Source organism: Passer montanus, unplaced genomic scaffold (assembly GCF_014805655.1).
Source record: "Passer montanus isolate IOZ18808 unplaced genomic scaffold, ASM1480565v1 scaffold19, whole genome shotgun sequence".
NCBI lineage: Eukaryota > Metazoa > Chordata > Aves > Passeriformes > Passeridae > Passer > Passer montanus.
Window position 1 is genome coordinate 2494904 of NW_024366480.1, and position 288358 is coordinate 2783261.

A 288358-nucleotide genomic window follows, 5' to 3' on the forward strand; every position below is an offset into this window, starting at 1 on the left:
GCGGAGCGAGCGCGGCAGCACAGCGCGAACAACGCGCGGCCGCATTTCTCTTGCGAAGGGGGAGCCTTTCCACGTCCCCGGTTTTACACGGGGCCAGCCTTCTCTCACTCCAGTCGGTCCGCGGCGCTGCTCATGTTTTCCACTGGGGGGGAGGACGAGAGAGGGGAGACGAAGGCGGCGAAGGAGGAGGAGGAGGCGGGAGGGGGGGAAAGTTGCTTGAATTTGCGAGGGGCGAGAGCCGGCGGTGGCGGCGCGCTGCTTCTTTCCACTGGCTGGGGGAGCTGCCAATCTGTGTTGTAATCCTGCAGGAATTTCTGCGGGGTTTAACTGGGAGCCGCGGCGCCGCCGCCGCGCACTCGGGGCGGAGGGCGGGCGGCGGAGCAGCCTGCAGCCGCGCGCCCCAGCGCCGCGAGCACCGGGCCCGCCGGGCGCCGGAGCGCAGCGCGGAGCCCAGCGGCAGCAGCGCGGCGGGCCGGATCCGGGGCGCCACCGGCCCTGCCCCGCGCCCCTCGGGCGCTGCCGAGCGCCGCCGGCCCCCGGTTTCTCCTTTGTACCCGGCCCCCGGCGGCCGCCGCGCCGGCTCCGCGGGAATAATGCGGGGCGTGTGGCTGGCGCTCACCGTCAGCTTCGTGGCCTGCGCCTCCGGGCAGCCGGTGAGTGCCGGGGCAGCGGGGAGGGCGCGGCGGCAGCCCCGCGGGAGGGGACGGGACGGGACGAGACGAGGGCGGCCGCCTTGGTTCTGCCAGCCGAGCGCGGGGCGCGCAGCCCGAGCCTTGCGCCGTGGCATCGCCGTCCGCGGGGCACTGCGCTGGCTCGGGGGGCATCTGTTGATAGCTGAGCGGGCTGCAAACGGCAGGCACCATTCCGTCCCACCCGCCAAGAGAAGAAAGAGAGACATTCCCCCCCGCCCCCCCCAAAAAAAACCCAAAAAACCCCAGACCAAACGCCCCAAAACCAACAAAACGCCAGACACCCCCACGAAGCCGAGAGGAGCACCCTGCCGCAGCGGAGCACCCTGCCGCCCTCCAGCGAACCTCGGCCGAAGTTTGCCGCGACGACCCAGCCGCCAGCCGGCCCCGGAGCCCCCCCGGTGCCTCTCTCCCTGCCTCTCCGGAGGAGGGGCGGCTGTCCGGCGGCCGCGGGGCGCCCGAGGGGCCGCGGGGCTGGGTCCGGGAGCGGGGGCTTGTGCGCCGTCCCGGAGCAGCGCCGGGAGCCGCCGCGCCGCCCCGTGTCCCAGCGGCCGCCCCAGGACATCGCCGCTTCCCCCGGCTTCGCGGGCGGTGAGGTGGGAGCGTCCCTGGCAAAATCCATTCCTCACGGCCCGTGGCTAAAAGGAGAAAAAAGGCTGCAACTACCCCTGGCTGCGCGGCTCAGGACCTCCCAGAGCCCTCAAACAGCGCCTTGCGCGCCTCCCGGCCAGCCCCGGTCCCGGCTCCGCGGAGCCCGAGCCTGCTGCGCGCCCGGCCGGCCCTTGCCCAGGGGCTCGCCGCGAGGTGCTCGGGATAATGCTGCTGTTTACACTTTTTCCGTGCCACGAGTGTATTCGCTAACCGGGCCCTCTGCTTAATGCAATTAGCTCTGTTGCTGGGATTTGTACCTCTGGGAAAGCCTCTCTCCGGCGAGCCTCCCACCCTTTCGTGGCAGGAGCCGGCGGGGACCGGCCAAAGGGTTTTGGTCTTTTCCATCTGTGGATCTGAGATTGTCTTGAGGGAAGGGGTATGCAAATGACACTAATGCAGTGTTTGGGCATGTATTAGGAAATGATAAATTGAGGTTCCAATATGAAATTAAAAAAAAACCCATGACAATTTAATCCAATTAAAATGAGCCGCTTCACTGAACTAAATAACGTCACTAGCTTGGGTTAACTTTTGAAGTTCTCTAGCTGTTGTATAAATTAGCCAAGTCACAGCCTTCATAAAATCTGGCTCATCGTTAGGGATTTCTAAGGGTACAATTGCAAAACACTTTTCTTAAAAACTGATTAAAAAAAGGGTTGGGTAGAACACTGACCTTTGTTTCCGCTAAGTATAACTGTGCTGCAGAAACACCCTTGGCTGATGAGCTACAATATCCTTTAATTTTATAGAAATGCTGTTAGTACGAAGTTCTCTGATGGTGGAGTAGCTATTAAACTGCCACAGTAATTAGCAGAGTATTAAGTTTGATGGGTTTTTGCCTTAGGATGAACACGCTGTGGCAGTGTGAGGTGGATTGTTAGGGCATATCCAGTGCAGTGTGGTTCAGGGGCAGGGGGAGAGCGAGGTGGGGGAGCCTGCCTGGCTCCGCTGCAGCACCCTTACTGCTGCCAGAAAGTTGTGGAGGGGCTGAAAAAGTAGAAGGAGGTTGGTCTTTTTCCTTTTCTTTCACCTCCCTTCTTTTTCCTTTAACTGTGCCTGGCAGCAGCTTCATGGTCCCTTAAGATAGGATTTTGTAGAGCAGTCTCTGGGAAAAGACAGATGCCAAATCTGTGTTCTCTGATTCTTCTTCTCTGACAGAAGTCTGTCCTTGTCATAAGAAGAATTCTGTATGGTTGCTTAAAAAACCTTCCCAGCTCTCCAGACCACTGTCAAATGGATTTAGCTCTAAATTTCTTCATGGTTTTAGATTTTACTATTTATTATCATTATCTGGGCAAAACCATAAGGTAAAAATCTTGTTTCTGATGAAGTAAATTATCCACGAGTCTTTTGAGCAGAGGAGCGAGAAGCTGCAGCAGATTTTGTTTCTTAAGGCAATGAGTTCCCTGTGTTTGGTCTGCATAACCCACCAACACTTTTACTGGGGTGGGCCAAGGAGATGTTAGCACTGTGTTAAGGATGCCCTGGAAGTGAGACCTGCCACCGAAGGAGGACGGGAGTGTTTGCAGTGCCGGGTGCGGGCTCTGTGAGCCGTGATGTGGGCTGTGGCACCGCAGCTGTGCTCTGCTGTGCCATGCCAGCTCCCCCGGGGGAGCAGCTGCTTCAGGACAGAGCTGTGATGGAGAGGGAGACAGGGACCCAACCTGTTCCTGCCAACCTGCACATGGTGGCAAGTGTTACCCACACCAAAGCTGGTGGATTGCAGCTGGGGCTTGCGGAGTGCTTTGCTGCCGTCAGCGCAGTGTGCAGTGAGACATCCCATTACAGTGGGTTCTGGTAACCTGTGTGGCTCTGGAAGGACATGGGGGATTCACCCAGGCTTGGCTGAATGGCAGAAAATGTGCTTTCTAGCTACCTTGAAAGTTTCTTGATTTGCTTATAAGAGAGGGAAAGACAGTGACGTGAAACTGCTGGAAAGAAAAGGAAACCTCTGTGAGTGAGAGGCACCTTTTGAAAGGTTGAGCCCCTGAGCCCAGTCCTTGATGATGCTGGGAGCCAGCTTTTGCTGATTTTAATAGCACCAGAGAGCAGTGCCAAGTATCCAGCTGTAGTTGTCAGCTCCCATTCGGAAGAGGCTGATAAACCTTTCTGTTTCGTTGTAGTTTGCAGCAGTGGGATGAATGGTTTTCCAGAGCTTGTGTGACAGTCGCATCCTCTCTGCATGCCCAAATATACATTGAGAAACTTTGTTGGCTAGTAGGTTGTGCTGCATACTGCAGTCTTAGGGTGCTGCTCTCCTCACAAAAGGTTGAGTCCCTCTCTCCCCAGGAAGCTTTTGGAGTCTGGAGACTGCTTCACATTTGGAGTCTGGAGACTGCTTCACAGTACATGCGTGTGGGGATGGATTTGGGACTTTCAGTGAAACAGAGCATTGGGTCATCACCTGAGTGGTCTCTTGGTTTCTTGTTGTAAGCGTCTGACTGCTGAATTGTTAGCATAAATATAATCGTTAAAAGATGATCCAAGGGTGATATTTGGTATATTTTTCAGAAGTATTTAGTATTTGAGAACGACGATGCTGTAAATTCCCTACATTTGTTTCTAATGGTTACTTTGGTTTTGGAATTTGGAAAATTGATAGTGTGTTGGAGAGGAGGAATGTTTTTTTGAAAAAGGCAGTTAGACTTCAGAGATTGTAATTAGAGGAAAAGAAGGGCAGAAGAGATAGCTGGTATTTAGATTTACATGCTGTGTGTGTCTCTCTTATGTGTGTTAAATTTGCTTTGTCAAAAAAGTTCCAAAGAAGGGAGGAAGTATTTTCAGTCTATATTTAATTCTACCCACTTCCAATTCACATGTACATTTTCTTCTCACTGTAGAATTAATAAATGTTCATCCGTTGCTGTTTGTGGTTTGGCAACACCTGGAATCTGTCATGTTTGCTTCCCTTGCTCTGACTGAACTTCTGGGTTCTGCCATCCAACAGCTGCCTGCATTGTCAGGAGTGCACTGGAAATCCTGAGGTGCTCTGGGGTTTGCCACCAGTCTTGGGTATTACAGCCACCCCCTGGATGTTCTCAGGAGCCACTTTCTGGAAATTGATTTCTCTCTCAGGTTAGATTATAGTTTAAAAATTAAAGAACAGATGAATCTTGACCTCAGATCAAACACTGAAGTTCCTATTTTTAATATCTTTGCCCTGAGGTCTGCATTGGAACTGACTTAGTATTGAGGCCTGAAGTGCAGAGATGTTTTCTCTGCATTTTTTCCTAGATCCTTATCAAAGAAGTAGATGAGAGCATCATCTTCAGGAACAAGTCAGGACAAATATCGTAGGGTTTGAAGTTGGGTGCTGGGATTGTGGTTCGTGGGCAGATAAAACCTCTGTGGTGGGTTTGAGACAGTTACTGCAGCTAATGGAATAAAGATGGTGGACGTTGGAGAGTGTGGAGCAAGTCTGGAATTTGCTTGGAGATTTGGTGGATCTAAGTTTCCATAGGCCTAAATTAAGTGTAATCTCAGGATGACAAGATAAAGACCTAATTTCTTGACTAGTAGAGGTGCAAGGTGTGAGAAGTCCCATGTCAAACATGCAGCCATGATCTAATGCCTCTGGGAGGGTGGGGTGGATGGTGGAGAGCTGCCTGCCATCCTGGGTGGGGAACGTGGCATTTTGGCAGGGCTTCCTGAGCTTGGGGAAGAGCCTGATGAGGAGCCAGTTGTTTGCAGAGTTCTCCATTTGCACTGCTCTTTGTAGCATGTTGTCTTTATAAAATGTCAAGCAGAGGCATATGGATGGCATTTATTAATTACAGTTTCTCACCAAATTGACTTTTGCCATTGAGCAATTCAAACATCTTGCTTATGGCAAAGAATTGCAGGCTTTAGTAAGACTCAATGGCTGAACAAAGAGCTCTTGTCTAGTTATGGAGAAGTGCTCTTTTGTCTTCTGAATAGATTGGACAGACTATGATTTTTAACATAAATGTTGTGTTTGAGATTGGCAAGCTTATTTGAGGCCTCATATAAGACTCTACTTGAATCTGAGTCATAAAGATGCCCTCTGTGCTGCTGCGTTTGAGAGAGGATGCACAAGTCATAAGCAAGTGATTTGGTCCACATTCAAGTCACTTTGCAGTCGGTGTTGTAGGAAGCATGAGAGAATTACTGGAGGCTGTTCGGTGAACAGCTTGTTTGGTTATCTTCAGTTCAAGTTTACAAGATGGTAATAAATTGCTATCTGTAATATTTTCAGGACTAGTAATTTATTCATAGGTTACATGACACTATTCCGTGATTTGGGAACATTATTTCTCCTGCTCACATTGAAGTGTAATTTGCAAGCTCTGGAGTACAGACTGCACTGGTGTTTGACCCTCTAATAATGACAGTTCTCTGTACGTATGTTGTTTTCTTGATTAGCTCAGTCCTGGGGGATGCTTTCAAAAGCATTCTAGATATTTAGGCAGAAAAACTGTGTGTGTGTAATCCTCAGAAGTACTGGAATACTGATTGCAGTGGGAGAAAATGTAGCATTTAACAGTCATTTGCAACAAGTGCATTTGCGCTGAGCAAATTATTTTTGTTGATGTCTCAAGCAGGAGTTTCATTTAAAGTGAAATAATGACTAATAGGGTGGTGATGAATCTGCAGAAATTGGCCTTGTCCATAGATAGGCTATTAGAGTGTAGTATATATAAGCTGTGCTTAACTAAAGCCTGAGCTGGTCTGCTCCATCTTAAATCACTATTTTTAGTTTATATATAAACAACTTCTTCAGAAATCTCCCTTCTAAGCTAAATTGTTTTGTTCCCAAGGTGAATTGATTTGGGGAAGTTCAAATAAAAACCTGTTTGGCTGTGTTTGAGTTGTGAGGGTGAAGATAAATACATTGTACTTTTATTAATAGTAAGGAGACAAAGGGACTTAGAGAAGGTCAAATAGCCTGTGGTATACACAGGCATAGAATTAAAATGTTCAGAAGCCAGCATTGTGATTAACAACCAGAATATATTGTGTGTATTTAAATATTATGTTGTCAGACATGTTTTGTTCCCATTTGATTAACCATAATAATGCATAATTTTCTCTAGAGGTGCTTCCACACTAATGAAAGTCACTTGTCACCTTTGAGATCAGTGTGAGGTGACCCATTCCTGTTATTTGAAGTGTATTTCAGAAGTGTGACTGTCTGTGTGGACTGGGAGGACTGATTCTCACAGAGCTGTAGGAAAGAGTGCTGCTAAAGTAATATAGCCTGGGAGATGAAGTGCTTCCCAGGGAGCACTTGGGTGCATGACCATTGTAGCATCAAGACTAAGGATGTTTCAATAGAGAGCAAAAATATGTATCACACTTCCTGCCCCATGAATGAATAATCTAACCAGGTCTTCCCTCTCCCACCTTCTACAGGATCTCTTCTTTCCATTAATTATACAAGCAGAAGCAAGCTTTCCTCTTTCTCTGGGCTGGGCTGTATTAATTCCAGCTGTGTTGATTCTTCAGTATGTGCAGGAGTAGCTGGCTGGACACAGTACCTGAAGGGCACAGCCAAACCCCACCCACCTGATATCTTGGCTTTAAGAGCTGAGTCCTGTTGCTTTTTGGGCTGGGGTCTGCAGGGGAAGCCTGGAAATGGGTTTGACTGCATGGTGTACATTGCAGGCTGCGGAGATGAGCAATGTCCAGGACACAGATTCTTCCTTTTCCAGGCTGTTTATTCGTGCTCACTCTGGATGCAGAGACTCCAGAATCAGTATGTCACTTGAATTAATTGCCAGGTGAAAGCATCCACAAAGCCTTTCCATTCAAATCCTTTTCAAGTGCGGTTCCATGTTCTAATACATAGTGACTCAGGTGTGACATTTGTGGTGCTCTTATAATTCAAAATGAAACCTGCAAGGGAAGCAAAGCTGAAGGGTGAAGGTAGTTCAGAGCAATGGAAACACACCATATTTGGGAGGGCCAGAAATTGAGCTTCTGTTGAATATAAATTTGTGACATTGCATAAATAAAAATAGATATGTCTTAGTCCTATAAATAATTATAATAAGGTATAATTCCTACAGCAAGGATGTGTATGAGATAATGCTGCTGAGAAGCAAGATTTGACAATTTTTGTGGAAGGCAGACTGCAAAACCTTTAGATCCTGTCCTGTCTGTGGACTGAATCTTCTCCCACTTGGGAGCTCAGAGGCACTTTGTACTTGCCAGTGGTGGCAGTGCAAGCACAAAGGAAAGTGTTTGATCAGCAAGGAGAAGGAGCATCCATGAACAGCGCGTGTGGAATTTGGTTGTGTTGGTTACGGGCTTGTGTAAATGTCATTGAGAGAAGGTGTGAAGTTCTCAGGAGCTGCTGAGGCAGTGTCTGAAGTTAGAAGATTAATGCTTTAGAATAATTGGTAGCTTAAGCACATGTAGCATCTGCAACTCACAAATCTCCTTCTCCATGGTATAACAAGAAAAATGGCTAGTCCCGGAGACAGACAGGAAAAGTTATTAAAGCATCATGTGTATATTCTGAATTCTTGTCTGTGGTGATGCTGTTCATGATTTTCCAGACATGTGCTCTTTGAATATTTCTCCTCCATAAAGGCTGATTTTTTTTTAATATGGTATCTAAAATGTCATTAAATGAAACCTCTTGGGGTACTTTTGAAATTGTGTGTTCACAGAGACTGTCTTCCACAGAGCATTCAGCACTGACCTCTCTCCAGCTGTTGCAGTTCTAGCTTGAAAGGTCTTTGAAACTTCCGTGTGTTTATGTGTTTTATATAGAACTTTATTCTCTATGGAGCTCTATTTTACATCTATTTTAATTTTTTTATTCTGTGTTGTGTGTGTGTGTCTTTCAAGTGTCAGGACAAGAAATGCCCCAGAGAACATGCTTCCCAGTTAAATAAACAGAACAAAATTTCTCTCAAAATTGTGTTAATAATTTTTTTGGCATGAATTAGTGTGGAAGGGGCAGCCTTTTAAAGGAAAACTTTACTTACCAGGAATAAAAGCCTTAAACAAAAGGTATTATTTTCATTTTTTTTTCCTTGTTTCTTCACTTGTAATGTAATACGACAGTTTCATAAATTTTCTCCCATACGTATGATTTGATCCTCAGTAGCTCCCATTGGTGATTTGGGTTTGATTCTCCAGCACAGCCTTTTCTCTGCCCTCAAAGCCCTGGTAAGGAGACAGGCATGGTCATAACTGCAAAATGTGAATGAGTTGGAAAAATTTGGGTCTAAGGAGAAAAACTGGGACTAGCATAGGTTTGTCCCCGACCTGACCAGGCTGGGAGGTGCCACCAGAGCTGCTGTGACCTGAATGGACTCCTGGCTCAGCAGAAATTGTCTGTGTTGCAACTGAATTTGCCTTTTTATGGCTTTTGACCTAAATATTTCAGTGGGCACGTCTGTCTGCTGTATGGAAGATGCATGACAGATGTTTCTAGAAATTTCCTGAGAGTTTGGCAGTGACCAAGCCCTCTGGCAAACCATGGGATGGTTTTGCTCTTCTGGGGGAGCTGTGGTCCCTCCTGCAGCACAGAGCATCCGTTGGTGTGCAGAGGAGAGGAATGCTGTGAAAGTGTTGGAAGAAGGAACAAGTCTGATTACTGACTCTAAAGAGATGCCTTATTTCACAGCCTTAAATAATGAAGACTCATGATTATTTTTTGGATAATGTTTTGACATCTCAGTATTGCTTGATGGTCTGACTGTGCAGGGTTTGAGGGTGAGGACAGTAAGTTCCCTGGCCACCTGGTAAAAACAGACTTAGCTCCTTGAAGTCTGCAGGTGTAGGGGGAGGCAGGGCCTTGATGTTGAGTTGGCTCATGTCTCAGTCATACTGCCTGTTGCAGATGAGTGCTGTTAAGCCCAGGCAGCCATGCCCTGTTGAGGAGCAGGGCTGTGTCTGCAAGGGGGATCTCTGCCTTTGGTGGGGCTCAGGCTCAGTAATAAATAGCTTTTCTGCTGCGGTGGAGAGGCAGTTGTGTGCCCATGCCATTGGCTCACCCTGATGGAGGGAACTTCTGAGCTCCTGGTAACAAGAGCATCCGATTCAAAATGGTTTGAGAGAGTACTCTTAACCGTACTGCTGCCACTTCTTGGCTGTTTCACAACTGTAGAAAAGGGAAATTACCTTTCTTTTCTTTTGTTTTTGTTCTTACAATAATTCACAGCTTGAAAAGCTTATTCTGCTCTTGGCTGGTTTGGGTTTTGTGCTTACACTAATGTTGTTTGACCATATCTCTCCTATTTAACCAAAAGCTGGTGACTTGGCATCTTGATGTAGGTCTCCTCTGGTGGACACCTTGAATTGGTTGGTCTTCTGCCTGGTGGCATAAACATTATAGTAATGTAGATTTCTTATACTTTTTTTTGAGAACCATTAATGTTGTCTGTGGGTTAAAGTAATCTTCTGAATTTCTGAATATTTTGTGATGCTACCGACTTCATGTGCCAGTCAGTGTTTAATTTCTGCGTTTTTCCTCTGACCTTCTCTATCTGCAGTGAAAGAATTTGGAAGCTTTAGGTTATGACAAAAAATCCTTTTACTTTAGAGAAAGAAATGTGGTGGTTCTATAATGTATAAGGTAGGAGTCTGTGATTCTTCTTTGCCATTTCTTGTTGTTTCACTTAACATCTGAGGCTTTCCTTCTCTGATTTACATGGGTAAATGTATTTGACTTGAGGAACCTGATGAGGACTGAGAAGAATTTCTGGCAGGCACTGTCATTCTTTAAAAAAGTAGGTAGGATCCCTTGTCATGAAGGTGTTGCTGTACAGACAGAGCTGGCACAGTTCCCACATAGTAAAGTTGCTCACATGGCATTTCTGTATTTGTGATCAGAGATGAGGGGTCCTAAGGGAGGATTAGCAAGAGTATTTTTGGGGATTTCTCTATGGCTTCCTAGAGATGCACAGAAAAAGCTAATCTCTCTCTCTCTCATTATTCAATTCAGCTAATCTAATTGGAAAACCTCCTTAGAGCAGTCTCTGGCAGCTAGCTGTAGCAGCTGTACAATTAGGAGTGTCACCTAACAGGAGAGCAAAACAAAGAGCAGTAGGAAACTGGAGTAGGATGTTTTGGTGTATCTTAACAACCCTCCCAAGGATCAAGCTTGCTAGAGTGAATTCAGCTGTGAACTTTAAGAGCTTAAAAAAACTGAGCAAAAGTCTGAATTTTCAAAGACTTAAAATTCTGAATGATGCGATGAAATAATTTTGATGTTTGGGCATTGTTGTACATTATTTATAGACTGATTTTTTTAATGAAAATTTACACAAACATGACTGGATATGGGTCTGGTGGGCTCTACTGCCTGTTCTTCAGAGTGTGAACAGTAAAGCTGAGCAGGGAAGAAGTGTATAATTAACTGCTTTATATATATGGGGACATTCCGTGGCCTTTTCCCTCCCAGCTTGGCTACGGGACTGTGTTTTATTTGCAGATAGCCCTGAAGGCCATCAAGAACAGGAGCTGGCATGGAGGAGAGCACCAGCCCCATCAGGAGGTGATGGAGCAATTGGCAGTGATGTTCCCTGGTTGCACAGTCCAGGGCTGTACCCAGGCACAGGAGGGCAGAGGCAGGTTTGCATTTGAATCACCAACTTGGCACTTTACAGCTTCACATCATTAATTACTGTGATGCTAATGCCATTTAGCCATCTCTCTATATTCAGGGAGCATTTAGATAAGAGCATTGTGTGGGGCAAGTCATGATTTAGCAATCTCTGTGGAGTTACGTGGTTGTCATATTTGAAATGTGTGACCTGTGGTTATAAAGGATAGGTTTTGGAAGTGCTATTAACCAAGTGGCATATGTCAGGGACTGGAAAATCTAGGCTATTTATAATTATCCACAGGTGGAGAGGGAAGCAGCAATGCATAATACCAGTAATAATTATCAGCAGTATAGAAGTTCATCTCTTAAGCCGTTGGGTCTAATGCACTAAAAAGTATTTGATCTGAAGTCTGGCACAGCCTTCAAATGGAGCCGTTCAAAGGCGTCCTGACCTAATTTTGCTGCAGAAGTGTGTGAGTCTTTCTCATTCCCTTAATTTCTTGCAGAAGGTTTCAATGATAAAGTCTTCATCCTCTACATGTGCATATATTTTACTGCAGAGCTTTTGAATAAAAGCAACCCTTGCAGGCCAGGTGGTAAATATAGTGCTCAGCTTAACAGAAAAGACATTCAGTTTATCAGAGACATGTCCTCCTGTGTTTTGCAGTTGTCAGTTCGCTTTCCTTAAGACTTCTTTTTATTTGCTGGATTAATTTTTATTTTTTGTGATTAATTGAAGTTCAGTGCTGGCTCTGTACCTGTGAGTAAAGGCTTTGTATTATGCTGAACATCTATTTTAGTGAAAACCTCTAAAATGTAAAGCAGCTTATAAATAAAAGTTTGCTTTCTTTTCAAGGGAAATAATAAAATTATAAGGCATTGTCCATGTAGCTATGTACATTTATCAGTTAAAGCATAAAGCATAAGTGCTTTGACTTTCCTCTGAATAAATCTAAACAGATGTAAGAAATATCTTAATGGACTTTTGTCTTCAAAATAAAATGGGAAGAAAACAAGTTTATTTTTCAACAGTGGCAAAATAGAATGTACTGCAGGGATGGGCAGTGCTCTGTGTTATTGTCTGTGTTGGTTTAGACTTTCTATCAGAAGATAAAAACTAACAGAGCAACACAAACTGAAGGCTTTTAAATTCTGTCTGACCTGTCACTTGTACAATTTCTCATGCTATTATCACCACAGTGGTGGTGTAAGACTAACAGTTTCCTACCAGAAACGTTGCTTTTTGTTCAGTGTGGGGTGTTTTAACTTGTGCCGGTGATATTTCTGAACAGTTCTGCACAGTACATGGTAACTGTAGTGCACTTAATTGTAATTTTTACCTTAAGTTACTTATTTGCTCTTTTTCTTTGCAATCTCTTGTGCATCCAACCTCATTAGACTGATTTTTTTCTTTCCCTCCTGCTGCTTTTGTGCTATCAGGCACAAAAGGTAACTGTTAGCATTGGCTCTGCTCTTCAGTCTCATGTTGCAAGTACAAGATCCAAGAGCAGAAGAAAAGGTAGATGAAAATCTGGGCCGGCTCTGGGTCTTTGCCCACTCTCAGGAATCCTTCTGCTCACTCAGCTCACAGCAGTGAAAAGAGGGGAGGAGTTAGTTGTGAGTGACCAAAGTATTGGCAGAGCTGTTGGCAGGAAGGGGATGCTGGACTGCTGACATGTCTTGGCCAGACCTTAATTAAAGGAGAAGCCTGGAGGTGACTGGTTTGGGCTGGAAAGAGTTGCTGTATCAGGGATGCTAATTCCATCTTCGACTCATCAGCTGTGTCCGTTCGACAGCACTGGAGCAGCAAACCAAGTGTTTAAACAGACATGAATCATTTGAGCACTGCATCCCTCATCCCCTTTGCTTTTTGGAAAGTGAGTGTGTGGAGCCAAATGTTGCAGCTTGGCATTTCTCTCTGTTCTTTGGATTTTCTTGGAAGATTTCATGTCCTCCCTTCTGACTGCGGAAGGATGGGAATGATGGGTGCAAATTGCTCCCCCTCTGATCTACAGCCTCACTTCTAAACTTATTTTGTGCAAATGGCCATTTGTCTGTTTAAGTGATCAGTAACTGTGTTTGCTCACATGGAGGGGGAGCCGTCTGAAGTTGGGACTAGCTGAAGTGTCAGATTACCGAGGGCACTATAATCAAGGTGACAGCTGCTTTCCTTATGCTATACTGAAACAAAATACCCCAACCATTCAACAGAGCCTCACCAAATGCATTAACCTCAGTGTTTTTACTCTTTCCACAAGTTGGTGGATTACTTAGCACTCCTGGCTAATGAAATATAGGAGTGCTAATCTCTCTCTATGGATACCAGAGGGGAAAATGTTGAGTGTTGCTACCCCAAGAGTGTGAACGTGTGTGTGAGCTAATGACCATACTCAAGGCCTGCAGTGCAGGGAGGGAGCTGGTTTCTCCCTGGGTGCTTCTGCTCCCTCTGGAGATGCTGAGCCTGGCACAGGGAGCTCTGGGATTATCTGTGGCTCAGCAGCTGCTGTGTGGATGCACACCTCTCCATACCCTGTGGTGAGCAACCTGTTAACCCAACCCTGTCTCCCTCCCACCCTTCCAAGGTATTTGCACTTGCCCTTAAGTAGCCATTTCTTTCTTTGGCTTCTTAAGCTGACACACTTTGATGTACTCAGGGGTGAAAAATGGGAGGTGCTTCTTGAAATAGCCTTGATGTGCTGTACAGGAGAAGCCTTGTTTGAGGAGCAGGCTATGAGAGTCCTCTCTGAGCTCTTTTTTTACCTCCCTTTGAATAATACCAGTTTGGTTTATTTTAAAGAAAAACTCAAGTGGGTGTCCTAGCCACAGAAAAAAATCCTACAAAAATACCTTGCTGAGGTTTGGGTGCAGTTTATTGCCAGTAATGAAGGGCAGGTCTGTGTAGGGAAGAAGTTTATGTGAAAGAATAGGATAAGTGAGACTATTAGAATATGATGGTCCTGGGCTTTGTTGTGGGATTTCCAGTAAAGTTTTGGGAATAATCATCTGGTACAAAGCCTCTTCTTAATATTCACCCCTTCAGAAAGAACTGGTGTTTGGCCTGCCAGAGGCTTATTCTGAGAGCAGTCAGAGGGCTGTAAGCTGTGGTTTCCTTTGAGGCAGAGGGACCCTTTCTGTGGCACCTGAGGAAGGGTCTGCATGAGAAGAAGGGAGGTTGAACTGGGAAGCCTGAATCTGTAGAGACAGCAGGAGTAAGAGACTTAAAAATTGCAGGGGGTAAAGCCAAGAATAATCTTTTAATTGCTGAGCTACACTGCGTAGCTCTAGCTGTTAGATCCAACTGCACTGCATGGCTTTGGCTGTTAGATCCAACTGCCACATCCCCTCTCGGGTTGGGAGAGACAAGAAGAAGGAGTAAAGGATTCTGAGAAAATCATCTTGAGTCAAACTTGACTCACACAGGTCTGAAAAAGTACACTAGGAGTTTCACTGAGTATATTTTAATAGCTGGCTGTAACAGGAGGGAAGCTGGGCAGCCTCCAGCTGCAGAGTTTGTCCCTTCCTTGCTCCCTCCATGCAGCCCCCTGGTCCTCTGCACTGCCAGTGTGACTGAAAACCCACCTTCCCCTGGCCAAAGAGCCTCCAGCTCACAGAAAAGCACATCTGTGTTACTTCATTTGTGGTCAATTACATGAAATGTTTCCAGAATGTATAGTGTGCACTGAGCAGTGCTGATACTCCAGTCAGGGCAAAGAGAAGGGATGAGAGTGAAGTTATTGGCAGAGCATGAACTTGGTGTTTTCTGGGTTTCAGCTGCTCAGCTGTTTCAAAGCACCTAGTTTATCCTTTTATCTTTGCTCAGTCACACCTAACTTGAATGAAGCCTGTGCTCTGCAGAGACTCTTGGAAGACATTGATTTTGAAATGGAGGAACTGCTCAGTAGTGAGGAGCATGAAGATCTGACAAACAAGTTTGGTACCTCATAATTTTTGCTCACAGAAGATCTGGAGCACAAGGCTCCCCAGTAGCAAATTCCCCATCAGCAGAAGACTGAGTGATGCATCCAGACTTTCTTGGGGAACTATTTAACCTTTGCAGGAGGATGGCTTGGGTGTCTCTGCTTGTGCAGCAGAGACCCCACATGTCCCTACTGTCCAAATTCTTGAGATTTTTTTTTTTTTTGCTTTAAAATATAAGCAGAATCTGAAACTGTAAGGCTGACTTACTGCATGAGGAGACATCTTCCAATGGAGGAGGAACAAACCAAGGAAATTAGAGTTGTTTTAGTAAGATTTTTAAGGCTGGTTTTGTTTTGTTTTGTTTTTTTCTTTTTCCATAATTATTTTTAACCCTCTCCTTTAGGCAATGTAAGATGCATCAGAAGAAGACAGTGTGTTCATTAGGTGTGGTGCAGGACCTATGATGACTTGACCAAAATGAATAGGCTTCACTGGATGGTCATTGAGCACACGCTCTGGAAATAACTTCTCCATTTTCTCCTGGGGTTTGGGAAATGAAGAGAGACTTTCTTTCAGCCCTTCTACTTATTTAAAATAATACATTCATATGCCAAGTAGAGCAGGATTAAATTGTTTCTAATGCTGAGAGAAGAAGCCTGTGATTAAGAGACTTGGCAGTATGTGACTCTTAGTTTTCTTGTATTTTTGATGCTTGTGTTTGTATGCTAGGGTGTTCACAAAAGCACAATAAAGTGTATTTTTGGGAAAGTTGTGAAATGGATGACATTTTCCAAAAGGACAGTGTGTCTCTTGGCAGCATCATGGTCAAACAAGTAAATATGTAGTTACTATGTCATACTCTTCTCACTGTGATTGCAATTCCAGGCAGTCTTGGAAATACCACATGTCAAATCCAAGTATTTTTCCTCCATATTTCATTAATTTTAAATTACTTTTAAATTCTATGTTAATGGCTGGATTGATGCACAATAAATAAATACATTGGATTTCTAGTAAAATTAGAATAAGTTAGGGGTGAAGCCTGTAACTCCAGTGATGGTGTCTCAGCACTTCCTATGAGAAAAGGTGTCAACTTCTGTTCACTTTTACATGTCAGCAGACCTCTGCTAACAGAGCTGGTTTGGGTGTCTGTATTTCCAATGTGGAGAGATCTTCCCTCAGCTAAAATGTTGAACTTTGCTGAAGGTTTTGTAGAGGAGATGGTGTAATGCTGTGTTACTGCTGCTGATCTCTTGTGTGTGCAGAGGACACTGAGAAAGTCAGATGGAGAGACACAAGGAAAGATAAGAGCCACGGTGTGACTTTACATGCTGAAAACCATTCTGTGACTGCTCACAACTGTTAATTAATGTCATTGCAGAAGATTAGGCATGTTTTGAAAGTGGCTGCAACAGTAGATAGGAGGGAGTCAGCTTTGCCTGAAAAGTAGGGAAAACCTTGAAGAAAATCCATGTAGTGTAACGTTTGATTCCTTCTACTTTTTGTTTTTGTGGGGGTTTTTTTGTTTGTTTGTTTTTGTTTTTGTTGCAGGGAGGATGTGACAGCAGTCATTTCCTCACTCTATCCAAGTGAAGCACTGATGGGAAGTGAGTGGGTACATGGCATTGTCATTCCCATATGGAGGATGTGACAACAGTCATTTCCTCACTCTATCCAAGGGTCAAGTGAAGCACTGATGGGAAGTGAGTGGGTACATGGCATTGTCATTCCCATACATGTGCCAGAAGGTGAAAGCTGACTTCTCATCAGTCCCCGAGCTGCTCACCTCCTCCAAACCCTTCCTTCAACAGGGAAGCATGAGAGTGTTGCCAGTAACGAGAGAGATGAGAGCGGTGGTAGTGGTGGATTTGTTTGTGGGACTTCAGAGGCTGAAGACCCAGGGAAGTGGGGATGTTCTTGTATAGCTCTGAAGAAGACAGAGGACCACCTTCAGTAGGAGAAGAAATGGGACAGACTGGCAAGCTGGAGGTGACTGCTTGGGTGGAAAAAACCACAAATACTCATCGTGGCATTTAACTTCTGAACTGATAGAGGAGAAAACCAGAGAGGACCACCTTCAGTAGGAGAAGAAATGGGACAGACTGGCAAGCTGGAGGTGACTGCTTGGGTGGAAAAAACCACAAATACTCATTGTGGTATTTAACGTCTGAACTGATAGAGCTGTCATGGCAATACTTAAGCATAATCTAAGGAATTTCTAGCTCCTTCTTCAGCAACAGCAAATCAGTTATTGCTTTGTTATGCTCATGTAAGAAGTACACTGCCTGTATCTTATCAGTTTTGAAAATCTATGTTATTTAGGGCTTTCAACATATGAATTAACCAAGTTGAAGTCTATGTGTTACTGTGCATATGGTTATAAATTCTTACTTACATGGTGAAAATTAGCTAGTATTTTAAATGAGATATTAAAATTTACTTAGCTCTTACCTAATAAATATTTATTAGCTGCTAAATATCAGTCATTCTTGCCTGATGAATGAGGTTCGCCAGGAGGCAGCTTCAGCTGGGAAGGCATCTCTCTTCCTGCCCTCCCTGCCCAGATCTACATGAGGCAGTATCTCCCACCTGCTGCTTTTTGCTTGCAGTTGGAGTATCCCTTTTCAGTGCTTGTCAGTGGGTCTCAATGGAGATGTGGATATCTGGCACTTCCCAGCACTCAGAAAGGGGCTAGTTCTTCAAGACAAATCCTTTCAGAGATACAAATTTGTATGTTCCTCAGGGAGGATTGAAATGGATCATCTACTCAAGCAATGCTGTGGTTTTTACTGATGAATTTAGGTGAATATTATGCATGTCACACAGCTGAGTTTCTGAACACATTTCTCTTTTTAAAATCTGTTTTTAAATGTCAGTAGATTCACTTCTGAAGCTTAAGCATACAGAATTGACAGGTGTCTTTTTAGGACCAGAGAGTATTTGTGGAGAGGGAAGTAGGAAAGCAGTACTGAAATGAAGCATTAGTCTATTTTGGATTGCTGTTCAGCTTTAGTGTTAGAGGATGTCTGGGCGTTCTACAGATACCATTATCCAGAACATCCAAAATGTGTGAATGCATATAGAGTTCAGGCTGGAACAGGCAGGATTTTCATCAGGACAGGTAAACAGTAATTCATATGTTGTATGCATTATGGCTATTTGATGGCAAAAGCAAAACTCCATTTATAAAGCAGAACGAAGGGGAACCAAAAGGAATTGCCCAGAATTGTAGTGATTTGATTCTTAAAAAACCAACAGACTAGGTACAAACAAAGCAAAATAAAAGATCAGCCTCAAAATTTGAACTGATTTTACTATGATCAGCAAAGGCATAGCAATCTAGCCTCAAACAACAGTTTGGGATGTGTTGCTGGGTCTTTTGAAAAGAAATGATTGCTAAGTGGTATTTTGCTTATGCATTAAGTGGCAGTTTGCTGCAGACTTGCCTTGAGGAGTCAAAACAAGGTGGGGACTTCACTTTTTCAAATGTACAGTTCCTGTTGCCCAGCAGTTCAGGGATTTCCATGCATCAGCGTGATCTGCCTAGATTATGGAGACTGATTTAGTTACATACTTGAACCATATAAAAAAGTCTATGCTTCTTATTTTATTAATTTCCTTTTCAGTCAGTGTGTTCTGTGTGAGGTTTTATTTTTTTTTAAAGAAACCACAGCATATGAAACTTTGAGGATTAAAAGCAACTTTCAAGGGTCTAATTCTAAATATAAAACATATTATTATACCAGTCAACCTTCTAATAAATCTGTATAATTTCTTACTCAATAACAACGCCTAATTACAAGGCAGTTCTCTGCTGCTTTACACTTGGTTTGTAAACTGTGACTGTCACTTTGCAGCTGAACTCACCCTTTGAATAAAGCCTTATGTACCACCAGAGTTAATATTTAAACCAAACCACCCGCTTAAAATTGTACCCCAGTTATATTAAATTAGAACCTCTCATAACAATGTGAGAAGGTTCTTGTTTTATAGCATAAGCTGCTTTCCCACCCTCAGGCAGCAAACTTGAAGTATTTTAAGTCTTCTGTTTGGAAAAAAATAGAGTCCAGACCTCCAGCTGCACATGGCCATCTCAGCACCACGAAAATAGAAACCGGTGCTATCCCAAATGCATAATTCATCTGGAGCTTGCAGGCATTCATGCAATGCAGCAAACTCAGTGGCTCCTTCTTGAGCATGCTGTGGGTGAACAGCAGCACTGGGGCCGTGGTGCCTGCGTTGTGTTCCTGTTCCCAGACTCCTCTGTCTTGTGCACGGTGAGAAAGGTGCCCCAAGAATGAAATGGGCAGCCTGGCAGGGTCACCTGGGCAGTCAGGAACTCCTCTGCTTTTGGGGAATTACCAGCCAACCTTGCAGCCAGCTTCCCCAGTTATGGGGAAACCTATCCTGATGCCTTGGTTGAATGCAAAGAGAAAAGTTGTAGAAATTAATAAACTTCAACTTTCTGGTATCCTCTGGATGAAAATGTATTCGTTTGGGCTTTTGATTATGTTCTGAATCTGTATAGGAAAAAGCAGTTTTGTAAGGTATACATTGCTATATTATGACTTTTTTCTTCCTTTCCTCCTTCCCACAAACCAGTATTTGTTTTTCCCCTTCCATCACATCAGTGTTAGTCTAATTACTGAAGAATTGGGATCAAGATGGTCCTCAGTGTTGAATATTAGAGCAGTGCAGCATAAAGTAGGTCTTGTTAATAGCATCTTTCACCTTGTCTGCTTCTGAGCAAAATTTACTGGAGCATTTACTCATTTCCATTGGGATACTTAATATTGCTTTTAGTGTTGGTTGTACCTGAGCAAATGCCATTGACTTCAGTGAAGTTTGTGTTGTAGATCTTATTCCAGAGGGGGGGAAAAAAAAAAAAAAGCTAGAGCTTTTTTTTTCTTATAGGTATTGAAGGATGGAATAACCTCAGGTAGGAAGCAGTGTATGGTATGCTGGTGTTGTTTTTCTTACACTGGAAAGCATGACAAAGGTAGCTGACCTGTTACTTGTTTTGACAATAAATACATGCACATCTAGTTCTCTACTACTTTGATTTATAGAGGAATAAACATTGAGCAACAAAAATAAATATGGCGTGACAGAAAAAGATAGAAGTTTAGGTGGCATCTCAGCAAAGAAAGGAAATGCTTTGAAGTATGTCCTGTAAAAGTGCATGGTGACAAGCACACAGAACTTCATTACAATGCCTTTCAAAAGAGATTTATTTTAAATAGACTTCACCAAAGTGATTCTTAAAAAAAAGTTCCTTACATGCTCACAGCTCTCTTCAAGAGAGAGCTTTTCTTCCACGCCATTTTCTATAACTATATCTCTGTGTGCACACAGGATGTAGATTTAGCAGAACTTTATACATATGTGAAAGGAAGGTGCTTTGGTCATGCTCAGTATCCATTGATAACTTCGTTAGAGGCAAACAAGTATTGACTGTTTCATGGTTATGGCTAAATGAAATTAACCCCCAAATTAAGTTGATGCCTGAACTGGCAAAAAAGCATTTACAGAACTGTGACCATCCTGATTTCCCAAGTACGTCCCTGGTGCCCACAGTGGGATGGACAGCCCTCTTGCCTGAGCCCTGCCACCAGCTTCCCCTGGGGATCGTGCCCCAAGCCCCCCTGTCACCTCTGCAGAGGTGGAGGAGGGCTGGGGTGGCTTGGAGGCTCATGGATCTGCTGCCAGCTGTGTTCTTGCAGGGGAGCAGGTGAGCTGGGAGCCCCACAGTGCCCCATGGTCCCTGAGCCTTTCCTCCTCCCATGCCAAGGGGTCTGGGTGGCCCTGCCATTGGCATGTGATGGCCAGGTGGGCCCCACGTGGCTTGGCCATGGGGCATCAGTAACAGAAGCTAAGATAAATTAGGATGCTTGAGGATTTCAGTCATCAGGGGAGAGAGGCTGAAATGGCAGTGATTCCTTGTGCACGAGTCCACATCTATTAGTGCACAAGCTTTGCTCTGCTGGATGATGGTCTTTATTTTGCCGGGATTTAGGAAAATCCCAGTCTCTATTTATGACTAGATACTGATGAAAAAAAGTCTTTTGGTTGCATAACACTAAATACTGGTTGATCCATCACCTAACTTGTATCTCTTTAGCTTTTGATGATTGTTGACCTTTAAATAAAACTTTTTGTAACTATAGTGGCTTCTGCTGGGCCTCATGTTGGATGTGTGTAGTGGCACTGTCTGGAGAGGCTGGTGGTGATGTTCAGGTTCGATGGATCCCAGATGTTTTTCTTTTGTTTCTCTTGCATGTATCTCATTTTTAGGACTGCTCAATTGTTGATGATGCTAAATAAATAGATCTTAGGGGTTTAAAGTGCAAGTACTTACTTTTATGGGGTCCTAAAGTATTTTGGAGTTGTAAATAAAAGAAAAAAATACAAAGAACTTGTATTTTCAGAGCAGTTTATTTCAGCATGTATTAATTTATTTTTTTTTTAATCAGATGAAATCCATGACTTAAGCACATGCTCTAAGTTTAGCATATTGAGCAAGCCCAGATGGAGTCCCTGGTGGGACTCCTTGTTGTGCATAAAGCGAGAAATGAGTGCAGGCATCTGATAAAGGTCCAAGTTCAGAGTCACAGGTGCAAAATCCAGAAGTGATAGCAGGGTACAGGGCCAAAACTGACCAGATATGTTCCTTGGAGGGTTTGTTGGCTCTGTTGCTCCACGAAGTGTTTTCACAGTTTTGGATTGATCCAAGACAGGCCAGAGCATGCTGTTGTTTGCTGCTTAGTTTATTTATGAACTTACAAAATAATATAAGCAATTTTAGTGTTCTGGAGGGAGGAGAGAATGGTACAAAATTCAGTATAAGTATGGAATGCTGTAAACACTTAGACTAACACTGCACTGCTTGCTTTATTCAGTGTAGTGTCAGTGAAAAGATGGAAGTAAGGTGAAGTCACAAAGTGTTGTGTTGAGAGGAGCAGGCTGAGCAGGAGGAGCTGAAAAATGCAGAGAACAGGCAGCTGGCTGCCTGCAAGTGTGTCCTAGGAACTGTTGCTTCCTATAAGAAGTAAATTTTGTGGACTGAAGGCAGTTTGCATGCTGTGTTTGGCCATAAAAGTTAGGAATGCAGCTGAGGTGGGGGATGCAGATCAGTGCAGACAAACATGGAATTATCTCAGTGGAAAAGATGAGTGACGCCAGAGGAAAGTGCTGTACAAGTGGCTCATTTACTTTGGTCAGCCCTTGAGAGAGGAAATCAAAATGACAGAAGTTGTGAGTCTTAACAAATCCTCACTGGAGGAAAGGATGTTTCTTCTGTGCTTCACATGAAGGAAACCAGTGGTTATGATGGCCTCTGCTGTTAACTCATCATTCCTATGTGTGACTGAATTAAAACATGTGTCATGTTCCCATTTCAGTTAAGTAATACTTTCCATTCCAAGCTCTCCTTGCTAAGTATTTCTAAAGCAGTCATGCCTTTCTTACTTGGTAATTGGCAATTGTCTGCTCTTCTCTCTTTGCAGATCCTCACCCCTGCCCCAAACTCAAATTACTGAGTAGGGATAAACCCATGGCCTCTCCTGTCTCTGGTACTGCTGCACAGGCCTGGCTGAAGCCCAGGCTGTTGGATGGCCACTGCCTTGCTCTTGCTTAAGGACACTTTCAAGGCAAGATCAGTGGGTGTTTGCACGGGCTGGAGTCTCACTGTGGCATCTGGGAATCTGCAGCTGAAGATCAGGTCATTGAGCTGGGCAGCTCACACCATCTGTAGGTGCTGGGTGTGTGAACCTCAGCAGTGCTGCAGAGGGGATCCTCCAAATCTGTGTCACACGTGACACAGGGGCTGAGACCCTAATTCTGCTCTTGCATACTCACTGGCCCTGAAAGCTGTAGATGTTTCTGGTTCTCCTGTTTCCTACCAGAGAAGCTTTGCTGCCTTGTCCCTCGTAGATCAGGCACAGATGAGTTGCAGTTTATTAAAGTCAAGGGTTTGCTTGAAGCTGCGTTCATGCACGTGTTGCTCTGGAGCTGGATGTTTTGCCCCTGGCCTGGGAGCTGGCAGGATTTGTAGGCACATACAAACACACACACAGTGAGTGCAGTAAGGTTGTACCTCTGAAGCCTGCAGTCAGTTCTGCTCTCTTTCAGAGGATTTGGCTCTGTCAAATCCTTCCCTCTCTGCTGTTAGGCCTGATGACAGATTAATGTGATTAAAAAAAGATCTGGCTGCTAACTGTTTGAATTCCCAGGTGGCTGAATTTTCATGTAATAGGACTTTCACTGTGATTTATCCTCTTGGGGTGTATTAGCAGTGAAATGCTGCCTTTCTGCAGTCACTGTTCGATTCATCATATTTTGTTTTTGCAGTTAATGAACCTTTTTATCATTCATCTTTGCTACTGGGTTGCTTTTGCTACTGTAAAATTTAAGGTACTCTGTTGAAGAGAAGCTATACTGGGGAATTATCCCTTTATTTCACTATTGCCCTAGTATATCCTTTGCTTCCTTCCTTTTCTCTCAGTTTCTCTCACTGCCATGCCTGCTGCTCCTATGGGTGGGTCTGTCCTTGGCTGTGGAGGGCTGGGCTGCTCCTGCAGCTGCCTCACCAGCAATGCAGGGAGGGTGGTGTCTTGGAAGCAGAAATAACTGGTGTAGGCTATGTGGCAAAATGATTTTTGTTTTTGGCAGATCTGCTTTATTTGAGGAATTCCAGCAGCCATGCTTCTGGTGTGACTCTTGGGGAAGCAGATTTGCAAGTTGCATTGGTGTGGTGACTTAGCTGGTGCCAGCTGTTGGTATGACCTCTTTTTGTCCTTCAGAGTCTGTGACACCTGCTGGAATAATGCTGAGAGAAGCAAAATAGGCAGAGGAAGTTTTTCCAACTTGCCTTTTCCAAGTCAAGCTTCAGCTTTGGACCTCTCTCTTCTCAATTATGCCATGGGAATACACCTCAAAAAAAGTGTTGTGTGAGTTTGAGAGCACAGTGTAATCTTTACTGTGGGATTTCTGTTAGCATGTCACCTCACTGTGCTTTAGTGGCCTTTTGAAGAACTTGACAAGGAAGGTATAATTTATAGTTTATTACAGGTTCACATGGAAACAATATTTTACCATTGTCTCCTATTTTTAATTCTCTTCCAATAATTCAAACTACTCAATTTTAGAAAGTGTATGCATTTTAAATCAGTTTTCTGTTTCTAGGTCCCCCACATATATTTTGTGGGAACTTTTTATAAAATATACCTTTTTTAACATTGCTTCTTTCTATAACTTTTTCGGTGTTGTGCAATGCCAAATGAGCATTCCTCTTGTTTCTTGAAGCATCTTGCCTTTGTTAGTGTATAATGTTTCTGCAATTCATTAAGCTTTATATGAGTTTCTTCCTAGTGAGTGAAAAGAATTGCAGGTATTTCAGGAATCTATGAATAGCTATTTCATTATAAAAGGCTAATAAGAGGGGAGCATTTTTTTCCTGGTAATCTGAGTTTCAAGAGAGGTGAGTACTGAGAGCTCAGTGTTACAGCCTCCTTGCTAGAACTTGATACTTCAGCTGTGTAAAAGAAAGCTGCAGTCTTCAATGAGATTGCAAAGAGATAAAAATACAGATCCACGCTGTGTCAAGAGTATTTCTCGCCACAGCACTGAGTGAGCACTGAGGTCTCTTTATCTAAACCATAAGTGACAGCACTGTTGCCTTCAGCATGACCAAGAGCTAAGGTAGAAGGAGGAGGGCTGGATAACAAGTCCCATTTGAGTGCCTGTAAAAAGTAAACAACTAAATTACTTGCAAATTCTATAGCATGCTACAAGTCCTTCTCTGTTAAGAAGCATTAAATAATTCTAATTTGGAAAGACATCTCAGGATGACCATTTTACTTTTTAGAAAAGGAATTCTGCTAGATTGCTTTGCGTAGTGAATTGTGGTAGCTGCTGTGAGAGCCCTTCAACCTTAATGCCTTCCTTTTAGGAAGTGGTATTGGTAATGGGAAGTTGTTCAGATTAGGTTATATAGGTGCCTGGTTTCTATCAAGCAGCTTGGCAGGAATTGCTGTATTCTCTTCTAATAAATTTGTTCCTCTAATGGCATCTCTTTCTAAACACAATCTCAGATGAGATGCTGTAGTACTACTGTTTCATGACTGTTCTTAAGTGCACTGCCTTTAAAATGTGGAGGCTTATTGTGCTTCAGTGTTTAATTTTTAAGCAGGGGTTCTCTTGAGCTAGGTACTCAGTTTTACTTAAGGCACATAATAAGTAGGTATTAGATGTGGATGATTGTTTTACCGGCTATGGATTTTCACAGTATAATTAAGGTTAATGTTTTCCTAAACTTACTTGGTTTTGTATCCTTTTCCATTAGTGTCTGATATAAAAGATAGATTTGTATGCTACTTCTGCTCTATTTTTTTTTCTAATGTGATTTAATTATTTCTGAAGGAAAAAAAAATCCTTCAGGTTTGGCTTCAGTGTTTTCACAACCCATAACCTTAGAAGAATGTGCTAAAGCCTGAACTTTCCTTTTTTTTTTCCTCTGGTCAGTGGTTGTCAGGAACAAGTTCCTATAATTTAAGGCTTCCTCTCCAAGGGCCGTAATATTATCTGTGCTTTGGATTCAGCACACACAAGGTGGAGTGTCAGGGTTTAACCCCATCCAGCAGCCAACCACCAAGTGAGATCAGGGAGAGAAGCTGAAGGGTAAAAGCTGGAAAACTCGTGGCTTGGAATGATGACAGTTTAATAGGGAAACAAAAGCTGTGCACACAAGCAAAGCTAATCAAGGAATTAATTCACTACTTCCCATGGGCAGCCATGCCCAGGAGAGCAGGGCCCCATCAGGTGTGACGGTGACTTCGGAAGACAAATGCTGTAATTCCAAACATTTCCCTTTTCCTCCTTCTCCCCACTTTATTTACTGAGCCTGATGTCGTGTTGTGGAGCAGCTCTTCGATCAGTTTGGGTCACCTGTCCTGGCTGTGTCCCCTCCTGTATAACCCCAGGCCCCTGTCACTGTGGCAGTGCAAAAAACAGAAAAGGCCTTGGCTCTGTGTTTAAGCCCTGCTCAGCAATAACAAAATGAGATTGTTAAATCTTTATAGCTATATTGTCAGCCCTGAGTTCAGCACAAACTCGAAACACAGTCCCATACTAACCACTGTGAGGAAAACATATTCTATCCAGCCAAAACCAGCACAGAGGGTTTCATTACAGATGCTGAAGAGGGGACATCTCTCAGTCAATAGTTCCAACAAAATGAAGGTGGTTTTTTTTTTTCCTGTTGCCAGAAGCAGCCTTAAGACTTTGCTGTTTAAGAAAGTTACCCCAAATAACTAAATCTAAATTTATGTGTAGTACTTACACTGGATCAATTTTGCAAATAATGCTCATTCCTTCCTTAAGTAAGAGACATTTGATTTAATGTTGCTGGTTCAAGGCAGTATCAGAAAGACACAAACAAGCATAACTTGCCTGTGTATTTTACAACAGTAGAAACATTTAGGTGATGTCTTGGTTTGCACAGGAAAAATTTTAGGCCCAGATAACAGAGTTCATTGAGCAAGTTTAAACTTGGAATGTGTTTTCTGCCTATAAAGGACAGAACATGGAGCAAGCAGCTTGCTTACGACTTTTGGATACCTGGGACTGTTACTGCAGCAACCACATTTCATGGGAAAATCAATGAAATTTACAAGTATAGCAAGTTTTCTAAATTTCTAAATAAAGATTTTTTAACATTCCTCTGTTCCTTCCCCCGTGCCTCAGCTTGTGCTGTGATCCTCAGGCTGTTGTGAGGAGTTTGTGTATTGTTTTTTGTTCATCACAAGAGGTACTTGTATTGAAAAGAAATTAAAAGCCCCTGTGGGAATGGCTGTTCTGTAGGAAGCTGTCCAGGCTTCCTAATTGTATATGCAGTAAAGCTGATGTGATACTTGCACAAAAGTTAATTGCTCATATGTTTAATTTAATCACAGAATTCAAGCCTGTCAAGGAATTAAAATCTGGGACTTGTCCTTTTCTGGTGATAGCTGGTCTTTGTGAATGGGGTTTTGAATGTGTTTCCTTTGTGTGTATACAGGTTTTTGGTTTTGTTTTTTTTTTTAATCTAAAATTGTCCTTTTATCCCCTTTGGAATTACTGCAATAAAACAAAATACCTATTTTTTAATAGAAGTGAATGAGGTATGGTATACAGTCTTTTTTGTTTTTTTCTGACTGCCTGGACAAATTAAATCCTACATACCATGGTGCAGTGTGTTAGTAGACAGCCTGATTTATGGTTGAAGAAAAATACCATTGCTAGTGTTTCTGAGAGCCTGGGAAGGAAGGAAATAGGTAGCCTTTCTGGTTGGTCTTCAGTGGAGTGCTATGAAATGCTTGGATTTCAGTCAAGAGAACAAAAGCCCTCTTGTTGGTTTATGCGGTTTTGGGGTGTGCCTACGCCCTAAAAATGTCGTAGTAGGATTTATTTTGGAAGCCTTATTTGGAGCTTTCATCACCACCTTGATGAGGAAGGGAGAGCTACTATCGACTCCCCTGTCTGGCCAGTTTCTGGCTTAATCCAGCCAAGACAGAAACATCAGTAACAGTCTGGGCAAATTCTGCCTGGACCTGTCTTTCTGGCCTTGAAGAAAGAATGAGATGTTCACTGAGATTTTTTGCTGATATAAGTATGGCTGATGATCTGTACAATGGGAAACTCTGGAAGTAGAAGATCTGCCTGTGTTTTAATACAGGCTTCACTGTGCTGTCTTCAGCTGCTCATTTTATATAAGATCCTCTTCGGGATTGCAGCCTTCAAATCCTTCCTAACATATTTTTCATTATGGCAAAGGAGAGGAGGATTGTTCCTTCTGCAAGAAGCTGCAGCCTGCCACTCCCACAGTCTCTGACATGGATGTGTTGGATGCAACAGGGGATGAAGAGACCTTAATGATCTCTAGAAAAGCTCCATTGGGAGAGCTCAGATGTGTCCCTTCACTGGTGCAGGAGCTATTGCAGATTTTCAGGGCTCTCCTGCAGAATCTCACAGAAGCAAGGATAACCAGTTTAAGCAAATTGAAGTTGTCGGGTGGAGGGCGAAGATTTGGTTTCTTGGTTTTCTAGTTGTTAAAGAAATTGTCTAATAGATTTGTGTTACAAAGACATTAGTGTTCTTTTCACTTCCTGAAGCAATAGGTTATTTAAATTAGCTTTGAAGGTTTGGAAACTTTCTGTGCCTGGAATTTTAGTTAAAAGAACCACCACAATGGGGGAGAAAAATTTCTGAGCATAGGTCTTGTATCCTGTGTAATCATCTTGAACACATGGGATGCAGAAGTTTAGGTGGATGTCTGCTGTGAGGAGCAGGTGGGGATTTGGCTCTCCAAAGCTTGGCTTACAGTGCTGGGGTCCTGCCACTGAACATTGATAAGCTGAACTTTGTTTATGTTGCAAAGCTGAGCATTCCAGAAGTGTTTCAGACATCTGCACAGCTTCATTCAGGTCTTTTGTCTTGTATGCCATAGTCCAGTCCCCAGTTCAGAGAGAGCCTCCTCCTTCTGCCTGCTAATCCAGCCCTCCCAGCATGGGACACAGAAGACAAATAATCTTAACCTTCTTGTGACACTTGAGATAGCTTCTGCCACTGGGAGGTTTGCATGGTCTAGTCCTGGAAGGTGTGATGGGACCTGCAGGAGGCACTTGTCCATCTGAAGCAGGAACTAGGACAGGGCAGTGTGCCTGAGGCATCTCAAGCTGTGCTAGGTGCCTGTGTTTAGGAAGCTCAACAGGACTCCCTTGGCCACAGCTACAAGATTTCCAGTGATTAAAATAGGATTTTGCACACAGAGCTCAATACAAATACCTGCCTAAAAGTAAGTGTCTCTGAAGCTGAATGCCCCACTTCAGGCCTGGCCCTGTGGGCAATTTGGGCTCTCTAGGAATGGATTTTAAATTCTCCTGTTTGTGCTTTTTCTTTTTTCCTTTTTCCCTATTGCTGATGAACAGCAATGGTACTTCAGCTTGGGGCCAGGAAGCACACCAGTATCCTGTAATTGCCTCTCAGACATTTGTTGGGAAGTTGCTTTTGTGTAATTGTCTTGTTTTGTTCTTGCCTTGTTTGTTCCCACAGCCTTCTATTACATTAGGACAGTTTGTCCCTTTTGGAAGCTTTTCTAAACCACTGTAAGGTAATTTCATCTGTGCTGACCAGGACACCATTGTTTGTAAATGCATTATATGCAGGTATCCTTAGGGGGTTTTCGTACTGTGTGGGCATTTATCAGTAGCCTGGGTCTAAAGTGAAGAAGGTGGCACAGGAGTAGGAACTGGAGTGCTGTCTTACACTGAGGGGGTAAGTTCTTATTGTCTGTGGATAGAATAGCTGTGCATAATTACAAAAAACTTCAAGCACTTTTTAACACAATCACAATTCCCTTTTAGATGTTGGCTTTAGGTCAACTTTTCTGCTATTCTGTAACTGATAGGTATACAAGGCTCTTTTACATAGAACTGTGAATTTTAAACTGGTTTGACTGGTTTCTGTCCCATGGCATGATAGATAAAGGATGTTTAATTTTAAGCCGTAGTAGATTATACTTCATTCTCATTGTGCATGAGACAGTACAGTAAAATACACAGTCTGCAGGTTTTACAAACCATTGCATTCTTCTGGGATAGCACAAATCTGAATAGTCGTGTGTCTTGAGGATTTCAATGACTCTATCACAATGCAGCTACTCCTTCGGTTTCCTTTCCTTGAAGTGGCACATGAAAAATCTTGTTTCTAAAGCATTATTTTCAGTGTGCATTCTCCTCTACACGCTGGATGGCATTTAGAAGGGATCTGTGTTACTATTGATTTCATGACTGTACAGGGTAAAATTAAGAACTGGAGGAGAGTTATAGTTCTCCAAGTGTGGAACAACATAATTTTCATATCTGTCAACAAGTGGCTATAAGAAGCAGAGGGAAAGGTAAAAAGTTTACCTGGAAGAATTTTTTGGCATGTTATGCCTTGCTAATTATCCAGCAGAATCGGTTTTCTATACAGCCAAGTCTGCACATTTAATTTCATGACAGTGACATCCAGGTGCTTATATAGCTGGAATAGCTGCTGTTGTACATGGCCAGAGAACTACAGCTGCTTCTAGCTGAAAGAGCTCTGCAGTCAGGAATTATGCTGTGGTTGCTGTTTTCCCCCTTCCTTATAAACTGTCCAGAGAAATGAGTACTTGCTGTTCCAGCCCTGGGACAAGTCGCCTACTTGGTTGGGTTATACTGTGTCATTGCAAATGAACAGAGGTCACTTATTGAAACCATCAGTTGCACAAGTATGTGTCTGGAGCCCCGAGTCATAGGGTTTGGGTTTTTCTTCAGCACATCTCATGGCAGCTCTGAGATACTGAGGTTTTTTCAGAGTCTTGTAAATGTGCTGCTGTCACAGCAATTGTTCCCTTGGAAGATGCAGATAATCTGCTGGTTTTGTAATGTGCCTCTCTACCATTATTCCAAAACTCACTCAGACCTACTGGAACCTGCTGTCATACATGCTATTTCAGTCAGTTTGATTCCCTTGCTTACCATGTGTTGGAAAGACTGTTCAACTGTTAGCTGAGGAGTCTGAATTCAAACATAAAATCAGGACTGTGAGCACCCTGCTGGAGTATGCCTCTCTCCATTGATGTGTAAAAGAACCTTTTGGTCTTAAATTTAGCTGCTCTGCATAGAGGTAAAATCAGGTGCTTAAAATACCGAGTGACTTTGTCTCTCTGCCTCCTCAGTCTCATATGAGAATGCCAAAGCTCTGAACTGGATAAACCATCGTGAGGCCAGTGGATTCAAAATTTCAAGTGAACTCTATCTGTAGTGAATAAACCTAATTGTACATAGATATTGAGAGGGAAAGGCATGTGTATGTGACTCTTCAAGGACTTGCTTTGATCCTTTGTTTCCCTGTGCCAAGCAGAGGGACACAGTGAGTAGGAGTAGATGCAGATAACATTGGAAAAATACATTAGGTTTCATCCAAGGCTTATGTTACCTTTCAGGCTGTGGAACTTTCTGTGAAGCTGGTGGAAACCCCCATCCCACGTAGGAGACACCACTGAGGTTTGGTGGCTGCAGACAGCAGCAGAGCTGAGTGAGGAGCAGTGCCCATCTTCTGAGCTCCTGGTCCAGCTCAGCATGCTGGGCACTTGCTATACTCTCAGAATTTATTAATAAGTTCATGGGGCAGGGGGTGCTTTTAAAGTAGCTGTCAGCTGAGACATGTAAATTCAACCACTGATACCTCTGTTAGGAAGAGCTGTTTCACTTTTGCCACATTAATTGAATTGTGCAACCTAGTGTGTTTGTGGGACAACCTGCGTGACCTCTTCAGTAAAAGCAAGGGTCTCTGTCACATGAAGCCTGGCATTGGGGCAGTGGTGAAGGTGTCACCTTTTTGGTATCAAAGGGGTGAACAGGTGGTGATGTTAGTCATGCTTTATGTACCTTGTCAGAGAGAGCTGCAACAACCTGTGCACAGTAGAATTAAGGTGGAAAGGCTGAGCATTAATCCACTCTGGAAGCCATCTCCTGCGTAAGAGGGATGGCCTGGGCCTGCTCACATCCAGCTGAGGCAGCAGTGTAATCCGGGTGTGACCCTGTCACAAGGTACACTGAGCCTCTGGGAACTACCTGTCTTTAGCTCTGGCCTCACTCCAACCTGGGTCAGAGTGCCCATGTCTCCTTCTTGGTCTTCCTCTGCTTAAATGGAAACACCTTCAGTTTTCTTGAGCAGGGACATCAGCTGCTGATCTGCATAGCTTTTCTGCATAGTGTCTGCTTCCTAGAGCAAGGGACACTTACATGATAAACAAAATGTGTCAACACACATTATGTGTGTTAAAAGAAGTAAGCCTTTGAGTCCCCAGCATGACAGTCTTAATCCCACAGTCATTGCAATATCAAGCAACAAGTCTGAAAAAGATGTTGAGTTTGATGCTGTTTCTTGGGATGGCTTCCCAAGCTGGAAGCAGACAGGCTCCATTGGTGTCATGGGACCACAGCTGCATCCTGTGCTCTCGCTGAGCACCTCTCTTCTGAGGTGCTGAGGTTTCAGAGAGTAGGAGGATGAGGGCTCTGATGGGTTACTCTGTTTCGTTTTGGCAAGTCCTCAGGGTATTTATTGCAATGGTGCATTCAGAGGGGAAGTAAAATGCCAAATAGCTGCCATAACTGGATGTTTCACGGTACTTTCTGTGCTTTGCTTTGAAAATACAAGCCTGAGACTTGATGTGTGCCAGGATCACTGTGAATGCAGACTGAATCTGTGTTTAATTCCTCTTTAGTGTTGGGGTATAAATAAGAAGTATGTGCCCTGGAAATTTTTCCATCTACTTGCAGAGAAGCAGTAATGGAAGCTCAGCATTGAGACTGATTGATTACTCACAGATTATAGAGCAGAAATTGCAGACAGTTTTACTGTTTAAACACTGCTTGGTATTAAACCACTTTTATAGCAGATTGGAAATGCAGATGTCCATTTAATCTGTTTGGCTCCTTCAGTGCTGCATAATGTCATGAATGACAGCCTTCTCCAGCAAAATGGAACCTTCAGCTGTGTGATTCAGTAGGAGAGGCTTGAAAGTCAGGGAGAAGCTCGCTCCTTTTAGTGACTCTTTCACTGACATGAACTTTAATTTATAGATGATATGGCTGATTATAAACTGATAATGGGATATCCCAAGATATATAGGATACTGTATGTCTTGTTTATACATCAATAGTGGATATTAAGTTAGTTTCCTAAAATATTGTAAGATAGAGCAATGAGGTGAGATATTCTAAAATATACCTTTATTTAAATCTCATATATTGATTTTAAAAGGGAACAGACAAAAAAATTTAGTACTGTTGCTCCCTCTATATGTGATCTGTATGTACTGAGGTTTTGTGGTTGGATCTTTAAGTGCCACTTTTATCCTTTTTTCAGGAAGTGCCAAAGGACTGCTTTTGGCTGTTCCCAACCCAAGTGCTTTCAATTTTTTTTTATCTCTGAAATGTGGCACAGAGAGTAATGAATACAGAGAGGGGAACAACACAGCCCTCTCCTATCCTCTCAAAATGGGGTTTCAAAAAAGCCAGTCCCAGTGGCTGGCCAGTGCCTTGCTGGGCTTGCGTTGGAGCTGCCACAAAGCGAGTGGGGACAGATTAGTGTCCAGTGGGCACGTGCCTGAAGATAGCTTGCTGGAAATCTCTCCACAGCTTTCTGATGACAAAACAATTTTTTTTTCTCTCTGAATGCAAATGTTGTGCCACTTAAAACTGGCCCTGCTGGGAGAGTAATGAAGAAAATGCTGCTGAAATTTTGTGCAAGAGCAGGCTGCAGCTTGCCCAAAGGGACGGCTTTGGCTCCCGGTGCCGTTTGCTGCCTGCCTGGATCCGGTGGCTGCTGAGAGATGGTATGTGAGGAGCAGAAGTGTTACTGTGGTGTGGCCCGTAGCTGCTGTGGGCAGGGGTCAGGTGGGATGGACCTTTTCCTCTCCTTTCTGCCTCGTGGCCTGCCATAGAAAAGGGAGGGACCTCCAAAGCAGATTTTGATAATATTAGACCTGCAGAGCATGGCTTGATCTTTCTTTTTGAAATTGTAAACCACCTCACGAAGGACGTGGTGTTTGGGGAGAAAATAAAGAGCAAGTCCTGCCTTTCTGGGAGGCATTGAGGCTTCTGACAGAGACCTCATTCCAGAAAGTGAGACCTGAGGCATTATCCCACCGCTTTGCACCGTGTTTTATGTCACTTTTTTGGTGATGTTCTTCATAACCATTCATGTTCCCTCCTTCAAACTAACTTAAAAAGAATGAAATGGAGGCTTGTTAAGCCTTTCAGTTGCACACATCTGAGCTGTAAGCCAGTGGTAATCGGCTCTCCCAGCCCATTAGAGGCTTCCCAGGGGATTGCTGCGTGGGCCTGTGTGTGTGCACATGTAATTAGTGGGGGAAGGACAGTCCCTGTCAGGAGCTGGGCTGGGCCATTGCTCTCCAGTGGGGCCCGTGCTCTGTCAGGCTGTGAGGTGAGCAGTTTCAGCACAGCAAACTCAGGAGGTGTCAGCATATCTTGATAAGACAATATTTCTGCATGTGAAGTGCGGCTATGTATTTCGCTGGACAAGTATTATTACTTTATGTGGGATGTGTCCAGTACAGACTCATGTTTCTTAAATTAAATGGGTTGATGACTCTCCTTTATCAAATAATAATAGCTATTCTGTTCCTCTGCCTAGGGTCCTTGTTTATCATATCATTATGAAGTTGAATGAAGTGACATGACTTTAATTTTCAGCAGACATGATCTTCACATTCTCAGTTCTCAAATGATGCTTGGTCATCATCTGTCCTTCTTCAGTTGTTGTCCCTGAGAAAGACATAAGAGAGTGTTTTTCTCATCTTTTCTGTCTTGTCAAAGCAAATAATCAGATGCTGCCTTCCATGATGTGACTTGTGGCAATTGCCTTCTTATGTTCTTCCTCAGCTTGCCATAAAAAGCTGCTTCCATTTGTGTTGTTTGAAGAACTGTATTTATTGATAACTTCTTGATCTAATTTGCTCATGTATGTTTATAAGGAAACCTGATTTACACACGTCTTGCCCTACCCTTTGAGGAGAGGTTTGTTCTTGATCATTCCTGTATGTTTTATACTAAAATAACATTACATGAGCATTCTGTACTTCTAGCTGTATAGATGCTTCTGTTTAAAGGTTGTTTCATGTTGCATTGCTGTAATTTGAAATGCAGTTCTTGACCTCTGTTTTCTTAGATGTACATATGCAAGTTTGTACTAGTAATGTTGCAAAACTATTCTGCATTTCTTGGAGTGGTCTGAATGTCTTGCTGTATGGTCTCCCTAAGCAGAGTTTTTACACCTTCCCTCTTTGTCCTTGAATTTTTTTTTAAGCTCATAGGATCCAGGGAGGTGAGCAGGTTTGTGCAAGGTCAGGTCTGTTAAGCAGCTGACATCCATAACACTTAGACTGATGAAACCCCTTTTATTTTCTTCCATTTCTAAGTGCTGAGTGACCCTTTTCCTGCAGCAAGCAGAAACAGGAACTAAGAAGCTTTCTAATGCCATCAGCGTAGCTACCTTTTTTATTGCTTGCAGAGAAAAATGTGTGATTTGAATTAAAGTTTTGTTATTAATCCTGGGATACCCTTGCAAAGTGCAATTGCTTTAGATGTATCTGCAATGAAAACTGAAGGGAATTTGTCCATTTGATTGACAGCTATATGGAGCAGATTATGTGCTGTATTCTTGAAGCAGAACTGTTGGAAATAAGGTGCAGATAATTGGAATACATCTGCACTTTATCTACAATAACACAAGATTGACAGGTTACTTATTCATTTTGTCTGCTATTTTTGCCAACCTTTAACCATGTTAAGTAGCAGAAAGATGTCAGTGCTGAATTACTTGCTTCCATAGGACATTGGTTAAAAGCTGTTTTTATGGTACTTGCAAGCATTACAGAATTCATAACTTATAACACATCCATTCTTTCCATTCTCTCCACAAGGTACAGGTTTAACAAGGAAACAGGAAAGTTGATCTAATACCCAGAAATAAAAAAAACACTAGCAAAGATTTCGTGGATTAAAGTTTAAATCTCTTTCTTTTACCCTTCTCGGTGGGCAGCTTCCACTTTGTATCTTGGTCCTCAGCTGAGAGTCTAGTCATCAAGTGTGATACAGAAATTGGTATCACATCTAAATCTTCTCTGTGCCTGTCAGGTTAGTAGATTTTATGATGTGCCCTTGGATTAAAACAAGTTAGGTCCTAGTAGTTGTGATGACACCAAGGGATAGTACGAGTTGCTGGGCACACAAGCTTTCAAGATACAAAGCTTCAGAGTAAAAGTACAAGCAAGAGCTGCTCCCTCAAACAGCATCGCCTCATAAATATTTTTGTCGGTAGAAAACTAGAAGCAGCATAGATTCGACTGCTCGACTGTGGCTGTTCATAAGTTACATCCAAGGAAGACTGCTGTGCTAGCACTGGCCTTCTCTGTTGATACCTCCGGGCACGAGCCTGCAGAAGTCCATGAGATTGCTTTTTGATGTATGCCGATATGTATCAGGTTGATATTTGCTTTTCCTACCATGCCAAAGAATTCTGATCCTCAGGCTGGAGACCTTTATCTGATAAGGGATTTAAGAATTGAGCAGAGTGTTCAGGGTTTGAGTTCCAAGTATGAGAAATTTACCTCTCTTTATTGTTCTCTTCCTCAGCCCCCCAGCCAGGTGATGTATTTACTTACTGAGTAAGTAAATACATTTGCCAGGTTCTGTTTCTCCACTGTATACATATATATACAAGGAAGGCAAAAGAAAGTGTGCAAGTTAGAGAGCATGGTCCCACAACCACATGGATTCAGTCTTTTTTGTCTGCTGTGCATTCACATTGCCCCCTTTAGGATGTGGCTCAGGTGCATGGAAGAATTCCTGGCAGCAGGCCAGTGATCTGTAGGGTATTAGAAGCATAACAGGCAAGTGGAGGAAAAAAATAAATAAAAAGAGAATTTGACAGACCTCACTCTGGTTTCTGCTTAGTTGCTCCCTGTTTTGTGCTGTATTGTAAGCTGTGCTTTAGCAATCGTACAGACAAAGCCTAACAAAGAGACTTGCTTGCTGGCAGAAAGTTGCTTAAAATAACTTACTGAGGATAAAGAGGCTGCCCAGGTCAATAATGCTGTGAAATCCTCAATGTGTAACAGCTCCCGGAGGTTTTGTAGGCATATAGATTTTTAAAAGCTGTAGACTGTTGATAAGGCAGTAAAGATTGTAGAGTGGTGCTAACCTTGTATTGATGGTGCTGGGACAGATATACGAAGATTTGAGATTTGGCTATAGAAATACAGATATCTTTGTTCCCTCCAGCAGAACTCTTGATTTAAAGTATGAATGCTAGAAAGAAAGATAGAATTCTTCTTTGTTAGAAGATACTTAATACCGTTACAGAGTCTTTGTTGTATTTTACTCTTCAGTCAGATCTATGACTGTTAAAAATGCTGTCAAACAACTTACTTGGCTTGTTTTCCATTGAATCAAGAGAACTAGATTTGTCAAATACAGTAAAAATTTATCCTTACCTTCATTACAAATGTATTAATTCTTTTGGTCCTCATTTTATATATAGCATTATTTTAATTTTTTTATTTTTTATTTTATTATTATTATTATTTTTTATTATTATTGTTCCCTGTCAGCATTCATTTATTATTTATTTTATTTTTATTTTATTATTATTATTTAATTATTATTATTATTTATTTATTATTTTATTATTATTTTTATTACCAGCTGAAGGTAATAAATATAAAGTTTATTTCAGTTCCATTAAAAGTAGTTGCTCATGAGAACTGGGAGAGATTTTTATCAATAAAACTTCAATTAAATCAACATCTTTCTTAACCATGCTTTAAACCAAAACAGTTATATGCTCTTTGAAAATGGTCCCTTATGTAATTCCAGATGAAACTTTAGTTTTGAGAAATTCCTATATCTTCAGAATTTTTTAATCCATGTTCTGCCATGTGCACAACTCATAGGGAGGCAGTAGCACAAGGGAAAGAAAGGAGGAAAGGGGAACCCGTGTTGGAAATCTGGTGTCAGCCCTTCCCCTACTTGTGGAGTAACCCTTTTATTTCAGTGTACCTTTTATAGCTCAGTTTCAGCCTGATGCTCCCGATGTCCATATACATTAGTGAGTTTTTTTAAGAGCAGACACGTTTGCTGGTTCTTCTCAGGAAGAAGAATGCTTGTTCGTTGTTACAGTGTGGAAGCTCCCAGCAGACTGCCTCACCGAGGCTCTGCCTTGGTTTGTCTTGCTGTGCAGTTGATATGGGCAACCGTGTGGGGAGACATTCCTAACTCTGCAGTTAAAGTTCTCTTTCAGTGGTTCTGCTCAGTGTATCCATCTAGTTTCTAACACAGCTCTGGGCTGTGTATGTCTTCAGAAGAAATTGTCCCCATGGTTCCCTTGTCCAGTCTGATGCTGCACTGCAAGCCCCAGAGAGCCGGCAGGAAAGTCAAAGACAGAGAGAGGGTAGGAGAGACAGTCAATCCTTCCTTCTTGCCTCAGCCCCAGCTGGCTAGGAGTCTGTCTGGCATTGCTGGCAGGATGCTGTGTTCCCCCAGCACAACCTGTCTGCTGTCTGTGGCTGGGGAGCCAGCGGGGTTTGTGCCGGTGCTGTGCCGGTTCCTTCTCCCTGCTGGTGGAAGGAGGGGAGTCGTGCCTGAAGGGCACCATACCAGACAGAAGACTGCTTCTGAAACAACGTACCTTGTACAAGCCACCCCATCTCTGATTTCACTCAACTGCTTTTATAGTGGAAGTTATTAGAATGATGTTTTATCCTGTGTGAAGTAAACGCATTTCTTATCTTTGTAGGCATCAAAGAGGATATGAAAAACAAGCCTTTGTAGCAAAAATTCAGTTAAGTAAGATGGGATCAGAGTGCTGAATCCAACAATTTAATCTTGGAAACCAGTGAGATGAGTTGACACCTGGAAATAGCAATAAAATCATCTTTGTTGTCTTTCTGTTTGGGGATCTGGAATACAAAGAGGTATCTCACATGAACGTACCCGGTGTCTCAATGCTGTGTTTGCTGTTGGTGTCTGAGAAGTCTATACCAGTGGAAGGAGTAGCAGTGATACTATTTTTCCATCTGCCAGCAGAGACTGTGGCCTAATTTAACCAAGTTTTGAATTTACCAATGCTTTTGACTTAGGACAAGGTAATCCTCTACCTCTGTGCTTCCAGCCTCCATCAAACAAGATGGAAGTAGTTACCTGAATAAATAAAGTGATTGTTTTCCTGGACTGGAGAAAGAAGTCAGCATATCGAGCATGGTCTGGCTAATGCAAAATTCACATTGATCTGCAGTTCAGTTTGCATTTTGCATCATTATACAGTACCACTTTTGAGCAGATTATCTTCTCTGCTAGTACCCGAAGTAATACAAAGATGATGATTTGGGTGGTTTTTGTATATTTGTTTGTAGAGTGATTAATTGTTTGTGTTGAGTGCCCAGTCTCCATATTCTGTTGCAGTGAAACTGAGAGACCTGGTACAAAGGCATTCGATTTAAGCATACATAGAGTTTATTTTGAGCTTTAGTTTCCTTAACTAAGAATCTGGAGAGCCTGGGATATAAGTGTGCTACCACCAGCATTCCTCTCCGTTCTGGAGAATCCAGGATTTCTCTTAAGTTAGTGGAGTTAACCTTCTGAAATAGGTTGCATGTGTTTGTGGGAGGGAGGGAAGTTCCTGCAGCTAATTGCTACAACTGCACACAATTTTAGAAACATCAAGCAGATTGTAGATCTACCAGCAGTCATTTTTCTGCTTGTGGGCAGCTTTGGTGGGATGTGACCAGGAGTGCTGATGGCTGCAGGTGACAAACAGGAGTGTGCACTGAGTTATTCGCAGACCCTGTTGTTCACTGAGTAGGGCCCTGTTGAATAACAGATTATGCATTACAGAACTGGAAATGCTTACTCCTTGAACTGTGAAGTCTGATTCCTCCTCATCTCTGACAAATTTCAGTTGCTGTACAAGACATTTGCTAGCAGTATTTAATTAATGTAACCATAATAATATAATTGTTTTATATATAACTTTCCTATTTATGCAGAAGGAATGAGACAGTTTATTGCTAGTTCTTGCTACCAATGGCAGAGAGATCTTAATTTAAGTGATTACATGTTAGTTGACTCTCAGCTCCTCACGTGGGGTTATTTTGCTGAAATCAGTGGACTGGAAAGGAATCAATATGGGGCTTCCGAAACCTGGTGGAGGTTTGCAGTGCTCCCACTACGATTGATTACAGCTGCTTTTGTAGGGCTGTAAAAAGAACAATCTGTATTAAAAACATTATTCTTTGGTATGAACTAGAACAATTCCAAATAGGTTTCCATGGGGTCTGCCCTGCAATTTGACCACTTCAAGGGATTGCAGTAATCACCAGTGGGCCAGGGCAGTGAGGCAGAGGAAAGGCTATTAGGTGGGGAGTTATTGGCATGCATGCCAAAGAGGTTACCCTGGCAGCTTTAATCATTCATCCACACTCTCAAGAGGAGGGAGGAAAATGTAAGTGTTAGTTCTTCTGATTGATTAGCAAAAAGGATCAGTAAAGCATGAAAGGAGAGAGGAGGTGTGTGTGGAAGAGCCAGTGTGCATTAGACTTGAAAGCACTGACTGGGGCAGGTACTTGCAGTTACGACCTCTACTCCAAAAGCTACCTGCTTCTGCTGTTACTGTCAGACTTGTGACTGGTGATTCAAAGACAGACTGACCTCTGCATTCACCATTTTCAAAGGAGTGCATTTAGCTTTTCAGTCTTAGCCGTGCCTTAAATTTAACCTGCCTGCACATGGGCTGATGTGTCCTTAAAAAACTGATTAGCATTTTGAGCTGTGACAACAATTTGCATGGTGATTTTGATCCTATTTTTAGGGAAACCAATGGATGCTTCTTGGAAAATGTGCAGGAAATTGCTGTGCTAATTGAGATTAATCAATCTGTGATGCACACTGCTGGCTTCTGATGCTGTTTTGCCTGTATATTGCCCTTTAATATTTCAATCTGGAGTAGCACTTTGGAAGCTGATCCAGCTGTAGCCCCTTTAAAATAGTTTCCCTGTTGCATTGTGCCTACATCAGAGGCAGAGTTGAAGAATAAACTGTTCTTTGCACCGATTGATGGCTTGGCATGAAAGCTTGGAAGGGCTTTGAATCTTGTAATTCGGGGATACCCAGAGAAACTTGGATACTAAGCTGCTTCTTCTACATGGAAAATGGAGTTCACGTGTACTCTAATTGACTGTTAAGCAGTCTTAAGGTTTTCAAGGTGAAGGAGACAACTGCAGCATTCATTTCTGGATTTCACATACAAGAAAAGACCATATGGTGTGGAGTTAGAGAACATCAAGCTGGGGGGTCACAGAACCAGCACAGAAGTACTGTTTGACTCAGACATCAGACTCTGACTGTTGACATCAGATTTGGCGGGCCCCTCTGTAATTTCTAAGTAACCATTTTGAAGTTGGAGTAAGTTTTATGTGGTCATGGAATTAGGAAGGTTTCTTGGTCATAACCTGTAACCTGTGCAGAGCTGCTCTCCAGTGTACTATCGTGGTGGCAAAGATCCACAGAGGTAAAGGTTGGTTTTTGCAGAAAGTTTTTATAACTGAATGAAGATACTGGTAGCTTTCTCAGGGTAGATGGCGAATATATCTTTGGAGTGGTGTAACTATGATCTCATTCAGCTAGCAGTCCTTTAACACTGCTCATGAGCTTGAGCCTAATTTAATAGCCTAGGCAGTAGGGCAACTGATGTGTAGACCATGGAGGAAGTTTGATCTGTCCTTCATCACAGATGATGCTGTTGGTACTCGAGTAAAGACAGAAAGCCCCACCTTGTCTTGCTGCTATTCGTGCCCATCTCCTTCCTTCATCTTCATACAGCAACCTCTGTCCCACCAGGGGCAAGACAATTTCTGGGTGAGGACTAAAGTTTGGTCTCGTTGTGCATCTAGCAGATAAATCACACACAGCTGGAAATCAGACACTGTGAAAATAAATGGAAAGAGAGGCTTTTCCCATTGGAATTTATCACAAACAGTCCAGAACTTCAGAGGACATCTATCTTTCTCCTTAAGATAGGACAGATTTTAGCTCCAAATATGTAAGCAGGCCAAAGACCCACTGCACAGATTGGTGAGTCTTTATAATGGGAAGAAAAACATGTAAGGTTAAACAAGATTTCCTGTTGCCATTTTAAGTTCTGTTGCCACACTGTGTACCATACGGCATGTAATTCCACATTAGGGAATATTTCTAAAGGCACAGATGACTGTTAGAAAACAGGCACATGAGTTTCTGTGCCTTTGTGAAGAGTGTGAACTCAAACCTATCAACTGCAGCACTGTAATTTCTTCAGTGTATGGCCTTAAGTGAACAGTAGCTGACGTGGTGGTGGCTTGTTGGTGTCTCCTTGGATGTGGTGTGGTTTTTTTTCAGTGCGAGCCATGACATAGACTGCTGAAATTCCTGACACCAGTAAGAGTTTTTTATTAATGCCATCCCTGTCAAACACGCCTCTGTTTTGGTAATTAGTCTGGCATAACAGATTGTGTGCATCCTAAAAGCCAGCATATTTAGACTCTTGGCTCTGACATGAGGCAATCTCTGTAAATCAGCTCTTCTGGTAGAATTCTGCATTGTTGCGCACTAGCAGTAGTAGAAGCAGTTTGCAGTACTTGTGTTTATTTTGGGCTTTCTGCCTTTCCTTAACAGCCATGAACGGTCAAACCTTTTCTTTATCTGTCGTGAGAGAGTGCAGGCCTAAGGCTGTAGTTTTGTGCAGGATCAGGAAGTTATATATGAGGTACAAGGAGCGTGAATAATCTTTCTGGCAGGTGCTCCAGCTGTAGTAGTGGCTCTGCTGTGCACCGCACAGGATGGCAGTGCCACTGCGGGCACCAGCACCAGTGCTAGATGAAAACACTGTGCCAGCAGGGACACCCTACAAACCCAGTGTGCTCTTCCACTCCTACCTGGGGAAGAACAGCAAATGTCCTCTAAGATTTTAAAATACCTGTGGAAATGAGCTCTCCAGAATGAATCAGGGCAGTCAAGCCTTGTTATTTAATAGGCCAAAGGCAGCAGTGGAGGAGAGGGTGGCTTTTGCAAATCCAGGCAGTTCCCATTGTAAGGTTTCACACTGGGCAGATAGGCACAAGGATTGCCAAGGAATTAAAGCCATTTTGAGGTAAAATTGGGAGATGGTAACTATTGGGGGAAATGAGCAATACAGATACTGTCTTTTTTATAAAATCCTTGCTCTCAAACTTGTAAAATTCAGTCTGGGGCCTGTCGTTATGGAAAGGATATTTTGGCTGTGATTACCCAGACTGAGGTGCAGGTCAGCTCTCCTGCAGCCAGTACCTGCTCCACTAATACCAGCATTGTGCAAGCAGGATGGTTCCTCCAAGGAAGAAAGTTGGGAGTTGTAAGAGTGTTGTGCTTAAAGAATGTCACCAATTATTAGTGTCTTACTTCCCAGTAAATCCTGCAACCGTACATCCCACCTTCCACTGAAGGCTCCACTGTGGTTGGCACAGTGCACCTGAGGTGGGGTTTGCTGGGAAGACTTTGTCCTGTGAGTCCTTAAAAGTGGGAAATGTCACCTTGGAAGGAAACAATGGGGATTACTTCTCTCCTTTTCTGCTGTGGCCAGCCATATCAGTGAAAGGAAAGGCAGGCATCTGTACGAAGACAATTAGTGGTAAACGTACCTTGTAACACAAAATCCTCCATCAAAATTACATGTGTGTAGCTGGATACATGTGGGCAGCATAGGAAATTACAGACTGAAGGAAGCAGGAGAGGCTCATCTCTGAGAGCCAGTAACACGATGAGAAGTGGAAGTGGATGCTCTTCTGGTTGGCATGTTTCTCTGGAAGAACATGGTGTTTTGAGGTGAAAATCCGATTTTGAAATTTTGTGCTTCTTTTTATTTCTTTTTTTTTTTGGGGGGGGGGGGTCTGGTGGGTTTTTTTTGTGAGTTTTTTTTTGTTTGTTTGGGTTTTGTTTTTGTTTTTTGTTTAAAATCATGCCTCTCATTCCTGGACAAGATTAACAAAAACTCTTAGTGGGACAGTTTCACCTTTCCTAGTGTGATGAAGGAAAGCAAAGAATGGGCAAGCTGTGATAGGAATACACCTGCCAGCTTCAAGGTCAGCAGTGCTGAGATCCTGTTGCGTGGCAGATGACAGTTCCTTTTGCAGGAAGCCTAGAGGGAAATACAGCTTCTTCACACACCTGCCTTTTCTCCAGCCTTCAGTGGGAACCTCTGCAATGTGTCTCAGGCTTTGGATGAATGCATTCATATAGTTAGCTTTCACACATGTAGTGTGCAGCACTTTAGTGAACTCAGACTCACCAGCTGAGCATGCTTTTATATAGGCATATATGAAACTGCACTGTGTGTTAATACAAGAGAAAATCTGTTTTCTTTTTCTTACATGGAAGAACTTTGCCTAATCAACAGCTGTAATGCTTGCAATTTTTCAGAGACTTCTGGCTTAGATATTTGTAATACAACATCACTCTTAAAATATTAGTCTCTGGTTCTCTGCATACTAAATGGCTTACATCTAAAAGAATCCCATCTGGGGAAAGAGGGAGGCAAAGAATCATTAGTAACACAGCTGCAAACCTCAAATTCTCTGTCCCATGCATATATCCAAAGAAAGAGAACAAAAATTTGAGTTAATCTGTAAATAATAAAGTGTTTCCTTCCACATGTCAGCTACTCATTGCTCCAGAGTCTGAGTTTCAACAGCTGTGACAGCCATGGTAGACATTACTCCTTCATTGCTGCTCACACCAGCTTTCTTGGCTTCATCCACATGGCATAAAAGTCTTTAATGTCTTACTCCTAAACCACCCCCATGGAATGGGAGGACTGGCAGTAACAGCAGCACTGGAAAAGGGAATGGCTATGACAAGGCACTTTGTATTTTTTCAAACAAAATATACTATCCATTCCCAAACCTCCCGTTGTCTGATGATTGTTTTCAATTTTTTGTCATTGTAATTTTGATGGATGATTTATATCTTTTATGAGATGATGATACAGGAAAAAGGGGGTTTTTTTGCTTTGTTTCCACTCTCAGTGTCAAAATGAGAGGTTTGGGGGTTTTTTTTGGGTTTTTTTGTTTGTTTTTGTTTGTTTGTTTTGTTTTTTTTTTTAATATGTCCTGGATGATCCCAGTCTATTAAATTAAAAATTACTGTAAATCTAAAATACAGTAAAATAAAGACATTGAGATTTCAAATTCAACATATTAATGGTTTGGAAATATCTTTCATCTAATACTAAATGGGTGCTAATCTACACTACTTCCATGAGATTTAGGTTTATGCCAATGTAGCCAATAACCAGGCAGGAATCAGTGATCATTGGAATGTAGCATGTGAAGTATTTAGGTCACAGGATTTTGCAGCATTATATTCTTGGAATAAAAATGTAAGTGGGGTAACAAAGATAGACGAGAATGCAATCTCTGTCAAAAGGTAACGAGCAGTTTTGTGGCTTTAGGGCCAGATTAAAGGGCTGATAACAGAGACATCCTTGCCTGGTGTTCCTGCCGTTTTAATAGGTCTGAAAATAAGGCTGTTACATAAAAGTGACATGAGTACTCTCATTTCAATTGTTAGCCACAGGAAATAGTCACTGAAATATTTGGTCTTCGTAATAGTTTTATGGAACTATAATTTGCTAACTTTTTAAAATTTTCCTCCTAAATATATTGAAATGCTGGTACAGACCTTTCTGTGTCCAAGCCTACTGACAACAGATTTGTTTTTCCAACTTGTCTTTTGTGAACATCCTGGAAATAGTCCATGGACCCCCATGGATTCCCAGCTGACAAGTGAGAAAACATTTCTAGAGCAAATACTAAATCAAGTTTATTTTAACATAGCTTAATGTAGAATTGTAAAGCATGGCTTCAGTGCTTGGTACTGACTTAAACCATAAAGTATTATTTTATTTTCACTATTTTCTCTCATTTTTCTATGCTTAATCTTCACAGAATTATTTTAATGGCTATGGGGGTTTTTGTTAACTGTTGGGCTTTTCTTTTTATTCTGAGCCTTAAGGCAGTTTTTATTCAAAGTGGCCTAAGGCATCTATGTGTTTCTGAGCAACTGGGATAAAAGGTGCAGGCTGTGGGTGTAGAGGGGGGGTGCTTCTACCCCGAGTGTACTGGCCAGCTTGCAAAGACAGAGCAGTGAATGCATTTATCTGTGCAGATGCTTGTAGATTTTTAAGCTGGAATATGCTTCCTTTGCCTTTGATTTGAGAGTATCCATGTGTACTGCCCGAGTTCCACCAGACAAGAATAATTTGTACTGAAACAGGCTGAACTGAGACAAGGGGCTTTGGTCAGAGAGGCTGCAAAGCATCTTCCTCAAGTGGAGCTTGATGGCTGATCTGAATGCATTTGCAATTCACTGTACCATGTATTTCTCCCAGTAGTAAATATTGTGCTGGTTCTAGAAGACCGTGGGCTGTAGTTTGCTCATTCTGATGGAGTTGTGCCATCCACAGTACTAGATATTAAATAATGTTTCACATTGTATTATTTGCATCCTCAGAATAAAATACAACAGATATTCAAATTCCTGCTGAAAGCTGCCCAGGCTTCTTTTCCATTTCTGTTCCCTGTGTTCGGCTGGTTTAAATCCTGAGAACATCTCGACATAGTGAGAAAAGAAAGCTTTTGGTAGCCAAAGAGACATAATTCATTGAAAGAAAGGGAGTGAATATGATGGTGGGGAGCCTGGCTGACCAGGCACTTGCAGCTTGGGCTGGGTTGGGTTAGCTGCTCATCTGTCTTACAGAAACTGAGTTGTTAGAAGAACTGTCACAAGTCATTTCGGTCTTTTCTGGGTTCTCTGAGGCTGGGAAGAGTAAGAAAGCAGGGTGGTTGTTTTGAGTGGGGAAGGAGAAGTGGGTGTTTGTTTTTTGAATCCTCCTGATATAGCTTGCTTCTGGTACAGTCAGAAGTTGGAAATGGTCTAGGGAATAAATTTATTGTTAAGTTCATATTTTTACTGAACACTAAAAATTCTGGGCACGGTTGTGTGATGCTTCTGTTTTCATGAAGACTACCTTTTGCAAACTCAAGCTGTTTCTCACCTCTTACCAAAAGCAGCTTCCTTTGTTCGGAAATTCCTGCATGTAGATACTCTTTTTTTTTCCCCCAGCTTAGCATTGGGTAATATTCACTGCCTCTGATACCTTTTGAATATCATATGCCTTTTCTATACTCACAGCCAACCACCTGCATGTGCTTTTAGAAAAAGTTTTGTTTTTTCCTGCCTAATATTGAGGAGTGGTCTGTTTTGTACCATGATTGTGTCTGAAAGCAAAATAGGGTGAAGTGGCTTGGTCCATTGTGGCAGCTGGATCAAGAGCAGGATATTTGTCCTGTGACAGGGAGTTGTTTTCCTATACGGAAGCAGTCTCAGCTGTGTCTTAATTACAATACCACCTATACACCTACTAAGGTACTTCATGACTTCCCTTGGAGACATCTTTTAAAGGAATTAAATTTGTTTAATTTTGTAAAGAAATTGTTTGACAGTGACCAGACATCATCTTGAATTTCTGCTTTGGACTGCAGCCAGTTCCAGGCAGACCATGTGAACTAACAGAAGCAGAATCAGAGCAGGTCTTTGTAAGCTTATCTTAATAAGGGCACTTTTTTCTCCCCTATATATCCCCCATGTAAGAGTGGTCATAGGAGAAGTAGACTTTGACAAGAATCATGTGGATTTTCTTTTTCTTTGTAGAGGCAAACTGCAGGAGTAATGCTGTTTTAGTTTAATGGTCATACGAGAAGTAGACTTTGACCAAGAATCACGTGGATTTTCTTTTCCTTTGTACAGGCAAACTGCAGGAGTAATGCTGTTTTAGTTTAGAGCTGTTCAGAGAAGTGATAGGTATCCCCCATGCAAAGATCTTTTACTCTGAAATACAGTAATAATCAGGACAGCCATTCTGCTTTTCATAAAAAATATTTTTTTATTGTAGATCAGACTGAAGAGCAGTGTTTTGCCATGAATAAGCTTTAAACAGGAATCTGTTGCCATAAAAAAAAATTGTAAAAAGAAATCATGAATGTCTTCAACAATAATTTCAGATGTCTGGGGAAGACCTCTGAGGAAGAAGTTACCTTGTGAAGTCAGATATGAGTCTTTGCATACAGGAGTTACCCCAGTCACAGTTTGGTACTCCTTTAGGAAAAGTTACAGTAAATGTTGGGTGGAATAAAAGGGAAAGTCAGTGCCATGCAGTAATAAGTAAATGGGAAAACTTTAGGACTCACGAGGAGCAGAATCGAGTGCTTATATGAGATACTGAATAGATGAATTTTAGTATAGCATTTTATTATTTTGGGTTTTTTACTTGAAGTTCCATTTATAACTGTCTTATTTTCTTCAAAATTCATTACAAACAGGCATTGACAGAAGTGCTGGTTAAAGTAATAGGAGTAATTGTGGCAGGTACCTCTCAGCCATCCAAAATATCTGGCTCTCCCAAGAAAGTTTATTCTCTGTTAAGAAAGCACAAGCTGAGGTGGAGGAACACCGTTCTTATTCTTTCTAAGCCTGAATTTTCAATTTAAAAGGTGTCTGATACCTTGTTATATTTTGAGCTAATTTTAACAGAATCTCTTTTTAGTGGGGAAATACCTGTGGATGTAGAAATATGGTGATAGCCACAAGAAACCTGATTTTTACCCTGTTGAAGATGCAGTTAAATTTTAGGAGAGATGTGTTCATTTAGGAATTGGAGCATGATGCTGTTTGATCTGGTTGGAAATGTCATAATCCTTAATCAGTAGCACTGTCTTAGAAACATTTGTAGTCATTCATTCTAACTACTACTAGAGAGTTTAGTGAGGTTTGGGTTGATTAAACTCTGAGATAGTTTTTGATACATGCTGTTATTCCTTCTTGTTTGAGATCAAATTGACAGACTTCATGTGGCAGCCTATAGATTTGTATATTTGAGATCCTGAAAGAGGGCTGTAGTCCTGGGATCTGCTTCTTGTTACAGAAGCTCTGCAGAGTATATTTGCAAATCCTATTTATTCATTCATGCATTTAATGAGATGAAGTGTGGTTTTCGTTGTGCAGCCTTGGATTTTTTTTTTTGCACTGCTGTAATTTTCACATATTTCTTTAACAACTTAGATGAAAGCGTGGCATAAACTGAAAGTACAAACTTCAGTGTGCCACCATCAACTTAGAAAATAGAACTGAAGATGAAGAGATTGCTGCGATGGAGAGCTGGTATCTTTTTAACCATTCCCTCTTATCTGTTTTCCAGAGAGCAGATTTGACCTCTGATAAAGATTTATACCTTGACAACAGCTCTGTTGAAGAAGCATCAGGCGTCTATCCAATTGATGATGATGATTATTCTTCTGGGTCAGGTTCAGGTGAGACAACATGTCACAAATTGATTTTTAAAAGTGTAAGAAGTAATGCAATTATTTGAGGGGAAGTCTGTGCAGTTTAGCTTTATAAGCTGGAGATGATCCTTCCAGTGAATATTGTGAGTGCTTTGCTATCTGCAGAGCACTGGGCACCCCTGTGGGCCGGGTTTTAAGTATTAACTTTCTGCTCTTTTCTCTTACTCCTGAGTTGCATCGTTAAACTGCAATATTTTCTCTCTGCTGGCTCTCTCCATTCCCTCTGACTTCTGTGTAGATCTCCCTGGAGTTTAGAAATAAGGATTAGAGAAGGCTTAGTTCTCCCATGACATTATACTAATTTAGCGCTCTGTAAGAAAACATAGCAGCAGTGTTCTTGTTTTCTCTTATATGCAGTCAGGTTCACATAAACATGGTGTCCATTCCTCTTTTGTTGTTGTTCTTTTGCACTTAGAAAGCTAGATACTGCCAAAAATGTGAGTTTTCTCTGAGGAAATTGCATCCATATAATGAATAAAGAAATTCTTAAATACAACATCCTGAGTTCTCAGACTTAAACACTCATTAGAGACATGCAGCTAGCTCAAAATATTTCCAAAAAAGTGTCAGTGAAACTGCCTTAATAATTTGTCTTAAAAGTCTCTTTGAGGAGTATCTTCTAGACTTGCTTGGAGACTCCAAATGTTTAAAGCTAAATGCAGGATTTTATGGTAGTTCTGGAAAAGACATTTCCTTATTGTTGTATTTGCTGAGCTGTTGTGGAAATCCCATTTATTTTCCCAGTGTGTTGCCTACATGTTTGTTATTGTACTTTTTTTTTTTTTTACTATGTCTTGATGCTTATATATAATTTCTGTACTTTCAAAGGATGAGCCCTTCTTCTGGTGCCTTGCCTGTGTTACCTGTAAGGAACACGTGAAATTTTTCAGATGGATTTTTGTTTTTCTTTTCTGCAGACATCTGACTGTGTTGCTAGGCAAATCCAGGCCCATCATCATTCATACCTGAATGATGTCCTGTGTTTTGGGAGTCCTCTTTTGGGACATTTGACATCCCAGGGTGATCAGAGGCTTAATTGGACCTCCTTGATGTAGACCTGTTGGAGGAGAAATCTAATATTTCATTTGAAAAAAATATATTAGTGAATCGGTGATTTCCTTCAGTTCCCAGGACTGTCTAAGGGCTATTCTGATCTCCACAAAAATGTGCTTTCAGTCAGCATCCCATTCTGTCATGTCTTCAGATACTGATGACTTTGTAAGCTTCAGAAAAGGAAATAGGTAGACAATAAATAGTTATATGAGGAATGATCTAGTATAGTTTTTTCCCATCCCTCTGTGGTGTCTGGCTGTTTCTAATATGGAAGATTCAAAATTCAGACCTGCTTTTGAAGTGAAAAAGACTACACAAGATCTGGCTTCAGATCTTATTAACCCAGGATTCCACAAAGGAAGTGTAGGATTCTGCACCTGGGGAGGAATAATCCCAAGTACCAGCACAGGCTGGGGGTTGATCCAGCTCTGCAGAGAAGGACCAGGGAGTTTTGGTGGGTGACAAGCTGACCCATGAGCCAGCAGTGCCCCTGTGGGCAGGAGTGCCAGTGGTATCCTGGGGTGCATCAGGAAAAGTGTGGCCAGCAGGACAAGGGAGGTGGTCCTGCCTCTCTGCTTGGCCCTTGTGAAGCCACATCTGAGAGCTGTGTCCAGTTCTGGGCTCCTCAGCACAAGAAAGACAAGGAGCTGCTGGAGAGGGTCAGCAGAGGGGCACAAAGGTGATGGGGGTCTGGAGCATCTGAGGAGAGACTGGGGGGGCTGCCTGAGAAGGAATTTCATCATCTATAGGTTGATGAGATCCCTTCTCATACCTCAAAGGCAGGTGCCAAGATGACAGTGCCAGGCTCTTTTCAGTGCTGCCCAGTGACAGGACAAGGAGCAGTGGCCATAAACTGGAACACCTCAACAGGAGGAAGAACTTCTTGATACTGAGGGAAGCAGAGCACTGGCACAGGCTGCCCAGAGAGGTTGTAGAGTGTCCCTCCCTGGAGATTCAAATCCCACATGGACACATTCCTTTGTAGTTTGCTATAGGTTACCTTGCCTTGGCAGAGGGGTTGGACTGGATGATCTCCTGAGATCCTTTCCAAGGCTAACAGTTCTGTGATTCTGTGGTAAAACTGAATCCAAAAAGACAGAAACTACCTCTAGACTTCACCAATAGTAACACCTTGTTTTTCTTCTTTCTTTTCCTGTGCTCAGCTTTGAGCCATGGGTGGAAGTTGGAGTGCACTTCGGCTGTCTCTGACAGTCTCCATTTCTTTCCTACAAGAAAACAGGGAACGTGTCCTTGTAGACTGGGACAAGCTGGATGCCCCTGCAAAGAGCTCATGTGACATGATCTAATATTTTTGAACCAAGCAAAAAGTCTTTAGTTCAGGGAAGCAAAGTAGGATCCTTTCCACCCTACTCCACCTATACTTACTGCTCTCTGTTTTCTGTAGAAAGTGTCCTGCAGATGTACCATTGATCCATGTTTCTCATTTTATGTTCAGTCTCTCTTTTACTTGATACTCAGTGATGTAATGTAATGTTTCTAGCAGGAAGAGCCTTCCCACTCAAGAGTGGTTTTCTTGCTATGTAGCAAGCATAGTCCAAGCAAACAGATCCAAGATGACAACATTGCTGACTCCTTTCTTTGCAGTGAAAATTGTTAGCTGCCACCAAGCCTATGGAGATAAACAGGAATTGTCAGCACCACCATTAATGCCCTTGCAGGTCTTCAAACAGCATTAACATGGACAAATGTCACTATAGGCATGACACATTTCAAACTAGAAATTGGCTGAGGGCTTTTTGTAAGTAGTAGCAAAGGTGATGATGTTCTGGTTTTTTCTTTTCTTTCCCTTCCATAGCATTTTTTTTTTGGTGTACATTCAACTACTGTTGTGCATTTGCCCAAGTGTTGAATCTGAATCCATGGGTCAACAATTTCCAGAGAAACCATGCATGCCTTCTGATTGTCCTGTATCAACAGTAGCCTATCCATAGTGATTTAATTAGTCTGTTGTTTCCTTCTTGTAGGCTGCATTTCTGAGGAGATGCTTCAGTCTATCATCACTCTTTTTTGCATCGGTGTTTTATGTAACATAATAATAAAAAGTAGAAATAGTTTTCCAGCCTGTATACGACTTGAAATGCTTTTGTAACTATTGCTACTTTTTTCATCTGGCATAAAAGATTTTAATAGAGCCTTGGTCTTGGAGAGAAATGAAAGTAGCTGCTAAGCAGCATGACTACCCATTACATGAAGGAAAGGTATCACCTGTGTCAAATTTATCTACAAGTTCTTTGAAAAATTTTCTGTCTTGTTCTTCTGTCTTTTCTAAAATTACTCATGGTAATACATATCAGAAAATCAAGCAAGCTTTTCCTTCCCCTTCTTCTCTTCCCCAACAATACTTGTCAATAGCAGCTTGAGTTGAGAACATTGGCTCCGGGTGAGCTGTGTGTATTCTGACATTGTGACTGGGGACTGTTCTGGGAGAAAGGTTGTGGTGGTGTGGGAGCTTTTTTGAGAAACACAAGAGCAGATCTGCTTTGGCTCTTGACCAAGAGGGAAGCTGATGCTCCAAGGCCAGCAGGCAGTTTGGGAATCCATGGCAGCAGGCTGTGGGGCTTGGGGACAGGGGTGGGGTGGCTGGGGGACCGTGTGTCCTGGTGCTGGGGAAGCTGCGGGGCACGGGTGCTCTCCCGGGTGCTGCCCAGGAGCCAGCACGGGTGCAGGGCTGCCCCTGGGTGCTCCTGCCCTGGGTGCTTTGTGGCAGCATGCCCAGCACGCTCACCTCTCCTGGTGTGCTCCCCCTGCCATGGTGCAGGCAACGCAGCAAGGATTCATCTTCCATTTGCTGTGGTCCCACTCATAAGTGCCTTTGAGATTGTCTTGGAGCAAGAACTTCTGTCCACCTGCTAAACCAGCCCCAAGCATGCTTCATGACACTGACTGCCTGGCTCTCCAGGTCTTCTGACATAGAAATCTCCTGCGATACTGTTTGAAAGTGTATTTTTGATGTGCTGGACAGAATCTTGTACCTCAGTATAGTTAGGACTATTCCTGTTAATCCTCCAAGTTTTGTTGGTTTCTTGTTTTTTTCTTCCTTGTGTGAGAGCTATCAGAGATGTGACACCCATGCACTGTCTCAGTTTATTTCAGCTGCAATTCCCTGGCAGGGCATAGAATCATGTTTACAGTGTCATCTCTGGGTGCCTAACACTGTGTTGTTTAAGGGTGGTTTTGAGGACTGTTCAGTGAATGGAGGTGAGATAAGTCAGCTAAAAATATGTAATTTTGGTGTGTGTCACATTGGTGATAGAGATGGAAGGTGTGAAAGCGATGGTGGTTATGTGTGTGCCCACCTTATCACAAATTTTCTTGTGGTGGTGGTATTCCCAGAGTGTGATGTGCAGCAGCAGACAAATAAGATGCCAAAAGATAGGGTGAAGTGATTGGATTTTTTTGATAGGAGGTGTTAATCACTGCCTGCTTTGCAAGTCAGAGTGCAAACTACTGTGGGCTTTTTTCTACAAAAATACTACTATCTGTACAGTAATTTCTACTTTCTGTGCAGTAATTGAAGGTGGCACAATCTTGATTTCCTGACAAGTTTCCTCAAGCACTAAGGGTGTTAAAAAGCATTCACACTGCTGTCATCGAAGGGTGGCTAATAGACACATCACTGAGGATTATATTAGGTATTTCCAATACTACAGCAATTTTGAGCTATTTTGATCACTATGAAGACAGCAGTTGGACATGCTGAAGAAGTTACAGTGGATAAAAGATGGTGTGTGATGGTCGAGACCTTTCAGCTGTACCACAAGAGATGGCTGAGGGTTTAATTACTGCAGGGTTTTTGTGGTGCCCTCAATGAGAGGGGCTCGAGGCAGTGAATAGCCAGCACCAAAGCCAAAGCTGACCAATTCCAGAAACCAGCTATATAGAAACAGTGATATTTTCCAGAGGAAGAAATAAGTAAGTTCTTATACTCCAACTCACAGTATTCCTCTTAACAGCCTACTTGGAAGTCACACTCATGACACTGTAGGCTTTTTCTTTCCAATCTTACTTGGATTTGGTGATGCTCTTTCTTGTGCTTTTTAGGGAACATGATACTGTGTGAAATCCTGTTGCTATGTTCTGGAGATGACTAGTGAGTGGTTTTTTTTGGTCCTTCAGTCCTATTTACAGGTAATTCCAAAAATACTACTGTCAGTTTAGCAAGGGAAGTGTCTTTCCTTGTTTAGATCTATTCCATGCCAAGCAGAGACCTGTTAAGATAAAGCTAATTAGAAAGCAGGAACTGTGAGGGATATGTCTTAGCCTGTACCCAAAGCAGGCCTAAATGATAGTTGCTTCAACTTTTTGGTGATTGTCAGAATTCCCCTGAGGCTGTATGGAAGAAGACCTGGGTACCTGTGGTGTGAATCTAGTGACTAGTCCAGGGATCAGATTAGTTGCCTGTTTGTTGAGAGAATGTGGATCTGCATCCTCCTTAGCCAAAGAGGTTCAGACTGTACTGCTCTCCATTATGTGTGGCAGACACAACTATGGCCTGAAGCAAAGGTGGCATTTAAGGATTTGGAGGAGCAGTTGTGATTAAGTAGGACTTTTCATTTCATAAAAGAAGAAAATACATTTCTGTACTCTGAAGATGTGTTTTATCAGATCTCCAATCTGATAATCAATTTTAATTTCCTTGTCTGTGAAAGCTTTGTGTAATATGGAGGAACTTCAGAAGGTAAAGTAGGTTGAGCTATCCACTGAGCCATTATTTCTCAAAGAAAACTCTTGAATCAGAGCCAGAAACATTTTCCTGTTGGACGCCTTTCCACACCTCTGTTTTGAAGCAGGATGTAGATTTTTTGATCTTTGAGTTGCACTTCAGGAAAATACCTGATTCTTGTTGTGAGGTCTTCATTCTAGAAGTTGTGTTGTAATTTCGGTATCTCTGAAAGTTTTTTTCCCAGTACTATTCTGTGCCAATATCTTCTTTTTAATGACTCTAAATTTTCTTTTCTACCATACAGAGATTGTTTTAGCTGTTGTCTTGTTAATGCCCCTACTTTAAATGCCAGATGTATGTAATTCTTGATCATGACTTCAAAACATTATTATTGTGCTCATATTTTCAGCCTGTCTTCTTTCTTTAAAAAAAACAAATTAAAAAATCAGTTTGGAATGAGTGAGTCATACTATTCTGCTGTTAGGAGCGTTTTATTTGTTAGGAACTATTCTTATGCACATTTGGTAGATTTATTACCCAAGGGTTACTTGGGTAACCAGTGTCTGTAACGAGCAGAACACATTGAGATTCCTAAGGAGTGGTCCAAGAATGGGTCAATTCTTTTTTCCTCTTTCAGGCCTTGCTAATAATTTAGTCTCTTTCCTGTGTCTTCTTCCTTTCACTATCACTAAAGGATATTTATTAGACATGTCCATTACTTTATTCTAAAGGAGCCTTCATACTCCAGCAGGGCTTTGAATGTGGAGGAAATTAAATTTAAGGTAATCTTTAGGGAGGTTTTTTGTCCTCTTACTCAGTTCAAAAGAAAAGGGCTTCTGAATTATGTGGCATTTAAAACCATGTGAATTCCTAGTGACTGAAACATAAAGTAGTAGTAATCTATCCTAAGTAGATAGAAACTGCTTAGTTTTTTAGAATTCAACAGATGTGCTGTAGAAGAGAAAGTCTGTTGAAGCAGTATGTGACAGGCAAAAACTGTTCAGTTCATATGGTTTAAGTAAGGATAAAGAAGTGTATTGATTTATTTATGGTATGTAATTAACTAGTAATCACTGAACTATACTTTTAGGCTTACTATCAACAGTACAGCAGACAACCACAATGCCTACCATTTATAAAATGGTAACAAGCAACTATAAATTTCTAAATCCCTTTCTGTAACTCGTGCAGTGTGTGATCACTGCACACAGCCACCCGTCTCACAGGCCATGGGTGTGGAAGCTCCCCTTATCTGAGTGTACAGGACCCCCTGTCCACACACCCTCGCTGTTGGAGACTTGGGTACCCCCGTATGAGCCTGGGACCCCAACACCTCCTGCCATGCCCAGGAGGAGACTCTGCACCCCGGGGTGTGGGTTCTGGGGGTGCCCGTGGTGGCTCTGGGGAAGCTGGAGGTAAGTGCTGAGGGTAACCACAGGATGGGGGGTGGCACTGCCAAAGCTCCAGCAGAGCCCCTGGTGCTGTGGGACCTCATCAAAACCCGTGGCACTGGGGTCTGCCCAAGTCACACAGGCCTGATGGCTGCTGCTTTCACTCCAGACTTTCTGCCCCTATTGCAAGTGTTAAAGCCTTTTTTCATACCACTTTTCAGGAAGGTTCTTCTGTTTGAAAAGTGTCATGGTAATTTCCTGGTTGCTACTTATACCAGCTGATGCACTCCCTTTTTCATGGGATGTCTTGGGGTATCCCCCTGACAAGTATCCCCCTGACAGTTTGGGTGCACTGTTTGTACACACATCTTTATCTTAGTAGGCATTGTCATCTAAGGCCCCTTGCCTAGGGTGGGCTGTGCAACCGTCTCTACCTTGGTGGTATCATAACAAAAAATGTAATTAGTCTGAAAGAATTTCACAGGTCAATGAAGTGTTACATTTTGTCTCCAGGTGCCGAGGAAGACGAGGATAGTGCAGTGATAACAACATCCAGAACAGTTCCAAAGTTACCGACAACTAGTGATGCATCCAGAGCTGAGACCACCACAGTGAAAATGCAGACCAAGGTGCCTGCACAAACAAAGGTGCGTGGCTGGAGAGCAAGACCATTTAAAATTATTCCACTGTACATTTCTGATGCTTTGATGTTAAGTCTTCTATTTATATGGATTAAAAAGCACCCCTAAACTTTACCTACTACTACAGCCTGCTACATGACTACAGAGCTGTTTGTTTTCATTCCTACTAGAAAGTCTGTATGGCAACATCTGGATTTCACATGAAAGAAAAGAGAGATGCAAAATAATGTATCATGATACCTTTGAGTCTGAGCTGTATGTCTTTTAATATTTCTCAAAGAGTTATTCAAAAATTCTTTGTGAAACTTTCCTTCTCAAAGGAGAATGCTGTGTATGGTTTGGCTGTAGTTTGAACACTCTGCAGGTTCCATTTAGTATTTTAGTATTTCCTTCTACCACCATAGATGATACTGTCTAAGTTACTCTCAAAGGTGTTCTGCATGTAACATATCTGATTTGTTAATTTCAGAGTTGTTATTTCGTTCAGAGGCTGTTATTCTGATAAACACAGGCAATATTAAGAGCTGTTTGCTAAATGTACTTTTGGAGTTTTTAAACTTATGGGCAGTGTTTTTCATTCTGACATGATGACGACAAATAGATCCAATTACAATGTCTAGACCAGCTTTCTGTGCTCTGAAAGCTTCCTGTGTGTTGTGTTGGTATTGTGCAGTATGTGTGTGCAGCCACAGCTGTGACTGCCCATGGCAGGCAGTGACTGTTCCAGCTTGTGGTCTGCCCTCTCTGTAAGCAAGGCTCAGTTTTCTTTTTTGTGCCATAGTCACCTGAAGAAATTGATAAAGAGGAAAGGCCTGAGGTGGATGCCAAGAAAAAGAGCGATGAGCCAGGGGATGACACTGACGTGTTGACTCAGAAGCATTCAGAAAACCTCTTCCAGAGAACAGAAGTTCTGGCAGGTGAGGCAGTGTTTGCCAAGGTCTATCTCACCAGAAATAAAACAGAAAAGATAGAGGATCTGTATCAAATAATGCTAGCTCAACATCTGAGTTTTCTTGGCAGATTCATACTATTAAACACATTAGTACTAAGCACATTCATAGTGGGTAGCCAGTGGTTGATTTGATGAGAACAAATTTGGCATCTTGGGGAAATATTTAATAGTGAAGTCCATTGCTAATTGATTTGATGCCCACAAGCTGAGCATTGCCAGCTGAGTGTCTAGAGCTTGCACAGCTCAGAAAAGGAGTTGGAGTTTGATTGATGCTTGTAATGAAGAAATGTATTTCTCACCTCCCAAGAGCACATTGCTGTCTGGTTGATGTGGTGCAGATGAACACTGCTTGGGAGGAGCTCATGGCAGGCATGCGTGGATGGAAGGGGATGGATGGGCACAGTCCCTTAGGGTCCAGAAATCCCTTAAGATAAAGAGGGTCTATATCTGTGCATAACCCAGGGATGCACAAACTGGCCACCAGTGTTTTCACTACCTGTGAGGTTTTTTTTGGCCTAAGGACAGTGTTTACAGGTGCCCTTTCCCCCCATGTATTTGGAAAAGAAGTTGGGAGCCATGAAAGTCACATAGTTTTGGACCACATCTTCCTATGAGCATCAAAATGTGAAATAACCTTAAATCCACATCAGTAGAAGCATGTGGGTTTCCTCTTGATGTCTGGTTGGGAGTTGATACTTCTCACACACCCACAAATGCGTGAAGTGTTCTCTTCTATTATTGATCAATAGGAAGTTTATTTCAGCATAGAGTCAGAGTGAAAACTGACAGAGAAAAGTAAAAGCCCATTTCTTAGCTAGGATAACAAAATATTTTAATGTCAAAAATGTAACTGTTGAAAAATGAGTTTGAAAGACAGCTTTATGCTCTGGCAGTACTAGTGGTGGCTTTAGTTGAGGTTTTAAAAAAAAAACTTTAAAACTGGGTTGTTGGATCTCTGACTTATAAGTGGAATGTAATTTTAAATTATTGCCTTCATGAATGCAAACAAGGTTTCTGACAGTATATTTCAGGATACTAATAATGAAGACAGTTGCATAATGGGAGCCCTTTCCTTCAATTTGAAAATAATAGCAAACTTACTGTGTGAGATGAAAAAGAAGTATGGTGCTAAGCTTGTTTTACTGGCATATTGTGAATCTCTGTTTCTTTGATTACAGCTGTTATTGCTGGCGGAGTTATTGGTTTTCTTTTTGCAATCTTCCTTATCCTGCTGCTGGTGTATCGCATGAGAAAGAAGGATGAAGGCAGTTACGACCTTGGTGAACGTAAACCATCCTGTGCTGCCTATCAAAAGGCACCAACTAAGGAGTTTTATGCATAAAATTCCTATTTAGTGTCTCTATTTATGAGATCACTGAACTTTTTTAAATAAAGCTTTTGCATAGAATAATGAAGTTTTTTTTTTCATTAAAGAGCCGTTATGGCACCTTTATGATAAAACCCCATTGTATTTAAAACTTTTCACATATTCGTTTAAAAATGTAAAATTAAAACTTAACATTTGCAGTGTTCTGTGAATAACAGTGGCAAAGCATTATTTTATAAAACCATTGATGTTCACTGAATGATTTTTAAAACTTTATGCATAAATATAAAATAATGAAAATTATTGTTTTATCCTATGGTTCAATGAAAGTTGTTTAATTTTGGTCAGCATGTCTCAGATTGATCTTACAAGTTAGTTTTTATTTCATTAATTTATCTGTTTCCAAAAAATGCCTTTTTGTAGTTGTCATGGTGCAATTTGTCTTCAGATAATTCAGATAACAGTAACTTTTAGTGTAAATGTAATTTTTCAGCTATGTAAACTTCAACCTCCACTTTGTATAAATTTAAGTGTCAGAATATGAATTTTACACTTTGCATTGTTTCTCAGCGTACCTGTAGCTTCAGTGAGATTTGTAACAGCAAATTAATGTGTAAAATTGGATTATTACTACAAACTGTATAGTCATATTCTTACTAAACAAATCTCCTGTAAGGAAGATTTGTAGTAAGCTACTGACGAACCTAAGCAAACCCAAAGACTCTAACAGTATTTTGAGAAGTTGCTGCAGATTTCTATGGCCACTGTATTTGTTAATTATTTGCAATTTGAAGGTACAAGTAGAGGTTTAAATTTTTGTTCTTTAAAAATGCATTTAAGTTGTAAACGTCTTTAAAGCCTTTGAAGTGCCTATGATTATATGTGACTCGTTGCAGACTGGTGTTAATGAGTATATAACAGTAAAAGAAAATGTTGGTATTTTATAAGCACAGACAATTCTAATGGTAACTTTTGTAGTCTTACATGGATAGACATAATTGTAATTTGGGAACATAAACACTACTGAATAAATCATGTGGCCTAATACTGAGAATTCTATTGTGATATACTTTTGTATGTTTTTCATTTTATGTCTGTTTGCTTATGTTTTAATGTCACAGAGTACATCTAGTAGATCTTAAAAATCCAGACCAAAAAAGAAAGGCTGTTGATGAGGGTGATCCTCACTCCAGATTTATTGCTAAGGTGGCAGAGAGAAGTGGGAATGTTTAAGTCTTGCTTCTGGTGTATTAGCTGTGAGACATTTGACTTTTGCATTATGTTTAATGGCAGTGTTGACACAGGCCTGTTCTTCCTGCAAATGTTGTTTTCCCTATTGTAAAATTCAAAGGAATACCACAGTTCATTTACTCTGTGTATTTGGTTTTGATTTGTTCCTCGTGTTTGTTTTTTCCCTGTCCCTTTGAAGAATTTTGGTTTATTCTGCTCAGACTCCAGCAGAAGAGTTGGGACAAGTGGAATATCTTCATAAGAGAAGAAAGAAATATTCTGAGTAGAAGAGAGAAGTGTCTGTTGCTTAGACCTCAGATAGGTGCTGGATAGAGGGACACAGGGAGAAGATGACAGTCTGCCTCCTTATATTATGCTTTGTAACAGACAAATGGCTTCGTCTTCTGCTCTGCTGACCTCCTGGTTCTTTTATTTTTGAGATTCACAAAATACAGGTGTTCAGGATGTCAAGCTGAAGTGCTTTTCAGAAATGGCAATGTATTGTACATAAGACCTGGTAGCTCTTCAGATAAAAGTTGTGCAACTTGTATTTGTTGCTGTCCCAAGTTCAGTGGTCATTTAGGAACCAACGAATGCTATCCTGTGCTAAAATACTTAATATATTGCTTTTTACTTATACTTAACTGGCAAGTTTTTCAAAGCCATACAAGTTCAGCAAGTAAAAACAGGGTAAGAATTTAACAGGTATATCTTGTGCAATATTTAGTGAACTTCAATTAGTAAAATAACTGCTTGAAATAACTGTGCCAAGAAAAGAAAATTTCTGGCAAATGCTGTGCCACTGCTGTAAAATAAAGCATTTGTTAAAGTGCCAAAATAAAGTCTACTATGCCTAAACTAATACTTTATTTGTATAGTCTGACATCCAGTTTTTTGAAGCCCACTTCGCTTAAGGTAGTAGATCTGAATTTCTTTCAAGGGTGTGATGAATATTGCTGTAAGTATAGCTATAAATATTAAACACCAGATAAACTGTCTTCTTCTTCATAAGCAAATTGATAATAAGTAGCTGTTTTGATTTTATTTATGTATGTTAGACTGCCTCTATATCTACTGTACAGGCCACTTTATCCAACAGAGACATCTTGTAATTATGCAGACTACCAAATATTATGCTTGTCTGGTTCCTCCTGCATCTGTTTACAAACAAGCAAAGGTAAATTTTCAGCTTTATTTCACCATTGGCCTTTTTTTTTTCCCTGCACATTCATTATCCACTCTGTTCTATGCAGAAAAGGTTTAATGCTTCAGCTGTGTATGTGGAACTGAAATGTTGCAGTCTTCCCGCCCTCCCTAACAAAAACCTGAAACTTTTGAACATGTAGTAGGTGTGTTAATAGGATTTATCATCTCATGATCTCTTTGCCTTTCTGTTTTCAGTGCCAAACCATACTATTAGGGAAAAATTCTAACAGAGCTATCATCTTGGTTATAAACATAACTTCAGTTTTCATCAGTCTGAAAACCAGTCTGATGCAGACACTCGACTCCCAGCAATGCTGTTCAGAAGAAACTGGCAACCCAGTGTGAGCCTCTTATGCTGAGGCTTCCTAGCACGAGTTGGTCTTTGGTTTCCTTTCCCTTTGTTCTCTGCTTCCTGGATGTGTTTCTAGCAATACTCTGGCTGCTGGTGGATGTTGCTGGGCAGCTGGCAGTCTGGGTGCCAGGCTGTGGTGCTGCGCCACCTGCCCTCAGCCAGCGATGGCTTTTCCTGGAGACCCTTGGCTCTGCTCTGCTGGAGCCGCTTGAGCAGCTCTGGAATTCCTCAGCAGTCTGATACAGCGTCTCCTTGTGATTGATAAGCCCTAGTGTTCATCAAAATGTCATTTTGCTTTGATTTACCCTGGGTTATAAATTGTTACTTCCTCTTAGATTCTTAGTAAAAGAAGCCAAATCAACTAGTGTAAAGCTTATGCAAAAGAAGGCTCTTGCCTTTGCTGTATTCATGGCAAAATAACTTCAGAAATTGGGTACATGGTTCCTCTGCTTGCCAGCTTTATGAGTGAATTGTAGCTCATGTTTACAAGCTGCTTAGCTAGTTTTTTCTTCACTTTGAGCATGGCACTTCACTGAAATAGGATATATTAAAATAAAAGTTGTTCTCTTGCATCTCCTAACAAGAGAGCAAGAGAGTAGCATATTTGTAACTTTGACTAGTTGTTCCTTTTTTTTTTTTTTTTTTTTTTTACTTAAAGGTATGTGTGGAAATGATGGGGAACTGCAGTCTTAAATGACAGATACTATTCTTCAGCACCATATGGAATACAGGAAACTTTTGTAAGGAAGCAAGTACCCAGATAAATAAAAGCTATTGGAGTGAGGCAGATAATGTATTACGCTGGGTATTTATGTATTTTGCTTAAGTAAGCAAGGGAGGAGGAATCAAAAGAGGAAAGCTCTCTATAGAAACTATTATTCTTACAGATGGAAATAATATAGCAACTTTTTTTAGACTTGCAATCAGTTATATTTGTTAATTAGCACTTGCTTAATCAGACTGGCATAATTTCCTTTAAGGAAATACCTGTTGTCCACTTTTAATGAGTATTAATACTAATTTTTGTTACACTTAATCTCTTGGCTGTGTATCCCAGAGCTCTGAACTTTGGTACGAAAGATCCATGCTGGGAACCTTTAGAGTATTGCCTTTCCAAAACTTTCATCAGGCTGAGGGAACACGACTTTGCTGTGCAGTTTATCTGAGAAAAGACACAGCTAGTACACCACTCCCTGGCATCTCTTCTGGTTCTGGGATGGTTCGTGGCTGGAGCGGGACAGTGGAATGCTGACATGTGCATTTGATTTCCTCACTGCTCTCAGGCTGACCAGGCACTGGGTTCAGCTGCGTGGGTGGGAGTGGGGGAGTTGTAACCCAACTCTGCCAGGGGAAAAAAGATGCTTTGCTGAGGTTTTTTCCTCTGTGAAGTAAAGTAAGTTGTGTATTTTTTGCTTTGAAATCAAATAAATGATAACATTTAAGCTCGGTAGAGCTAGAAATGGAGATGTGGGTGCCTGCCCTGGCCCCTGTGAACCAATTTCACATGTTCATCATATGTGCCAAGTAGCTGCTTACGTGGGTGGAAATCTGAAAATCCCTCTGTGTACTTGCAGTATCTGAGTTTACTTTATAGTGGGAAAGAGGAGGAGGGGACAGGGCTCCTTTAGAACTGCAGACATTAATTGGGGATGAGTGGAGAGAAGGCAGGAAGAGAAACTGTCCTGACAGCTCCTGTTTTCCACTGAAAGTTACAAGGCATTTTGTTTTCTTGAGTTGTTACCATTGCACTGAAGTTGTCCTTCACAGAGAGAATCTGAGGGCAGGAGAGCGAGCAGGTGCTGGTGTCGTACCCCAAGAGACGCTCCTGGGTGTACACAGCTTCCCAGTGCAGCAGAGGTGTTGCCTGTCACAGCTTCTGCTGGTGGCTCTGCCCTGCAATTCTGGCTACAGCAAAGCAGGTGAAGGACCTGCAGGGTTGACCCTGTGCAAATCCTGCTGCCCACACGAGGTGCTGGGAGGCTGTGGCTGGGGTGCTGCGCTGCACATGGAAGGCTCTGGGTTGTCTTGTCCGTGGGAGGTGGGAAGAAAGGGATGAGATGTGCAACAGGGGCTTTGCCATCAAGACATGCTGTTGCCTGTTGAAGCAACTTTCCATTTCTTTCCCATGCTTGGAAGATGTCATACATTCACTACATCGGGCTCTTTTGGTACATCTTTTGGTGGCATAGCTTGCACAACTCTTTCGTTTTTTAATTCACATTGCAGCTTTAAATCTGTAGATGTAATAGATCTGTAAAATGCTGGAGTTCTACTGGGGCTGAGTGCCTCTGTCTCTCATGACTAAAGGTCATGTCCAAAGAATTCCTCCATCCTGGCAGTTCAGCCCTGGCCTGAAATGAGAGGAAGTAGGAATGTTTGTGAAAAACTTCCAGAAAAATATTGCAAAACCTGTAATAGTTTGTTGAAAATAAACAGAGCCCAAGTTCTCTGTAGGGGGTGACTTTAATTAATTTAGATTTCTTCTGGAGCATTATGCAGGTTTTTTTCCCATGGATTTTTATTTGATGAATGCAGAGGAAGCTTCTGATATTTTTATATGTTTAATCCAAGCACTGACGTATAATGAACAATAATTCCACCAGGCAACCTACTTGAAGTTTATCTAGCGGTGGGAAACTAAGCTCAGTGGAGGAAAAAGCTCTGTGTCCTAGTTACCCACCCACCTTGTATGGCCATATGTAGTCCTGGAGTGTAAACATAGTTTGGTACCCAGTTTCCTAAGTTCGTGTGGTGGAATAGGAGCTTTTTCTAAACACTGCAGGTCCCCAAAGGATACCAAAGAGAAATGAGAACAGACTTTCTTTTTGATGTTTTTGTGTCATAACCCATAATACTAACACTCATCTCCTTCCTACTCCCCTTTCTAAGTATAGCAGCAGGGAGAAGTCAACAACCATCACACTAAATGGTACTGAAAGAATGTAAAACAGCCCAAAGTGCAGTTTTCATCATTCATCCCTGTAATTTTCAATACCACAGGACTAACACAAGAGTCTCTTATGAAAGGAACAGAAGCAGAGCATGTGCTTTCTTCTGGACCAGCCCACAGTGCCAGATGAGTTAATGCTGACTTGGGAACAAGTCTCAGATGGCAGAGGGAATGGCTCGCTCCTGCTCAGACCAAAAAGCCTGAATGAAGAACCCTGCCTTGCTGTATTGCCTCACTGCCAGGCTGGCAGCTGTGCCACTTCTGTGCTGGTGAGCCAAGACTTCAGGAGCAGTTCTAGTGAATCTTCATTATCTGAGCTCAACCCGCAGGAAAACCTTCCCTGAGAATCACTGTAAACTTAAGTTATTGACTACAATCAAAGTAGCAGTTAGAAACGTGTCTTTAAATCATCAGCTTTTACCCTGTTTTGCAAATGCAAAATATTTGCAGATATTTTCCTAAAGAAAATTAATTTTTACAGGCTGGTAAACAAGATGGCTTGTTAACTCACAGTTTATTTAATCTTTACACTAAATTTCACTCTGCAGTAGTACAGACTATTTTCATACTTACACCATTATAAAGCTTAACTTCCAATTTTTTATATTTTCGTTTTTCCATCCTGTTATGTTGAAATGGTAAATATTTATTTACCAGCTAATTGAGTTATGTATTTTATTTGTTTCAATTTGCTTTTCAATGTAAATTGAGAATTCATTATGAATGCATGAAATTAGCACTTCTTATAAAATAAAATGCATTAGGCCCATCAAAACAAAGATAAGCAAAACTATTTTGACTATAAAGCAAATTGTGCAATTATTGTAACTTATTTATTACACAGAAGCATTTCTGCTAGTTACTGAATTGAGTAATTCCAATCACAATGTCTGTTAATACTTTAGAACCAGCAACTCTCAATCTGTCTTCTCTTTTTATCATAAGTAGGAGAAGTACAAGCTTTCCTCTTTTTCAGTTTCTAAATGGTTTTATAAAAAAAAAGAGCCCTGAAAAAAATTATACCCACAGAAGAGCTGTCAAAGTGTCTAAAGTTTTCTTTTATCATCTCAAAAATCGGTTACAGCTGCCCAGCCATGTGACTTCTCCCAGTTCATGGTTTGATTTTTGTAACAGCTCTAGCAGTAGAAATCATAACTTTTTCTCGTCCAGTCTGTGCTTTTTATCACACACTCTCAGCCACTAAAAGCCAAGCAGAATTTTACTTCAGCCTTTCCTAATGGGACTTTTAATGTAGATTCTGAAATTCCATAGACTTGTTCACCTCTGGCTCTTCTAAGAAATCCTGTACCTGTTCTTGAAGAAGCAATTTATTCTTTTAGACAATCTCTCAATTTATAAACTTTGCACTTTTCAGCATGTTTACCAAAACTTTCAAACCATGATCAGACAGACTTTGCAAATTTGAATAGGAATCACACTCTCTTCTAAATATATACCATAGAGGATCAGGACTCCAAAATTTTAGTTAGTTTGGAAGTAACACATTAACTCTCTTGCAGAGTCACTTTTTTTTTTTTTAAGTTTAAATGATTAATGCGTGACTTGAACAGCCTGTTCAGAGTCCTGTAGTTAAACCTACGAGATACTGGTGAAGCTCAAGGCATGAATCAACACATTGAGTTGGGTCTGTGCTCAAAACCTGTTACAAAATAAAGTACCATCACTTTTGGGCCTGTTCAGATGATAACAAGCTATTTTAGCACTGAATTTCTGTCCATCTGTCTAGTATCTGTCACTCCAAGAACATTTCTCTCCCCAGTAAAATGGCTGGCTGAAGCTTACTGAGAGAAGTCACACTTCAACTCAGCCTCCCATCTGCCTGTTAGGTGGAGGTTTTATGTTCACATCCTGTAGGAACACTGTAATGTGTTCATAGAATCATGGGATGGTTTGGGTTAGAAGGGACCTTAAAGGTTATCTAGTTCCATCACCCCTGCCCTGGGCAGGGACCTGTTCCACTAGATCAGGTTACTCAGAGCCCCATCCTGGCCTCAAACACCTCCAGTGAGGGACATGGGGGTCTGTTCAATACAGTTCAATTCAGGCCAAGTCCAGAAATAAGCCATGTATTTTATCTGCATTTTTAAAACTATCCATGGATCTAAACTTGTCTGGGACAAATATGGACAGAATAAGTCAAATTTGGATTTTGAGTAATTTGAACTTGGGTTTTATCCTCACTAAAATACTGAGAAGAATGAAGGTACCTAGCTCTAGGGAAGAGAGTTCTTGAGAGAAACTTAAGTTCTTGAGAGAAAAATAATTTAATTGCTGCATTGTAAGGAAAGTTCTTTAGGGCAGTATTTAATGTATTTTTAATGCAAATATATGATAATTGATGTCAGACTTTCAAATACCTTTGTATATTTTCTGGATCAATTGCAACCTGAAAACTGAAAATCCGCAGGAATGAACAGTGCTCTTTGCCCATCTGGTTTTATATCAGGTGCCCATGCTCTGTTTTCCCTCCATGGCAGCACAAGTCACACAGTTTATAAGGAGATTCAAGTGGGAACATGTTCCACCAATTTTTACCGAAATCGTGTCTGTGGTATGGCAAACCCATTGCCCCTGTAAGAAAACATGTAGTAGTCTGCAGGAGAAATCACCCTGCCAGACTGTGTCTTTAATAGCAAGTTTTGCTGCCAGAACTTTTGTGGGGCCATGAGTTGCAGACATTTTTATGTCCCTGGAGCATGTGCGTTCACCATGGCTTTTTGGAGATGCTGTGTGCCCTCCCTGCAAGAGGCTGTAACAGCAGAGGGGCTTGCAGTTGCCAGGAGCACAAATACAGTGGCATTTTGCTGCTGGCCATTTTGGCTGGTGTTATTCAGAGAGGAGACTTCACTTTGGCAGGAAAAGGCTCATTTTGTTGGCTTGTATCAGCTTTTGTTGGCTTATATCAGCAATGCAGAGAAACTTGAGGCAACTAAGGCTGACCTCTGACTGGGAACCTGCACTGCACTGGCCAGGCTGCAGCTACGACGTGTCCCAAGCAAGGACCCCCTACCACCAAGCCACTGCTGGCAGATGTTCTCGCCTGATGATCTGATCTTGATACCTGAAACAAGCCAAGTCTCTGACACAGCAGCAGAAAAGCAAACAGACCTGTGTAGAAAAATACTTGTTTTGAGGTGCTTTCTATTTTTCTTTCACAATGTCCCTGCATTTTTTCCCCATTCTGTGCATTACTAGGATATATTTATTTGCTGCTAGGCTGCATAAATGGAGACATATAAGTCAGGATCAATCTTAAGAATTTTCTTTCTTCTACAAAGAACTAAAGAAAAATTATTATTTGAAATTTATGAGTAAGTTATTGTTATTTTCAAATCCTTTAACTGGAAAAAAAAAGAGGAAATAAAAGCTGAAGTTTGCATTAATTAGCAGTCCATTTTTACCTGCCTACAGTGTAAAGCAATAGAGAAAAACTTTAAATGAAGAAAACATCTTGTAGTGATACTAAAATCCATTGTGGACTTAGAGGAGACATTTGGGAGACTGAGTCAAAAAAATAAAAAATGCTATGCTAAAGTAAATAAATGTAATAAAATGATAATTGAGAGCATACCCCTAAACAAGGATAACTGGTATATTGGTAATTCTTCAGTCTGGTACAGTGTGCTCCCACTTCAAACACCTTTTCTATTTGGTCCTGTGCTGGCAGCTTTTCAAAGGAATCTCATACTTTCTTCCCTCCCCCTCCCTACTTTGCATAATAATTAGTATGTGAATATGCTTGTGATTTCTTCTTATTATTTTAATACAGTCACATTTTAGAGACTTCAATAAGTTTGGAGGACAACCAAAGCAGTTCTTGCTCCAAAAGCCATGCAGTCTAAATGGAGTGGAAAACCAAAGTACAGCAAGGTAGCATCATGTCACTTCCCCTTCTTTGCAAGGAGAGACCTTGTACCAAGCAATTTCCATCAGAAGAGATTCAGGAGCCACTCAGGCAGTGAGTGTTTTGTGCCTAACAGCACACTCCACCAGTTGCTTCACATGATGTATAATAGGAGGTGAAAAAATCCAACAGTAAGTAGTGTCTTATGTCCTCATTTTAGGTTGAATTCCCCTTTTCAGGAGCTAGGTACCAACTTATTTCTTGAAGCACCAAGTTACAATCAGATAATTCTGGTTATTATTGATATTCATATAGATCCAATCTCTTTCTTTAATAATAAGTTCTTGACTCTGACACTGTTTCTACCAGTATAATCACAGCAGTCTTGTAAAGATGCATCCCTACAGAAACCTTCAAGCACTCGACAGTTTTTATGAGTTCCAGAGTATGCAAGATGGATGACAAAGATGATTTCTGGATGGTGGGGCTGGGATTTTCCCCAGCATGGTAGCCTATAAAGTTTGTGAAACTGATCACAAGACTCCTCAGCTCCAGCCTCTCCCAGATTTAGAATTACAGTCCTGAGTAGGGAAAACCAAGCAATCTGAAAGTCCTGAGCTTGTAAACAAATCTAGGTATTTAGTGAATAATGCAAAATAGAGAAAATCACTAAGAGGTGAGTATAAGGGAAATACCTTTCCCGAGGCTAAATGGGTATTGATGTGTTTCAAACCTGTAAACAGATTTGTGCATGTTGCTGGCTGAAGAGGGGTGGAGCTCTAGGTTTTGCTGTTATGCCTCTTAACTTGCTTTTGTCACTCCTCTGGCAAGGACAGCAGAAGACTAAAGCAGTGAGTTCTCTACCCTTTGACCTGGGATTAATGACAGCTACACCAAGATATCTCCATCCTTCTGACTATTTGATGAAGGAGAAAAAAGAGACGGCCTGATTCTCAGCTTCTTGGTATAGAAGGATTAACAAAGGAAGCTAATTAAGAAAAAAATAATGGGAAACCAGTTGGGTGAAGTGATTTAATTTCTAAGGGAGCAAATGAAAAGAAATCACTCTCATGAATCAACGAAAATCCTAAACTTATATACTGCAAGTACAGTTTTACATGAGCTTGTTCATGAAGACATGTCCTACGTTCCCTCTTGCTGAAAGTGAAAAGGAAGGCTGTACATTGGCAGTTACGTTCAAGGGTGTTTCAGCCAGACTTTGAGGATAGAATAATTTCTTGCATGACTTTCAGTGACATATTTATCACATAAAATCTCTTTCCAGAGGTACAGTACTAGATGGATGCTTACAGCTTATAGGGTACTATATGTAAAGAATATCCAGAATGTGCAGCAAAGAAGGAGCCAGACAGGAAAATATCTGACAGCCTTTTCCTTGTGTAACATTTTTGTTGAAGCAGTTGTTTAATTTCCCTCAATGGAACAGGACTCTTCAGGACTGTGGCAGTTTGAGAAATATGTTGTTTCGGCCCACCAGCGTGCTCCCTGATCTGTATTGCAGAGGACAAAGTTCCAGCTGCAAAAACATACTGTTCAGATGCTGTACTGAAAAATACAAGTGAAAAAACACAAATGAGTCATCTCAAATGCAGAGGTGGAGGAGTGAGGTTGGCAGGAACAGCCATTATCTTACAATAATGTTTTTCAAACCCCTCCTCAAGGTACACACCCATGAAGCTCATTAGTATAACAGTCATTTCACTGAGGCAGAAAGTTCATTAATATTGGAATACGGTGTTGAATATTAGAGGGAAATTCTTCAATGTCTTCCTGCTACAGCAGCTTTTTGGAAATGCACCAAGGGCTTTGATCCTAAAACCCTTACCTCTAAGCACCTGGGTAGTCCCATTGACTTAAACAGAATAAAATGAGAGCTTTAATTCAAGTGTTTGCAGATTAAGACCCATGTTTGTATTTTAAGATCTTATCTACAGAAGAAATTGCACTCATTTACCTAAGTGTTTTATAAACACACCTTTATTTAAATGAGTGCAATGTTACTTCTGCAGGCAGCCACCATCGAAGGAGCAGGGGCCCTGCCTCAGTTCCCAGGAGCATGAAGGCAGGAAAGGCTCTTAGATGTGTTATAAATGAGAAGCTTGACTAGGCCAACATTCAAGCAGCAATCAATTTATTAATTAATATGGTAAAGTATGAGCAATACAGCGCTGGGTACAGTGGGGGAAATTTTCCCTCCAACTGCACACCGATAGTTGGGGCTTACAGATATTTATAGGGGTACTCATAAGCTTTCTCAGCAGTTTCTATTCCCATTTTTTGCGTCATAATTCTACACACTATTGTGATTTAGTTTTTGTCAGGATGTATCTCAGAAAGGAGTATCCCCAGATGATGGGGTCCGGCTTCTGAAAGAATAAAGAAGTCTCCCAGCTGGTGAGATCCAGAGTCCACATGCAGGTTCACATTTTAATTGCAAGGACTATAAATCTCATAACAGTGATGTCCAGTTTCCCTTGGTCAAAACTATCAATCCGAAAGAAAGTTCCTGTCAAACAGCAATAACCCTAAAGCTTTAATTTGAATGCTCCTAAATCAACTTAAGACTTATAAAGGTTAATTGCAAACAAAGGATAGGTTCAAAGGCCTTCTTCCATGCTTTACTTTCTCAGTTATTAGAATTGTCTTGTAACTGTTCCATGGTCAGTTTCCACACATAACACAATCACAGACACACACGTTGCCTGTATGTAACTGACACGAAGCACAGCTTTGTATTTCACAGCTGGAAAACATCAATGAACTACACAAGCAAGAACTGCCATGCTCTGAAATACTCAGAAGGATGCTGCCACTGTGCACCCAGCAGGAAAGGCTTCTCATGCTTCATCCATTTTGCACGTGCCCTTGCACCACTATCACACATTCCCTATAAAAATGCAATCATAGAATCATCACAGCATCACAGAATGGTTTGGGTTGGAAGAGACCTTGAAAACTGTCTCATTCCAATCTCCTGCCACGGGTAAGGACACCTTCCAGTACATCACCCAGCGCCCCATCCCAGCTGGCGTTAAATATTCCAGGGATGGGTCATCCACAACTTCTTTGGGAGGCAGCTTCGTCCAACGCCTCCCCACCCTCGCAGCCCCTGGCAGGGAAGGTCTCAGTCCCCTGGAAAGCCCGGTGGTGACGGATGATGTTTCTCAGGCCCCAGGGCCGGGTGGCAGCGGCAGGGCCCAGCCCCCTGCCCTCGGCTCGGCAGCGCGGCCGCGGGGCCGGGGCCGGGGCCACCGGCGGCTCCCGGGCGGTCCGGGCTGTGCCGCCGCCGCCCGACCTGCACGGGGAAGGTGCGTGTTTGCGCTGCCCACCGCCTCATCCTCCTCCTTTTCCTCCTCCTCCTCCTCCTCCTCTTCCTCCGCACAGGGCGCCCGCCCGGGCTCCCGGCGCTCCTCCGCCGTGCTGCAGCGCTTTCTCGGGAGGCTTCTGCTCCGGAGGAGGGGCACCTCGCCGCCATTCGCGGCGCCCGGCTGGGCTCAGCCCGGCTCCTTGGGTTGCGTTAGAGCCGTGCAGCGTGTGCTGCCTTTCCCCACCGTGCAGTGGGGAAAAAAAATGGGGCCTTGGCCCGCTGGGCCGCAGCCCCGGTGCCGGGCCCTGCCCGGGTCGGTGCGCTGGAGCCCCAGCCTGGCAGCGGGGGTCGGCACCGCCTCGCTGTATCTGCTGAGCGCCCTTGCCTGGGGGTGACCGACACCGGCACGCTCCTACTTCAGGAGCATGGACGTTCCATCGCGTGACAACAGCGGAAAAGGATCTGGAGCCGCTTGTCTCCAGCTGGCTGAACATGAGCCAGCACTGAGCCCAGGTGGCCAAGAAGGCCAGTGGCATCCTGGCCTGTACCAGCAGTAGTGTGGCCAGCAGGAGCAGGGCAGGGATTGTGCCCCGGGTCTCTGCTTAGGGGGCACATCAAGTACTGCCTCCAGTTCTGGGCCCCTCAGCACAAGAAAGACATTGAGGAGCTGGGGCATGTCCAGAGAAGGACAGCAGAGCTGGAGAAGGGTCTGGAGCACAAGTACAGTGAGGAGAGGCTGAGGGAGCTGGGGGTGTTAATCCTGGAGAAAAGAAGGCTCATGGGGACCTTATCATTCTCTACAACTACCAGAAAGGCGATTGTAGCCACATGGGGTCAGGTTTTTTTCCCATGTAACAAGTAACAGGACAAGTGAACATAGCCTAAACTGTGTCAGGGGAGTGTTAAGTTGGATATTTGGTGGAATGTCACAGAAAGAGTGATTCAACATTGGAATGGACTGCCTAGGAAGAGGTGGAATCACCATCCCTGGAGATGTTTAAGGAAAGATGACGTGGCACTTTGTGCCAGGGTCTAGTTGATGTGGTGATGTTCAGTCAGAGACTGGACTCCCAAGACCTCAGAGGTCCTTTCCAGCCTAATTGATTTTGTGATTCTGTGAAACAAAATCCATGCTCACCCACTTGTTCCTCTTAATTTAAAACCAAATATGGACTCAAAGTTGGCAGTCACACAGTGCTTGGGGGATGCATAGTTAGTGTTAGGCAAAGCATGATGCTCTGCCATGATCCTGAGCAAAATGGACAGCAGTCACTGACAGAACAGCTAAAAATATATAAATATTTTGAAAATAATATATAAAAACATTTTTAAAAACATATAAAGAAACATGAAAAAAGATATAAGTTCTGTGGGCTGAATCAGATTTGACTAAGGAAGCATTAGATACAAAGGAACCTTTTGAATGTAGTGGTTATATCTGCCAAGTTGTACATGTGCTCAAAACTACAAAAGAACAAATTCAAGATACAAGCACAAGAATTCAATTTGTGTATTAATTACTTGTTTTTTCCCTCCAAATTGCAATATTTTGAGGACCTGACTTTCCTAAGTGCTGCGTGAGCACCAAAAGTACCTGCTCAGATAGTGCCATGCACAAAGGCGCCTAAAATCGTGATGTCTTGTTAAGTGAGCCTTAATTTTCAAAATTTTGCCTGTCTGTTGTTTTTGCTCCATTCAAAATGAGATTAGTTTTTACTAATTGTTTGTGGAGATAGTTCTCTAGAACTGTTGTAGGAGTGTTGTAATCTGTTGATTAAAAGGGAATGTGCGAGTGTTGCTTCTTACAAAGCAATACTTGGGATGGCTGTAGAGCAGACTTCCTGTGTAGAAATTGAATAACTGCTTGTATCTTCATCTATCTGTAATGTATCTCTGTAGTTTAGCTTGTGAAAATTCTTAAGATTTAAGTTAGGGTGACAAAAGCTGGCCTGGATTTTGTTCTGGGTAATTTGCAGGGATGAAAACTTTTATTAGAAGTCTTTCTCATGCTTACCTGTCAATTGTTAAAGTCACCTTCCAGTCTGATCTGCTGCTTCCTTCTGTTGGATTATTATTTTCAATAAAATCTCAAACACTTATTTCCTCAAAGAAACCCCACAAATCCTACCATGTGCATGAGAGTTCTAACATCCCTTGTTTCTTGGTAAATTTTGTCTAAGTCCCTTAGACATATCCACCCTATGTAGAATAGCATCTATTGTCCCTTGCAGTCAGTTTTGCTTTACTCAAACTTCTGTCTTTTAGATGAAGGCTGTGCAGATAAACTTGGATCACAGCCACCGCAGCTTTAGAGATTCATACAAAACCTTTGTCTTACCTGATCTTGTTTCTTGGTGTTTAAAATACATATAATTCTTTTGAACAGCAAAACAATAAGATACTGAATCAGATAAGAACAGATTGCAGATCTGGGCTGGAGAGGAACAACCTGTCATTGACCCCTGTTGGGAGACATCTGTTAGCAAATCTCATATAAATCTGTATTTGTTTTATAACACGATTTTGCAAATGCCTGCGTGTCTTTAATGCTGATTTGAGAAAGGAAGCAACTTACAATATCTTACTCTTGATATAATTGCAGAAACTCATAATGCGCATGGAAATCTCATCTGTTTCTGCTATATTGTATAAAACTTTCTTGTTTTAAGGTTGAAAACTTTGTCTTGTCATTTCTTCCTTTCTTCCCAATTGTGGGAGGATGAAGATGAAGGGTGGCAGTACATCTAAGAGGCAGCAGCTGCAGGGGTGAAATATTTTGCCTAAAGAAGTACTTTGTGGGTAGAAATGTACAAAACGATTACAATCTTGAAGCTCTACAGTTCTTTCTGTTCTGTCTCGACAAGAAATATTATCTGTCAGAAACTGCACTGCAGTAATCTTTCACTTTTTTGTTACCAAATGTCTGCAATAATCTCAAAGTAGTGAAATAAATGTAAATTCTTCCTTCAGCTGACCCCAAGTCACTTAAATTTTCACTGTGATGGCAGTAGTGAAATTTTAGCTCAGATTTGTAATCTCTTAAATGCCAATTACTCTATTAAGTCAGTATTTTTGCCAGAATCTTTGAAGAATGCTTTGCTCTTTTTTTTTGTGTCAGTTTTACAGTACAAGAGAAAATTCTGTGTGAGCTTGAGAAAAATGTTAACCTTGTTAGCCTGTAAAGAATGCTAGCCTTTTAAAAAATGGTAATTTGGGTACCTTGATCTTACAAGAGACTTGATTTCTGATATTGAGATAGAGAGAGTGGACCAATGGTGGGAAGTTTACTTTTAATTAATCTATCTATCTATCTATCTATCCATCTATCTACCTACCTATCTATTTGTTTTTTATTTAATGAAGACTATTCAGACACCTGGCTCATTTGGATTCTTTCTTTTTTTTTCTGTACTGGTATTAATAATAGTAATATTTTATCAGACTCTTTAGGACTAATTAACATAGGTCTCTTTTATGAATTTTCTCCACAGTGAAAAATATAGAAATCCCTTTGGTGCTGTTGCTGCCAAGACAGACATGATAGAAGTGTCTAGTGAACAGACGTGTAGATTAAAATACATCTCTAAGGAATTTTTGTATTTTGGCAAAGTGTTTCAGTGTACTACACAATCCAGTCAGAGGTATGGCAAGACTTGTGATCTTACAACCTGACTTTAAGAGAATACTAATGCTGTTTTATAAAAGAAAATATATCAGTCAAATTTATCTCCGTTCTCTAAGATAAATTTTAAATCAATGGTCATTATGTTATAGTAAGAGGAGATTAATCTCAGGTCACCTATCATAGACATTCCTTACATCATAGGAGTTATAAACAACTAAGATTATTTTAAACTTGCCTGAGTGACCATCTTGCATTCAGTACAACAGTGAGAGTTTCTACAGGCTCAGGATTTGCCCAAACCTGGTTTCTGACCCCACAGACTCATCATCTTGTCCAGCTGAAAATTGTTGTCACCCTTTTTAAAAAGCCTGTTTTAGAACTGATGTGAAAAAACGGTTCTGGGTTTAAATCTGTTGTTGTCTGTATGTTTGGGCTTTCTTCTTTCTTTTTCTCAAGTTGCTGGTTAAGGTGATTGATCTTTTACTTAAATGCAGTGAAATTACATTTCCTGCTTGAATACACTGTATGAAAGGGAATGAGACCACTCTTCTGTCCTCCCCAAACTTTCATCTGCTACATGTACATTGATACACTGTGCCTTTAATTTTTTTTTTAGGATTTTTTTCAGAGGAGGCACTTGACTATCAATTTAGCTAAGGCAAGTGAGTGAAAAGGAATTTTGTCTTTCAAGTAGCCCTACAAAAAGGGGCTTATATAATATTATGCATGTGCCAATAGTAATTTGAGAAAGAAATGTTCTTTTTTGAGGTCTTAAAATATGATCTGAGCCAATAGGCTCCATTGGGAAAGCATCCACTATTTTATCTGTAACATTTACAGACCAGAACTTAAATTTGATTTGTCTTAAATGGTTTCCCCTTCTACTCTGCACACGTTTTGAGATTAGTGTTTCTGATTCTGTTGGTTTATACTGTCCTGAATCACAAGGCTGATCTTCTGGTTCTCTCTCTGGTCATGTTCTCCTGTACAAAACACAAGTCCTCTTTTGTGGCAGACTATGAAACACTTCTTGGAGTTTTAGTTTAATGAAAATATATTACTTTGGAGCAGAAAGTATTGTAAGCTACTAATTTCTTTGAGATTGACCATATGATCAATCTTTAAGAATGATTCTGTATATTACTGAAGTGGGCTATTAATATTTTCTCCTATGACAGCTAGGGAAAGCAGACAAGTGCAATACTAATCTCAGGTAATCTGTTCAGTGCTGTTGAAAATACACAGAGCAGACAATTTCTGCCTCAGCAATGGACTGTGAGATACCCAAGAAGGAAAACAAAGCTTGGTTTTAATTACTTGTTCAGTTTAGTTGTCTTGAAATAGCCATTGAGTTAGGGATCTCTAGAGCATTTTCAGGTGAAAAAAGTTTCAGAAATAGACCTGAAAAATTCTATGCAGGCTCTGGGTTACTGCCCTTGTGCATTTACCTGCAGCTGCTGCAGAGTTTTCCACCCCAGCCACCCAAGTGGCCTTTGGTCAGCCATTCTCACCCAGGTGCAGTGAAAGAGCAGAGCTGTCTGTTCCTCAGAGCCCAGGGACTTCTGCAGTGCAGTCTTCCTTTAAGTAGTACCTCTTTATCTTCTCTTTGGCAGTAACCTCCCAGTACTAATGCTAACTATTAATTTCTACAAAGAAAACAAAATTGCTTTTTATGGATTGGTTCTCAGCAGCTGGTCAGGTGGACAAGGTTCTGGTGCAAGTGAATGTCAATTGAAGGGCAGAACAATTGTAGCTGGGATCAAGATGTGCTTAAGCCACTACTGATCCAGATCTGTGTCCCACTCAGTCCAGGCTGGTAAAATACATATACACTGATTTTAATATATCTTGCTCCAGCAGCTAGAGTCTGTGATTTGTGCTTCATTTTGGACTTAGGTCTTATAGCTGAAGAGAAATCTTGCAGAAAGAGGGGTAGTGAGCAGGAATATCTCTGTGGCTGCCCTTCAGAGAGGGCAGATGGTGCTTGTCTCCAGCAACCAATGCCACCCAAGTCAGCAGATATATTTTGCTTTGCAGTGCTCTGTGGTGTACTCTACAGTTGTTAGAAGATCTGGCAATCCCAAATGCAGTGTATCCAATACAGATGGATTGTACTGGGCTCGTTGATAGTTGTACAGGTTTGGACTGTTCAAGCAAATCTGGCAATGAAAGAGGCTTATAAGAAATATTAAGAGAGACTTTTTAACAGAGTAGAGTTTGACTAGAAATAAAGGTGACATTTTTATACTGAGGGTGATGAAACTCTAGAACAGGTTGTCCAGAGAGGTAGATGCCCCATTCCTGGGGACAGTCAAGGTCAGGTTGGGTTGGGCTCTGAGCAATCTGATCTAATTGAAGCTGACCCTGCTTGTTGCAGGGGGGTTGGACTGACCTTGAGCATATCTTCCAACCCAAACCATTCTATCACTATGTAGTGACTTTCCTGAAAATCCAGACCAAGAGCAGTTGAGCAGTTGAAGACAGGAATGGGAACATAGAAAAGTTCCTTTGAAGAATCTTACATAAAAATAACTGTTGGGAGCTTATCAGTATATGAACTCTAAATTAAAAAAAATCCCAGATGTGTACTGGATAAATAAAAATTAGACTAGGCACCTGTCTAATGTTACCTCCCAAAATTATCAAAATGAAACACGCTGTCTTCCATCGCCTGTCCCCTACATACAAGTGACATAGGAAGGATGAAAGTTAACTGTTTTCCCTGGAAAAAAAATTCAGCTGTGATGCAATAACAACTGGGCTGTTTGCTGCAAGCATCACTGCAGCTATGGGTAACTGTCTGTGTAAACTCAGCTGCTCTTCTGAAAGCAAAAGGTAACTGCTGTAAAAAGGGCCTTAATCTAGGAATTAAATAGGATGGTAAACTTGAGAAATATAGGCTTCTTGCTGATCTTGCTTGCTCTCCAGGTGTTTATATCTTAGTACTTTGTGCTCAATAAGTATGACTTGTGGGTAAACACGGATTAAGGGGTGTAGAGTTATTGTTGCCATCAGATCTGTTTCAGGGAATAACTGGGAAGTTGTCATAGGGGAGCAGAACCAAAACATAAGTGTAGTCACACGTGGTGAAATCATCATCCTGAAAGGATTAGCACTTCATGAAGAACTCAAAGATGCTTTTGAATGAAGGAGCATTAGTAACTTCATGTGAGCTATTTTCATCAATTGCCTCTGCCTGCAAGCTGATGTATGTGATAAAAATAGAAACCAAGTGTAAGTCATCCTCCAGTACCGGTTCCATTTTACCTTGGAATTGCTTTTAATTAATCAAGAGACTGACATTTGCAACATCTGGATATACTGAAAGATGCAGAGGCTTCATTTTTAACTCACACTGGTAACAGTCAGTGTCCCAAAGGTTTGATAGTTGCTTTTTTCATGCTGTGGATAAAGCCCTCTGAATTTGATGTAGTTATGACTAAGCAATTGTGTGGGTTTGAAAACCAACATTTCTAGATAAATCAAAGTAGACTGCTCCAAGAGCTTTGTTTCTTCAAGCTTTTGTCTCCTCAGTGGTTGGTCTTGTGACTAGAAACAGTTTAAGGCCATGTTCCCGAAGCTCATGCTTGCAGAAAGCTATTTTGGAGGAAGAACCAAAGCCAGAGATGTCTTAATTCCCTGAGCTCTCTGCTCATTTTGATAGCACTGTATATAAATATCAATTTAAAGAGTGTCAAAATAGTTTCACTTTTTGCTATAACTTGTCCTGCAAAGCCAGGAGGAGTTTGTGGCTGTCACCTGCAATAGCAGAGGGATAGGAGGAGCAATGTGGATGTGGAAGTGAAGCTGTGGGCTCTCTGGACTCTCTTTGGCTGAAGCCCCTGTGTGCTTCCTGAGCTCAGGTGCAGTCACTGACCTGAGCCGGGTGTGTTCTTGCCAGTGCTGATGGGTTGGTTTTCTCAAAGGCAGCTTTGGAGTTTGGGAGCTGGCACCTGTGTGTTCACTTTGCCTTATGCAATCTGAATTGTGCAGTGTTGAAGATCTGTGAGGAAACTTCTGTCTGTTTTGTTTCCTCCCATACTTTCTTGGCATAATCTAATCTCTGAGTATTATTGTTCAGGTGCAGTATCAGAATCATGTGTAAAGTCAGGGAGATGTCTTAACATTTGCAGAGAGGGTTGATCACATTCTGTCACTGTCCTCTTCATATAATTAGTGTGTTTACTCTATGGTATATTTGGGGGGAGGTGGTTGTTGGTGGTGGTTTGGTTTTTGTTTGTTTTTTCCTTTTCCCTTTAATTGCCAGTTGACATTTTGTAATGTGACCATTTGCTTCAGTGCAGCAAGCTTTTGATCATCTGCTCTTGGTAGTGTCAGAAGAAAGGGGCTGAGTGGTTATGCTAATGTCTTCCATGTGGCAACTGAAGCACTTGGAGGTGTCACTTCTGGGTGCCTCCTCTTCCAATTGCTGGTTCATTTTGTCTGTAGTTGTGAGACGTGTGTCTGTCAGCATGTCTGTGCAGTGAGTAGCACTGATGATAACAGGGATGTGTTGAGCATTTCTCAAAATAAAATATTTTTTAAAAATTAAAATAAATTAATAGTGATATATGTCTGTTGTACTAGCTGTCTTTTTTATCCTGAAATACCAAAATGGTTCGATAACTTTTGTCTTTTAAATGGTAGTAAAAAGTAATTAGAAGCTAAATACAGAATCAGATCTGCCTTATGCATGGTAAGTGTAGTGCTTCATGATCAAATGTGTGCTGCACTGGGGAGTCACTTTGATGAAAAAGTGGTGTTGGAGCTTTCTTTCACATCAGAAAGAGGTCTGATTTTGTTAATTTATTTCTCAAATTTGGCCAGAACCCAGATTTCTCTCAAGCTCTTTAAGTAAAGTATATTTATCTTGCTAGCAGTCTGTTACATTCAAGCTTTTTAAGATTTTTCTTTCTTTCTTTTTTTTTTTTCCACATTTCATTGCATTCTGTAGTTGGATGGTGGCCCCAATTGTGCATTGCCACTGAACTGTAGCCACTTGTTTCTGATGCTGATATGTTGGAATACAGTGTGATATTTGAGTACCTTATGCTCTAGTGAACATGATGAAATCATAAGTTACATACTTCGTAATATATCTCATCAAAATGAATATCTTTTCCCACCCTTAATGTAAGTAAAGAAATGTGTGCATCATAAAGATAATTTTTCTGTCAATTGTAATGAGAAATTCTTGATCCTTCACTTTTTTGTATCGTTTAATTTACAAATTTTTGTTGCTTTGGAAAGGGAAGATTCAGTGGGTGTATCCTACAATAAGGAGGGAAAAGACTAAAATAAAAGTTCTGAACAAATCTAGCAATGTGTCAACCAAACTTCTCAGCTTCACAAAACAACTAGATTGCTTTTTGTTGTAGCAGTATGAGGAACTTACCTTTTCTTGTGACTTGTAGAGAAAGACTGTATGCAAAACCATGACAAATGAAACACTCAAAGTTACAGTTATTTTCATCTGGAAATTTTGTTTATTAATATTCTTAAATATCTTATATTCAGCATTACTGAATTATTATTGACTTAATTTGGAATTATGGTGCTACTTACAGTTTGTACACTGGGCTGTAGATGTATGAAGTGAAGTAGCTAAAATGGTTGCATACTTTTGAAAATGTTGGTAATTGCCCTTTTTTGGTCTTTTTCTTTAAGGTGTTTAATGTGCATAACTTTTCTCTGAACCTGCTGACTTAAAGTGAGAAATTTTGTTCCACATGCAAAGCAAAAAGTGCTTTGTAGATGTGTGGTTGTAGAGGCATATTATTCTTGCAATATATGAAAATGCTAAGAATTTAACTTAAAAGTTTCTAATTCTGCGGTGGTATATGATATATATGTAGCTGCAAATATCTGGTGCATTTTTTGTTAAAATTAATTAGAAAAGTTGGTCTGTTGCACTCTTAGTAACTAAGGTGCTTAATTTGGTGGTTGATTTTGGCAAATCCTGACCCTTAGTAGTGTAATATGTAGTTGTCTTTAAAACCAAGATTTAATTGTTGGAAGGAGAAACTCAAAGTATTTAGATTTTCTGGCCAAAATCTAGAGCACACACGTGTTCTGTGGGACTCAGCAGCCTTCTGCTGCAACACTGTTTGGAGGCATATCAACAAGTACCTGCAAGTGCCAGGTGCATGACAGTGGGATTCCTTTTGGCTTTCACAGGAGTGACAGACCAACCTTTGACAGTACCTGTGCTGACTGTCGCTAACAGAACTTGGTTTGTTCCTGTTACAACGTCTGTCCATCAATTTTAGCAGCTCTTGCTATCCAGAGGTGTGGATTGATCACTTGCTCATGGTTCATGCCTTCTGTCATAGGCTTCCTCCTGCTAGGGGATAGGTTTCATCATTTGGCTGGATGCAGTCTGCTAGTCCTTCAGTAAACCTTAGAATGAAAATATTTAATGTCTGATTTGTGGGAATGATTTAACTTAAGACGTAAAATGTCTTGTTGAACATGTTTTCAAAAAGGAATTTAGTTTAGAATTTTGTGTGCAAGAAACTTAAGCATAAGTACTGAAAAGGTTGTGAGAGAAGATTTCTGTCGTTAATTTGCTTCCTTAAAAAGGGAGCCCTTTTCACCTGTAGGAAAGGCTGACACAAAAATACGCAGTTCTGAAGAGTTTGTCTCAGCAGTTTAGGATTTTTGTGAAATGGTACAAGATACCTGTCTCACTTTTTACACTAGGGCAGTAGTGGATTTGAATGAAGTTGAGCGTAAAAATACCAGGTACTATAATTGTGGCCCTATTCTTGTATGTGTTGATTTATTTGTCCAAAATAATTTCCTCCCCCTCCCCTCAGTTGTCTTTCAACATAATCAGTTGGCTTTAGCTATACATTTTGCCATTTAATGTAATATGAAGAACACTGTATTTTGGTGTCATTGTTTCCTAACTGCCTTCCATTCATTCATTATTTCTGTTCTCTTCTATTCTCATCTAAAAATCCCACTGAATTCCAATCTTTTGCTGCTGAAAAGATAATGTATTCCCTTTTGAGAGCTGTATTTTCCATGCTTATTAAGAAGAATAATATCAGCTGTTGTGTGGCAGAGGCATTGTTCAGTGCTTGTGGGTTTTTTGGTTTGGTGGTGTGTTTCTTTTTTTTTTTTTTTTTTTGTTATTCTTAACTTAATTTTTGTCTGGACCACACCACTTCTTAGAAAAGTAGCTGACTGATCATTTCTGTGGCTTTGCTGCTACAGAGTTTGGATACAGTATGCTGGATATAATATCCAGCATATGGATTATGGTATGATTCTTCAGGATTATTGCCATCCATTTCAGCAGCAGCTACGGAATAAGAATACATCAAGGTAGCCTGATACTATTCTGAGGCTTGGAGGTGAAGAAAGAGGGAAGAGTGGCTCCTTTTGCTGCTTCCTTTCTATGTTAAGCTGTAGTACTTCCCCCATACTGACTATAAATAGGGTATGAACTTCTGCCAAATGGGGAGCTGTGGCTGCAGTGTCTCCTGGAATGTTTGGACTTTCTCAGTCTTAATCTTTATAGAGTTCTTAAAACTTTTCACTTCCTATTATGTCTACATAAGTCAGTATCACTACTAGAGCCTATACAATCATAGGTCATGGATTTCAGTATGTATCTTCAATTGTAGAAAATCAAAATAGTTCTGAAGTTGGTAAAACAGCTCAAGTGTTTCCTTTGGTGTTTTAGACTTTTTGGTCTAATAATGTTATCCAAAACCTTATATCCTTACTGTGTTGTACTCTTCTTTACCTTAGTTTTACAATTCAAAAGGCTAATTTTAAGGGCTTTGTAATGTAAATGATAGCTTCAGCTGTGTGTGTTCCCAAACCCAAGATTTTCCAACTGATTAAGTGTTCTCCCAGATGAGGAATTATGACAATTCTGAAAAAGCAGTCTTTGAGGAATGTCTGCTTTTGTGCTTCACTCTTCACGATCATAAAGCTTGTATTTCCCCCACCCCCCACCCACCCCTCCTCCTTATCTTTATAAGTGATGGAAGAACTCTATGACTTTATTTTTAGGCAGATATCTCCACCTCATTTTGCAAGTTCACCTAGCCTCCCAGCCATCCTACTCCACAGCTGTCACAACAAACTTTTTTCCAGTGCTATTAAACGTATCAGACATCACTCTGCAGCATGTTAGTTTGTTACCCTGGGGCTTTTCAGTCTATTCTCATGTCATCAAAACCACTGTGTGATTTCAAGATTTCCTGCAGTCTCTGAAGGAAAATCAAATGGTGGTTAGGAAACTGATAGATTCTCTGCAGATATAGCAGATCTCTAGCAATTAAGTGGTTAATAGTCTCAATTTATTGTTTTCATATCTCATTTCCCATAACCATTAGTTCTGTGAACTCTGTATCCTTTTGTCTGTATTTTCAACTGGGATTTTGGGAAAACCTTGCCCCACTGGAGAAGAAGCAGTGCTTTGTTTATCCTATTTTTATGCCCTTTACTCCTCTTTCTGTTATCTGATTGCTGCAGACAGTAATCAATCAGACAATAATCAGTCTCTCATCTGAGAGATTCTTTTTTCCTCTTCCTCTTATCTTTTCCATCTTTTACATTTAAGTAATTTATATTATAATGTTTTTAATTATGGAAATGCCAGTTAGCCTGATTAAAGTTTGGATATGCTCTTCTTTTATATAAGGGCACCATTAAAAGATGAAAATCCCAATGAGCTTGCACCTTAGCATCAAAGGTAGCAGTTAGGTACAGACAAGTTGGCCACACAATAAGTAGAAGTATCCTTAAAGTAACTACTAATAGATGTATCTTCTGACACCCTCTGCTTCTGCACCTTCTGCACCTTCTGCACATCTTTTGAGCTCTAAAGTGCCTTTTTAAGCAGGGTCAGCTGCAGCAGGTTGTCCAGGCCCTGGACAAACATGACATTCCATTCCTAGACAGGTTTGGAATATGTCCCTGTATGGACACTTCACAGCCTCTCTGAGCAACCTCTTCCAGTGATTGACTACCCTCACTTTGGGGAGGAAAAAAAAAAAAAAAAAGAGAGAGAGCATTCTTGTGTTCAGGTGGAATTTAATATATTTCAGTTTGTTTCCATTGACTTGTTCTGTTGGTGGGCACCCCTGGAAAAAGCCTGGCTCTGTCTCCTTTGTTCCCTCCCATCAGGTATTTCTATCCACTGATTAATCCCTCCCTCTCCTTCTGGAGAAGAAAATAATATTTTCTTCATCCAGACTGAAGAGTTAAAGCTCTCTCAGCCTCTCCTAACAGGGATACTAAATACTCCAGTCCCTTAATCATCTTTGTGGCTCTTTGTCGCACTCTCCAGCACGTCCACATCTCTCTCATGCTGGGAAGCCCAGGAATGAAGAAATAATCCAGGTCTGGCTTCTCTAATGCTGACTAGAAGGGAAAGACCACATCTTTCTGCTTGCAGGCAACAGTCCTGATGTGCAGCCCATCAGGCTGTATGTCTTTGCCAACAGGAGGTTTTGTTGACTCATTTTCTGCCACCTCCTTTCCAGCTGGGTATCCCCAGTTGTCTTAGTGCATCTTCCCCAGATGCAGGACTTGTTGAACTTCATAAGGTTCCTGCCTGCCTCCTCCTCACACAACCATCGAGTACACAGCCAGTCCTCCCAACCTTTCTGTCATCGGAGGCCACACTCTGTCCAAGCATCCAGATTATTAATGGAGATTTATAAGGGTTCTGGACAGGTATGGACTTTTAGAGATCACCACTAGCTGCTACCATCTGGCAACTAGATGTCACTCAGAATCCTCTGAGCTTGGATGTTCAGTTGATTTTCAATCCACCTCACTGTCTGCTCATCCAGCCTGTACTTCATCAGCTTCCCTGAGACTTTTATGGAGACTGTCAACTGCCATACCAATATAAAAGGGAAACAAATCCACTGCTCTGTTCTCACCTACCAAGCAATTTTATCATAGATGGGCATCATGTTGGTTATGCGATTTCCCCTTTGTAAATCCATGCTAACTATTCTGAGTCACCTTCTTGTCCTTGTGTGGAAGTAATTTTCAGGATTTTTCTCCTGTCTGCTTGCCAGAGCTTGATGTGAGGCTGACTGGTCTGTAGTTCTTATTGTAGTTCATTTTATTTCTTGCCCTTCTCAAAGATAGGAGTGACATGACAAGAGTGGCCTCACAATGATATCAGCTCTTAATATTTGTGGGTGCAACCCATGAGGCCCCATGGATTTATATATGTACAGTTTGTTTAAGTGCTACCTAACTTGGTCTTCCTCACTCCAGACTTTCCCTTTTAAATGTTCTGCTAGGATTTTGCAGGGAAAAATCTCTCTGTGAACTATATTCAGAGCATTCCCTTCTTTCTGTGTGGATCCAGGTACTACTGTGGCTGGATTCCCTCTTTCTGCTTCATGGACAATAAAACACATTGAACAATTTTGATTCTCCTGTTATTTTTTATTAATTTGGCTGGTATAGTGAGGTTCATGTACTGAGTCTTAACTAGTTAGATGTGGAAAAATAAGTAATCTCCTTTGCTAGATGATTCACTGGGATGGTAAAGTTGCAGAGACTGGGAAAACAGATGTGTGATTCTTTCCCTGGACTAGCAGTGGAGTGATTCCTGTATTGCAGTCTGAGTATGATGTTATTTTACCCAGCAGGGAAATATTTCAGATAGCTGCTTTTGAACAGATTATGCTGGAGTATTCAAGGAAAGCACAATAAATTACATTCCTTTTTTTTTGTTCTTGACCAGGGTTTGAATTGAGTTATATTCCTCTTACAATGCATTGGAGGAAGTGAAATGCTGTGCGACACAGAAGTGTTACATCCACAAAAGTTGTGGAAACATGTCTGTTCTCAGTGTTGAGTGGGAAATTCCTGGAAGAAGTATATCTCTTAAATGTGGGTCCTCTGGGGCTGCCTTTGGAGTGAGGATGCTGCTGGTTTTGAATGAGGCTAGGAAGAACAAAGAAACCATTTCTTAGTTAAGGGAAATGTGATAACTGCAGTTTCATCTGTCCTTTGAAAAAAAATGCATGAAGTTGGTAGCTGGGGGCTCTTTGAGGTGGCCAGTGCTATTTAATAATCCCTCTGTGTCTTTTGTGTAACAGATAAGTGTATCTGCTTTCTCTGGTAGATTTTGCAAACCCTTAAACAGACCCCCAAACATTAAGTTTTTGAAACTAAATCTACAGAATTGTTTACTCCATTCAGCACTTATCCATTTTCTCGCTGGTGTCTTTGTGCATGATGAACTTTGCAAAAATCAGGGAATGAGCATGGTCATCCTGAGAAAATGACTGATGTCTCAAGAAGAGGATGTCTAAGAACATGTAATTAACTGGTTAAGGGAAAGTACATGAAGAAAGTGCAGAGCATAGCAATAAAAATACACCAATACTCTCTGTGTAGTATAACCACAAATAAACAGTAACTCAGACTATAAAAGGCATTTTGCAGTTCTCAGGCAGTGTCCTGAGATAACCCAAATCTTCTGCTCCTGGTTGTGTAAGACCTTTGCCCTGTCTGTCTCAGAGAAATCTCTGTGATAGATTTGTCATTCACAGATGAAACCAATGATGATTTTTTTGTCATTTTGCAAAAACAGTGCTTCACTGTGAAGAACTTATTACTTCCTTGATCTCAAGCTTAGGGGACATACCTTAATATTCCTCTATTGCTAAAGCTATTGTTTAAATTGCTGTTTGTGAAAAGACCCATAAAGGTCTCTGGAAGGCTGGCTGTTTGTGTTGATTATCATATGAGCTAGCTTGGTGACTCCAAAATTATTGCATAAGTGGTTTTTTGTGGGTATTGGGGTGTTTTAGTTTATTTGTTTCTGAATTCTGGTGGTTTATGGATCCCAAAAATGTGGTTACTACTTTGACTCCTTCTGTGTTTTATTTCTGCATTGCACAGCCAGTGTTTCACATGGCATCTTACGGGTGCATGCCTGGTGGATTATCCCCCCTTTCTGGGAGCTGATCAGAAGCTCTCATAAATGTTGTGTGTTACCCCTTCCCACAGACAGCACAGGGAGACAGGGCGATGGGGTTTTGGTCAGTTCATCATCAAGATTTTATTTCACTGCTCTGGGCGAGGAGTCCTTCCCCTGTGAGGCCGTGGGGTCCCTCCCACAGGAGACAGCTCTCCGTGAACTTCTCCAGGGTGGGTGCAGTCCCACGAGCAGCAGCCAAACCACACCTGCTGCACCCTGAGTCCCTCCCACAGGCACACAGTGCTCCCAAAACTGCTGTGGCGTGGGTCTCTTTCCACGGGGTGCAGTCCTCCAGCCTGGAGCAGGGGCCTGCTCTCTCCAGCAGGCCTCCCACAGGATCACAGCCTCTACCAGGCATCCACCTGCTCCGGCATGGGCACCTCCCCCAGGGGCTGTGGGTGGATCTCTGCATCCCCCATGGATCCCCACGGGCTGTGGGTGGATCTCTGCATCCCTCATATATCCCCAGGGGCTGTGGGTGGATCTCTGCATCCCTCATGGATCCCCATGGGCTGCAGGGGCACAGCTGCTTCACCTTGGTCCTCACCATGGCCTGCAGAGCAATCTCAGCTCCAGTACCTGGATCAGCTCCTCCTCCTCTTTCTCCACTGACCTTGGTGTTGCCATGTTGTTCCCCTCACATGGTCTCATCTCCTTCTCTGATTAGGAGCAAAAATCCTGTGATTCTGTTTGGATTTTCTTCTTCGTTATGTCATCACAGAGTCATTACCAACCTCTCTCATTGGCCCAGGTTTGGCCAGCAGCATGTCCATCTTCAGAGCCATCAGCCACTGGCTGTGCTGGACATGGTGGGAAGCTTCCAGCAGCTTCCCACAGGAGACATCTTTGTGACCCCTGCTGTCAAAAACCAGGCCATGCCAAACCAATACAGGTACAAAAACCCATGGGTTCTGATAAGAACAGTTAAGTAGATGAAAATAAGTAAAGGGTTATTGTCAGAACCCAAGACATCTCTCTGGATGCCCTGCCCGACAGGTTATAATAATAATGATGATAATAATAAAAAAATTTTAAAAGCCCAAGAAAAACAAGTGATGCACAATCCAACTGCTTACCACCTGCTGGTCAATGCTCAGCCTTTCCCTGAGAAGTGATCAGGCCTTTCCAGTCAACTCCCCCAGTTTGTGTACTCAACTTGGTATGGAATATCCCTTTGGTCAGTGTAGGTCAGTTGTCCTCGCTGTGCTCCCTCACAGCTTCTTGTGCAGCTCCTCATTCACAGAGCATGAGACACTGGAAAGTCCTTGATTTAGGGTAAGCACTACTTAGCAACAACCAAAACATCAGTGTGTTATCAATGCTATTCTCATGCTGAATCCAAACCAGAGCACTGTATCACTTACTGAGCAGAAAATTATCTCTATCCTAGCCAAAACCAGGACACTGGAGGCATTGGATTAGATCTTAAATCTTTTTAGAACAATAGAAAGTACTTTCCTGATTATGGAGATGGAAATCAGGACGAACTTTTATTCATGAATGGTATAAGAAAAGTTTTTGTCTGGATGTTTTGTGTAAAGACATTTGATTTGGCTCTTCTGAAAAGTCCTGCTCCTTACAGAAAGGAGATGCAAAACTCCTCCTGCATGGGAGCAGCCTTGGGTTTTGATTCATTGAAGAATGTGTTTATTTAAAGAGATGCAGCATTCCAAGGATATTTCTAAAGACCACAAAGATTGTGTCCAGTGGTCTAAGTATCTTTTTCATTTGCTTTCAATAAGTCTGTCTTCAAGTTGAGTTTACTTTTCTGCTAGTTTTGATCAAAGCATTTTCATTATAAGCTAATTTCTTTCAATTTCATTTCTGTCTGCCTATCCAAATAACTAAAAGTATTGCTGATAGGTGTATGGTTTTTTTAACTTTTTTTTTTTTTTTTTTTTCTTTTAGCCTTTCCAACAGGCCATCTGTGGAAAAGAAGAAAGAGAAAAAAATGAAGCACTTATTCTTAATATTTCTCATGAATTTATTACATCAGCATGCTGGGAAATCTTTGAGAAGAGATGGAAGTTCCCTGAAGTCATTTGAAGACATTAAAAATGAGATAGCTGGCTATACTGATATTGCTAAGGCTATTATTGATCTCGCTGTTCATGGAAAGGCTCAGAACAGATCCTATGATAGATTAGCAGTTTTTGCTGACACCATAGGACCTAGACTCAGTGGTTCAAAAAACTTAGAGGCAGCCATCAAATATATGTTCACTGCCCTGCAGAAAGATGGGCTGGAAAATGTGCATCTAGAGCCTGTGAAAGTACCACACTGGGAAAGAGGAGAAGAGTTTGCAGTGATGCTGGAACCAAGGAATCATAGCATTGCTATTTTGGGACTTGGGAACAGTATTGCCACTCCTCCAGAAGGTAACTCTTCCTTTTGGAATTATATGTGACTTGCTTTTTTGCACAAACTGTATTGTACCCCTAACAACTTCTCTCAGTGGTCAAACTGTGTTTTTCTTCTTGCTGTAATAGTGCTGCAAAACAAGGTGCTATTTTCCTGGGATCTTTCTATATGGTATGGTTGTGACTGGTGCAGTTTACATTAATACAGTTTGGTTGAACAGACTTGTAAAATTAGAGGTGATTCCTGAACTTTCCATTAAATTTATACCCTTTTTTTTAACACTGATGAACGTCATTTGCAAAGATTCGGGTCTTTGCAACATTGTGGTTGGTAGGAAAGAAGTTCTCCATGGGGTGTCAAGTTGACACATGATTTCTCCTTCTCTTCATGTGCCCTATTTTGCCAGGCTCCACCCTTCACTCCAGTAAAAAACAGGGCAGCAGGAAAAGGAGTTGGGCTTGAAGAGTTCAAGCCTCTCACTAAACACAGCAGTTGGTATCTGTGTGCCCTTCCCTTCCCTTCCCTTCCCTTCCCTTCCCTTCCCTCTCATGCTCAGCTTGGAACTCACATTGTTTACATGCTCACTTTGTCACTTACCTGTTACTGAACTGTGTGTTGCCTTTTAGATGATCATGTGTGATACATTACTCAGGAGAAAGAATAACCATTAGCTGCACTTAACAAGATTCTGGTCTTTTAAAGCCCAAAATATTAGATTGCCTACAAACAAAATGATTTATAAAATTCTTTATTTGTACTTACTGATGTGAGGCTTTGAGGATTGTTATTTAAAGGCCAGATGAGAACCTTCTTCTGTGACTGCTCTCCATAAAAAACAATATACTTATTCCTAGACCACTTCAAAAGCATTTGTATTCCTTTATGAGAAAATAAATTTAGTTTAGGAAATAAAAGGTAACATGAGATTCATAATTTTTTTATAAATTGTAAATTTTTGTGATAGTGAGCTTTCTGTTTCAAATGAAACAACATATAAAACTCTTATGTTTAGAAAAAAATATATAGCTCTTCAAAATGCCACAAATAAAACTGGGTAATTTAAGATCTGCTTGGAATAAATTATACTTGGTTTGAAAAATGCTGCTGTGAATTTTATCTGAGATAGTTCTGTCATATTGAGGTAAACATGCCTAAAATGCAAAGCAACTAGAACCATTACCATCTATTTGTCCCATGATATGTGCAAGATGTGTGCTTTGATAGGAGAAAATTTAGAGCAAATTTTAAGCCTACAACTTATTTTGTGTTTTTTCCAGTCCTATTCCAAGCTTCCTAAAAGGTAAGCTAAAATTAAAAGGTTTTTTTTTGGTCTTTAGCAAGTGTTGATGAACCTGAAAAGACAACCTGCAATTCAATTTTGGCAAACATCTTTACATCCAGGAAAGTCTGTTTTTCACTTCTCTTTCTTACTTGTGTAGTTATTTGCGCTTGCCTGGCTTTACTTCTAGGTCTGCCTTTTTTTTTAGTGATATACTGAATATACATGTTAAAAATACTCAGCCTAATTCTGTCCTTCTTTTTCATCTGTAAAGATCCTGTATCTTGAAAGATGTGATTGTATTATCCAGTGCTGGTTCAAAATCCCCACATTATTCTTTCTCACAATTTCACTTTCCTCTGAGATCTGCCATGTTTCTGAAGAAGTATATGTGTTGGTGCTAGAAGGCTTTATGGCAGTGAGGGCAATGAGATCTCTCACAAAAGAGTGAGTCATTTCTCATACTTCATGGAATAATTTTGATTCAGTTACTTACCTTCTGACTCTCCTACCGTTTGTGCCTGTTCTGATTTCTGCTGGTCTCATCTCTCTCTGTGTGAACTGTGACAGGTTTTTGTGCTTGGGAAGGTTATGTGGGGTAGCTGGTCCCTGGTGAGCACTTGGCTCTTGTTCTTCTGATCACTGGACCACCCTCCTGGCTGACGGAAATGTCTCGTAAGAGCTGCTCATCACCAGCCTCTGCAGGCAAGAGAATCGAAGGCATGCTGTTGGGAAAAGTGCTTGTCCTAAAACTCTCACTCCTACCAAGCATGGAATAAAAAATGTGTTTATTATTATTAAAACCACTGCATTATCACTTCTGAGGATTGCCACAGTGCCTTATTCCTAAGAAAAAGGAATAGAAGGCTGCCCTAAATGGCATCAGAAATAGTTGAACAATTCCCCTCATTGAGGGATTATCAGCAGTTCTGATATATCTTGTTCTAGGCACAAAGTTGTGGGGGTATGACTCTTCCTGCAATCAAAGTTGTGCAACTCAACATGAGATGCCTGATGCCAGTTATCCTGTTGTTACAGTACTGTTGTTGCATGGGATCAAATGTTCAGATGTTGGCTCTATGATGATTCTTTGCCTCTGAAGTGGACTGTGCAGATGACTCCCGAAGTTGTTTGCTGTTAGCTTGATAGTTACTACATGTTTAAAGTCAGTGTTCCTGTCAGGATATGTTTCAGACCCCTCCATTTGCCTAGGGAGATCTACTGCTCCTGTGCTGAGCTTTGGCAGAGGGGTGTTTTAAAGGCTGAAGGCTGTCCTTCAGATGTTGGCTCTATGATGATTCTTTGCCTCTAAAGTGGACTGTGCAGATGACTTCCGAAGTTGTTTGCTGTTAGCTTGATAGTTACTACATGTTTAAAGTCAGTGTTCCTGTCAGGATATGTTTCAGACCCCTCCATTTGCAAACCACTGTCTCAGAACGGCCCAAACAGATCCCTTCCTTGACCCTACTGATGCCTGTTAGAGACAGAGTTGGACTTCTTGTTTTTAAGGTCTAGGAATGGGGCTAAGATGAGAGGGGCTGACTCCCTCATCCCAGAAGAAGGTACAGGAGACCATTTCTTGCTTTTTCATCTTTTCAGTTATGTCCTGTATTCTCTTCCAATGATTTGGCCCCAGGCTTGTGACCTGAGAAGCTAAGAAAATGGGAGATGTTGGCAGAAGTTTAAAACTTGGTGTTGGACTTGGTGACCTTTGGTTCTCTCAGAGCCCCTCCTGAAGCTCAGCACCCCAAGCAAGTGCTCAAGAAGGCTCTTCATTTTCATGGCAATAGCCTAGCAGCAATTAGAAACCTGGTGTCCTGGGGTGACTTCATGATGCTTGTATCCCCAGTTGACTGTTCTGTTTATGCTGGATATTTAAGACTGGTTCTGAGAGTGAAGAAGGAGGAAAAGAAGCATGCAGTTTGTTCTCAGAAACTGCACTCACTCCTCTGCATTCCTGCTCCTGGACAGTGTTGTCTGCAGCATGGACAGACAGCGAGAGAGAGCTCTTCTTTGCTTTTTAGTTAGTTTTTTTTTAGATAGCTGAGGGAGAGAAGTTCCCTGGACTGTGGTTTTTCATTTTCTTTTGCTTGAAACTGTTCAAACCTGCTCTGGACTGAAAACCCAGGAAAAAACACTGTGAGCTCACACCTGTGGCCCATCAGGGGCCAGGACACAGCATTCTCCAGTGCAGGAGGGACTGATAGGAGACTGAGAGAGCTGAGTTACACTCCACAACAAGGACTTTCTGAATTTGCCATCTCTTCAGAATAGCAAGAGGTTTTACTGTTTAATATTATTAATTTTTTTATGCTTTTGAATACTTTGCTTGTTAAATAAACAGTATCCTCCACTTTTCTCCAGGGAAATATTTTCTGAACCAGTTGGGAGGGGGGCACTTTAATTTGCTTTCTAGAGGGACCCCATTCTGAGGTTTCCTCCCAAATTTGCCCTAAACCAGGACACCTGGCTTTGGATGTTGGAAATTCAGGGTTTAATTTCCCTCTGTCCATGGAAATTCAAACCAGTGTTTCCTAAGAATTACCCAATGGCTAGAGCACATGCTGAGGTTGGTTACTTTCCATTTCAGCATACACCATGTGAGTGTAGGAAAAATCTGCAATGCTTCAGGGCAGGAACAAGAAGCCCTAAATAGTAGCAGTATTTTTAGCTATGAAGTCCAAGCCAGTCCATTGACTCCAGGATACCAGGAGTGTCTCTTCCTGCAGAGAAGGTCTTCTAACTCATGCTTATGGCATTGAAACCCTATTGGGATGTGCACAGAGCTTTTCTCATTTATTTGATTTTATGAGATTTGCCCACTTTGGCTCAGATACAGCACAGTTGGATGATGTGCAGGAGGCTTTTCAGTACCTTGTGATCTTGTGGATAAAATCCTACTTTCTTCTTCATGACTGGGAAATATGCCAAGATGTCAAGTTCCCAGATTCCATCTGATTTATACAGCAAAAAAGGAGAGTACAGAAAAGGTTAGATTTTTCTATTGAAGAGGAAAAACCTCCAACATTCTCCATCCCCAAGTGTATTCCAAGATATGAAGGTGTTGGGTCAAAGAGAAAGTTTTCACTTCCTTTGATCTCTTTACAAGGAGGGAGTAACTTCACTGCTTGCTTTAGTGCCAGGGAGAGAAGAAACAGGAAACAGAGTGACCTGGATTTCCAGAAATCAGCAGGGGCTCTTAATAGTCATCACCTTGAAGAAATGGATTCCTAGGTAGCAAAGAGGATTGAATGATAGAAAGTGCTCAGTTTTGGGATCTGGAAAACTGGAGATTTACCATATTTAGTCAATGTCCTTGTCTCATTTTCAGTGTTTCAACATTGGCAAAACATAAAGATAAATATATATAGAGAGAGACTGTGTTGATTTCTGGTGGTACTGATTATATCCCCCAAATATAATTGTTGCTTTGAGAATCTTATAATTGGAGCAAAGTGGTAGTTTAGCAGATGTTTGACCATAGAGTATCAAAGAGTTCATTTTTTTGCATGTGTTTTAAAATGCACTTTTTTTACCCTGATGGGTGACTATGCCCTTTAATTTTAAAGAAATACTGACAAACAGAACCAACTTCACGGCAGCCTGCCCTGAAATGTCTCCTCGAAAAAAAGGAATACTCTGGTTTTTTATGTACTGTTGGTTGCAGCAAAACTGAAATAATATAAATATGAAGATGATGCACTGGCAGACTTTTTCCTAGTTTTTGTGTTCAAGTCATGGTCTTTTTTTATTTAATTGTCAATATTTGGTCCAGCTGCACTCTTATAGAAGGTGATAGGAGCTTTGTAGTTAGATAACATGAAAGTAGTTCCAGCCTGTTCTGTATAAGATGGGGATAATGCATGTTGTCTTGAGGTTGTTGGTGTGGGCTGTTGCTGTTGGTCCACCGTTTTATTAAACCAGGAATGTTGCTGAAAGAAGTGGTCTGATTCCAGTCCTGGTTGATTTTGTCCCCAGTGTTGATCATCCTCTTTTTTATCTCAGTGGTGAAGTGGATTAGGGAATTCAGCTAGATAAACAACAGGCCAACAAAAAAGTTATTTTTTTATGTGTATCAGAGGATTTACCCTTAAGTTGCCAGCATCTTGGATGACCACTGATCTCCTGGAAGAAAAGTGATGCTTCTAGAAAGACTTGGGTACCCCTTTGATGAGGAGTTCAGTGCTGAAAACAGGGGTTGGAGAGAGTTGTAGGCATGAGAGCACAGCGCACAGCAAAGCCCTCCTGTCTTCACTGGATTCCTGTTCTTTCATGTGTGAGGAGCTATTGATGGACATCTATAGACCATGAGCCTCAGTACTGAGTATCTGGATTGTTTATTATTACTTACATTAGCACTGCTTGTGGTATGGTAATTATGCTACTGTTTTTTATGGAACATAAAAGGTGGCATCTGTGAAGGACTTCAGACACTGTGGTGTTCAGTGGCCTAGCATCTGGGCTAAATGTTAGTGCAGTGGCATTTCATAGATTTAGAGAGTAGAAGTATCTGCATGGCTTTGAGGTGGACATGCTGTCTGGGGAGAAGATGGGTTCCAGTTGGTACTTTAACCAATGTTCAGGTGAACTGTGTGAATTGCCAATGGTAAAGGAGTGAATTTTCTGGTCTTGTCCTTTTACAGTGTCACTGAGTTGAGGGTGGTTACCTCAAGGATGTTAAGGCCAGGCTGAAGCTATTGAAGGCAGGATTTGAATGTGATTTTCTGCACATGTGGGGTTTGCAGACACATCTGGATGGCCATGTTACCTTCATCCCAAGGGATATCCAGCAGTGGCAGGCACCTTTGACTCACTAAGGAGAGAATGGCTGTCCTCAGCTCTTCCTACCTTGAGCACCTGTGTTCTCAGAAACTGATTTTTGTGGATCTTGGTTTTGGGTGTCTGATTCTCCCTACACATTGCATAGCAAGCCTGTGCTCTGTCCAGGGCTGCTCCTGGGAGAACCTAACCTGTTGCCTCACTCTTTTGGCATCCAAGGCTTTATGCTGGGGGTTGGGACAAACCCATTTTCTCCTAGGATTTGTGGTACACAGTAAGCTACAGGTCATTGAAACCAAACTGTTCAAAAGACATTCAGTCATATTTTTCAGAAACTTAACTATTATATAGTGTATATTTTTCTCAGTGTTCTTCAGGAATGGTACAATATGTTTAGTCTCTGTGCAAAGCATCAGAGCTGAATAGCCTCATATCCTTTTTTATAACTGTCCTATGTAATTTTATTTCCATGAAGTAATTCTCTTTGCTGTTCCACAGAGTAGGAATGTCATTTTCTAGAAGTATTGTTCATATTTTACAAATTTTTTCTTCATGATAAAACCCTCTTCTTCATTTCACAATTGCCTTAAAATACTTAGTATTTTCTACATATTATAATTATTATATTAGTACTTATTTATATGTGTGGATAGAGCAAATGTGTTTCTAGGTGTTAGATATTTCAGATTTGTTGACTGTGTTAGAATATTTCAGATGTTCAGTACATGCTAATAATTTTTGAATGAGAAAAAAAAAAAGTGATGATATTAATCTTTCATTTGCTTTAGCCTGACACAAAGCCTTAATTGGATGAGGTCATTAGACACAAAGAATTTGAGTCTGTTTTTCTAAAAATCTAGTTGAAGTTTGTGGAGCATTGCAGGAAAGCTGAACAAATTCCTGGAGAGTGTTAGAAAGCAACATGTTTTTAAGAGTGGTTTGCTTGAAGTTGAGGAGGAAAATGTTTTCTGAGGATGTTGAACTTAAAAATTATTTTAGAAGATGTTGAACTTAAAAATGATTTAATGCCAGGTTCCTAATCTTACTTAGCTTTGAAGAATATATTTGCATTTTCCCTCCACTCCCCAAGACCTTCTTTCCTTTGACCTGTCCCAACAACTGCCTTATCTCCAGACATACATACCTACCCATGCAATAAAATTCTAGGCTCTCTGAAAGAAGCTACCTCGCAAATGGGCACAAGACAGTGCTTGTGGGCTGTGTCTGAAAGAAGCAGGGGCACGTTACTTTTAATCTGGAGAGATGATCAAGTCTGAAGGACAATGGGAATAGCCAGGCTAAGGTAAGAAAAGCTTGGGGCTACTGCTTGCATCTGTTCAGGGTCAGCATAGAATACAGTATGCCCTGATGAAGCAGCTTCTGGGCAGCTTCTAGCTTTGTGGAAGAGCTGAAGTAGGAACAGAGAACTCTGGGCTGTTGCAGGAGGGTAGCCTGACGTGGCTGGTCTGTGAGGCAGGGCTGTGATCACCGCGTGGGTGTCAGGCACCGTGCTTGTGGTGTGTTATTCCTGCTCTGCCATGAAGAACTGTCTTGATTTCCTGTCCTGATATCCTGATGCCTGGTTCTAATAAACAGGGAGGTAACATCCTGTCTCCTTTTTCCTCTCATGACTACAGAGGCCAGGACATGTTTCAGATGCATCTCCTCCAGTTTCAATATTTCCACTGTTGTCAGAACAATTAGATGTGATGTTGACTTTTTGTGTTGATAACTCTTGTCCAGCTTTGTCTTGTTTAGGCTTAGAATGACTGTATTTTAATAGTTTTAAGCAAAAATTGCCTTGCCCATCAGGTTATTTATTTGACAGTGGTAACTTGAGTGCATTTGGATCAGTAGCATCACTGTTCCATACTGTGATTTGTAGAAGAAATCACAATTCTTACTTTAGCGTGAAGTAAATGAAGTTTAGGAGGTCCATAGGAATTAGTTGTTTGCTTGCTGCTATTGAAAAGAATTTATTGCCAAATTAATGATGACTGCATTTGGCTTTGTAACTGGATCTCCAAAGTACTGTTTCTGTTACCTGGATGACAAAAATGAGACTGGGGGAAAAAAGAACAGAGTAAGGCCATAGATAAATAATGAGGAAATTGGTATTCAATAACATTAAACAGTATGCAAATAATATTTCTTTCTGATTTACTAAATCCTTTAAATATAGTAATAGATTGTAACTAACGTGGTTGAATTTCTATGTGTTTGTGAATAGAGTGTTTCTGGGATAGTGATAAGTAAAAATGCATTCTGTATGAAATTTCATTGATGTTTTAATAAAGATCCACCAGTTTTTAAAATCTGATAATAGGGTGGATTTTCCATTTTTTTCTTTCTCGTCACTGAAAGAGAAAGATCTGTCTGTTACTAACACAGACAGATGCATGTCTGTAGGTACTAAAATGACTGAAGTATTAGCTGCAGTTAATCTTGTGAGGAATCCCCTTTGAACTAATCTACTCCTTGCATCATTGCTGGCAGGTAAACAGCTGTGAGGAGGCGACTCTCCAGACAGAATTGTTCATGCCAGGAATCAGACTTCTTCTATAGAGCAGTGTTACACACAGCTGATTTATGGATGCTTTTGTATATGCCTGTGTGTGTGTATATATATATATATATATATACATATAAAAATATATATATGTATATATTTTTATATATACATTATCAGTCTTGTGTTCATCGTGCCTGTGACCGATACCACACCGCTTATTTCAACTGGCTGTGCGATCATCACAGTTGTGACATATTCAAGTTTTGAGATAGAAATACACATTCCAGTGTACAGAGGACTTTGTAAAATATAAATTTGTTGGTAGGTGAAAATTTCCTGCTTGTTCCCACCATGAACACCCTTCCTATACCTTGATTGTCAGAAAGAATAGGGTACAATTTGCTGTTTAATATGAGAAATGAGAGGAAACCCATAGTACTACCTAGATTATTTTGCTCACTCGCCCAACCCAACAATATGTTTCATGTGATGAGATCAAATAAATAGTCTTCAGCTTTATACACTCAGCCAAGTTTATCATGTTTGTAATTCTGCTTTCTATGATTCATGCCCTTTACTTTGCTAATTACCCAAATACTCTGTATTCATCTCTTGCACTGTGTGTGTTATAATCTTTATATCTTGCTTAAGTAAGCAGGCAGTCTGTCTCCCTCCTTAGATGGGGTTTCTGAAGACTTCTGTTCAATAACACACAGCCACTAATGTAATGATAGGTATAAGAGACAGTATCTTTCAACATGGGAAGCAGAGCCACGAGGCACTGAATTGGTAGGAGATGCTAGGGTGGATTTCTGTTAATTTGTTTAAAGGCTCAGTAAGGTGAGACGTTTCCAATTTCTAAAGGGAATAACTCATTCTCCTTAAACAGGTAAACTGTTTTGTTTTATTTCTCCTTTTGCACAGAAGGTTTAAGGGTGGTTTGTGCATGTGTATCCACATATAAGATAAACATTGCTCTTGTAACTTCAGTCAAAGAATCTGAAATGGTATAAAATGGCACTAAAATGCAAATGAGTAATTGAATTAGTCAGAAGCTTTCCATTGTTATGGAAAGCACTGTAATTCATGCTTTATGTACACCATGCTGCCATTAAGTAAAACTTGCAGATTTTTTTTTTTTTTGTTTCGTCAAAGGAGGGCTTTATTTAGCTTCTTTGAGGACATTTGAGGGTAGAGATACTGAGTTAGAATTTGCAATTCTGTGTTCTTTCCCTTAGCTTTCCCTTAGCACAAATTTCCAGTAATTCTCACTGTACAAACTCCTGAAGCCTGTCATCTAGGAAGGGCCGTAAATTTATTTCACCATTATATTTCTTAGGAGTTATAGATACTTACTAGCTGTCTGTAGCTTTCTTAAAAAGCTTTGCAGAGCTGGTGTTTGTTCATGTATGCAGTAATGCCCAGAAGAATTACTCTCCTTGCTTCCCTTGACGAACAGGGACCTGTGTCCTTCCAGTGCCTGCTGCACGATCCAGGTGGAGCACTGGGGAGAGATAACATGAAATAGAGATTGCTGTGGTATCAACCTACTGAGACCACGACTTCTCTCATGAAAAATGACATTTTGCAGATATCTGGCTCATTTCCAGTTGCATGGTTTCATTCCCAAAATTATCCTGTTTCTGGGATGTTCCTTAGCTGGGTGGCTGAACCTGCCATTAATTATAAGCAGCTGGAGCCTGCTAGTACACTCACCTGCCTGCCAACAGCGGCTAGTAATATGTCAAGGTGATTCTTTGGTTTGCCTCTCTAAACCATTGCTAGGTTAAGGTAAGAATCTGAATAGTTAAAATTTTGATGTCTGTCACACTAGGTTATTTTTGTAGCTAAAACTCACTTTTGTTGTAGCAGTAAATGTCTGTTCTATTCATAGTGGTATATTATAATGAAATCAAACTTCTGTGGAATGGTTTCTTTAAGGTTTTGAAGTGTAGTTTCATTTTAAAGAAGCCATGAGCCTGGGCACACTGATGATGGGAGACATTACCTTCCTATGTTTCTAAGAGTTTTTCTCATTCATTGTGGTTTTAAATACAAGTCTTTGAAATCCTCTAAATAATTCTCATTACATGCACAAAAAAACAACAACTAACCAACCTGAAAAAATGACTTTTTTATAGAGAATAATTTTATTCTTAAAAACATGATAATTTCACTTTTTCTGACAAATCATTCCTAGCGAATTTGTTATTAGTTTCAGCTTCCATTTATGTATTTTGTGACTATTAGGTGAAATGTACAACACTAAAATTTCAGACATCCATTACTTCTTCTATATTTAGAAGCAAAGTACCAGCCCATGTTGTTAAGCAGTCTCCACTTATCTCTGTAACCAATCAACAAAATTGAATTTTCAGCATTGTGGTAATTTTAATGAGTTACTTCTCAAATGCTGTGAAATATAGTCCCTCAATTAATGCACTTAAAAGTTAAAAGGATTCTTTGGCTTATCTGTACCATTCTTTGTTTTTTCAAGTAAGATAATACAGCAATTTAAAACTATTCCAACTATTAAAAACAAAGATCTGGGTGGGATCTAACTTAACATGTGTGAATAGTCATGCACAAGAACCTGCCTGGAAAAACTCCCAGAAGGAGATCCAATAGAACTGTTATATTCTCCTGACTAAATCTGAAAATATTATTATTATTATTACTATTAAGCACATCACAAAATTTGTTAACATTGCAGAGCTTTAATTTAATTTCATTTATGGATTAATAATTTTGTAGGAGTTACAGTCTAAAAATATGGGCTTCCAGCTGTCTTATATTAAGCTAAGTTGTTTAGCAACATATCAAAACATATCCATGAATAGATTGCTATCTTTTTTAAATTAATCCCATAGGCAGCTTTTGCAAATGTTTTTGTACTATAAATTATTACAATAAGGCATTAAAGCCTATGCAGAGAGCAAAATCCTCCCCATGTATCCTTCTTGCCCTTCAATTTCTGTTTTAATACCAGCCTGATAGCATGGCTTACAGAGGTGTGTGTACTTGATCATGGTTCTATCACATCTGTTTAGTACTGATCCCTGATGAAACATTTCACATCATCTTCCTTCCTCGGGAAAAAAAATCTAGTGCTGATTTCCTGAGTTCTGCACAGTCCATGTTTTTCTGTCTGTGGGAAGTGGCAATAGGAGAGCATTGCTAAAACCCCTGTAATACTTTCTTTCAGGAATTACAGCAGAAGTCATAGTTGTAGCCTCATTTGATGAACTGCACAAACGAGCTCAGGAGGCCAAGGGGAAGATTGTTGTCTACAACGAACCTTTCATCAGTTATGGTGAAACTGTGCAATACAGGTTACAGGGAGCAGTGGAAGCTGCTAAAGTTGGAGCAGTGGCATCCCTCATTAGGTCTGTTGCTTCTTTTTCTATTCACAGGTAAGCATTTTTCTCTTTTCTTCCTGCAACTCACATTTCAATATTAGCTGACATGTCATTTCTGGGCAGGAATTTTTGTTCTCCATGACTTAAACAATGCCAGTTACGAGTGGGTGCTTAGTTTTGAAACAATTGGCTTCACAGTAGTTCTTTTCCCCTGTGCTTTGTCATCCTTTCAGGATGTTTTCTTTTTTTTTTTCTTGATCCAAGTTGTGTATAATATTTGTTTTGAAGAACTTTCTGCAGTCTCAAGGCTGCCATAAATATTCTGAGAAGAACCAAAACCAAATGTCTTTGGTGACAACAGGCTGTCAGTGATGATATGAACTGGTCATTCTGTGTGTTTGACTAGAACGTACATGTACAATTTTCAACATATTGTTAATTTTCCTAGCATAAGGCTGACTTGTACTAGATGAAGGGGTAATCTGCTTTGAACATAATTATTTAGAACACTTTAACAGCAAGGCTTGTAATTCTCACACTACTTTTTAAGTAAGGTATGTGGAAATTATGATTTTTTCAAAAATGTAAATATTTTTCAATTTCTTAGTACATTATTTGTTTATCGTTGTACTGTTATGTTACTGAACTTCTATATTTTCATTTTCTGGTTGGTAACAGAATTATTTTTTTATCTGAGAGTTTTTTCCAACACTGAAAGCTTACACTTAAAATGCTTATCTATTGTGAAAAAGACTAGTTGAGGCATAGAGAGGAAATGCAGAAGGGTTCAGCCATATAGTGGAAGACTGACAGATGCACACTGTCCTTTAACACAGTATTTCTAAAATCTTACACTCTTATTGGTGACCTTAATGCCTGCAGTGATCTCTGTGTAGGAGCCTGCTGGCTGTGATGGGAGTTCTGGTCAGGCAGGCCCAGGCAGCAGAGCTGGACTGGGGACTGGATCAGGACAGGTCCATACCTGCCCACCATCCTGTCCCTGAGCTGCAGCCTGAGCAGGACTGGCAGGACACAAGTGATGCCACACTCAAAACTTGAATGCTTGAACTGTGGAGCTCTGTTAATAAAATCATTTACGTAGGAAAATATGAAAGATACCCAGTTTATACAAGAGGTGCTGTATTTTGTAACATTCTTTCTTTGGCAACTACCTGTTTAGAGCAATACAGATACTTTATTCCTCCCCCTAGCTGCCCACCCAGTAACTCTTTACCCACAGAGGAGTCATTGCAGTAGCTAACCTGTCCCTGAATGTGTGCCACAACATAACCTGGACTTGTGTTCTGTTTAGGTAACTGTTTAGGTTTCTTTTTGATCTCTGCTCCTGTGTTTTCTTTCTGCAGAAGTCTGGGCTGGTAGGTGGAAGGCATGATACAGCTTTGGGTTTTTCTTGAAACTGGAACTGGGAAGTGACTTGGGAGGCATTTGGAGGCATGCTTGTGTGGATAGATAAAATGTAGGAGAATAGGGATAGTGGTGAAGGTAATCTCACCCCTAAGGAGTTACAGCTGTGCCAATTATCAAGCATTAAGAACAAGCCTGCCCTTAACAGGCCACAGCTGGATCCAATTAAGAGAGGTATGGTAAAAGAGCAGGTTGGCTGCTCGAGATGTGAGGTGGAGTTTGTTGGCTGTGCAGAGGAGGAGAAGAAGGAGTCAGTGCTGTGAGGAGCTGCCTATGAGAAACCACCAAGAAGGTATGAAACCTTTGTAACAAGATGGCAACATGCTTGAATTCACTTCTTCAGAGAGAACATGAGTGCTCACGTGTCAGCAATATGCGAAGTGTGCAAGCTTCTCCATTTATAATGCTTCAGAGAGTCAGAAAATCAGTAAAGCCAACTAACTGTATTGGAACACATGCAGAGAACAGCCCTGCTGCCCCTGTAGTTGCTTGGTAGCAGTTTTATATGGTTGTTCTGGTTTCAGCTGGGTTAGAGTTTATTTTCTTCTTAGCAGCTGGTACAGTGCTCTGGTTTGGATTCAGCATGAGAATAACATCGGTAACACACTGATGTTTTGGTTGTTGCTAAGCAGTGCTTACCCTCAGTCAAGGATTTCCAGTGTCTCATGCTTGGTGAATGAGGAGCTGCACAAGAAGTTGGGAGGGAGCACAGCAAGAACAACTGACCTACACTGATTAAAGGGATATTCTATACCATAGGATGTCATGTTCAGTGTGAAAACTAGGGGGGGGGGAAGGAAGGAAGGGAGCTTGGCCAACCACTTACTGGGAACAGGCTGGGCATCAGTCAGAGGGTGGTGAGCAATTGGATTTTGCTTCACTTGTTCTTCTTGGATTTACTTATCTGCTGCTGTTAGGGGTTTTTTTTTTTGTAGTTAAAATTATTTTTTTTATTCTAATATTTCACTCTGATTTTTCCATACTGTTTAACTGTTCTTAATAGTCCTCAAACCATGATTTTTTGTATTTCTTTTTCTGAGTCTTCTTCCCATCACACTCAGGGAAATAACGAGTGAGCAGCTCCATGGTACTTAGTTGCCAGCTGGGGTTGCACCATGAAAATGCCCCCCATTCCCCTAAAGAAGTCAAAATTACATGCTAAAAATGCTTTCTGAAATATGAAGAAATTGAGTTCAGATATTATCCCAGCTAATACTAGTGTATTTCTTGGTGTCCAGCAGATGTGATATTTACAATGTATTTTATAATACTTGGAATTTTCTAATAAAGCTCCTAATAATGAACAGATAGTGGAATGTGTTTCAGAAACAGTTTTACCAAAAAAAACCAAAAGTAGGTTTAGCTGGTATTATCAAAGAATATTGCAATCTATAATGTGTTGATTTTCTGAAAACCAGAAGATGAGCTGTGTCCCTTCTGTAGTTATGGTGCTATGCAGAATTGTTCAGTTGAAAGTTACTGTATCTTCTGTTTGCTACAGTATTTATGGAAGTGCATTTAGTATGAAATGAAAATATTACAGGTGAGGAACAGAGGTGGAGACTGAAGGAACTGACATTACAGCTATTTGAAAACTGAATGGAAGTAGATGCCAAATGCATATTTATTTAGAAATATTGAATCATTAATTGATACTGGGAGCAGAAGTGTCATTCCCAAAAGTAATTTCAAATGTAGATGCTGCCATGAAGCATTTTTTAGTGGTGCACTTTCTGTACTCCCTTCATTTACCTTCAGTTAGGGTTTTGTTTATAATATGGAATGGACTGGTTAATGTATTTTTTCCTGTAATACAGAAGGTACTCAGGTCCAGTCCCTCCCTTTGGTTACTCAGTGATGACTAGATTTGTTTCTCTTATTTTAACAAGTAGGTAAGGATGGATTTTCTTATCTCCATGCATGCTCCTATGTTTTCTTCTAATCATCAGAGGAGTGTCTCCTTGTCTGTCCTAGCTGTGTGCTGTGCTGGATAGACTGTGTGCTGGATGTGGTGCTTCTTATCTGTCAGTGTCTGGGGCACTCTTTGTTCAAGCCACTTGCCTTTTTAATTGACTGGTGGGAAATACTGCCTTGCTGTAGGGAGTAGTGTGTTAGAAGGGTGAGAGATGAAGGGTAAAAAGCTAATAAAAGGTTTCTAAATGTTGTGAAATTAAATTTTGCATTCTTGCACTTTGTATGCTGCTGCATTGTAAACCAGAGCCCTTACTTCTTTGGCTTGTGTGTTTACATGTTCACTGGTAACATGAATAAATGATAATGGGAATGTGGAGTTTTCCAAAATATACTGGAAACATCTTAGAGGAAAGTATCCTCCTTTTCACACTGCACTATTCCATTTTCAGGTAAATGAAAGGTGTAATTTCACACTTTTTCCTAAACTATATCAAGTTTGGTGGATGGGTCTTTTTGTTTCATTTCTTTGTTTAAGGAGTTTTGTTTGTCTGTTTTTCAAATTTTTCAACCCCTTTTCAACAGGGGACTGCTTATTGTTATTTAGTTATTCTGTTTGCTGGAACAACGTAAGCCAACTTTGTGGTGTGATTTCTAGGTGATCTTGCAATATGAGTAATATTGATAGGTTAAAATGAGGTACTATCATTAATATCCTGGGCTTATTAGGGCTCATTATTAAAGCTTACTTGCAAGGTGGAATTGGTGAAATCACAACATGATTTAAATCACTGTTCTTTTGCTGGTAACTTGATGGCTGCTCCTTGTCCCAGAAATGGTAAGTGGCTGCCACACTGTCAAGGCAAAAAGTGTGAAGGGAATCTTTGACCCGGGGACAGTTTATTTTTCTTTAAGGTGTGGTAGTATAACTGTGGAGTAATGAAACACCCTGGGGACTCAAGCATCCCAATTCTTAATAAGAGCAGGAAGCGATGAATGTGATTATACTCAGGAAAGCTTATTGATGTGTTTGTACAAGGACTCACGACACTCACTGGTGACAAATATTTGCTGTTGAGTTTCAAGGAGTTGATTCATTCATTTTGAACAGCATTGCTAAGTGAATAGGAAATAAAATTAACAACCACATCTTCCTTGATCGATGAAGAGATGACAGTAGTTAAAGGTATTGCATGTTATGTGGTGGTTGTGTCTCGTGGCATTGTCTGCCTCTTGTGTTAAATGATTCTCTTGTATTTTTTTATTTCTCTTCTCTTTATTGATAGCATGTATGAGAAGATCACTGTAATTAATAGGTAATTGGTGTAAGGGACACTCTCCACTAGACGAAGTTGCTCAAAGCCACATCCAAACTGGCCTTGAGCACTGCCAGGGATGGGGCGTCCACAGCTTTTCTGGGCAACCTGTTTCAGTGCCTCAGCACCATCACAGTAAAGGATTTGTTCCTAATATCTAATCTAAACCTATTCTCTTAAAGTTCTTGCAGAAAAATCATGCTGTGAAATGCCAGTGTCCATAAAGGAGGCAGAGGAGTCCTGCAACTTTATTCTAATGAAGGGAGAGAGTCCACTAGGCTGTTCCCTCGTGGGGTCTCTCTTGAGGTTTTGGAAGACGCAGCCTCTTTTATCCTAAACTCCCACCATGTGTTGCCCTCTTCCTTTCCACACTGATGAGGTACTAGGAAGGCACAGCCTTCCCAAGCCACCTACCACATATTCCCCCAAAAACATGCATTGTCATTTTCCCCTAAAGTTGGGAAGGTTAGGATGTCTGGGTTTTTGCCCTTTTCCATCAGAAGTTCAGACCATCTGAGCTCTGCAGTAGATTTGTGTGAATTCATTTCTCCTATTACCCTAAAGTTGATTATCTAGGTTCTGCAACAAACTTGGTGGATGATTAATGATTTTCATAGAGACATTAAGACCCATTTCTCCTAAAGATCACCACAGCCATTCTAGTTGGCTCTTTCAGACCTAGTCATTCCTGAAGACATTAACATCCTATTTCTGCTATCATTAGTGAAGACCCCCATCCACCAAGTGAAGACATTAGCACCCATTTTTTTCTATCAGTTTGAAGCCATTACCCCTTGTTCTACCACTATAGACCCTTGTAAAAAGTTTCCCTCTATCTTTCTTGTAGGCTCCTTTTCACAGTAACAATTTTTTGAAGCACTGGCAATTTGGTGGTGAAATATTTAGGATATAGGATATTAGGCGTTAAGGGTAACAGAACTATTTTTAATGAACCTTCTCAAATAATATGTATGATTGTAGTAATTCAAGAGTATCTATAGTATTTGGCCTTTTGTAGAAATCTGGGTACTTTTTTTTTTTTCTGCTTTAATAACTTAACTGTGCTGAGATTAATAATACCCTTACTGTAGTGTAAAACAAACTGATGGGTGTTCCCAGTTCTTAGTGGATGCTTTTTACAGTGAAAATACTCAGCTTACAAAGTGTGGTTGAAGTTGAGCAGTAATCTGGATGACCAGTCCCATGCTACAACAGGCAGTGTTACTGAAGAAAGAGTGACAACAAAATTATTTTCTGCTACCACAGGCTTGCTTTTTCACAGCAGTTGTTCTGTTCATTAAATAATCAAAGGAAAAGAAGATAGGAAAAGTAAAGTGATCTGTAAGGCTTCTGAAATTATTTGACTGTAATAAGCTAGCCATAAGTCTTCAGGGTGTTTTGTTTCCTATCTGTACATTTTTGAAACATTTTGGAAATAAAAAGGTATTCTTTAGCTATTGGTCCAGTATTTATTCTGCAGTGTCTGTACTCTTATTAATCTAAAACTTTCGGTAAATCCTTCTGTTCTTCTAACCATAGATTAGATAATGTCATAACACTGTATCTTGTAATAACTCCTTTATAACTGTATCTTGTAATAACTCCTTTAAGGGCTCAAGAAAGAAGCAAAATTGAGTGCTTTTCTGAGAACTCAAAAAGGAAGATCCCAAGAATCCTCAGGATAAATGCCAAGAGTGCTATTATTACTTTTTTTTAGATACTGCAGAGTAATCTCTCCGATATGCAAGAAATTCAACAGGGAACATATTATAAGGCCAAAACAGACCAAGTAATACTTTGACACAATCTAGAGACTCTTAACAAGGACACGTATTTGGTCAAATTCTTTTCTTTTTGGAGTAAATTCAGCATCTTATATTTACCTGAAGTAAGTGTTTTCCTTCACTTTTTTTTTCCTTCAGTCTACAGGTGGGCAGGACACACCACCAGCTTGTGAAGCTCCAGTACCTCAAACAAAAAACTTTGTCTGGATGAAAGTTGAAGTCATTAATGGCATGGTGCAACTCAAGATTTATTACTGAGGTTGCATAGATGATCCATGTAATTACATATGGCGCAGGGCTAGTCATCATCTCATGGAATGTATGTGAATTTGAAAACCATTTCTTTTCCGTTGCATTTCCATTATCTCAATTTTCCCTTTCTGTAATCTCACTTCATTTATTTTCTCCTACCATGTATAGTCATGGATACCTTTTTGTATATAAATTGTTTTCCATTGTATTCCTTATGGCTTGTTAGACAGGTCATGCCTTTCTCAATCTTGCTGATGATGTGTGTGCATTAGTGGCATTTTTCAGCTCTCGGCTGCTTTCACAGGGACTTTTTGCCACATCACCTCTTCCAATGGTTGGTCTCCTGCCTTTGGTTCCAGACATGAGAATTGCTTGCTAAGGAGATAATCTTCCTTCCCCTAAAACTCCATGTCAAGAAAACTAAGGGCTTATTCACATCAGTATTGACAGATTCAGCTTCCTTTTCTTGCCCTGCTATGTTTTCTGAATTCTGGGGTGATACAGTACTTTTATTAGTATTTATTTTGCTTTTTGGTTGGCTTTTGTTTGGTGGGTTAGTTTAGTTTTTTGGTTTTGTTTTAATCACGAAGGATGCATCTGGCCCTTAAAATGAATGTTCTGTTTTTGAAACTGTATATTCCAACGATGTCCTGAGCCCTGAAGGCTCTTTTCCATCCTGTTCTGCCCTTCCTTCCACTATGAATACCAGTATACCAATTTTTTGCTGCCATCTTAGGAATCTTTCTTCTTGTGACCCATTCTGCTGTCCATAGAGGGGAAGCAGAGCCATGCTGAGTTGGCAGCATCTTCCCATTTCCCAAGCTTTGCACAGGCTTGGGTGTAAGAGCCTAAGTGAGAGATGCAGGACTCTGGGCGGCTCTTCCAAATGCAGTTTATTACATCCAAGCAGTCCAGGGTCATGGGTGACAGAGCCTGCTCCTAAGCTGTCAGCTGCAGCTGCAGGCACGCCTGGAGACCCTTAGTTTAGGTTACAAATGCATTATATACTTTTCTTTGCTGAGCATCTTAATACAGTAGAACCAATCTATACCTTAACTTTTATCTATAGCCTATTATAACTACTGTAATTACCATATTCATGTTACTATTCTCCAGTGACTAAAAGTTAGTACATTACAGTTTAAGCTAGAAATTGTTTTTCAGTTTTCTTGCAGTGGAAAATTCTGAGACTTTTTCTACTTGCAACATCTGCTGATTTGTTTGCCTATGCTATCTTTCTGCTTGGTAAAAGCATCCTCTTGAGGTGGGTTTATCCTTTGCTCTAAGTAATTAAAACCTCTTCTAACTAATATACCCTTTGTTTCCTTGGTTATCCAGTAAGACTGGCTCGGCAATTCTTTTCTTCTATATCAAAATGTGCTTTCATTTCTATTCCTTCTTCAGATTCTACATTCAAAAATGTTTCTACCAGGCATCCATATCTATGAGACTTTCTTGTCAAACATTCATCCTTCCCAACACTTGGGGAATGCACAAAGCCTAAGGGCAGCAGGAAGCAGTGTGATGGTTGTAGAGATATAACAGTAGTGATGTAGCATGACTGAAGAAATCAGGAAGTGCCATTGATTATTTGTGATCACTTTTCGCTTACTGAATTAGACTAGGAACAAGAACTGATCATAAGAAACATCTCAATGAGAGACTGTCCTAAAGTAATACCATGTGGCAATAGGATGCAGCAGTATTGTCTCCTGTTCTACTAAGGGAGCAGGAAGCAAGGATAAAACCCTTATTTGGGGTCTAACAAGAGAAAATAAGAGCAGCCTCTGTTTTATACGTGTTTGGGGAGCTCGTAGAAATATTCTAGTTATGTTTTATAGCACTGTGCATGTTGTTTTGCAGCCCTTAGAGATATGAATGGGTGGTGTGCTGTGGGGTTTGCTCTGCATTTAGAGGCTTTCCCTCCAGATGTCTGTAAATTTTGTTGACTGACAGTTTGTTAATTTTTACTTTGCTTCCTATGTTCCCTTCAGACCAACATGCCAGGCTGAATTCTGCAGTGCAGCCTTTCTGCTCACTTTTGGGCAAAGCCTAGCTGCCAAAAAGAGACTTAGAAGTCATTAGAAAAAATGCAGCCTATGTTTCAGGAAATTGTTGTATTATGCAGTGGGTTCTTGCTATTTTCACAGCAATTAGGAATCAAATTTCAGGTAACTTCATAAATAGTGAGAAATCTGTAGATGTTTCTTCTGTCCCAATCTCTCTTTGGCTTTTACCAAACTTTTTTCCGCTTTTTTGCTTTGAACTGCATAACTGGGTTTTGGTTGTTTTTTTGTTTCCAGTAGATGGGGCCTGATATGACATCTGCAATCTCTGTGTAATTTCATACGCCTGACATATTTGTTTTCTTACAAAGTCACTAAAATGGTGATGAGAGTAACAAGAGCTTTCTCTGCCTCCTCCAAATTTTGACTCCTCCTGTTCAGGAATTGTGAAGAATTTAATCCATTTACAAGCAGTATCCTGTAACTTGGTAGAGGTAAGGGCTAGTAAGTTTTTTTTTAGGTAGACTCTGTTCTCTAGAAAGATGCTCTGAGGATAACAGCTCTATTGAAATCCTGGCTGCCTCACCAATAACTTCCCAAGGCAAACCTTTAGCAATGTAGTATTAAATTTTTTTTTCCTTATCTTCTGGACTTTCCTAGCATTCCTGAGTAATACATTAAGTTGGGGGCTGCATGGCCACCCATATCACAGTTAACTCTGACTTGGAGTACCATGAGCACCCACTGATTAGGTTTGGCAGTATTCTGAAGTAATTAAGTTTTATTCCACCTTTGCATTACTGGTTCATGTATATAAAGATCTTCAGTGTATAAAACTTCCAAGTTTTTCCTTTCATGTACTGGGCTGTAAGGAGTTACAGCTGTGCTTGTTTTGGGTTGAGCACCAGGAACTTCGGCAATTTCCCATGATTTCCTGTTTCTCCCTAATCAGCTCCATCTTTCTTCAGTGTTGCCAACCTCTTCTGAGTCTGTATGGGTTGCGGTGCCTATGAAAACCTGTTAGTCAGTTCAGAACCCTCTGACATGATTATAATGTCTTGACCTATCAACTTCAGGTTTGTTTTAAAGTCCTCACAATATCTGGTTTTCTCGATTACACCAGCAAGCATCTCACTAGTCTGTGGTCACCTTATTTGTGGAGGACTGAAGGAAAACCTGACAATACAAGGGCAGAGACTACAGAGAGGTATCCAGCTAATACAGTGCCAGTGAATGTGTTTCTCAATCTGTGTATTTATTTTCAGTTGCTGATAAGATCTGAGGAGTATGTGGACTGTTATTTTGTTTCCCTGTAATTCTCTCTGTTCCTAAAGTGGAAGTGCAGTAACTGAGGTCTTTATCTGGAGTGTTCATATCCAGAGCACATGAGCATTTGGCCCTGGACAACTGGGAAAGTCCCAGAATGTTTGTGCCAGAATGCTACAGAATTTGGGTGTTTGCAGTGTCCTAGCCTAAGATTTATTTTTTTTTCATTAAAAAAAAGGGGGGGAGAAAAAGAGTAAAGCCTCTGTTTCTTTATGTATTCTAGGATTACTTCCAAGGTACACAGCACCTCACTTTTTAAATTTTAGTCCAGACAACTCTGAAATAGCTTGTACAGTGATCTATTATATAGATTCACCTGCCTATCCAATTCTGTTTTTTCATGTCTTTTTCCATAATTTTTGTGGTTTTATAGTTTCTATTTCCCACTGAGTATTGTTTCTACTTCCTGTATTACTCAAGATACTTCATCTGAATCTGTTTGGCATTATTCTTAATGATATTACTAAAATGTACCTACATATTGCAAAACCATTTCAGCTTATATATACTGAAGTTCTATTTAGGAAACATGTTGAATCTGCTCTAAAGCTCCTGAAGTACTCTACTACTCTTTTTAAGGTTTACTGCTGATTTCCAAAAGTGAGCATAGGTTTTTGCAGGGACTTGGCTGCATTTATATGCCTGTATACAACATAAAATTTTCATATATAGCTTCTTATTTATGTAAAACAAACAAGCAACTAAATATGGGTGCCAATTTTAAAATATATTTGATTGCTAGTCAACTGGTAACACAGTTAATCTCTCTGGTCAACACCCCAGGCATGCAGAGGATTTGGAAATGCTAATTCCTCATTTTGTTTTTTTGCCTTGTTTGCTTAAACATGTGATCAAATGTATATGGTTTATTCCAACATATTATGATTTCTCTTTACAGGAATGCTTGCACTGTTTTTCAGAGGGCAGGTGGCCTCTTTTTTCTGCTGTTTCTTCCACTTCCCACAGTCTTACTTATGGCTTGTCCATATGGTAGGGTATTTCTATGTTATTTCATTAGATGCCATCTTCTTATAGCATGGCCTCACCCTGCTGTTATCTTTACTACAGTGTATGTCAGACATTTAAGTATGATTAGCTAGACCTATTTGTATGATGAAACCCCTTGAAACAAATTTTGACTTGTGTTTTTAGGAGGTCAGAGCCAATTGTTCCACAGATGTTGTTTAGAATTGTTCCCTAGATGTAGGCTGGTGTTGATGGCCAACAGTAATAGTGGGTTCTTCCCTGTAGAAGCAATGTCTTGTGCCTCAGAAATGTAACCATTTCAATTACTTTAATGCTTTTCTCCAGATTTGTTTTCCCCTTCAAATCCAATCAGTCACCTGCATTTCTCTTATTGTGTCCATCTTGTTGCATCAAATGCTAATGCTTTTGTATTGCCTCCAGGGTACAGCTAAATGGTGAAAATCCTTCTCCATCTGGTTTATTAAATGAGAGGTGCCAGCTCCTGTCTCTGCTGTGCCAGTGATGCCAGCTTTGATTACTTGCCTGTTGTCCACTCCTTCAGGCATCTTATACTTTCTCTCTTTTTGTTTCTATATTTAGGATGATGGTACAAACTTAAAGCTCTAACTTTGTTCTCTTCCAACTTTGCTTTTTAAATCTGACTTTTGTTTGGTATCTATAGATTGTTTTCTTTAGCTGGTTAGGTGAGTAGCCTGTGACTGCTGCTAAACTGTTTTCACCTTGTCTTTATTTCCTGGTCACTATCCACAGTACTTCTGCCTTGGCTGTCTAATGTGACTACTGCAAATACCCTGTGAAACAGAGAGGGGTTGTCTTTTATCTGCTTCTGTTCATTGTTATTATTATTAAGCAGGATTAAGCTTTTACTGCACTTCATGGCTTTTTAATCCATTGTGAATATAAAAGAAGAACTTTTCTTCTAAGAATAAAGAACAGAAAGGAACCACATCATTTATGACATATTTTTCTTTGGATTTCTTCACATTAATTTGCTTGTGACTGTGAAGCACACAAAAACACCTCAACAAGAAATATTGAAACTACGTACTGTTTAGCTTTGAAAAATCCAGATTGATTCTAGACATTTGTGCACTGAAGAACAAAAGGATACTTTTGTCAGATGAAGGAGAGTAATCAAGTGAATCAATTAAGCCCAGGGGTTCTGAAGTTCCATTCATCACTCTGCCTTGTGCCCCTGTGGTATCTTGAGCAGGTCACAGTATTCTCTCTTTCCCTGTTTATAAGCAATATTAATATTTCTTGAATGTTAATTTAGGATAGCATTTGTACATTGTTTACTGTGAAGAGGAGAACAATAAAAGTCAACTCTTCTAAACTGTGTTTAAGTAGTCATTAGTAGATTCTGCAACAATTTGCACATGTCAAAACCAAGTAACTGTTGTATTACCACATAACAGTGGGTGACTACTGCTGATAAATAATCCATTATATAACCATGGGGGTTTTTATTACGTTGATTGTTGAATTCTGCTAGATTGAGATTCAGATCTGTGGGAAGGCTCTGGCAGGAGGTGAATGACAGAGAATACAGTTCTTTATGTAGAAATATTGTATTTTCAAATGTAAACATTTAAATAATTTGACTGTAATTCAAAGGATTTGAGTTCAATTCAGTATTAACTCACCAGGAGAGAGTTAAATCCTCTGAAAAAAGCATGAAGGAGCTGGAATTTCAAAAAAAGTAAAAGGCTTTCTCTTAGTAAAAGTTTCATATCCTCAAGGAAAACATGAACTTTAGAAATCAGGTTCTGGGATTCAAATGTGATTTTTGCCAAAAATCTGAGTTTTGGAAAGAGTGAATTCCCAGGAGAGATGTAAGGAGGTTTTAGTTGTTCTTCTGTAATCTGTGTGTTGCATGCAGCTCTTCAGGAAGCAGTTTGTGATCTGTCTTTGAGGACAGTTTTTGTCTCCTGCTGAGTATCTCTATCTGCAGTCTCTATAGAAGGAAAGAAAAATTTTCAGGGCTCCCAGTCTGGGGTTTTGAGAAGGTTGCAGTTGCTGTGAAGGGACCGGGCAATTTGAGTACCTGCTCTGTATCTCCATAAGGGACATTAAGAGCCGTGTACATTTGTGCTCAAACTTGAAGACCTTGAGACGGGACCCAGCACTGTCCACATGCAGCCAGAATCCATCTGAAAGACCATCCAAGGCAGTTACTCCACAAAACGATGGGAATTTTTTACCCCCTCTTCTTTTACTTAGTCTATAATGCTGACACTCTAGGAAAACAGAAATGGTGTGCTGCAGTGTCTGAGAGAATGCTACCACTTCAGTCTTGCCAGAAATGCAACGTGAATAGACAGACCCATGAGAAAACTTTAGCAGAGCTACTTGGAATAACAAGTGCAGCTGCAGCTTATGTTTTTAGAAGTGTAACTGTTTTTCAGTGTCTAAAATTAGGTTTCAGTCATGCAAATCTTTGTACTTCTGAGTGACAATCAGTGATGGATTCCTTTACCCCTTCCCATATAGAGTGGTATTTTTTATTCCTTCACTATTTTGATTTTACTTAATGGGCTGGCTTAACAGTTAGTGAAAGGATACCAGAATCCAGGCAATTGCAATAAGATGACAAGGAATTGGAAAATACCATTGGAAAGCATTGGACTTGTAGGTGATGTTTGTCCATGGAAGTTTCCTGAGAAAGGAAAAGATAATTCCATTTAGTCCTCTAGGATCTCCCACATAAGGTATCTGAAGCTGTAGTTTTGTTTAGTTTTAGTCCAAATATGTTTGGGGCAGAAATTTTAGCCACAAATTCACTATTAGTTCTACCTCCACCTGAGTTTTTCAGGCCATTACAAAAGTTAACAGGGTGCAGAGCGTGTGAGCTGGACAGTCTGTCATGGTTTCATAAGGATGGTCCTAGACACGTCTGTTTCCACCAAATGTTTCACAAGTCATGAACTTCCAAGGAGTTGTTTTAGCACCATTTTTGCTGCAAAGCTGCTAAACAGTTTCATAGTTCTGGCAGCAAGAAGTGCTACCCTGTGATTTGCAGTGTGTCCTTGGTCACATCAACCATCAGCTGTTCATTGCAGGTGAAGAGTTCTGTGGTTAGATCAGCAATCAAGCACTGTCCTTAAAACTCCTTAAAACAGGAGTTTTGTTAATAGTGGTATTAATCAATATATGGGCTACATCACAAGATTCACCTGCAGGCCAGTGAAACTTTAGCTTCACATGAATGAAATTATTAAAAGCCCACTGAGAGCTGGGTGTCCAAGGCTTTGCAAACTGCAGGTGATCTTTGGGCTGCACTTACAGAACAATTGCTTTAAACCATTTCATAAATAGTTATGAATTGCACACATTTGGATTTGTTCTGTAGAACTTGGTATCTGTTTTTAGACAAGTTAGATTTGAAACAAGTACAATTTCCAGTGAATAGTTTAAGTAACTCCACTACACAGAAGTGTAGTATAGAGTATTTTAGAGGAAGAAATTTTAGCTTGACTGGTAGCTGCAAGGTAATTCAGCCTGCATATATTACCTTGTAAAACACAGTTCTGCTTCTAAAAATTATATTATGCTCTTCTTTCAAAGTAGGTAGATTTTTTTCAAGATTTTCTATTTTTATTATTCATAAAGTTATATACATGGTCTCAGTGATAACAATCATTCACAATCGGGAAGATAATTTTCTTGCACAGTGTACTTTGTGGGGTGGGGGAATAATAACTACTTAGTACCTGAACATTGGGAAGAAAATTCCCACTTTTTATTCCGTTACTGTCTTGCAGTGTTGCACTGTGATCTTCAGTGTTTTCCTCTATTGAGCCCTAAGGCTGTGGGCTGTACACAGGGCTGAGTGCAGGTGCCTTGCTGCATGCCTCTCCTCAGGGAGGCTCCCTGAACACCAGGGAGACCCTGGACACATGGGTGAGGAGGAAGTGGGGAAGCCTCTTCTCCTGGAAGTGGCAATCCTCTTCTCCAGGGGTGGACTTGGAGAGCTCTGGCCTTCTCACAGTTGTCACTTTTCAGGTAGTCTGGAATCTCATCATGTCCCTAAACCCGTGTGACCTTAACGATTCATCTGATCTGACTGGCTGTGTGCCTGTATCTCTTGGTTCCAGTCCAAAATCATTTGCAAGTTTTAATTTATGTACAGGCTGTAAAAGTGATGATCGTTATTGTACCAGCCTCCAGCCTGCTACCTTTTTTACAATAACATTTTCCTGAGCGATGTGGATCAACTAATGAAAATGAGAGAAAATTATATTGTTCCAGATAGTCTCTCTTCCAGCACAGACTCTCATAGGCACACTTTATTAGATATTAAAGAAGCCCATAAATTGCAGGAATGGAATTCTCTCCCATTCAGAAGATGATGAAGCAATTGCTGTATCTCTAGGATTAAATGGGGAGAGAAAAAACCACCAAACATTACACAAAACAGTATGACTATATGGTGTATGCTGCAGAGCACAACAAACTTGATAGCAAAAGAAACTAGTGAGAAAATGTTGCATTTTGTCAGCAATTTCTCTTTTCCTTTTGAGGAAGGAAACTGACTTCAATTCTCAATACTGAAATACTTTCTCAGAAAACCCCTACTTTAATCTCCTTGTGAAAACTGCTGTGTGCCAGGTGTTCTTCCTGCATGCTCCCAAAGAAACCTGTAGTATGGCAAGATCCGCAAAACTTATTCATTCTCTCAGCCATGGTTTGTACTGGATTTTGTTGGGTTTTTTTTTAAGCCTGACACTCTTTTTTTTTTTTTTTCCCCAAACACAACTAATTGCCAGGAAAGGAGCTGTTAAGAGGAAATGTTCCTACTGGGACAATTTTTGTATCATCTGACATAGATTATGAAGCTTATAGAAGAATCTTCCACTGTCAAAAAATACAGCTAGGGAAAAAACACTCATGCACGGCAGGACATTTTGTGGGGCTGCTCAATATTTAGTTGCAGTTCACTGGAGTTAAAATACTATAGTGAACTTTAAAAATGCATTCTATTCCTGAAAAGAACTTTTCTGCTTTCAGTGTTCAGGTTCAAAGATGAAAAATTCAGGGTGTCTGTAAGTTTGAAGTGACAGGCAAGACTTTCCTAAATTTTGGAAATAAAAATATAGCATTTATTGGAGAACCAGTTTATCAAATAAGTATAATACACTATTAGATAACATTTTATCACTTAGGCATTTATAGTGCATTTTACATTGCATAAGTGGAACTGTGTAATGTGTGAACTAGATAACAGGCAAATGTAATGATAAGGTGTAGTTAAAGCAGTCCCTTTCAAGTGACACTACTAAAATTTCTCAGCTGAGAGACAAAAAAAGCGGTACAACCTCTGTGTTATTTTTACTAACATATTTTTTATTCTCTTTTTTTATTTGAATGGTAAAAGTATTGGATTATTTAACAGACCATCAAAACGGTTTTTAGTATTCTATAGTAATTAGAAGTGTGGGAGTGAAAGAAACGTTTATGTAGTGAAGATTTTTCAGAGTTTCAGTTTTCTTCAGAAGATATTGTGGCTCACCTGGACAAGTGTCTTGCAGTGGCTTTTTTTTGTGCATTCCCTGAAATTGAATCCAGCCTGTCCCTTCACTTTCTTTTCATATCCAGTTAGGTTTTAAAGTCATCTCCCCTGTTGTCCCACCCCCTCCTTTTGTGGTTAATGGAAGTGTTTCAGTGGAAAAACTTGTACTCACAAACAGAAGAAAAGATAACTATTTTCTTCTTTTTTACTTTTGGGATTTAATTTCATGCTATCTGAGATGATAATAACTATGTTATTCTACTGTGAGTTTTTTAAAGTCCTCCTCTTTAGTCCATCCACATAGTTGCCTTTGGTACTAAGATGCTTTGTCTCCTGCTGACTTGAGAAACATGTTTACTCTGTCACTGCCTTATGGTTTTTTCCTTGACTACCTTTATCCTGTTGATACTCATCTTATTTTTCACACTTTAAAAGTGTATCTCTATGAGCCTTTGTTTGCATTTCCACAGCTTGTTGAAGGGAGACGTTCCTAAATGCGTATGAGTTTAAGATTGGTTTTTATGGAGGACAGTGTCCAAAGAACGCTCTGAATGGTGGGTTGCTGAGAGAAGGAAGGAAAGAAGAAAAGCACCATCTCTATACTGTTCTGTGAATCTGAGACTTTCTTCTGCCTCCTTTCAGACCTTGCTCCTCTCTGTTTACCTCAGGGGTCAGCTCAATAAAAGGGAGAAGTTTTATGGTGGTAAGACAAATATCCTCTATCCCTACCCTTTTCCTTCAGCTGAGTGTTGGCTGCGTGTTACCCTTTACCATGACCACCCTTTGAAGGGAGGCGGGAGCTCCCTGTGCTGCCCCGTGATGTATTCATTAAGTGCCAGGGCTGACTCGTGTTTCTGGTGTGTATGTGCCTGTGTGTGGGAGAGCTTGACCCTCTCTGCTACTCCCTATCTCTAATCAATCAGAGACTTGGAAGGACTGATACAGTACCCTGAAAGCTGTAATGTCTCTTCACACCTATTTGTGCTTGATAATTTTGATATAAAAGGTAATTATAACAATGAAAAACATCATTAAACAGAGATGGTATGGAGAACAGGCCAGTATTCTAGTTCTTACATTGCTTTTGTAGTGCTAGGCTTGTGATGCTTCTTTGCCTGATTTGCTGCTTTCCAAATAAAGAAAATGAGGGGGGGTTGTTGTTTTGAGTTTTGATTTCTTTTTTGTTTGTTTGTTTGGATTTATTTATATCCTTCTTGTAGGTGTAAAATATAACATCTGTTCTCAGTGAGGTTTTTTTTAATTTGTTCTCTGTGCACATTGGTCCCTGGTGATTGAGGGGGTCATTGAAGATATAAATAAGACTTGTGCTCAAGGCTGAGAAGCTAGGAATTAAAAAAGAAAAAAAGTACAAACAAAGCCTTTGGAGGCAGAATCCTTTCAGCTGCTGGCAATTCTGGTTGCCAGTGGTGTTCACTCCAGGAGCCTGCTCCTAATGTACCTAGTGTAGCACGCAGCAGGCAGCTGCATTCTCACAAGGCAGGGATGTAAACACAGAAGGACAGAGCTTGGTGATCTGTACTGAGCAGAAGGAGGCCAAACAGGTGTATGACTTAAATAGTTCCCTCAAGATGTCAGCTGCTGGAGAGTCATCCTCCTGTCTGTAAGACCCAACAAGTTTCTTTTTCAGTTGAAGAGCAGCTGATGCAAACTTTCATTTTCTACAGATTCTTGGAAAGCTGTTCTACTTTCCCAGCAGTTGGATAGTCCCAGGGTAGAACGCATCGAACTTCATTTGATCATTTTACTATTCATGGTTGTTTTCTGCTTTTTGTTTGGCAAACCATATCTAATCCATGTTATTTTTAAAAGATTCTGTACTTACTGGGAAATTCTCTTTGTGCTTGTTACTTGTTACTATTGTTACTGAATATTGTAGTGAAATACAAACATGTATGTGTAAGTTACATTCTGTAACCTAGGACATATGTAATTATGGTAAAGCTACTATGCTTGTTTGGTAAAGGCTAATTTTATTGAGTGCCCAGTAGTCACTAAATGCAGTTTTCTAAATGTCAATTTAATTGGAGTCAATGTGGTAACAGAATAATGCTGTGTTCTTCAAAGGGAACTTTCCTTGGTAAGGCTGGTAGCTTCTGGAGCCTTTCTTACACTCCATTACACTCCGTTACACTCTGTTATTTATTTATGCTATTTAATTCCATATTTGCATAGTATTTTTACTCTGCAGTTTCTTAAAATTTTCTGTGCATATTTCTGTTTGGTTTTGAATTTGACAGTCTTGATATCTTTTCAACTTACTGTGAACCAACAAATCAAATCCCACCAAGACCCACCAATATAAGAAGCAAACAAAGCAAGTGAGTCTTGGGACAAATGATGACAGAAACACAAAATTAGGCCGAATTTATTTCTTTTATGTTTTGCCAAGTGGTTGTAAATGGGGAATAGTCTTGATTTTATTTTTATAGGCCTAATTCTTCTGAAAAGATTAACAATACTTTCGACGTTTTGACTATTTGCAATTACTGTTGGCCTCTCTATTCAGATATTGGTGAGAATCTTGGAAGAACATGCACAGTTGGAGGGCACACAAGGGCAACTTTTGTTTTGTAAGGAGTTTGTGGTGCTGGAAAAGGGGATTTACTTGTGTGGAGTACAGGCTGTGCCATGCTGCTCATGATGCAGAGGAAGTTACAGGAGTGAGGCACTCATGAATAGCTACTCTCTGTAGATAAGTGTGAGAGCAAGATGTGTCATTTTCCTCCTGTTTTGCTGCAGTATGTTCCATCACCCCCTTTAAAGTGAAAAGCTTTGTATGTGATGAGGGGATTTTCTGTGCTATGTAGAATAGAAAAGTGAAAAAACAAAAGCTAAGTGTGTGGAAAATGTGAGCCTCTTAAAAGTTAAGGCTGTGATCTTGCTGTGGATATAGCTAGTGATTAATGTAGTCATGGCTCTACTCAGGAATGTATTTTATGATTTAAGTCAATATTAACTAGCTGATCTGATATGAATTTTTAGTTTACATTTGGATCATACAGTGAATTTTACATGGGTCCTGTAGAAAATAGGTGGTCACATATGTAATTAGTCTTGCAATGTGTTTGTCTGAAAGAGCAAACTTGGACAACACTGGCAATACTTAGACAACATTTTTTTTGTATTTCCCAACTCTAGATTGCTCTTCTAAGTTAATGTGAAGAATGGTGCACTGAGGGTATGTGCATACACATTATGGTTGAAATAAATCTTTCTAAGCTTTTGTATAATCAAGTTTTGATTGGTTGGGGTTTTTTTTCCTTTTAGCCATGTTAGAGTTCTTATAATGTGATGCTTACTTCTCCCCTTAGGAGATTGCTATCATTTTCCAAGGCTTCAACTTGAGATCTGTTTTCTATCAGAGCATCCAGTTTAGCTTGAAGCACTGGTTCTTACACAGTTTACTTTTCCTTGGGCATTTTAGCTTGTCTTAGAGATAAGGGTTGGAAGTGCAGGGACAAAGTAATGGAGCATGCGATGTCGGCTACCGCAGTAAGAAGAGTTAAAACTGACCTGACACCAGCAGCACATCTTTTCAGCCACATTTTTTAGTTTCTCCACATTTGATTATTTTACTCAGAAGAGAAGCTAACTAGCTGCTTTTTGAATTTTTTATTCTTCCTTTACAGTTTTGTGTAAGGTACCAGCTACATCTGTTTCTTACTAGCCATTTGACATGTACTTTTAACAGAGAAAATGTGGGGGTTTTTTTGAGCCTTTTTCTCTGCTTTTATTCATACCATGACTCTTCTCTTGAATACTTTCCAAGATGTGAAATCTAGGGGTTTATCAAAAGCAAAACTCAACCACTTTATTTATCTGAATTCTGTCAGCTGTTGAACAAGAATGTCAGGAACAAATGACTGTGAATTTGTAGTAACATTAATATGCTTTCAATTAATAGTTCAAATATGGATGTGAGGTGATTCAGTAGATCTAAAATCAAAACAGATATTTGTGTTAAGTAAATAAAAATAATGGGAGAACTGCTTACCATCTCCTCTGAACACCAAATTATGGTATTGAACTGGGATATCATATATTAAATAGCCTAACTACCCTTGAAGTTTTGCAGAATTAGTTTAGGGTTAGAATTAATTTAGGTTTTTCAGAGAGTGTGTGTTTGAAGCAGATGTTAATGTCGCTCCCAGGTGTTATTGGGAAATGCCAGAGGTGCACCTTGCTTTTCTGTAGGTACCAATGTTTTTAAGTTGAATGCTGATTCTGAGTCAGGGTTATTTGTGATCTCTGTAGCTGGTGTTATGTGATGCTTTCCTTTCATTTCCTTTTCAAGGTGCAAGGAATGTAAATGCAAGAGAGTTTAATTTTTTTTTTTAATAAGATCCTTCTTTTTTTGAAATAATAGTCCCAAAATAATGTTTGTTTGGACTCAATGAAAAAAAAAACCTTTATGTCATCCCCCCTGCTTCCCCTCCCCCCCCCAAAAAAAAATTTCTCCTGATTTTCCCAAACTACATCCTGTTTGCCCTGTTTTGAGCCAAACTCAAGAATGTTTCTCTCCATCTGTTACACAGAGTCAGCTAGTAATTTCTATTTTGTTAGTTCTTGCTCAGGTCTTGCCATATGGTCAGTAGCCTTTCCAGTTGGTTATCTCTACATAAAAGGCACTTAATTTGCTTTGCTTAGATTTTTTTTTAATGTATTCTTTGGCACTTTATTAAGCAATTTATTATGTAGATGATATACTTAAAACATGGCATGTTTTGCATGCATGTAGACTTTAATCAGGTGCATCCCAGGATGCTTAGTGTCTGCCACAAATGTTTTCTATGTGGGTTCATCTTGCAGCATTAGGAATCTACAGTACTGTGGTATTGCTTTGTGTCTTTGTACCGGTCATGCTTAGGCTCCATTTCCCTTTTTGTAGAAATAATTTGGGCACTCATCCATTCCTGTCAGATCCTGGTATCATCTGAGCTGTTGCTGGATCTGCCTGCCTGTACCAATATGGCTTAATTTGGGTAATAGGGTTTACCTTTGTAATCTTGGCAGAGTGGTAGTTTGAGCATACAAATGACACTTCTGGGTAACTTCAAGGTTTATTTTTTGGGCTAGCTGGGTAAATTTTGTACCTGCAAATGTTCTTTGACTTGAGGTGTGTAAGCATGTATGGATCACAGTGAATTCTCAGCAGCCTTATCTGCAATTGTGATGGAACATCAGGATGGAGCATATGCAATAAATGTGCTTGCTGCTTAAACTGGAGAAACATACAGTTTTGGGGATTTCTTTTGTTGAGCATCTGAGAAATAACAAGGACCTTGAAATCTGTGATAAAACTTGAATTACTGCAATATTCAGCATATACACCATGTTAGTACTAAGATATAAACTTGCCAGTAGACACAGGCAAGAACATTCACTTAAAATTACCAGAAACAAACAGCTTCTGCTCAGTTGTTGAGTGTAGGGTTTGGGGATTTTAAACGTTAGTACATGAAACTGTCATCTCTCTTTTTCTTTTTTTTTTTTTTAGTCTGTTTATTTTATATTGTTTGGAAAGTCTTTTGGTTAACATTCTGGATTTATCCCCAAACACTCAAAGAAATATTAAACATATGCAGCAAGTTATCGCAGTTTAAAAGTGGGGATGAGGGGTGCCTTTTTTTTCCTGACAAAGAGAAAGAAGAAAGAAAAAAAAGGGTCTGAAGTTATAAGTCTACATGGTTTTATCCCACTCAGGGATATTACATGGCACAGGAAATGCCGAGTTTCAGGTTAAATGTTATTTCAAAGGTGAGCCATGGGTCACCTGATCTGCAAAGCTGATGGGAAGAGACACTGGCCTTTGATTGAGGTTCAGCTGTAAACAACCGGGAGCAATAATTTCCTGAACTGTTGTCACTTAATAGACAGAACTCTGAAGAAGCTCCTGTAAGACCTTTGTAACTAGTTTTTAGTATTTCCATGTGAAATAAATATTTATGCATATCTACTCTGCAGGTTATGTTATTGATTACAATATGACTTGTTATTGTTGAGAAGGGATTATTCTTCTCAATAAATAGAACTGAATAATCTCTCCCATTTTACTTAATCAATAATCTTACAAAGTACATTTCTCCTTTCCTACTTAACATACCTCCTCCAGAAACTGAATAGGGTTTTTTTTCCATTTTAGATGACTTAAATTGCAAAAATAATGCAATTTAATTTTTTTATTGTTTGTTTAAATGTATAAAAAAGTGTGTCTGCTGCTCTGAGAAGGCTCACAGGTGAAGATTTTCATGCATTGTGCATGGTTCTGGGCAACTGGTTTTGGGTGGCCCCCTCAAGCAGGGAGGTTGGTCCAGATGATCTCCAGAGGTTCCTGCCAACCTCATCTGTTCTGCAAATATGTTATTTGGAAAATAGCATTAAAATTTAATAGTGAATTTTAATTTCATTACTTGCTACAGGAAAAAAAATGCCGTTATGGTAACCTGTTCATTTAGACTTTTCATTGCTTTTCTTTCTGGTAAAGCAGTGAATGGAGTGTGGTATCAAAGCATGGCAATGACCTAAATAGAGCTGACAATGAATAGAATTCTATACACATTAAATAGTAACAGTCAGATATTCTGATTAGTGTAAAAATGCTTGATGTATTTTGTCAAAAAGTTTATTAAAAATTGTAGCTATGTCCCTTTTGAGAGTATGGCAGGGATGGTCATGATGGTCATTCTTTTTAATAATTCTGCAGTAATGCTAAAAAAATTACAGAGCAAAGTTGTTAACACTGTGTTTTGTTGGGTTTTTTTAACAGTCCACATACTGGGGAGCAGAGTTACCAGCCTGGTGTACCCCAAATTCCCACTGCCTGCATCACTGTGGAAGATGCTGAAATGATGTCACGAATGTCTCTCCGCGGCACTAAGATTGTTGTGCACCTGAGGATGGGAGCTAAGACTTATCCAGACTCTCTGTCCTTCAACACTGTGGCAGAGATAGTTGGAAGCAAGTACCCAGAGCAGGTGGGTGAAAATATACAAAAAATGCCTCATTTTTTCTTTAACAATATGGAAGAAACAATCAAAAAAACAAACTGGCCCTTTTGAAGAAATCCCTAAAACAAGTATCTTTTATTCACACTTTTCTATATTTTTCATTCATGAATATATTCATGCTTTTCTATATTTTAGACATCTTAGCTTTTTAGTCTTTTCCAGGTAACAGGTTTCATAGCTATGTTTAGCAGGTATGTGTGGTTGGAATAAATTGTCTGCACCACAAATTCTATTTCAATATTACGTAATTCTACATTGTTGACTTCCATTTGTAAGACTTTTTCTTGCTTTCTCTTTTCTTTCAACCTCTTAGCTAAATATCATACAAATCAAACTCTTGCTGCTGAAGGACTTGTGCCTGGTATAAGGCCTTCTGTGTCAGCTTAAAACATGGAATTACTTTTCTGGCAGTATGTTTTATTGTGGACATGTTGATGATACCTCAGTTACAGCAGCACTAGAAATTGCTGCTAGAGTACCTACTGAGCCACAATGCTTTTTTAAACACTGTACTTTTATGGCTTCAATGGGCAAGAAGAATGACTATCTCTGACCTTTAAACCAGGCAAGCGATTTTAACTGTTTAAGAGATCTTATCTTTTCTGAGATGACAGTTCAGTAGCTCTGGCTTGTGGTGTTAGAGATCCTCAATGTTAGCATGAGTGTCCAGTTTCAGCAGCTTGATTACTGGGCAGGGAAAGAGTAACTACCCTGATGGTTGATTGGTTTACATAAGATCACCTGTGTGTCTAGTTTCATGAAACATATATTTACCAATTTAAGTGTTCCAACTTTCTAATTAGGGTGCATTTAATTTAATTTTATGTCAGCTGCATTTTTAACAATGCTTCTAACCAGTTAATTGACTATCTTTCCTGAATTATGTTTGATGTATTTCAAAATTTGACATTTCAATTCAGGTTATGAAGTGTTCAAATGTAGACTTCAAAGATATGTTAAGGTGCTTGCCTGGACTTGATTTTCTCTTTGCTGTCCTGCTCTGTTTCTTTAAGTAATGAAGTGGATTGAGATCTCTCCACTACTTCCATTGACAAGCTCATTTTTCTTAAACACTGGGTAAAGGCTTATTTACAAGCCCCCTGCTGATGATAATGCGACTGGTAGTGGGCACACATTGAAAATGTAACCAAGAAACAGAAAAATAAAACAAGTGAATGTTTAGGTTTTTTAGTATTCAGTTTCTGTTGGAGCCTTAATGGGTTCTTCTCCATGCTCATTCCATTGTGTTACTCTGGTAAAAATGGGAACCATCTCGCTATTTAGGCAATAAAATACATTGCAGATCCAAATTTTTACTGTGCCCTCTATGCTAAAGTGTTTCAAAATGCAGTACAAATCCTGGGGAACAGAAAGGTGCCATTTCCATGGGCCAACATTTCAGTTTAAGTTTTGAATTGAAAAAACCCAAACCTGGATCTCAGCTCTGGGTGTGAAATCAACAGTAGGTGGTATTGCTCTTAAAAAAGGTCTAAAGCTTTAAAATTAGGTTGAAACCTGTGAAAAATAGCTGGTCATAGGTATTAGAGCAAATTATAACTTAAACCCCTGCAACCCCCCTAGTTGAAAATGAGGGTTGCTGTAGGACACTGAAGAAAGTGTGTGAAGTCTGGTGAAAAGTGATTCAGCTCAAGATGTAACTACACATTTAGGTATACTTGTGTTCATCTATAGATGATGATCTATAGACCAGAATTTAATATACTGCTTGATTTATCAATAATTCATTGACTCCTTCCATGAGATTTTAACATGTTTATTAAAAATAATCCATGAACTGAAATAATATGTCTGACAAGTTTATGGTACAAACAATATATATTATTATTAAGATATGTTAAAGGAGAATTTTTTTTTGATACCTCTTTGGAGTTTTTGGAGGGGTTCTTTTTTGTTTTACTATGGGGTTTTTTTGGTTTTTTTGTTTGTTTGTTTTTTAAATTTGACCACTTTTTTAGCATATCCAGTTCCGTTCCTCCTTTTTCAATCATTTTTCCAAGTGTTTTATGTGGATTCTTGCATATAGCAATCGTGGATTGGGCGATAAAACTAGAAAAAAAATGTTAAGGAAAACAGGAAAATAGTAGTTGATATGTTTTTTGATATATTTTCCTAAAAGTTTCCTGTATTTTAGACTTAGTGTTCTGAAAGTCATTGCTGCTGCAAGAAATGTTGAAATCAAAATGGATACTCAGAATTGTTTGAGTTGCAAACCTTATTTTAAGCACTTATGCTTAACTTCAACACATTTGCATTTCCAAGTAACCTAAAGCAGGAAAAGAAATGTTATTAGTGCTTTGTGAAGCATCAAGCTCTCAGGGGTGTGTTCATCTTCAAGGGCAATGATGTGACATGAGCGCACATGTCCTGTGTCTTTTTGAGGCATCTCTGTACCCAATGTGCAAGTAGTTTGGAAAAATTAATCCACTGATACTTCAGCTTTCCTTCCTGCTTTATCCTTTCTGTTTGGCTGGCCAGTAGGCAGTAAGCAATCATTCCAGCTAGGAAAAATGCATGGTGAAACCTACTGCAAGCTGCAACTCTGCAGTATCAAGTTTTCAGGTGGTGTAGAAAGCATTTGAACAGAAAAAATAAATGGATTTTGTCATTCTGTCAATAAAGTTCAGTGTCTCACTAATGTCTCTGTTCTGTTTCTAATTGTATTATTCCTTCTAAGTTAGGAGAGGACTGTTCACCCCAGAGAACACTCCTCATATGCCAAGAGCGGGTGTGATTGTGTGTGGTCAGAGCAGAGACATCCACCATCCTCATGGCAGTTGAGGTCCTTGTTTGGTGCCTGCTGAGGCCTGATTAACCTGTAGGTGCCTAAAGGAGGTGAGCCTGTGCCTATAAGATAATGAATTCAAGATCCACCTTTTCTTCATATAAACAAATAGGAAACAGTGGGACCAAACATGCTATGACTTGATGTCCTGGCAACCTTTCTGAGCTTGGATCCCATTCTCACGGTGCTTAGGACAGCAGTGAGAGTAGAAAACCTGTGGGTTGTGGGATTTAACATATTTAAGCCTGTATGACTGCTGACAACTGAGCCATAGAGTTTGTGAAATGACAAAGGTATGGTAGCACAACTTGCTGAGGTCCAGACTATTGCAGGTTAGAGACATTTGCAGTCCATTCCTGACTTTTATCTTGGAGGAGTATTTGAGAACTCTTTTGCACCTAGGCCCATGCTGCTAGCATCCTTTTGTGCTGTATTGTGTGTTGATGAGATGTTTTATTTAAACTATGTAAGCTCACACTGGAGACTGACTGACTGAGAAATTCACAAGCTAACTAATGTGGTTTTCATTTGAAATTCAGGCAGAGTTGGCAGTAAAACATGTTTGTCTTCTCATTTTAATACAGATGTAACATGATTGGTCTTAAAGTGCAGCAGCAGCCGTTCTCATCTCTGGGGAAATGCTATAAATAGCAGCTGTTTGTTGTTAATCTGGCTTCAATGTACCAAATGTGCCAAACATGGAACCACGAAATATGTGATTAACTGAAAAGGTATCAAAGTGGATAAAGTTATAACTCTTCTGCAGTCTTGACTTTCAGTGTCTTTTCATACTCTGTTTCTTGGTGTGCAGCGCTGTTTTACTTATCCTACAGTTACTAAGTGATGGAAAAACTGTTTCCTAAGTGCCCTACAAAGTACATAAATTTGCTGCTCATTATTCTGTGATCCAGGATAAATACTTTAGAGCAGAAACAGAGGAGCTTTTAAGTGGCCTTTTCAGAATCCTGGAGATCTGTTCCAGGAATTCACTCTACAAAGCTTTTTTGGCCTCCTGGTTTTATGGAATGCCATATCTGCAGTATGCACAGTTTGAAAATTGTCTCCATTTTGAACACCAAGGACATTAAAGACCAATGAAGAATGCATTGTAGCTTAGAGCCATGTTTGATCAGCTCTTTGAAAGTAGCAGTCCTAGGGATGACCTGAGAAACAGAGATGCTAACGTAGCATGGATTGTGAGGAGTTTTACCAGTCTGTGATTGAAGTAACAGAACCTGTTCTGCAAAGGATATAGATGCTTATTTATTTTTTCATTCTTCTTGCTTTCCCAGTTTCAAAGATCAGCCCTGTCTCAGATTTTGTGATACTGGGCAAAGATCCAGGGAACAAGAGAACATAAAAATTGTCCAGGCTTCTGAGCCTGTTAGGCATTCATGCACATAACGGAAGAAATAATTTGTAGACCAAAAATCCACCCCAACCTCAAGAAAAGAAAAAATCAACACAAAACAACCAGACTTTTCTGAAGATGTGTAATACTCAGTGCAGTGTTGTTTTATAGCCTGGCATCAGTTCTACATATGTTAACAAAATGTCTATCCATTAGGTCTTTGATGTGGCTTCCAGATATCCCTATGCTCAAAGTAAATCATGCATACAATAGAGCTTTGAGGAGAAATATTTTAAGAGCCTGATGCCATCATGTTATGGCTCCATTATCACATTTTCTCCATGTGGATTGTTTTGCTATTCATTCCAAAATGTTGAATGGTTTCTAAATACAATTCTGTGAACCTCTCTCCTGTGACTGTAAGCTGATCCCTGTTGCTGCTACAATTTAAGGGAATTTGAAAGAATTAGAAGATAATTATGGAGATTTGGTTTTGAAAGTTTTGAGAATGCCAGCCCGTTACTTTGACATTCAACTGATGGGCAAGAGAAGTAGAAAAAGAAATGGCAAAAAATAAACAAGAGAAAGGGTGAAGAAAGAACATTGGCATTGTTAGGAAATGTATTTTCTTTGAAGTATTTTTGTTGATATTTGCTGAAATAAGTAGTACCTCTGGGTGTGTTTGTTTTATTAATAAGTGGTTTTTGTACTATTAATTGGAGGCTGTTTTTTATCCTGTGCCTTGTGGGAGTGGCAATATTGCTGTCATTTACTTGTCATGATGAAAACAGTCAAATTAATATGAGACTGATACGGAGGAAATTTTTCTTTGTAACATGATAATTTTATTTATTTTTTTATTTGTTTAGTTATTTTAACTGCCAGAAGGCCTCTGAGATTTTAAGACTAAAGTGTATGCTGGATTTTGTGGTGGAAAGCATGGCAAACATTCTAAAACTTGAATCGCCTATTTAAAACCCAAGAGCTGACTGAAAGCATTTGATTCTAGGGAAAACTTGGCAGTAGTTTCCCTCCTGATTAAATGGCCATTGCACCCTAATGTAATCGTGTTTTTAGAAACTTCAGTATCTGGCTATGCAATAGCTACAACTTATATTTCATTTGTACATATGGGGTTGATGTTGTTTAGTGCCAACAGATGAAAAACATTGTACTACTTAGAACTGGGTGTCTGAAATATTGGTGGAACGAGTGAATGTTTATATGTGGAAGAAAGATTCAAAACAACTTAGATATTTTAAAAAAATATTTTCCTGAAACAATTTTTCTTGAAGGAATTCTTGGAGGGTCACCAGTATATTGTGACCTTTATGAAGTTCATATGTTTTCCAAATAACCAGACCATGTCCATATGTGGGCAGGTGAGAGTTGGGGACATGGTCAGGGTGGTAGCAGTCTCTGCTGATCTTGAAGGCACCCAAAGCTGCTCTGTGTCCCAGCTTGGTGATAGCAGAGGAGGACTAAGGGATGTGCTCCACTAGGTCTGGGCAAGCCAGCAACTCTTGGAAAGGGTTCTCCTCTTGCCAGCTGAAGCAGAGTTATATGCATATAAACCATTGCAATATGAAGGAAAAATGTATTAGCTTTAGTGACCACCGATGCCTGCTCCACAGGGAGCAGCACCTTCTTAGAGTCTCAACTCACTGGCATGGAACTGGTAATGTCCTAGGTCACTGCAGCACCAGGGTGACAGTGACAAGGGATGGGGACATCTAGGTGGCCTTCCTCGCTAGATTCAAGTGGAGTTTGGAAGAATTGAATGATGCTGTCACTCTGCTATATAAGTTCCATTTTTATTCTCCTGACATAAGTCCAGCTAGTGAGCTTCCTGCCTTCCACCTGAGTGTGGTCATAGATATCACATGTACAGGATAGCTGGCTGCCCACCCCAGCTCCTTCCTTTATTTGAATCTAGACTGGTTTCTGCCCAAAGCTACTTGCTGGACCTTTGCTCTGGGCACTGCTGTTCAGAGTGTTTGGTTGTCTTTTAAATCCTTTACATCCTAAACTGTAACCAACTAAATTCTGACACTAGAAATTAAAAAGTAAAATTTAAAGTGCTTGTTCTGTTGGCCGGCAAATTCATCAGAGCATGCAGTTTTGTAGTCCTTTTGATGGTGTGAATATAAACAGATACACTATAATATTTTTTTCTTTCCATCCATTCTTTTGTCTCTACTCCCACACAGCAGCTTAAAGAATTGCTGTGGGATTTTATTTCAGTCATAATTTACAAATACACATAGGATTTACAACTGGTTGTGAAAGCTCTTTTCCTCCACATTGTAAAAGTTATCTTCTAAAATTACACTGCGTCTTTCTTGCATTCTGATATGCAAGAATGCTTAAAGGGTAGTCCTGGGCTTGGCAGATGTAAAACTTGCCTGAGGCATGAAGTAAGAAACACCACAATATTGAGGAGGAAGGAGGAAAGAAACAATAATTTTCTTCTCATTATGAGTAAGTAGATGCCAGAAAGACTAGTGCCAAGTGTCAAGGGTTAGTCTCAAAACAACCATTCTCTACAGGGATTTTCAAATACCTGTACTTGTGTGTTTGTATTTGTTAGCTGCAGACTATATGCTTAACCTTGTACAACAGAAGGAGGACTACCAAGACCTTGTCTTTTCATGAATGTCATGTTAAAAAAGTACATATTTTTCCATGCAAGTTTAATGGAAAACTGCTTATCTAACAATATGTGGGCTGGATATTTGAGGGCTCTTCAACACAGATTCAGAGATTCCCACACGCAGGACCAAGGTGGAAGAATTGACTGTGAGACTTTTGCCTAGTGGAGAGAGCTAAAATTGTTGATGGAATGAAAGGAGAAATGCTAAAAGAAGTGAAATGAAAAATGGTCAGGTTGGGACTGAGGTGAAAGGGGGAAAGAACTTGGTCTGTTAATCACATTGAGATACTGACAGCAGAGTTGTTACTCTAAGAACTGTGTGATTGCAGCAACTGAGATGTTACTCAAGGATCTAGTGTAGTATGTAGCAGAAGTCACAGTTTTGGTGGACAGAGAGAGAACTGATGAAACATGGAACCAGCTCCTGAATTATGGGTAGACTTGTAGGGTTTTAGGCATCCCGTTGCTGCTTCGTGAGATCTGGGAGTGGGACGGGTGGTGTAAACATTAAGCTGATATGGTTGGTGTGGTCTCCAATGGACCACATTGGATGGAATTGTTCTCAAGACCTTGGTTTACTAACAAAGTACATTATTAAAATGTTACTATCATTTGTTCTTTTCCTTTTTAAAAGCTTTTAAAAATTCTTTTAAAATTCTTTTTCTATTGTCATGTAGTTGATGCTTTGGTCTAGAAGAAGGCCCCCAGTCTTCTGAGACCTTAAAGGTCTTGAACTTTGCCACTCTAGCTTTGTTGTAAGTGTAGTTGCAATGGTACAAACATATTTACTATGGTTTGGCAAAGCAAAATACCCTGTAAAACACATAATACCAGTAAAATTTGTCCGAAATGCTTGTTATTAAAATGTTAAAGATCTTGTGAGTCTGGCAGGCATAGATCTTAAATCAAAGAATGAGTTTTTTTCATAAAGTTTCTCAGTTATTGTCAGTACTTATACCAATATGTCATGATGTAATATGTAAGTCATCTAGAATTTTATTGTGCACAAATATAATTCTAATTCATTGTAACAGGTAGATGGAATTTTGGACAAAAATCCTATTGCCTCTTTTCAGTAGTATTTGCCACAAATGTAAACTTATTTATGTGTTTAGAACTGAGATCCCATTGTTTTTTGCTGAAGTCGTAAAGGATAAAAGGATGTTTCAGGGTCTTTAACAGAAAATGTATTTTGCATGACAGGTTTTGTAGATTTGCTTCTTTATACATGCGGAAAAGCTGTTCCTCACAGTCTGCATTGGCTTTTCACAATAATTTTTAGTCTGTCATTTATCCTATAGACTAATTTACAGATTTGACAAAAATATACGAAAATGTGTATTCTGCTGGTACTTACATAATTCCTTGACATCTGAATCCTTTCCCAGTGTTCGAATTTACAACCATCATTGTGAAATATTAGTCTCAAAAATAGTCAAAATATAAATTATTCAGAAAAAAACCCTGTGTTCCAAGTCATTTAATCAGATATTATCATGTGAATGGAATGGAATAATATCATGTTGTAAGATGAAATAGTCTGAAAACTATATTGTGTTAGAAATTGCACCACATCAGTGGGCTTTTTTTCCCTATAGTGCATATAAGGAAATAGAGGTAGAATTCTCTGTGTATTTTAAATATTTTAACATGGCCAATTATATTAATGTTGTCATGCTACTTCTGTAATTCTGGACTTTATTTTTTTAATCATGTACCTGGCCTTATGATCATTGTGCTTCATTTTTACTTTCAGTGATGTCAGCTGGACAAGGATTTTTCTCATTCTCTTTGTGTGTCAATTTTAATATGCTGCTTTTGTGAGAAGATATTTAATGAAATAATAATCTTTCACTGTAAAGGAATTTGTTGCTGTAAGATGTGTGTGTGTGTATATATATATATACACATACATAAGATAGTTTTAGGACACTGCCATTCCAAATGGGAAATCTCAGTCATCCAGCTTCTTACCAAGAGAAAAATTACTCAGGTCTGAAATGTGATGTCATCCATCCTCACCTTTCAAATAATCAGGAAGAGGACCTGAGGTCACATTATTCTTTGTGAAGGAAAGGAAAAACCTGATCTTTAACTGTTGTCGAGTATATTCCTCTCTGTCTTATCTTACAAGTAGGTAATACAGCTCATGGTCTGTTCTGCTTGTATGATTTTGTTTCTTGGCATTGATAACCTGAAGTCTTGGATTTATATTCTCCACTGCTGCCTAAAGTCTACTGACCTTAGTTTATATGTTAAAGCGCTCCAGGGATGTGTTCACTTAGCTGGAATTAACATTTAGATGATACTTTATTTGACCATCTCTTAACACGTTCTGCAAGTGGTTCTGCGGGTCCTCCTGGAAGACCAGCTGTGCATATAAATAGGCTACAGTTAATAACTCTATTTATAGCAAGCCCAAGTCTGATATTGTTTTCTCGCTAATTAGACTTTCCAGCCTTCAAACAAGTTCAACAAAATAATTGGATTGCACCCTTATCCACTAAGTACGATACATTTACTTTTTCATTTATTAATTTGGCAGTTTAAGTTAAAATTGCCTAGACTAATTTAAACTATTCGTTTCAGGAAAGAGATATAACTATGTATAAAGAAATAGAAATGTCTTTAATAGATTGGTTGAATTTCAACAAAATTGGTAAGGATAATATTCTAGATTATATGAAAATACATAAACTTTCTATTCTTTTGTCTATGGACTTTGTTATACACACAATGTCCTGCTAGGGATCAACATAACAGCCCTTCTTGCTCCTTCAAAATACCCAGCAAACCTTTCAGAACGCTTGAGAATGCTTTCAGAATGCTCCAAGTCAGCAATGGTTAGGACTCAAATTACTTCAATTTTCTTTCATCTCTAACAGGGTTTTCAGTGAATTAAGAACAACTTGCGCTAAATTCACAGGCACACTTCATTGTGACCTTCTGAATCTGGTGGTGACTGGACCATGGTGAGGGAATGTGATTACAGGTGTTGCCAGGGTCAGAAAGGTGAAAGGACTAAGTACTCTGAAGAAGAAAACAGCAATTCAAAATAGTCCTGGCAAATCCATAGGAATCACTCATGGGATCTGTTTATCTTTAGGAAGCAGAAATTTAATGTACAGTGTGCCCCTGGCAAGGTGGCTCATACAAGATCCTTGCCCCTATTCACTGAAAGCAGTTCTAAAGCACTTAAAATTTAGCAGGCATGGCACAAATTATATGATGAGATTATATCTAGCTTTGCCCTGGAAGGTCTGCCCTGCCCTGTATTTTAGACACATTCACAACTTGGGGAATTGAAGAGTCACACTTGAAGAACATGATTGTACAGAGAGAAGTGGAGGCATCTAGACAGTCTTTCATGAGTGCGTAAGTTCCTGAGAGAGCATCTGGTCGGGCCTGATGTAATTGCTGCTGTTTGTTTCAAAATCCTCTGCATGAAAGAGATGGCTTTGTTTTCTAATTATCTATGTAGCCCATTTAAAAATCTTTTAGTGACCTTTCACCACAGGATTCTACAACATCACCAAGCACAAATCTTAGTTTCCAGACAGTAATACATAGTTGGGAAAATACAGAATTTGCGTGTCTGTCAAATTAAATAATTTGCTATTAAATTCAATATTGGTAAAGGGTAAAGGAATCCAAGTTTGTGTTGAAAGCAGAGAGTCCTGTCATCTTTGGTTTCTAGTAATAAACTTTTCTTTAATTGGGAAAGGCTGTGTATGTTTAAAGGTAAAACAAAAAGAAAATTCCAACCAAACCTTCCCCTGCTTAACTGAGGATCACTTAAGGCATTTAATTAAGATGATCTCTGAAAGCCACTAAAATGTTGAAGAGCGAGCAGCTAGCTTGCAGTAATTTTAGCTGTTAAAATCTAGTGGCATGGAAACTGTATAAATTGCTATAAATACAGTTTTAGTGGTTTGAGCAGATCTTCTTTGTCTATAATTGCATTTGCATTTAAATGTATATTTTTTTAGGAACAGATAAGGATTTCTTCTCTCAGGGTGGTACGAAAATATACTAGCATGGTTTCAATAACTCCATTTTGCTTCTTTGAGCACTTTATAATCTATTGTTGAATCTTTGAAGCAGAGAAGTGATTTTTTTTTTCTTTTCCCTTATCTGAAACCACATATTTGATTGTAATGTGAATCATAATTGCTAATACCAATTTAAAACTGGGCTGTTGAAGCAAGCAGAACCAGAGATCAAAGGATATCTGCACAGGGTTCAATAAATACAGCATGTTGCTTTATGGATGCAACACTGACTTGGGACATGACTGTAGTGACTCTGAAAATGTTATGTCTTTTCTATCATGTAACTCAAACCATCCATCTCTTGTGGTGTAGCATAAAAGACATCTTTGTCTCCTTTTTTGCTGATGAACCAAGTCCAGATAGAAACTCTGTCAGATGATAATTCACAGAACTTATTTTTCTGAAACAATTAGCATAATGTGCAATTGCACTAAAACTGACCTACTGAATTAGTAATTAAGAAACCTCCATTTATCTAAGGTTCTCTAGACAGTCCAGTGTAGAAGTGCCATTTTTTCAGAGTCTCTTCATTTTATCTCGTGTCTCAAATTTAATTAAATCTTTGCCTCTAGAAGAAAATAAAATTATTTTTGCCATGGGTTTAACAAACATGCATTCTTAATGATTTTGTTCTGCAGTTGAAATTGGAATTGATTGAATGTGTGTATCCATACATAAGATCAATATTTTAAAATGTGATACATATAAAATGTTTATCACAATCTTCTTTGAACCTTGGAAAAAGGATCTTTTCACTCTTTGTTTTAATGCTTTTTGGAAAGAATAAAAAGGAGAATGGTAGCATAAATTGACTCAAACTGTGAACAAAGGAATGAAATAATTCTACATCACTTTTTTCTCATGCATAATAAATGACACAAAATATTTAATTGTGAATAATGAAGCCATGTTGTAGATAATTCAGCTATCACAAATTTACACATCTGAAGTAAATGTGAATTCAAGATATCATGATGTGACTGCCTGCTTCAGTCTTGGACCTGGAGCTGTAACCTTTGCCACTGAAACACTACCTACATAGCAGATATTACATTGCATTGCATTGGTGGGGTGCCAGGTTCTACCTCTCTTTGCCTCACATCCTATCATCATAAACCAGCAGCCTTCCCCCAGATGTAATCCACACCATCTGGCTTACTGCAGTCCCTTTTTGAAGTGGTGTGGATTGTCTGTCGTCCTTCTCCCATTTGTTTGAAATTAAATGCAGGAATTGCTTAGCTGTGTGCTACAGCCAGATTCTCACACTGTGGCCTGCAGAGTACCAAATGATGGAAGCCTTATTGGTGGTCGACCAGATGAGTCAGCTGGTGGGCAGGCTGCAGTTTTGGGAAGAGGAAGGAAGTGTTGTGCAGGTCACAAGACTGTGACCCCTGTGGCGCTTTGGCTCAGCTCAGCCATGAATGGAGTAATTTTGTGGGCCAGGAGCACATTTTTGAATGAAGAGGTGTGCTGAAGTACCTGCTGTGTTTCTTGCTGTCATCCTTATTTTTTTTTGTGATGCTTTAACTGTGTGCCTGCTCCACTGTTCCTCTGCTGAATGCCTGCACACATGGTGAACGTGTCTTCCCCAACTCCCCCAGCTGGTTTGGCCTGGGGAGTGCTGACTTTGCAAGGCTGGGTCCTGGGGAAAGGCAGTGGGAGGTTGGGAGCTTTCACTGGGTGTTGCCGAAGAGATTTTTTTTGTCTACAATTGACCACTTGATGTAATCCATGTAATGCTAGCATTATGACTGAGGGACATTCATTTTTATTACATACATTTTTATTACAAATTTTAAGTAACTGCTCTCTGAGTTCAATGTGACCTACAAAGGATTGCTTCTCCTACCCACTTCCAGTTTATGCCTTGAAAGGAAATGGGGGAAAGAAGTATTAAGAAAAAAGTTTCTACTTTTGGGTATTTGTGCATTAAAGTAACTCTAAAGAAAGTGAATACTGTTCTGTCTGAACCTCTCATTCACAAGTAAAACCATGGAGGTGCTACTCAAAGGCTGCTCTAAGCTTGTCTGATGGAATTTAGCCTTCTAGAGTTGGCATGGTCAGTGTCCAGGTCAGAAGATAAGATGCCTGTGTTTTGAAGTTAATGGTTAAAAAAGAGACAACATTCATGACAACATTCTCTGTCAAAATGCTTCTAGTCCTTCCTCAAGCAGTCCCCATGAGTGGTGATGAAACTCCTGTTGTTCAGTTCTCTCTTCCTACTTTTCAGCAGAGAATTGTGGGGTGAACTGTTAATAAAACATAAACTTGGGCACTAATAACATGTCAGTGAGACGAGTCTACATTTTCTTTCTTCCTCACCATGGATTTCAACTGTAATAGGACCAAGATTGCATTGGTCTGGTGCTTAGATGAGATCAGTTCACAAATGAAGAACAGATAGATGAAGGTGAACTTGACAGAGGAGAGTTCTAGTGGGACAAAAACACATACTGAGAAACCCACAAACCTGGTACTTCTGTCTTCTACTAAAAATATGTACCTTATATTGGTAAATTTTATTTGGTTATATTCAAGGTAGTGATCCTTCTTTACTGCTCTTGAATTTTATTGGCCTATACTACCTAAAAACACAGAATGAAAACTTTATAGTCAGTAGGTATTCTTTTCTTGCATGATGTGCCACCTTCTGACAAAGCTGTTGTAGGAGATGTTACTTCTGAAAGCTGGTCCAACCCTGTAGAAATAAACTGCTCAGGAAATAAGGCATTTACTGACCTTTTGTTCCAGAGAAAGGCAACTTTCTTTGACTCCACTTTCTCTGCTATAGAGATACAGCACCATGTCCAACTGTAAACACTGTTTCTCCAGAAAAAAAATAAACAAAACTTTTTAGAAGACATTCCCATGCATGGTTTTGTATGCTTGAAATAGATTTTAGGACAAACAGTATATGACTACTGTGTCAACCCATCACAACTACACTGGGGTGTAGTCTGGCATTTGAACTTCCTCATGTAGAGAGAGAAGTGTATGTCCATGGTGGGAAACAGCCCAGGGCAGCCCACCCTGCAAGGGTTCACACACAGGACTTGTCAATAAAGAGAAACCCAAGTCACCAGTCCAAGAATGCAAGTTCTGCTCCTGGATGAATTCCTTTGCCTGGGGATTCTCTTGGATTTCACAGTCCTTGCAGATGCCCAAATATTCATGATGCTAGTAAACACTGGCTTAAGCTTAATTTGCTCAAAGATAAAGTAGGCCAGATCCATGACTCATGATGATCTGTATATTTTTTTCTTTCTCTCTTTCTTTTGCTGGAAGTTAAACAGCTTTTCAAAGATTCAGCAAATACCAAATAGGAGCAGCCTGTGTGCTAAGCTCAGTGTACTGCTGACTGCAGTAGTTTTCTGCTGAACAGAGTCAAGATCTGATGTTCCTGCTTTAATGCTCTACATGATTCCACTGTCCATTTTTAAATTTACTGGTCAAAATCTCTACAATTAGATTGTGTGCCAGTAGGAGACAACTACCAGAAGAAATTAATATAGTTGATGAAGTGGATTCTCCCAAGGAAAAAAAATCAGACTTTATGTCCATTTATTGGGATATTAACTTTCCTTTCTGCTGGTATCATCCTTGTCCCAACTAATCAGTTGTATGAGTGAATGAAGTTATTTCTTTACTTAGTCTCAGGAAAAGGAGGACTCGGAGGTTTCTATTTTTACATTCATGGGAATATGTTGGTACAATCACGAGGGGAATCTTACATACCAAGGAAAACGTCTTCTAAATTTATATTTTTTTTAAAAGGAGCATATGCTGAATCCTCCTTTTTTTTTGCTGAAAGTTTTGTTGTACAGCCTGACTTACAAACTTTGGGAAAAATCTTTGTCTGGAAATAAATGTTCTGCACTGCAATGTGATATTTTTATCCACTAAAACCTGCTTATTCCTAGAAGACTTGGAAAACTTTGGAAGAAATTTATGCTGTGTAAGATGCTTTGTTTCTGGGTGTGACAGTGCACAAATAATATATATCTGACATACTTGGGTATGGAGTTACATTGTTCTTGGCAATCTAATCAGGAAGATATTTTGTGAATGTTGTCAGAGCTGGGAATGGACCAGAGCACATACTTATAAAACAATAACATAAGAGCAGCTCACTTTTCCTTGAAATTATAATCTGAGTTTCTTAGTAGAGATTTTTTTTTCACTATATATAATATCTGAAATTATATCTAGGATCTCCATTTTGATTAACACTTATACAGCTGTTTATTCAAGAAGCTGTGTGAAGGATAAAGTGCTAGGACCAAGTCCAGCAGGTTCACTTGCTTTTTCTTAGGGCATATTTTTGCTCCGCTTTCCGTCTCAGTGGTAACTCATGCAGCATATTTTTCAGCATAATTCTGAATTAAATTAACATATTCTCAGTATTTAACAGTGTAGACATGTCTTTTGAAACATGTGATACTGTTTTCAGCTTTTTGCTGTCTTACAAGAATGAAAATCCTGTAACTGAAAGTAGATTTGGCAAATTTGATTTATTGTCTTGTTTGAAAATGTATGTGAAAGAGCTTCCCAGTGATGCTGCACTTAGAAACCATAACTCTTCTGAAGATAAAAGAAATTGTAATAATCCTTTCACTAGCTAATTTCTACATACTGTAAATTGATTGCTGTGTATCCAAGGAAAATTGCTCAAGGATAAAAGAGTTTGTGACTTTTATTTAGTGTGTTTTGTCCAACAATTCCTAGACTAGATGGAATGATTAATCAATGACTGGTTTAGTATCTTGGAGTGAATCACTTTAGCTGTATCTAAATAAGCAAAAAATCATGCAACAACAAGAAAGGTTTTTACAGAGTAATTAAATATTTGGAGCAGTGCTTTCAGTACTTGACTAGCTAATGCACCCTTTTTAATGGAATAAATAATTTTACTGTGAGTTGGAAGGGAGACACTTGGGATATCGTATAGAATTCAAACATTGTGGAGCACTATATTTATTAAGATGCCACAAGTGTTTGCGCTGGAGAAATACATCCCCTTCTTCCTTTTTCAATGAGGTTTTAGGATTGGAGTGGTTGTAGTATGCTCCCGCCTACCCTGTTGTGCTGTGACAGCAAGTCTGTAGGATCAACTTAGTGAAGTGGAACCTGCACCCTGGGAAGTTGAGCAATGGGGAGAATGAAGCCAAGTGGAGCTGCTCAAGACCCAGTTGCAGCACTGTAGTTATACCCAGTCTGCCCCAGTTTTATTTCCTTGAAGTCCATGGTATTGACAGTATTTCCATGAAGTTGGGAAAACAGAGGTAGGCGCTGAGGAAGCAACATGGCAGTCCTGCACCTGGAACATCACTATGGTTTTAAAGCATATTCTGATCCTTATTTATTTTTCCTCCCTGAATTAAAGTGTAAAGTTTCTCTGACAAGGGTGTGGGCCAAGTGTTTTAAGATTCTTACTAGTTGTGCCTAGGCTAGAATATCAGCTCTCCTGTATTTTCCAGGCAGAACACAAGGCATTCTGTGTTTCATTTTCCTAACTTGGTTTGTGTCCTTTGTGCTCATCAGGTTTCCTCTAGGCTTTTAGCCATCTCAGCTAAGCTCTTTTGTATGTACAGAATACTTAACATTTATACAGGCTTGTTGTTTAAAGAGGGTTTTGAGCATGTTTTTGTCAGTAGAAAGCAGACTTTATCATGAGCTGTGCTTTTGGTGGTACTTGGAGCGAGCAAACAGGGTTCATAGTTCACACAGTTTACTTCTGTGTTCAGCAGTTCCGGCACAGAAACCAAACAGCCGTATCTGTTTAGACTGCCTCCATTCTGCTGAGCCTTTGTAGCCCTGCCAAGGTTCTCCACATCACTGAGCCTCCCTGTGAAAACCAGAGACCACTTCACTTTGTTAACAGGGCTGAAAGCCACTCACAGTGTGGGATCTGGGGAGCAAAATTCTTTCAAGAATGAGTTACACTCAACCAGTTAGAGTAGTCAGAGGAGTAAATCAAAGGGATTATTTGTTTTGACTGGTGCCTGATTTGTTTTTGCCAATAATCTGCTCAGTCAGAAATTTTTTAAAAGCCCCTTAATTAAGTGTGATATTTTTATAAGCAAAAAACAAGCAGAAGAATCTGGTTTAGCTTTCACTGTGCCCTCCATGCAGAAACTTTATCATCTGAACCATACTGGCTTTTTTCTGTTAAGTCTTATAATGAACAATAATCATGCTTTAAAAATTGGGTGAGAAGATTACAGTTTGTATAATAAAGGGCTTAAGCAGGGGGCAAAAGATCATACTTATATCTAAAAATCTGATCATGGGAACTGCTCTGCTTCTACAAATTGTTTATAAAGAATTAAAACAAAGTGACAAAAATGTAGATGCCATGATAAAAAGTAGGCAAAGCACAATCATTTTAGGGGAAAAAAACCCCTTATCATGTTTCTCAGTTTTCTCAGCGTTTGAAAGGATCTGTGATGGAATGTAACTTTGCTTCAGAATTATTAGCAAATATCCTTACAAATAACCACTGAGGAAACTTCACCTCATCACCAACCTTTTTTTAGCAGATTGTGTTTGGAAAACTACTTAAGGAGACTTAAGGAAAGAGAATAGGAATGAACTATTGTTCAACATCATTGAAATTGTTGAAAATTGGGCTGATATAGTGAATGCTACTAGCTCAGAATTCTCACTGTTGAACTACAAGTCATTAATTCTTTTATTATGAACTTAAGAAACATTCAATTGAACTAGTTAAATAGGCTATATAATGGCAAGTGAAATTTATGAGGAACTGCCACTGTATAATCTTTGCTAAAGAGATTTCAGGAGATAAAGCAGGTAGATGTCTTTATAATTTTATCATTAATATCAGATCAGTTGTACATGTGATGAAATGGAAACAGACTTAAGCAATATTAAGGAATAGCATTCAGCTAAATTACAGTGTTTATTGCTGGAAAATATTAATACTGTGAGTCCTGCAGGATTCAGAGTAGGTTTAAGCACTTACCATAGCGATATTAGATGGGGTAAAATGTTCTTCAGAGAACACTTGAAAATTTGATATTTATCCAACAGCAGGCCTGAAGGAGAGGATGGGAAGAATCTGCAAGTTAAAAATGTGATAGATGCCAGCTCTGACTCTACACACAAGATATAAATGTATCTATGTGAAATGACTGTGTTCTCTCTCTCATTCAAAACTGTGTCTTTTGGAAATTCACTTGGCAGTGAATATTTTTTAGCTTATGCAAATTTCTATTGGAACAGAAAATGCTTTGAACAGAGCTCATAGGTGACACTGCCACTTTGTTTGCCTGTTCATTGTGATAAATGTTTTTAGTGTGTTAGTTACAGCAGCAGACAACAAAAAAGCTTTATACTCATTGCTACTTCAAAATCAAACGTGACGAACAAAACCTCTTTGCATGAGTAACCAACTCACTGGATCGGGCACTTGGACTCATTTTTCTGGAGGAAGTATTTTTTCTGAAAGTGGTCCTGTTAACTTGTGCAAATGTAATGTTATTTAAGGAGTCAGAAGTTAGCTGCATTTTAACCAACACAGTGTGTTTCATCACACTGAATGTTGGTGGTGACACCACCTGTGACCTTGACTGTTCTGTTCCTTCCTCTGCCACAGTAGCTGCAGCTGTGACACAGCACTGCCTGCAGCATTTTGTCATCCTTGTCAGTTTTTAGGTTCAGGTCACTGAGCACCTTGCAATAAGGACTGGTAGTCTGAAGCTGATTAGATGTTCTAGAGAAATGCATTAAATGGGTTTATTGCTTTGAATTTAGTCCATGTTGCTGAAAAGGTACCATTTGTGCTGGTAGTAGGGTAGAATTTCACAGGCACTGAAAAGTCCAGGGTACATTTTCTTAATCTTGAAATCCAGATACAATTATGAAGTTACCCCCTGTGGGAATATTTGATACTTGCCAAATTTACAGTCCAATAATAAGAAAAGGAGACTGAGCTTTGTTCTCATCTAGAACAAAGAATATGATTGCTCTCCTAATTTTCCTGTATGGAGATAGCTGTAGTTGTGTCCATAGTATTCCAGCTTTTCAGGACACTTAAACAGAATAATAGGAGTTACCCTACCAAAGATTTTACTGCTGAAACTAGGGATTTCAGAAGTGAATGACACATAGGGAGCAATTAAAATACTGCTTTGTAAAAAGTTTAGAAGTTTTTAAAACAGATTTTAAAATAAAACTTCCAGAAGTTCAGAGCAAGTACAGAAAGCTGTTTGACAAAGTGGGGGAAGCTGAGGGATTAAACTCACTAAGAGGATTTTGAGCCATGGGGAGTGACATGGTTGGGCAGTAGAAAGAGAAATCCTTTACTCTGTCATGTTTAACTGTGGAATTAGGATTGTCAGAAAAAAGGAGGTTACAAAGGGGAGGTAATGAAAGGGATGGAGGGAGGTGTGAATCACAGTGTATGCACAGGGAATTAAAACAAGAATGACTTCACAGGATAGTAAGGGACAGAAGACCCAAGTTTTTTAAATCCTGACAGAGAGAGAGAAATGAGAAATGTCAGATAATATATTTAACAATCTGTAACTATTCAGCTCTTGTGAAATGGAAGTCTATTCTCAAAGCCAGCATTCCTTGCAGGCTGCTCTGGGTCCTAGAGGTGTCTGCCAGCTGGCCTTCTCGTGTGCTCACAAACTCTCCTCTCCAGATATGTTGTTCTTGATGGTTGCATATAGATTTAAATTCTCCAAATGTAGTAATTTTTCGGCCACTTCTTTTACTAATATTTTCAAGAACAGGTAGTTCTTTTGTATCACTTCTTTTCTCAGACTAATACAGAGGTTTTCTGACATTGAATTGATGTGAGCTGCCACACCACCACATAATAAAATTGCAAGGATTTGTTGCCATTTTTTGTATCTTAGATGGGACTTCATCTAGAAGTCCATCTTTATCTTCCAATTTTCAGTCCTGCAAAGGAATTCAGTGGAAAGAACACAAAATGTAGGCACATGATAGGGAATGTCAGGAAAAAATTATTGTAGAATAATTGTTTCTGTAAGTGGGTTGGTGGGAGAGGAAGAATAATGATTGCACATAACAAGAATAATTGCTAGGGATAACCTAAGCAGGGAATATTAGCTGGAATATCATGAAAAGTTTCCTGATCATGACATTTCGCTGTCTACAGAATGGCTGATCACTTAACTCCCTGAGTTCGCTTGGTTTATGTTTAAATGTTTTAAATGCTGCAAAATACTGACAAAGAGAAAAGTTTGCTGTCATATTCCATCTCTTCTACATCTAGATTTTAGTCCGTTTTTGTTAGTTTCACTAGCTTAAATTAAATTCTACTTTAAAGGCAGAACAAATTCCAATGCATGAAAAAATTACCTTTGCTCAGCTGTCTTGTTATTGGAGAGTCCTTGAGACATGCCCAGTCCAAACAGAATTGTGGGTTGTCATTATTAAATCAGGCTTGATGTTGGGAACTGTTGCTTGTTCTCAAAGTTGATTTTCTCTTTTTCTTACAGCCATTGGCTTTGGTTTATCTCCAGTTAGTGAACATTACAGAAGCATGTCAGAGCTAGTAAGAGATTTTCATTTATTTAGTGTATGATTGTTTCCATGGCCTGGAAAGTTTGGGAGAAAAGCATGAAAGAGAAACAAATTAGTTTCTAAAATATCTGCATATGCAGCATGTGAAAGAGTGATGATTTTCGTTTGATAATTGCCCATTTATGTAGCAGAAAGTGAATGAGGCAAAGGTGGCAGTGGCAGAAGTTACACAGCTGTTGGGAGCAGACACATTGCAGTTGTCTTTGTAAGACACTTTGGAACTGGCTGAACTTCTGCTGGCCTTGCATTTGCAGCCTTGTAGATCTTTGATGCTGCTTTGGTATTCAAAATGTGTAGTTTAGTATGTTTTTCTCTTGCTCATCCAATCCTTTGATCACTTCTGTTTTGATGGAAATTGAAAGTAGCCTGGACTATTTACAGCAGTTCTCTGGAGATGATGACTTCCACCTTCTGAAATAATCCATTTTTTCCCAATATGTATTTTAGGGACCTGCTTTTAGAGCCGCTTCAGGTGCTTCATGGTGTAGTAAAATCTAACAGAACAAGGTATTCTACCTTTTAGGGTGATGTTAACCATGACTTAACCAAAATGGTACATTTTTCTGAATTATGTGAAAGCTACAACAAAATTATTTTAAAGAAACTTTGTCCAACGTGGGGATCAAGGCAGATCTGGTTATATTTACATCTCATGGAAAAGAGAGATTAATTGACTTTCTGCTGTCTAAGAAGTGTTACATCATGAGGGTACTGAAAATTTGAGGACATTTGCTAGACATTAGTCCTAATTGCTGGCTATTTACATGGGAAGTTAATGCATGGAACACATTATATAAACCAAAAGAAATAATATATACTATAAATATTGCTTGTTTCATAAGGATGCAGCCAGACTAATCAAAACTGTATTTAAAGTGCATTAGCTGTAAGTGTTTAGACAAGATCCAACAAATTGTTTCTTGGCTGCTGTAGGGAAGGCTTATACACAGCTTCAGAGGCTTTCACACAGGGTCAGAGTTTCCTTGTATCTCCCTTCTGTAAAAGCCATGAGTAAAAAAGCTGTCTCCTTCCCTGCTTTCCTGCTCTGTTGATATGAATATACACTAGTTGTGTTATACCTTTCCTGTCATAAAATTTAAAGGACTCCCACCTTCAGTCATGTCAAAAGAAAAATGCTTGAGATTATTGTACATCTTTTATCTTTGTAAACTGTTAGCACTGTCCTCTGCTGCCTTTATGCTTTTATTTGTTGTTTTTTTTAAATCTGTCAATTTTTTTTTTTGTGCAGGAGATGTTATTTAACATGCCATCTATCACACAGTTTAGGTGTGTGGCTAGTGCTCAGTGTCAGATATATACTTCCAGCAAGCACTGGGAGATGGGGAACTTCCAATCCAACCACCAGGCATACACAATGGTTTCTTTGTGCCTGTGTTTAACACATTCCAACTAATAAAGCTAACAAGTAATTTCATTTATAATGGATGCACTGCCAAAGCCCCTGACACTGAAAATAGTGACTTTTTAAAAGTAAGTATATATGAACAGCAATTAAAACAAAAAAGAAAATTGCAACTCAATTAATAGAATGTGACCCTTGCAGAAAAAAACCCCAAACGTCAGACCATGTTCTTTGTTTATTGACTTCCTGCCTTCAGAATGTTGCTTGAAATTATTCTCTGTAGAGACTCATGTTTCTCTGGCAAAACTTGTGGTAAGCATCTGCATTTTGAGAGGGAAAAGCTTTTTGGGAAAAGATCAAACTCCATACTGCACCAAACTAGTGTAACATGTAAACAGTGCTATTTAATCCGCAAGCGATTTTATGCCATCATAGCATCCTATATAAGGGAAAATACAGGGGTGCTGGACATGTCAAGAAACACCATGGAAGTTGTTGAGGTTTTGGGATGAATTCTGAGCAACTAAGTGAAATTAAGTAGTCCTTGGCTGTAGGTTTTGAAAAAAACTACCTAAAACCAAACCAAAGCAAACAAAACAAACAACCCATCCTCCCCCCAACCAAACAAAAAAGCCCCAGCAAAACCACACATAACCACTCAGAATATAGTCCAGACTCTGCAGAGCACATGGAAGGGAGAATTGGCCCACATATTAATTTCTTTAAATGTCTCTTCCATCATGTGTTGTTGGGATTAAAAACATTTGTGTTCAGAAGTTCATTTGCTTCTATCTCTCAACAAAATACAGGCATGTGTTCACTAGAATTTCAACCAGTGGTGGTATGGTCACTGTTAAATACTCCTGATGTGATAGTAATACACTTAGTAATTTCACTTCTGTTGAGACCTTTGGACAAATAGTTTTCTTGCTATGTTTGATTGCCATGAAGAAATTGCCTTAAAAATTTTAATAGTAGTCTAGAGTCAAGAAATATGATTTAACATCTAGTAAATTGTGCTTTTATTAAAGTTGTGTATAGTGTCCTGGATTGAGGGGGAAGGCAACCACTGCAAAAACAAAGTGCAGAATCATTGAGGCTGAATTCTTCATTTTACTTTATCACATTTGCTATTACCAGCCTAGATAGTACCCTCAAGTATAGAAAAAATGTAGTTCTCTGGTTTTTGTATAATTCTGGGTTCCAAAATGTTACTTCAGAAAATAAATTTGCTACAAATATCATGCGAAATTAACTTTCATCTTGTAACACTCTGTTGTATTTTGTATCTGTATGGACGTTCTCATATTGAAAAACATGTGCATCTCATTCTATATAAATGTGGTTGTTGATTTCAGTCTTTCATGATCTAAGATTCTGAAAACTAAAAATTTAATAACTTGGGGGACATTTAAGGACAATTGAAATGTTACATTTTCTGGTTAGAATGCCCACATGTCATACCTGAAGATGTATGGCCTGTTACGAAGTTCTGATATGAACTTTATGAAGTGCTTTATGAAGTGTTTTCTGGTTTTCTTTGTGTTCTCCATGGTGGTCAAATTGTCAATAAATAGGCTCTTTGGTTGAAAAAACTGAGAGGAAATTCGAGCTGAATATTGGAGAAGCAGGAGAAAAGGCTGAAATTGAGTGATGGAATATTTTTCCAGGAATGTGACACAAGTTCTGCATTTTTACTCTCTGTAGTTGCCAATTTAAGTTGCCCTCTCCCCCCTGTCCTTTATCTGATTATTCATTTTCCTGTCTTTCAGACAAAGTTACTCTGAGTCAGCCTGAGATGATCAGTAGGAGAGGAAAGGAACCTCTTTAGAAGATAAATGCTCTCTCTTTTGATTTGCTTGGTAGCCAAAGTGATCCACTGAAGAAGACTGACCCCTCACACCTGTCAGCTGTGCTGGGGTCCAGATTCCACCCTGAAATTTAAAAATTGGGAACGGGGAAGATGGGAGGGAAATTTTAGTTGCAACCAGGTACTAGGGCTTTTGGAAACCAGTGTGTACCTACAGGTGCAACTGATGATCAAGGTAGCCTGGAGAGCTAGCAAATGAAAGTCTCCAGATGCTGTAATGGTAGCTATGGTAAGGATGTGTGTGGTGTTGCCAAAATAACCTGGTGATGGAAACTCTTTGGCATGCTCTAGTGCAACTTCTTTTATTACACAAAGTCTATTGTGTTTAATACCCACCCTTTGCCAGTACAGTTGTTCAGTGTACCTTGAGCTTTTATTGTGCTTTGTTGTTCTTTCCAGAGGAAACTCGGTCTCTCATAAACACTTAAAAGTTTTTCTGTAACATATTTATAGCCTGGTTTTCCATCCTGGTTTTATTTCTCAGTGTTTCCTTGGGACAATTTGAAGATATTGTGTCCTTAGTACAAGAATCTGCTGTAGCTCAGTAGACATCATTACTGTGGCAATTGAGCACACTTTTTTGGTAGATGTTCATGTGTGTACTCATTTGTACATTCACTGGTGATATGCACAGAAAAAAGAAGTGTTGCAACAACACCAGCCAATATCTGTTCCCAGGGAGCAGTTTCTATCAATCTCTTCACCTCAAACTTTTGCTGTTTTGATGATACTGGCAACAAGCCATGTTCTCTTGACATACTTGAATCAGAGTCAACACTTCCTACAGAATAGTGGAAAGTTTTTATCTGCAACTTTCTGTTTACCTCATTTGACTTCTTTAGAGTCTCTACTAACTTCTTTCCTTGTGTATTTATAAAGAAATTAAATATTAGTTAGCTTTTTTTGAAAAGCATGTTTATTGGAACATGTAGAATAACTGAATCAGTTGTAGAATAGGAAGTGTAACATTGGTTGTTAAATTGCAAAGTTTGTGGGCAAAGTCCTGGAAATATTTCAGTTCTCTGTCTATCTTCCTTATGTGTGTCTGTGCTACAATTACAATGGTGTAATTAGGATAGATTAGTATTGAATGTCCTGCGGCTGGGAAGAGTAAAAGTTAATTACCTGAGTGAGATCTGCAAATGCAGTCTGAGTTTTGTGAATGTAGGTAGTTTCAGAAAATGATCATGCAACTTACGTGTTTTGGGGATACAGGCATTGCAGAGGACTCATTTTTTGGAGTAGTTTTTTCCAGAGGATGTTTGACACATATTTCACTATGGCAGGAGTAGCACTGCTAGCAGAGTTGTTTTGTCTTTTTTTATTCCTGGTAATAGAACACGTTAATTTGCGTTTTGTTTCATTTGTAGAATGCAAAACCCAGGTGAACGCTTATTCTTGAAGATAATTAAATGTTTGAGTTTCATTGCTGTTCTGATCTTGCCTTGGAATCGACATTTTTTAAAAGCCATATTTAAAATGTCCTCACCTTTGAACAGATTTGTGACTCCCATTCCCTTTGGTCTGTCCCTGTCTTATGTGGTTAAAAAATGAACTGTCTGCCTGAAGACTTCAGTCTCTTGAGAAGAACATGATGGACATAGAAAATGCTGGCCAGCATTCAAACATATTTTTTTGATTCAGCAGGTATGAAGCTTCCAAGAATGGCTTGGAAAGTGAGTAAAGTAGTAAACTGGGTAAGACATCAATGGGAGGAGAAAAGTTCAGAGATAGCTACAGATTCCTATAATTTATTCTGAAATTGTTGTGTTATTAAAACTAATATATCGGAATAAAAATTGCTGAATGCACTCAAATAATTAAAAATACTAATCAGATTTTTCATGCAGTTATGTCTGATAACAAGAACTGGAGTGGATGCATTAGGAGAATCTTGTTCTTTGCATCTCTATTTCTCTCTGTGCAATCTTGCCAGAAGTTTATTTAAAGGATAGAATAAGTTTCTTTTAACATTCAACTATTGAAATATTTAAGTAGGTACAGCCCTGATAAAATCTTAACTAAACATGCCTTTCAAGCTTATTAATTCAGGACATATAATCAGTTTTGTGTACTACTGTGATAACCATTGTGTTTAATTTTGAAAGTTAGAGACACAAAACCTAATAAAATTAGAATAGGAGCCTCTGAGAACAGTGCCTGAAGGAGAAATTAAATTCATTCCAACACAAGGAGATATGAAGTACAAATAGAACAGCAGTAATGATTTTTATATGACACAAGGTTTCATTAAAAATCTATTTTATTGCATTCAGTGTCAGGGTTGTGGAGGCTGGCTGAATGTAGGGTCTTTTTGATACTTATCTTAGAGGGTAGACTAATGTCTAATAGCAGTTTGTGGCACTTGCCATCTGGTTAGCCAGTGCTATGTAGATGTCAGAATTTCTATAAGCACACATTCCTCTGTAATGTGTGAAAGTGGGGAGTGCAGGGATAGTTAGGGAAATAAGTTATTTCAGCTTGCAGCCATAGGAAGAGAAACTAGAGGGAGGTGGCATTGGCAATGAGACACAACCTTTCGGATGAAGGTCAGAGATTTAAGTCTAAGGTGAAGTGACAGGAGCATTAGTTAGTACTGACACATTTTATGTGGCCTAGGGACATAAATTTGATGTTAAGTCCAAGTAGACAGAAACACACGTCACACAAACCTATCTGTATAACCTGGATCTAGCTGGTGTTTCAGATGTTCTTTCTGATTTCCTCTCTGTAGCTGGATTTGGGGAAAAAAATCACAAGCTCAAAAGGTTTCTCATGCTATGGAGGACATGAAGAAATTTGTGCCTCTGAAAATGCAGAGGTGATACCAACCTGCAGCCATTCCTTAGGTACGTGATAGGAGGGAGGTGGAGCCCATGTACAAAGCACAGTTCAGTTTGATTCCAGAGTGTGACCTTGAGGACAGCTTTCCCACGTTTTGGGGAAATGCTGTAATCACTCTACATATTCCTTCTAATGAATACTCAAATGTTTCACATATGCTGAACCAATTCCAAGTGAGATAACGTTCATTTTATGGTCCCCCATCTGTGGTAATCACACTGTGATTTTGGACAAGAGCAGGACAAGGAACCTTTGTATCTTCTCCCTTTCTCTTAATGTAGTTGACTTGTTTTTCACATTTCTGCAGAGCTCTGAGTTATCCATCTGCTTTCTATTCTGTGTTGGGAAAGCATTGGTTTGTGTCTGGCACAGAATTATCAAATGATAGAATCATTTCGGTTGGAAAAACTTTTGAGATCTTGGAGTCCAACTGTTAACCTGGTACTGCCAAGTTCACCACTAAACCATGTCCCTAGGCATCACATCTACATTCCTTTAGATACCTCCATGGATGCTGATTCCACCAGTTCCCTGGGCAGCCTGTTTCAGTACTTGACAACCCTTTTGGTGAATAAAATTTTCTTTCTGTGCAATCTGAACCTCCCTTGGCACGGGGTAAGGCTCTTTTTCTTGTCCTGTTACTACTGGTTGCGAGAGGAACCATCCTCCACCTGGTTACAACCTCCTTTCAGGTAGTTGTAGAGAGCAATCATGTTCCCCCCAAGCTGCCTTTTCTCCAGGCTAAACTACCCTAGTTCCCCCAGCTGCTCCTCATCAGACTTGTGCTCCAGACCCTTCACCAGCTCTGTTGCCCTTCTTTGGACACATCTGTGCGTGCATTAAAAGATGGTAACAGGCAGCAGACATCCAGAGCCCAGGCAGCTCAGGCACTTGAACTGTCTTTCAGCCTTGGAGTAGGCCAAACATCTTGGAGTGCATATTGTCACTCTTTTTTCCTGCTTTGCCACATCTGTACTTTGCACCAGGTTTACCAAATTCCCCTGCATTCTAAATGCATTCCAGAGCCTATGGGTTACTGCTTCCAATAAAGCAAATCTCTTTTAACTTAGAGCAGAAATTCCGCCCTGGAAATCATCCTGACAACAGTTGTCTCATTTGGTATTTTGCAGACATTGTTTGAGTTTGAAAATCAGCATCTTCTCTATCTTGGTGAAAACTTGTGTCAAACATACTTTAAGTTTCACAAGACTATATAAACAAAGAAATTAGGGACAGATAAACATGTAGGGTGTGCCATTGCTTTGTATCAAAATTCTGGTTTTTTGAGATACACTAATGGACTTGAGTAGGGAAATATGACAGTGTTACTTGCAAGTACTTAGCTGTGTCTTTGTGAATGTGACTTTGGTAGGTACTAGAACTTGTGGACTGAATTCTTGCTTGTGTGAAGACATACAGTTCCAATAATTTCTAAGACAGGGGTTTCAAGTCTCTATTTGTTAGTATTTTCCATGGAAGCTGTCATAAATGTAAGAATAAATGTTAATCTTCACTCTATTCCTATATAATAAACAGTTGCTCAGTCCCATTTTATTGACAAAGAGATCAATACAATATAATTTGAATGTAGAAATGAGAAATAATTATTTTTTAAGTCCACAATTAAGCCTCAGTAGAAGTGCTGTTTTAATGATCAGCAACAAAAAGAAACTGAAGAGACTACTACTGGTGAAAGAAGACTTGTAATTTGAAAGTTATGTTGACACTTTGAAGACATGTTTCATACAATATATAAAGTAATTATTCTTATGGTCAGTGTAAGAGATTTTCTTTCATGTTGCAAGCCAAGTAATGTTCTGTTTCTGTGGATTCATTCATCAGTTCATAAAACCTTTAGAAATGAATTGCAAATTATTTAATAAAATGGATTTCATACCAACTTTAATTTTTGCCATGATTTTGACTACCCTAAGTAGAAAAGAGGTATTTTGTCCTGTGCTAGTGAAATACTTTATTGAAGATTACAGCTTTACTTTATCCATCTGGATCTTGAAGGACATTCTGGGCTTTGGTAGAATTGATTTTCAACTTGTGTTCTGCTTTTTGCATCTCTAATGAAATTTTCTGAGCAAAAGAAATGGGGATTATATATACATCCAGAAGCAAATGTGAATTAGTCTTTCTGGAATCAGTATGATAATTACAAAAAGTGACCTCTGAAGATCACATAGCCTGACCCTCTGCTCAAGGCCATGTCAACTAAAGCTGGTTGTGTAGGGCTTGGGTCTTGAATATCTTCAAGGACAGAGACCCCACAGACTCTCTGGACAGAAGTTCCAATGTTCTACAGCCCTTGTAGCAAAAAAAGCTTTTTTTCTTATTTTTAAGTGAAATTTCTTCTATTTCAGTTTCTGCATGGTGCCTCCTGTTCTGTAAGTGGGCACTGCTGACAAGAGTCTGTCTCCCCCTTCTTTACATCTGCCACCAAGAATTTATACATTTTTATGAGATCCTGAAACCTTTTATTCTCCAATCCCAGCTCTCTGTTGCCTTTGTTGGAAATGATACAATTTTTTATTATTTTTTTAAACTAACTTTAGGCAGGGGTTTGTTTTTCTTTGCCCAGGGAGAAGGGTACTGAAGTTTCTTTTCAAAAGTCTTTTCAAAAGACTCTCTTCCCTGGGTGAGGCCTGATGAACTTAACACCTCAATAGACTGGGAGTTGCCAGAAGATGCACAAGAAATAAGTGACCATTAACAAAGATTACCCTCAAACATCATCCCCTGGTGTGTTGGAGATACTTGGCTGGGGAAAAAAAATCAGTAAAAGAGCCAAAGAATGAGGACCAAATTATCATCAAGGGTGAAGGGATCCATAGCCAATAGGAACCAAAATATTAAGCATTGTGTAATTTGGGGCCAATGAACATTTAACCAAAGAATTGCTTTGGGTTTGTATGTATAAATATCTGCAAAATCTAGTAAAGACCATGTGTGATGGAATGATTTTCACTGCACAACCCGGACAATGTGTGGATTAAATTATTTCTATTTGCACATCCTGGCCAGAACAACATCCTGGCCAGAATAAAGTAATGCCTTAATTCTCTAACACTGAGAAGATGTTGTTGGAGAGTTTTGGTTTTTCAAGCAGTTTCAGTGACACCTCCATCATATCTGTGGTCCAGTGTAGTTATGTCTTTTTTGTTCTGAGGAGCTCCAAGCTGGACACAGCACACAGATGTGTCCCAAAAATGTGTAAGATATGTCTCTCCAGTGCTGAGTGGTGGAAGGATCACCCTCGTTGACCTGCAAGCAGCACTCTGCCTGATGCAGCTTGGGTGCCATTAGCCTCATTTATGGCACAGGCACACTGTTGGCTCATGGTCAATTAGCTGTCCACCAGGACCCTGAGCTCCTTTCTCTGCCAAGCTGCTTTCCAGCTGGTCCCCAGCATGATCCTTGAAAACCAGCCAGCTCTCCTGGACTCTTTTTTCTCTCCAGCTCTGTCTCCCATAGAATTCTTACAAACAGGTCCTTGAACAGGCTAAACACTACTTTCCCCAAGACCAGAGCTCACATCCTGCCATTTGCCTTACTCCTTCTTCTCAGGATCCTGAGCCCCACCATCTTATGTTTACTGCAGACCTTCACTGCATTCCAAATCAGTTCTTCCTTGTTCATAATTATGAGGTCTAACAGAGCATCTCTGTCTGGATTTATTCCACAGTGGATTCCTGCAGTTCTGGGAATGCCTGAACTTAATGGTGCATTGAGACGTGTATTGTACAGTTTAGAAGCAACATGAAAGAGAAAATGTTATGTGCAGATTTAAAAAAAATCAGTAATGAATAATGAGAATCTTAGAAAAAACCCCATACTAATAAGAGGATAATCTCAGCAAAATTCTGAGAAAACTTGTGCAGGTGCCAGGAATGTAGGATAAGCCATAAAAATAAAAAAGGGTTATAGTAATCAAATGAAAGACTAATTGAGTGTTTTAGTATACTAGACAATGAAATCCTTTGGGCATGGAGGAAATGGCAAGAACCTAACCTGTGTGAGGATTTGTGGAGTAAGAGGGAAAGATGAGAAAAGCCTCTGTCACAGGCCTAACTGTGAACTGTCAGAGGAGGAAGTCTTTGCTATCACAGCAGAAAGGCCTGGAGCCACTATCCACTATAAAGAAACAAAGACAAGAGGCATTGCTGGTTCTGATAGGTCATTGTGACTGTAGAAGTGGGACACTTCAGGGAGAATGGATTACATGATCAGCACTCATTTTGGTATGTGTAATGGTGAGGGTGGTAAGATGCAAAAATTTCATTTCCATTGTGTTCAGCTGGTGGTCATGAATAATAAAAGCATCTGGAGGTGTGGCTCACAAGCCAGGCTTGTCAGCTGGCCACATTCAAAATCCAGTTTGAATTTTGAATGCTACAGTGATAGCCCAGCAGGGCACATTTTTTAAAAAGGCTTGTGTTATAATGGGTATTAGAAAAAATGTTTTCCTAAGGGTAAACACTGAAACAGTTTTTCCAGAGAAGTTATAGCCTTTCTTTTGTAAGAAATTTCAGAACTTGACTGGACAAAACTCTAACTGATCAGATAGAAGCTGATCCTGCTGCAAGCAGCATGTGGAAGCCAGTGCACAGTCACAAGTCCCTTCCAACCTCAAGTTTTCTCTGATGCCTGCTGTGTGGCACAGGCACATAAGTGTTAGTTTTCAAGCCTCCTCTCTTACAGTGCTCTGCTATTCCTACAGCCATGTAAGAGTTGTTTTGACTTGCTTTCATCAGCATTCTTCTTGGGGGATTTGTAAAGTGTATTTTCTTGAGGACAGTCGAGAGGTAGCTACTCAGGATGGCTTTCAGGACATTTTAGGTCATCACAATGTTCTAAAACAGTGCTAGTGAGGCAAGGTACTGACTTATTAAGGGGTCCTCTAGTGTTCTTGAGAGGAAACAATATTTGTAATTTGTTTTGGAGAAAAATCTACTGTTTTTACAGTTTTAAAAAGGGAAGCTTGCTAGTAATGCCTAGTATCACTGTATACAAATAGGCTTTGTAAATGCTTCAGCAAAAGAAGTAGTATTGGATATTAGTGTTTGTTTTAGCTGAGATTAGTTTTGATATCTGAAAAAAGGAATTTCAAAGATAGAATATTTGGGGATGTTGCTAGATCTGTAATAATGTGAAATCCTTTACATCCCTGAAATGAAGAATATATAAATATATATACTCTAGATTATAGAAATTATCTACTCTATATGTAAGGGAAGTCTTTCTTTGATAAGTGTAGAAAAGAGAGACCTTCTCTCTTCACATGAACTCAGATGCCATTTTAGCTTTCCTACAGGGGTATTGCAGAGATTCGTTGCTGATCTTTGAACTAGAAAAAAGCAGATACAACATCTTCTTTATGCAAGAGTAAGTGATATTTCTGTGATACCTGGTTTTGTTTAGAGGTAGTTACTGTTATGATTTTTCCTCTTAAAACCTCTAGAAGTGGGTTCAAATATGTAATTTTAAATCCTTATTTTCAAAATAAAGTATTATGAAGAGTGGTATTATTTTGGAAATGTCACAGCTCAGGAATAGGAAATAAAATATGCTGGAGGACTTAAATATGGAAATTCTAAGTCCAACATTTAATCTGAAAATGGTACTTATTTCAATACTTGGTTATCTTTTGAATGCTCATATAGTTTCTATGTCTTGTTACCTTTACTACAATTGCCTTATCAGTAATAATTTATTTGCAGACTAATTTTCTCCTTCACTGTCATTCATACTATAAATGATACCAGCTCATTTATTACTACTATTTATTAACTACCCAGTAGTTTTGAGATTCACTTCAAACAGGGAGGTTTGATTGCAGTACTTTCCAAGAACGGTTTTGTTTCAATCATTTCTACAAAGTAGAGATTCATCTTTAAAGAGTTTGCTGTATGTTGTGACACAGGGGCTCTTTGAAGGTTAATCAGATTTTTAGCAATAATGGGGTTGGATTCTTGTGTGACTAAGTGAGTCACTTCTGTTTCATGTGCAGATCTGTCATTTAATCAGAAGCCTGGAAGTTAAGACTTAATACACTGCATATTAAGTAGAAAAGACAGTTGTTGTTTTAATCTTTTTTTTTTCCTTCTGAACTTCGCTATATCTTTAGGACTGTAAATTAGTTGAGACAGCTAGACTGATTATTTAAAAACCATTCCTAATGTGCGTAAAATCTAATAAAAGGAGCTGTACAGTGAAGTCATATTATTTGGACACCAAAGCTAAAAACTAATTTGAAGAAATATCCTTATATATACAAAATAAAATCCACTAAATGTGGTAATGCTCCTGATTTACATATAGGGCATGATTTAATCTAATTGCAGTTTAACTGGGGACAGTTATTGTTTTCTTAAAGGCAAGTAAAAAACACACAAATCTTTGAAGCCCAAAACAAATATTTGGGGAATGGCCAGAGTAGACTGTCATAAAGAGTTTTAATCAAGTAAGTTTTTTACAACTGAATATCTCTGATACAACTCCATGCTTGAATTTAGCTGTTGAAGTTGATAAAATTACACACAATAGAGTAGGCTTGTGTTGAAGCATTACTGGACAAAGTATTTTTCTTCTGGTAGCAATGCCCCCCACATCTTAGAATACAGGAGAGTTTATATTCAAATATATGCATTATGTGTGTATCTTACCTTGCATGTTAGTGTAACTCTAATCCCATGCCATATGTAGTTTGTTACAGTACTCAGTACTCTGTGTTGCTGATGGGCACTCAGCTTTGTCATCCTGTCTTCCTCAAATGTTGAAATGCTGAGCTTGAATAATGATAGTGTATACAAAACACAGTGCCCCAGCAAGAACTGTTTAAATGGTTATCTTTATAATGCAGTGCTTGAGAAGTTTTGGTCAAGTATTTATCCTGCTGTTGGAAGAGCTGGGTTGGATTCCAGAATGGAAGATGATGTGTGATGTGTTTGCTGCAGTCGGTGTGGTGCTACAGCACACAGGATTACAAATTCAGATTGTTTAGGTTTCGGAAGGCCTTTGGTGGAAAAGCCAAGTGACTGATTTACAGAATCTTGCTGCAAGATACAAATTAAATAACTATTATAAATATTTTAAAACTTGAGGAATGTTGGTTTGCATACAGGAATGAAGTTCTGCCTGGACACAAAATATCAAGTAGGAAGAGATGCATTTGGTTTGCTGCATGACTTGAAGAGAGAAAGGTTTGAGGTGGAGTAGAAAGAGAATGAGTCAGGGCAAAAAAAATGATATATTTCCTTTCCCCCCATAAGAAGGGGGAAAGGAAATGCGGTCTACAGGTTAAGAAGTGCTTTAAGGAAGGATGCTGTGAACACTGGTGCCAGCTTTGCTGTGTGGGTAAGGAGCACAAATGCATGTTGCTTGGTGTTGCCATTTTCCCAAATATATTCGGAAGCTACTACTGTGGATGATACTAATACATCCTAAAATTGCCATGCCATTTTTACTACTATATTTGCAAATCTGTGTATGAATACTTTATTTAATCATAGTTCTGAAAGCAAGTTAAGCATGATGACTAAAATTTAGTCCTGCCAGCTGTTTTATTTGCTCACTAGTTAGGTACATGATATGCTGCCTTTCTTTTTTCCTTTATTCTCATGCTGTTAACACAGTGAAATGAAGAAAACCTCTAAGTCCTTATAAACTGAAGCCATCTGGCTGTTCATAGCTGTAATGCTATCCAAATGTGTAAATTACTAAAAATGTATTCTCTTATGCTTAGGAGCACAGGCCTGAATTTGGTGCTGGGTTCCTCAGTCTAGAGAAGCTGGGAGTAAGAGTTTTTTTAGTCATGGTTTAATTTAGTGCCATAAATTTTGCTGGGACTAGAGAGAATAGGAAATTGTGAAGTGAGAGAATATTTGTGAGAATAAAAATGAGTAATGAGTATCTGGGGAAGGAGAGAAATTATAGGCAATTCTTAAATTGGATTAAATTTGGGATCCTAATTCTTATCTGACTTCTGTTTTCCTCTGATTTTGGTCCAAACACAAATCAACTTTATATGCTGTTTATACATTTAAGGTAAATATTACACAAATACCCCTGTACTAGCAGGGGGTTCATGCAAGGAAAATATCCAGTTAAATAATGTAAGACCTTGTTTTGGTACGTAGAATTTCAGATGGATTTACTTGGAAGCAAACTGCAGAAAGCAAACCACAAAAATTTGAATAGAAATGTTTTTCATGGGTTTCCAGGTAATTGTGAACTGGATGGGAACACTGCAAACCTTTGTTGCCTGAGGAAACAACTAACTTCTAGCATTTTTTAACTGAAAATGTACATGAAGAGTTGAAAAGAACTCGAGTTACAGTCTAGAGGACTTCACTGTTTAAGCTTGGTGTTTTGGCATACAGATGCTTGGGGTTTGAATGTGTCGTGACTAAAGCTGCTTGATCTGGTTCTAATATCCTGTTTAGTTCTTGGTCATAACCCATGCAGCCCTGCTGGCTGGGGATGGAGCGCCTGGAGAGGGGCCAGGCAGGAAGGGACCTGGGGGTCCTGATTGACAACAGGCTGAACCTGAGCCAGTGTGTGTGCCCAGGTGGCCAAGGCAGCCAAGGGCATCCTGGCCTGTATCACCAATAGTGTGGCCAGCAGGAGCAGGGAAGTCATTCTTCCCCTGTACTGGGGACTGGTGAGGCCACACCTCGAGTGCTGTGTCCAGTTCAGGGCCCCTCAGTTTAGGAAGGACACTGAGGTGCTGGAGCATGTCCAGAGAAGAACAACAAGGCTGGTGAAGGCTCCGGAGTACAAGTCCCATGATGAGTGGCTGTGCAACCTGGGGTTGTTTAGCCTGGAGAAAGGGAGGCTAGGGGAGATCTTATTCTCTACAACTGCCTGAAAGGAGGGTGTAGGCAGGTAAGGCTTTGTCTCTTCTCCCAGGCAACCAACAACAACAAGATAACACAGTCTTAAACTGCACAGGGGGGGATATTCAGGTTGGAAGTTAGGAAGAATTTCTTCACAGAAGGGGTGATTGGACATTGGAATGGGTTTCTCCAGGGAGGTGGTGGAGTCAGTGTCCCTGGAGGTGCCTAAGAAAAGACTGGATGTGGCATTTAGTGCCATAGTCTAGTTGACAAGGTGGAATTTGGTCATAGGTTGGACCTGATGAACTCAAAGGTCTTTTCCAAACTTAATGGTTCTGTGATTCCATGATTCTGTGGTTATGTGATTCTTTGTGTGTATGATGCTTGTTTAAGTTTTCTGTCTTCTCACAAGTTAAGGTGCTCCTTATCTTCACTGTCTGCTGGAGGAAGATGTAAAGAAAAGTCCTTTTCAGTGTTTTGAATAATGAAAGTAATTACTATGCTTTTCTAAGAGAAATGTGTTGATAGGCAGATTAATTCAATAGAGATCCTATTCTGTAAACCCAAACCTGCACCCATGAAGTCTTCTTCATCCATGAAGGGCAAAAATGAAGAATCATTATTCTTGCATTACCTGATATACAACTCTCTCCGGGACATGAAATACCTCTGCATGGTGGTTTTCAAAACTTAATACAAATGTTATTCTACATTAAATGAAGTGATTGAAAATGTTGCTTTTAGTTATTTCCTAATGTTTAATATTTATGATCTCTAAGGCTGCATAGAAAGAAGCCTTTGCTTTAACTAAAAATGGGATAGACATTTCTTAAAATTCTTTTTAATCGAGCAGAAAGTAGTTCACCTGCATTTTATGAAGTTGTTGCATGACAAATGCAGTTGGCCTGTGTGACTGTATGTGGGATGGGAGATTATTTTTTAGTGGCATAAGCCATCCTGCTTAGAAAAGAATGACATATGCACACGTATGTGAATGTGTGGTTCCTCTTCCTAATTTTCTTGTCTTTAGAATATTAATTTTTTTCAAAATATTTCAATATGCTTGTTTGAAATGCTGCACATGACCTATAGCAGTCTATAGAAATCATCATGTTGATGCAGAAGGAAATAGAATAACAAAGATTAAGTTGTCATGTTGCATGCAAGCTGTCTTATTCCAAATTTATTTTTAGTCAATTTGGCAAATATGTGTTGCTGTATTTGTACTGTCCTGTACAATTGCTTGTGGTTTCTCTGGATGTTTAAAACAAATACTTATACTTACAGATACTTACAAGCATTGCTTTGCAATGCTTGTGTTCTTCTGGCATTTCTGTAGGGTTGTTTTGTAGAAGTTATTGGTGTCTGTGTAGATTTGGAGCTGAAAATCATGTAACAGCTTTGAAAGCAATGTGGAAAATGCAATAATCATACGTCCTTGATAGCTTTAACTGCCTTTGTTATTAGCCCACCTATACAGAGTTTTATAATGCTATTATTTTATAATATTTCTTTAAAGAATATAGTGGTTTAGACTGAATTTCAGAAATATTTCCATTCATTGCTGAGACACATTCCATCTACTTAAAGACCAAGATAAACGCAGTGGGTTTTGTTATTTTATAGCTGTGTCTTATTTTAAGAATGTCTATGGCTATCAGCACGATCAGTGAAACTTTCATTTCAGCAGCTGCTACAAAAACATGATAGTTTGAAAAAAACAACTGTTCTGAAGAAACTTTCACATAGAGGTACAATGGTGGTATTTATGTAATTGCTCTTGGCAGCAGCTTCAGTAAATTCAAGTTGAAGTTCATCCATAAAATTAACTGACTTTCTCAATCCACTTGAACCTTGATCTGTTTTGGTGTAATGTTCTGGAGTTGGTGAAGAAGCTTTACTATTGGAGTTTGTAACCCTAAATGAGATTACACCACCTTCTTCTGATTCAGAATTTCCTGCTGTTGCAATATGTGTTGTTCCACAGAAATGAGGAATAATTCCCTCTCAGACACTGTTGAGATTGCTCCCAGGGAACAGCGCTAGTGATGTATTCTTTCACTGCTAAAGAAAAGGCATCTTATTGTAAACTTGGTTGTTTCTCAATGAGTTTACAAACTTGTTCTAAATAATTCACTTCATCTTGGAGCTCTGTTTCCCAGGAGACAAAATAGTTATTTTCTTAAAACCAATTTTTGCTTTAAGAACAAAGAAACCACATGGTGATTTTGAAGCTGTGGAATAGACATCTTTTATACCACAGACAATTGGGTTTTCACTCAGAGCCTTTTCTGTTCTTTTAAAAAAATTATTATTATTTGTGGATTCCTTATTGAGTGGACTGTATTGAATCTGCATCAGTTGGCTGCAAAGCATGGTGGTGTTTGAGCTCTCTCCTGAATAGGCGGGTTGCAGTGGGGCTGCACGTTCAGGAATGAACAGAACACAGAGCAGAATTCATTCATGCACTGCCCTCACTACCAGCAAGTGTGAACATGTGCACAGTCCTCCCTTAGAAGAAAACAAAACGAGCAGCCACAGTGAGCATTTCTCTTCTCTGCTCTCATTTCAGGAACATTTCTACCTCCAAAGCTGGTATTGTTTTTCTCAGATGATCTGGTTTCAAGCTATGTTGCTATTAAGTACTTCTACTGCAGGGCAGTGTCCCTGGAAAATTTGCTGTTTGCAATCTTTTGTGTTGGTCCTTTGAGGGTCATGACATTAAATCACAAAGTCACAGGAATACCCCTGAGAAATTCTGAGGCTTTTACAGAGGGGCCATCCATGCAAGTTTAAGCACTTTTGAAGGAGGGGACATTTTGGAATAAAGATTGCAGCATGTCTATTTTCTACCAAGAAGATGAGTCGGTGCTCAAAAGCAAACACATGTTAAGGCTGTATAACCAAAAAGGGAGTTGAGATGTGAGAAGGAAAGAGTAAGCTGTTCTTCAGATTTTGATCACAAGCTTTTTCTGCTTCTAAGGCATGACTGTTCTGTTTCTTGTAACAAGCACATTTATAAAAATCTCACAGTCTATTTCCTAAATTTGAAGGGGTTTGGTGCACTCTGGTTGGACCCATGGCAGTTCAATGGGTATGATTATTACTTTCTCATGGCCTTTGTTTAATACTATGGGTATTTCAGTTATGTTACCCGAGTTTGTGTTTGGTTAGATGAAAAAAACAGTGTTGTATGATGAGTACTTGATACTTTTTATCTTGCCATGATAGTCCATTAATTTTAATAACCAGTGAAAACATGCTTAGATTTATCTGACATGAAGAAGAAAATAGAGATTTCCATGTCTGGGCTCCAAGTTACTTCCTTGCAATGTTTACTGCATACTTTACAGCACAGACTCTTGCCCTCCAGAAGTTATAACAGGAAAAATGCATTATCTTATAATTTACAGTGCTAGACTGGTTGTCCAGTGATGGACAGTGGTAGATGAGATAATGTGCCAGGAGATCCTCATCCCTTAGGGAGAAGAAGGTGGCAGAAAGAATGAATATTTTTACATTTTTATGGATCCCACAACTCTGAGACTCGTTTGACATCAGATAACCAGAGAGTGGGAAGCATCCCTTTGTGTATGGCCAGTTCTGAGCAGAACACAGGTGGATGCTCCAGGCTCTCCTTCAGTTTTTCCTTACTGCTGAGTTGTCATAGGTTGAACACATCCTGCTCTTGCTTTTGTGCTGTTTTACCATTTTACCACGCTGCCTGCTTGGCTCAGAGTTGTTGTCCCTCCTTGACCTTTCCATTATAATCATAGATCCATCAGCCCTTCAGCTCAAGGCCCAGCTGGGGAACTGTCACCTTTGTGGTATTTGTCCGATGCTACTTGTCAACAGTTGAAGGGTTTAGATCTGCAAGTAGATGTTTCTGGAGATGCCTGTACTACTGTTCTCTACTGTAGTCACAAAACCTTCTTTGCAGAAAACCCATCTGGGACTTGCTACCATGTTTTAAAATATTCTCATGACTAATGAACTATAAAATATCTTGTCATTGTTGTAGCACACTGGGGATCCTGTAATAAATTAGAGGTCTTTATGACAGGTACCATAGATATATAATAAAATAAAAACCTCTGGGAATGCTTCAGTCTAAGTTCATATTTTTTCCTTACGCACCCAAAAATAGGATTAATCAAATTTCATGCCTAAGGGCTTAAACAGATGGAATATGAAAGAAAATTTCACCAGTCAGCAGTGTAGTAGTCCTGCATCACTGGAAATTATGCACTTTCATAATGTACAAGATAAAACCTTTCATTTAAACATTTTTCACATCTTAGCTAGTTTTACTTTGACAGTGGTTTAAAGTAGTAGAATCCCAGATTAATATTCAGCAACTAGCAAACAATGTTTAAGTTTATTTAAAATATGTTTTTCCTCCCATTATAAAATAAAATGCCAACTTTGTGACAAAATCATTAAAATGCTCAGGTACTAACAGAATTTTCTAATTCAGTGTTTTCATGTAGATATGTTTTCTCCTAACTACTTTTCCAGGTTGTATTGGTCAGTGGACATCTGGACAGCTGGGATGTTGGGCAGGGAGCTATGGATGATGGCGGTGGAGCATTTATATCATGGGAAGCATTATCGCTCATTAAGGATCTGGGTAAATCTTTAATTTTAAAATATTTTTAGTGCATTACATTTCCAGGATATTTTGTATGATGTCTAAACTGGATTTTCTATTTTATCCATGTCTCTGAGCACAAATATTAATTTTGTCACTATACCCCTTAAAACTAGTTCAAAACAGACTTTTTAGATTGTTGAATTGATATCCAAGGACGCTTTTCCTCCTTCATCAGATGGAATCTATTTTTCTTCCTTATTCTCTTTTTCCCACAAGTGTAACCTGTGGTCAACAGGAATGCTCAATGTATTTATTAGAAACTAAAGTCAGCTGCTGCTCCTGTTCTGGCAGCCTTTAAACAATAAACTATCTTTCCCTGCTTCCCAGTGGAAGGATTTTTGCACTTCAGCAATCTCAGTCTTTCTTGAAGAGCTCTTTGTAGACAAGCTATATCATGTGATTAGCTGCTTGCATATGCAGTTGTGAACATCAGACATCCCTGTGAGTTCCTATTCCTTTATTTTGCATTGTTTGAACCTCTAATCTTTCAATTTCCCAGCTTTGGAATGATTGGATTATCAATCTGTAACCCAAACAAAGTGTGTCTGTTTAAATTTTTGGTCTTTTCAAAACAAACTAAATAGGATTCCTCTACAAAGAATCCAAGTGTACTCCTTCTTTTAGTGTTTTTTAATTTTTTTTTCTATGATGCTTGGAAAAATTGGCTGTGTTTCCTCCATCTTCAAGGAAAAGAAACTTATTCTGCTGTGTTGGGTACTCTATTCCATTCAAAACAAACCATTGTGTGTTTCTTAAGGGCAAGTTCATGGTGGCATTGTATAATTTTTATTCACTGGGTTTCCTTTCATGCATGACTGAAATGCATCACTTTCTTGTTTAAATATTTGATTTCCTCTGGTAGTAGCCTGTGTGTTTGCTGTGCAACCTGTGGTGAAATGCTGTTCTCTCAGCTGGGAAATGCTGGAGCCTTTGCTGATGCCCTCTGCTCTGGGCAGCTGTTGTGTTCTGCTCTTCTCTTTGTCCCAGTGCTCTGCAGGAACACAAGGCTGGGAGAGGGCTGCTGGGTCTCCACAGCTGTAGGTAACCAAGGAGCCTTTCACAAAACTGGCCTCCATAGTAGATTGGTTAATTGAGATTTAATGTCTTATCCATTAAAATCTGACCCAAAAAAAGAAAAAAAAAACCAGCAAAACAAAAATATGTGAAGATTGTGTGAGAAACAAATTAATGACTTTTATTTACAATCAATTGCATTGATTGTGTTTTGAATAAACATTGTGTTTTGCACTGTGGAGACTTTGATATTTTTTTGGAGCCTGATAAATTTAGTCTCATACTAGTCCACAAAATATATTTGAAATGAAGGTAAGACAACTCAGTTGACTCTATGCATATGTAGAAATTTTTATTGTGTCCAGGGAGTCTTAAAGCCATGGTACATTTTGTATCCATAAAACTGTGTCAGCATTAACCAGAGTATAACTGATCTTACAGCTGTGGTGATATGATCCTCAAGCTGAAATGAGCATTCTAAAATATGATTTCTAGAATACTAATTTATGTTGTGTAATAAGAAATAAAGCCAGTACTTCTGCCATGGTCCTTTGGGTTAATGAAAGCAAAATACTATTGCACTATTGAAGCAGGGTTTTCAGTGATGGTCTAATAGCATTTCCTCATGACACTTGGACATGACTTATGGACAAGACACAAATTATGCCTGTTAATTTGGATTCTGAAAATTTCATGTAATACTTGAATAATATTATAGTTTAAATGCAATTGCATACTTTCAATATAGCCTCCTCCCAAAACCACTTAATAGCTATTGGCTTAGGACCAAATACATGAAATTAATTGAAAATTCATTAAAATTATGGTTTAAGATGGTAAGATTTTATTTTAAGCAATACAGTTTGTTCTCTTGTCTCAAGTAAATTTTTAATAGTTCTTGCTTTTACTTCTAAGTAAATCAGTTACTTAATGTATTGGCCTTTATACTTCCTCATATTTCCTGAATCTTCAGTGTTAGCTTTTTTTTTTTTTTTAATTGAGATGGCAGTTTCTGTGCCACGTTGGTATATATTTTTTCTTTTAGTTTTGTTTTGCCTTTGGGTTTTCTAGCTTTTCAGACACCATAATAGTTACACGCTCCCTACAAGGACATGTACCAGTCCAGCGCAATCTGAAGTAGTTTTACATAGTCTTCAAGACTTCAAACATTTGGTAGCATTTTTTTTCCATTTCCATTTTGGCTTCACATGAATGTTGTTTCTTTCTGAGGGAAAGGCAACTACATGAAAGTCAGACTGAACTGAAACTGTTTTGCATTATATTAGCAGAGAGTGGAATGAAAGTATTTTATTGATGTAAAATCCCATGTATACATTTCAGAAGAGTAGTACCTTAAAAGCATAGGCTGATTGTGATCTGCTGTAGTTCTTCAACACTGTTGAAAGTTATAACCATTCAGGTAGCTCTGGAAAATAGCACACCAAACAAGTGGAAAGTTGCAGTCTGTCTGAATACTTTGCTTCTAGTAGCTGTCATATATCTCTGCTCCTCTTCCACAGTGGGATGATGGGAAGGGGGTGCCTGCTGGTGGTGCCATTCCCTCTCATTCATCTTCAAGGAGGAAGCACAGGCAGCAAATTCAGAGTAAATTTCAATTTCTAGATGGCTATGTTTCAACAAGGTGAATCATGCTATGTTTTCTGTGCAGCTGCAGTTTCACTCTCCAAACATCCCCTTCAGCAACGTATAGTTAAACTTCAGTACCAGCTTGTGCACCTGTTGGTACCCATGCTGGCTATAGACATCTCCTGACCAGAGTAAAAAGAAGCATTTTCCCTAGTGCATCCATATCAAGTTCTCTGTGTCAACCAAACTCTCATGGCTGCTTGCTTTGCTGATAGCTAATCTCAGAAAAATTCACTAAGTAATCGTCATACTGATATTGGTGTTCAAAGGGGTCTTTTCTCAACATTAATAATGAAGTGTAATGAAGCACAAAGGAAAGGAAAGCATTAATTAAATTCTTGAAGCTTACATATGCCAGTGACAGGCAAGATCTGTGGCAAGCTGCTTCATGGCTGATGTGCTTAAAAAAGGAAGAACTGGAAATGTTTCCACAGAAATTGTTTGTGTAAGGAAACATGAACATTTCAGCTGGTTATTACTCCTTATTCCTTTTAGTGGGAGTAAAGATGTTTTTAGAGTCACTGAGACAGTTTGTGAACTGGTCAGAACTGGTAAACTCCCTTTCCTTCAGGGAAACCAAGGCTGTTGTGATTAGCTGGGGATTTCTGTTGCTTAAGAAATTCTCCTCCTTCTACACTTGCAGGCAGAGTGTCCGTGGCAGTAAACTTGTGCAACATGCAGTTTGTCTTCTGTGATGTCTGGCAGCAGCTGCCCTGCCCAGTCCTCTGCAGGCTCTAATCTTTTGATCTATTTTAACTAATTTTGATGGAGGCACAAAAATATTTAGAAAAGGAAGTTTTGATATACTCTTCAAATGGGTGACTGAGGAGAAATGGGCAAGTGCATTTATGTCCCACCTGAGGAGAGGCTGGAAGAAGGCACTTTTATTCTTTTCTTAAAGATGGCAAACACCTGGTTACCAGAACACGTGTAGCGTTGTGATAATCGCCAGTCTCTTTCCTTTTAATCTGTCTACAAACTCTGTGTGATAGATTGCAAATATCTCCATGGCAGTATTGAGAGCATTATTTGGGGTAATTAAGAGATGATGGGAAGACACTGGAGGTGTTTTAGAAAGGAAAGGCTAACAGGTTCCCATCATTAAGCTGAGGGAATCCATGGGGTGTTGGATGAGCTGTAATGTAGTGTGATGAGGGCTTTTGGAAGCTGTAGGAGAGACAGCACTCAAGCAAATTGCAGTTTTCTAGTTTTACAGAACAACAGCTGTGCTGCTAATTACAGCCTAGAAATCTCAAACCCAACTTGTTTTCAGGTTCCATTTATAATTCTAAACTTTTGTTAGTTTGTTAGTTTAAATGCAAGGAAGAGCATCTCTGGAGCAGGCCAATGTCATTTGCCTCAGCATTTTCATGTTCGTCCAGTTAGCACTCTGGTGTTGTTTGAAACACAGCTTCTCATGTCCCTCTCTCACACAAGGTGAGATAAAAGGTGAGATGAAAGACTAAATAAGCAGCTAACATAGAACATCACCATAAAATCACACAAAATGTATTTTGCTGCCATATTTTGTCTTTGGTTGGGCAGTTTGCAGGACTTGATCCTGCTTTGGGTGTTGGTTGTCAGTTTCTGTGGAGGAGATATTTGTCCTCCTTTCCCAACATTTCAAGCCTGCAGATCTTCTTGCCCAGGAGTCCTATTTGTGTAGAGGGTATTTGAGCAAGAAGCAGCTAGTATGTATCCAGTGGTTTCAGAGCTTTTGTCAGTGCTCCCTCTTTGCTCCTAATCCAGCTGTGCTCCCACACTGCTTGGCTGAGGGGCATTTCCCATGTGAGGCTGCAGGTGTTCTACCCTCCTCCAGCCCTGACAAAGCCACCTCACACTCTAGTGCTGGAAATGATCACCTTTCATCCCTAAAGGGAGCTTGAAGGAACTGAATAATGACAATAATAGAGAAAGATCTTTAGAAGCTTGTTGTATGGCAGTATCAGGTTTCCAAACATTGTATTTTAAGTCTCCTAACAGCAGTAGGGAGCCTACTGGTGTTAGAAATCCAGTTGATTTTGGTAGATGAATTTCAGTGCTTTCTTCTAAAAAACTTCAGAAATTATAATTGTTATGTCTTTTTTTTTAATTAAAACATCTGGAATAATTTTTTTTCCTGTTGAAAATACAATAGAAACTGATGGGGAATGTTACTTGACACTACAGTCTAGTTTATTTTCAGAGTCCCATCTCTGCTAGTACAGGAGGAATCAAACAGTCAGCAGTTTCTTTGTTCACATCCCAGGTTTCTTTCAGCAGCATTTACGCACAGGTTCTATTTCCTTCTTCAAGAAATGTGTTTTCTACCTTTTCCTGGCTGTGTTTGGGTCTCTCTTGCTTCATTGCTAGCCAACTGTTGGTGCCCTGCCAAGTCCAGAGGTGCACACCTGTCCACGAGCTACTGCTCAATCTGGGGACATCTTCAGAAGTCAGTGGCTGAGCTGTGAATTTGTCAAATGAAAAACTTTTCCTCTTTCTCTTCAATTGCTTGAACTGCAGCCAGTGTAAGGAGTTGCCAGTGAATGCTGTCTGAACCCCTGCTTCCACCGAAGCAGTCGGTGCAGAATCCAGGAAAGGCTACACTCCAAAGACCACCACCATGGTGGGCTCTGATGCAGGGTGAACAGTTCCCTGCTCGTGCTCTTGTGTTGTGCACTCAGCCCATGTTCAGTCCTGTCTGCAGGCTGCCTCAGACCAGGAATCTCTGCTTGGACTGTGCCTCAAAGTGCTTCTGAGAGTCCTGTTCTTCCATATCAGAAAACACTTGCTGTGGGGAGCTGCCAGAGCCAGTGAATGCCAGCAGTCAAGTAGATGAATAGGGAACATTCTCCTCTTTCACAGCCAGGGTAGGATGGTGATGGAGCTAGATAGCTGCTAGAGTAGCTTGATGAAGGAAGAATGATTGTTGACAAAATCTAATCCCGGTCATCACACCTTTTACAAAGCTTTCCTGCATTCCTAGACGATGATGAAACATGAAAAAGGGAGAAATGTATGGTGATAGACGATAGGTGCCATTTCTCTTCTCTGTCTATTTGCCAGCATTAAGCTTACTGGGGCTTCATAAATTAGCTTTCCTGTAGATGTAGACATGGATCTGGCATGACCAAATTACTGCTTTATAGCAAAAAGGCAGAAAACCATAGAAATGTTTTTAAAACAATGCATGTAAGAATTTTAAGGTACTAACTGAGTTATTATTACTCATAAGGAGTTGATTAGACAGTTTTCCCCCTTAAAACTTATTTAAAATTGAAATTGTAACTCTCATCTGAATTATAGCCATGACTAATGCAACTGGAAAACCATTAGACAGATTTTTGTACAGTTCACTGTAGTCTTTGTATGCAGCTACACTTCTCCAGTCCAAATTCACTGGCTAATATATGAGGACTAATGATATGTTTTATTAAAAACATGATCACCAGAGTAATTCCTTTCTGCTAGTTTAATTGAAGTAAAATAAATGCAATTTTAACGTGCTTGCAAAATATTTTGTTAAACATTTTTCTGAATTTCTTGTAGTGGTGTAATTGTTTGCTGTCTAGGAGATATGTTGTGAAACATAATTAAATGACTACTTTTACAATTTCTGTTTTTTTTCTTTAATCAGATATGTCTGATATTGACTTCTTGTTCTTACATTCTTTTCACTTTCCCAAGGCTGAGTGTTTTATTCTGACCTTCACGTTTTCAATTCTATTAAATCTACTTGCTATGAAATATCTGCATATGCTGTTACACTACAAATGCATTTATTCCTTCATTTTAACATTTGGTTGAATGCGTATTTGGCAAGTACTTAAATCTTCAATTTTCATACTTTGTTGACACAGCAGAAGGGGCAACTGCAGACATAAAAGGTTGCTAATCTGGTGGTAAATTTAGACATACAGCCCTCCATAGCAATTTTGCTCTCTATCTTGTGGACTGCTGCTTCTCTGCAAGCTTCAATTTACCCAGAAAATTCAAGAAAAAAAATCTGAGCTTTGATTATCTATAAAAATCTTAAAAACCTGACAGTGCTAGCTGTTGTGTGTTATTAGTTTTGTTTTTCAAGTCTCTAACATGGTTGACACGGTGAAGTGCTGAAATCTTTCCCAAATGAAGTAAGGGGCATCTTGTCCTTACTGTTATTTTTTTTTAAGGTATAAATTTTCAGTATGGAGACAGAAGTGTGCCTGCTTCATTTTCTGACTCATCAGCTCTGAGAATAGCCTAACAGATTTGTTTTTCTAATCCAAAGAGTGGGGCAGCAGAGGCAGAATACAGACCCACCTCTCATTAAGATCAAACCATATCTGATATTTGTAATCCCAGAGAGTGTGGGAGTGGGCCCTACATTGCATTTTCTGCTCCACAATTTGATGAGATCACAAATACCCTTAAGGAAGAATGTGTTCCTGAAGAGGAATAAAGTGTTTTAAACATGGACACTGTCTTATTCATTTGTGGGGCTCAGAGAACACATTCACAGGACCAGAGCAAGGCATGAGGTGGAGTTCCCTGCTGACTCTGCACTTCCCTCTTTTTTTTTGGTGCACATGATTTGTAATGGCTTCATGACACTACATGAAACAGTTCTTAGTTTAAAACCCCATGTGCAGATGAGCACATTTGGCAGTACTTCCCATCTGAAGTGCCCCTCAGCTGTGCTGCCAGGTGGCAGGAAGGTGTCCACAGAGAAACCCTCTCTCTGGCACTGTTGCTGCCTGACTTGCAGCCCAAAAGCACCAGGCTCTGGGCTTGGCTTCCCTCCTCTCTCCCTCGCCTCCCCAGTCAAAGGGCTTAATCCATGTTATTTTTAGTTACTAGACTTGCAAATCATTCACAGATTTCCCCTCCAGTCTTGTATACCCAGTTCCTTCCTTGACATTTCCTCTTGGATATTGCATTGCTTTATAAAAATAAATCTATCTAGAACCTCTCACATTTTCCTTCTCCACTCTTGTGTAAATCTGCTCTTCTGTCATAAGATCATCAGCCTCCCCAGACACAGAAAAAGAAAATTGCTTGTGTAATCTCAGTGTCTTGCTGCACTGCTGTTAAGGCTGCCAGCGCTCTGCAAATCCAGTCTTTCCCTAGGCTGGGTCACCTTGGGCACTGCCTTGCCCCTGTGCCCTCTTTGAAGGGCCTGTCCAAACAGCTGCTCACAGTCTGTGCCAGTGGCAGTCGTGTCCTCTCAACCCCCAAAACATGTTTCTGAGCAAGCTGACAGCCCCAGGCGAGACTGAGCTGCAGTATGCACCTTGGCTCATCACTCCACTTTGATTTCCCCAGCCCCAGACCTGACCATTTTCTGTCTTCCTGCAAAGCTTCATCTCTTCTGCTCCAGACCTCATCCCTCCTTACTCCAGACTTTCGACATTCAGAGGTTTACTTGCTTCCCAGTGCTATTTTTTGCAGTGCTTTGTCCTCAGTGCCACAAAAAGAAGCTATCAACAGACAAAAATCAAGGAGATTGCACTGCATTACATTGGTTTAAGAAGAAAGGAAAGACAGTTTCCAAAGCTAAAAGCTGTTTCCTATGTCTAATTTGAGCCTCACTGAATTAGAAATATATTATAATCAAAGTTTAAGTAGCACTAAAAGGTTTTTTTTCAGCTGTTCTTTGCCTTGTTTTTAGAAGCTTTTAACTTTGAAGCTCTGCGAAGAAGAACTTGATTGGTGATAGGGTGAACATGACCTGGCAATGTGCACTTATAGCCCAGAAAGCCAAATATGTCCTGGGCTGCATCCAAAACAACATGGCCAGCAGGATGAGAGAGGGGATTCTGCCTCTCTGGTCTGCCCTTGTGAGACCCCACCTGTGCTGCAGCCAGCTCTGAGGAGCCCAGGATAAGAAGGATGTGGACCTGCTGGGGTGAGTGCAGAGGAGGGCCATGAAGATGATTGCAAGAGCAGAGCACCTCTCCCATGAGGAAAGGCTGAGGGAATTGCAGTTGTTCAGCCTGGAGAAGAGAAGGCTTAGGGATGACCTCATTGTGGCCTTCCAGTACCTGAAGGAAGCACACAAGAAAGATGAGGAGAGTCTCTTTAGAAGAGCATGCAGTGACAGGGAAAGGGGCTATGGCTTCAAACTTAGAGAGGAGGTTTAGATTAGATGTTTGGAAGGAATCCAAATTCCTTGGGTGAGTTGGTGAGGCACTGGCACTGGTTGCACAGAGAGTTTGCAAATGCCCCTTCTCTGAAAAGTTTAAGGCCAGGCTGGATGGAGTTCTGAGCAAACTGACCTAGTGAAATATCCCTGCCCATGACAGGGATGTTGGAACTAGATGATCTGTAAGGTGCCAACCCAAACCATTCTATGAGTCTATGATTTTCTCGGTGAAATCATTATTTGTCACTCAATTAAAAAGCTAATTTCTTCTTAAATAAATGAGTACACAGGCACTTTTCTGCACCAATAGTGAGATCAATTGTTTGAACCACAGAGCACTGTGTTTCTAACAAGAGTGAAAGCCAAAGTCCTTCTGGTTTAGAATATAGACTTCTTCTAAGTCTTCAGAGGAAAAGTCTGGACATCGTCAATTAACTGTGTTATTACTATAATCCTATTGATTACAGCTCATTTCTGCATGTATGTTCTTTGAAATTAGGCAGGGAAACAGGTTGCTAGCAGTAAGAGCTTTTTCTCATCCTTGCCCATACCACAGGATACATAAATCAGGTATTAGCAGATTGTACCACTGTTTTTGATGATGAATTCTTATCTTCTTTAGAAAAATGTGGAGTACTGGTTTTATTTTTATTTTATGTGGTGGCAGAAATGGAAATTCTAGGTATTTTATGAGAAGTGTATGCATGATAGAAATATCCCATCTGATGACACCCAGTAAATCCCCTATGTCTAATCAGCTCCAAACTTGAAAAAGGTAGGGAGTATAATAAGAATTTAAGGAATCTCAGCAACATCATTATGTATCTTGATTTTTTTGGTATAAATAGTTATAAATATTTTTGTATAAGTATCTTTTAAAGAAATTCCAAGCTACAGGGTAACAATGCAGAAAAGGCCATAGCTTATGTATGTTCAGCACAGCAGAGGACAGTACTTAAGGATCTGTATATACCTCCCTAGTAGCTCCTAAAGCAAGTACATTAGTGACTTAGGGAGTAAGAGAACATAGAGAATAGTTTGGGTTGAAAAACATCATTAAAGGTCATTTAGTCCAAGCCCCTTGTAATGAGCAGGAATTGCTTCAACTTGATGAGGTTGCTCAGAGCCGTGTTGCATCTGACCTTGAATTTCTCCAGGGATGGGGCATCTACAATCTCTCTGGGCAACCTGTGTCAGTGTTTCATGTCCCTCATTGTAAAAAGCAACCTTCCTTAGATCTAATCTGGATCTACCCTCCTTTAGTTTAAAAACATTGTTCCCTGTCCTTATTGCCACAGGCCCTGCTAAGAAGTCTGTCCCCATTTCTTGTTGATTCCTTTCAGTTACTGGAAGGCTCCTCTAAGGGCTCCCTGGACCCTTCTCTCCTCTCAGCCTTTCCTCATAGGAGAGAAGTTCCATCCATCTGATCCTCTTTGTGGCCCTCCCCTGGAGTCACTTAAACATGTCCATGTCTTCCCTGTGCTGAGGAGTTCAGGGCTGGATGCAGTACTCCAGGTGAGGTCTCACCAGGGGAACTAGAGGGGCAGAATCACCTCCCTCTACTGGCAGTGCAATTTGTTCTCCTTTATGCTCAGATCAAGGCTTTTCTAGGCCATTTATGCAGGGTGTTAGGAATGCATTTCTTCCTTGTTTTGCTTTGCTTGTGTGTACAGCTTTTGATTTCCCTATTAAATTGTCTTTATCTCAACACACAAGTTTTTTAGCTTTTATCCTGATTTTCTCCCTTGTCCCATTGGTGTGGGAGTGAGCAAGCAGCTGTGAGGGGCTTGGCTGCCAGCTGAGGTCAAACCTTGACGCCTGTTAATCTACTCACATCCATTTGCAGTTTGCTTGTATGCCTCATATAAGCTGAACAGCTGATGGATTTGCTTGTGTGTGATCCCAGTGCCTTGATTTGCAGGGAAATCCCTTTTTACAAAGGTGGAATGCTTTTTATAGTTTTGTAAGCTGGTCAATCTTAAAATGATATTGAAGAAGCCTGTTAGCCATCTACACACTATCTTCTTAGAAAATATTTTATCTTTGTGATCTTCCCCATCAGTAAGGATTTATGGTTATAAAGTGGGAAAATAATTACTGAAGGAAATTTTGCGTTTATAGTGATGATCTCTATTTTGATTTTAAAAAGATGATTCAAGTTCTCCTTCCTGACTTGTAGGCTATATTGAGAATGAAGTGGGTTTATTTTTTTGCTTTACAGGCAATGTGACAGGCCATTATGATTTGTCTCCACATGTACAAAACATTATATTTCAGTTTTGCTATGTGGGAATGTCTCAGTTCTGTCAAGCATGAGCAAGACATGTAGGACATAAAATTCAAGTCTTGCTGCTGTTATCTATGAATGTGGGCAATCTATGATGATTTAAAAGAAACAGAAAATAGAGTCAATAAGCCTGGCACATTGGTATGGCAGAAGTGTTTGTGGTTCCCAAGGAGGAGGAAAGGAGAGCAGCCACTGCAGCACAGAGGGAGTGTAATAGAGCAGGTGTCCTGCTGTGCTTGCTACAGATGTATCCTTAGTCACAGATCGACCATATCGATGTTTTTATTTCATTCTTTAACATGTGATTCCACATGCCCACAGTATCTTTTATGCTTGAGATAAACCATAAGAATATAGAGGCTGATCAGCAAAACTCATCATTGTGGTAAGCTATGATTTTATTTCAGTTAAGGGCAAGGTAGGAGGGAGAAAAAAAAGATAATACATTTTTCTAAAACATTGGAGGTTGGAAATTCATCTGTAGGTTTTTTTCTTCTGATAGCCTCTTTAGTTTTAATACTATGTAATAAGTCATTTGTTCAGATAACGAGAAAAGAGGCACAATTTTATTTGTGCAACAGTTTTCCTTAATTTTAAAATTGCCTACCCACCCCTCTATATGTTGCACCCATCATAAAACAGTTTCCTAGCCCAATTGTTATTTTATTCTGTCTTCTCAATATATATTTGGGCTGAGATCTGAAAGACTTTTGATTTTGTGAAGATTATACCTTACTTAGGAACCAGTAGTTTTTAAGAAGCAAACCAAAGTAGTTGAACTTACTTTGAAAAACTTTTGTAACTTGAATACAATCCTCCTTTTTTTCTTTTCTAATAAAAACATGCATTGAGAATATTCTCAGCAATTTTACTTCTGGATACTGGATTTGTTTGCTGTTCTTTGGTCAGATCAGCTCTGTTTTTAATAACAGGTAGATAAATAGTTATTGCTTTCAGATTAAGATAATGAGGAAATTAAATTTTCCTCTGTAGACTTTGTTTGTATTTAAAATAACTGCCTCCATATCTTATGTATTTTTATTTTTTTCAAGTTGCCCATTTAATTTCAGTAGAACACACAAATGAATTTGCTGACAGGAATCCATGAGATATGAAGAGCTGATACACCACACCCCAGATTGGAAAGACCAAAGCTCAGCAAGGCTTTTTTATTTCCCCAGCTTCAATGGGAAGATATAATGATGGGCGGGGAGGGGACCATAAGAATCTCAAATGTCTTCTTCACAAGTGAGCTGAGATCATCTCCAGCTCCTGGAGAGCAGGAGCTGAGGTTACAGCCCATCTGAGCCAGCCATGAGGACGCCCTGAGCACTGGCCCAAGTCCCCCTTAGGGCAGCAGTAGCAGGCTAAAATAGCTTGATTTTTGTCTGGGAGGAGCCAGGAGATGCTGCTTCCCTGTCTTAAGCATTTCCTACCAAAGTTAGGCTCACAGGCTTGGCATGGTGGGCTGGAGATTGGACTTCACTTTGCATTTTGTGATATGACCAATAAACCTCCTTTTTCCACTTAAACTGCAGGGCTGCTGGAACCATACTACAACACTGGCCTCTATGTCTCATACCAGCACTTCTTCTTTTTTACAGACACCTCTTCTAACCAAGCTGCTGACATACTTTGAGTTATTTTGGGCTTCAATCTTTCTGACTTCCAAATGAGAGCTATTTTATTATCTCAATTTTACCTCATAAGCCATCTGACTAATTTGAAAAGCAAAGGAGGCTAATCCTTTACTGTTGTGATTTAGGAGAGCAGGGAATCTACTGGGAGGTGTGCAGAAGGTTGTTTTTAAAGTAATGAAGTTTGACAACCTTTCTGTTTACAGTCAACAGATCAACATTCAGAAAATACACCTTTAAAATTGTTTGTGCTTCTTTATGAGATATTGGAAAATCCAAGCTCTTTTGTTCAGATTTGGGATATTTTTTCTATATTCTGCCTTCAGTTTGGATGATTGCTAGTTTTGAGAAGAAATGTGCAGATCATATTCATTGTGTCCAAAGAAAATTAATGAAGGTCAAGTCTATTGGCAGTCTTCATCTATTTCAGTTAGGAAATGAAATAAGTTTTGACAGTGATACTGATATTATTTCTCTTCAGCACAAAGGTGTGTGTGGTACTTTATCACTTGTGATAATCTCCTCATGTTTTTTCTTTATTTTTTTCTCTAACATAATTAGCATTCCACTGCACAGAGAATAGTTTTTTTCTTTATCTGTTTGCTCTTCCATGCTCTGAAGTTTCTCTCAATGTATTAATTTATGAATAGAAACAACCAAATAAATAGAGGGAAGCAACTTCTATCTGATCAGTTCTGCCACGGCAAAAATGGCTTCAAAATTTATCTGAGAACTTATCTTTCTGATTGAGCTACCATAGCAAAATAGAAAATGGCTGCATGTTTGCCTTGTTTCAGAAAGTCATGCATACATTTAGCAGCTGACTCTTTCAGATTCCAAATTACAGATTGCTGCTTTTCATTTCTCTGATAAAAAGCAAAATGATATTACATAGCCCCTCAGTTCTTGAAATGGATAAATATTTCTCATAAAAATCCAGCAGCTCATTTTCAATTAATAGTGATAAATTAACCATGACAAAGCAATGGTAGTTTTCATGAAAATTTCATTTGGATCTGCTATGAGCGGATATGTATTACTTATTGCAGACCACCACAATGACAGCAGCACATGTTTCAGAAATCTATCAAGGTAGTTACTTTCTGGTGTGGTTTTCAGACACTTTCAGTATGTCCCTGAAATGTGCTTCTCTTGTGCTACTGCAACTGGCAGCAGCACCTCAACTGCCCACTCCTTCCTCATGTGGGCTCTCTCCCCAAACCCCAGTCTTTCACAGAAAAACCCACACTTGATACAGGTTGGGTTTGGTTTCTGGAAATACAGGTTTTTCATTTATTGCAGGCTGGAGATCAATGCAAAAAGTGCTCAAAATATATCTGTATTTAATACTAAAAGCAGTATTAAAACCTGTGTTTTAGGACTTCGTCCAAAAAGAACACTGCGCTTGGTGCTATGGACAGCAGAAGAGCAAGGAGGAGTAGGTGCCAAGCAATACTATCAGTTGCACAAGGTAAATATGTCTTTTCACCAATTTTCTTGACAGCACTTTTCTCCCCCATCTTATGACTTGATTACTATTTTTGTCAAGGTGTTAGCTTAATATCTCACCAAAATCACTGATTCCAGTGTTTCCTGAAAGTATATTTTCTGGGTTTAATCATAAATGTAAACGTAATTTTACATTTAACAATAAGCCATGCAACCACACATGTGCGTGTTCCACTTGACCTAAGATACTTTGTCAGAAAAGTGTTCTGAAACAGATATTTCATGATGATATCTGCCACAGCTTTCAAACATAGCTAACCTTCTGAGAATGAATGATGAATGATCCACATATGTTTGCAATATAAATAAATTTTGTTTGCCTTATGTATTTCTGCTTCATTGCATTTTCCCATAATATTTTACAATGTAAAACATAAAATAATACAAAGAAAGGTATTTTCTACCTTATCTTGATAGTGTGTATCTATAATGTACTTACCAATTGTAAGTTTTGTGATCTGGAACAGCCTAAAAGGTTGATTTCTGGTGATGCAAAGAACAAAGTCTATGACTTATGGCTATGAGGATAAAAATATGACATCTATCTCTCCTGCCAACAGCTGCCATTTCAAAATACATCATGAGATAAAGGGCAGTTGCCAAAGCTATTTTGGAGATGAGTCTTTGGAATATGCATGTGTTTGGGTGTTTTTTCCACAGAAAACTTATGCTTGAATAATGAGACTTGTATAATAGAATATACAGAATAGTTTATACCTGTATAGCTATTCTAAAGTAACCTTTTATTCTTCTCCCTAAATAAGCACTATAACTCTCAACAACAGCTAATGCATCCAAGGCAGAGGCAAGGTGAATGCGAATGTGCCTAGGAAGCTACCTTCACTGCACCAACATGAAAGCAGACTTGCAAGCAATTCTTAAGAGCATCTTTTAATGCTAAGCAATCTATCAGAAAAAATAAATGGAAACCTCGCTTTGAATCAAAATCATTGTGATGAACCAAATTAGATCAACTTGCATCTGCAATAGAGTTGTCAGAGATAGGTTTAGAGCAGTTAGAGTTTTCTGACTAATTGATGAGCAATCAAATATTTCCCACTCATTTCATATTGCTAAGAAGTATATTTAACTACCCATGTATAATGTTGTACCTCCTTGTATCTCCAAATTACAGGGATAACTCAGCTCTGTCATTTATTTTGGAAGAGGTATCCAAGAGCTTGTTTTCTCAGCTTCAGGGAGATGACAGGTTGTAGTTTATGTTAGTATATGTTAAGGACTATGGATTTACCACTGGCACTGTGATACTCAGCAGGATTAAACTAGAATAAAATATTCTGGAATAAGTAGCACATGAAAGAGATGCTTCTTATGTACAGAACTGCGTTTTGGAGGAACTGGAAGGATGCTCTGTGCCTAATGCACACTACTCATCAGAAATGTATCTCAGGTTTACCTCTGTAGATGTCCGTGTTGGACAAAAAGATCCATCCTATGGTGTTTATGTCAGCAAGTCATTAAATTGTCTCATGCGTGCCTCATCTTTTGCCAACATGGCTTTGTTTCACTGTTGTCTCAAAGATTTCTATTCAGAAATAATACCAAAAAGCAGACCTAAGGATCAAATAGGGAAATATAAAGCAGACTGGGTGATGCTTGCAAGACATTTGGCTTCTTCTTTGTTTTTAAAATGTTGAGACAAAGATGTGTCTCAGTTCTTGTTCTGCTGGTGAGATTCCATCTGGATGTTGTGCTCTGCAAAGAAAGCCCTGTCTGACTTAACAGTTTGTAATTTACATGGAGAATTTAAGCAGAAATGACATCCGTCTGTTGTTTGTTGTTCTTGTTCCCCCCCTGCCATGTGATCTGGCATAATTATAAATCGATTTGACTATAGGATGTTGCATTACTCATAATAATGAAATAAAGTTGATTAATACTGTACATTAAATTTAGCATGAAAAATAACTTAACCTTTTAATGATTTACTTGCTCAAATTTCTGGCAATTAGGATAGTATGGCACACACATTGCTTGCTGATGGTAATGAGTACAAGTTAAATAAGAGTGGTATTTAAAGATGCCTTGTAAAATGAAAGACAGCCTGTATGACTCATCTACATATCTGGACTTACGAGTTTAGTTCGCTACAAACAAGTAGAAATATGAATGCAGTAATTCAGCACAGGCAGACATGAATTTCCTTGGCATAGTAAATTACCTCCTCGTGTCAGTGGAAATGTGGCAAGGGAGAAGAAATGAAGACAATATAGTACTGGACAAGTACAGATGCTCTTATTTTTGTCACTTATTTATTATTTCTTTCCATTTAAGTTCAGGACCTTCTTCCTCATCCATCATTACAGGTTGTCACTGCTGGAAAGTGGATAAGTTACTGCAGAAATAACTGAGATAGCAGCATAGGGATTTTACTATGGTGCCAATAATTAACACATATCCCTGTGTAATAGCCTTATTTATAACACCCAAGTTTTTCTCTAGATCCCAGTATTACAATTTCTGATTATTAAAGCTAGTGATCGAGTATATTAGCTGTTTGAGCTTTATGAGAATGTAAGAGTTGCCATATTTGTTGATCAATAGCTCTAGTGCTCTAGACAGTCTAGTGCTGTCTCCTGTTTCTGATAGTGTCCAGTAAGTATGTGCTTAGGAGAAGAATATTTGCCCAACTGCAGTCAGGTGAAGCTCAGACACATCCATTACCCACACAACCATGCTTTTAGTTTATCAAATATTTTTCTGGAGAGCATCACATGGTCCTCATCCATTGTTTTCTTTGCATGATTTTTCTAAGCCATTTCCAAGAGTTGAAAGCCCTGTATATTCCAGCAGGTTCAGTGCCCCCATTGCAAGGGTACCTGCCACCCACCAGGACATCACAGAGCACCTGCTCAGCCTTGACCTTGGGGTAGAAGCCTCTCAGGGCAATCACCAGCACCTTTGCTTCCAAAGGAGATACCTGTTGAAGTGCTCACTGCTTTTAGCTGTCAGCCAATAATTAGATTTAATCCCAGACTAGAAAAAGACTTGATTTTCCTTAATGTTAAAGATCCTTATATTGATAAAGAGCAGTGAAATTAAAGGATTTAAGTTCAAATCAGACTGCAGAGCTTGGAGTTTGACACTACATCTGAAGTCTTCTTCCAGTGCTTAGTGTTGTGTGACCCACTTGCTAAGTGGAGCTCTTCTGTACAGACAATACAGTAAATAGCTTCAGAATCATGAAACATTGCAACACTACTTTCTCATACACGTCAAACTGAAGAACTAGAGGAACATAATTCTAGAAGGCCTCATGATGAAACTCTTCAGTACAGATTCTGCTACAACCTTTACCAATGATACCTGAGTGCCCTCAGCCAGGGTTAAGTTTTTTGTGTGTTTACTCTTACACTGTCTTCGTGAATGGAGAAAGAAATATATCTAATGAAGTGACTGTCCTCCTTTTCATTGCTTTGGACTAGATTCTGTGAAAGGTCTGTGTACCATGAAACAAGGTTATAGTTATTTACCCTGCTGAATTAAGGGACTATGAATGACTGATAATATTTATTTTGGAAGAGAAGTATTGCGTACAATCTCTTGGGAAAGCAAATATATTTTGTAATGAGAAGACTAAGAGATCCTAGGCCACATTCAAATTTACTTTAGTAACTTGGTTGTGATCACTGGATACATTAATATGTTATTAATTCAATTCAAACCCCATTACAGAAGGCATTCTCAATATTTCTGCATGTTGGTATTCTTATATTAATGATATTTATAGTACTTACCTCAATTTCTAGTGCAAATTTGACACGGTATTTTAATTTTTTTATCAAAGGTTTAACTACATTTTAAAAAATCAGTCACCAGTGTTTGCTATGGTTTCTTTTTTGTATTTATTACCAAGATCAGATATTTTGCTTGAACTGTATCTGCATGAAAACAGGACTTACTGAAATACTGGCATTTATTTCATGCTAGTTTAAGTACACTTTGTTGATGATCACACAAGATTTCTACTGTGATTTGCTAATGAGTTGCTTTCTCTATGAAGCAAATATAAAAAAAAAAAAATCTTGTCACTTTCAGGTGAAATGATTCTTCTCCAGAAAATATTGTCTCCTTAAAACCATAGTTTTCAGAAGAGTTTATATCCTGAGGTACCAAGTATTCTGGTGAAATGTAAGACATGAATTTGTGTCTGATTTGAACCAAACACATAAAGGACTTTATTGGAGATTCTTTTATGCCAGGAAAATGTGTTGACCATTAGCCTTTTGCCTTTCCTCAGGCAATACTCTCTGTAATCAAAAATTATGTAAAATTACTGCTGCCTTTTTAGGACACTGATGTCCTGTGGATTCCTTTCATTGCTAAGGGAAAGAATTGCAGAAAGAGTGAAATCTCCATTTGCAAAACTACAGAAAGAAAGTAATCATATTGTCTTCTCCAGTATCACAACAGGCAGTAGCATCACTGATTCTATTAAGTACAGTAAAGATAGCATAGTTACAGAATTATCTTTTGCACCAGTTCTAGGTTCATGGGAATTCCTAATTCCCTAGTATTTAGGAATAAGCTTTCTTGTGAAAGCTGCAGGGAAATACAGATTTTGCTAAAACACAAACCCAAGTTTATTTCTTACTGCCTGAAGGATGGAAGACCCCAAATCAGTAATGACAGCATGTCTCCTGGATATCTAGTCTTTATTCCATGCAGATAAAACTCATACATGTCTAGTGATAGAAAAACTTTTTTCTGTGCATCTTGCTTCTCTTTCTCTCTGCAAGCTGCCAGTTGAATCTGGTTGAGATTCTGACAGAGAATCTTCTGAGGATCTCTGCTTCCAGTGCATGCTTCAAGCAGATGCACCCATCCACAGGTTCTTGGTCCATTGGGATGTTCAATTGTAAGAAAGTTGGCTTCCTCCTATCAAAACTCCCTGCAGCTGTGAAAGATATAGAAAATTATGTATGTGCTGTGATAATTTTTAAGGTGCTGCAAATTTGTTTACACTTCTATTTTGTTGAAAGTTGCAGAAATACTCATTAGCTTCCTGAAAGAGTAATGTGGGTTACGTCTTTGTTTGAAAGATGTAAACCACAATTTTTAATTTTGGCATTGCTGCCTATTTTCGAGTGAAACCTAAATCCTGTCAAAAAAGGACAGTGGTGGGATGGTCTTTCAGAGCCATAGACATTGTTTTGATACCTTTGCATTTGAGCAGTCAAAGGTCTAAAGTTATGAAATATTTTCCAGGAAGAAAACTTCTCTTTGATATGCCCATTTGTCAAAGAAAAAAAACCTCCCAAGACAAGATTTCAGGCATACCTTACTGCCATAGCCTGCTGCCATGTTCAGAGCTCTCTGCTTTCTCTTGTCTGTCATCCCAGGGAACTTAGTGAGTGCTGGCAAATCATTGTAGAGGAAACAGTCGTGGCATTGTACAAGGCAAGACGTGGCAGTATCATGTTTTTAATGAGTGAAGTGCTAATAAGTACATGACCAAATTGCTCCAGGGCTGTTGAAGTTACTGGGACTTTTGTCATTGCTACTCAGAGGTCAGAACTTGTAACTGTCCTACAGAACAAACCCCTAAACCTGTAGACTTTTTTACATACTGCTTTCCCATAAAATGCAGCAGAAGAATATTTTATCTTGTAACAAAAGCATGAGCCTTTTTTGTCATCTAGGAAAAATTATGCTTCTAAATCTTCAGCTTTACATCAGCTTTCTCCCATAAAATGATGGGATAATTTATAAAAATGAGTAACTCACAGTGTTCCCGATTTTCCTTGTTTTCATTCAAAAAGAGTGTAAATGATACGATCATGCTTGTGGCTGGTGTTTATTATGCCTTGATGCTGGTGCGTCTCTGCTTCCTAACAGCTGTTGTGGTATTTTTTCTCTAGTTTCAATTTATCTGTTTTGCTTCATTAAATTACCTTCATACTAAACAGCAACTCAAAGTTACACTACATCATGTTTTTATATATGATTGAATATTTAGAGGATGTTATTTATTTTGCTTTTTTTTTCTTTTCTAGCTGTCAGATGCACTTAGGTGTTTCCAGTGTTTTTCCTTGTCTTTCCTGTAGTCTTAGTTGCCAGCCTAAAAAATCTGAATGCTGGTTTAAACCTTTTTTTAGTACTGCAAGTGGGATGACTACCACTTCCCTGTGAGTTCTACAACATGGTTGCCATGCTATACTTGTTTCCTGACTGCTCTGGGACAAATACTGGAATACAAGCGTTGTTGTTTCTTAAAGTTAAGTGTAAATCAATAACAGAAAGCTGAAAACACAATGTCAGATTAACGATGTCCTTTATCACTGGAACAAATGAACCATTAGTCAAGTGCTTTGTCATTACAGACCTAGGTATTTTTCCTGTAAAGTGGTGATTCTTCTCAGTGGAACAAAAAAGAAAACCAGTAAATGAGCTGTTGGATAAGTAATACTCTGTTTTAAACGCCGCAAAGTACTGAAGGCTTTTAGGATAGTTGTTCCCTGCAATAAACTTTCAGGTGTGTTCCTGCTTAAGCTGAGTAAGAGGTATTGCCATCCATGACTCAATGGATTAGTCATGAGATACTGCAGTCTATTTTAACATCTTGTAAGAATTAACAATTGGAATTGTGACTGAATAAGTAACTAGTGTAAGGTATACCTGCTTGGGATTGCCAGTGGCTAGCCTAGAAGAAAGATGTTTCCTACCAACAGAAGTACCAGTTGTATATATTACAGGGGTCTGTTTTCTTAATGGAAGGAGTTTACTGTAATTACAGGCTAAATTACTGACCCCAGAGGGTGGGACAGTAATCAGTGGCACGGGGTCTAGTTAGAGGCCTGTCACTGGTGGTGTCCCCCAAGGATCAGTACTGGTCCCAGTATTGTTTAACTTTTCACCAATAACTTGGGTGAAGGGGCAGAGGCCTCCTCAGCAAGTTCCCTGACAACACCAAGCTGGGAGGAGCGGCCAATACCTGCTGGAAAACCACTTCATGGAGAAGGACCTGAGTTACCTGATAGACAGCAAGCTGTCCATGAGCTAACAGTGTGCTCTAAGAAGGGCAAAGATATCCTGGGGTGCAGTAGGATCAGCACTGGCAGCAGGGTTTGGGAGGTGATCCTGCCCTTTTATTCAGACCTGGTGAGGCTACAACTGGAACACAGCATCCAGTTCTGGGCTCCACAGTACAAGAGAGATGTGAAGCTCCTGGAGCACACAGAGGATAAAAAAGATAAGGTGAGAAGACAATTGAGAGAGGATCTCATAAATTTCTGTATCTGAAGGGAGGGTGTCAAGAGGATGGAGCCAGGCTCTTCTCAGTGGTGCCAAGCAAGAGGACAAGAGGCAACGGGCAGAAACTGATGCACAGGAAACTCCACCTGAACATGGGGAGGAACTTCTTTACTTGTGTAGGTGTAGTGGAACAGATTGCCAAGAGGCTGTGGAGTCTCCTTCACTGGAGATATTCGAGAACCATCCAGACACAATCCTGTGCCATGTGCTCTGGGATGGCCCTGCTTGAGCAGGGAGGTTGGACCAGATGATCCACTGTGCTCCCTTCTAACCTTGTCCCTTCTGTGATTCCATGATTTCATGTTATCAGGTTTTTGCTTTAGAGATGACGAGTATCTATATTTTTAGTTCTGCTTAGCAGAGACAAAAATTAGATTGTTTATAGAGAAAACAGAAATAAAATGAATTTAAATTAAAAACTTAAAATAGGAGAACTATTGGTAAGAATTGTGCCTAATTGTGTATTCAATGAGAATAGCAAGCTATAGAAAGCCAATTTTCTCATGCAGTATTTATTGTAATGTTTCATTTAAAAATTCAATTGAAGAGCTAAAGATGACATAATAAAGACAGATGACCTCCTCTGCAACAGAGTCATAAGAAGGCAAAGGATAAAAGTCTCTTTTAATGTTCAGAGAATTAGGCAGCAGGTTACACAGAGAAGTTTTAATTTTCTATTGCATACCAAGAGAAGTGGCACAATATCAAGATGCAGCAGAGGACATTACTTTCTGAAAAAAAAATTACATGCTGAGTTTAGAATGCTTATTTAGATGGTACATTCACTAGGAGAATGACTGAAGGAAGCAGCTGAGTCTGCAATTATTTTTTTTTTATCTTTCCGGTTTGTTTGTTCCTTTGAATTAGTCAAGGGGAATGTATGGTCTCACCTCACTTTGTTAGTGGCAATTATGCCTGCATCATAGATGGCAAATGATGACAAAGAATCTTCACTATTTTAAGCAGTACATTTTAAGCATGTTTTCCAGCATGTTTCTCTCTGTGTAAGTAGAAATGCCAATGTAGATGTACAAAAATGGGACCAGGGAAACCAATCTAACTTTTTTAAGACTGCAACTTTAAAATTTGATGGTAAGTAGTTTTATAAGTAGTCCTATCTTCTAGTGGACCAGATATGGAAAAAGCTTTCTCAAGGACACGTGGTATTTCAAGTAGCTGTGACCGGTTTTTTTTTTGCTCCCCAGTGAAGTCAGTTTCTCCCCCTAGGATATCCTGTTTTCATGCCTCTCCAGCACGTTCTCAGAACTGAAGAGCTTTCTTACAGAACAACAATATGGTGTAACGTATTGTGGGTGGTGTGTTTACAGTTTCATATTAGAAACGCATGCAAACATTCATGTGAGAAAACACAACTGAAGAGCACAGCAATTCTGCAATAGTAGTAGTTTATGAAATTCTTGAACTTAGGCATTCGGTTGTTTTGAGTGATAAGAGAGATTTCTTTTAGGTGTCCGTGTTGTTCCCATGCTCACTCTTCTCCTCACTTCACTGCCCTTCCCCTGGCCTTACTGCTTTCCTCATTTCAGCTGCTCTAAAAACGAACAGAAGTCCTGCTTTGGAAACTCAACCAAAGAAGCTGAGTACCACAGCATCATATTTGTGTAGGGCTCACTATACTTAAGTTAGCTTTCATTGGCAATTCAGAAGCACACTGAAATGTGGGCTTCCTCCTTGGGCATATGATAAAGAAGATTTACATTTTGAGACATTCTTTTTATTATATCTATGGCATTGGAGCATCACTGGTCCCTTTCAGCCTGCAGTGTGCTTTTCTTGGCCTGCTTCTCTCCCAGTATACTCAGACAGTCTGTAAATCATGATTCATGTTGAAGCTCATTACCTCAGGACAGCATTTGAGGATAGGCCTAGACACCATATGTAGCCTAATTATTTACATTTAATCTTTCACAAACTGAAGTTGTTTTTCACTGTCTAAAAATGGTGATTGCCAGTAAGGTGACAAGATTGGTTATTTGCACATTGATTTCCAGTAGTTAAATGGGTAGATAAATTGGTTATCTTAAGCTATTATAACATGTACAGTTTCTTTATCATGCAAAGATTTTATATTAATTTTTTTAACTACTAGGTATATTTCTAAGTTAAAAGTGAATAGTTTTGCTCTGTTAGAATTGTTTCACTCAAAAGAAAAAAGTCTTAAACAGTTCTTGGCAAATTCTATAAAGGACATCTGAAAACTTATGTGAATTATTCACAGCCACCTGTAGTACATATTTTGGTTTAGATACAGAAAAAATGTAAAATAATTATTTGCTGAATTGTAGGCTTATATATGCTGGTAGTGACATGGATCTGTTAGCTGCTGCTATCACATATCCCTTGCAATGATTTTCTTGTAATAAATAACCTATGGCAGCCATAAAATTCAGGCATGAGATCTGGGCATAGGAGTAAAACCTGCAGTAGGTTCTCTTAGTCACATTCAAGGAGGCCTGAAGTATAGCTTGTTTTCTGCCTGACATGACCATAAACTCTTTTTTAAAAGTTATGTGCCTCCCCAGATCTCATTTTTTAATGAGATCTTCAGTCATGTAAAATCCGTATGTATTTAATTCGAATTAGGCCTTTGTAACTGAGCAATCTAAACAAATATGGTAAGTAAATAAATTGCTATTATTTGTTCTTTTAGCTTAAAAGATTCTTCCAAGTACACACTAAAAGCAAATGTTATTATGCTACTTGTACACAAAGTTCAAAGTTCTTACCTTTCATGTTTCTTGTGAGGATTTACCTTGGAAGCACAAATTTTCCTTAAAATATTATTTCTTCAGGTCTGGGGGAAAACCTTGGCATTTCAATCCTCCAATTGATATCAGAATTGTCTATATGCTATATTGAAAATAATGTGTTTCTGAACAGGCAGCAGCTGGCTTTTAAACAGACTTCCTCACAGTCTATGAAGGGCTTTGGATGCCTCTAATTTTAAAGCCAAAGGACTTCACACCCTCTCCACTGCAACAGAATTTCAGAGCCTCAAGTCTGCGAAGAAAGGGAGAGCTGTAAATGAAAATTGCAATATGGTGGTGATGGCTTACCTTTCTAGGTGGCACTTCAGAGATCTGAAAGCAAGTATTTGGGAACAGCAGACCAGTCATGTTATGGGTCCTACAGAATATTGGTATGTTATATCAGAATATAATTTGAACTGTTTCAGCCATTTCCATACAGAAAGATGGGTCCCTTCATTTATGCTTGCGTACACATTTTCACAGGAAGCATTTCTCTGCTTCTGACAACAAATTTGTTGTGGTATGCTCACAATGACACCTAGAATCCAGTATATGATGCCATCCAAAATAACAACCACAGCATAATACCTTCTTTTCTTACATGTTTAGGAAAATATCTCCAACTTTGATATCGTTATGGAGTCTGATGAGGGCACTTTCCAGCCATCTGGACTGGGTTTTTCTGGCAGTGCTGAAGCCCGGGACATCGTGAGGGAGATCATGACTCTGCTGCAGCCCATCAATGTTACAGATGTTTACGACACTGCAGATGGAACAGACATCTCTTACTGGATGAGAGACGGCGTGCCTGGTGAGTGTCCCTGGAGCTGGCAGGGGACACTGCTCCCACTGAGCCCTGCCACGTCAGATGGGTGGTCCCATGTTTTCAGAGTACTAAGAAATTCTTTCTCCCAGGGAGTAAAATTTACCATAGGTAAAATGCATAAATGTTAAAAGGTGACCAGCAGAAATAGGACATAAAGTGCATTTGAGCTGCAGTTTAATAATGGTGTAGATTATACGTAGAATAAAACACCTAAAATCTTCTTTTCGGCTTTAAGGATTTATAATAATTAATCCCAGACTGGTGGTTTATAAATAGTAAACCAAGGCAGAGGGGAATTCTCCAATACAGAAGAAATATTTTTAAATTATTATTAGTTTTACTTCGAAATTCAGGGCTTCTTCTCTCTGTTTTATATGCTGGAGAAACAATGTTTTTGAGATGTGACATTTAAAAAGCTATGAGTCATTAAGGTGCGAAAAAGGGGTAAAATTCTGAAAAGTTTGAAGTAGTTTAGGGGTTTATTTTGAGGATTATATCTGGCTCCAAGTGAGGAGCAGCTTGTTGGCAAAGAAACTTTTAAGCTGTGAGAGATCCACCACTGGCAGCACCCCCATGCAGGCGACCCCCACGCTAAGACAGAGGCTTTCAGAGCACAAGAATCCCAACTGGAGGACAGCCTGAGTGAAGCCTTAGTGAATTTCCACTTGAATAATGGTAGAAAGAAAAGTTTCATAACAGTGGTATTAAAAAAGTTATGATCAGTTTTAAATTTTAAGGTTTTCTCCTGTGTTTTATGGCTGAAGTAGGCAGGCACATTTCTCATGCTAGTTTTACTATTTGCTACTATATGCTTAGAATCTTTTAATATTTAATTAACTGCTGTTTTTTACCTTGTGGAAGAGAGTGAATCATGTAATATATTATTCGTATTTATGGTCAGAACCCCTTGCTTCTCACCCACTTAGGGTGTACAGAGATACCATAAAGTTGACTGCCTTGATAAATGTATGAATGTTTAATTTTGAAACCAAAGTATCTATACTGGGCAAAAAGTATGGATGAATGGATATTATTAAACAGGTAGGAATTCAGCTTCTGTCCTGCTCTCTGGGTGAAGTGGAATCGGTTCAGTACCATGTCATGCAGCTGTGACAATGGTGTGCTGAGTTGATTTGAGAGTCTGTAAGCACTGCAGAGAGGCTGTGGCCATGCATCATCCTCCACAGCCTGGAAGTGCCTGTGAAAAGACATCTGGTCCAGAATTTCAGACCAACGTATCTGTATTGTAGGTGGAATATAAGAATTCACCACTCACCCTATGTTTAGAAAATGCAAGGGTATCAGAATTATTTCCTAGGTAAGGTGCTGGCAGTTTTCTAGGGGGTCCTTGGGGACTTGCCTTGTGCTTCCCATCTGAATGTGACAGATCATGAAAGAAGAGAGAAAAATTTAACATTCAAATGCCTTATTTTCAGTTGATAATGTGAGTGGTGCTTGTGCTGGCAGCAGGCATTGAGCTCTTGCACACCACTTCTCATCAGCTGTGGTGCACCTGGAGCATAAGCAGCTACAGCTTGCCATGGTCCTCTTGATCTTTGGGCTACTCAGCAGGAACAATGCAGGAAAAAGCCCTGTCCCATGGACATCTGTACTCCTCAGAAAGCATTAACTATGAAAAATATAAACCTTGGGAATATAAACTCAACCTTGGGAAAACACAAATACACCACAACCAAGACCTCAGTTTTTAAGTAAATCTGATTTGTTTTCCTATTAAGAATTTGTCACATTAATTGATGGTGGATTTTTTTTTCTTTCTGTAACTTTGGTTCATTTAACTTCCTGTTAATCAAATAGCAAAGTGTTCCTGCGGCATAAAGGAACACTGATTCTTTTCTTCATAAAGCCCCAGTGAAAAGAAATTAGCTCCACTAAAAGAATTTTGGCTGCTTTAGATTGTATTTCATGCTGTTCCAGGGAGAAGTCTAAGACATCTTCTAATCTTCATGCCTTGTCTGCAGTATTCTCCCTGCTTGAATGAGCCTTTATGATATATAATAACATTGAAACAAATTGAACACTCTGTAACAGCTTTTATAATTATGTTCAATTTAAACAAGCAGTCAAGTGTTGACACTTCATCAATTTTATTTAAATATTTTCTTGAAAATATACTTGGTGGCTTTGTTTCTGCAACAGGGACAGAAAATATGGTGTACTTCTTGAACCATAAGAATGGTTTCTGATATAATCTCGCTTGAGTTTTCCCCTTTTTAGTGTGAAATAATTTCCAGGATTCACCTTATTAGATGCTATTAATATTCTTCTCCTCCTAATCTTTTGGTCTGAAAGATCCACAGAGGGCAGTTTCTGTGTTTTTCAGAACTGTTCATAGCTGAGATAGGCAAAGAGACTGTAACTTCTTAATCTCTGCTATTTTGAGTATATTTATTTTTGATGGACATGCAATGAAATGCTACTAAACAGCAGTGATTATTCTGAGATTTTAGGATGAGACAGGCCATGAGTTCAGTCCTTAGTAAACCATAGACTGAAGCCTAAATAATACCTCTAAAGCACAAGCAATGTGATCTGCACCAAACACAGCACCCTGGTTCTTGGTGGCTGCAGAATGTTAGAAATATTTGTCAGTGGCCTTTACATTGGATTGTTTTGAGAACAGTTCAGCCCAGCAGTGAGGAATGTCTGTAGTTGTGGTTTTGTACTGATAGCCAGTTTTCAGCTACTGAAAATATTTGTGTAACATTTGTTTTGCTTTTTCATGAAGCATAAATCAGAGAAAAGGGGGGTTTGTGGTGTTGTATTTTATTATGTTGTTTTACAGTTTGAGATGACTATTGATTCTAAGGCTGCTCATTTAATAATTACACACTTATCTTCCTCATCTTTCTTATAAAGTGTTCAATTCCATTTTTTTTATTAGGGATGTATCTAGATAGTGGCACATAAAGCTGTTCCTTTGCAACACTAAACCCAAATTAAGTTTGGCTAGAATTTGCAGATATAGGTGGGAAGATATGTTGGTTGGCTGTTTACATACTTTTTCACAACTAGTTTCCTTGGTGTCTGAAAGGGTTAAAAAATGATTAAGCACACCCTGCTAAACCGGTGCTAGGATATTCTTGTTGAAAAAGTGAAGTATCTGATTATCACACGTACTTGATGATGACCAAAATGCTTGGAATGTGATTTAGAGCAGTTCCTAAGGTAACAGCCCTGGGTCTGGATCAGCCTTCCCTGCAAGAGTCTGAGAAGGGGGGATGAAGTGTTTTTATTTGAATTATGGAATCCAGTAAACATTTAGTTCAGCTTTAGTTGTCTGGGGAGAGGAAAACAGGTGCTTTTGTATTTTTGCAGAGGAATGGCTGTTGTGATACATTATTTCCAGGAAAACTGGTTCAAGGATGCTCCTTTCTGCTTGTCAGTGTGGTTATCTGTTGATGCAGTGCTTATGATGGGAACACTTGTCTGTTAGGAACTAAGCTGTATGTGAGATCAGGCTGACCCAGGACATCAAACAACTCCCCAAAGGTATATTTCAATTCCTCTTTTAAAAATCAACCAGTGGCCTAAAGGTGAAACGCCTTTTACACTGTCACTTTGAACCTTGATGATTGTTTGTGTTTCTCTGTCTCCACAGTGACTTGATTTTTTGTTACACTGCATAAAAGGAAGAATTGCTCTTCCAGAAATTAATAAACCAGTAGTCCATTTAATTTTAATGTTTCTTCAGAAATCAAAAATTCATTACTAACCCAATCTATTAGTCATTCAGATGTGGCAAACAAAGACTATAATATAATTTCTCTCATTTTTACATGTTCATAGTGCTATTTTATTACCTTCATCTAAAATATGCTGTATTTTGGCCTGAGACACCAGATTTTGACTCGGATTATTTCCCTTTGTATTATGTAAGAAGTTAAATCTACCCCTTTTCTGGAGCATGCTGCCCTCTCTTACCCCTGTCCCCATCATCCCTGTAGCACCAGACTCAGGCGCAAGCCTGCTCCTCTGCTCAGTGTCAGCCAGGGACATGTCCAAGAAAGCAGCATAGCAGGAAAACTCCTGATCTTGAGGTTCTCAGCTGGACACAAATAAGTGAACAAACTCTCTTTCCCAAATTCTAAGTGTTCATTCTTGGCTGTGTCACTATTTGGAAGTGATTCTCCACTGTGATGCTTGAAATGCTGCCTTGTCAGATTACCTGTTTCGTACTGCCACGGGCTTGGGCAGGCCCTTTGCATCCAGTTTCTAAGCTTCTCTTTATTTCCAAAAGAACAAACCCAGAAGAAATATCAGATGTACAGTCTAGGGCTTCATAGCCAATTCTGAAAAGCCTTGGACTTGATGCTGCAGGTGTAAGGAGTGTTGCACTTTCTAAAACCTTCCTACAAGATGAGAGAGGGGGGAAAAAAATCTCTGAATAGTAGGCATTAAACTTCTTCACTATACTAGGCAGCATTTGTGTCACTTGCAATTTGAGATGTTTAGCACAGGAAATCACATGTAGGGCTCCAGGTATTTGACAACGTGACAAACTCAAGGCAAATGTCTCCTCATTTGCAAAAAGCTGGGCAAAACTCCTGAACACTACTCACAGAACTAAACTTTAGGGACACTACTATAAGTACCTAGGTAATTTTAGGTACTCCATAGGTGCCACATTTTTATATTTGCTGAGTTCCCATTGCTCTGGACATCTGTTCAGCACAGTGCCAACACAAACTACTACTTGTATGTGGAAATGAGGGCTAAAGGGCTTATGGTGTACATACATGTTTTGCCTCAGTCTTGATCTCAATAAGTCTGAGATATACCAGAAGTGTTGTCTCATAATTAGCAATATGGTATTGCTTTTTCTGGGGCAAACTTTTCCTTTTAAATATCTTATTTTATCATTCATAAATTCATATTTATCATCATGGTGAATGAGTGTGTTCCACTGCAAAAGCCAAATCATTTGCAACTCGGGTGGTATTAAATTAAACCAGTATGCTAACAGAACAATTATAATTGCTTGGCACTTTAGGAACCTACTGTAAGTGCTAAGGCTATTAGACCCATTTAAAATCTTGATTGCAGAAAGAACTGTGTGTATTAATCTGTAAAATAATTCATCTATTCTCTAATTTATCATTGTTCCAATAAAATAGGCTTTTGAAATTAGAAAGTACTCTGGAGTAATTAAATAAATTTAATATGTTGCAACTTTTTATGAAGGTCAATTTCTTAAAAGGCACATAGTTTAACATAGTATCTCAGTTATATTAGCCTTTCATATGACCTTCTCTGTTTTTAATGAGTTAATAAAGTCTTTGAGAATAATCACTTAATGAAAGGAATAGTCTATAACTTATGGCATTTTCTTATAAGTTGTGCTATTAGACCACCAGACAAATTTGACAATACTTTACATACAGTTCCTTCCGCCTTTGCTCTGCTTGGGCTAGTCTTGTTTTGGCACAATGGAGCATTGTCTACTTCTAATCATTAACAGGAAGCATCAGATTTGCAAGGGTATTTTTGTTTCACATAGACTAGACATACACTATGCAAAAATGAATCTGGGATAATATTGCTGGAGAGAGGGTTGAAGTCGGGCAATTAGGCACAGTGCCTGAATGCAAATTTTCCTGGTAGTTTTAAGAGGGCTTTTGTATTATATTTCTCATTAGCAATTCAGGCTATTTGAGTCTAAACAAAGTCAAAGTGGATGAAAGCAAACCCCTTCTTCCGATAATGTTAGCAAGCTCCGGAAGAACGTTGCAAACTTGGTGAATTCTCTGTCATTTTGAATGTGTAAAACAAGACTTAGGTGTCCTTCAAAAAGTACAGGGTAATTCAAACAGGAGAGATGGGCATGATGCAGTATATAGAAAATGAAATTCTCTGCCATGTGTTACTCGGAAGGTGTGATGGTAATGGGTTTTGCTGGCCCTAAAATAACTGTGAATCTACTAGTAAATATTGCAAGCATTTTCATAATGAAATGCTTCTTTCTCATTTAAGCCTCACCCATTTCAGACTAGCTTTTAGAATATCATAAACTCTTGTGTTTCATTTGTACAACATTTGTATAATCCTAATTACTGTTACAAAAATAGAACTATCATTAACTTGGCGATCCCAGAGGAAATTTGAACTGTGAAACCAAAAATATTTGCAAAATGGTATCATACATTGCTGGACTTCTAAACACATTGCTGAATTTCTTATTTTATTTCTAGGTATTCTCTTCAGTATCTGTGATGCATTTGATTTGCAAGTTTTCTTGGTGGTCACAAGTAAAAGAATTACAGCACACAGGTTATGTAGCTGGTATTCCATGGTTCTTATTTTTTTTAAAAATAAACTTAGGCAAGACAGCTTTAAAATAATCTTGTACTAATATTACAATAAATTAGTTTGACACACTGACATTCTGATTGACTTTTAGGATCCTAGAAGTAAAACTGTTTCAGTACTTTCAAGCCAGTATTAATTTTATATACACTCATTAATCTAGTAATGAAAGTTTAAATTGGGATGTTTACAATAAAATCGCAAATTGTAATGGTTCTTGGACTTTTTGGCTAGTAGACTTCTTTCTCTTATTTTATCACTCTTCTTCCTTTGACTATCACTAAGTTTTTATTTCTTCTTTACTTTTAGATGTGTACTCTTCAAAAACTTACATGAGATGGATTGGCATAAGTGACCCTTTTAATAAATAGGTTCTTCCTGGAAGCAATTCCTAAACATCTCAAAAAACATCAATAAATTTGCTTCTCCAACTCACCTTTTTAGCATCAGAATATACTTTGTCTCAGAAAAGAAACTGAAAATATCCAACTGAGGATCTCATTCAGATGTGGGGTGTGGTTGTTTTTATTCTCGCTGCGCCTCTGAGAGACATCTTAATTCTCTATTGTTTGCTGCTTAGGAAAGCTGAATTCTGTTTCTGTGGGTGGGAATATTCTTTATCAGATGGAAGTATTTGCCATTTGTTGATCCTAAAAAACAAGTGTTCTACATTAACACACAGAGCTCAGTGTTAACATGTTAAATAAGCATTTCAGAAGTACAAGTTAGTCAAGCCTTATTCCTAGAACTGTCCTTGGCTTCGGTGAAGCTCATGCAAATAATTAAGTAAACAGAAAGAAAACATAATAATAAAAAAAGAGTTTAGTCAGGGTTCTGTAAGGAATTTGGAGATGTTTGCCAATGGAAAAAAGTGAGGGAGTAAAATAAGATTCTCTCCACAATTTATTTATTTTTTTACGTTTAGAAATTTCACTGTATGAAAAATAAGACACATTGATATTATGGAAATGCTGTGATATTTCTCACCAAGCTTATAATGACCTAGAATGGTTGTTAGTAACAGCAGCAGAAATATCTGTGGATTCATGGATTTCATTCCTGGAAAACAAATTGTAATGGCATCAATATTAAAAGCTGAATAAAAATAAAGCATTCAGTAGCATTCCAGGAAGACCACATGTATACTACTCTTGATGGGAGGGACAGAGGTTAAATGTATTAAGGTCTGGCTTGCAGCTCTCCAAGTACTTTCCTATATGAAGTCATACGATGAGTGTTTCTAATAGGATTCTTCAGGGCTTGCTTCATCCTCAGCTATTTAGAGTTTCCATTGGTTTGGAGTCAAGTTTAAAACTACAGCAGAACACGGCTGATGTAATTGTTATACTGCATTGATAAAGAATTATGAGAACAAGCTGATCAGCCAGCCAGGGTGATTATGTCTCCTCTGGCCAATTTGTTCACACCTTTTCTTGTTCTGGAGTCACAAACAGTATAATATTTAGAAAATACCACTTCCTTGGACCCGTTAGCTGGCCTATTTCCAAAGAGGCCCCTACATTACCTCATTGCCACAAGGTTTTGCTGGTGCCTCTTGCGCAGCAGCTCCTGTTCTGCAGAACTGCTGGTGCACCTCCCGCCAGTTCTGTGGACATGGCTGTCCTCTTCCAATGCAGAACTTTGGTTTTGTCTTTGATGAGTTTTCTGAAGTCCATGTCAGGCGACTTCTGGATTTTGAGCTCTCTGAACAGCAGCTCTGCCTTCCAGCATACACAGCTGCTACTTTCACAGATTTTAGCAAGACACAGGCCACCCGTGTCATCTGGATCATTGCTGAGGATGCAAAGGGTGCAGACCTGGCAGGTCACACCACTCATAACCAGCCACCTCAAACTGATGATGGAGACCCTTTGGGCCCAGCCATCCAGACTGTTTTCCACCCACTTTTATTCCACTCCTCCAGTCCATAATTTTCCTGGAGACTGTTTTTCTAGTTTATACTTCATAGAATCATCACAGGATTATAGAATTGTTTGTGTTGAAAGGGACCTTAAAGATCATCTAGTTTCAACGCTTATGCCATGGTCAGGGACAGTTCTCACTAGGTCAGGTTGCTCAGAGCACTTGGACACTTTGAGGGATGGGGGCATCTACAACTTCTCTGGGCTGCCTGTGCCAGTGCCTCACAACCCTCACAGTAAAGAATTTCTTCCTAGCTTCTAACCTAAACTTACTCTATTTCACTTTGAACATGTTCTTCCGTGTCCTGTCACTACATGCTCTAGTAAAAAGTTCCACTCCATCTTTCTTGTAGGCTACTTTCAGGTATTGGAAGGCCACAATTATGTCACCCCAAAGGTTTCTCTTTTCCAGGCTGAACAATCCCAATTCTTTCAGCCTTTGCTTGTAGGAGAGGTACTCCATCCCTCCAATCAACTCAGTGGCTGCCTCTAGACACGCTTCTGGATCCTCCTGCTTTAGATTTCACAACAGGCATAATATTTGCCTTTTTTCAATCATTGGGGTCTTCCCCTAATTGCCACAGCTTTTCCTAGATGATAGATAGCAATTTCCCATTGGAATTGGCCAGCTCCCCCAAGCAATGCATCCAGCAACACTGGTTTTCATTTGCCCTATTTGGCTAAGTAATCCCTAACTTCATTGTCCTCTATACCATGAGCAGTACCTCTTCCCCGGCTTTCCAATTTTGCTGCCATGCACAGACCTGAGAGTTTTTGATTTTAAGATACAAAAATGACTTTCTTAGTATTTTTTCATTATTTATTGTAGCTAATATAGCAAATAATATGGCATTTCAACAGCAGTTTTCTCCCCAGAATTCCACAAGTTTTACATGGAAAGGAGGCTGTAGAAACATCTCAGCTGACTGTGCAGAGCACACTGGAGATGTGAACCAAGTATGATTTTGATTCAGGATCTGAATACTTTTTACTGACAGAGTTTTAGATATTAATCAGAAAACTTGTTCCTTCCTGAAGCAGCAAACACAACACACTTTCATTTGCAGGTGACATTTTTGGTGTAAATGTCTGAGGCCTTCGAAGAATGCTTTTGATAGTAGTCCAAACTGAACGAGTACAAAGCTCAGAAATAATTTATAAATACATCTTCCTCAAAAGAGCAGGTTCAAAATTATTCCAGTGGCAGCCTTTCCAGGACATTGTTAACATTTATAAACCACAGAATTGGAACCTTTCTAAGTGTTTGTCTCAAAACTCATTCTACAGATTGGGCCTACAGTGCTATTGAATTTCTGAAGAGCAGAATTTATTGAATACCAATTTATTTTTCCCAGAAATCCCTTTCTAGTGATATTATATGTGTTTTAATACAACAATTTCAGTCAATTCAGACATGGTCAATTCAGACCACAGAAAAATACTTAAGTATGAAAGAAACTGAATATACATTTGTATTTTGTATTGGCAAATCCTCAAGAAAGGATCATGGGCTGCATAGAAGAGAAGGTACAGGGTTACTGTTCTGTCTCTGACATCATCTGCCATAATCACTGAACAATACTTCAGTGATTATGGTTCCTCAGTTCCTCAGTTTATAGTTCCTCAGTTTCCCTAATGATAACAGTTACCCAAGGGCTGCTTGTGAGTTACCTTCTGTCTATAGGGTACAATAAAGATGAAGGAGTCATCATTACTTTCCTAATTAAGCTGATCCATATTCTGCTGGAATCATTAGACCTTGCAGCTATTTAGCACAAGAGCTTCACCTGAGCAAATGTTGTAGAATGTAAAGAACAGAGCAGCCTAGATGGAAGCATAAGCTTCCTATATATGTGTTTTAGGGGCACATAAACAAATCTGTCTGCAAGGACAAAGCATGAATCTCAACAAGAGAAGCAGTTTATTGGAATCCCCCATGCAAAGAGGCAGAATACCTAATTAAGATTTACTATACATCAGGGCCAGTCTGTTCACAGCTCACAGCTGTTTTCAGTGCCCATGACAGAGTTCTGTCTCAATTGCCATGTGGGGCCTTGGAAATCCACCAAAGAAAATAGGCACTTCTCCTTTTGCAGTTCAGTTCTATTAATTATGTTAAACAAAAGCAGTGACCTTCTGGGACAGAAGAATTTTTGTAGTTGTTGCTGTTGTTTATAAAGAAAGCTAAAGTAAAGAAATCTTGGGATTTTCAGACTCTGTTCTCCAGACTCCTGAGGGATTGTGGATTACTCCTAAAAATGTCCAACCTCATCTCCTACTAAGAGCACAAGTTTGTTGTCAGTGGACTTGATTATCCAGTTGTTGTCAGTTGGGATAATCTGTGTGTTAGAAAATGTTTATGGATTTAAAATTGGAAGCGGTTGAAAACCATTAATGTGGCATTGTGGAGGAGAAAGAAGTTGAGCAGCTTGATTTCGCAATGGGTAGATATTCTGTCCTACAAGCAAAGACATGGGAGTTTAGAGCATTGGCATTTTACAGCTATCCCAAATTCCTTTGGGGATGTGCACAAGCACCTCACCTCCTGAAAGATACTGAAAACAACTTGGAGTTGTTAATTAGAGGAGACAGAAAAACTTAAATTCTCTGAGGACAAAGGTTATTATGAAGTATTTTAAAGTAGGGTGGTTTTACCTAAACTAGGGTTGTCACCCCAAATCCAAACCCATAGCAACAATTGAGCAGCTTGATTTCTCAATGGGTAGATACTCTGTCCTACAAGCAAAGACATGGGAGTTTAGAGCATTGGCATTTTACAGCTATCCCAAATTCATTTGGGGATGTGCACAAACACCTCACCTCCTTAAAGATACTGGAAACAACTTAGAGTTGTTAATTAGATAGACAGAAAAACTTAAATTCTCTGAGGACAAAGGTTATTATGAAGTATTTTAAAGTAGGGTGGTTTTACCTAAACTAGGGTTGTCCCCCCAAATCCAAACCCACAGCAACAACACCCAAAGCACAATGGGAGTTGATGGGAGCTGGCTGAGAAAGGACAGTGATCAGAGACATGTAAAGAAACAAAACCCAAAACTGTCACTGGTGAAGACACAGAAGTGATTTTCAAGTTTTTTTTTGCTTAACATTCCTTAATGGATAACTCCTAGAGGAATAACTTTCAGCACTGTTTTCCACACACATATGAATTGCAGTTCATGTGAAATATTTAGGAGTGGGACATTTTTCTGATGTAAAGCTCTTGTTCATACAATAGAACAAGGTTATTCCAGAAATTTGGTGTCTACTTGCTATTTGCAGGGTTCGCTTGGAATAGTGATCCTGAATTTCCCTCTGCCTCACAGGCCAAACTTGGCTGGAGTCATGGGTCAAGCCAATCACCAAAAAAAGATGATCTCTAGTCTCTTCAGCAGCTATTTCAGAAAGCCACACAAACACATGAGATTTCAAAGAACCACAGAGCTGGCAAGGAGGTTTCTAGAAAACCTCTAAATATTCTTGATTCCAGCATGGTCTTGCCAATGTCTCTGTCATTCACATTTGTTTGAGCTGAACTTGAAGGCTTGCTGTAATGGAAACATTATAGACCAGATGGCCTGTCCCAGTGCTATTCATAGTGCTTAAAGTTTTTCTCCTATCTACCCTATTCCTGCTGCAATTTAAGAGCTTTAACTCTCATTTCTTTTCATTGTGAACCTAAAGACATGGTTACTTCTTTCCACTTGCAGCAGGTTTTTATGTGAAGTTGATTTTTTCCTTCCTTGGTGTAGTAGTTTATGCTTGCACGTCTTGATCATTATCCTGAGTTGTCTTTTCAAGTATCTCACTGGTGAGCATCACTTAAAAAGTTCTCATCATGCTCTCAATGTCCCTGCCATATGTCCCTGATTAGTGCCATCTCATAGTGAAGGAAGACTCTACTCCATTGCTTTGGACTATAATGAAAATAGAAAATAGTCTTAGACCCATATGATGCCCCAAGCTAAAGATTCTTCCATTTTTTACTCTCTGAGTATATTTTTCATGCCATTTGGATCAACCTTGCAGTATACATAATTTCCTTTTTCACTTCTGGCGGCTTTAGTGATTAACATAACTTTGAATTTTTATACATATTTAATAGGATCAGAAAGTTAGTTCAAAGGGAGCTGTTATGTACACCAAGGTTCTGGACCATCCTCTATTCTGGTAACATCTGGAGATCACAATGCTTTGGTGCCTGACATTCAAGGCATTGATCCTAGGTGTGTGTTTTGGGGCTTCTTCATAGATAGAATGCATTGCAGAAGTAATTTCTCTGAGTAGATTAGCTTTTTTGTTCAGGAAAAAAGATACTAACGTGTTCATTTATATAAACAAGATCTGTTTTGATGAAACTAGAATAGAAAATAACAGAATTGTGAATATTTCACTAAGAATAAGCATTTAGATAAAATATAGAGTGATGATAAATATGATTTTTTAAAAGATTTTATTTCATGTATGTATTGAGTCAAGAAAATACATATGATTGGAGTATTTGTTTTTGCTGGTTTATTTTACTTTATGAAAAAGTTTTGTGTGCCTTTTTTCATTTGAGTTGGGAAAAGAGAAAAAAAGAATTGTGTCATTTACTACAGAATGGAAAGCCCTGTGTTTCTTAGTACTGTAGTTCTGCCTTTCATGGTCTGCCTCTCCTATGGATTCCAGAAAGCTGCAGTTTTCATGTATTTCATGTATCATGTATTACTGCAGCAAGATAATACGGGTTATAAATTATTTGTTTAATCAAAGGAAACCCATCTTTATCCTATACAAGCTGCTGTCTGGACTTTGATGCAGACAGAAATCAGGCTAGTTCCAGGTTTTATCAGATTGCTCATTTAATTTAAGGTAGAATCCACCAACTAAATGATTATAATCTCTGGGGGAAAAAAAGACAAAACTGTATGAGAGATATATATAATCAGCACTATTACATGATAGAGAGTAACTATTCACCTTTTGTAATATAACCAGAGAATCAGAGCATCAGCACTAACCAGCTTTAAGACACACTTCTCTGGACAGGATATAATTGAATGAAGGAAGCCAGCACCACAAGAGGTTTTGAAGACCAAGATCAAACACTCATTTAGCAAGGATGGAATACTGCATGGGAGAAAGGTTCAGCAAAGGCTGTCCACCACAGAGATATGAAGGCAAGCTCCTACTCAGAAAGTCCTTAATCTGTTGGTGGCTGGACAGGTGTGCTGAAGAACGAGACCCCTTTCTCCCATTTTTTTCTCAAAACATTGGCTTCTGCCAGAGAGAGGGAAATAGGCTGACTGAATCTTTGAGGTTTTCCCCAGTTCATCTGGTTTTCTGTTTTGTGTGGTGCTAGTCTGCAGAGAGACTAAGTAATCTGGGTAACCAGGCTGACAATAGATGTTACAGTCAGTACCCTTTTAGATGCAGGGATGTTCTGTTAGTTAAAGTGTTAGATGAATTAGTTAAAGAGTTACATGTAAATTATGATGAAGTGTTTCCTTTGAGCCTTTGTGTAATGTAAATCCTATGTTCCTATGCTACAGCGAGGTGCCTGCAGCTTCCTGCTTGTCCCAGCAGAAAGGTAATGTATGGCAGATGGGAAAGGAAAAGGGTAAGAGGGAAAGTGAAGTGACAGGCATAGAGCTGTGGAAGTTCTTGGACTTTCAGCTTTCTAGGACAGCTACTCCTAAACAAAAGCATCTTTTAGTTGATTTTCAGATTTAAGCCAGAGACAAGCGGGAAGTGTTAATGATAGCAGTTACTGTTTTTGACTCCTTGTGCATTATTTCTTTTCTGTGCTTTAAAAGTGCTGACTGAATCTGTGGGCAGATAATACATTGCAGCAGCAGCCCTTCATTTCCAAATTACAGAGACTCTGAGATAAGCTATATGCATTTGAAATGTCTTTTAAAAAATAATAAAAGACAGTTGTAAACCAATTGTCTTTTCATTCATATTGCAGAGCAGAATTAAGGGCTGCTGTGTGTGCCACAGGTGTCACTGAAGGGAGTCTGGAGACAAATACTGCTGAAGGCTGGGCAGTTGTGATGGTGATTTTTATTGCACCTAGGCATTGACTGGTGCATCTTGCAGCCTGTCCCAGGCCCTTTTATCCACAGCAGCTGCTGGAGAAAGAGGCACAGTCTTGTGGGCTCCTCTGTGCACTCACACAGTCAATGCTCGTCCCTCCTTTTGTTGTCACTGTTCAAAGGTTGCAGAAATAGATGATCACTAGTGGCCAGAATTCCTTGTTTTGGGTAAACCTTGATTAGTTTTAGGGGTGGGGTTTTTCCCTATGGAGGACTAGGGAGATTCCTCAGATATTTGCACAGAACTGCCACTGCCAACCTTGAAATTGGTATTAGTGCTCCAGCCACCATTTCTCTAGAGCTTGGAACCACCAAAAACATGAAAGAGTTGGGTTGTACAGGGCAGCTCTCAGTCTTTTGCGGAGTTGCAGTGTGAGGATCACAGGCTGATCATGTCAGAGCTTCAACATCCTACTGCAGCAGCTTGTTTTCTTGGCCTGAACAATTTTAAGGCCTTCTGACTTCAACTAAGAAAAAGATTTCATTGTGCTGCTAGAACTAATCAACAAGTTTTAAACATCTCAATCTTGAAAACAGCCCGAATTATACACATCTTTAATTTTAAATCCCTAAGATATGCTAAATGAGAAGCACTGAGAAAACTTAATTAGTCTGCCTGCTTCTTCCTATACTTCCTAATTACTATGGGTACTTTTCTTGTCCACCAACACTGCTGGCTAGATTTTAGGGCAGATGTTCTTATGCAGTTATCATTAAAAGCACATACACTAGATGCTGTTGCAGCCTCCAAGCACTCAGCATTTAAGTCTTTTATTTCAGGATGCTTGAGGGGAAGAAGGGATCATCACACAGTTAAAAATGTCATTTGCTTTCTGTATCTTTTCCATGCAACTTCTCTCTTTTGGTCAGACAAATAGCTGCCAGGAAATTTGTTAAGGGTATAATGTTTTTGAGACATAGTCCTCTGTTTTGAGAACATCTCAGATTAAAAACTTTTTCACTCAGTATACTCACCCAAATGACAATTTCACTATCCCTTAACCCAAGTAATGACTTCAAGTTTCTAATTAGAGAGCAAGAGGGAAGGGACTGCCTGTGGTTCCTGGAGCCTGAGGTAAGAGAGTGCTAAGAAACACTGTAATAATTTAACAGGTGTGAGAGCTCCTGCCTGCTGAGCCAGCTCTCCTGCATCTGTGGGCAATGTGGGAAATGGGCAGGATCACTGCTTTGCCCATGGCTTGTGTCAGTCCTCCCCAGCCAGACCTCTTTTGGTTTCACCTCCCTGAGATCTGCAAGTTGTGTCTTGGCCCTTGGCTCCAGCCCTCATTATATTTACCTGGACAAAATCATCTGTCCCCCAGTTTTAGGTGTAGAGCATCATTTTTGCAGAAAAAAAAAAAGAAAAAAAAGAAAAAAAAATTGTAAGTGTTGAATACATGTCCCCATCAGGAATAGCATTTTTCCTTGCCTTTTGCTGCTTTTTTTGGATCATTCTCTTTTTCTTTATATTTGCATTGTGTTTTAAATTTGTTGAGATAGGGAAAAGTGTGGTTGCTCTTCTACTGTTTCAAGGAATGAATGTTTGGCCACTCCATTTGCTAAAATAGATGGTGGTAAAGGCACTCCAGGTGCCTCATCTAATTCCACAAAAGCCTTGGGCTCTCAATACACAGAACAAGAATCTAATTATGAAGTAGTTATTGTTATCTTCTCTACTACACCTATTTTTCCAAACCTAGAGCCACCTTTGGAGTCACAGCAAGGAACCCTGCTGGCAGTGGTGGGGTGTAATGGCAGTCTGTCAGCCTGGAAACAGCTTGACTGTACTTACCTGGAATGAGTTACTTATTTAAAATCTCACTTGTGTGCTTTTTGACCCTGAAAGGAATATGTGACAGGGGAAATATGCTCTTCTTCTCTCAATGCTTTCTCATTTCAGTGGCTGCATTTAAAAAAAGGTTGTGCTTTTTCTTTGCCTTTTCTGATGAATCTGATAATAGCTAAGGCTAAGGTTAGACTACCCAGGACTAATGAGACCTACCAGTTTTTCTTCTTTTTTTCTTTCTCTTTTAGGAGTGGGAAATGGAAACTATTCAACCAATAAGCATGCACAATTATTTTACAATGATGGGCCTTAAAGCAAGAAAAATCATCCTGTCCTTTTTTTTTTTTTTTTTTTTTTTTTAACTATCAGATGCCTGTTAGTTTTAAAGCAAGGATGTAAAAGTAAAGGGAGGATGTCAAAGTAAAATAACTATTGGCCAGAGTGTAAAACTTTTTCATTCAGGTTACTTTTAGTTAAGGTTTATAATCCCAGTTTGACTGTTTGTTGCAGTCCTTTGAATATATACCATGCCATTCTGTTTTGCAAGTGTGCGTTTGGCTCCTGAAAGGTTTTTAATTCTGTGTAGGTTGGTAGATATATATATGTATATATATGTTAATATTTATTTTTATGTATCTGCTCTGTAAAAAGAGTCTTCAATGCATGTTTTTGAAAGGAACCAATAGACTAACAATAGTCTAATGGTATTCTGGTGATGAAAATTTGCATTGGGGGTGCATGTCTTTCCCCTGTGGAAGGCAAGCATAACAATGCAGAGATTAAGGGTTTATTTTTAAATTAGTGTATTAAATTCTAGCTTCTCTCTATTAAAATAATTCTAATCATTTGATAAAAATCTTGCTCTGGGCTGCTAACAATCATCATCACTGGGTCTTTTTGTCCCTTTGCATTAGTCTATAGGTGGTATTTGACTGTGGCAACATAAACAACTTTAGAAAAGTGTGCATGTGCTTGATTTCTTTGACTAAATCCAAATTGAAATTACTTCAATTTATACAACTGTAAACATTGCTTTAAGTTTTAGCATGGACACAATATATTAGAAGGATGACGGGTACTATTTAAACTAATAGAGGTGTATTTGCTTTTTAGTGTGTAGAGTTTGGTCACTGTTATCAAATTATCAGCATTTATTGCATCATATGTAAAACATGTCTTTTGGAGTTACCTAAAAATTTCTGTAAAAGTATGTAATTTTAAATAGGTCTTTGCAGGTTTTTATTGACAAATGGAGAAAAATATATATTGATCCTTGATTTCTGCAAAATTATGATTGTGATGGAGATAGTCATATTGATTCTGGAGGAGGATTTCCAAAGCTGTACTGAACAGCTTGGCACTCATGGCAGCTGGGCTCACTAGTGTCTTGTTCTGTTTCTGTACATTTTCACCAGTCAGTCTTTGCTTGCCATGTTTTAACTGAGGCCTTCAACCATATAGGTTTAATTTGAACAAAACCAAAGTAAAGCTCAACTTCATGAGAAAACAGCGTAGTAAAACACAGAATGCAGTAAGCCTGTGTTTAAGACAAATGCTATTTGCACTTACTGATGTAACTGAGGATCTTTCAGTGAAAGCAAACAGTTTAAACTTTCAACTTGAAATTAATTGTCACCTTCTCTTAGTGTTCTTCCTGAGCTTATATTTTTTTTTCTTAATATATTAGCATTATTACAAGCACATTTGCTCTGTGACACAATAACTATCACAGCAAGTCAAATTTACAGGCTGGAAGAGTGCTAGTTAGGGTCATTGCTTTATTTGCTTTCTCTTCTTCTAGGATTAGTTCTGCTCTGTGGATTAGCCAGACCCCACGTACAAGTAGTGATACACTGCAGTCAGATTAGGTGTGAGGAATTTCTCTACTTCCTTACTTTAAATGACAGAAATTCTTTAATTTCCCTCTTTCTTTTCCTAATGAAGCCCCATGTAATTTCATGGAACATTAAAACAGAGAGATTCTGAGATTGTGAAGAGCAATGTTGCAGCAGGTGTCTTCACTGTACCTTAATTATTTTTATCTTTCTTTTTTTGTGTGTTCTTTTGTAGTTTTGCTGACAAAAATATGCAATCTGTTGCTTAAAATATTGAATATATACTCATTACTGCTACTTTGTGTTCATCACACATTGGATAACATGGTTTTAGACTAGAGCAGAAAGATTTTGGGGTTCTCTAAACCCTAATCCCAGTGTGAAAGGTGTGAAGGGAGCAGTGTTGGTGCAGTGCTATTTCCATTTCACATGACTTTTGCAACCCCAGAAAGTGTCCCTGGACCTGTAGGCTTTGTGGCTCTCTGAGCCCCAACCCTAAAGACTGAAAATTCCCACATTTGGATAGTCCAGAACCTTGCAATAAGCTTTGAACTTTGTTTCAAGAACTTCTCAACATTTCTGTTACTAATGAACTAGCTAAATATACACTGGTTTGGAGATCAAATGCAAAAGATATTTCATCACCAGTATCTGGAGCATCTAACGTGTTATGAAATAACTTACTGGTTTAAAACTCAAGTATGCATTGCTCAAATAACCACAGATATTTTAAATGATCTTTTATTGTTGTAGGCATAGTATTCTTCCAGCTTTGTAGAATGATCCAGATTTGTATAATGATCCTACATCTAAATATTCTCCACCTAAATGATCCTTCATCTAAATATATTCTTCCAGCGTTGTATAATGATCCTGCATCTGAAACCCACCATGAACTTGAAGAGTTTGATAGTCTCAGTGGAGTGCAAAAATAGACAGTAAAACCATGCTCATCCTGTGGGTGTGGTTAAATAAATGCAGTTTTGATTTCTGTGATATAAAATACAACAGACTTGTAACGTGCTTAGGATGTGTTTTACTTTAATTAGGTGACTGGTTTGGTGGTTTGAGATTTTTTTTTCATAATTCGTTAAGCACCAGTATGCTCATTAGCTGATTCTTTTCACCACCATCTGGGCAGAAGGGAGCTCTGCTTAGTTGGGTCCCATGACCATTGGCATTTCTGGTAGCGGGCTACTTGGTGGGAAGACTCCTGCAGGAACTTTGTGATTAAACATCCAGCTCTAATCATATAGAGGAGCAAAGGCTACAGCAAATGAGAACCTGTGTGTTTCCTGTCTGTCTCCAGCATCCTCTAGAAAAGCAGGCCTAAAGTGGTTTGTGAGTTTGGCTTAGGAAATAGCTCCATTTCTTGTAAAATACAAGGAAGCTTCTTGAACGGATTGAAAATGCAAATGAATGCAGACAATTACTGCAAACAGAAATGCTACTGAAAATCTTGACAAATGGGTCATTTTCATGGTTCTCTCTCCCCAGATGTGACTTTTAAACAGTCTAGGGGGTGTCTCTTTCCACAGCTTTTCTGGGGTGATTTTGGAGGGTGTTAGAACAGGGTGAAGCAAGGGTCTGGCCCTGGGTGTTAGCAGGAGGGTCTTTGGCTAGCAGAGAAGGTTGAAGAAAGCACTTCAATAGTTTGGGTTTCTAAGCAACCTTATAGTGTCAGCTACATGGTGCAGTTATACAGATAGAAACACAGAAATGCATTTGGTCAGGAAAAGATGGTTCAAATGGGTCCCTGTATTCACTTGACCCTTTTTGTGACATTTAGAGCTTAATGACATTAAAATAAATCACAAGCTCAACTCAATATTTAACTGCTTTACTGAGCTGAGACGTAAACAAACACATGAAAAAGAATTCTAAATTAGAGAAACTGCTGATTTTGCAATGACTTTCATTCCACTTGTAGTGTTTAAAAGAGAATGCAAAATGTAAGGGATTTATAAATCCAACAATGACTTTTACAACTATCAACTTTTTAGGTAGTCTCTGCATAACATATGTAGATATATTCATAATTTTAAGGAAACCACAAATTAAGTAAATTATATTAAAATATGCACAATATCTACAAGCATAAACAGGCATATAATACAGAATTATGTACCTAAATAATGTACCTAGATTATGTATCTAAATTTATATGCTGTAAGTAGGGAATCCCCTAAACAGGGATATGTGTTTTAGTTAGCCAGTGTGGTCACAGAGCCAAAACACAAAATACAAAAGTAATTCAAGGGTCCATGTTGCTTTGGAAGAGAGAAGTCATGCCTCACCAGTCTCGCAAGGCATTGTCAGAAGAGCTTCTAACCATTTCTGTAGCTTGATCTGGTCAATGAAGTACAGCTGAGTCTTGAAAAGCCCCTGGATCAAAGACTATAGAGGAAGACGGTACTGTGAAGTCAGAGGTATTTTCCTCCTTTGTGGTAAATACCTGATTTTAAAAAGGGAGAAATAAATTGTCAGTCTTCTTAATGGAGAAAGTCCCAGTCACCTTTTTTTTGGTCACTTTGGATGTTCACAAAACTCCATGTTAGCTGGAAAGGGAGTGAACAGCGAGGATAGCAAGTTGGCAAAGTTTACTTCAAATATTTGATATCAAAACTAAAGCTGACTGTGAAACTGTGACAGTAATCTTATAGTAGAAAATATATAAAGAATACAACAAGCAGTGACACTTTTGTGTCAATAAATGTGGAGTGATGCAGTATAGGAACTATGGATACAGAGCAACAGGACCCATGTTATCTTCAAGAAGAATGATCTGGGAATCACTGTGGATAATTGTCTGAAATTGTCAAGTCAATACTCGAAGAAGGTAGAAAACACTGTTTCATGCAGCTGAGGAAGGAAGGAAGCAAGCAAGCAAGCAAGCTTAGGAGATGAGTCGTGGTGTGCTATAGTCACAAGTCCATTCACATGCTAGTGTTTTCAGGCAGTACTGGGCTTCTCATCTCAGAAATAGTGAAACAAAGTTAGGAAAAGGAGAAGAAGAACCACAGAAGCCTGAAGAGATACTGAATAGTTTCTGCAAGAGGAGGATTATTCAAGTAGGGAAACAGCTGCTGAGTTAGGTGTTAAGCCACCAGTGGTAGGAAGCAGAATGAAAAAATGGAGGGTGCTACTCCTACAGCTCACAAAGTGAGAACTGTACTGAGCCCACAGGAAATGCTCAGGCACACCATGCATTGCCACAGGGAGTTGTGGGCAGAAGTATAAATAGCTTCCAAAATTAGTGATGAGTGGGCCTGTGGAGGATCTCTCCATCCCAGAGAGTGAACCTGCAAGTGGGTCATGTTTAGGCAGCACCAGCTAGGGAGACTTACCCTTTTCTCTTTTTTTATTAAAATAAAGAATATTGACAATTTAAGATGGAGGTTAGATGAATAGAGGAAGAACTTCCAGTGCTTTTTACTGTTGAAGATTTATATGGGGTTTTGTGGGATTTTTACCAGTCAAGGGCTGTTTGGGATATTATTTTAGAGTCTAGTCAGCCTGTGCTCTATGAAGTAGAACTGCTTCCTTCCCTGGCACCTCATTTCACAGCATTTCATGCAAGTTTAGGTTGGATTACCCGCTGTCACTGGTCTCTGATGCAATAAGTGAGAGGTTAATGCATTGCAAAAGTAACTGTGATAATCATGAGCTGTAATTTAGTCTGTTTAGTGTATCCACAGGACTAATTCAGAACTGCATTAAGCAAAACAAGAAGTAATGCAAACTTCATATTGTCTCCCTTATACTGTAGTCTCATTTAATTAGTCACTGAAACAACCTCCTGAAAGCTTTTCCTCTGTCTTGTTGTTTGAATCATGAATTTTAAAGACTTTTGAGAGAGTGACTCAGGAGGTGAAACAGCAGGGCTTCTGATGTCATTTATAAGCTCTGTACTGGAAACTATTTCAGTGTTGGTAGCCATGAAACTCAAGCAATTTAGCCTGTAATTTCATCATTTGAGACTAAGTGATGAGAAAACTAATGCTGTCAGTGTCCCACTAAACAGTATTAGCATTTTCCATTGCCTCTGCTTATTTGGACAATGGATAATGAAATAATTGGCATTAAAGCCAGCTGTCAGCTACGGGTTATCCCACAAAGGAAGAGGTTAATATGACCACTGAAATATATACAAGAGATTCCCACAATAATTGGTTTTCATTACAGTAGTAGTTCTGCAGACTGAAGTTAGGCAGGGACGGCGCACAAAACATCTGTCCAACACCTAAAACAAGCAGTCAAGCACTCTACAGGGCTTGCAGCAGAAGAGATGTTGAGGTACCTATGGGGCATTCCAGCCAGCCCATCCTAAACACAGCTACCATTGCAGCAGAGTTACTCCCTGACCACTTGAGATTTGTGACTTTGTTGGGTTTTAGAAAGGCACAAAATGAAAATAAAATAAGAAATTGTGTTCCTGTTCCTTTCTTTCGTCAGTTTTTCCTTTTGTAGGTCTTTGGCACCTATCCTTTGAAGGAAAAGCCATGTGTCTTCTCACTTCCGCCCTGAAGTTTTGACCTTTCAAAATGTGTGAGGCAGAAATGCTCCAGCTATGAGAAAGGAGAGGCTATTGATTCTATTACTGTGTGTGAGGAATAGAATGCTCTTCTGTGTTCATGCTTTCCTGGTACATACCAGTTTTTAACTACATAGGAGATTGTGATATGTCCCTTTGCCTCTTATTTCATTATTTTGAGTACTTGATGTAAAAGAAAAATATATGTACATTTCATCAGGATTTGCTTTGTTTTTAAGGCATTATAGACTTTTAGTACATTTCTAAATAGTGTCATTGGCATGACAAAGGTCTGAGATTAGAAGAAACTTGAACATTAAGTAAAAGCATTTTTACCTGTTTCTTAAAGAAAAAGCAGGAAACAAAAGCAGTATTTAATAGATTGGGGCGGGGGGGGGGGAGGAATCTGTCTTTTATAGCCAGGAAAATCACTGCAGAAATAAAAAACAAGGTCTCAGATCAGGCATCTGATGTCTTGACATCTAACCACAAGCAATACCTTTAATGGCATGTAGGTTTGTCTTGACACGAAGGTGAAGCTCAAACAGGTACTTGGAAGATGCAAGCAAAGCCCATGTTATAACCCCTTTCTATTTGTAAACTTTTGGAAACATTGAGCAAATTATGCCTTGTTAAGTGAGGCATTTCCAACTTTGCTGTTAGGAGGTAGTACAGCTTACTCAATAGGACACTGGCCTCAGCTCAGATGTCTGGCATCTATTCCTTTCTCAGCTGCTGTGAGAAAATGAATCTGTTGTTTCATCTCGGCATGCCCCTTTCATCCTTCAGTCCCTCCTGTCTGTTTAGAGTGTATGTTCTTCTGAGCTGGAGTCTTTTCTCTTTGGAGAGGTGTATATATACACCACATAAAATAATAGAGTGGCAATTCTGTCAGGTCCTCTGGGGACTGATATAAAATGAAACCTGAAAAAGTTACACACTTTTTTATAAATCATTAGCATATTAACTTCACTGTATAAAGCAACATCATGCAGAGGTCAGTATCCCAGAGATCCAACTGTAATGTGGAAGACCCAGGACACCCAAGAGAAATTACAGAAACAGTGGGGATTTTCCCATTGTATCTGAAAAATTCATGGCATAGCTGTGAAGTTCACTTGAAAGTAAAGACAACTGGGAAGCTATTGATAGGACTCTGTAGCAAATGTGTCCTGACTCCACAACTCATATTTGCCTTCCTTTGGCAATTGAATGCTGTTTAGGGTATAAAAAGAAAATAAAGAAGATGTAGGGAGGAGTGTAATGCAAAATGTTTTAACATGTAAAATGACTCTGAAGTTACTGCATGCTTTCTCCCTTGAAGATATCTGTGTTTTATGGAACACAGTTTTATGGAAACTGCCTTTGTAATCATTCTGATAATCATTATCTGCTTTTCCAGTCTTTTTTTTTCACAAATGACAGTAATTTGAGTGCTTAAATATCTGGCAATAATTTCATTCTAGTTATGACAGCATGCTTATGAAGGCAGTAGTGCCTGACAGAGAGTGACAAGAAGCAATGGTCATCACTGACATACCCATCATTCCTCTTATCTCAATAGCAGATTCTCATCTTCTTAAGCTGGCAATAAGACCTTTGTCAGTTTATTAATGTGTGAAGAACTGGTGTTTCATATGAACACATTGTAAGGAAATAATATCCTTATCATCAGCTAATGAGTGCTTGCATTGGGCATTTCATGCTGAGATCAGAAGCTAGAAGGGATGGAGTGTTTTTCAGAATTCCTCAATGTGTGTGTGTTTTCATCAAGTTCATTTAGTAATCACAGCTGATTGCTAAGAATACGTGGTCAGTATGAATTGCCAAAGCAGCTGCTTTTCCCTGCCTTATGCAGTGCATCAAACCAAGTATGACATAGCTGTTTATGCAGAGAATCATCAGATGAGTTCAAGACAGGAATGAACTTGAATTGAAGAATTTTTTTTTTATGTTGTGTGAATTCTAAGAGATGTCTGGAATACCCAAGGCACGCTGGGTTAGAGTGCCAGAAGAATGGCTGAGTTTGGCAGGCACCCCTTGAGCTCGCTTAGTCCAACTCCCCTGCTTAAGCAGCAGATTGCTGAGGACCATGTTCTGTCAGGCTTTGAATATCTCAAAGGATGGAAGCACTGCAGCCTCTCAGGGCAACTTGTCCTAGTGTTTGACCCTGGGGGATCACCAGTGGCACTAGATAGCTGCTGATGCAATAACATGCATTACATTAGGTAACTAAGCTGTGCTGAAGAGGGTTTTCTGTCACCCTGTAATGGTGCTATGAATAATTTTTGTATTATTTTATTGAAGGTGTAAATTATTACTTTTCATCAGTTTTTAATTTCCAGTATTTTTGATGCATTCAAGTAATATGTACAGCATTTATGGCAGCAGTTTTTAACATTCCCTTTTTTCATGCCACAGCACCTATTATATCCAGCTAGAAGCACTTTCTCACTGATCTCCTTTTTGGTCAGCAGTGTTCCTCATGTGACTTGCATCACTGTAAAAGCAAACAGACTGGAAAAGGACAATTAAAGAGGGTAGTTTGGCAACCATCACCTTTTTTTCTTTATGGCTGCTCTGCAAACACAGGAAAAAGCAAAGTGACTGAAATGTGACAGTGTAGCGCCTAGCCCATCTCCTGGTTTTCTGTTCAAGTATTGTTTCTTCCTGGAAATCAGAATTATATATGTAGTACACACCTACATAAATTAATTAAAGCTTATGGGCTCTTTCAAGGCTGTATGCTGTTCCCTTTCTAGGTGGCTAGCATGGACATGGGTGAATAATTTATAGGTCTGTGAGCCATGGCTCCTCATGTCTGTTACTTGACTTTTAGCTTGGTAAAAATAAGCCACCATTTGTCATTGACTTTTGTTCCTGAGACAAATGTTACATAACAACAACAACAACAACAATTGTGCTCAGAGTGTTGTTTCTTCTGTTAGATTTTTAGAAAAGAGGCTGAAGGTCCCTATGGACTTTATTGAGGTAACCCACCACGAGTGCAGTCTGCAGGACCCTGCAGAACCTCCCTCTTCATGGTCTTCTGCAAGGGCTGGTCTCAGCCCTGGATGCATTTACTGGAGAAGGGGCACTTGTCAGTGTCTCACAGAGCTGGTGACCTCTGGCAGCAGAAATGGCTGCAGGCAGCTGACATCAGCATGGGGGAGTGTCAAGTTTGAAGCAGGAGACTTCCTTGCAATGAAAATTGCTTGCAGTCTGTGCCCCAGAGTGCTTCATGTCCAGAGGTTTGTGTGAAGCCCTCAGGTGTAAACTCTTCTTTGTGCTCAAAGCCAAGAAGATGGATTTTCACTTTAGTTTCTAATTACAGAGGATAAAACTACTTTCTTAGGGTCTTTTCCTTAGTCTCTCAGGATGTTTGCAGGTCACTGGTTTCAATGCTAACCCACAACATGACGCAGACAGCATGGCCAGTTTGAGAACCTTTTGATTTTCTTGCACAGTAATTAATTGCTTGATGTCAAAGTTGGTAATTTTCTGATTTATAAAATCAATTCAGAGAGGAAAAAAAACTTTTCCAGTGTTTCAGAGAGTTAAACATGACAAAGCAAAGGGTGTTTTTTTAGTTCCACTCACAGGAATAAAATGCTATTCTGTAAATCCATAGTTATTCTGATTAGTGAAATTTCTATGACAAAATCTGGTCAATTTTGTCTTGAATCTTACAGAAGTGTTCAAAAACAGTGATGGGGTGCCTCAACAGCTTAACTTGTAATGTGTCCATAGTGCAGAAGTCCATTGGTTAAAAGATTTATCATTGTTCAATCATTTTATAATTGCATGTATTTAAAAGGATTCAGAAGAAAATTTTTAAAGTGACTATAACTTGACTAAATGCTAATGCTAAAATTTTAGCTAATGCTAAAATTATTAGAACGTAATTCAGCACATGTAACCTACCCAGTGACTTCTGCAGGATTGCAATACTTCAAGTCAGGAGCAAACAGGTCATTTAAGAGCAAGAGTAGCTTCTTAAAATAAAATCAATCACAATACTGTACAACCTTATGCTGTAGCATTTGGTCTTTCTGCTTATCATTCTTCTTATGAAGGGATCTTCACCTTGGGTGGAATTAAAATGCATTAACTTTCTATTCCTTTTCTCTAAAATAGAAGTGAGCTGAGCCATCCAAGTCAGTCCCCATTACAGCAAGAAAAACATGCCTGTTACCCACAGGGAGAGCTGGACTCTTCTGAATGATTGTTTGAGTGATCAAAAGATATGTATTACAGGAATGTACAGTTATGCTGTGGGAAATGTTGCTTTCATTCTCTTCAAAGGCTTCAGGCACCTCAGGAAAACCAAGAAAAATCATAACATTAAGTCTTACAAGCACACATGAGTTTATCAAAGCCTTCCTCATCTGATACTGATTTCCACTGCATGTAAATAAATATATCAATAATTTATGTACTTCATCTTTATTGTCAAACAGTCTTTTTTTCCTTCTTACTTGGCATGGCAGGAGTATCCTCAGTCTGTGCTTCTTTCTGGAGCCCATAGCTCTTACTTGTGAATTCACACAGGTCTGTGGGTTTGTAGACCAAGAAAGGAGTGGGTCTTGTGCTGAGTCCTTCACTGGGAGCTGTGCACCTCCTAGCCTTGGTCAGGGAGCAGGACAAAGGAATCAATGCAAAGGAATTGCAAGCAGTGAATGAGTGTGGTGGGGGAAAATATCAAATTTACTTGATATCAAAATTTGATGTGGAATTCTGTTATGGTGGAATGGTTGTTGACATTACAACAAAGCTGATGGAGGCTGATAAAATTGGAGGAGAGGCAGAGGTAATGAACTGGGAAAGAAGGAAATTCAAGGGAGTAGGGGGTTAGAGAGGGTCAGTGGGTACTGGGGCAGAGAATAGCCAGGGTAATAATCCTGTGCCAGCATCTCTGCAGCAGCTCCTAGTCCGATAGCAGCTTCTCCAGCTCATCTTGGCTTTGGTCTACCTTGAGTGATGCCTTGCAAGCATTATTTGGGCTCCCTGAACCCACTGGGCTTGGGGAAAAGTAGTTCTTTCCCTGCCCCTGTGGTCCCAGAGGGAATCAGTTGTTGTTGAATGGGAAGAATTAGGATTTCACTTAACTTGCTTCTGCCCCAGCTGATGAGGACTCCTGACTGTGAGAGGAACATAGTCCCGGGCTACCTGGAAAACCCCTGATTATCTGGAAACTTGTTCTGAAACAGCACATCCTTGTGATGTAGAGGGGCTCAAAACCAGAAGCAAATTCCAAAGTGTTCCCCATCACAAGTAACAGCAAGGAAAGGATTCATAAATCAGTTGTAACTCATCAGTGGAGAACAGGGGAAGCGCTGCTGTGGAGTTACTGTAGGGATTTTCCTGCTTGAACTCTGTTTCAGAAGAAAATGGATGCATACTGTTGCTGAGGAAACAAGTTTCCCAGGGGAAGCTTGGCTTTTCCCCAGTGTGAATTTTTGCTGCCTCATGCTCACACAAGTCAATTAACCTAAAACCTACAAACTGCACATGGTACGGCTCTGTACAGTTATTATATTTCAAATGTATTATGAATTTTGTACAGTTGCATGTGGCTTTAATCATTAACAGCCAAGGAACAGATTCAAGTTTATATTCCTCTTTAAATATTTGTATTCCTGTAATGGAACTTTGCCCATTTTTCTCTGTAGGTGCCAGCTTGCGTAATGACATCAATAAATACTTCTGGTTTCATCATTCTCAAGGGGACACGATGACAGTTCAGGATCCAAACCAGATGAATCTCTGTGCTGCTGTTTGGACTGTTGTCTCCTATGTAATTGCTGACATGGAGGATATGTTGCCAAGGTAATAAAACAGCAAGAAAGAGTATTTCTGTTCTTCAGTAAAGATTGTAAGTCCACTAATGCATGTGGACTGCAGCTGTAGTAAATCCTCGTACCCTTGGTTTTCTGCATTATTATTATTATATCTGTTTTCCTCAAAACGCACTCTCTTTTATGCATTCCTGATTATTTTTGCTGTTTTGATCTCTTCCATTTGTGATTTTCACTTAAATGTGTTCCTTTACATACTTCTTGTATTTCAGATGAAGATATGATTGACTATGATATAATACCCATTTGTATGCACAGAGATCATGTGCAGCAGGAAAAATATACAAAATAAAATTTTTGCATCAGACTAGTGTATTGATTTTGTGTACATGTTTACTGGTTTTGTTTCTGTTTTTCATTCTGTGCATTGGAGTTATGTATTATTAACCAAACAGCTCTTTCTTTTCACTGTTTTAAGGTAATACTGTAGTTTCTAGAAGTTCTCAGGTTATAGGACAAATTAATCTTGTCTTTTTTAATGTTAATATATGGTAGAATGGTCAAATTATAGTCAAAATGCTTAAATAGTACATTAGCTTCACTCAGGTCCATTTTTAGCTCTTATGAGACTCAGATAAACTAGGACACAGAGGATATAAAGCCATCAGAGGATTCCCAGCTCTCCTGTGTTTTTTTGGGCAGCTCCTCATGGAAAGCCATGTGTGTCTTTTTCTTTCTCATGGAAGACTCGCCATTGTGACAGGCAGAGAATTTCGTGTGGCAGTTTTGCTATGAAATGCCATGTTTCAGAAACAACACACAGCTGTGATTTGTGACCTTCAGTACTTGCCAGCTGGTATCCAAACAAAATGTAAGAGCAGATTGTGATTCAGAATCCTGAAGCCATTCCTAGCTGCCCCTGGCTTGCAGGGATGGTCTCCCATGCTGAAGCTGGGCTAGAGGATGCTGGTACAAATTCACTTTGATGGAGGGATTAACCTGGGAATTTGATTCTTATATACTTTGTTGGTTTGGGGGTTGGGGATTTTTCTTGCTTACTGAGATTATGAATATTCAGATGAGTTTCGGCATATCTGTAGAGAAGGTATAACTGGCCTTGGGGAATATTTTAAGGCATATGATTTCTGCTCATTTCCTTGTGACGTGATCCTTGTTTGTGATTTTAAATTTTACAACAAGCAAGCTTAGTGTGTGAATAACTGCTGCAATGTACTCAGCACCAAAAAACTAATGTTAGCAACATGGAGCATTACACCAAATAGCAGGCAATTCCTAGTTAATCAGTTCTGCTATGAGCAATAGCTGAATCATGAGCAATTCATTTTTAAACATGGAGCATTATACCAAATAGCAGGCAATTCCTAGTGCTGTTAATCAGTTCTGCTATGAGCAATAGCTGAATCATGAGCAATTCATTTTTATAGAATTCATAATCATGGTATCTGTTTACTGTGATAATAGCTGTTTTCCATCAAATTTATTAACTATTTCAATATTCCCTCCAAATCATTTCAAGACCATAAAAGCTGCCTGGAGATACACTGCTCTATCTTTCTAAAGAAACAATATTGAAATAGAGTTGGCAAAGATTTCCTCCGCTTTCAAGGCGTGATGCCTGTGTTTCTTTTTGCTTGACAAGAGCATACTTGGAGGTGCTCACCACTGACAGATCCTCAGCTGTCTCCAAATCCAGCTTTTTGTCCTTCACACAATGTGAGTTACTGTTTCCTGAATTGTTGTTCCATATTGTTTTCCCTCAGGGTATGAGGCTTTGTACATCAGAAATTCACAAGGATGTTCTGTGAAGTTACCTATATTGTTGCAAATCTTAACCTGTGCGCTCTTGGAAATGGTGTTTATTTGTGTTTTTCTCCATTGCCTCAAGTCAAATGGAAAATCTCTGGAGTCAAGAATACTCCTCTGCTGAGGAGAATAACACTACAAGTGTGCACATGGCACCACAGCACATGTCAAGATGTGCTTGTCAGCTCCTAAGCAAGAAAATTAACCATTCCCAGGCCAAAAGCAACACAACTATGTAAGATTGTAAAAATTAGACCATGATGCCCCTGAAGAAAATGTAACCTTCATGTCAGTTTCAGACACACAACTCTAGAGAGAAGCGTTAGTTTTGGAAAAAAATGTTCAAAAATCAAAACTGCCATGATATTTTTATAGAAATGACAAAAATAAAAATATTTTATTTCTAAGATTGAAAAACAAAGATTTTTTTTTAACTTGTAAAACCAGATTTCATTAAAATAAGACATTGTCTCTGATTCTCTTTTTTTTTTTTTCATGATGTGTATTGGTTCTCAGACCTATCTGTCCATAGTATTCTCCTGGTAATCTGCCCATTCAGATGTACCTCCCTTAAAACTTTCCATAAACAAGGACATGCTAATACATTTCTTTTCTTTCCAGTGGGATTTTGTACCATCTGTGCAATAGCTTATCTTTACCACTGCTCAGTGTAGCAATTATGTTATTCCAATTAGTGACCATTGAACATGGATCACTTGGTCAGTTTTCAATTCAAGAGCACTTCTGAGGTGATCCAGGTAAGTCAACAAAACTTTTTCTTCCACTCACATACCATTAATCTTTGGGAATCTTTCTCAACTTTGAATTGAGTAAGTAGAAGCTTAGGACATTATTTATATTACTATTATTGTGAGGGTCACCTGCCATAAATCTGTGCTCATCATAAGGAATTTGATAATGTTCTAGGTCAAGGGGACCATGGGTAAAATTCCCTCCAATAAACATTTGGGGTTTTGCCTGCAAAGATCTGTGAGGTGAGAGCTGAAAAGACCAGCACTAGTATTTAAATGTATGTTGAAAATTTAAATTTCAAATAATAATTTTCCTCAAGGTATTACAAATCTCTTGCATCTGCTGAGAAGTGAAGCCCCTGGGTAGTCTTCCTTTCAGCTACAACTTGAAGCTTTCAAACATAGTTACAGAGGGATGAGGCCAATACATAATTCATTTACCTGACTAGACTATAGTACAGATGCTGATGAAAAATCTGTTTTCAATACTGCATAATGTAATGTAAGTAATTTTGCCAGTAATAAAAGAAGAATTGTAGGGTAGGTTTGCTTTTGTCCTTCATTGTGCCAAGACAATAGTGACATTTCACTGTCTCTTTGAATGATTCTGTTCTATGTGTTCTCACAAGACTTTTAGCTCCCTTAAAATAATTAAAAACAAAGAGAGACTTGAAGCAGTGCTGATTCTGTTGCTCCATTACAAACATCCTTGGCTGTGTATTTAGTTAGTATGCTTCCCCCATAGCGATGTGAGACACTTCCATTTACCATAAGTAAATATCAAACTGATCTTGATATCTATATCTGTCTCATGAAATATACATACCATCTAAATGTGCCCAAATGATTAATTTACTGCTGTGTAATGATTAGCATAAAAATCTCATCACTGCACAGGATAGAAATGTTGCCACTAATTGCTGGTTGGAGTGAACAATGTTTTCTGCATAGAAGTTAATGATGCATTGCAGCTCTTGAATGGAAAAACTCAAGACATTTTGGGGGAGAGAAGATTTTTTCCCCTTCTTTTCTGCTAAATGTTAGGAGACACTGATCATACATAACAAAAAGGAATAGATATAATGTAATAGATATGTATAATAGAAAGGAAATTACACCTTTTGTAGTCTTCTGTCTACTGCAAATACATGGAAGCACTGTCCACACACACACTGTGGACTTTTTCATTATCGTTATTTCTGGAAACTCCAGCTGCTTTGCACAAAGATACGGCCAGCTATGGGCCTGTGATTTCTGGTTACAAATGTTTAATAAGTACGTTGTGCTAACACCTGATTAAGGTTTCAGATGCTTCTCTTCTTGGCAATCGCGAAGGCACTTGGAGGAAGGGCCTTGATGGTGGCTTTATATCCAACTCTGTGTCCAGCTTGCAGTTTGGGTTCACTGCAGGACACATCAACCTCCTGTAGTTTATGTTAAATTCATGTCTTCTGGAGGGTTTTTTATCTTTCCCTTTATTTCTCAGCACTTGTACTGTGCCACAGATATTAGGAATGACTAACTGACTGAAAAAAAATCTGTGTATTTTGTGCATTAGGGCTCAGGAACTGTGAGGTGCAGTTGAGATGACTCAATTGCACATAAGCACATGGCAGAGAGCTCCATCAGGGCCAACACTTGCCTGTATCACTGACCTCTGTTACTGGCAGAGAGAGCTTTGTAACTAATGCAGTGAAATTTTATCACTATCATGGATGTCTCCATGACTATGTGAAAATCAGGCTTATGAAAACTAAAGAGGGAAGCTCTGGAAGAGGGACCACAAAAGCCACAAAAAGAGCAAGGTTATACTTAGGAACTGTGGCTTCAAGTACCAGTGTTTTACTGTGCTTTGCTGTGAGTTGGGGAACACTACCTAAATCTCCCTGAGTTCCACTGTTAAATGTTGGTAGTGGTGTTTGGTGCTGGTCTTTGTTGTAGCCTCATTTAACAACACTGTTAAAAGACATGATGCAAGTAAAACCTAAGTTCATAGCAGAGGTGATGTTCAGTTGGAGGAGAGGAATAAGAAGTAAACACCTTCCAGCTACATGAGAATTCACCTGTAGAATGTGTCTTTTAGTAATTACTGTTTGCATTCGCAATACTTGCATTATTCACATTATTTGCATTTACTATTTGACATGAAAAACAAAAAGAAATTTTCCTCCTTCAGGTACTGCTGTTTCAAAATAGACTTTGGACATCAGGCATATCAGTTTTAAATTAATGGTACTTGGCATGTGGCAGTGATGTGGGACAATTATGTGTGCAAGATGGTCACACAAAATGCCATCTATATATATATCATTTCACTACGTTGAACTGTCACACACATACTAAGTATTTCACAGAATGAGGGGCCATGCACTGGGGCAGTTTGGGAAAAGGGAATAGGTTAAATGATTTCCCAACAGTCCTGCAGCCAGTCAGTCCTAAAGCTAAGTATAGTTTAGTTTCTGCTTCAGCCAATCTGTGCTGCCCATAAATGAGTTGCTACTTTCTTTTTATATCACTGAGAAAACTTTGTTGCTGAAGTGTAAAATTTTGTGCGAAAATGACACTTGACTGGTTATGGGCAATGTATGTGGACTGAACTCTGGGGAAAGTCTTCAAAACTGATTTCACTGAGGTTCTTTGTGATTCAAATTATAATCTCTGAAATATGTCAGCTTCAGCTTTGTGAGTGTGATTATGCAATTTTTTGCCTAATCTAAATTGTCTATGTATTTTGCTTCTTCCAGAGATATTATGTCAGTAATACAGCTGCAGAGAATTCATATAATTACTGGTACTTAAAAGCAAATTTCACAGTTCTTCTACACTTCATCATTTTTTTATTTTGCTTTAAATTTCTATCACTGGGACAGAAAGGTTTCACAAATTTTAATATGAGATGCAGTGCAGAGACTAATGATTGTTCAAAAGCAGATAACAAAATATTCATAGCTTTTAATAAAGTGAGATGCTGGTATTTCCATGGTTATTATTGAGCTTTAGCTCGTGAGGAAGGTGAGTTTAACAGGAGGAATTGCTAGAAAGGGAGTTGTGAGACATTTAACCACATAAAGTTAAATGTTAATGATGTTAATGCTTTACCCCTCAAAACTGTTCATTGTAGAAGTAGAGAAAGCTATAAATACCCACAAGAAAATGCTTGATTGTCTTCAGCAGTGATTCCCAGTGCTGAGTCCTGCACAGAAGGTATTTTAAGCCTTTATAATGTAGCCTGAACCATTAACATGAAATGCTGAGATGCAGACACTCAGTTGTGAATCCCTAAATTCCTTTTTCTCGATGTAAGCAGGATGCAGCTCTATTGGGAGTTCAGCTTAGCTTTGGTATTGCTGTCCCTCCAAGCAGGACTGCCCCTGGCTATGTTGTGAGCCTATTGAAGGATAAGTACAAGGAGTAGAAGAAATTACTTAAAATGTTGATCTTGTTAGATCTTTCTAAAACAGTGAAACTGTGTGTGTGGGGGGGGGGTGTTAATGCACAAATGCCTTTAGTTTGTTAAAGATTATATGAGACATCAGAATTTGGCAAACTTCAGGGAAATCACAAATGTAGCAACATTGTTTATTGCATAATGTTTATTCACACAGTAGTGAGTGATCCTTTAAAAGTGTAAGTGGCTTATAGTATTTGCAGAAACATTCTGGTGACAAACTAAAGCTTTGTAAGACTGCTTTTACGTTATTGTAATAAACTGACAAAAGTAAAATTAATACCTGGGTTTTTTTAACTTACACTTTTAGATTCCTCTGTGGAAAAAACCCATCAGCTTAGCTTAAAATAACTATAGAAAGAGTTCCCAGGGGTTCTCTGATTTACACTGGCTTAAAATATCGCAAAACAAAGATTGAAACTCCAGATAAGCATTGGTCAACCCAGAAGGAATTTCTTCAAAAATACTTGCAAATGTGAGCATATGGCATTGGGTTTTCTGCAGAGTTTAACAGAGAAAGCAGTTATATAAGACATTTTCTTTTTCCCAAAGTTATCCTGATTTTAAAAAAAATCCTCCTATTGCTATTAATCTCAAATACTCTAACGCGCTCTAACTTTACTACCATGTTGTAAAAAATTACTTTCAGGCCACTTTTTTTCCCCTTTTGAATAAGCTCAGTTTAGTGGTTTTAACTTAAGACAATAAACCAGGAACTCCCAGGTTCTAAATCTGCTGTGGTCACCGTCTTGCTGGGTGGTCTTGGCACACCCTAAAGATATGCCTTCTGTGTGGACTGAATTTGTTACACACTGAAAACCCCCAAAAACCACCTATTTCCTAGCCTGGATGCAGCTAGAAGTGTGGGCCACTGTTTTGTTCTAATGATGTTCTCACAGCTGAAAACAACTGAGATTTGGGCATTTTCTAATTGATGCTCCATAGGAATTAACCTTTCTGATGAATAATACTACAGATTGGCTGAAATATACATACAGTTGTGGTCCATCTTCACTGTGGCTGATTCACAGTTTGGAGTGGAAAAGACATCAAAATTTGGTGGATTTTTTACCTCAAGACCAATGAAACCTTGGAGTTTGGGGGTATTTTCTGTTTATTAAAAATGAACTCTCTGCACATGAAATTGTAGCTCTTTGCCTTCAGAGTTCTGCAAAGAGACTTCTAGAAAATAACATTAAGGGGAAAAAGTAGAAAAGGTTAGTACAAAAACTGTTCTGTGTGGTAATGAGGCTGAAAACAGGGAATATATTCCAAACTTGTGGAGGTGTTGAGTGTGTTGGGGTTTTTTTCTCAAAGAGGGAGAGTTAATATAAGTACAAAGTAATTTAAATAATGTGTCACATTTATTCTTAATTCAAATTTACTTTCTTATGGATGTGGGAAATATACCCTACTGGAGTCAACTCAGACAAAATTCAACAGGAAATGTCCCACCCCTCTTCATTATCCTGGACAGAAATCTACACAAATCACAGATTCTGCTTCTGTAGCTGATGCTTACTGAGTCTTTAGTACAAGTAGTTAGGAGTCATCCCTCATGAAAGAGTTGGAAGCTAGTGAAATGTCAGAGGATTCCCCACCATATTCAGTTTATTACAAATTCATGTGCTGTCCTCTCAATTTTGCTTAGTGGATACAATTAATAATACTGAAGACTTCTCAGGGTATAAATTAGGATTTAAATTTGAGCTAATGCCAGTGGCTTAAAGAAGACAGTTTACTGATAACTTGGTCTTCAAACTGCACAATATATCAATTATCCACTTTCTCATCTGTCAGCTCTGGCTCCAGATTTGATAAGTGGTTTAAACGGCATTTCTTTCGTAAAGGAAATTGCAACAGAACTTAGTTGCATAAAACAGTTCTTTGCACTTTAAGTAAAAGAACTTTGAAACCAAAACTGTCTTTAAAATACCCATTGCCTCCAATTTTTTTTTCTAAATTCCTTTTTAAAAAGTCAGTTTCAGTTTCTCTCCCTAGTAATATACATATTCACAATCCACACAGCTGAAATAAATCAGAGCAGGGAGGACTCACTCTTTTTGCAGCCACTAATGTTAGCAAAAGTAGTGATTTAAAAAGTAGAAACAGCAATGGTATCCAATATGTTTGAGATGCTGCTGTTCCAGGAATGGAAAATAAATTCTTGTCTTGTATTTAGAATGGAAGAAAACTAAACATCTCTAGGGAAATGAGATGCATAGACTAAAATAGCAAGTGCAAATGGGAGGATGAGAAATTCTTACTATGCCCAGGGAAGGTAATGTAGTGACAGTACCTGAATCACTTCAATAATATGGTAGTGGGAAAAAAGAAGAAATGAGAAGCTGGAGATAAAAATGCCTGTACATCCAAATAAAAATATGAAATTCATAATCCAGGAAACCCTGCAGTTGTCTCAGATGTTGTTACAGGACCAAGAGGTGGGCCATGCTGATTGCAGCCTTGGAAGTTTAAAGCAGCTTTAAGCAAACCTGAGCCACCTGGATGGCAGAAATATGTAACTTATGGGTTCATTATCCTTCATCACCCAAGAAGGTGAATCTGGCTGATCTCACTGCACTTACATTACAATTTTGGTTCGAGAGAAATTTGGAACAAAGTCCCTGATACAAGAGAATTTTTGGGTGGAGCTGTGGTTGGAAACTGCAGCATGTACTATTTCACCTTTTTCCTTTTGCTGAGGATTATTTCATGAAGTCAATACTGTGTCTCATCAAAGCTTACTTTAAAGTTGGAAACTGATGGTCATCCTATTATTTCCCCTGAGCAAGTTTTCTTTGCAGTGAATCTCCTCTACAAACTTCTTTGGAGCTTGTAGCTTACTAATGTCATAACACTGGCATTCAATGTGTTTGCACAGATTTCATGCCCAAAAAACTTACCCTTGAATATGTCTTCCAGGAGAAAATTATGTACATGCAACCACAGATGTTGATTATTTGTATTACATACAAGGATTCCTAACTCAAGAAATAAAGGAAGCAAACTCAACTGTTTTTCTGCTTCTCCAGCCTTTTGAGGTCGATGCCTCTGTGGAACCTCAGCAGCAGCCTGGGAAGAGCAGGTGAAAGGAAAACTGCTGCATGGAGAGTGTAGACAAGGCTTGTCAGTCAATTGCTGTGCTATTTGCCTTCGGTATGTCACTACAAATTCAGTATCCCAACATCACATTCAGATAAGCTTTCCAAAAGCCAAAGGGCATTCATGTTTCACCTTCCTTTATGAAGGATGTTCTGAAATACCAAAACCTGCCTTCCTTTCCTCCAAAGGGCTTTATGTGTGTAACATTGCTGTCTAATGCTATAGGTTGCTATCTAACACATTAATGTAAACAGCAGGAATAGAATCTCACCAAAAATTGTTTTTGCACTTTAATCTTTAGAAGAAAATGATTGCACATTTTTGTACATGGTTGAAGCAAAAGTTCTGCCCAGAAAAAATAAGATATTTCCTGGCAGAGGAAGGTGTGGTTCCATGAGATAAAATGGAGGTGTATGTTTTCTCACCACTGAATTTGCCTGAAGGTATGTCTTATAACAAATTTTCTCTTAATGTTGTGATGATCCATAAATTCAGGTCAATTTAAATAGCCAGCCAGTCTGCATTTTAAACAGAAAAAATCTCAGAGAGCTCCAATGTATCAAGTCCTCTGAAAGTCTCTTAATGGCAGTTAATAAAAAGAACTTCTAAATCAACACATCAGTTTCCTGGAAGCCAATGGAAAGTCATTAAATCAGAAGTACTCACATCCCTGGAAGATTTCAAGCACTCACATCATGATCACTTTGTGTCTGGGGAAAAAGATGATCAAAACTTCTGTGAAGAAAATCAATGGGTTATAACACACTAATTTCGTCAAAACCAGAGTTTTCACAAGAAATTGAAAATCATTCTCTCAAAGTAACTATATTATTGGCATCCCTTCACAAAAAGCTGCATTTTCTCCCTAACTGGCTGCAGAGGGAAAGATTGTTTCATTTGGTCTTGAGAAAAGCCCACTACTATCTTTCCTTTGTAATATGTGAAATGAAAGGACTGTGCCTGGCACAAAGACAGGCACTCCTGTGAATTCACTGCAGATTGCTTTTCATTGTATTGTTAGAAGTCTTTATTTCCAACCTCTCCCCATTTCCTAGACCTAACTACCAAAGCTCAACAAGACCTCAAACCAAACAAGGATTTAACACAACAACAACAAAGACAACACAAATGTGTTTTAAGACTTCAAAATACTTTTCTTTTCTCTTTCAAACAGCTATTTATTTACCTTTAAACACAGCAGCCTCTAAGGTTGAAGCTGTTTATATCAAGAGACTCCTCTCCATTCCGATCTCACAGTAAAGCCTCTGATTGTTTGATATAAACTATAACATATTTATGCAGCTTTGTGGTGCTTTTTTCTGGTGCTCGTTTCACTAGCACCTGGCAAGGCTCTTGAAGTTTCCTTTTCTAGAGGGTTTTGTATGTTTTTCTCCAGCATCTTGATTCCTTTGGGTTTGGCTGGTGACAGCCAAGCATCCCTTTAATCCTGACCATGTCTTGGGATAAGAAATTAAATATGAAAAATTTTTAAAAAGCAGAGAAGCATCTGTCCCTTGAGACTTCCCTATAGACAAGTGTGCAGTTTCTCTTGGCTTGATGAAGAAGATGTGGTAGAACAACCATGAAGTCCCTCAGTGGCTGTAGGTTGTTGCTACACATGTACCTGGTTTCATGTAAAGGCATAGGAGGTTAGGAAACCTGGTAATCAAATAGATGTTAAGGCACAAAGTCAGTTACATTCAATATGGTTTCAAGTTTTATAGAGAAGACCCTACGATGTATTTTATAGAGTACATAAGCCTGGAAATGTAATAAATTCAGACATAGATCTTGAATGCACACAGGTAGGCTGGCTCCACTTAAAATTCAAATACACTCTCTATTAGATCTTCTAAACACAGGATCTTGCACCAATAGAGTGCAACACTCAAAGCTGCACTGACTTACAGAAAGTGGTATAAAAGTATACTAACTTCTCTGAAATTGAAGCTTAAGTGAATTAGTTTAGCCTGTATCACTGAAAACAGTGTTTGCCCAAGATTTTGCTAAGTTAGTGTGAGATTTCCTATTCCTGATAAGCCCCTAAGCTTCCCTGCTGCTGCTGCTGTGCTCATGATCTGTAGCACTGGCTGCCCATTTGTGGGCAGGTGTGCTCGTGTTTGATCAGCAAACCCTGTCTGATAAGCGTGAAATAACTATACTATAGCAAAAAGTGTTCCAAAACTGTCCCTGGTAGCACTGAGAAAGGACCACTGGTGGCACATGCCCATGGCCTGGGCTGTTTCTAAAACAAGAAGAGTTCATTCCAACATTATTTCTCTAAGGAGGTCATTTCCAAGTGTGTTGTCCAAGCTTGCAGGACTTCAACTGCATCCAAATGACCTGTTGGATGGTACAGCTGTGGTGAAGCAGGGGTTTGGCACTTGCACTCTCCTCCTTGATTGCTGCAAGTGGAAACTCTCCAAGAACCCACAGAAAGTGAGCAAATGTTGTTTGCACTGAGGGCACACTGCTGGAAGGCACAGGGGCTGCTGAATAGGATTTTTTGTGCTTCTGGTTGGAGAACTTGTCTTCCAGGAGGAAAACTGCTCCTGCTGCTGCTGCTGCTGCTGCGGCTGCTGTGGCTCCGCACGAGGGTGCAGTGACAGCAGTGGGTCCTTCCCCTAGTCCTGAGATCACCTGTGTCAGCACTGTGACAGATCAGCTGGCACAGCGATAGTGTAAAGTGCACTCATGTGGGAGACCACCCCAATCTATCCTTTTATAATCTGGAAATTATTCCTTGGCATTGTTTCTTCTCCAGCACTGGTAGAGAACTCAACCCTCTGCAATTTTGTACACAGAGAGATGGAAGTGAGTAGAAACACATACTTCAGGTTAATCTTTGTTTACTGTTTTGGTTTTTTAACAGGAAAGCAGTTATACATGATCTTCAAGGACAACTCTCAGATATTAAAAGAAATACAGCTTATTTGCCACTGGAATAAAAAGATATGGGTGTGAAAGTATTTCACAGGTCATAGCAGGCTGGGAGTAGGGGCAATTACTGAGAACTATGTAGAGGGAAACCTATTTAGCTCTGTTAAACCAATGTTAACAAAGAGTATATTAAAGTACTGTGTATTTTTAAGGTGATGTTGTAATATGTGGGGGGGTTTATATCAAACATATTAAATGGAAAACAGATTTTGCTTGCAAATTAATATTACAAAGAATATAATGTTTTTGATCCTATGAGAAAAGTAATTAGATGTATAAAGGATATGTCTGGAGGCACATTCCTGACTTACTGTTACTTAAGAGGGGTTGTGAGGTCTAAAAAAATCAGATCACATAATCTGAGAAATTATTAATTGCTTTTAAATTAAAGTTGAGCACCACTGTTTTGTTAGCAAATAAAAAATAAGGTAATGCTTCTTTTAATGTATAGGACAAAAGTAGTTGAAAGTATGTAGCAGATGTTTTGATTGAACTAGCAGACTTTTTTCCAAGTGTAAAAGGCAGTGCACCAAGCAGACAGAAGCAAACTGGTGGGGACAAGTGATGTGAAAAGGAGTCTAACCAGGGAGATGGAACTGTGTTTATTCACCTCGTTCATTTAGTCCTGCCAGCTACAGATTCCTGTTTTCAGGTAAATAGAGCTGTGCTTTAAGAGCCTTTCTATCTTTGTTGCTCCCCATGTGAGCAGAACCAGCTACAGAGCTTGGAAGAGCCTTCAGCAGCAGTCCTGTTCAGCTGGACCAGCACCATATTTGGATGGTTTTTCACATACAAATGAGAAGAGAATTTCCTTTCTACCTTCTGTTTGGCTTTTTCTCATATCAAAGTTATCAAGGGACATAAAAGCTCGAAGGACAATCAGTCACTGCCAGTGAAAAAAAAATGCAGGCTGCAAATGACAGCTGATCACAGAATAAAACAATTCTTTGATTTTTTATTCTTCTATTGGGTGATAGATGCTGCGAAAATTGTAGTATTTTGATTTCTTTCAGTTTCTTTTACAGCACTTCAGATAAAGAACAGAGCAGACCCCTCCAGTTGCTCTTTACCAAGAGAGACCTATATCTCTGCATCATCTAAGAATTATTGCATTGACAGCTATCAACACAAGTCTTAATCAAAGACGTTTTCCTTAATGCAATCTCCTAGAATTCAGTTCTTTCCAAAATGTGTCTCAGTATTTGGATGGCACACACATTTGAGAACAATTTTGAGGTTTTAATTAATTCAAGAAGTAGAACTGCAGAACTGAACTGAATGTACTGCAGAACTGAACATACTGCAGAAATTTACTTGGCCTGTGTAGCAGTTGGAAATACAGGCAGATCCTATTGGAGGTGTAGCAAAATACATGCACCCATATCTAGGCAGCCACTGCCAAATGAATGCCATATTCTTCAAAGGAGGAACAAACAGTATTAATTATAATTAAGTAAATGGACCCAGAGTGCCTTAATAATGTCAAATGTTGGAAATTAGCTGGAATCTGGTGTACACAGTGAATATTTTTGGTTGACTGGCTATGGCTTATTCCACAGTCAGGAATGCCAAGCAGCTGACCTGGTAAAGGTTCTTGTCCCCACTTACCCTCTCCAACTTTCGACAACATTGTCCATTTAGTTGGTTGGTTGGTTGTTTTCCACAGCTCTAACACATTAATTCCATTAGGGAGGTATTGGCAGAATTAACCCAGTCATGTATTTTCATAACACTCCTACCAAAATACACTGAAAGTTAAAGCAATTTGAAACAATAAACTTTCATCCCTTCATCTCCTTCCCACAGCTGTACTCAAAATTAGAGTAAAACTGCAGGTCCTAATTACTGTAATAAGCTGTAATTCAGGTAGAAACCTGTGAGTCACTCTCTTCCCTGGTACAGCAAGTCTGTGGATATATGTGAGTGTAAATGCCATGCAGGAAACCCAGAACTAGCAGTAGTAAAGTTGTGAAAGCAAGAAAACACAAATTATCATCCTGGGCCTGTGTTTTGTGTGCTTGCTCTATCAGGCAAGCCCTGATCCAAACAGGAGTTGCAAATTCAATTGGCCAAACCTGTAAGTGAGCAGATTTTATGCACCTGACCTCCAGAGTCAGCCTGGCTTTGTGACTTGTACAAACATTTCATTGACTTCAGTGGGACCTTACCCAAGCCTTAACATCAGGCCTTGTGATTTAAACTACAGTTAAATATCCACTAGCTGTTTGTTGTTAGGATTTGTAATTTTTTTTAACTAACACACAAGAAATACTGACTAGAAATCTAAAATGCCATTGATATAAACACTGTTTTGGAAATGAGTGAAAATAAATTGCAGTGCAAGCTTCACACTGTGTACTTCCTGACTTACACAGTACATGCCTATAAAGAGAAATTGCTGTGGAATGACTTTCTGCAAAATAGCTCTATTTTCATGCATGATTGTAGAGGTTCATCATCTCTTCCTGGGTTCTGTTACTTTCCACCCATACGAATCCCTTTCAATTTGTAATTTCAGCAAGATCCAGTTCTAGTTTCATTTGTCAAGATACTCCCTTTTTTGAAATGGTCTGTTAGTGAAATATCCTTACAAGATGATGGAATATTAATTAACCTGATATCAGCTCATATTCTTATATGTAAATGGATAAGTTCAAAGCTGCATACTCTGTATAACATAAATATCCATAAATGGATGTAAGAATGCAGTTTGATTACATACCAGTTCAAATAGCAAAGATGTTACAACTGGACCCAGTGGAAGTTTTCTGCATGAATCATTTTCCTTTTTTTCCCCAAAGAAGGACTTGTGAAGAAAATTCATTTTCTTCTAATGTTTGGAAGGGAAGAGGAATGCCCCAAACCAAACATTTATGTATTTCCACATTTGACACTTAAATGGGGTTTATTCTTTCCTTCCCCCCCTAAGTCTTTCTTCTGACACTGAATATAACAGCATAAATCTTTGGTCTGTGAGATTCCACTCTTTTTTATTCCCCTCATTAACTTTTCAAACAATGAGGACATAGAAGAGAAAGTTGAAAAGTAAAACTCCTCTATATTATCTATGCTAATGCATTCAGGAGACAACTCACAAATTCCTTTTCAGACTTTTTTTAATATATATATATTGGTGTGTGGGATTTTCTTTTCAGATGTTACGTTTCTTTGAATTTTTCCATTATACTTTTTTCCTTTATTCAGCTCACCCTTTTGACAGTGTCTTGGAATATTGAAAAATAGCCTAGTATTAAATTACATTACGGTAAAATTAAAAATATAATATAGTACATTACCAGTACATTTAGAATTACAGCAAATCTCAGAATTTTAAGCTACATTTCAATCATATTTATAGTTGTGATTTGAGTTACTCCTGATAGGCTATACTTTTCCCTGTTTGTCATGGCGTGCTGCTTGTTTGCAGTCTGTAATTACCAGGTATGTTCAGCTGAGGGGTGGATCTGAGCTCAGAGCAGCTGGAGCTCATGGCTGGTTCTCCAGTGCCTGAGCAGCAACAAACTTCAACCTATTCCTGTTAACTTTGCTCAGTATCCAATTCACTTTCTATTTTAATTGGGTGAAAAATATCCCAAACCACTGCCAAAATCCTCTGCCCAGCCTCTCCTCCTCTCTCCCTTGGACTCCTTCTCTGGGCAGGCACTGGGGCAGAGGCTGCACCCAACTGAGCTGTCCTGGGACTAAACACCTGCACCCTCGGGTTGTACCAGGACCATGCTGGCACAAGCTAATTCCTGGATTTTTACAGCAGTCTGTGCCCTTTGTGCACAGCATGGTGTATTTCCATAGATCTCCATCACAGCTTACACATTTCTGCTGTATCTGGTATATTTCTGGGATAAGGTTTTATATCCCTTTCCAGTTTAACTCAGGAAAACAACTCACTTGAAAGGCTGTCTAGATTCCTTTAGAAATACCATTGGATCAAATCAAAAGCTAGAATGTTGATTTATCCTAAAGGTGAAACAGGAAAGGGATACAAGCTGCCTTCCCATCCTGTGCAAAGGTGGTGGGCACAACCTCTTTGCCTCAGAAGGGCTTGTCTCACCAGCAGAGGCAAAACTTTCAGCTACAGCTGCTCTGGGGAGTGGATGCCTTGTACCCAAGTTCTAGAAATCTAAGGAATAAATTTATGAGCAGGGATTGTGCCTAAAGGGCTGAGCTAGACCGTATCCAGCTGAGGGCATGCAGGGTCCACACTGCCCCTTCTGGGTACCACCAAGCCCCAATCTCCCTAAAGAACTCTCCTCAATGCTCTCCTTTCCGAGTCTCTCTTGGCACATAAAGTGGAAGCAGGACCTCAGCAGCACCCCCCTTCATTTGGACCTTAAAGGCAGCTTTAGTGCTGCCTCAGTATCCATTCATATCCCTCTCATGTCACTGCCTGAACTTGCACTCATATTCCTGCAGGTTTGCCCAAATGTCTGCATTTACAAAATAATGTCATATCTCAAGCCTTCAGCTTCCATTGACTGACTAAAGACTGCTGAGGTCTCAGCTCTCACCCCTCTCCAGCTGGCAACAGGCCAAGAGGAGATGGGAGATGCCTCTCTCTCGTCAGCATGTTGGCTTCACCAGTGCTGAATCACCAGAGATCTGGAAAAGGAGACCTGCAGAGCAAGGACATGCCAATTGCCCAAAACATACTGCCACCCACAGAGGCTGTTCTGTGCACCAAAGAGCAAATATGGAATTTCAAGATGAGATCACCTGTTCTGAGCATGCACTGAAGACCAGGTTCATTAGTGCTTGGTTTTGAGATGAGACAGCTCTTTTTGTTTGTTGTATGTCACCACTGGAGTCCATCAGCATGTGAGTTAATCAGAAGAATGGGAAGGGAAGGCCAGTCTATCTAAAAAGGGATCAGAGAGGCCAGAAGGATGGTCCATCTGCAAACCTAGCTGCTGTATGTCTGCATTCTGTCTTCTGTTTAATCACAATCAAGACTAGGTGGGCAACCTGGCAGAGCTGCCCATCTCCTACCTTTTGTGGTGCAGGCGGAGGTAGCTCACATATTGCTTCTGTGGAGCAGGCATCACCCAGACCTCCTGTGCCATGGTGGAGGGGCTCTTCTCTTGCTGGCAGTAGGGAAGGGGGAGGCCGAAAAGGCAGAGTCTGTCATAACACCCTCAGGAGCAGGGTGAGGACAATGTGTTTGGTTTGGCCCCCGGGACACTGCAGAGACACCCTTCAAGCACAGCCACAGCAAAGCTGGGCCAGGGTGTGGGATGTGGCTTTGGGCTTGGGTGGTGAGCACTTGAAAGGATGGGTGGAACACATCATGGGTTGGAGAGAAGCTGTAAAGTGAGAAACAAGAGCTCTCTGTTTTCTTAGGACTGTTACAAGTTCTGCAGAGGGTGAGCTCCTTTGAAAGGCATCTTGCACTGAAATGCTGATTAAGTATTTTGGAAGCAAGCTAAGCCAAAAATTCTGGAAAATCCTTATGGACAGATTAAATTTTTATTTCACTGCCTATTTTAGCACCCAGATATCCCATATTTTCTTGACATATTGATGGGGAAATAAGGGTGAGGCACAGGAGATTGATGCATGTGGGGAGCTCAGCCAGGTGGCCAACAGATCTGTGTTCACTTCTGCTCCATCCTCAGTGCAGCCCCTCCTTCCTCCACTGGAGACACCTCAAAGCAGAGCCACGAGGCTTAAGTCTTTACTGCTGTTAGAAAACCACCACATTATATTTATTTCATGTCTGTGGGATGCCAGGGACCTTCACTGTCCCATGAACAATACAAATGGTGGCTGTATTGGGCTGACTGAAATGTGGGATGGTCATTTACAACCAGAAGTGATTACAACCTTTGAGAACAGTTGAGGATTAAGTAAATAATAATTTATCCTCCTAGTTCTTCTTTGGTATAATACATAATTGCTGCGGCAGGGACGTCTCTGCAACAGCCACCTGCCTCTGGCTGAGCCTGGATTCATTTCTGTGGTGTGACATGGTCCCTACTGACCACACAGGGGCCATAATTAGCAACATAGCAGTTAATCCTCTTTCAGAGATGAGAAGATACCTCTGTGTGAGGCCAGGAGGCTGCAAAATGCTTTGGGACATGCTCAAGACAAAAAATGTTAGACCAGTTGCTGTTGTCTGCTCGTGAGGAGTGAGAGGACAGAGAAAGAACATTAAAAAGGGAAGGCAGGGAAAACTTCTGCTGGAGTTAGCTGGAAATGCATGAGGAAATAAATAGGTGTGATGTTATTAAACAGATACACCATAGAGTCCAAAGCCTCAAAATCCCTTCATTATCCAGTTTAAGGCATCAAAAAGCTGTGGCTAAAATATGAGATATCAGCCTAATGGGTCTGTTTATACAGATTTCTCTAAATAGTTCTCCAGTCAGATCTTTCGCTTCTGCAAAATCTTTCTTTTTTCCCTTGTGTTTTGATTCCTTTCATCTTAAAGGACACACTGCCATTTTCCAATCTGTAAATAAAACTCACTGTGATAAAGGTCACGAGCTCAATCTCCAGGAAGAATTTCCCTGCAGTGGGGGTTGCCAGTGCTGCTTTTTGCATCCACTGATACCAAGGCCTGATGAACACTGCCCAGCTCCCTGCAAATGTTGGATTTGCATCAATATCTGGTGTTACCCCAGCCATTATCCTGTGGCACAAAAACAGGACTTTGGAGATTTACTATAGTGTCAGGAGAGAGCTTTTCGGTGGGCAAAGCTACAGTGGGCACTGGCTGCTGTGGCAGAATTGTGCCTCACAGGCTGGGTGTGGGTTTTGCTGGCTGTGCATGGTGCATGTGTTTGTAGACCCAAATGTCTTGGTCCCTCCACTCAAAAGCCAGCTCTGTTGGCGACTCCTGCCTGAGTTCCCCAAGAAAATATTTGGCAAATCACATGCTGACATGTTTATCTTGTTAGCTGTCAGGATGAGTAAGTGCGAAAGCTGAATGCTATCATTCAGCTTGAATGGAGCAATAGCTACCACTCATGAAATCTGACAGAATAAATACATTTTCACACATGATTTTTGTCAGACTCATATTAATCCTTTGTTCAGCCGCTGTCTTAAGTGACTTTAAATAGACCTGTGCTCACTGGCAACCCCAAACTCCAGCTCAGGGCTCACACTGTGACTCGACACAAGGCAGAGATGACAAAGTGATACTGTTGCCTGCTCATAAATGACAGACTGAGTTAGCTTCTGCCCTGGCATATATACATTTACATGTCTTCTAACGTCTAATTTCAGTGAAGCATCCCACAGAAAGCTCATGTTTGGGCTTTTAACACTAATCCAATAAAAAAGCAGTGCAACCATTTCAAGAGTTACGGCATCAGCCACCCCTGCCTGCTTCCAGGCAGGCATTCACGGGAGCTCCTCGTGGGAGTTCACACAGTGTGAGAAAATAGCAAGCACATTGAAGCTCATTCTGGGGCACAAATATCTCAGTGTGTTAGAGTACCTCAGAGCTAAGAAATCTCTGAAACATCAACATTTAGTTTCCTGCTTGATCTAAGCTGGCCTCGCCTGAGGCAGAGGTCGATAACATACAGCTTTGTTGTTTGCCAGAATTAAGAATAGCAGAGCTTGTCTGATCATCTCCCTCTTCAGCAATATCAAAGTGCCTCATTCACATTTAAAATCATCAGGCTTTGGCCCATTTCCTTTCTGATATTGGCAGAAGTGCTAGCAGGAAAGGGAAAGGCTAGATTGAAGGTTTCCCCATGCCTAGTTTGTTTTGTTCTTTGCTTGCCCTAGTGGTGCCATCATACCCCATCCACAGCTGGAGTTTGCAAATGGCTTAAGCCATTCAGTGCAACGTTTGCTCATGAAGGAGTAAGGCACTTAAAAGCTCTGGCCAGACTTTCCATGTTGAGCAGGTAAGAACAGGATTAGTTCTGAGGTATGTGCAAGAGGATAAGGTCTGGAAATCAGCACAAGCTCTGGAAAGACAGAGTGGTCCCACGGCTCAGAAAGAAAAATGTGGCATATCAATGTGAAATGGCAGTGATGAAACTGGGGCTTTTAGCAGTGCTGTGCTCTATTTTAAAAGTGACAAAGATACGCCAGAGAGAACTTTTTGATTATCAGATCACATTCAGAGCACTTTAAGGGTAAAAGACAAACATCTGAATTAAGGAAAGGCAGAAGATGGTACTCGGACCCACAGCTTCTCTCTTTCCACATCTGCAGCATCCTATGGACGACTACAGGCTGTCTCTTCCTGGATCCCTGCCTCCTTTACTGTGCAAAGTCAATGATGCTGCCTGAACCCATAGCTGTTCAATATGTATCTGCAGACTTCAGTGTGTGGAATTGCTGGCTGTTCCACACAGCTCTGAAACCCTGCATCTCCTGGCTCCTGCAGCACTCGGGGCAGCAGAGAGCCAGCAGCTCCCTTTGCTCACTTTGCCTTGGCCCATGCTGGGTGCTGAAAGAGGTGGAAGGCAAGGATGTCTTCTTTGTTATTTAAAGATTTTGCCCTTTTGAAATGCCATTTGATGAGAGGAGAGGCATTTTTATTGGGAGGGGAGCTTTGTTGGTTTTGTTTGGAGTGATATTGTATTGAATGATATGTCAGAGAAAGGGGAAGGTTCTTCTTGTTCTAAGGAGAGCATTCATGTGAAGCAGAGTGCTACAGGAATCTCTCAGAGGTTTTCCACGTTCACCCACTTCAGCAAATCCAAGACAGCACTGTCCCTCACATCAGTCTGATCTAAATTAAAGTCCTGTGCGACATTGCTGTGGTAGATGACACCACAATTACCTCTTGTCCCCTTTCTCTCTCCATTCTCAGAGAAAGGCAGTCAAATTGCAGCTCAGCTTATGAATTGCAGGACTGAGCAGCACCTGCAATTTCCCATCATTCAAACTAGCTTTTATCTCTCTTGACACAAATGCCAGACCCTCGTGTGCCCCTGAACCGGCTGCCGGCAAGAAACCGTGAGTGAGTTACGCCAGCAATCCTGGAGTGTCTGTCAGCCAGCACGGCCTTCCAAAAAGAGCAGGTTATGTTGGGACAGAATTCAGAGGAATTCTGATGTGAGTATTTATTTTTTAAGCTGAAGGGGCAATACTTAATACAGCTGCCTGAGCCCAGGTCAATTCTCACTCAAGATTCAAGATTTTACCTGGAATAAAAAATAAAACCTGTTATTTCACAAAGCACTACTATGACTAATACATTTGTTCTCCTCTTCCAGTGAAATTATCCATATTTTCTTTTGATATAAGATTTTCCATAGTGAAAGATTTCCCCTTCAGTTGTGTTTTACTTGCATTTGTCACATGCATTTTACTGGCAGAAAATTCTTCTTTTTAAACTACACCTCTTCTCTTTCATTCTATTCTCATTACTTATTCAGAAAGCTCACTAGAACTACAGCCAGTTCACTGGCTTTTGAAGAATAAGCATCTTCCCAAGGAACCTAACATCTACATTTCTATTTGCAATTTAAGCCAGAAGAAGCAACCTCCATCTTTAAATGCAGGTCTGCTTGTTGTTGTACTGCTCCATGGTTAAGCCACCCCTGAGCCTCGGCCCAGCAGATCTTCCATCTGTGTACCTTATCTTCATTTCCATTTGCAATTTAAGCCAGAAGAAGCAACTTCCATCTTTAAATGCAGCTCTTCTTGTTGTTTTACTGCTCCATGGTTAAGCCACCCCTGAGCCTCGGCCCAGCAGATCTTCCATCTGTGTACCTCAGCTCATTTGAACAGCACCAGAGGATCTGGTCCTGAGTCACACCAGCCCCTTAGAGCACATCAGGAAAGGGCAGGTGCTTCCTGGGTGTTTCAGCAAACACCTGGAGAATGTGGCCAGGCTGCCATGGCTTCTCTGGGGTAACTGGGACATCTTCAAAATCCCTACTGGGAGCTACTCCAGCTTGAAGGAAGGGTACAGGGGAATTCCCAACACATTCCAAAGTTATTTTCCTACTTTATTCTATGCTCTGCAGATGTGTTGTTCAGAATTAATCCCAGGGGCAGGCATGCATTGCCATTTCTTGTTCAGAAATGTTGCCAGCCAAAGGAGTACATAACTGAAAAGGACCTTCAGTACAGAAAGGGGTAAGAGGGTATTCTGCTGGTGGGGAGGAGGCCCACCTCTCTTTTCCACGTTTGAATGGTGTTAAATTGACCTCTTCAGCTGTTCCTTCCTGTGTCTGCCCTTTTGAGGAGAAATATCCCAGTCACAGGAAGTTTCTGAAGGGTAGCCAGGGAAGACTTGGTGTGCCAGGGCTGTCTGTCTTCCCAACACCTGAGAACTTTGCTCTTTACAAGGGAGTAGTCTGAATACTGGCCTTCTTTCCCAAATTCTCCAAGCATCTCCAAGTTTTGAGTCCCTTGTGCTCAAAATGTATTTTCTCTCTAAAACAAACATATCTGCAGAGCAGCACTGGATGCACCCGTCAGGGGAAGGGCTGTATCTCTCTGTGTGCTTCCAGCACAAGGGGAAACAGCCTCAGCAACACCCCAGCAGGCCAGTGGGTTGAAAAAGTCATCTTTGTTTCCTGAGCAATTTGTCCAACCAAAAGAAAAGGCCCATTTGAAACTTGTCAGGCCTTTCAGGAAAACCTTAACCACGGCAAGCAGAGCCTTTGGAGACACAGAAGGAAGGCTTGAGAGCTGGAGCAGCCAAGCGCTGCCATTAATACTCTCAGACAGCCGTGGCTCCAGAGTCACCTCCCACTTCTTTGAACTGTTTTGCTGGTGCTGAAGCTGCATCTGCCTAAGATAAACTGTGCAGCCCTCATCTAGCTGTGGGGTCCAGCAAACTTCAGAGAGAAGCCATTGTCATGCTCTGTCACATTAATCGAGCTTGCAAGTCAATGCTGCTGCCAAAGGTCCTTGTAAAATATACTCTAATTAGACAATTTTACAAAGCTTACAAATTGGGACGGAGTGTGGGGTGAAGGGGGAGAGCTTGGGGTTTTTTAAAAGCCGCTGGATTATAGCATCTCCTAACAGAGCAGTTATGGTTTAGCGTTACAGTCTTGCTTAGTTTGCTGAGTCTGGCCTTTAGGCTAATCCGTCAGCTGCCATCAGTTTATGCAAACTGCAATCAGAAATATGTGGGTCATTTTCATAGGAAGTCGTAAGCAAGAGAAAATTATCCATTTAATTTACATCTGATGCTCCCCAAATTGCCCAGTTTTTACTACTAGTCTGCAGTGTGAAGTGCCAAGGTTTGTACAAATGTGGTCTTGTATGAATCTAGGGAGAGACCTGACAAAATGAAATCCCAGGCAAGTTCAGCCAAGACCCTCAGATTTTCTGCCCACATCTCTTGCAAAAACAATGCTCAAGAATATGTGTCCTGCTGCAACATCAGGAACATCATGCAGGCACATCCTCAATCCTTAGCCACTGCAGGAATCCTAGTGCCTTTGCTTTTCCTGTTGACTTTTTTTACAGGAGCTTCTCTTTTAATTTTCTTTCTTTACCTTTTTTCTTTTGTCTCTTCCTCTCTTTTTTCTTTCCTTCCTTCTTTTTTTTTCTTGCATTTCACCAGGCAGATCCTCACTCAATTTGCTCCCACTTCCAAAGTATGGGAAGATCAACAGCAGCTGTTGTTGCCAGCTTTACTCTCCTAAATGTCCCTGTAGAAGGCATAAATGGGTCATTAGATTGAGGTTTGGAAAGACTTTATTTCCTTTCAGGAAAAAAAAAAGGAAACACCCAGCTACAACCATTTCCAAATCTGTAATGTTTTTCTGTGCAAGTAAGGGCATTTAGTGAGGGAGAGGGTTTTGGAAAGACAGCTCACCCTTTGAAAGACAGCTGCCACTACTGGTGTTCAAGGGGAAACTTAACATGGAAGTACATAAATAAATAAATAAATTTTTAAAACACTTTATCTTCCAAATCAGGAAATAGTTGATGATTTATTTAGCCATTGTGCACTTTGAGCATATGAGAAACCCCTGATGTTTTGGAAGGACCACCAGGGCCCATGGAGTGTGCCCAAAGTTACTGCTGGCCCTTGCTGCCATGGGTGGCAGGAGCAAAAGCATCATGAGAAGAAGATGATGTCTGTCAATGTCACCTGTTTACTCTGCAGGTTCTCAGGGTGTCACCTTGAAGGAGCCACCAGGCACTCCCAGAGCACCTTGTGGAGCTGTGCAGTTACCTGACTTTGGGATTGTTTTGGAGTTTGCTTCAGGATTGCTTCAGGAGCTTGCTTTTTCCCTACTTGTTCAGTGTACTCTGAAACAAAAGTCTCCTGCTCTGTCCACACTGGACTATCACCCCCAGAAATGGGCTGGACTCCTGCTGTGCCTGTAAAGTGTCACAAAAACACTTCCAGAAACTGCAGCCCAGCCCTAACGTGGGTTTCAAACAAGGGCAGAGACTCTGGATCCAGAGCAATAAATCTCTGTCCTTCTCAGTGTGAAGGAAAGATGTTGCCTGAACTGCTGTGGGTTTAACATAACTGAGCTTGCCCTTCTCATCCCTCTGCTGATAAGAATTACCCCATGATTGTCTGTCCTCACCTGCATCTGCCTTCTGACCTCCCTGCCATCCCAGTCTGCTTGGGTGTGCTTTTGGTGGTGGTTCTGTTGGAGGCAGCTCTGCTGTAGGGCTGGGGTTTTTCAAAACAACCCAGTACCCACTCCTCATCACCATAGTATGGATGGATTTGCTAAGCTCTTTTCTCTCTCCTTGTTGCCCTTCTGTAAAACTGCAAAATCATTAACATGTTAATCATTTTCTAAATTGGAAAGGATGTTTTAATTGAATTTTCTCTCCAAGTGGATATGGAAAAAGAGAACAGCATTAGAGCAGTTAGGAATAAAAGACTATTAGTTTCTGCTTTTCCCCCGATACATTCACTACATATAAAATTGGATTCCACTTGCTGGTGGATTGGTGGCCATAGGGAAGAAAGCAATATGTGCTTTCAGCTGCCTTCACAGACCACTAGCTTCATTGCAATGAAGACCTAAAAGACACCCATTGAATAAACTGGAGGAGAGCTGTCAGTGAGTGAAATAAAATGATCCTGCTGTGCTCTCCTCCTAGAGCCCTCTGTTCGGGGATCACTGGCCTTGTGTCCTTGATCCTCCCCAAAAATAAGCAATGGTGATCTCCTGGAAGTCTTCTGGCCACGATGAAGAAGGTTGAGTGTGAATTAGGTCTAACTTGGAGCCAAGGTCTCCAACAGTTGTCCCTACCACTGCACTACGAGCTTTGGTGCGAGGCTGGACATGGGCTCCTGGTTTTACAGCATCCCAGGGCTCCCTGTGCAGCTGGCCTGAGCACTGTGCTGATGGGAACAAGCTGTCAGAGCACTTTATTATTTCCATAGGCAACTACTAATCATCCTGTTCCTCTTAGTTCTGTTATTTTCAGAGGCGCAAGAGGAACATTAAGCAAATAATAAACTTCTTATGAGTAAGGAGGATTAGAGTCAAATGCTCAAAGAACTGTGGGGATTTAGGGAAAATTATATTTTCCATTTTTCTTACTTCCACACTAAACCCCAGGGCAACAATCTCAGACAGCACATTTTGCAACTTTAAAGGAGCTTCAGCTATTTTATTTCATCTCAAGTGTGGTACAAGGAAAACTTGTGAACAGGGATCCGAAAAAGCCATTGAAGTTCAGTTCAATCACGTGCTTTGGAGAAAAACTCTGTGATACAAAAGGAAATGTTTTGAAAATAATCTAAAAAATTATGTTGGAGTCCCACACCATGCTGGGAGCCTGCCCTTCACAGCTACTTCGTGGCTATTGAAAATGTTAACCATACAATTTTGTGTGGATATTTCTTCATCACTCAAGACCAGGAGATATTAAAAGAGAAGTGAAAAGATTGCCTTCGCAAAGCTCCTCTGAAGATGAAAATAGCAGCAGACCCAACAGAGGGAAGGTGGGGAGGAGAGAAGGAAACATCTTTTTTCCTCAAGAGGGACGTCTCACCTGAAACCAAAGCCTCCTAGACAGCCTAGAAATGTGCCTTGTCTGCAAAAGTCAACATGCACATTTTTCTCAAAGGAATACAGCTGGTATCAGAAAGGCAAAGGAAGACATTACTAAATAAATAATTTTTTTATTAATTTCCACATTCATCTGGTGGTGGATTGATGTAGAATTATGCCTCCATAGTTGAGGAGTTTTCAATTGTCATACATGTGTCAGCAGAAAGAGTAACATGCATGAATTATACATGATGGGGGTGAATGAGGATGATCTGGGATAACAGTGAGTTACTGACAAACTGAGGACTGTGGAAGACTTTTGAAACAGGCACTCACACATCTTCACTTACTGCTGCCAGGTCTCAGTTGCCATTCCTTCCCCTGTCCCAAGATTTTTCCTTGCATGACTCTGCCCAAGAGAAGTGAAAGGACAACTTCTTAAAGGCACAAAAGAAAGTTTAAAAAGTGAGGAAAAAGTTTGAATATGTCCTATCCTGCCAAAAGGATGAGCTGCATTCTGGAAAAGGAGGTGCGGGATCATCAGCAAAAGAAAAAGATGGAGGAGATGCCTTGTCTTTTGGAGTCCAGGCTGCCTTAATGCCTTTCATCCTGCAATTTCATAATGGCACTGGAAGCCTGAAATGCTTTTATTACTGCTGGAAATGCTGAGCCTGAACATGGGAGACGTGGGACAATGGAGGTACTAGAGAGCAGAAGCTGTGAATGCTGACACCGAGTGAGTTGCCAAAGCTGGTCATGAATAATGTAAGAATAGCTCCAGTCCTTTTCCTGCCCATGTGGAGAGATTTGAATGAATTCAGTGCTAATGTGGTCTCTGAGAACATATGCTGCCAACTGTATTTTCATGGGGTAGAGTGGGAAAACTTAAAATCAGCCATCAAAGTTAAACTGCTTCCCATTTCTCTGTGAGATGGTTACTGCCAAGCATAAATGCACATAGGAAAAAAAGGTTCCTTTCTCTGGGCAGAACAACTGCAGGTAACTTATCATCAATGCTGATGCTGTAGTGAGAACTCCTCTGCATCCCCCCTGCAGGCACCACTCAGTAGGGATGATATTCACAGCCCCTGTCACAAATGAACTGTCTGCAGCACTGCTGCTGGGGGACACAGAGTGCTATTGGGGTACAGAGAGTGCTGCTGGGGGACACAGAGTGCTATTGGGGTACAGAGAGTGCTGCTGGAGGACAGGGAGTGCTGCTGGGGGACAGGGAGTGCTGCTGGGGCACACACAGTGCTGCTGGGGAACAGGGAGTGCTGCTGGGGCACACACAGTGCTGCTGGGGGACAGGGAGTGCTGCTGGCACAGCCACAGCTCTGCTGGGGCACAGACAGGCTAAGGGAGGTGGACAAGGTGGCATCACGGGTGACTTTGGCAGAACAGTGTTTGGGCTAATCGCTGTCACAGAGCATTTGCTGTAACTGCTCCCGGGCTGCAGTGCCCCCGTTCTGGCTGTGCAGAGGATCAGCTGTGTGCGTGCAGTGGGACCCTGCAGTGCTGCCTTCAGGGTGTGCTCTTGCAATGGCACATGCAGGGAGGATTGAAGCTGGAGGAAAAAGGTGTTGCTCTCCCTTGTGGTCCCACAGATGCATCAGAAAGTTCTCAATGTTCACCAGCCAGGTTATCCAGACAAATTGAGGAGGATTTGACAAAATTCAGCTTGTTATTGCTCTCACTGACTAAACATAGTGGCAAATCCCAATCAATTCATGCAGTTTAAGCCAAATCAGGGTTGGAGTGGTGCATTGATTCTTTAATGATGTGTAATGAACTCGCAATCTTGAACAATACATTCAGGATCGATATCAGCCACAACGGATAACCACAGCCCAGCCACAAGTGGTAACATGCAGCTACAAATTTCTAAATTACCTTCTCTAACTGATGGAAACCTGCATACACACACAACCCCCTCCCAGGCTGTGGGGGTCACACACTCCCCTCCTCATCTGTGGGTGGGATCCTCTGCCTGCACAGAGAGGTGTGAGTGGCCCAGCCCTGTGCAATCCTGCCCTGTCCCATACCCCCGGCACCCCAGATGTGGGTGAGCAACCCACCCTAGGAACTGGCCCTCCTGAGCACTGAGTGTAGGTTCTTGTGATGCACCCGTTCCCAAGAGGACATTTTGGGATCCCCAAGGCATTTTTTCTGCCACAATCCATTTCATAGTGTGCACATGTGGTGATAAAATTAAGATTGATTTTTGCATGTTATTGTGCAAAATTATTTCCTAGTTAACACAACTGCATAACCACTAAGAAAGCCTAGAACCACTTTGTATTCAGGCCCTTGAACATCATAATAGAAGTGAGTTTATCAGATGATCTACCAAAGAGCAACACCAAGGGCTGCTTTGTAGCAACCCCTTCCAGGTCAGAGGGAAAGTTCTGTCCACGCTGTCCGCTCTTTGTGGGGTTTTCTTCTGTGTTGGTCCTACCCTTAGAGTAGTCTCCATGAAACCTGTGTTACACAATGTTGCTGCTAAAGGGAAAAATGTATCTCTGTCTGCCAGAACTTCCACCACTGTAATTGCAATTACAGTGGAACAACTTGGAAAGAGTTTGCTCATCCAGGGCACCATGCAGGGCAGTCGACAGTTGTGTGAGTTGTGTGTCGGTATGCATTGGGCCTGTTCAGCTGTGTGTTGGTACAACAGGCTTCTGCAGAAAGTCATCTTTTTAATGCTCTGTACCAGTCTCAAGTGTGAGCCTTACTCTGAGGGGTAAGAAGCAGAGCCCTCACTGCCCCACCTCACAGAGGTGAGAACTTGGCAGTTTGAGAGCTTGTGAAAGCATCTGACCCATAGACAGAATTCCTTTCATCATTCATCTGTCATCTTTATAGACCTGTCTTTCCTGCTAATAAGTGGGTTTTCAGATCCTGAGTTATGGATTATCAGCTTTTAAGCTCTGAAACCATGATACATTTTAACAGGTTTTAAGCTCTGACATCTGATTCTTCAGTGGGCCCAGAGTCAGGAAGTCAAACAAATGAGAGCACAGCCCTTTCTGCAAAGATGTTGGGTTGTGGTTAATGGAAACAGCAGAGCTTGCAATACATGTGAACTGTCTTGGCCAAGTTCTACATCTTGTTGAAGTCACTGGTGGTGGAGAAGAAAATCACCTGATCTCTAGAAAGCTTCAGCTCACTGTTCAGAGTTTATTTTAGAAACACTTGCAGAAGTCAACTCAGCACACCTTAGTATCAAGATCTCCATCTTGAATGAGGAATTTAAGGGTAGTGAATTTTGGAACAGAGTTAAATTTTACAACATGAGAAATCATGCTGAAATAAAAGCTTGAAAAAGTGCTCCCTTTTCCATGAGCCTTGTCTGACCGGGAAACAACTTCTCTGTTGTTTTTATGGAGAAGGGGCACTTAAGACTGATATCTAAGCATCTTCTCTAAGCAAACAACATTTTACAAGAATAGGTAATTAATTAAATTTAATTTAAAAATTAATTTAAATTTGTAGTTAATTTAATCCTGGGTTTGCTTACAAGAAGGCAGGAGAGGCAAAACTCATTTTGTTTGTCTTTTTCATTTTGATTCCTGTGGGATAATTGCATTGGAGAGTCTGAAGTAATTCAAATAGTACCAGAAGCACAGTGCCTGAAGAGCATCATATTTCACAGACAAGGAAGAAATTCACTGTAGACTTGAGTCTTGAGGGTGGAAAAGCAGGAGAAATTCATGGGAGCCACTCCACTATAAACATCTTGACTTGTGTCTACGCAGTAATAGATGTTACAGGTTTTTGAAAAATAGATACTAAATTTGAAAATGTCTACCCAGTAATAGATGTTACATGTTTTTAAAAAATAGATACTAAATTTGAAAATGTCTTTCCTTGTGTTTTGAAGAGAGCAGTTGTTCTCTGATTCAAATGAACTAAAGTAAACAAAATATGTCAATGAGAAGGTGGATCAGCAGTGTTATTAAATCATTTAAGATTTGTACTGACTCTTCGTCTGGGATTTAAGTGAAAAATATATTTAAAAGGAGCAATTAAACTGAAGTCAATGTATGTAGATAAAGCATCAGTTTACTTTTTTAGGGAAACATCCTATATTAGAATAAATTGTTGACTCTAAATATTTTTGTAATATATTTTGTGAAGGCTAAATGTGTCTGTCCAAGGAAGACCTGTAGTGTCCTGGTATCCAACAGTGCCAGAAATACAAAATATTGTTAAAGCATAGCTTTGGTTTCTAAAATATTGCTGCTTTATTTTATTCAAGTGGGAATAGTAAAAGAACATATTTAACTCACTGCCTGGAAGTCAGTATCTCTAACAGTACTGTAAAATAATCTGATGTGACTTAAAATCCCATGCCTTCTTTCTTCACCAAAATTGATCAACTCTACTTGGTGAAGATTTCTGCCAAACCAATGTGTAAATGGTTGTCTCACCAGAAACACTTTTAAAAAAAATTAGTTTAAAAATTCAGATTACCCTCAGGGTCTCCCTTGCAGTAAATATAGAGACTTTCTGGTGATGTTAAATATATCATTGCAGCTGAGCTTATTGGGCAGGTGCAAAATCTTTTGAGTTTCTGTCTGTGTGAGATGTGTTATGTGAACCCTTTCGAATTAAGCAGGCCCTGACACCAAATATGATCTAAGCATCTTTGACATCTTTACTTCAGGCTTAAGATTCTTGCAAATCTTCCTAACATCTGGTTAGTACAGCTAACATGTGTCTGTGTTGGTTCTGTACATCTTCTGTAGACCAAAATGCCACCAACCAATAAAAACAACTGTGTGCTTTATCACTTGCACTTCTCTTCACTATGAGGCTTTTGGGTATGGGTGAAAAAAGGAGTTCAGAACAAATTAATGAGGCATATGAAGGAATACTTTTGTGACTTCTCAGTTTGCTGACATTAATCTCAGACAGCTTGCTACAATAACATCTGGACTGATAAACACAAGCCCTGGAAATGATGGGGCTCCTATTCATTCCAAAATTCAAACTGGAATTTCTAGCAAAAGGACGTCTAAGATGGACCCATTTCTAATTTAAAACAGAGTGGTGACCATAAATAGCCCAGTGGTACATGACTGAATGACCAAGCAAGCATACTGCAGTCTTTATATGTATAAAGTAAACTCAGTACTCTGCCTTTTGATCACACAAAGAGCATCCCTATCCCTCAGCATCATACTCACTGATCATATACTTAACTGAAAGAAGGAGCTGATAGTAGTCCTCCTCTCTCAATGATCCAAATATCCTATCTCTCAAATGTTCCAAATGCCTTACTTCCCCCAGGGCTTCACTAATACTGGAATTCATTTGCAAACAGGATCCTAGTAATAAGCCTTGCCACTAAATGCTATTTGCAGCAAAGCAAATATCCATAATAAAATGTAGAGAAGTAACCAAATTCTAAAAGGGAATAAAATTTATTACAGAAGTTAAAAATAGCAACTTTATGGAGTTCAGATTTATCTAGTGATGTAAATCAATTTCATTTAGTAGGATTATGTGTCAGAAATATAGCCTAATACATCTAGACTTACCAAATGTTGATACTTACCAAACACCTAATCTTCCTTTAATTTTCCTGATGTGTATTAACAAATTCTGTATTATTGCAAGCTATTTCTTGTGTTTAGAATGCTGCACAAATAAAATCTTGATCTTTCTCTTGAGTTAACTACCTATTTATTTCTGCTTTATTTGTGTGATGACAGAGAATGCTGACAGCAATATAGATAAATGGTAACATATTTCTCTAAGTAATGAAAACAAATGTTTTGTTTTCAAAGTATCAAAAAGCCCCTTTTTATGATCCTACTTTATTTTTAAAAAATTATATGTGTTTACTGACATTTATCTGAGACAGAGAGAACTGTTTGAAAGGACACATCTAGAGAGCTGAGTGATGTTCAGTGACTGCAGATGCTCAAGGGGTCCCTGCAAAGAAGTGGTGTCTATGCTGGAATAATCCTTCTGCCCAAGTCTCTTTGCTGCAAAACCTACGTGGTGTATCCAGGAACCATGTTCATGTCCCAGATCAGTGATTAAAGGGTAGTTGCATGTGCTGGGAAATGGAAATCTTCTGTTATCCTTCTCAGCTCAAGAAGTTGTTCTTGGCATCTCTTAAAAGGAATTGGTGAGTTCTGACCAGGTTCAAAAGCAGCTTACAAAGCAGATGGATGCAGTGGCTGAGCAGGAGGAGGAATAATGTGCTCCTCACAAGGGATGCGAGCACCACAGCAACCTGTACAGAAGGCTGTAACAAGGTTTCAGAAAAGTGATGTTTCTTTTGATTAAGAGCTGAATCTGAGGGTTCTGACACTGGAAAGGAGCTGAATAGACATGATTTTTGTCTGTCCTACTTATGAGAAACAACTTTATCTAATGTCACGAGTAAAGCTGACAGGGAGCCAGGACTCCTTTGGTTGTAAATTCCATCTCTAAGCCAGTTAACAGAGGCAGCTTTCTATGTGACTCTGCCACATAATGGTAAGATTGAAGTAGGAACTGCAATATAGACAGGGCTTGGACAAATGTACTCACAGTGACTAAATAGCCCCTAATTTGCGGTCTCCTGGTTGTCCTTTGACAGCTAGGCATTCTGGAGTCTGTCAGCCAAGCTGAAACCCTGGTGAGACTTATTAGTGTCTTCCAGTTGCTATCTGTAATGGTGGGGCCCATCTCTACGCCTCAAAATTCAGAGAGTACTTGGGGAGACAGTGTCAGGCCCCAGAAACAAGGTGGCTCTTCCTCAGGTTGATGTGAAGCCTACTCTGCACTCTCCTTCCTTTTCCCTGCCCACGAGCAGAGTGAAGCTTGTGAGGTGAAGTGAAGCCTACAGAGAGGTACTCTCCTCCTGTACCAGGAAAATCCCAGGGAAGTGATGCCTTTGAGATTCTATCCTGGAGTTGCCACACAGGAGAGGACACTCCCTTGTTGTGTCTGACCACTCTATGCCACTCTCAGTCTTGAATAGCAGCATGGATGGATTGTTATATGCTGACTCCACTGCTGTGCCAAGCAGCCTCCTGCATTCTGTGAAGTAGGGGTCTGTGCTGGGGCCAGTTCTGTTCAATATCTTTATTGATGACATGGATGAGGGGATTGTGTCTTCCATTAGTAAATTTGCAGATGACACCAATCTGGGAGCGTGTGTTGATCTGTTGGAAGGTAGGAGGGCTCTGCAGAGAGACCTGGAATGTTCGGATGGATGGGCAGAGTCTAACAAGATGAAGTTTAGTAAGTCCAAGTGCTGAATCCTGCATTTTGGCCACAATAACCCCTTGCAGCATTATAGGCTGGGGAAACTGTGGCTGGACAGTGCCCAGGCAGGAAGGGACCTGGGGGTACTGAGAGCTGGCTGAACATGAGCCATGAGTGTGCCCTGGTGGCCAAGAAAGCCAACGGCATCCTGGCCTGTGTCAGGAACAGTGTGGGCAGCAGGAGCAGGGAGGTCACCCTTCCCCTCTACTGGGCACTGGTGAGGCCACACCTTGGGTGCTGTGTCCAGTTCTGGCCCCTCAATTTGGGAAGGACATTGAGAGGCTGGAGCGCATCCAGAAGAGGCAACGAGGCTGGTGAGGAGCTTGAAACACAAGCCCTGTGAGGAACAGCTGAGGGAGCTGGGGATGTTTAGCCTGGAGAAAAGGAGACTCAGACGTGACCCTATCACTCTCTACAGCTCCCTGAAAGGTGGCTGTAGTCAGGTGGGGTTGGTCTCTTTCTCCAGGCAGCAACTGACAGAACCAGAGGACACAGTCTCGAGCTGTGCCAAGGGAAATATAGGTTGGATATTAGGAAGAAGATTTTCATGGAAAGAGCAATAAGGTACTGGAATGGCCAGCCTGGTGAGGTGGTAGAGTCACCATCCCTGGATGTGTTTAAAAAAAGACTGGATGTGGCACTCGGTGCCATGGTTTAGTTGAGGTGTTACAGCATGGATTGGACCTGATGATCTTGAAGGTCTCTTCCAACCTTGTGATTCTGTGATTCATTCCTGCCTGCCTCTCCAGAGCTGCCTGCAAGGACTAGCTGAAGGTCTAGCAGCCTGGCTCTGTTATCTAGCAGTGATACAAGTAGATATTTTCCCCCATGTGGGATGTGACAGCCTTACACCATGCTCACAGGGCCAGCTTTTACCTTCAATGTCACTTGGGCTGGTGGGATTACTAATATCTGCATGGCAAACTTCACCTTGCCCCTCGGGTTAAAAGGCTGATGCCTTCTACATGGTTAGGTGGTCTGACATGCTGCCCTGTGCTGCTTGGTTAGATTTTTATTCAGCAGTGATACAGGCAATAATCAGCAGAACAGCTACTTTATAGCTTCAATCTTCCACCACTTATCTTCTCCCAGAAAAACAATTTGCACATCTTTACTCAGCTGATTTCCCCAAACTTACCTGAGAGCCTTATCTGTGTTAAGTCAATACAGAACAATATGAAAATTTAAACAGAAAGACACTTTCCTTGCTATTTAATTTGAGGGGAAAGGAGGGTTATTAGATAATTTACAGGACTCAGATTGGAGGGCAAATCAATTCTTGATATAAGTTCATGGTTCAACAGCAATGGATTAATTCTGCCTAGCAACAGGTAAAACTGTTGATAAAGCTGAAAATAGTGATGGGTTTCCAGATATGGGGAGAAATCAGTGTCCAGTTGCTAGGTGGTATATGCTTAGCAGAACACTCTTCTGAAAAGATGACAGTGTTTTTTGCTTTTGTTTTAGCAAATATTATTACATCTCATGAATGACAAACATGCCTGTACACATGGCTTGCTCTCTTCCTCTGCTTCTCCTGAATGAAGGATTGATTCTTTTTCTTAGCCAGTCTGTTCTTTCTTGTTACTCTCTACAGATAATGAACTCTAAGCAAGAACCTCATAGTGGCTGAAGAGGAAGTTTTGTGTGAGCCATGGAGACTGGAGCAAGGCCAGCAGGGCAAGGGAAGGGATTGTCCTGCTCTACTCTGCTCTGCTCTGCACTGGGGCAGCCTCACCTCGAATGTTGTGTGCAGTTTTGGGCACCACAATAGAAGAAAGACGTAGAGCTGTTAGAGAGTGCCCAGTGGAAGGCCACGAGGATGGTGAAGTGTCTTGAGGGAAGCTGAGCGTGGAGTGGCTGAGGTCACTCCTGCTCCAATCGTCTTGCTTGCTTTCTTGCTTGGCTTTCTCCACATGGTCATGGAACACAGTCCACTGTATCTGTCTCTTCCCAAGGGCTAGCTTTGGGAGGCAATGCCTGTAAGACATACCTTTAGCAGTTTTGTCACCGAGGTTAGTGGTGGCAGGGCACTTCAGCCCCCTCCCTCCCCGCCAAGAGCCTATCTGTTGTTTGCTAACTGGTCAGACAGCTCAAACAGGACAAGCTGTCCTGTAGTGAATTAATTTGGTGCCATGGGGTTAACACTGGTCTTGCATCTCCCAATTGCCAGTAAACATCTTACTGTTGAAGTGAGATCTGGCAAGATAAGCTGGATTTCTGACCAACATCCACTCACTTTACAACAATAACAGCCACACCAAACTTTCGCAAAGCAGAAATCTTCTGTGCCTTTTCCAGGAAATGTGTGCAATTTCTCCCATGAGTAAGGATGCTGCTTCACCGTTACTCCCCAGCAGTTAAGTGGAGGAATTTGTGTACATTACCATCATTTTGGTGGCAAGTTCCATTCAACCCTTAATCAGAACGATTTCTTCTGCTAGCTCTAATATAGATACCTTGATATAGTGCATTGTTTTATGTTATGCTGTAATCTACTAATAATTCTTTAGTTTTATATGTATAGTATGCAATTCTGATTAAGATATTTCAGCTGTTATATTTTGGCTATCTAATAAATAATTAATTTCTATATCTACTTATTAGATTTATTTATATATTATTTATTAATATATTGAATTATTAAATTATATTTTATAAGTAGATCTAATTTGCCATTATTAGAACTTGCAAGTCAGAGTGATAAATTTAAATTGTTGCCAGAATAGGCTAAGGCAGGGCTTGTCTGAAGCTTCCACTCTTCCCACAACAATTAGCAACAATGCTTTAGGAAGAACTTCCCTAGCATCTGCTTGAGATTTAACCCAAAAGCAGTATTTTACTTTCTAAACTACCAAACATTATTATCTCTTACAAAAAGGTCTATTTCCTGTGCACACTTGTAGCTTAATGAGGAAAATGCAGTAAGACAAATAGCAGCAATATACTGATACTTCTCTTAGGATAGAATATGCTTAAAAATTCCTTTTATATCTTTGAAGGTACAAATTTGCCTTGATAATTGCTATATTGTTGAACCAGCTTCTGTTTTTCTGTTCTCAAGTTCATCCCTACAAATAGCCTCCTCATGTTTCAGGCTGAGGTAGGTTCTCAGCACCCCAGGAAACAGTCTGCTGATGGGCAGAGCCCCATCAGTGGGAGCAGGAGAGCAGTGTGCTGCTCCTCCTGTGCAGGAGCCCTGCTCCAGCAGTGTGCAGGCCACCAGTGATGTGCAAGCACCCCTGCACCCACCCTGCTGACCCACCCAGAAATTGCTCAGGCATTCAGGAGGTTGATCAGGAGCCTGAGAATCTCGGATGGACCTGGGTTTTACCTGCTCGAGTGGGAGGTGGGGGACAGTGTGAAAGACAGAGAGGACAGCCCTAGGAGGGACCCTCTCCTCATGCTGTGCTCACTGCCTTAACCCCTTCCTTTGCAGCAGGAGCAGAATGGCTTTGCAATACACATGGGACTGACCTTCTCCGTGTGTCTCCTCAACCACATGCACCAGCCTGTGCTTCCCCAGCAGCTGCATATTCCTGGGACCTCTCTCGTCCCTCTGCCATCCTTGGACTGGCTCTTTCCACAGGTCAGCAGCTGTTTTAATGACTCCTGCACTACAATAAGGCAAAATCCCACCTAAATAAGGGACACAGCAGCTGACAAAGGCAGAAGAATACCTTTATCCTCTATTTGGAATATATTTGCCAATATCCAAGGCTTATGGCTCAGCTTTCACTTTTACTGTCATTACCATCCTCATCTGCACTGGTCAGAGGGGTCCTAAAAAGCTCTCCAGAGTTGCATGCTGGGCCCAGGCAGAGCACACAGCACCATAAATCAGACCAACACCACACACAGAGCAAGGCCACTGCTCGCTGTGTGAGTGGGCTCTACCCCTCCACCCGTGGCAGTGGTGTTGGGTCAGTGCCTGGCTCTGTCCCCCGAGGCATGGCTGGGCAAGGGCCAGGACAGGGCCTGTTGGCTGGCATGGCCAAAACTGGAGCTGCTGAACATGAGAGTTAATGAGTATGGACATATGGGGGAGAGTGCTCCGTGCAAGACCAGCCCAAATTATATTTCACAAATTAGTCCAGATATCCCTTATCTGCAGATAGTATGGCTTCCACCTATAGCTGGCTGAAATTTCTTGCATAGAAAGTTTCCTTATTAAAATTATCTATTATTTTTTTTCCACTGGAAGATGTTAATTCAGGTGAAAACATTTAGATTTTCTTTGGAAATTTTTGAAAACAATGGCTGAATTTTAAACACTTACAGCATTAAGCACTTCCAGCTCAAGGAAAAAAAAAAGGAACCCCTAGTCAAAATGTTTTTCCCCTGATTTGAATTCATTCTTAATTTCCTGAAAGAAAAAAGAGATGTTTCATTTGCCATTTTTCACTTTACATTTCCACCAGGAAAATGTCAGTTTTCCAAATAGCTTTGGTTTTTCTTCTGAGAAATTGTCAGATGTAACTTACAACTTACATTAAACTCTCATCTTCAACAGACATGATAGAAGATCCTTTAACTGAAAGAGGAATTGGCTTTGTCTGAATTACAAATATATTAAAACCACTTTTCTCTTGCTTGGGAATCCAGTACTTTATATCTTGTTCAGGAAAAAAAATCTAACTCACACAACAGAGGCAGGGCTGGCATAGTAACATCATTATTTAGACTTGGGACTGACAAATGGGATCAATTTTAAGCAATCAATGTCCAGAGCTAATAAATATTGAAAGTGATTTTAACAACTCATTAATTCAAAATCTTTAGTGCTTTTCAAGCAAAATATGTGCAACTATGCTTCAGCTCTAAGACTTTTTCCCTGAATGTGGAGGTTGTAGCAAAAGCAAAGACCCTCAGTATGAATTCTGTATGCCTTAGGTCACCCTGTACCTTTCATGAACACACCTTAGTCTTGTGACTTCCTTTCCAGCAGAGATTCTAGGAACCCTCTTATTATCTTTCCACTCCAGCTGAAGCTGTAATCAGTGGTTGTGAAGACCAAGACTTTTATTAGTGTAAATTAGACTGACTTATTGCTCTGCTTTTTCTTTTTCAAGGGATTGACAAACTTTTCCTCAATTCCCTTTTCCACTAATGAGCTCAGACAGCAGGAAAAACCCCACAGGCATTCAGGCCAGCCACACTCCCGGGATTGCCCTTTCCATGCAGATGCACTGGGATCTAGAAATAACAATCTAGCAACAGCAGAAATGTTTTAACTGTCTAACATGCTGGGACCAGTTTCAGTATCCTGTAATTCCCTCTGCCTAAGCTGAATTACTCCAGGGCAAATGTGGCTCCCAATAATATGTCAAAACAAGCTGGCTGGGTTCTAATATCTACAGACTCTGGAAAAAAAAATAAAGGAAAAGGACTTAGAGGAAGATGACGTATATTGTGGCAGCTACTTTTGCTTAGGAAAAATACCCTAATTTATCAGAATTAATGAGTTTATTCATTCTAAAAATCTAGAATGAAATTTGCCCATTTTAAATAACAAGACCACTGATTTATGGGAAATTTACATGGCCTGTAAGACTATGGTTTCTGGAAGGAGGAGAGAGGATGTAGACATAAGGCCAACAAGCATAATTTAAAAAGACAAAATTCAGCAGCACAGAAAATCATTACTTTAGGAAAAAGAAGTGGTGCTTCTGAGTATGGGTTAGTTGCAGGATGGGCAGTGAAAGGAAAATTAAGACTGCTGCAGCAGAGGCATTGCTCTTCTGCTTGCCCAAGAGGAAATGGCAGGTTTCCTCAAACCGGATCCAGTCTCTGGTCTTCTGGATCATCCTGCCTGGCTGGAAACACACATCTCAGTTGGTGGCTTCCTGAGGACATTTTTTCCCTAAGAGACCAGGCAGTCCTGACATCGTAGAGGGTCTGTGAAAAGGCAGTGGTTTTCCCTTGAAGCCTGGGGTCGGCAGGATCTCTGATGGAGCTTTTAAAGCCATCCCCTTTCACTGGCACTGGAAAGGGTTGTCCCACAAGAACAGCAATTACACAAGCTCCCTGGAGAGCAAAGGGCATTCAGAAACATATCCCTGGAGGAACAGGAATTATGGACACCTTCAACCCATCAGAGTAACAGCTCAAATTCAACACCTCTGCATGCAGATTTTCCACTGCTGGGCATCTCATGATGCCCTGTGCCTGCAGCATTACATCACTGGGCTGAGTCCGTCCCATGGCCAAAATGTTCATGGTTTAATGTAATGAGACATTGCTCTTTTGGCTGCAGTAGAGTGATGACCTTGAATGATGGCAGGACTACTGTTCTGCAGAGTATATATGTGCAGCTCTAAATCAGATTAATATTTGCTGTGTATTTGGGTGTTTGGTAATAGCCTATCATTTCACTTTCAAACAGGGAACAGAAATTATTATGGTGACTTTCTAAAGAGCATGAAAAGTAATGAACCCAGAGGTGGTATGGGATACCTGCAGAGAACACACTGCCCCAGAAACACTGTACTTCTCTTTTGTACCAAATCCATTCTTTTGAAAGCAGGCTTCAGAATGTTTGGTGTATCAGAGGCATCAAAAAAACAGTGGACAGTCCAAAATAGATACCACTCACAGCATAAAATATTTGCCCAATCTGCCATCAATAATAACTCTTACCTTCGTTGTGAACAGCAGTGGTTGCACTTAATTGTTTAGGTTACAAAACCTTCAGCTCAGCTTTGGTCTCTTGAGAGCCTTTTTTCTTTTAAATAAAATCAGCTTGGTGATTCTCTGGTCACTGGTGCAGAATTGCCTTTCCAATGGTAAAAACAAAATGAGTTTTGCAGAACCTTGCTCAGTTCTCAATACTTAAAGACCAATGATTGTGTCTTGCTGTTTACAACATGATGTGCTATACGACTGTATGCAGCAATAGGTCAGAGTGAAAGGACACCCAAACAGCTGATGTCCTGCAACAGTTAATACCCATGCACAGCAATCCCACAAGTGACACTTGCATTTCCCATGGGAGTTGAGCCGGCAGCTTGATAAGCTCTTCTGCAAAGCATCCTAAAGCTTTCAGGGAAAGACCATGTTTAATTTTTGCAGTAATGTTATGGTCTCAGGAAATTATAGTCATAGTGAAGTGAGGCGACAGGGAGCTTTAATCTGGCTGCTGAGTAAACAGTTCTGAGAGGTGTTGTTGGGAGCACCAGCAGTCTGGCTGGCATGGCACCACGGTGCACAGCTTGGATTAGTGACCCCACATTTGCACGATGGGGGCAGCAGAGACCTCCAGGAGGTGGCACATGGGCAGGTGGTGTTGGAGCACTGTAGGAGCCATTGTCTGAATATGGCACCTTTTCATAGGAAAGAACAAAAAGACAGATACTTATGCTTGAGTCCTCCAGTTGCAAGCTTTCCACTTCATATTTATAATGGAAAAGAGCAACACTTGGAAAAGATCAGATTGAACCTGAGACTGGAACCACACACCCCTCCATGCCCTCTGCTATCATAGCTAGGAAATGCCTTTTTTTCTTGAAAAATTTTAAAAGAGATTGTCACCTCTACTACCTCTACCATTGCCTGTCTTTGCACCTTGCCAACAGGCAATCCCAGCACACTGGTTCCCAGCTCAATAGAGAGGACTGCACTTGCCTGATACTGAGCAAGCTCCCAGGGAATGGGAACTGCTCTGCCCAGCCTTCAGCTCTACGTAGCAGAAGTATCTGAATTTTCTCCTCTCTGTCTTATGAGTTAAGCACATGCAAAAAGGTTTTTGATTCAGACGAATGGTTTTTTTTAAAGTAAAAATCCCAAATCCCCAAACATGGGGAATCAGACAAAATTTTCTGTGTCTTAGTGTTGCATTTGGACATGTACAACCAGTAGTGGCCCAATGCTTTGTCTTCTTTCTTTGCCTTATACCTTATCTTCTATTTGTACCTTTTGCAACAGCAATTTTGTCATACGTATTAGCACCAAAATTGTTACCCTAGAATTTTGTAAAAGGTAGATCTGAAGATGAAGAATCTCACTGAATAAAATTCTAAAAACATTTCTTATGAAGTTTTAGTTACCTTCCAGCAGCTCTTGATGGAACTACTTCAGTTCCTGGGAATTTTTTTTTCTGCATATCCTATTGCCTAAATGAATGGTAAACGCAGGAAAGGGAATGCCCAGAGGGAGATTGATTTCTATGTTGCAAGAAGGACGTATAGATACTCTTCCTTCACTTACATGCTCTTGAAAGAGTGTGATGGACCATGGAGAGAAGAACAGATCTGGGAGGTATTTTGTCTTGCCATGTGACAGGAGTCACATATTGCTTTCTTCTAACATGGAGGAATGGACACTGTTAGCTTAGAGAAAACAGTGCTGTTAATCCTTTTTCCTGCATTCATCCCTTCTGTTTCCATGGGAGACTTCTTAAATATTTTTTTTCATCTTTTCTACCTGGTCTCCTCCATCAGTTTTAAAGGGGCATCATATATGACCTACTAGCTCTAAAATGTAAACTATAGGCAGAACACAGGACAGCCAAGCTACACAGGCAGAGAAATCTTTCTGTGTCTGGGTGAGCAAACAATTGCATGATTAAACTCAAACTAGGAAACACAGTGCTTTGTGGTTCTCCCTTGCTGCCATCAACAGCCTTTGAACTCTTCAGCCTTTCCCATGCAACTTTCACTTTATTTCTTTTAAAAAATGCTGACACTTGCTTCAACAACGGTATCTCCTGGGTAAGCTCGGTAACCCCAAAGCAAGTTCTTGGCTTGAAGACTGTGCTAAATGGAAGCCAAAGACCTCAGTCCTAACCAAGGTGCTGCAGTTTAGCTCTCTGTATATCTATTTCACTGCAGTCTTGCAGTTTTCATTTCAAAGCAGGCTTACGTTTGCCCTCGCTGCCCAAATTTAAAAACAAAATCAGAATTTTATTGTTAGAGAAGGATAGCATTGGGTATATTTCTCTCAGATGTAGAAAATCCTTCTGTTGGCCCCTTCCTGAGCAGGGAAATTCAGAGGGAAATGTAAAATACCTCTCTCTGTTTATTCTAGGGTCTGTGGTCTATTCAAGCATCTTTAAGAGGATGCATGAGCTTGCATAAGACCTGCAGCATTATACCTGAGCTTGAAGCTCTTCACAGGAGCTGGGGAGAGGGTGTTTAACATCTCACAACCACCCCAGGCAGCTTCTGTTGAGCTTCAGTGTCTTTAGGGCTCTGTTTACAAAAGAGCAAAATCCCCAGTTTCCAATTTGAGTGCCACTAGTCATTTGTAACCTTAGAAAGCACAGTGTAGCCAAACATGAAATTTGCTCCTTTTTCATTTCCACTCCACCAGCCCCCCTCTTCCGCTCTCCTTTGAACTGTTCTCACCACTTGCCAGTGTAGTACAGCTTGTTAACTGGCTGCCTTTCTGATTTTTCACAAGTTTGCCACGTTGCAGTGACAAGACCATGTCGGGGCCCAGATGCTTCAGAGTAAATAAATAGCACATCTGGAATTTGGAAATGGGCCCGCTTTATATTATGGAAAAAGCTGGCGTGGAAACACATCCAAAGAATACACAGCTGGAAATTGTTAACTCTAGAAAGAAAGGGAGGGGGAAAAAAGAAAAAGGAGACAAAAATTCAGGCATTACTACTGCTTGAGATACTGTGCATTATAATTGCTGAGAAACAGAAACTCAGTTTACACAGCAGTTAAATTAATAGCATTCCTGAAAAATTGATAGTTTATAATAATTGACCTCAAGCAACATAAAGGCAGCACAGGGTGGGAAGCTTGACTCCTCACTGTCTGGCTTTCTTGGATGTGTTTGGTAACTTCCCAGCTATTTCACAGGCGAGCTGGTGGGAGGATGTTGGTGGTGGATGATGCGAGTGCCCTTCTGGAGCCGCGCTGCTGAGAACTGCAGCTGTTTCCCAGGCCCCGAGCAGCCGTGTCACTCAGGGTGTGCCGGCCCCAGAAACACACACTGGCTGAAAGGGAGACTGAAAGGAAGGCAGCCGTGCTCACAGCATCGCCCCCACAGCCAGAGGAACAGCACCACTGGATTATTCAGGAGGGTGAATCAGCAGCAGCCACACAGGGAGCTGCTCCCACCCACTCTCTGAGCCAAAATCATGTGCTGCTTCCACCAAAGGAAGAGTTGCAGCAAGGTAAAACTAGGACAAGGGAGGCAAGAAGGAACCCAAAATAGATTGAAATTGTATCTTTGGACTTTTTTTGTTTTGGACAAGGATCTCCTCATTTAAAAAAAAGGCAAGCCTAAGCAACAAAGACTTCAGACAGTGAAACTACTGTGAGCAATTACTTTAAGCATGCTCCAAGAGAGGCATGCATCATACAGGAAAGCTCCTACTTTTCATATGGGCACCAGTCCTCGTGAGAGCTATCAATGGAATGCTAGAGGCTGCCACAATCCCCGTGCTTAGAGACCTCCTCTTTAATGGCTTGGAAGGATCCTGTTTTTCTCAGATGAGATAAGCATTGATTGCAGCTCAGAGCCAGGAAAACAGACACACTAGGTCATACACCAGGTATACTCAGTCCTAAGACAATTCAGCAGCCTGTGTTTTTGCAGTGGGTTTGTCACATTGGAAAGAAGAAAGCATTTTTTCACTTACTTTTTCCCTTTCATGTTCGTCAGGCTTCTTTTCCCTGGTACACATTAATTTGGATTTATTATTGCATAAATGGAAAATGGAGCAAACCCAGATTCTAGACCAAAATATACCAACTTGGGCAATTTTGAATCTTTTGCTGCCTATGTATAAAATAGGGCTAATCTGCAGTAGTGTTAGGAGTGTTTGACTGCATGTTTTCTTGTATGTTTAAGAAGCCCTTTATTGTGCCAATAACAGATGCCATTTCATTTCCTGCATTCTTCACAGTGATGCCTGATTATTTCCTAGCATTTATTTTATTTACCTTAACAACACTCTGTTTTCATTTTATGCTGGAGAAATAGGATATTTTGGCAAAATCCTTAAAGGATTTTGGGCAGAAGAACCTGAGGACTGTCTCTGAAAGCTTCCTGAGCTGCAGACGTAGGGGTGTGCAGTGAAGAGATGTGTTTGGTGCTCTGTCCCTTGCACAGAGCGTGGGAAGGACAGACAGCATTCCCCTTGCACACAGCCCTGCCCATGTTTCTGCTATACCCTCACGTATCCCTGATTTAACCCTGTGCCCTTATTACCTTAACCTGCGTTAGGCTGAAGGGAAGTGCTTGGCTGATTGCAAGGAGAAGAGACCTAAAGCCTGAGGCTAAGAGCATGGTATTTTGAGAGGGTCAGAGTTAGATCAAGCAAACCATGCCGAGCATGCCCATGTCAGCAAGCCAGGGATGTTTGCTTGACCTGCCACAGGATGTTCTGACCTTCGTCTGTGTATTGCTAATGATGCCAGCTGCAGTTGTAGTTTTTACAATGGTCCTTTCTTAAAGCCCCATGAAGAGTGGGCATTAGCTGCTCTACAGACACAGTAGGTCATACACCAGGATATTGGGTTCAGTTGTGTAATTCAGAATTAACTGAAAGAAAGTGTACAGCCTGGGCAATACAGGAAATATATACCATAAAACAAATCTGCCAGAATTTCTGAAGTTATGTAAATCCAAGCAAAACAAAATAACCCACAGAAGGCTGGAGGCAAGTCCTGGCTTTCCAAACACTCAGCTCGCCCTTCCTCAGAGCTGTTTTCAAAGTGACCATATAATTTTCTCTGAGAAAGATCTGGGGTACTCACCCTCAGGAGAGGATGTAGGAGGAAAGTCCAGAGTGGAGAAGATGTCTCCTTGCAATGCTTTGTCCATTTGATCCTACAGCAGCATCATATTTACTTGGCAGTGTGGTTTTTATGGATCCTCTTAAAAGGGTCCAGGCCCTCCCTCGGGGAATCCAAACCAGATTTCCATGTCACCAATGATGTAAGCTTTATATTTCCCAATATTCACTGAAAGAGAGCAGCTGTGACTCTGGCGCCAGGAGGACACTCCTGCCCCACCTGCATGTCTGCAGCCACACAGTCAGGGTTAACAGAGGAGCTGGGGGCTGTGTTGAGGAGCAGACAGACACAGTAGGACAACAATTGGTTGCACAGCTGGTGCTGACTACATGGGTTTGTTTTCCAAAACCCTTTGAGAATCAGGTACTTTGAGGGTCAGTCAACAGGCTTGCCAACCCAAAGGAGTTGTTTAAATGAGGGGCAGTGTGGAAGGAGAAGATGACCCTGTGCCAGGTGAGGAGGAGATGGACCAAGCTGCTGAGCAGAGGCTGCAGAGTGATGCAGACAATGGAGACCTCATGAACACCAACACAAGGGTGAAGGGAGTTCACTGCATCCTTCCCTCCCATGGCTGGTAGGGTGTCACTGGAGACACCCAGCATGGAAGACATGCTCCTGCTGCTGTTATGCCAGGACTGCAGAATGAGCATTGCCCTTTGCATGTGATGGGCCGTGGTGAAGCTGCTGGCTGTCAGTCTGTCTTCTAGGGTACCCCCATACACAGTCAGCTTTGGCATGCTCAGTCTGCCCTGTTGCTGTAGAAGAACATGGAAAAGCTGAAGCACATGTTTGGAGTCTCAGCACTTAAGCCAGAGGAATAGGGCATGTGTAAAACCATGTTGGGATTAGGACTTTATGGAAGCTCTAGAATAAAGGCAAGGAGTTGCTAAGAGCTAACTGGGAAATGTGTGTGACTATTAGGCTATCCATCCTACCCAAGAATGTTTCATGGAGACCAACAAGGACCATCAGGATGCTGAAGGTGATAGAGCCATAAAAGCCATGTGAACACAATATGGACTTGTGAATCCTGTCAGTATCACCACTTCCTAGCAAAGGAATTGCTCTGATCCTCTCAGGAGGTTGGTATTATAGCTATGCCAGGGACCTGCAACAAGGTATTACTGTCTGCTGCCCTATAGCAAATAATTTGTCAAAGATGGTTGGGTTCTGCTGAGTTCAAAGGACCATGAACACCTCCTTCTTGGTGGGTAGAGGTGCCCAGAAGGCAGCACACAGCATGACAGGTTGCATCCTGGACCAGTGTGAGGAACATGAACACCCTCAGTTACTTGCCAGTTGTTCAGCTGCTGGGGCCAAGCTCTGCTCTCTGAGGAGCCTGTCCAGGCTGCATCCTGCCCCAGTTCCAAAGACCTCAGGTACTTCTTCTCCTGCAGCTCCTGCAGCATTTTCTCCTCCAGGCTGGGAAGATCAGCCCACCAGATGTCCTCTCCCCAGCCCAGAGGAGGAGGGCAGGCAGGTGCTGGGCTCTGTGGGAGCCAGGGGACAGGCAGCAGCGGTGGCAAGGGCACATGGAAGGGGGCACATTGTCACACTGAGTGCCAGGTGTGCTTCAGAGCTGAAGGAGAATGCACGGGCTGATGAGTGCATGAAAAGCCTGTGGCTGCAAAGGCTGCAGAGGAGATGTTGCAGACGATGTGCTCTGCAAAACACTGGGGTACCTGCTCAGTGCCAGACAGCTCTAACCTTGACTATCACATACACGTGCAGTTTGGCAAAGATCTCGGTGGATTCTGTGCAGTCATCACAAAAGTGAAGAGTGGATTTGATTTTCTAAACAATTACTTTTAAGGAGTAAAACTTCTTCAGTCAAATATTTTTTTTTGTGTAAATAACTCTTACATGATAACAGACTTTTTTTTTTCTCTGTGAATCCTCACATAGAGACAATAAAAATAGTTTTACTTGGTACAGCTAAGTGTAAACAATTGAATAAAATCCCAAACACAAAAATCTGTGACTTTGGTAGAGCTAGAGTTCAGCTTACATCCATCTAGAAACTTCAGGGCTAGTTTTATATTAGTGATGCTTCTTCCAGATGCTGACTGTTTACAGAGGTGCTCCGCATTGCACTGGTCTGTGTGTTTCACAAAATGAACTACAACTCCCTAGTGAAAGCTTGAGGTTTGGAGCAGTTTGCAGCTACTTAAAGTATTGAAGTAAAACAAAAAGCTGAAGTCACAGACCCCACAAGTGCCTGTCAGTCTGAACTTGCCTGTACTTATTTGAAAATATGCCTTCAGCCCATCTGGCTTTGCAAGTTTGTTTATTTATTAGTTTGTTTGTCTGTTGGGCTTTTCTTCTTATTGCAGCCCATTTGTTGCTTCTTAAGGATAATGTGACTTTAGAATTAGTACATAATGGAAAATGTTATATCAGGCATTTCCCTGTGCTTTCAATTTACTCCGTTAAAGGAGATTTAGTGATATACTGATTGCTTTTATTAAAAAGAGAGACATCCCTATTTCTAAGTTTCTCTGGAGTTGTACTCTGTGTACAAATTCCAGTATGATATTGCTGTCTGAACAATCTTTTAAAGTATCACTTTTTTTTTTTTAATGGCCTGTTCACAGTGTTTAGTTTTTTCAGTAGGATAGGTTAGGACTTGTGTGAAACATGGACAAAATTATTCTGGATAGCAAACCTCAGGTTTTCTTGAGACTTGTTTCTCTCCTATCCTCTCAAGACATCAGCACAAAACACTATACATCCCTGAACTTGGCCTCAGAGGGTGCACATTTTCCTCAGGCAGGAGGCTGAAAACCTTAGAAGAGGGGTCAGCAGAGTGATGGGACCACCAACTGCACTTGTTTCTGGGGTTGCCAGGACCAACTCCTGCCCAGGTGGGAAACAGCTGGTTCTTCACTGCTTGAGAGCATCCCACACAATGCAAAATCAGAGCACCTGTCAGAAGCACTGAACATTCCCAGTTGACTGGAAAATGGCTAATCTTGTCCCAGTTTAAGAGAAGGACAATAAAGACGGAAATTGCAATCCTGTCAGTCTCACTTCAGTAACTGGTAAAATTATGGAGAAGATTATTTTGGGAGGTACTGAAAAACGCCTGAAGGACAATGCAGTTGTTGGGCACAGCCAGCACAGCTTCATGAGGGGAGAGCTCTCCTTGTCAAACTATTTTCCTTTTATGACAAGGTAACCCACTCAGCTGATCAAGTGAAGTCATTATATGTAGTCTCTTTAGATTTCAATAAAGCTTTCCATACTGTCTCTCTCAGGATCCCTCTGGTCAAAATGTCCAGTACACAGTTGGATAAACACATGGTGCAATGGGTGAGCAGCTGGCTCAGGGATCAGGCACAAGGGGTTACAGTGAATGGGGTGACACCAGGCTGGGACCTGTCACTCGTGGGGTTCTGCAGGGCCCCATCCTCAGCCCAGTTCTCTTCAACATCTTCATTACCAGCTTGGATGCAGGACTCTAAGGGACACTAAGTTTGCAGATGATACAGAACTGGGAGCTGGGTAAAGAAGCCTTGCAAAGTGACTTGGATGAATTACAGAGGTGGTTAATGACTAACTGTATGAAGTTTGACAAAGATGTGCTGGATTCTGCACCTGGGATGGGGCAATCCTGGATTTTCGGACAGCCTGGGGAATGAGAGACTGGAGAGCAACACCACAGAAAGGACCTGGGGGTCCTGGTCAGTGGAAAGTTGAATGTGAGCAGCAGCGCCCTGGCAGCCAGGAGGGCCCACCCTGTCCTGGGGTGCAAAGCATGGCCAGCAGGGCAAGGGAGGGGATTGTCCTGCTCTGCTCTGCACTGGGGCAGCCTCACCTCGAGTGCTGGGGGCAGTTTTGGTCACCACAATAGAAGAGAGACACAAAGCTATTGGTCACTGTCCAATGAAGGGCAATAAAAATGGTGAATGGCCTTGAGGGGACACCATACGAGGAGTGGCTGAGGCTACTTGATCTGTTCAGCCTGAGGAAGAGGAGACTGAAGGGAGAACTCACTGCAGTTACAACTTCCTCTTGCTCTTGAGGCGAAGAGGAAGGGCAGACACTGATCTCCTCTTTGTGGTGCTCAGTGACATGACCTGAGGGTATGAAAGCTGTGTCAGAGGAAGTTTAGGCTGGATATTAGGAAAATGGGAATTTCACCCACAGGATGATTGGTCACTGGGCCAGGCTTCCCAGGGAAGTGGCCACAGCACCAAACATGACAGAGTCGAGAAGTGTTTGGACAATGCTCTCAGGCACATGGTGTGACTCTTGGGGTGATCCTCTACAAGGCCAGGAGTTGGACTCAGTGATTCTTGTGGGTCCCTTACAACTCTCACATTCTGTGATTCTCTGATTTTAAACCATGGCTTTGGGGCAATTTTCACACGACCATTTGACAGGTTACATCAATCCATCTCTGGAATGCTCAAACAACTGGGACTGTCTCTCCCCAGACATAATCCCCATTGTTGACCAGACGTTCTCCTGGCCAAATAAAATGGACATCCTTGCCAGATTTGGAATATATTATGCGTCTGTATTTTTCCCATCTACAGTTCCCTATTCATTAGCATATGTTGAGTGCCAGTGTTAATTGCTTTCTCATCCCTTGCCTGTGAGGTAGGAGAGGTCATCACAGGCTGCATGGTGGTCTACAGCTCTTGTCTGAGTTTCTACCAGGACTCTTTTTGGATTTCAGGAATGTACATTTCCCAGGGACGATCTGTTATCCTCTTGAAGATAAGGGCTTGCAGGCTTGAAGGCTTACACGTTTGTGTAGGTCAGAGCAGTGGAGGAGTTTCATCAGTTGGGTAATTAATTCCTGGTTTTAGGATTAAACTTTTCTTTTGTTGCTCTAACATTTACATGTATTAGATGTCTGAAAACGTCATGGATCAACACAAGCCTCTTACTAGCATTGTATGTTAATTCACAGTGTTGTATCTGCACCTTCACCATCTATGAATCAGTTTTATTTACTTTCCATCTTGTCTTTTGTAGCTTGAGATGTACATTTCCCCCCCTGCTGACAACCTGACTCTACTACTGAAAGCCTTTATGAGGATAGTGGCTCAACTTCACAGTGAATTTCTGATTTCACAGGCACAGAGTTATTAGAGATCATATTGACTGGCTATTTTTCTTCAAGTTATATTTATAAAAACCTTGTAGAAACATTCAGCTAAAGGTATAGGATTTAGGGGTCTTTTAAGTTTCATGGTATAAATAAGAAAAAGAAAAGAGGAAAAATACTACACTAAAGTTGAACTGAAACAGTGTTTTGGGGGACTGGTGAAATTAACTGAAATATTTGCTTATGTTACTAAATTTTCTAATTTTACTAAATTATTTAACTTTGTTTGGTTTCTTTTAATATTTCATAACACAAGCTGAAAAGTTTCATTAGGAAAACAGCTGTGGGAAACATAGCACTTCCAGATATAAATGCTTCACATCAAAATAGTTCTGCATTGACAGCTTTATTCCCTCCTCAAGTCTTCTTGGCTCAAAAACTTTCACCAAACTAACTCAAACCAAAATCAGACTCACTGATATTCCCTTTCTCATACATTCACTACTGATTTTACTATATATAATCTCTACTATACATGTAGCACCTCTGCACCTCTGACATAGGTATAGCATTCCTCTAACAAAGAAGCTATTTTGCCTTTTACTATTAATTCCTGGTAGGTGTTAAAACCTTTCTTTCAGTGCTGAAATCTTGCACTGAGCCCATGATGTCTCCCCACAAAGTATTCAGTGTCCTGCTTTTTGTGATTAGTGCTGCTTTTTGTGTGTATTTCCCAGAGTGCTAATCAAAACAAATGGAAATACTAGACAAAACCACTGACACTAAGGAGCAGAAAAATCTGCTCCTACATCTTGCCTGTCCTGCACAGGAATTAAGTTCTGTTTTCAGGGTAAATGGCTTCTGGTGCACCAGGCATCTCTCCATCCCCACCTCCCCGCTGTCACTGGGGCATTGTCAGGTATGTTTTGAACACTAATTCTATTCCTTCTGATCTTCTTTTTCAAAGGGAATACTTGTTTCTGGGCATTTTATTTTATTTACTCAGTAGTAACTCTCTTCTTTTTAATGCTTATTGGTCCATGCTTGCTATATTTTCTTATTCCAAAAAAGGACACCCTTCTTTTGATCTTCTGGTGTTTTTTTAGTCAGATATTTCTATCTGAACCGGAATGGACATCCCTATGTGGTTAAATATTCGTGGTTCACTCTTTTTGCAATCTACTGACAACAAAGCAGTTAAGTAAATATTTCTGGAGGCTATAGGATTCCTTTCAACAGGAGAAGAGTTCTTTCTTCTTCATAAAAATAAAGAAGGAACCAGAAAATCCAAGAAGAAAGAGGGAAAATATTTTCTTTCTTGCTAAGCCTAAATATATATGCCTCTGTGTGTGTGTGTTATATACATACACACACACATATATGTGACATTTTTCAAGGATTTCTGTGCTCCTGGAAGAGAATCTTACAAAAAGTTTTCAAAGTCTGTATCCTTTCAAGACATAATGAATTCTCCCCTTATGAAGGACAAACTAACAATGTGTTGAGATGCAAACTCAGTCACCAACCTCTCATTTCCATATCTGGCAGTGACAATACCTTATTTTCCTTTCTCTGATACAGTGATAAAAAGTCAAGATAAAGAGAATTATATTCTGAAGAGTCATTCCCTGACAAAACCCACAGTGGTTTGGAGCTCAAGCCACTCCCTACTTAAATCATTTCTCCCCTTTTAATTTAGCTATATCCTCAAGCCCTGAAAATTTAATTAAAATAGCTTGGTACTCTGAAATTTCAATGGTCTTCCTGTAGCACTAAATGGTTGCTGTATGTTTAAAGAAATGCTGTCCTGCTTTACCATCTGTAGTGACACTAATGGGAAACTATGAATAAAATATGTATTGAAAATAATTTTCATTTTTTCTCTGTTGTTAATGCTAATATTAATACCTTTATCTCTGGACCTCATAGAAAAATACAGTATAATATGGCAGGAATACCATTTGAGGACAGTTCCAGCCTCCCCCTCTAAAATATGGCCAGACTTCCAGAGCCAAAGGGTCAGGCTTGCCGGTATGTGCCCCTCTGGCCACCTTCTTCATCTCCTTTTCCAAAGACTGGCCCTATGGGCAAGGACAGTTTTGTGTGTTTCCACCCTCCTTTCCTCATTACCCATTTTGGCTACCTTCTTTCCCTCAGCAGCTTTCTTCACTTTCCAACAGCTCTGTCACATTTTGTAAGGAAAGGTAGACACATGCAGATGTAAAATGATGACATTTGCGAGGTTACCTGTGAGCATCTGGAGGAGGCAGTGTTTGTGGAACATCATCCCAAGACAGGCCAACAGAACAGAGTCACAAATTCTCTGCCCTGTGGCCTGCAGCAGGGCAATCTTTACAGTCACACAGCTCCTCTTTTTGTCTCTCCCCTTGTTTGTCCCCGGGGTACAGTCATGAGGTTTGACACCACTGCAGGGCCAGGTGGCTCCCCAGGATCCTGCTGGGTGTGTGGGGTGCCATGGTCAGGCTACTGGGAGGAGAAGAGGAATCCTGCAATCCTTACCTGGCACAAAATCAATGGGGACAGATCTCAGTCTCTAAAGAGCAAGTTCAGTTCAGGATTGCAAGCAGAGATTTGAGAGGAGAAGAACATCACACTCAAAACCATTTTAAAATGTCTTTTCCCCCACTGATTTGCTTGTTCTCCAGCTCAGAAACTTGGCAGAACTCAGCCATTCAATGAATGCCAGGCAGGAGCCAAGTCTCAATCCACAGGTTTTGTAGTGCACTGGAAAATCTCTTTTTAGAGACATGTGTTCCCCTGAACACAAGGAGAACTTGTGTTCCCCTGAACTGAAGTTATCAGTTCCAAACCACACCTTGGACCATTCTGGCTGCAAGAAAAATCCTTCAGAAAAAGTACTGATGCTGGGCAAGGTGCCACACTCCATGAAGGTGCTAAAACAATAACTTCCAGCCTTGGGAGCTGCCCTGTAATTTTTATGGGACATTAGCCCAAAACTTTCATTCAGATGGCAGTACTTATCTTGATGGAAAAGGGAAACTCAGTTAGAGACACCAATAAAACAAAAGAAATTCAATGAGGTGTTCCTCCAAGCTGATCACATATCCTCATGGGTAAGTCTCTGAAAGTTGTGGTTACTACAGCTGGTCTTTCTGCAATCAGTGAAACACAGTCCTGCAAACACACCCATGTACAACCCTCTATTTTCTGCTGTATGCTGCATCTTTTTGGAGGGTTGTGAGACAAACATGAAGAAAGTATTATGCAATAAGTAAAAAACTATTCCTAAATCATTCTCTGTAATTCATGAATTTGCTTGGACACTTTCAGCGGTGAAAAAAGCAACACCTAGCTCTGACAGCTCAAAAAGTCCAGAGCTGTCAAGGAAACAGAGTGTGGGAATTAGCATATAGGACATTTGATTTATCACCCCTAAAACATTGTTGGTACTCCCAAATGGAATGCTCATAAGATTGAAATACAGGATTTTGATATGGTTGCTTTCTCACATAGCTTTCTGCCTTTCTGGAGATGGAAGAATAATCAGACTTAATCTACATTTGTTCAAAAGGAAACTATTTATTCTTGTCAGAAAAATCAGAGAAAAGCAAATCAGAAGAAATATTAAACTTGTAAAAGGGTTTGATCAACTGGAATGAGATAAGCTCTTCAGTCTGATGAGAAGTCTGGAAAAACATGACACAGTCTAAAAACTAGAAAATTAAGAGTGAAAGGGGAATTCAGGCACAGCTACTTCAATCAAAAAGTAGTATGTGGAATAAATTATTGCTAGGTGAAGATATTGAAGCAAATAAGAGGAATGAATTTAAAAGACAGCTAGACATCTTTATGGAGAAGGCAAAAACTTCACATTTTTCCTACTTATGTTCTTTGGATTAAATCCAGGATTTAGTGTCTAAAAAAAGGACCTAGGAGGACTTGAACTGCTTAAATCCAGAAATACATCCAGGAAGTCCCAACTTACTACTGCAAATGCTAGAAACACCTGGGTTTCACAGTGCCAAACATGTTGAGACCTAGAACAGGATCTCCATATCCCCTGGGGCTGTGTCAGTCCATCCCAGAGCATGCTGATGGCTTCCACCCCAGTCCAGATTAGAGCCAGTGCTCCCCAGGGGCCTGATGCAAAGCCTGGTTTTCCAGTTTGCCAAATGCAAGGCAGGGCACCAGGTCCCACACAAAACACAGCAGCACTTGACTTGAAAATTATGAGAGGTGTTGGGCTAATCTCTGCTATCTTTGATATAGTGCTTTGATAATAACATTATGGGATTAATGTAGAGGTCCCTGATGTTTTTTTTGTTTGTTTGTTTTGTGGGGGTTTTTTTGTTTTGTTTTTTTTGGGTTTTTTGTGTGTGTTTTTGTTTTTGATTTTTTTTTTTTTTTCTGGATAGGACCGATATCTGAATGTCCTGAATGTAAGAGAAAAGAGTGAATCCCTTTTCTCCAAGGAGGGTTAATCATGCAAAAGAACATCTCAGACTCACTTGATCAGAGAAAAAGTAAGAAGTTGTATGAGTGCATCCTACTAGGTGGGCAGACGGAAAATTCCTACACAGTGGTAGCTCTTTCTCAGGATTGTTGCTATTTTTTGTATCATACCATCTGGTTATTTTTATTAGTCTGGGATACTTCTACCCTGGCTGACAGAAATACTTTTATCACACAGGTTTTCAAAAAGCTCATTTCATTACCTCTCGAGCAGCTTCAAGCTCCCAGTGGAGGACACCACAGAAACACTGTGAGGTGGCTATGGCTCCCTCTCTGGAAGATATGAGTGAACTGGGCAATGTAAGCCTTGGATCATAAATACATGTTGGGCTCTGACTAACATTTACAAGAGCCAAAAAGAAACTGTGGGATTGGTTTCAGAAACTTTTAGGATATTTCCAGCTGTCTGCAAGATGTCCCCTTCTGTCCCCCCTACTCCCCACCCACTTAAATTGCAATCATATGTTATCAGAGTGACTCCACACAGGCTACAGCGAAAAAGCCATCTTGTCTTTCATTCAGGCTGAGTCACCCAGCACTCAGCTGTTGGGATAGATTTTCCTCTGGGTGCTGGGATTGCATATCCTGTGCATCTGAAGCAGAGCTGGAGGCAAACACAGGCAGACAGAGGAGGGTAAGAGAGGCTGTGTGCAGCTCTGCAAGGCTGCCCAGGCAGGATAGGGGATTCCAGGGATACCCTCGTGACAGGGAGAGAGCACCCCAATGAGGCAGCACCCCATTCCTGACTTCTTGTGACTCAAATTACACCGTGTAATCTCTGCAAGGCCACAAGTGGAAAGTGAAGTGTGCAACCGGAGCTGTTTTTCAATGAGGCCCAGGTGTTAAGGGAGTTATACCTCTCTAACTTTTAAACTGATTTACACACCAATTGCTTTAATGCTCAAAAAAAACCATCTTGACAAGATTTGCACTGATAAGAAAATATCCTGTTAAATTAGTACTGATAAGCGCTCTGCACTGATTTTTTTAATTAACTCTGCATGACCCATAAAAAAGTGCTCAGTAATGTAATTATAAAGTGCTTGGATCTCTCTAATAAGACTTTCTCCTGTACATCTAGTTCAGAGATCAAGGGAACACTGTAAATGCTGGCTGTGGAAAACAGGGCAGAGGCAGTGTTGGACTAGGGCTGGCACCTGGCCAGGAAGGGGACTGGGTCATCATCTGGAGGCAGGTTTGGGGATGGCTTGACTGGAGAAAAAGGCAAAGAAACTGAGACTCATCTGGTAAAGCAGGTGGGCAAGCATTCCTGACAAACTGCAAAACACAGCAGGCTGCTATTTTTAAAGCACAGAAGGTAGTTATAATTTGCAGGAAAGATAAGAAACTGCTTCTGAACATGCAACTCCTGCTTTGTTTCTTTTAAAGAATTTGTAATGCTTTTATATCTGAATTTCTGTTATAGAATGGTGAGTGACTGCTCATATGAAGATCATGGCTTACATAAAAAATGCAGAGGCAAAAATCTGTTCATATCTAATCCTGGCTCTGAGACTGATACAAGCTTTGACCTTGAGCCCATCACTTAACCTCAAAGGAACAACTTGAGGATTCATTAGCTGGTCCTTGAGGAGTGCTTTGAAGATGAAAAAGGCTTTATAAGTGGCAAATATTATATGTTCTGGGACCTGGAAATTTTCAGTGTTTGTATATATAATCATTTACAGAGGATTTGCTACATAAAAGAAACCGTAAATTTTGCTGAAAATTGCTGGAGTGAAGATAAGAACTGCCTTTTCCAACTGAGAGGATTTTTTATCACGGTCTTCCTCTTTGTGTCCATAAAGCCTTTGCAACATGAGTCAGGCATGACTCTTTCACTTGTTTCAAAGGGGGCAGTTGATTTGTCACTTGTTGGTCAATGCGTGCCAGGGTGAGGGAGGAGGTTTACAGGGAATGCGCTCCTGAGCTCCACAGTGTAGGTCCACGGCGTGGGCTTGTCCCCAGCCAGAAGGTCAGATAGGCTGTGTGAGGTGTATTCCACAGAGACCCCATGCAAGGGGAATGCCAATCAGCACTCATCAAAGCTACAGTGCCCTGTTGACAGCTGATATTAAAGTAAGCAAGAGCATGGAAGCGATGACTGTAAGGAGATGGTTGACTCCATAAGCTTCAAAGGAAGATTATGCATTAGTGTCACATTAGGATTTCTCCTTTGAATCAGCTTTCAAAGAAGAAGGCAGCTGTACAGAGTGGTCTCTGCTGTATATTATAAAACAGACTCCTATAAACGTATGAACAGGTTTAGGCAGCATGGTATCCTCAACAAAATGGGACTGAACTCTAATTCAGGAGGTGTCTCACCTTCATAGGTCCTGCCTTTCCCTATACAATTCAACTTTGTGATAGTGCTATTGACAGCAGGAGCATTAGGTTTGTGTGCTGATAAAAGAGAAGAACTGTCACAAAAAGGGTAATTATTTATCCTAATCCAACAGTGAGCTGGGCAAGTGTGTGGTGTCAATTACCTTGCTGAGCCTGCATCCCACTGACAAGAAAGATTGCAATGCTCTCAGAGGCAGAACTTTCTTGTGCAGCTTTTAAAGATCTACCAAAGACAAATCTGCTTCTGGACCATGTACTCCTAATGAATTTATATTATTGTTGATACAGCATGCATGGTATCTGCAGGCTATGAGTGCCCAATGGACTCGAGCTTGCTGCTTCCATATAAATCAATTTCAGGCATGTTTTCCCCTTAATCTGTGTAAAATTGGCTCAAATCCTATATTCCCCACTTAATCAAATTGCTCATTGAAATCAGTGGAGATTCTGACTGAGTAAGGACCACCTTTTTTGCCCAATGGCCTCTGCAACAGTTGTGCATTTGTATACATGAAATAAAGAAAGCAGAGTGTAAGGAAATGAAAATTACACAAGGATGCTCAAGCATACAAGGAAGAAAAATAAATGAAACTGTATATTCAAAAGGTGAGGACACTGAATGTTGCTTCTCAATGAGACTGTTTCACTTTTTTGCTTGTCTGTTTTGCTTCTCACACAGGTGTGAATCCCTTCTGCCTCCAGAGAATCGACTCAGAAGTGGGCCATCAGGAGTTTCCAGTAAACAGGTTTTTGGGGATCATTCTGGAAATGCAAAGCTGCAATTAGGACAAGTAGGCATGTTCGTGTTTGAATCTAAAGAAAACCTGAGTTGCTGGACAAAATGGAAACAATATAAAAACTCCTCATAAGGTTCTTCTGTTCTCTCTCATCTCACAGTATTTTCTCACTGACCAGCACCAGGAAGAACAAAGTCATCTTTTTCTGCCCCCCATATTGTCTGGAAGACCTGTTTGTTTCCCATTGGACACAATTACTAGCACTAGGATAAGTGTTTGGGCTCCATACATCCCTGTTCTCATCCCCAGATACCCAACAGGTTGTGAAGTGCTCTGCTGAGGAATCCTCTCAAGCAGGTGCCTGCTCTTCATCCAGCTCCATGGGACTCTCAGCCTCTCCAAGGAACACAACTAACAGAAAGAAAAGTACAGAGACCGATAACAGAATGAGGTTATCTCAATGTACCTCATCACAAATGGAAATTTGTAGAGAATCATATTGTGCACAGCAGGATCTATGAGTAATCCAGCATCTGGCACAAGCAGACAATAATACCTGATCAGTTGGAGAGAGAATTGAAGCATGAGAACATTTAATTATCTACACTATCTTTAGAACATCCAAAGTATTTTTTGTGCTTCCTCTTACCTCTGTAGCAGAGACTACATTTTTCCATGTAAAAGATTTTAATTACATAAAATGCTCAATTAGAACTTTAATTTCCATTCTAGAAAATAAATACTCCATGCAAATCACTGACTTGCTCTTCATTTCTCTAACAATCCTCTCAAACTTTTCAATAGATGCTCCCAGTTCCCATTAACAATGTCTGTGGGGATCTTGAACACCAGACTTAATACTGCTGCTCTCTGCAGCTTTATTTAAAGGAGAAAAACCTAGGTCTCTGCCAGGCCTTCCTTCCTTCAGCTTCTCCCTTTAATATCTTTCCTGCAGACATACTGGAGGACAGCCAGACTGCTGGTTGGAAAGATCTATGTTATAGGAACTGATTTTGGCAGTCAAAAACTGGATATATCATAGTGAAATTTGTAATGGAGCGTGTCTTGTATAAAAGGAAAGCACCCACTCTGGACAAAGGTGGGATCATATGAAGCAACCATTAGGGATAAGCAAATCTTGGCTTTATAGAGGCAAGGAAGTGAATGAGGAAAGGAGAGGGGTCAGAAAGGTAGAATGTTATGGGTTTGGGGGCAGAGGGAGGGAGGATGGGGCAGCAGGGTGAGAGGGGTCAGAGAGGTAGAGGGCTGGGGGAGAATGTTATGGGTTTGGGGGCAGAGGGAGGGAGGATGGGGCAGCAGGGGCTCTGGGCACTGCCAGAATGGAGATGAATGCAGCAGGAAGAAGATCCAAGAGGGCTCCCAGGGGCTTGGGGGTGTGAAATACATTTGGAGACTGTGACTACAGCTCCTTGCTGTGGAGCAGAGAAGTCTCCATTTTTCCAAGAGTGGATTGAAGCATGGGACAGGCTAAATAACTTTGTGTGAGGATTCAGGATCCATTGGCATATTTTTACGTAAAAAACTATGGTTTGATCACACAGATACTGCCTTTTTTCAGCAGATCTGGAATCTTGATTTTCAAGATCATACTCACTCTCCAAGTCACTTTTGGCTGAAAATTTGCAACGGAATAAATACCCAAAAATTAGAAAATTCATCTTTACCCTTCTCCCACAAGCTGTTGTACTGTAGCTATAGTCACTAGAAATCTGTGACCACAGCGTGTGCCAGCTGAATGCCTGCTGCCTGTGGCTCTCCTTAGAGCTCCAGCATGGCAGAAACCTACCTGTGTCATACCAATGTACTCTTGCAGAAGAAATCCCTCCAGTACTCTAGCTTGTCCACACAGCATGATGCAAGAGCACACTCAGAAACATGAACAAGCCTTGGCCCTCTTGCAGAGGCTCCTAAAGGAATGCTGCCATTTTAGCTGCACCTTTTGCTTGGCTCCAGCATCCCACCTCATTTCAGAGCCATCATCCTGTGCAGAGGTCCATCTGTGATGTGCTTACACTGCCTGCAGCTGGCTTGCAGGGCAGGTATCTCTGCACTGGGGGGGCAGATGTCCCCTCCCTGCAGACAAAAGGCTGAGCTCAAGCTGCAGAGGCTGCCAGCACTGAGTTGTTCTAAGTGTCTGTGTCCAGCTGCCAGCAGGGATGGTCACAACTGCTGGGGACACTGATGGAGAAGATGCCAGAGATGACAAGCAGAAGCAGAAAACCTGTGATGGTCTCAGCAAGGCTGGGGTGAAGCCTGATGGAGTGGGCAGACATAAGAGAGAATGGTTGAAAACAAAAACCTCCTTTTGTGAATGAATGTATGTCTTCTGTGGAAAAGTTCAAGGAAACATATGAAAAGTAATGAATCCTAGCTAAAGCTCTAGGCATTATTGTAACACCATGTGTTATACTATTGCAAGCCTCTTGCTGTGCAAATCTGAGAGCAGTAGGCATCAATCTGTTTGGGGATGAAATTATAAATAAGCAGATAACCAGTACATGAATAAAACAAATTGAAACCACTGTGCATATCAAAGAAATCTGTGACAAGTGACATACTTTCATATGGGTGATTGAAAAAAGGAAAGAAAAAAAAGCCAAAGAAATTCAAAATAACAAGATGTCAGGCAAGCTATAGCTGAATGCAGTAGGATTAAACACTTTCTTGATGTAATATCACTGCCTTCCCAGGACTTACACCTGATACTAACTTGGCCCTCATATTTAATTACATGCTGATAGACGATCATGAGACCTCATGGGAAATCTTGCAAGATCTTGTGACAGATATTAAATTAGCATTTGCCTTCACCATAAATATAATCTGATCAGAAATATTTCATGTGTGCAAAGAAGCCAAGTTTGAAAAAGAATGGTTCAGCCACAGAAAAAAATGACATCTATAAAATCAGCCATCGTGGAAGAAAATAGGTAAATGATCAGATTTTTTTTTTCTTTGAAAATGCAGAACAGAAGGGATGATACGCATGATATGCTTGTAGACCTATCCCCTCTCTGACACCGGAGTCTGATTGAAATGGATGCAGTTTCTCAATTATTTTAATATGAGTTACTATCCAAAGAACTGAGTGGTGTTGCCTGGTCTTCTACAGCAAGACAGTTGTTTATGCTTCCTCCCTTCTGCTTGCCCCAGGGCCTGTACAGCTGGAGCTGATCCAGCCTGAAGCACATCTTCTCTCAGGTGTCTTCTGAGTGGGAGCCATTCCCACAGCTGACTCCCTGCAGGGAGGCAGGAGAAAAGGCATCACATGTGCCTCTTTTGGTGAAGCTGAGCTTCAGCACTTGTGTCAGGGTCTCATGGTGCAGTACCAGAGGATTAAAAAGACATTTGTCTGAAGAGCTCTAAGACACAGAGAATTACTTCAGAGAAAAAAATGTGAAAACAGGACAAATAGGAGCTTCTAGGAGCTCCTCCTCTGCTCCATTAGGAGCATTTAAATGTCCTTAGACCTGTTCTTTGCAAGCTCCCTTGCAAAACCTTGTCAAGGCAAGGCAGCAGGAGGTACTCAAGGCTGTGTGGTTTTAGAGCTGCTGGCAAGAAGGTCTGAGTTGATTCCTGAATCCTAAACAGATCCCCACCCTGCAGAGCACTCTCCTTAGCAGAGGTGGAAAGGACACAGGGAGAGCAGCCACAGTGTGTTCTGTGGCAGCATTACTGGTGAAGCCCATGACCAGCGGGGCAGGACAGAAGGGGTGACCCTTCAGATATTGCTTCTCTCTTTTGTTTGTTTATTTGTTTGTTTTCTGTGAGTTCAATATTGGACAAATGCTAAACACTTGACCCTTTATCCAAACTAGACATTCAACATTTTCAAGATTTTCTCATCAATTGGGATACAACCCCTAGCAATGGGGATATAACATTGACTTTGCTTCACCAAGAGCAAACACATAAAATAAATAAAGGTGCTCTTGGGTTTCTGTTACAGCCTGGCCAGCTCCTAGTAGGAGGGCAGCAAAGATTTTCCACAGGGTAAGCAGTGAACCAAAAGAACCCTATTTTTTTCTGCTGTGTCATATGATTACATAAATATTTTCAATCTTATTGGAACTGCATGTAAACAGAAAAGAAAGGCAAACAGGGGGAAAAGGGAATGTTAAAAGACAGTGACTACGGAAAATAAGTGTTAATTACTTTTAAAACAGATAAAAAAGGAGTAGACATAGTAAAACTATTGAACATGCAGTTTTATACTTTAGCATCAAGTTCTCTTAAATGATCTGCCTTTTTATTATTTCTCATAATCTTGTGTTCCTTCTTTAAGATTCAGTCACTATGAAAGATGTTCAGTTAGACTTCCTAAAGACATGAAGTGGGGACTCCAAAAGGGAGCTGAGTTAAAGTTTGGAAGAAGGATATCTGTTTCTTTTCTCTTCACTCTTCCAGGAACCATACAGGTTTTTCTCCAGGATTTATTTCTGTGTAAAGTAGAAGTCATCCACAATCCATATTTTCTCATAAACTGGAGGAGATCAGAAATCTAGGATGGTTTCTGTGGCTGGTAAAAGGAGTGCTATAGAGCAGCTGAAGCAACTCCAGTGAAAGGAAAATAAGGCGTTTTCATTAATGGCACGTATGCTGCCACAGTGATATAAATCACTGAATAGAGCCTGCTTTGGAATTCTGAACCAAGAGTCTCAGCTGCAAGTCCAGAATATCTGATAGGATAGAGAAAACATATTTCCCTCAAATCATATTAATATACTTGGCACATTTTAGAGAAACCTCTGAGTTTCTCTAAATGCCAGTCAGTTTTGCTGGTCCCAGAGGTCAGGCCAGGTGATGGCTTTGGAACATCCAGGTCACGCTTCTCTCCTGTGTGGGAATTTGGAAGGGCACAGTTCAAAGCTCCCAAGCTTTAGTACTCCACCTGGAAATGACTCTGTCACAGCTTTGTTTTCAACATGCAGGTCTCATGTCATTTCTTCTAGGATGAAGAACAGCACAAGGACAAATAAAGGGCAGTCAGATTCCCAGCATTTGTCCTCCAAGATTACATTGTTATTTTCTCTGTTACGTGATGTTTGAGGTCTGGCCTAGCTGACTCTACAAATAGTTGCTTTATCTGATTGAAAAAGGAAGGTTGAATTTGCTTTCAGGAGTTATGTCAATCTTTTCTTGAGCTGTGCTGCACATTTTATCTCCTGGGGAATGATGGAAGAGCCGTGTTCAGCTGCTGTCCTCCACAAGGAAGAACTCCTCAAAGGGAAGATGAACCAGGGAATGATTTTCCTTGAAGGAAGTGAAGACTTAGTGAGTAATTTCTGGTTTTAGACATGATCAAGTACCTAGGAAATTATCAACCATTGCTCCCTCTAGATTTCAGGATAAGGTGATGAGACACCAAACACGACTGCTGGGAAAGAAAATGTCTTTGTAAAAAAACCTGAGTCAGCTTGATCACAGTGGGTATCACATATTCACTCTTCCTTACCATGAGTCTGCATGGTCTCCCCTGAGATACATTTTTGGGACACAGGAATGCAGATTCAGAGGGGAACAAGACAGTGAAAAGTATATTAATATTATTTCTTATGGGGCTCACTGTTGCATTAAGAACAGAGAAATTTGTCAGAAAAAACATGTCCTCATGTTCCAGCTGGTCCTCAGAGATGAGATGGACTGGGAACAGCTGGATTAATTCTTGTTAGAACCAACTGGGCACTGTAAGCCTGCTGACATTCAGTAAAGCCAGATGCATAAATTGTGTGGGTTACTGTGTAAGTCTGGTCTCAGTCACAGAATCACGAGTAGTGCAGTTTAACTGTAACTCTGACTGAGTTCAAGAAGAACTTTCAAGACCCAGATTCATGAATAGTGTGGTTTATTGAATCAACAGGTTATAGATTCTTATCAGATTAGCAGTGATAAATTCACAAAGCTTACAAAATACAGGCATGTACAAGTGCTCCTGGGTAACACTGATGACTTGGAGAAGCAAATCTTACCAAAGAGGCATCTCTGTTCGGGGAGGAGAGAGGAGCAAGCCCACCACCCTATGTGCAAGGTGCTCACACTCTCATCCTCTGCCAGGAGGAATCTCAAATGCTGAATTTGTACTTTAAGGAGAAGTGGAGGTGAGACTGTAGTCAAGTATTCTGTTACTGCTGCCAAAAATGGGGGATGGGGAGGTGACACTTTATATGTAATTGAGGGGCATCAAGAGCTACAAAGAGGGATTATAGAGGTTGCAGGGTTTGTTTAAGGGTGGAACAGAACTGTAACACTTTCACATCACTTCCTCTGCTACCTGGCCAGCTGCAGTGATAATGCACCCTAATGAATCATCCCCATCACAGACCAGCACGCCCACAGTAACCCTTCCTCACAGTGACCCCTTCACCATGTGTCTCATGGCACATCTCACAGCTGTAGGTCTCATCCTTACCCTCTTATAAGTATTTTCTTGGCTGTAGGTGTGAGGAAAGGTATGTCAAGTAAGATGGTGTTCAGGGAACTTTTGCTGTTTCTGGGAAAAAAATCAGACAAACTTTTTAATAGTATTTTATTCTTTTTTCATGTACTTTGCATTTTAATAAATTTTCCAGATACAGTTCTCATTGCAATGATTTGTATACTCAATTGTGGTTTTGCCAGTTGCAAAAGATTTTACTATCCAAAGTTTTCTATGCCTTTTTGCCACACATATTCTTAATATAGAACTAGTAAATTGGTCTATCATTTTAAGGCCTTATTCTGTTATTAATAGTTTTATTTTATACATGTGATTTGAAAACCAGAACATTCTTTGTGCACATCTCACCATACAAGATTGTAGTCCCCAAGTCTTTACACAGGAGAAATCCCAGATTGTTTAAAAGAGTAATTTTCTTAAAGAAAGCATATAGAGTGATCTTTCAATATTTCTGCTTCAAGAAGGGCTTGCTTTGAAATACTGAATATGTACTAACACGTGACTCATGTCTACCACACTGGTTTTGAACTTCTGTAACAAATATATAAAGACAGGATATTAGAACCATAATCTGATTTTAAACCCATTTTTACAGAAGGAAAATTAAAAAGCTGACAAAGAAATTTCAAGGTCAATAAGTCATTGTAAATTGTGTGTGTGAGCATTAGCACTGCTGACAGTGTGCAGCACGTGTATCCTTGCCTCATGCCACAAGCCAGATCAGGGCTGCACCCTCTCTGCTGATTTCATGTTAAGGGTTACCTACAAGAGTAAAAATCTATCTAAGCTAATAGAAAAAGAAGCAAGGTGATTAATGAGCAATGACATCTATCAGAAGAGAGAATACTTTCTTGAAAAATTAAATTAAGTCTCCATAATGTCATTAATTATGAAAATTTGTCATTAATTTGAAAAATTGCTTTGAAAAATGGCATTATTATTTCATGTAATAATATATGCCACAGAAACCATATATTCTAGAAACATTGTTATCGAGCACAGTGATAGACACACTGTAAGAATTTCACTCCCATCCAGAGGCACTCCCAAAGGTCAGTGTGCTTGTGACTGAAAATGTAGCCCCATTGCAGTAATAGGAATTTTAACATTGGCTTCAATGGAAACATGCCTTCCCTCATATATTTTCAGAGGTAATTGAGCCTAGCATGATGAATAGACCATCTGTAAAATCATGAATCTTAGCCACAGAAAACATTTAGAACTAATAGAAAAGGAAGTTGTAGGACCTTTTTGAACCAGGCTCCACAGGGCTGGTATTTCACCGTCACAGGTAATAAGAGAGAACTTGTGATATTTAGAAAGAACAGGTATGTTTGATAAAGGAAGTTGAAAAATACTCAGTCCTTCCTAGAAAGATTCAACACACTGGTAGAAAAAGAGCATGATTAATCCCAATAACATGTTCCCAATATACATGTGTGTGTCTGTGTAGCTTGGCATGAATTATTGCATATCTTTAAAAAAAAATACTCCAGATCTGGAAAAGAATCTCCATTTATTTATAATTCTAAATCAACAGATTATTTACCTACCATATAAATAAAGGTGATTCCACAGAATACCAAGATGCAAATATCTATGTTTTTTTTCCTTCTGTCATTAACTTCTTAATTTTAATTTCTTGGTTATAAATATAATATTCAAACATTTATTTGACTTATGGTAGTATCTCCCCCTGTGAGGTGCTTATATTTCTATGGGTTTTACTTTAGAATTTAACTTGGCTTTTGTCCATTTTTGTGAGGAACTTTTAATAGGATGATATTATTTTTACAGACATGTTAAATATTAATCCAACCAGCACATAGTTTATGTTATCCCAAAATAGAACTTCCTGAAGGGAACTACTACAGTTTCTTCTGAGAGCAGATTTTTTTCTGACTTCCCCGAGTCAGGAAGAAAATTTCACGTGAATATATTTTAAGAAAGTTGCCCTTTTTCATAATCTTTTCCTTTTCTTGCCTTCTGTTTTTGTCCATCCTGAATAACTATCGATCTATGGACTAATATTGCTACCATTTTTTTAATTCCTCCATGCAGGCAGGCAAGCTGGTTGTAGTTAGGAAAAAATTATCTGCTTCTCTTTTATGTCAAGACTCTTCATGCCTCTTTGGTGGGGCAGTGGGCCCTTGGCTGCATCTCTAGAAGAAAGCAGGGCAGTACCCAAGTGGCTGCAGAAGAGCCCTCAGGAGCAGAGGCAGTGCTTCTCATGTGTCCCACCAAAAATCAAAATAAAATCACCATAAACCCCATCCTACAGTGAGGAATTCTTCCTCCCACTAGGGTGCACCTCTCCTGCTGGAGAAGGTAGTATGTGTAGTAGTGGATAACATTAAAGGGATGTAATGCCCCGTAATTTTGCAACCTTCATTTTGTAAACTAAATCTGAATGTTGTCGGTTGCAGTGTATTTTTTGTGAACCTGCTACATATAAATATGGACCCAGTAATTTAGAGAGCAGAGTAGATGTTTAGCAGTGCAGGGAAACACACATAACTGACACCTGCTTTATACAAACCTCACACTCTGTGTACAGGCAGAGTTACAAAGGAGGCATTTGTTGAGATCTTTGTTTTTATTACATAAACACTTGGACAGGAGCAAAACCTGCCTTGATAGGCTGATCTGGAAATATTTTTAAATATCCTGCAGGCATGTAAATTTTGGAAACTCCACAGCAAACAGTGGCTTCCGTATTAAATATAGAGGAATTGCTGTGTTTAAAAAATATGAAGGTTGTGATACAAATCAACATGTGTCAGGAAACTAAAAGTTAGGATGGTGCTAAAGTCTTCATCTCGGCTTAGGTCCTGGTTGCTCAACACAATGCAGAGCACAGCCCTCACTACATCAGTCGCCTAACAATGGATTTCCCCTCAAGTGTTTTTTGCTACCATGAGGGTTTGTGCCCCAACTACAAAATTAGATAAGCAGCTATTTCTGTGTTTATGTCTGTAAAATTTATCTTGATATTAAAGTGGAAGTATAGTTTGATGGTAATATGTATGGAGACATGTCCTGATAAGGTGGAATGTCGATCATTTCTTAGAGTAACCAATTCAACATCTTTGAACTTTTTGTAAACAGATGCTTGAAGACACCATGGAGCTGCTGTGGCTGAAATCCTACTGTAAATATTGTTTTCTCACTGGAGAACATTGCTAGGTTTGCAGTTACAGCTAAGATGTTACTTGGCAATAAAATCGTGATCTGAATTACACTCCAATGTCATTATATCATCTGCAACATCTGTAGTCAGGATATATTTGGCATTTCAAGGTTGGGAGGAGGGAGAAAGCATCCTCAATAACACAGCAGTGCTGGTGCTTGGGAAGAGCCACGGGAGAATTAGGTTGCCTCCAAACACAATTCTGCTTTCAAATGCTCATTGTGTGGTGGGGAATGGCCTCTGGAAACTATTATTTTAGAAACAACAACACAAAACATCTCTGTTTTGGGGAAACTTAGCACAGTAATTGCAGGATCCATGGAGAAGCACAAATAGCAAATCATAGTGATACTGCTGAACAAAAGGGAGCAATGGTTTCAACTCATGCACAGCAAGTAGACAAGGCTCCACAGGGCCTTCAGGACAGAACTGGGATCATCTGTGCAGGAGGGTACTTGTAGAAGAGGTTGTGCCTATATTAGGCTAAAACAAAAACCCCACTCATCTTTTGGTATCCTGCCTCTGCTGTTTGCTCCTGTCCTGTGTCCGAATCAAAGGAACTAAAAGCCCAGTCTTGTTCCTTCAAATTTATTGCTGCAGTGGGATTCCTTCCTCCTGCAGTCAGAGATACGATTTTACTTTTGCTTGAGGCTCTCAGATCATAAGGTTGGCTTTGTGCTCATCATTCTGTGTCATTCATGCCTGTTGCTCTCTCCATCCTAATGAATAACAAGGAGAAGAGTGTGACTTGTAAGCCTAAACCCACCACCGTGACCATTCCTCGTTAGTGATTGCCATTAAGGTATATTGAGTTTCTCTCCTGACTACAGGAAAGCAGTTATTATCATGCTGTTTACTTCATTTTCCTGATGTCTGTTTTGAGTGGCAGCTGCAATATATCTATTATAAGGCTCACTTCATTTCTGACCACCATTAGCAAAAGCAGAATAGCAGAGCATGTACAAAGGAAAAGGGGAAGGAATGAGCTGTCAGAGAGTGAAGATGAGAGACTCTTCTTGATCCTCAGCCATGCTGCTGTCAAGCAAGAGCCTGATATATTGCAGATTTTTAAAGAAATTCATCTACAACCCTTGGGGTAGAACATCTCTACAAGCAGCTTGAGTCACCTAATCCACATATGTTATTCTCTTGGTTTTCCAGGCATACCAGAATTAAAAGCATATTTTATACATATTTTCTACTGAGCCCATTTTTTTTTCCTTATGATGCTGCTTGGAAGATGCAAGCCTCCAAAGCTGAGAGAGCTGGCAAAACATACCTACAGAGCTGCAAGAATGTTACAGCATGAAGCAGAGAAAATGAGGCTCTGGCATAATACATAAGGGGGAAAATGAAGATGCTCCTTTCAATTAAGCATACTTTTCAAATTATATTTAATGTTTTGCTGCTGGGTAAAATAGCTTAATTAGTTCTGATGGTTGTTGACAGCTGCAGAATTGAATTAATGGAGAACAGTCTGCTTTCTCAAAGATGCCCAGGTAAAAAGAAGATAAACAGTAATAGCTCTATTCTTCACAACTGTATTTTTTAGCTGAAACATCAGGCTCTGGAGGATAAATCAAAAGCCAGCTTGTTAGTCATTAATGGATTACGAGGAAAGTTTTGTCACAAATTTTTTTCATGAGCAGCCCTAGCCATGCAGCTTCAAGGACCTTGCCAATCCCAGCTACTTACAACAGCCTTTCTCCCAATGTTCAGCTGCACAATATTCAGCCTTACCTGGCAAATAAAAGTTAGAGCAAAACTCTGAAGTAATTAAAATATTAAATGGGAAGAATAGCATAGGAGGACTCTAGGAGTCAATACAGTTGAACACTTCCTGAAGTGTAACCATCTTTATTTATATTATTTTGAGTAAGTGCTTCTCTAGACCCTGTGTAGGAGAGGACATGACACAGCTGGCTTGCTGCAAAGCGGATTTTCCTAAGTCACCTCTGTGGTAAGCACCTCACACTGCTTCCTTTCCACTCCCAGTTAATTCTCTTACTCTTCAAACTGGATTTTCCTAAGTCACCTCTGTGGTAACAGTCACACTGCTTCCTTTCCACTCCCAGTTAATTCTCTTACTCTTCAAACACAGTTCTTATGTACCTAGAGAATATTAATGACCTCCCCTCATGCTTCTTATTTTGGACTAAATTTTATCAAGCCAGTCCTGAAGCTGGTCCTTCACGTGGGTCTCTGCCAGCTGTTCCTGTCTGAGGGTCTCTTGCACTGTGGGGTCTGAGAGCCCTCCTGTAATGAATTCAGCAGAGACCTGCTTATCTAAGAACTGACACGCTGATCTGTTGCTTCTCTGAAAGGGGAAAGTGGCTGCTCAGTATCTGTGTCCTGCATCTCTCCTCTCCTGCAGACTGCAGAGTGTTTGACCATGCTCTTGTTACTTCCCCTGGAGTCAGGGCTGAGGTAACTCATA

General features: G+C 40.1%; 2 protein-coding genes across 2 annotated transcripts; both read left to right on the forward strand.

Moving 5' to 3' along the window:
- The first annotated feature begins 455 nt into the window (after positions 1-455).
- Positions 456-60982, forward strand: SDC2 (syndecan 2). The gene is made up of 5 exons (XM_039706041.1): positions 456-653; positions 48691-48802; positions 56477-56610; positions 57386-57521; positions 58735-60982. The coding sequence occupies exons 1-5, from the start codon at positions 594-596 to the stop codon at positions 58896-58898; spliced, it is 606 nt and encodes a 201-aa protein (XP_039561975.1). The 5' UTR covers positions 456-593; the 3' UTR covers positions 58899-60982.
- A 10758-nt stretch (positions 60983-71740) lies between these two features.
- Positions 71741-218986, forward strand: CPQ (carboxypeptidase Q). The gene is made up of 8 exons (XM_039706368.1): positions 71741-71815; positions 89325-89794; positions 101553-101760; positions 125013-125220; positions 165133-165244; positions 179336-179427; positions 190121-190322; positions 218494-218986. The coding sequence occupies exons 2-8, from the start codon at positions 89368-89370 to the stop codon at positions 218652-218654; spliced, it is 1410 nt and encodes a 469-aa protein (XP_039562302.1). The 5' UTR covers positions 71741-71815; positions 89325-89367; the 3' UTR covers positions 218655-218986.
- The last annotated feature ends 69372 nt before the right edge of the window (positions 218987-288358 follow it).

Excerpts from the sequence above, each read along its gene's own strand:
- SDC2 (XM_039706041.1), top strand. The coding sequence starts at position 594 with ATGCGGGGCGTGTGGCTGGCGCTCACCGTCAGCTTCGTGGCCTGCGCC. Across the intron at positions 48,803-56,476 it reads TTCTTCTGGGTCAGGTTCAG|GTGCCGAGGAAGACGAGGAT; the intron begins GTGAGACAACAT and ends TTTTGTCTCCAG. Across the intron at positions 56,611-57,385 it reads AGGTGCCTGCACAAACAAAG|TCACCTGAAGAAATTGATAA; the intron begins GTGCGTGGCTGG and ends TTTGTGCCATAG.
- CPQ (XM_039706368.1), top strand. The coding sequence starts at position 89,368 with ATGAAGCACTTATTCTTAATATTTCTCATGAATTTATTACATCAGCAT. Across the intron at positions 89,795-101,552 it reads TATTGCCACTCCTCCAGAAG|GAATTACAGCAGAAGTCATA; the intron begins GTAACTCTTCCT and ends ACTTTCTTTCAG. Across the intron at positions 101,761-125,012 it reads GCTTCTTTTTCTATTCACAG|TCCACATACTGGGGAGCAGA; the intron begins GTAAGCATTTTT and ends TTTTTTTAACAG.